Genomic DNA, 269324 nt, shown 5'->3' with positions numbered 1-269324 from the left:
GTATTTTCAGACATTTGGGCAAAGAGAAACCAGGGGAGGCATTGCAGCAGGTAATAAAATGTGCAGGATTAAATACAATGTCTTTTGCTTTCAAAAATATCCATGGAAAAGAAGCGCTCCGTGGAGTGAGCCTGGAGCCCCTGAAGGCAGGCAGGGAGGCCAGGCTCAGGTTGCACACGTGGGCTCTCTGCTGCTGGGGTCTCATGAAGACGGGCTGCTTCTTGTTGAGGAGTTACATGTACGAGCTGAGGACTGGGAGCTAAAACTGCCCTTCTGCATTCTTGAAAACCAGAGTGCTTCTACACGGATATGAACCAGGTGAGGAAGAGCCATATGGACAACTGGGAACCCCTCTCAGAGTGAACAGACAAAAACGGTGGATTCTTCTGGAAGGTTTATAGATTCTTGATAAATAAGAGATGAGGACGGATAACCTTTCACTGCAGGGAGAGAGTGCCTGTGGGAAAGAAGAGATACATTTCTTAATTAAGCACCACCCCTGCTTTTTTGGCTAGAAAACAAATTAGGCAGCCAGAGATGTCAGGTGACAAAACTAAAGCATTAGAAGCCATTGTTTCACTTTTTTTTTTTTTTTTTTTTTTTGACAGGCAGAGTGGACAGAGACAGAGAGTGACAGAGAGAAAGGTCTTCTTTTTTGCCGTTGGTTCACCCTCCAAAGGCCACCAAGTGCTTGGGCCATCCTCCACTGCACTCCCTGGCCACAGCAGAGAGCTGGCCTGGAAGAGGGGCAACCGGGACAGAATCCGGCGCCCCGACCGGGACTAGAACCTGGTGTGCCAGTGCCGCTAGGCGGAGGATTAGCCTAGTGAGCCGCGGCGCCGGCTGTTTCACTTTTGAAATCTGAAAAACCCTGGCGGGTGCTGAGATTTCTGCTACACAGGCAGGCAGACACTCTGACGGCATCACCAGGTTTTATTCCTTCCTAAAGAAGGAATTGTAACTATCGGGTTGAAGTCCTGCTGGTACAAAACTGGGGGCTTTTTTCTTTTACATCTATCGAGGCAGATACCAGATGATTTTTTTTTCCTCTGAACTCCTTCTCTCTGATGTTTTGATACCAAAGATATCCCTACGAATTTGTCTGCATTGTTTGACATAATATCTTGATTACAGTAAGCAATTTTTAAAGTCAACACAAGCAAATTTTAAAATGTTGCAACATGTTATCTTTAGGAGAATCATCATATCAAAACTTAAGGTGCACCATATTATTATGATCATCAGATTCAAATTTTACACAACACTAAGCAACATGAATTCAATTTTGTGAGTAGAAAAGCAAATTTCTCAAAAGAGACAAATCTCCAGTTGTGTGATGAGACTAGCAGATGCGGCTCCTGCTGTGCTCTGTCAAGTAGGGGTTGACAGCAGGCAGTTAACAAGCTGGGACTGGGCCGGCCGGAGGAGACCTGGGTGCCTTGCTCAGGGCTCACGGCGCGGTTTGGAACGAATGTCAGGAATAAAGCGGCGGCTTTGCTGAAGAAGCCACGACCTTCCACACTGTTAGTGCTGAGGCAGTTGCTCCCTTTCATCTGCTTGTTCCTTGAAAAACCAGCTGTGCAACGCATAGCTGACATACCATACAGCCCCTCCACTTACATGCGCAAATCAAAGCGGGCATGGTAGCACAGTGGACTAAGCCCCTGCCTGCACTGTCAGCATCCCACATGGGCTCTAGTTCAAGTCCTGGCTGCTCCACTTTCAATCCACTTCCCTGCAAATGTGCCTGGAAAAGCAGCAGTAGATGGTCCACGTGCTTGGGCCCCTGCACCTGTGTGAGACACCCAGATGCAGCTCCTGGCTTTTGGCTTCAGTCTGGCCCAGCTCTGGCCATTGTGGCCAGTTCAGGAATGAACCAGAAGATGGAAGATCTCTGTCTCTCTGTCTCTGTAGCTCTGCCTTTCAAAAATAAATAAATCTGTCTTTCAATTGAAAGGAAATGGCTTTAGCAGAGTCACAGAACTGTGAGTCCATCACCATAATTTTACAACATTTTCATTATCCCCCCAAAATGACACCTTGAACCCCCTAATGATCATCTGCTCAAATCCCTACCGAATCCCACCCCTGGTCCTAGGGAACCATTCATCTTCTATGGAATCATATAACACGGACTTTCTGAATGACTGTTTTCACCCGATGTATTTCCAATATTTATCCAATCATAACAAGTATCAGAACTTCTTTTTACTGCTGGGGAAAATCCATTTATATATATATATATGTATATAAAAGCACAGTTGATTGATGCATCCATCAGCTGGTGGACAGCTGAATTGTTTCCACACTTTGGCTGCCCTGAGTGGGGCTGTTAGGAGCATTCATGTACTCAGCTTTGTGTGGATATGTGATTTCATTTCTCCAGTGTGTACACTACCTAGGAGCACCTTTCTGGATGATAGGGGAACTCCATGTTTAACTTTGGAGCAACTTGGATGCTTTCGCAAATGGTTATGCTAGTCCACTAGTACATTACCAGCAGTGCAGGTATCTAACTTCTGCACATCCTTGCTGACACTTGCTATTATCCATTCATAGCCTTTCCACATAAACTGTTTTACTTCTTCACGGTCAGATAAACATCCACTCTTTCATTTCTGTTTTTACTATTGTTAGCCTGCACTCTTTACGTTCTTCACTATTTGTCTAATCTCTTTCTCATTAAAATTTCTGCTCTAATCATTATTTTTGCCCTCACTTTTTAAAAAAAGATTTATTTTATCTTATTTGAAAGAATTACAGAGAGAGGTCGAGACAGAGAGAGAAGTCTTCCATCCACTCCCCAACTGCCAACTCCGCAACGGCCAGAGCTGCGCCGATCCAAAGCCAGGAGCCAGGAGCTTCTCCCCGGTCTCCCACACAGGTGCAGGGGCCCAAGGAGTTGGGCCATCTTCTACTGCTTTCCCAGGCCATAGCAGAGAGCTGGATCAGAAGTGGAGCAGCCGGGACTCGAACCGGCGCCCATATGGGATGCCAGCGCTTCAGGCCAGGCTTTAACCTGTTGTGCCACAGCGCCAGCCCCACCCTCATTCACTTTTGATTTAGTTCTTCTTTACTCCTGTCTTAAGCGGGGGTGCCAAGTGGCTGCCTGAAGCCCAAGCACACAGAACTTTCCCTCTAGGCATTGTTTTAGCTATATCCCCTAAGTTTCATTAAACTGCATCTTCGTTTTCATTCAGTTCAAAGTATTTGCTAATTTTAATTTTGATTTCCTCTTTGATCCTCTTATTTTTTTAAATTGTCTAAATTGTTCAATTTGACAGCATTAGCCGTATGTGATTATTTAAATTAAAATAAAAATGTTTTAGCTCTCGGTCATGGTAGCTGCATCTCAAGTGCTTATTGGCCACATTTGGAAAATGTCTGCTGTATTAGAGAGAGAGTGGACAACATTATTTCCCTCACTTTACAACATCCTGTTGGACAGCACTGCACAGCATGCTCACAAGGGAAAGGCTAGAAGGACAAGAAGTTAACTCGTATTATCCCTTGCTGCTCACTTAAAATGCCACTTAGGGGCCGGTGTTTGGCCTAGCACTTTAGCCACTGGCACAGCTGAGTACCTGAGTTCAACTCCCAGTTCCTGCTTCCTATTAACGCAGATCCTGGAGAGCAGCAGCGATGGAGTTGATGTTACCACACCACTGTGGGAGACCTGAATAGAACTCCTGCTGCTGGGTTTAGCTGTCTGGAGACTGCAGGCTTCCGTGGAATGAAACCATCCACAGTGCTCGCTCACTTGCTCGCTCTCTCTCTCCCTCCCTCTTCATTTTTCTATCTCTCTGTCTCTATCATCTCTCAAATTAGCAAGTAAAAATGGTTTAATAAAATAGATCTACTTTTAGTTTATCAATGTCAAGCCAGTTCAACGCTCTATTTGCTTAATTTATTTGAAGTATTGCTCAACACTACCTTGACAGGGCTCTTTTTTAGGCCAAAGTTCGATCCCCTTGTTAGATCATTCCCTGCATCTTCCACTGTACTTTTGCCTCCACTACCACTCCTTGTAATTTCTTACCCTACCCTGTCCTGCAGTATTTGGTGCCATCCAAGTACTAACATCCACAAAAAGGGGAAAACCAAAAGAGTTCATATATTTGTAAAGTCTGGTGTGTCATAGGCTCTCACTGGAGTTTTTCATATGCTGCCACACTCAAACCCGAAATAACTCCAGGAAGTAAATATTATGTTTCCTTTCTGGTGATAAAAATCAGTCTTTAAGATGCAAGGGTTGGCAGGGCTGGTGCTGTGGTGTAGTGGGTAAAGCTGCCACCTGCAGTGCTGGCATCCCATACAGGCACTGGTTCGAGACCTGGTTGCTCCACTTCTGATCCAGCTCTCTGCTATAGCCTAGGAAAGCAGTAAAAGATGGCCCAAGTCCTTGGGCTCCTGCACCCATGTGGGAGACCTGGAAGAAGTTCCTGGCTCCTGGCTTTGGATCAGCCTAGCTCCAGCCGTTGCACCCAACTGGGAAGTGAACAAGCAGATGGAAGACTTTTCTGTCTCTCCCTCTACCTCTTTGTAACTCTGCCTTTCAAATACATAAATAAAATTAAAAAAAAAAAAAGATGTAAGAGTTGGGGCTGGTGCTGTGGTGTAGTAGGTAAGGCCACCACTTGCAGTGCTGGCATCCCATATGGGCGCTGGTTTGAGTCCCAGCTGCTCCACTTTTTTTTAAGATTTATTTGACAGGTAGAGTTACAGACAGTGAGAGAGAGAGAGACAGAGAGAAAGGTCTTCCTTCCATTGGTTCACTCCCCAAATGGCCGCAGCGGCCGGAACTACACTGATCCAAAGACAGGAGCCAGGAGCCAGGAGCTTCTTCCTGGTCTCCCACATGGGTGCAGGGGTCCAAGCCCTTGGGCTATCTTCCACTGCTTTCTCAGGCTATTAGCAGGGACCTAGATCAAAAGTGGAGCAGCCGGGACACAAAACAGAGTCCATATGGGATATGCCAACATCACAGGCGGAGGTCCAATCTGCTATGCCACAACACTGGCCACTCATTATCGCTTTAACTTGTAATTCCCTAACACAGGATGTAGAGGATCTTTTTATTTACTTGTTTGCCATCTGGATATCTTTAGTGCTGTGTCAATTTAGAGCTTTCCATCATTTTCTGTTGGCTTATTTGTTCACTTACATCGAATCTTGACTTAGATTATTAAGAAATAGATTGTTTCATTCAATGAGTTGTTTTCTTTCATCCGGGTTAGCAAATGTTAGGGCTCGGAGTTGTTCCTAGTATTTCTTTATTATCCTTCCAGTATCCAGGGGATCAGTGGTGATGGCCTTTCTTTTATTTCTGATACTATGTTGCATTTTCTCTTTTTATTTTTAGCCCAGCTAAAGGTTTGTCACTGTATTGATCCTCTTAAAGGACCAGCTTTTTGTTTCATGGATTTTTCTCCATTGCTTTTCTATGTTAAATGTTATTGATTTCTGTTCTGATGCTTATTATTTTTCTTCTGCTTTCTTGGATTTAAGTTGTTCTCTTTCTCTACTTTTGTTAGGTAGGAGCTTCACTGCTGATTTTAGGACGTTCTTTTCTGATGTATGGATTCAATGCTATACATTTCCGTCTAAGCAATGCTTTTGCTGCATCCCACACTTTTTTGTTAAGTTTAACCTTTATTTTCATTTTTAGTTCAAAATACTTTTTAGTATCCCTTGGGACTTCTTTGACCCTTAGAAGTACAAGCATTTGGGGATTTTCCACGTGACTTTCTGTAATTGATATCTAGTTCAATTCCATCATGATAATAGCATACATTTCACGATTTCTATTCTTTTAATATTGTATGGTATGTTTCATGGCCCAGAATTCAGTCTACCTTAGCACATGTTCCATGCAAGCTTAAGAATCCATATTCTACTGTTGGTAATATAGTCTATGAATATCAATTAGATGCAGTTGATTGATGGCACTGTTCACTTCACTTACGTAGTTAATGATTTTCTGTTTTCTGGATCTGCCAACTACTTATTAAGGGATGTGGAGATTGGGTCCATTTATTTCTTCTCGCAGTTCTGTCAGTTTTCGGTTCATGTATTTTCACGATGTGTTATCCAACACACGCAGGGGAAGGGTTGTTATGTCTTGTTTGATATATGACTCCTGGGTCATTACATCATGTCCTCTTTTATCCCTGAAAATATTTCTTGCTTTCAAGTCTGCTTTACATGCCATTGATATAGCAGCTTCAAAGTTTTTTTTTTTATTAGTTAACATTACTAATAACTGATGGTGTCTCTCTTTCCATTCCTGTACTTTTACTGTGTTCTTATGTTTAAAGACTTTGGGGGGCTGGCTCTGTGGCACAGTAGGTTAATCCTCTGCCTGAGGTGCCGCCTTCCCATATTGGCCCCAGTTCGAGTTCCGGCTGCTCCTCTTCCAATCCAGCTCTGTGCTATGGCCTGGGGAAACAGTAAAAGATGGCCCAAGTCCTTGGGCCCCCGCACCCACGTGGGAGACCCAGAAGCCATTCTTGGCTCCTGGCTTCGGATTGGTGCAGCTCCAGCTGTTGCAGCCAGTTGGGGAGTTAACCAGCGGGTGGAAGACCTCTCTTTCTCTCTCTCTCTCTCTGCCTCTCCTTCTCTTTCTGTTTAATTCTGACTTTCAAATAGATAATAAATCTTAAAAAAAAAAAAAGACTTTGGGTAGACAATACATAATGGGGTCTTTTTTTATCCACTGTGATAGTCTCTGTCTTTTAAGTGATATAATCAGGCTATTGATGCTTAACATGATTATAATATTGCATTGATGTCTGCCTTAATTATTATGGTTTTCCATTTCTTGCATTTATTCTATTTCTTGATCTTCTATTCTTGTAATGTCTTCTATGATTTTAGTTGAACACATGATTGCATTTTTTCTCCTCTCATATTTTACACCCTTAAGGGTGCCTTAAGGGTGGCAATTTACAGTTACAGCTAATCCAAGTCCATTTCCAAACAATCACTACACCACTGGATGAATAATACACACTCCTCTCTCCCATCCCTGCTTCACTCAGTTTGCCTACCCATGAGCTACAGTCACTCAATACATTGTTGCTATCATTCTTTTGAATCAGATGTCATTTGATGAACTCGGAAAAATCTAGGACCTTATTTTTCCTTCATTTAGTTCTCTCTAATGCTCTTCCTTTCCTTGTGGAAATCAGAGTTACAAGGCTGTTATCAGTTGCTTCCTTTCTGAAGCACTTCTCTTAACATTTCTTTCTGGGCAAATCTACTAGATAAGAATTCCTTCAACTGTTGTTGGGAATCTATTTACCTTTCACTTGTGAAAGATAATTTTGGTGGGTTCAGCAAATGAATCAGAATTATTTTAAATTCTGAGTCTGTTAATACCAAAATCTCTGCCATCTCCGAGACTGGTTCTGATGCTTGCTGTGTTCTCCCAGACTGGATTTCTCACCTTCCATTATGTCTTGCAACGTTGTTGCTGACAGCTGGACATGAAGTTCCAAGGAAAAGAATGAAAGTGAACACATCCTTTCTGTGAGATGTTACATTTATTTGACCGGGAATTTGTATTTACTGCTTTCAGTAGCTGTAGGTGTCCAGGACTGGTGTTTCTTTTGTCTGGTGTCCTGTGTGTATGTCTTGTCTTTGAGTGTCTCTAGAGACTTCTTAAATGAGCCTGAGGTCTGCAATTCTTTCTGTTGCAGTTCCTGTCCTTATACAGAACCCTTATTAATGGGAAGGCCAGGTGCGGGGTGAGGGGAATTGTTCCATCAGTCTCAAATCCGGCTTCCAGGCTCCTCAGCCACATTTAGTTGGCCCCTGCCCTTAGCGAGGGGCAGATCGGTGGGGGCTGGAGCCAGATAGCTCCCTTCCCCAGGTCAGTTTAGCTCTGGTAGAGACCCCAGGGGCTTAGGTGCTAGAAAGGGCAGGCTGCTGCTAGTTGCTAGGGGAGTAGAACAGCCCGGCTTATTTCAAAATGGTTGTTTTTGCCCCTTGCTGGCCTTCACCCTGAGAACCTGGGGACTCACGGACACTAAACTCACGAACACGGGTAGGGGGTGCAGCTGAGCCCCCTGGAGGCTTCTTCACTGGGAGCCTCCAGGATTTCATCAATTACAGCATCGTTTCCTCTCAGCAGCGGTCTGGAGCAGTTTTCTGCTTCTGATAAGCCCTGATTCTCCTCTCTCCAATTCTGGGGTCATTTTCCCAATGACTTCAACTCCCTACCCCTCAAGAAGAATTGTTGGGGGCGGCGCCATGGTGCAGTGGGTTAATACTCCGCCTGCGGTGCCGGCATCCCATATGGGCGCTGGTTCTGGTCCCGGCTGCTCCTCTTCCAGTCCAGCTCTCTGCTATGGCCTGGGAAGGTGGTGGAAGGTGACCCAGGTCCTTGGGCCCCTGTGCCCACATGGGAGACCAAGAGGAAGCCCCTGGCTCCTGGCTTTGGATCAGCGCAGCTCCGGCCATTGTGGCCAACTGGGGAGTGAACCAGTAAATGGAAGATCTCTCTCTCTCTCTGCCTCTCCTCCTCTGTTTGTGTAACTCTGACTTTCAAATAAATAAATAAATCTTTAAAAAAAATAAGCTTGCTATATTTTTGTAAGCAAAAAATGACAGGTTGGACCAAATCATATGAGAACCTCATTCAGAGCAATCTAAACTCCATGACTGTAATAATTTAATCTCTTGGTTGGGAAACATGTCATTTTTGTGAAGATCCACTGGGGGAGAGAGAATGTGCCACTCAAGAGTAGCGTAGGCAGAAAGGACAGGACGTCCCCCAGAAACTTCTCTGTACCCTGATTTTTCCACCTCTGTGGACACTCCACTAACAGTAAGCAGCGGTCAGAATGTTTGCAAGAACTTTAAAACTTTTTTGGAGTTTCATCACTTAATTGAAGTTCTCCTGCTGTTTATGGAAATTTCCCTCTTGGGCCGGTAGGGGGAGCTCACAGCTTTTAAAACAATTTTTTCCCTGTCCCGTGCTCTCAGCATTTGACTGTTTGTTGGCTACTCATTCTTTAAAAACTGAATCTTCATAGATATTTAAAACGCAGAAAACTTACCCTCATGTGTGCACCTAAATAAAGAGAGCACACTGATTTTAACACAGTATTTATCTTGACTTCCCGCAGTGGCGGCTGGAGTAGGTCAGAAGCAGAGTAGTGGTCACGGCCCCAGAGGTGGCAAGAAGGATGACAAGGACCAGAGAGGGGAAAAGCAGAAACTACAGGACCAGACGCTGCCAGCAAACTGCCATGGGTGCCACCTCGCACTCAGTGCTGGCTAAAAAGGTAGAAGTTAGAATTAAAGACTGTCTTCTCATGGAGCAAGAATTCAGTAGACATCAGGAACAAATGAAACCGTGTGAAGAAAAGCAGGAGGAGGAAAGACCAAAGGCGGAAGACTGCAGAGAGAGCCAGTGGCAGGAGGATCCTTGGAGGGGAGTGTGGATGCCAACCACGTCAGTGTCACCATCCGAGGGGTCAGACGCGGGGTCAGCACCCTTTCCTCTGTGGACGAGGACCTGCGGAACCCAGGCTGCTCGGTGCTGCTCACCACAAGGTGCACACTGCGATGGGGCGCTGACAGGTCACAAGGACCACCTGGTTGTACTGATCAACGTGGAAAAGGCCCCTCTGAGATCTATGCTGTTACTGGGGGCTTGGACAAACAAATCCAGGAAACGAAGCAATCTGTGGAGCTTCCACTCACCCAGCCAGAAGATTACGAAGAAATGGGGATAAAGCCGGCGCCGCGGCTCACTAGGCTAACCCTCCGCCTTGCGGCGCCGGCACACCGGGTTCTAGTCCCGGTCGGGGCGCCGGATTCTGTCCCGGTTGCTCCTCTTCCAGGCCAGCTCTCTGCTGTGGCCAGGGAGTGCAGTGGAGGATGGCCCAAGTCCTTGGGCCCTGCAGCCCATGGGAGACCAGGAGAAGCACCTGGCTCCTGCCTTCGGATCAGCGCCATGCGCCGGCCGTGGCGGCCATTGGAGGGTGAACCAACGGCAAAGGAAGACCTTTCTCTCTGTCTGTCTCTCTCACTGTCCACTCTGCCTGTCAAAAAAAAAAAAAAAAAAAAAAAAAAAAGAAAGAAAAATAAAAAGAAATGGGGATAAAGCCCCCCAAGGGGGTCATTCTGTAGGGTCCACCCGACACAGGTCAAACCTTGTTGTCCTAAGCAGTGGCAATCCAGACCTTGGCTTCTTTCTTGAATGTGGTTGGCTCTGAACTTATTCAGAAGTCCCTAGGTGATGGGCCCAAGCTGGTGCAGGAATTCTTTCATGTTGCCAGAGAACACGCACCATCCGTGGTGTTTACTGATGAAATTGATGTTATTGGGACAAAAAGATATGACTCAATTTCTGGCAGTGAGAGAGAAATTCCGCCAACAATGCTGCAACTGTTGAACCCGCTGGATGGATTTCATTCATGAAGAGACATCAAAGTTGTCATGGCCACAAATCAAACCGAAACGTTGGATCCAGCACTTATCAGACCAGGCTGCGCTGACGGGAAGACTGGCTTCCCCCCGAGAGGTGACAAGTCTTACAAGCGCACCTTTCAGATTCCCACAAGCAAGATGACGCAGGCTGAGGATGCAGCCCGGCAGGGTGTGACTGTGGCTCACGGTGAGCTCTCCAGTGCTGACGGGAAGGCAGGCTGCACAGAAGATGGCCATCCGTCTGATGGCCTTGAGAGAACACAGAACGAAAGCAACCAACGAAGGCTTCAAAAAATCAAGACAGAATGTCCTCTGTGTAAAACAAGAAGGCACCCCGATGGGGCGCTATCTCTAGTGGACCTCGGCTGCCTTTAGTTTTCCTTACCCGCACGGGAGGTGCGGAGAAACCCACGCTCCAGCTGATTCTTGTTAGCAAATATCCTGTGTATCTTTCTGAGTCCGAGGCGTCCTTTGGTCACTGCTCATTCTGCTTCTCAGTCAAGTGTGCTCTTTTCCGTACAAAAAAAAAAAAAAAAAAAAAACACTTATTTTAATAATATGTAAGTATTAGCATCAGTATTTTTAAACTTTTTTTAAAAAAATTTATTTGTATGGCAAAAGGGGGGAAGAGGGGAAGGTGAAGAGATAGAGAGAGAGAGAGAGAACGAGAGAATGAGAGAATGATGGGGGGGGAGAGAGGGGGGGGGGAGAGAGAGAGAGAGAGAGAGAGAGAGAGAGAGAGAGAGAGAATCTTTGCTCTACTAGTTTACTCTCCAAAAGCCTGCCAAAAGCCAGGGCCGGGTCAAGCTGATCCAGGAGCTCCGAACCCACTCTCGGTCTCCCACATGGGTGGCAGGGATCCAAATACTTGAACCATCACCTGCTTCCTTCCAGGGTGTGCATTAGAAGAAAGCTGGACCGGAATCGTCTAGGGCGGTGAATCCGACAGGGGATGAAGGATCCCAAGCAGTGTCAACCATGGTGCCTAAGCCTGTGCCTCACCATATTTAGAGAATAATTTGCTTGTTTTTACTTTAACCATGCAAAAAATAAGACTCTACTTGATACTCAAGAATTAAGATGAAAAATTTTTTTTTCTGAAAAGGTACAGCAAATACATACTCTCTAAAGCAATAAAATCTGTAAGCAACATCTTAGAGGTATTGGTAAGATTAAAATCCTTACTATGTATATGTAAAAGGTTTTCCTAGCACATACATTGAATTTTTTTATTTAAATTTTAGGTACACAAATTTTGACATATAGTGATTGTTTTTATAACTCCACTCTATTTTCTAATTTCTTTTACTCTCCTTCAATTTAGGCTTTCCAATCATAGGAGGATTTTTTGTTATTAATTTCTAATTTTATTGTATTGAGGTACAAGAATGCAGTCTGTATCTAGTCACTTCTTTGATACACTTTGAAACTTGCATTGTGTTTTTTCAAGGGTTCAAACTGTGTGTTCAGATAGGGGTGTGTGTGTGGGAAACAGGCACTAACTCCGACTTGTTTTTATCATCTTGACGCTGCAGCTGAGGTCTCACAACTTGGCAAGGTGCATCTTTGCTGGCTGTGGTCAGAGAACGTGAGGCTGGTTGTACAACCATGGATCATCACACACTTCAGCAATGAACCCAGGCTGGGGGACTGATTATGGGATGAAGTGGTCAAAAAGGAAGTATGGGTGGTAATCCTAGCCTCATTTTAGTCAAAGCAAGGGACACATTTCTAAAGAACCAATCAGAGACTCAGCCAGGTACTCCCTAGAATCTGGGGTCGTAGTCACTGCTACCTCACTTAAGAATCCTGTTCTGAGAGTGAGAGCCTGGCTAAAGTGATTTGCCTAGAACTGCACTGCGCTATCAGTGTCTGTTATAGCAAAAGTGCCCTCACAGTTCTCCTAAGATGCTGCGGGTGCCTGAGGAGGGGATAACACTGCCCAGGAGCAAGATGTAGGAGACAAGAGGCTGGATCTGAAGAGGAGCAGCTGGGACTGGAACCGGCACCCATACGGGATGCTGGTGCCGCAGGATTAACCTACTGCCCCATGGCGCTGGCCCCCAGAAGTCTCATTTAAAGAGTCAGAACTTGGTTGTGAGCAGCAAAGATTCCACTTCATCTTCCTTGCCCTGTTTAATCTAAGCATAGTTAGCTCACTTCCCGTTTCAGATTGCTTTCCTATCCCAACTTCTTGGAGATGTAACTCTTCCATTTACTGTTTGCTGATTTCTACCCATGGAATATGATCTCCTTGTGTTTTTCCGTTTCTGTGGTGAGCTCACTGTTAGAAGTCACTTTTATTTCTGATACTCCTGTGTGACGTGGGTGGTAGCAGAGACACTCCGGAACTGATTTACTATCTGGTATCCTTAGGGACACCTGCACAATTTTCATGGCAAATTTGCATCTTGCTGGTTATTTTACCAGGTGAATGATGTACCATGATGCATGGTGGTGCTTTGAGATGTCTTCCTACTGGGGCCCTGGCCATTCCTGACCATCTTGGGGTTACTTTTTGCAGCTCCCTTTCCTGGAACGAGCAGTTCCTCCCTCCTTTGTGCATGATTTTGGCTCTCCTTGATGGACAACAGGCTTGATTTCTGTTTCTATGTGGATGGTAAATCTTCAGATTTGAGGCCTGAAGGACCTCACTGTGGGTCTGCGCTCTCGTCACCTGAGTTTTAGCCTCCACTTCAACTGTGTCAGCTTTTTTCTTTTCAAAGATTTCTTTATTTATTTGAAAGGTAGAGTTACTGGTTCACTCCCCCAATAGCAACAATGGCTGCAGCTGGGCAAATTCAAAGCCAGGAGCTAGGAGCTTCTTCTGGGTCTCTCGTGCAGGTACAATGGCCCAAGAACTTGGGCCATCTTCCATTGCTTTCCCAGGTGCATTGTCGGGAAGCAGGATCAGAAGTGGAGCAGGGGCTGGCACTGTGGCATAGTGGGTAAAGCTGCTCCTTACAGTGCCAGCATCCCATATGGGCTACAGTTCTAGTTCTGCCTGCTCCACTTCTGATCTAGCTCTCTGCTATGGCCTGGGAAAGCAGTAAAGGATGGCCTGGGTCCTTGGGCCCCCGCACCTGTGTGGGAGACCTGGAGGAAGCTCCTGGCTCTTGGCTTCAGATCGGCGAAGCTCTGGCTGTTGTGGCCATCTGAGTGGATGGAAGACCTCTCTCTCTCTCTCTGCCTCTGCCTCTCTTTAACTCCACCTTTCAAATAAATAAATAACTCTTAAAAAAAAAAAAAAAGGAAGTGGAGCAGCCAGGACTCGAACTGACAGCTAAATGGGATGCCAGCACCATAGGCAGTGGTTTTTCTTATTATGCCACAACACTGGCCCCTTGCTTTAGCTTTCAAATCCATGACAAAAGGAAGACTACCCTTACCTACCTTTCTTTTTCATTTTGCAACATTCTAACACATATTTCCATTTTTAAAAAATGTTTTCTTCCATTTCCCCAGAATCTCCAGGTGTTTGTGGCAGACGAGAGTCTGTAACAGCTGAGCAAACCCTGTTTTAGAAACCAAAGAAATCCTATTGTGATGATTCCTGTTCTGGGTCTTGCTCCCCCCAGCTCTCTCAGCCAGAAACAATCACTCCTTTTCTAGTAACAATGCTACGTTATTTCATATCTAGCTTATGGCACTGTATGGTCCCCTTTCATAACAGCTATTGGATTACCGAGGAGTTGAAGGGGACGCACGTGCATCCACAGCCATGTAGCTGGCACAGCAGTTCTTACAAACACACAGCATGAAGAAAACAGCCCTGCAGTAAGTGCTGCATATGTGTCACGAGTCCTCACTTCTTCCCGCTTACTTATCCATCAAATGAACCCTCCCACCTTCCCTGTTATCTTGTAGAATTAGAGGGAGATAAAACAAAACTATCATTTTGATGAGCTAAATAAACCTGAGATATTTTTATTCTATATCCCATAAATACTTGTTGAGTCAATAGAAAACATTTGAAAGGCTAACTTTTATTTTATGGAAATGCAGTGAAGAAATTTGAGCAAGGTGTAACTTACTTGTTTTAATTAAAAGGAATCCTCCACTTCAAGAGAAATAATCCAAAAATGATGAAAACTGCAAACCTAAATTTCGCATGCTATTCTAGGAGAACTCATAGCTTGAGAGCATTTCGTATATATACCAAAAAAGTCCTCCCTTGGTGTTTAAAATAACTCAAAACTAATTTGCAGATTGAAGAAAAATAACCTAGCGGCCCCATCTGTGGAGTTATCGGATCTCATTTCCTAAGCACGTTTTTGCTCCTCCCTTCAGCATTTTGGTCACGTGTCTGTGAAAGCCCTCAACAAAATCAGCCAGTTCCATGAAATTCTTGTTTTTGAGTATGCCTAACTTTTTTTTTAACTTTTATTTAATGAATATAAATTTCCAAAGTACAGTTTATGGATTACAATGGCTTCCCCCCCATAACGTCCCTCCCACCCGCAACCCTCCCCTTTCCCACTCCCTCTCCCCTTCCATTCACATCAAGATTCATTTTCGATTCTCTTTATATACAGAAGATCAGTTTAGCAGAGTATGCCTAACCTAGGGGCTAGGAACACAGGATCTAAAGGCAGACTGTCTGGATTTAAAGACTGGCTCCCCCTCCTGCCTTGGAGGAGTCATTTCAGCTCTGCTTTGTCCTATCTGAAATGAGGACAGTAACACTTGTTCCCACTGATGTTCCTAATTGTACTGAAAATCGAATACTTAGGACATTGACAGGTATACCAGCAGCCGCCCGGGGACACATGCACCACCGCAAACGCTGTGCTAAGTGTGGGGAACCCCGAGCTGAACAGAATTCATAAACATTGGCCAGGGAGCGTGGACTGAGGTTGGAGTAGAAGCAGAGAACTTGGCAAAAACCTTCACGTAAGCCATCAAATTACCTCTGATGAATTTAAGGGAAAGTGTTAGCTCTTATTCCCTGTAGTAATGAAAGGAGCAGGGGTGCCTATCACCAGGAACAGAAGAGGATCCGAAGAGCATTTCCACTGGTCTATGAGAAGCGTGGCAGACTGGCCTGCATGTGTCTTACTGAAGTGGGCAGTAGATTGACCGTGAGTTTACGAAGGATGGAAGGAAGCAGCACACATCTCGGCAAGGAAAAGACAATCTGAATCCTATGTCAGTTGGAGAGTTCACAAGGTAGATAAGACAGTAAGCAAGCATGTTTTCAGATCTCTTGCATGAAACAGGAATTTAATATTGCTGTAAAATCATATTTTGAGCATGGGATTAAAAATCTAAGCATCTATTCTATCACATTACATTCCTAAGTGAGGAGACTGCATTGCAGTGTAGTGGGTCAGGCCACCATCTGGGACGCTGGCAAGCCCATCCTGGAGCTCCGCTTTGAGAGCCAGCTGCTCCACTTCCCTCCAGCTCCTGCGAATGCTCCTGGGCAAACAGAAGACGATGGCCCGGGTGCTTAGGATCCTTCATGGGAGACCTGGATGCAGTTCCAGACTCCTGGTTTTGTACTGGCCCAGCCCCAGCAGTTACAGCTCTTTGGGGAATGAACCAGTAGATGCAAGATCTCTTTCTGTCTTTGCTGCTTTCTGTCACTTTGCCATTCAAATTAAAAAAAAAAATCTGTAAAACAAATTCTTAAGTGAATAAGTTACAATTTATCTTTAACATAGGTTAGGTTGCAATCTTGGTACTTCTATGTGTTCTTATTAAGTAGTTGAAATAAAGATAAAATACTTCTACACCAGAGGACAGAAAGAGGTGTAGTTTCATATTCAAATAGAAGTTTTCTAATATTGTGACAGTATAAAAAAATCAATGAAGAGACGAGAAGATAGAATGAAAAATGTTGCTATTCTGACTGTCATTTTTATGATCCACATTTAAGTGAAGAATTTTTTTTGGAAATGTAATATATATTGCTGATATTACTCTGACTAGCATTCAGAAAACTTATATATTCATGCTTATCCTAGCTATTTTCTATCCATTTTTTTCCTTTGGCTTTTGTTGCAAAGTAGCTGTTAGATCCTAGGGAAGCAGTCTATGAAGGTCCTGCTATGGATACTTCACATTTTTACCAACTACAAACTTGAAGACGTCGCCCGAGGACCTGTCTGATACACAGTTGGGGTTTTTCCTATATTGCTCTTGACCACATTAATTCATGGACTTACTCCTCTTGGTAACAATGGAAATTAAACACAGAAAATAAATTTATTTTCAAGTATCTCTGATGATATTGATACAGTACAGAAAAAAAAAGTTTCTGAAACATGCAGAGACTCAAAACCCAATCAGGAAATGACGATGGAGTTGAGTACATTTTGGAATTAAAGACATCAAAACTGGACCTGAGATTTCTGAAACTTAAATGGGGGCCAGCTACCGTACTTTCACCCTTCTAAAGCGCTATTATGTTTCATACAAACAATCCATCTGTTTTCCTGCCAGAAGTGCGGAATTCCGAACGCCAGCAGCCAATGCAGAGAGCCCGAGCTCAATGTGTTTCTGCAGGATTGTGTTGCTGGCCATGCTTCCCACACTGTTTATTTATTGTGAGAAACTTAACTCCCTCAAGCTTCTCAGTAATTCACCCTTTCTGTCCACGTCAGGATGAAGTGGTCTCTTGTTTCCCACAATGGACTGTTTGATGAGCACATCATCAAAGGCACTGGACGAGCACAAAGCAAGGAGGCACGTCACACTGTGCACATGGCCTTGAGCTCGACCGCCACACCACAGTCACCACTGCGTCTCAGGAGCAGCAACGTCAGTGCCACAGACCATACACAGCTTTGGCCAGACCGCTGCCCTGGAGGGGAGACGTCACTAAAAATACAAACACCGCACACGGCCATATCAACAGGACCGCTTTTACTTCAATTACTGATAGCAGCACGTGGTGAACATGGTTCTCAATCCTGCCTGCAAGCTGACTAGAAATCAAAGGAGAGAATGGGGGGAAATAGCCGGGAAGCGTTTATCAAAGACCCATTCTTCCCCGCAGTGAGAATGGTGCATTCTATTTTAAACACAATTCTTCTTGAATTTTTGCTCGCTTTTGTCTTCTTTGATCATGAGAGTGGCAGTGTTAGGGTTAGGCACAATGGGATTCCATGTTTCATGTTGGTGAAGGAAGTCCATTTTCCCCCCCAAAAAAGCTGGAAGCTGCCAGTAAGAACAGTAAAGAGAGCACCATCACACAACGCTCTCCTACACCTCCAGAAGACAACAGCTAGCGGGACAATTCCTCCACTTCACCCACAAAAGCCTATTTATCATTTCTCATGCTGCGATGCAATTCTGATGTAAATGTTTGTATCTCCATTATTCCACAAGTGCCTCATGGGTACATAAGGTGTCCTTCTCAGTCCTGTTTGGCACTTTTAAATGTTTGCAAATCTAATGTTGGGATGTGATTACGAAATCAGTGCAGAAGCAGATAAAATGAAAAGCAACTGTCCTTTCCCCTGAAGCAACCATTGGTTTTTGTGTGCACATAAAATGTATACAACACGACATGCCACACATGCACATGTACAGAACACAACATGCTACACACACATGTACAGAACACGACATGCTACACACATGTACAGAACATGACATGCCACACACACATGTACAGAACACGACATGCTACACACATGTACAGAACATGACATGCCACACACACATGTACAGAACACGACATGCTACACACACATGTACAGAACATGACATGCTACACACACATGTACAGAACACGACATGCCACACACGTACAGAACACGACATGCCACACACGTACAGAACACGACATGCCACAATACACATGTACAGAACATGCCACACACACGTACAGAACACGACATGCCACACATGCACATGTACAGAACATGGCATGCCACACATGTACAGAACACATGCCACACACGCACATGTACAGAACACGACATGCCACACACATGTACAGAACACGACGTGCCACACACACATGTACAGAACATGACATGCCACATACACATGTACAGAACACAACATGCTGGGGCTGGCACTGTGGCGCAGTGGGTTAATGCTGTGGCCTGAAGCACTGGCATCCCATATGGGCACCAGTTCGAGACCCGGCTGCTCCATTTCCAATCCAGCTCTCTGCTATGGCCTGGGAAAGCAGTAGAAGATGGCCCAAGTCCTTGGGCCCTTGCACCCACGTGGGAGACCTGGAAGAAGCTCCTGACTCCTGGCTCCTGGCTCCGGATCGGCTCAACTCCGGCCGTTGCTGCCAACTGGTGAGTGAACCATCAGATGGAAGACCTCTCTCTCTCTGTAACTCTGACTTTCAAATAAATAAATAAATCTTAAAAAAAAAAAAAAAAAGACCACGACATGCTACAAAACCTATGATGAACATTACTTCCTTCTGCAGGCAGTTTTTCAAAAGTTCTTTCGTACAAACCTGTGCTCAGCCTCTTCCTTCTCAGTAATTCCTTTTCATGCATACGACATGTTGCTTTACTTAAAAATAAGACCTGAATACGGAGCAGGCATTTAGCCTAGTGGTTAAGTGGCTGTTCCCATATTGAATGACCTGGTCTGATTCCTGACGCTGGCTCCTGACTCCAGATTCCTGTTAGTGTAGACTCCAGAGGCTGGAGTGATGGCTCCAGTAATTGGGTTCTTACCACCCTTATGGGAGATGTGGATTGAGCTCTCTGCTCTGGTCCTGGCCCAGGCCCAGCCTGGAGGGACATTTGGGGAGGGAACGACTGGATGGGAGCTTTCTCCACCTCTTTCTGTTTCTGTCTTGCTCTCGCTCAAATAAATTCAGACCTCAATAAACATGCCAGTTGTATATGAACATAATTGAATTTTCAAAGAAGAATTTCTAGCTAAAAGGACAATTATTTTTAAGTTTTAGATGATAAAATTTTTAAAGATTTATTTATTTGAAAGGCAGAGTTATAGATAGGCAGAGGCAAAGAGAGAGAGAGGTCTTCCACCCGCTGGATCACTCCCCAGATGGCCGCAACAACCGGAGCTGCACCAATTCAAAGCCAGGACCCAGGAGCTTCTTGTGGGTCTCCCATGTGGGTGCAGGGACCCAAGGAGTTGGGCCATCTTCCACCACCTTCCCAGGCCATAGCAGAGAGCTGGATCAGAAGTGGAGCAGCTGGGACTTGAACTGGTGCCCATATGGGATGTCGGCACTGCAGGCAGCTGCTTTACCTACTACGGCATAGTGCCGGCCCCTGGATGGTATTTCTGAGCCATGTCTTTTCCACTCTAACAAATGACACATGGCATCTTCTCTAAGTGTGTGTGCTTTAAAAAAATGAATGATTTGGGGCATTTAAAAACATATAAATGGTCAAATGCCACTTGTAGTTTTTCAGGTATGTTATAGAATAACTGTGGTTTTATAGCAGATCACAGGTACAGAACACAAGGTGTATTCCTTGCTGTCAGAGACTCATCCATTTGACCCATTGTGTCAAAGCCTCCTGCCATCACTGTGTCTCCTCCCTTTGCTTCTTACACGTCTCAGCATTTTGATTTGTGAATTCTGATGGTGTGTGTTAATAGTTTATTGAAACACTCATTGACGGAAGTTGTTGTTCTTCTTTTAGTACTATCTACCTGAATTTATAATTGTTTGATATTAATGTCAAAATTGCTGATTTCTATATATCCTTGCCCTTATATTATTATGCTTTCCCATTACTTCTAACATTTTAGAGTTACTTTATTATTGGTGTTCATTTCGTAAATCATAGTTTATTTTATTTTTAACTATATGATACTTATGTAATCAGAATACCATTTACATATTTATCTTTATACTGTTTATATTTGTATGTGACATATATGCTCGACTGTTCTGTGCCATTGTCTTACACCTTCTATTTTCATACTTTAGATTTTGTTTGCTGTTTAGAATGTTTTATTTGCTTCTGTGTCCATGTTTTTCTTCATTCTACCCTTTATAACATGATGTGATTTACTTAAATTCGGGTTTTTTTAAAGGTTTGTTTGTGGGGCTGGCAATGTGGTATAGTGGGTTAGGCAGCCATCTGCGGTGCCAGCATCCTGTATGGGCGCTGGCTTACATCCTGGCTGCTGCACTTCTGATCCAGCTCCCAGCTTCCACTGGGAAAGCAGTAGAAGATAGCCCAAGTGCTTGGATCCCTACACGCATGTGGGAGACCCGGAAGAAGATTCTGGCTCCTGGCTTCAGTCTGGCCCAGCCTTGGTCATTGCAGCCATCTGGGGAGTGAACCAGTGAATGAATGGAACACTTCTCCCTCTCTGTCTCTGCCTCTTCCTCTCTGTAACTCCACCTTTCAAAAAGTAAAATTTTTTTTTGAGATTTATTTGTGTATTTGAAAGACAGAGTGTCAAAAACAGAGAAAGAGAGACAGAGAGAGATCTTCCACCCACTTGTTCACTCCCCAAATGACCCCAATGGCTGGGGCTGGACTTGGCCGAAGCCAAGAGCCTGGAACTCCATCTGGGTCTCCCATGTGGGTGACAGGGACTCAGGTTGTCGGGACATCATCTACTCCCTTCTCAGCACATTAGCAGGGAGCTGAATCAGAAGCAGAACAGCTGGAACTGGAACCAGTGCTCCGAAGTGAGATAAGTGAGATGCTGACGTCACAGGCAGCAGCTTAACCTACTGTGCCACAATGCTGGCCCCTACTTAAATTCTTCTTTCTTGACTGATGAACTTTATGCAGTATCTGTTGAAATACAGATTTCCAACATAAAAGTGAAAAATTAATTACTATCTCATCCCCCAAGGAGGTAGGGCTATCTCTCATAATTACTGGTTATATTAATATTTTTAGTTATTCTCATTAGGGAAAAATGTATCTCTCCACTGTAACCCAAAATAAAATGTACAGCTAGCTAAGATTGCTCTTCCTTGGAGACATCTTTTATAGGAGCTCCTTATACTGGATCTTTTCCAAACATGGCATCCTGCTTCACCCACTGCAAGATGCCACTGTAGCTTGCCCAGCTCACGGAGCTGTAAGCCCAGAATACTTTCCCCAAGTTCCCTAGTGCTACCACTTCCTGAGACACAGCCTTCCCCTGTGCAGTACAGCTTTATACCTCCTCCCTTCCCTTCTCCTCAGCTTCTCTGGGGCTGTTGTCTCTTAAACAACAGCCCTTTCTTTGTAAATTAAAACTCGGCCACTGAGTTACTGCTGAACCAATCATGGTTGCTCCACGTACCTTGACCTGCTAGATACCTGTCCATTCTCAGTTATATCTCTAACAAACACTTCATAGCACCTTCCTTGAGCTATCACCTTGAGACCATCTTTTTACTATCCTTCAATTGTAAGAATTGTGTTAGTTTTTGTTAGTTGTACTGCTACTTCTATGTTGAGTAGTTTATAATATTTATAATCTATTAAATTTTTATCACAATGTTCATTTAGGCTTTGTTTTATCCTAAAGTGAATAATACACAATTTTTTTCTCCATTCATATTGAGTAGTTACATTTTATTAAATGCCCTTTTCTCAAACAGTTTAAGGTATCAGCGAGTATCTCCTTAGTATCTTTCTGAATCGCTGCGTATTCGAGCATGCCATGGGTTTTCATTGACCAGGTGACCTAGGTCATTATCTCCATACTTAGATGCCCACCCGCTTCTTCCCAACACAGCCTATATGAACGGAGCCACTCCACCTGCCCTTCAATTCTGTCGACAGCAAGCTCATCCAGCTCCCACAAACACTCACATTAGTTGTACTCTTCCAAACAAGAGGTTTCTAGTGGACTTCTTAGGAAGTTCGACCCATTTTTGGAGAATCCTGAGTCTTGAATTCATTGCCTGGGATGATCAGAAAAGTCTATCCGCTCTTAGCTTCCTGCCTGGACTGTGGTCAATGTTCGTTGCTCTTAGAGACTCTCCTCTGTCGACAGAGGAGGTTGGCATGGCTGTTGTCCAAGCTCACCAAAAGTAAGAGCACAAGGGAGCAGATACAGTTCACCATCCCATATTTAAATCCATCTATTACTTTATCTACTCTTGGTACCTAGCAGGATGCCTGGCAGAGAGGTCATTTTCCATCAGCATTTGTTAAAAGGACAAAAGAACTATCTGTTGAGATTCCGGGGGCATATCCATCCTCTAATATGTACTCAGCAAACAGAAATCCCACACTTGCTGTAATTACTGTAAATGTCAGTTACTTTGCACTCAGGTCTCAATGTTTCTAAAATTACGCATCTTTCTCCCAGGTTCAACATCAGAGACTCAAAACTTATGACAAATGAATTAACATGGATTTGATAAGGGAGAGAGAATTCCCCTGGTTAAAGAAGGAATAAATTTAAGACAATTTTTTGAGCACATCACCTTTTACATGTGACTCAACATAATGATATATTGGTAACAGCTGAAAAGATTCACATAGAAAATTACAACATAGGAAAGGAGGCAGTTAAATTGTGACGCAAAAAACTTTTTTTTTTTTTTTTGACAGGCAGAGTGGACAGTGAGAGAGAGAGACAGAGAGAAAGGTCTTCCTTTTGCTGTTGGTTCACCCTCCAATGGACGCCGCGGCAGGCGCACTGCGGCCGGTGCACCGCGCTGATCTGATGGCAGGAGCCAGGTGCTTTTCCTGGTCTCCCATGGGGTGCAGGACCCAAGCACTTGGGCCATCCTCCACTGCACTCCCGGGCCACAGCAGAGAGCTGGCCTGGAAGAGGGGCAACCGGGACAGAATCTGGCGCCCCGACCGGGACTAGAACCTGGTGTGCCGGCGCCGCAAGGTGGAGGATTAGCCTAGTGAGCCGTGGCGTCGGCTACAAAAAACATTTTAACAACAAAATGTTCCCGATTCACACATCTTCCACCTCTACACCTCCCACACACTTATTTCCCACTAACTGTTCCTTTCTTTACAACAGCCGGGCCTTTAACCACAGGCGTTCTGGACAAAAGGGTCATGAGTCTGAAGAGCACCTTAGCCTTATTGGCCTTTACCCAGTATTCTCCCCCACACTTGAGTGAAGGAAAGCAGTCCTCCAAGTCCCTTCCCAAGCATCCGTCCTTCTGCCTGGTCCAAGAGCCTGCACCTCCATCCTCACTGCAAGCAGCTACCCCATCGCTCTCAATTTGCTGCCGCAGACCAACTACTATACGCTTTTTAAAATTATTATTCTGCTCATTAACGCCCAGCCCCATTCATTTCTCACACTCCAGGGCACTGGCAAGAGGCTCTGTTGGAGATTTTGCAGCCGGGATCTGTGTCTCCACTGAGGGCAGCTCTCCTGGTTCTGACAAGGGGGTGGGGGGTGGGTTTCCACGGACTGCATTGCCTGCATGTTAGCATCTGTTAACAGATATTAAATCTGCCTTCCTCAATCCCTCTCAAGCTCTCAAACTTTAAATGAGAAAACCAGGTATTTGCTCACTGTATGGAAAGAAAACCTACAAACTTTGTCTTTTCAGTGTTAAAGCACACGTCAGTACACTGCTACTAAACATTCCGGGGAGTAGCCCGCCAACACGCCTCCAGTGATTTTGCTGTTTATAACTTCCTTCACTTAGACACTTCACTTTTCTGGTTTTTAAAGATTTTATTTATTTATCTGAGAGGAAGAGCCATGGACAGACAGAGGGAGAGACACAGAGAGAGGTCTTCCGCCTGCTGGTTCACTGCCCAGATGGCCGCAATAGCTGGAGCTGGGCTGGTCTGAGGCCAGGAGCCAGGAGCCTCTCCCAGGTCTCCCAAGCAGGTTTACGGGCCCAAGCACTTGGGCCATTTTCAGCTGCTTTCCCAGGTCATAAGCAGGGAGCTGGCTTGGAAGAGGAGCAGCTGGGACATGAACTGGTGCCCGTGCCCACTCCGCCACAGCGCTGGCCCGGTATTTCACTTTTAAACATTTCTCTGCAGCAGATAATTAAGTCTAAACAGATGCATGTTACAGTACTTTCTCAGCACTTCTGAAAAACCAGAAACAGCATAAACATCCAAAATAGTTAAATTTTCATAGTGAACAAATAGAACAGATTAGATACTCCATAGAAGAACCCTTAATAATATTTAATGAAAAGTAAGATGTTCAATGAAAAAAGATTTCAAAACACTATACACAGTATGACCCTCTCGGCAGCATGTTTAGGGGTAACAAAATGATGTTAATGGCCATCTCTGAAATGTGATTTTCTTTTCTTTTTTCTGGATTAGAACATGTACTGAATTGGTAAATAAAACTGAGTCATTAAAACAATAAATGAGATGAATGAGTGAGTTTATAAAAATGTCATAAGCGCAGATAAATTATTTTTGCTGAGATATTAATATACTAGTATATTGATAATATTAAATATATTAATAATTCATATTACATATATAAAAAAACCAAGTTATTGCCCCTGGGAAATGCTTACCAGGCTTGTCGCCACTGATTTGAGCAGACGCACTCTGGCCTCTGACTCCCGTCAAGCGTGCCCATTCATTCTGTCACAGGAATACACAATCGGTTTCACATAAGCTCTTGGGAGCTGTTGCCTCTCTCTCAGTTGCCTAGGGTTCCATTTTCACTTGACCTTGTAATTGCCTTTTTGAAAGCAGAATTAAATTCTTTGTTGAGACCCTCCATTCAGGACTATTGGGCTATTTCCCTGACAATGAGAAGCACTTAGTAGGTTTAGAAATGAATGTTAACTTTTATATTCCCAGGGGCCTACAATAAGATGGCTACTGCACATCTAAATGCCAACCGTTGCTTCTAAAACCTAAACGTTTACAAACTTTTTACCAGATTTCATTCTTTTAGAACACTGCAAATAATCACAAGGCCTGGCATCCTGGAACCTCTTCAGATTCAAGCATTTCTGGGTGACACATTCCAGCTCAGACCTACACACCTGTAGCTAAGCCCCAATTAAACCGGGCTCCTGGTGGGAGGGGCTAAGGCTCCACCCAGTGTTCTTGACCTCTCCTGGGTCCACACAGCTGGATCTGTGTGGGTGGGAGACACTCGGCAGAGGTGCCCAGGATAGCCCTGGAAACTGGGTTGTCAATCTGTGCGGAGTTTATCCTCTGATTAGATCTAAACCTGCAAAGGGGGCTCAGGTTTTTCATTCCATCCTTGGGGGCCAAGCTACTTCTCCCCAGGTCAGTCCTCAGGTGAAGTTCCACTTTTTCATACCTCTTGATTTCACAGTGAAGCTGTGATTAGGGAGCGTTCAAAGCCCAGCTACTGTGATAAGGGAGCGTTCAAAGCCCAGCTATGGAAACTGCCAAGTTTGGACTTTGTGCATTTACACCTGCTACTCCACAAAAACTCTGTAACACTAAAAACAAAATAGCAGAGCCAGGGGCATTCTATCTGCGTGGGCATGAGAATGCATTATTGCAATGTATGCTTGCAGCTACGGACTGGCCGCAGAAAAGCTTAGCCCCATCTTTCGGTGTGCTGGAAGACTGTAAAAAAATCTTTAGCTTTCAAAAGTGATAAATGACCAATCTCCATTTTAATTTAAACCATGGAAGTAGATTTTTAAAACTCAGGACGGATCAGATATGATGCTGAATCAGGGCAAAACATCCTTTGATAGCAGAAGCCAAGATGATAGCAAGTATTGAAAAGTAATGAGACCATTAGACAGGATATCTAAAAATAATTGCAAAGAAAGAAAAGGTTAACACAGGTAGCCAATCCCTGTTTCTCTTAGGTTAATCGTCCCAGTTTAACCAAGTATTTGGATGTCTGGATCAGAGACAAATGAAATCACTTACTGCTTAAAATAGAAAGTGATTTATTGCCTGGTAATGTCGTGACCTGAAAGGATTCAGCCATTTTTCCATACATGTTTAGATGAGAAAAACAAAGAGAAAACACAGGGAACCGGGTAGTTGGCTGCGTTTTAGACTCTTTCAAGCAAACATGCCACAGTCTAACTTAGACGGGGAACACATGCCTCCTTTCATTTAATTTCATACATATTTCCATAAATACTGTGCACCTTCTTGGACGGAATAGGTTGCATGTTAATATTACAGAGCTCTTAATGAATTCTGAGCTTGGCATAAGCGGAGGGAAGATGGGGAGCACTAACATTTTTCTCTCCTGGCTTTACCACGGTATCCAGGAAGAGTCATTGCTGCATAAAAGGTAGAGAAGTGAATTTAGAGTAGAAGCTCCCCCAAGACAGGCGTGACACTCTACAATCATCATAGAGATGACAACCATTATATGAAGTGATACAATGACATTTTTCAAAACGCCCATTTCTGCTAGTAAGAAAAAACCACCCAGGTGTTAACCATTAGAAATGTGTTGTAACACAAAGAGGGTTCTTTTAACTCTGGTATTGAAGTAAGGACCAAGGGTCTTTTATGTATTTAAGAAAGAAGAACGAACCTAGCATTTATCCCGCACCGCAGTTTCACGTCCATTAATGTTAGCAAGTCATCACTAATTTGACATAAAATTGGCATTTCAGAGTTCCAGTTTACGGCCTGCCACTCCATCTTAACATCAAGTAGAATCAGAGGAGGACTGAAAATTAACAACTCTCCTTAGCTGCTTCAGAGAACCAAGGATGTAAGGCACATTCTTGCCCCCCACAAAAGCCAGAGGGGGCAGCGAAAGCCAAAAACCACAAATCACTGGAGCCAAAGCCTGCACAGGGAGCAGGAAGGAGGTAGGAAAACCGGACCTGTAAGTGACAAACTGCTGAAAAAGGATGTGGACAAGCCTGAGGGTCTGAAGCCACTCCAGGAGGACCAGTCACACGGGGGTCCCAAGAGTTGTGAGAATTTCACCCCCTGGACACTAACCTGGTCCTAACGGTCTGTGTTTACTAGAGGACAATAATAACACCCTCGTGCTTCCAGCAGGGGCTGAAGCGAAGTAATGGCTTCCACAGTGCCACAACCGTTTGCTCTTCCAAACAAGATCTGCCTCTCTCAGACGCAACCAGAGCCCACCTGCAGAGATTTAACCAGAGCCTAACTTACCTGGGTGAGGGGAATACCCAAGTCCACTTCTTCTCTCTCCTATCTCATCGCAGAATGCACGGAGAAAGCAGTACCACTTGTGAAGTTCAAGTCCAGAGACAGAGGATCCCCCAAAGAAGGAGACTAATCATAGGACGTCAGAGCTTTTTCCTGCAGCCATTTTACCTGAAGGCCTGTCTACTGCAACTCTGTTTACCCAGTCCATCACGCCCACCTCGCAACAAAAACTTAGTGGGCATCTTGGAGGCAAGCTTGCGGTTTGAACAGACTGAGCAAGCATCGGATCCAGAGTCAGATAGGGCAGGAACTTAAAAAAAAAAAAAAAAAAAAAAAAAAACGAAAACTTTAAGATCCTGTGGACTTCAGTGGAGTAAGAAGACAACGTGCAAAACAGATGGACGATGAAAACAGAGAGAGAAGTACAAAGAAACGGGAAAGAAATGCTGGAGACATTTCTACTGTAGCCGACATGAAAGCTGGTTTTCTGGGCTCTCTAATACACCACACATGCTGGAGGAAGACTCTCGAAGCTGCAGTGTTATTAGTCAGCTTTGATTACGCTAACAAAGCACCTGAGACAGGCTACGTACAAAGAAAAAGGAGACTTATCTAACTCACAGTTTTGAGGCTTCAAAGTGGTGGCACTGACGCTGGCTCAGCTTGGGTGGGGCCTTATCAATGCATCACTTCATGGCCCGTGACAAAGGCAGCTGCAGGTGTGGGAGTGAGTGACCACATCTCAAATAGGAAGCCGGCCCAGGTTGGAACGAACGAGGTTCCCACAAGAGGGGCGTTAAATCCTTTCAGGGGCACGCCCCCAGCTGCTCTCCACTAAGCCCCGCCTCTTAAAGGTTATCATCATCTCCACGTTGCCCCCCAGGGACCCTCAGGGAATCAACCACACACAAGCCGCAGTGTTGAGGATGTGCAGAGAGAAACCCCCACTCTGGTGGAGGAGGTGGACAGGTGGACGATGAGCACAAACAGGAACAGGGTGGAAGGGACCAATCCGTATGTTCCTTTTGAATTTTGCTGTGAAACTAAAACCTTAAAAATTTAAACATAGACTATTTCTATGTTAAATGCAATATTGGCTTCTTTCACAGCAGTGTGATTCCAGAAAGATAGGAAGCTTTCCAGAAATCATTTCATGGATGGTCAGCTTTTCCATTCTTACTTCTCTGGGGTGGTCAGCTGCTGGAAATACCAGAGGTCACCTGCAGGGTGCAAGGCAGTGAATTAAACAGAACAATCTAGAAAGTTCATTTTAAGGTGGAACAAGTGAAATCAGCACTGGGGACTACAGGTCTTACCCTTTCCATGCTTGTACCTGTAACTCCATCCTGTGGGACTCTATTGAGTGACAAAGCACAGCAACGTATTTTCTGCCATTCTGTGAATTCTAGAAAGTCAACATTTGTATCTCTTCTTTCTTGACCCTTCATAATGATCATTTTGATAAATTTAGCTTTAATACAAAGCTATTTTGTGAAGAGTGGGTGTTGTGGTACAGCAGGGTAAGCCATGGCTTGACACACCTGCCTACCTAATTCTAGCCTTGGCTCTTCAGCTTCGTCTTACTAGTGCATCCTGGGAAGGCAGTGGGTGTGGCTCCAGTGCTTGTGCCCAGCCACCCTGTGGGAGACCTGGATGGAGGTCCTGGCTCCTGGCTTCAGTCTGGTTATTTGGGCATTTGGGGAGTGAACCAGGGATGAAAGATCTCTCTGTGTCTCTGTCTCTCTCTGTATCTCGACTCTGTCACTCTGCTTCTCAAGTAGATGAGAAATAAATCAGCAAACATTTAAAAGGTATTTTATGTTATTTCTCAGTAGATAACACATTTATTTGGAGTTTTAAAATATTACTTTACACGTGGTTTGAATTCAGGGGGAAGAACAGTTGTCGAAAGCTGTTTTTTTTTTTAATCAGGTGAAGAAAGACAGTTAAATGAGAATTACCTTGATCCAGATCACAGAAACTGTCAAAACTGGAAGTCTGTTAACAATCTTGCCAATTCCACACTGCCCTTTGTTTCAACCATTCTCAAAAAGACTTGTCAATGTAGAGTTTATTCCTCTCACTGCTCAACAGAAGTTGAAGTAGTCACAATAAAATCCAAACCCACAGATGTAAAAACAGGTGATGCAGATCGGGAGGTGTGGAGAGAGAAGGCAGAATAAGCCAGCGTGGAGACTTCAAAAAAGGCAAGGACTAACCATTAAACTGAGATGAGATGACCTTAGACACATGATGGAATCTTAACTGTGTTATTTGGTCTGCACTGGGTGCGATGAGGGGAAAGAGAGGGAGAAGCTTAAGGAAGGGGGAATGGCCCTTTATAGACTAGCAGAGAGAAGTCAGGTCAAGGGCTTTACTTTCCACGTAGGAAGCTACAAACCACCGATTCCAACCAACAAGTCATGGCTACATGCAGGCATCGTTTTCTCTCTCTCTCTTTTTAAAGATTTATTTATTTATTTGAAAGGCAGAGTTACAGAGAGACAGAGGCAGAGGCAGAGACAGAGAGAGAGGTCTTCCATCCGATGGTTCACTCCCCAGATGGCTGCAACGGCCAGAGCTGTGTTAATCCATAGCCAGGAGCCAGGGGCCTCCTCTGGGTTTCCCACATGGGTGCAGGGGCCCAAGGACATGGGCCATCTTCTAACTGCCTTCCCAGGCCATAGCAGAGAGCTGGATTGGAAGTGGAGCAGCTGAGACTCGAACTGGCGCCCATATGTGATGCTGGCACTGCAGACGGCGGCTTTATCCGCTATGCCACAGCACCAGCCCCTCAGGTCCCATCTCTACCTTGGCCAGCTTTTAGTGACAAATTCCGCTCTGACTGACCACACCCACAGAGGCTGGAGAGGGCCTGTGCACTCGCCGCCTGAGTCGGTGCTGGTTCCCTCACGTTCCTCTGGGGTTTCCCTTGGAGAACTTGCTTTGTCTCAGCCTCTGCACAGATTTCTAACAATGCGAGAGCTCTGACTATAAAAATGCTGAGTCTGGTATTAAAAAAATGAATAATTCAGAATGTAAACACCCCAGCAAATGTTTTCCTTGAAACTGTCACCTTGAGTACTGACACTGTTATTCTGAGAAATACTGTCTTTAACTTAAATAAGTCTGCCTTTAGAACCAGTGACAGGCACTGGGGAAATGTGTCTCGATTATGGAACCCGTAGAGTTCCATGGCAATGTTTTAATTGACTGTGCTTAGTCTTTATGCTTTTGCTGAATGGCATGGTGGCTTTTTAATATTCATGATATTTAATACTTTTTCCTTAAAAGTGTCTAAAACAGTTAATGAAGTGCATAAGTTCTTATATTTGTTCATTCAACCAAAAGCATTTAATGGGAGCCTGTTTTAATACCAAAAGGCATTTTATAGTAAAGAATACAGCCACACGGCTCCTCATCCCAGGTTTACAAGTACGTATTGGCATCCATCCGATGCTTTTCTCCAAGAGGGACAAGAGCGGTATTTTGAGGTTCTTCTTTTTCCTCCTGCCTCTCCTCCTTTTCTCCACTTTTTAGATAATGCATTGTTTTTGAAAATCAGCACTCACGTTGAGTCGGTCAAGATTCTTTTTTGACATCCCTGCTAAGTTGGAGAAATCCTGCCTTTCATTCTGCTGTTTGAAAATGATGTTTATCAAGTGACTTGACTGGAGTTTGTTTCCTGCCAGAAATGCAAGCCACCTGTAATGCAAATAAAACATTCAGGCCTATGTGTGTATGTACGCACAATAAATTCAGCTACAATCATGCATAAAGGGCACTTATTACCAGTATCAATGCCCATCTAATTAGTGATCTTTTGAAAAGTAGTATCATGTGAAGAAAAAAGCAGTCACCCCAGCTCTCACAACACAGGAATCCATTTTTAATGGTTTCTATTAATTTGACATCCACTGGGGGCAAGAATGTATTCTATTACAGAGTTAAGAGCACTGTGTGCAATTATAACAATGAAGTCATGAAGCAGCCTTGTGCTTAAGTGTATTTTTTTTTTCTGAATGGCAATTTATTAATGCTAAGAGCTTGTATTAAACAGAGCATGGGGAAGCAGAGCAACATCACCCTCCAATTCACTGTCTCCTAGAAAGGTCATTTCCAGGGGAAGGCCAAATAGTCAGAGGATCTACTAGGAAAGATGTCCTCTTTTCCTGGTGTGTTTCCTTAGAAACATGCACCTTAAGGAGACCCATCTCAGGATATTTTCCTCGGTGCTTACCTGCATGGGTAGATTTGTGGACCTCTATTTTTTTTAGATTTAAAATAAAGACGTAGGAGAAAATGTTCTCTGAGCTCCGTTGCAGCTTCCATATTGTAAGAATTAGTATCAGTGCCTCTCTGCTTGGACAAGGAGACATGAGGAGTGTGGTAACCAAGTGATGTGCTGGGGCAGCTCATTAGAGTTGTGAGTGACACTTATTATATTTTCCAGAATTTTGTAAGCTAGTTGTCAAACACAGGCATTATTAAATTAAAACACATCAACTTACAATCCAATTAATTATATCTTAAAAGGGAATATTCAAAATTCATTAATTTAATTATCTTATTTCCTGTTACTGTGAGCTATGCTCTTGAGGTTACTTAGATTTACTGTATCTGTAATGTTGGAATATTATATAATACTATATAATACTACATAATGCTATATAATACTATACAACGACGAGCCCCTACCTTCCGTGGGGTCATGCTGGAACCTTGAAATTGCCTGTGGTGGGAGAATTTGCACCCTGGGATCTGTCAGCTGTTACACATCAGTGCTTTTCAGTTTTTCAGAGACCTGGTTACTAAACATTTACCAACACACCTCCAGGGTCACCAGGCTGAGACCAAGGGCGGGAGGGAGGAAGTGGATCTCAGTAAGGGGATCAGAGCGCCCCGCAGGCAGACCACACAGAGTGCCTGGAGGACGGATTTCACAAGGAGCATTTTTACCTAAGTATGCAGGGCCCTATATTCTCTCTTAGCCTGATGCGAGTCTGGTCCTCTGAAGGAGAGAGAGAAGGAGGGGAAGTTCGGCAGGTGGAATTCTGGCCTGAAAAGGCAGTTCTAGGATGGCTTAGATTAGGCTCCTGTCCAGTCTTGGAGCCAAAGTCACCTGCAGTAAAGTCCTGCATCTCAGAGAAGGGGCCAACCTTGCTTCCCCCACTGCACTCAGTGATCGCTGAGTGTCCTGTCGCAAGTGTGGCGTTGGCACCCACGTTGTGCGTTAGGTAGCAACAGGGCCATGTACAGATGGGAGAAGTCCTGGGGAGAAGGCGGTAGGCTCTGGGGAGACACTGAAGACCAGTAACAGTACCACCTGGCTGTAATGCAGGGCAAAACGAGAAGTGTGGTGCGTAACATTCCTCATCAAAGTGCACTGCCTCACACACGTCGTAAATGCTCTTGATACCCCAAACCTCCAGAGCTGGGCCTACCAGTTCTGTAGATAAGTACCAAAGACCTGACACTCTCAAGTAAAAGAAGACCATACTTTGCTATACAGACAAGCTCTTGTTATTCTATCTTTCTTTAGATTTCCAGCTCCCAAAACTTGCAGGACTTATGAATTATTGCAGGTGTATAATGAGAAGGAAGGAGCAACATTATCAAGTCACCTCGGGACACTAAGGAAGAAAAAGCCAAATTTGGCATTGCCAAAGCAAGCAGAATTCATTATTCAACCAATCAATCAATTAATAGGTATTGAACCTCTGTCATGAGTCGGACACTACCGAATATTCTGGCCATAGCGCATTGAACCATAAAGAAAGATCTTGCCCTCAGGAAGCTTTGGAATCCACATTGGAAAGACAGTCAGTGAACACACAAACCAACTCAATAATACAACTGCAGTCACTAAGCTCAGGAAGACAATAAAGCAGAGTACTAGGCTGTGGGACGAGAGTCCTGAACCACACATGGGGTCAAGAAAGGCCTTTCTGGAAAAGTGATGATTGAGCAGCCAAGATCAGAGCTTTTCCCTGTCCTATTGAAGGCTGGAATTCAACTCTTACTATTGTAGCGCCCATTGCCTTTGACAAACTGCATACAAACTAACAGAACCAACCTCTACTCTAGAGGGACTACCATTCTCCACCGCCTGCTCAAGAGCAGGTAGATGTTATACATGGTTACACATGTCAAAGCAAAATATTCTCTACGAGCTTCAAGTTCCAAGGCATTTGTTTTTAAAAATCCTCCCAGTACTGAGGGAATGATAGAAAAAATATTTTGAATGATAACTAAAATCCTATATACATGTGAGATAGTAGAAACAGTTTTAAAATTTTTACTTTCTTTAAAAACAAGTTCTTTCTTTACATATTCTCAAACTATAATAGATGTGAACAATAAAAAAAATCTGGTACATTTTGATGTGTGCAATTCAAATATTTGAAAAATATATTTATACATAAAATATTGGGAGTCCAGAAAGAACTAAAATTTTCTTCCTTTTTTGTTACAGGTAAGGTCTATATATTTAATCCCAAGCAAAATATTTAATCATTTTGTCTTTCCTCTACATTCAGATGTTCATACAGATTAAATGATTATATTTGGTCTTATTTCAAGTCAGGTTTACCAGATATCCAGACAAAACAGAAAACAAAAAAGATGACCATTTTCCCATTACCTAAAACATCTACCCTACAACTTAACTACAAACATTGGGATGCTAAGACAAATTCTAGCTCTGTTCCCTCATAACCCTTTGGGTTGTCTCATGGTTGGCAGAACTCTGTCATGGAAGCCAGCATTGCCTCTTCAAACCTGCATGTAAAAGGAAAAGACTAATGTGTCGAAACACTTGTCTGTGATCATCACTGGACGTCCAGAGAAGACAGGGTTCCCGTCCGTTCTCCTAACAGTCCTAATGTCCAAGATGCTGCTGAATCAAAAGTGACCTACGCAGGTAGATGGAGCTGGAGAGATGGACAGGCTCAACTATTAGTTTAGCAGTATGAGGATGTTCTCTGTGTTGCACAGTATTCAACTGCAGTTACAAGAAATTAATGGACTGTAAGTTCTACTTCTAGGTATTTAAAGACCACTTGTTCCATAAAGCTCTTCATCATGTGCCAGCCATCAAAAAAAAAAAAAAAATACCATGACAGAACAGCCACTTTTTTGCACATCTGGATTTTTCTATTGCATGATAATTCTAAGTCTTCAACACATGAGGATGTATAACATGCTATAAAGCAAGAGCCATGCGAGGCATCCCCCAACATTGTGCTTGCAAATGGTTTGGCTGATTCCTTGATAGAACTCAATGAAGCGTGCTTCTGTATTTTGAGCATCTTATCCTGTGCCAGTCAAAATGCAGGACTCTTCCCTCCCAGTTCTCACTGTGTCTGCCTAGTCTATCTTAGTTGGAATGAGGGATTTAAAGCACAATAGAATGGGGGCTATTTAACAATCTGTTCTCAGAGGCAGGTGATACTGTGTCAGAGCAGCAGAAAGCCACAAAGCCCAATTTGCCATGCGGTCACCTGCCTTTACCTATTGGGGCTTTCTCCTCATTCCTGTTCCTGCTGCACACTTTCTCAATTCAGTCTAGTGAGCTTTCCTTTGTAAGGCATCTGTTAATTCCGAATGTATGATTTTATTTTTCAAGGTTTAAAGTTCAGAAATCACAACAGGATGGATCTCTTTCCATGTTTATCTCATTTTGGTTCATTAATTTAGCAGATCTTTCATATCTGCAACATGAAAAGTTGACATTCACATTAAGAAAAGGCAAAATTTATAGAAGTTTTCTTACATGATTTCTTTGACTAGTACTTTCTCTTGGTTCTTTTCTCTTTTTTCTGGATCAGCAATTGTTTCCATACGGAGTCTTGAGCTAGTCTGCCTTTGTTCTTTTTATCCACCCATGATTTCCATCTTTTAGTGCTGGGAAACTCCATTTGATCCTATAATTAAAACCATTTAAGAGTTTTAGTCATGTTTTATCTATTTTTTCCCCTATTTCCCATCTTAGCCCCACTTCCATGATAGAGGCTCACTGCAGTTTTTCAGTGCAGTCTCTTCTCTTTGTACATGGGCTGCAGTGTTCTCACCAAGTGACTTGTGATCTTTCTCTGCCTATGCACTTGGATGGTGCACTAGATTTCAACACTTCTGTGGAACTCTCGGTTTACTGGTGTACTGACAGTTAAGGCAGGCATTTTTCCTTCAGTGGGTAGTCAGTGATCAGCTTAGCCCCTTTGTTATCTAAGAGGCAGAAGATCTCCAAGTTCCCAATGCGGGAATGAACCCTCCTAAAATTCCATCACACGAGGGACAACTAGCCTCTTTCATTGCTGCATAATGCAAGGGCCTTCTCCTCTCCTTTCTCCTTAGATATCCACCCAAGTCATCCGGCTCTCACCACGCACCAGAGTCCACCTCTCAACTTCCAGTAATTCACACTGACAATTTTACCCATCATCTTATTTCAGAGATGCGATGTCTCACTGTACATGGAATCTCGTTAAGTTGTCAGCGTCACCCCTGACTTTTTCTGGATGGCTCTATTCTCCAGAATGGGAATGTGAGGCCAAGTCACCATCCTCCTGGAACACACTTAATTAACAGCACTCTTAACTCTTAGGAAGAGACCATGTTACTGGAAGAAGAACCATGTTATGATCGCTTTCCTGAATTACTTCTCTAGAACTGAAGTATTCTGAATGTTTAAGGCTACTGAATCATCATAAAACCCTACAAAATAGGTACTACTCTTTCTAACACAGTACAATGTAGAAAACAAGACCTCGAGAAGTTAAGTAAATCAGTAAAACCACAGAGTTAGTGAGGTGTTTATTTCCTGGACTAATGAACCACCGAAAACAGCCTGAGTGTTTCACTTCTCTGCTTCCCTCCACCGTGCTTAGCACTGAGACTTCCAGCAAACACCGTATTTGATCCCTAGAACACCCTGCTATACAGTGAACGCTTCAAAAATACTTTAATTATAAATGAAGGCTTTAGCAGGCACAGAGAAAACAGAAAGCAAATCCACATGAAGCAACCTCAAGCTATTTACAAAAGAATGGACTCAGTCCCTAACCTGTTCCTGGAAGCTGTTTATGAATAAAACCTTAAAAGCTTGCTTCTTTCCCTAAAGGACATGCAGTCTGAAAGGGACGCACAAACACAAGCAATCCAATATAACACAACACTAACGTTTTTTAAATCATATACGTAAAGGGTGCTGGGGCCACACGTGAAAAAAAAATTTGTTTCAACAGGATCATAAATTTCTTCTTCTCAATCAACAGTAGAATGAGAAATAGAAATAAATGCTATGAAGAATTTTTAATTAGAAAGTTTATTGCACCAATCTATAAACTCATTCGGTAATATAAATGACAGTGTAGGCTACTACTGATGAAAATTCATCATCTTTGGAAAATAGAGATATTTCAACATGGAAAGCATGGTTTGTTTGCCACAACCAAGTAAAACCAATGTCATTTGACTTTTTCCTTTTAAAAATATATATTGAGATTCAGTCATATCAAAATGAAGCCTGGATCAAATGCTGTACTAGAATAAGTAGACCCAATGTTAGGGCATCAGTATTAATAGGGCTCTATGGGGAAGGTGGCTGAACATCTTTAGTTAGCACACAGGCTCCCATCTACACTGTGTGATTCACATTTACATGTTATGTACACTTCTACAATGTAAAGCCCTTCAGACCAAAACCTCGGTTGACACTTAGTTTGAATAATGAAGACATGTTACTCAGAAATACTTGGAAAACTAACCCTAAAACTCAGTTTTTTATTATTTTATTAAGTGAACTTGTACTATGAATTATAAATTATAAATTCATAATACTGTGATGCTCTTTTTCACATTTTATAATATTTATAGTTTAAAAATCCAAATTAAGGGCAAGTATTGCAACTCTTTGGAGTCAAGATGCCCACATTTGTATAAAATTGTTTGCATTACAATACACTACCATTATGCTAATGAATTCAGTTGACATAAGCTATAACTGTCTTCCTATAAAATTCTGCAGTTGGTTTTCCTGAAATTGGTGAGTATAAATTCCATTAAGACAATGCTAGATACATTACATTTTCTGTTACTATTACTACAATATTGTGGGAGATGAGTTAACAACAAGCACTGTAAATAATTATGAAATTTTCCTTATAATTAAGTACAGATAATACAGTCTCCTTATTAAAGCGAACATATACATTTTCAATTGGGCCAGTTATAATATACTTGTATAAAAATGCAAATAATTTATAAGTTTTCTGATCTACCAACTTCTAGGGAAAGAATAACAGTTTGGCTAATATTCCTTTATAAGTGGCTTTTGCAAGGTAATTCCAAACTCACTGCTTTGACCACCAAAGGATATATGGGAGAAATTATTTCTAGGTTCCAAAGTTAATATGAGTTCAAAGGTCATGAGACTAGATTCATTTTGTATAAAGAATAATATCAATATCAAATTAAATTAAAGATAACTGGCAAAATTCCTAAGGTGTCCTCCTAAAATCTCAGGGGAATAATCTGTCAAGGTTCTTTTATTTTCTCTTTAATTCTCATTCAGACAAAAGTGTTTCTCTCCTTACACAGACATTTATAAAATACTGCCTCCTCAACCACATCTGGCCAAATATAACATGTAGTTTTATAACACTCAAAATACTACGTGCCCTTTGATGTCTCAGAAGTCCTGCCACAGGTACAAATGCTTCAGGACACCAGCAGCCTGAGCAGTTCCTTAGAAAGCCTGCACAGGAAGCGACCGTGGTGGCCCTCTGCGGTTCACATCCGTGGCCCAGGTTCTCTTTTAAGTTGCTGTGGGCTTTGAACACAAAGCTTATTTCCCCCCTTTTTTTGGTAGGGGAATGGGAAAAGAAACAGGTGATTTAAAACAAAGAAAGGACACCAGGAAGTAAAGGGGAAAACACAAACTTACATGGAGCTTTGAAAGGCTGATGCTTACTAAAGAAGAGGAGAACACCTGTGATCCTTACCAGCAAGGGCTCCCATGACCCATACGGTCCTCAATTCGATGCCCACTGCCTGCAGTCTAGGGTCAGTCTATGGTTAGCTATTGCAGTAGATCAGTTGTTTCTAAGCATGGTCTGGACAACCCCTTATTTCCTTGAGTCGACTTGGGGGTTCATTACAAGAAACAAGCGTCCTGGAGTGGTTGTTCTAAGTGGGTTTGCTGTATTACTCACCCAACCAGACTGCCATCCCAGGTGCCAGCATGAGACATGAAATACCTGGACATCCCGGAGCCACATTCAGCAGGGACAATGCCTTGAGCTCTCTACTTGGAGAACAGGGACAGAGGACGGATCTGTTAATGACTCACAGAGGCAGAATGCTACGTCTTTGAAAGACGGAAGATGACTGCCTTCTCTTATGAGGATGCTCTCTATTCCACCTTTCAGTCCCTCTGCTTCCTCAAGTAGATCAAAGAAAGAAAAAGGTTCTTGAATCACACCCACACCACCATGAGACACCACCTGGCAAGCACAGGATGAGCATCTGCCATGGTTTGCCTGAAACGATCCAGGATTAGAGCACTGCAGGGTAACTACTAAGAATGCCCTCATTTGCTGTCAAGTGTCCCAGTTTGGATAACTAATTACATGACCACTCCATAGAAGGGCCGTAGTGAGATCCACCTGTAGTTCCTACGCAGTCACAATGTTTCATTCTTGCTCCCTTACCTCCTGGTTTAACCAAGACTGAGGAAACCAAGGGTTCAGAAGGTACTTCATTCTGGACTATTAAAAAGTTTCTCAATTTTAATCACAAGCTATCCACCTACGGTTACTGAATCAGTTTAGTAATGACCAACTTTAATAGATTCAGATTATATATTTTCATTTCTTCCCTTCAAAAGAAAAAAGAACAAAGCATTTTTACCAAGCAGGGGATGAGTGACAATAATACAAGAAACTGTGAAGATATAATATAATAGTTTTTTTCATTAGCAATCCAAAAACTACAAAACATAGAATATACAACTTAAAAATGGAAATACACATTAATGAAAAGTGGGGAACATGTCATATTAGCAATGCAAAAGACCAGCTTAAGCATAGTTTCCCTACCTCCACAATCAATCAAAAGGAAAGTGCCCTTTTCTCAAATATGCACAAAAATATTTCAGTCACTTCTAGGGAAAAATTAATCAAAACTGTTTGCTAATTCTATATTACAGCTTGTATTACTAATGGTTTACAAAACTTAAGCATCTTCTTACATTTAAAATTTACACCCTTTCCCAAACATTACACACTCATTCAATCCAGTCTGTCAAAAATAAAATTATTGCATTTCTGTAGGTATGAAATAATTATTGATATGTTATGAATCTCAAGGGATGCACATGTAAGATAGAGTGATCCGAATAGTGTCACAGGTTTGAAGTAGGCCAAGGGCTAAACAACAGGGAGAAACCACCTTTGCCTGGCACATTTTGTATTGATTTCTGCAATTCTTCTACTATTTCTAAAAGAACTCTAATTATACATTCCTTCATCCTAAAAAAAAAAAAATCTAAACTTTTCATATTTAAATTTGCTATCCACTTCTAGAATTCATTCCAATCTACCCAGCCCTGCCACTGGACAGGATCTTTCCTCCTGAATCCATGTGAGCCCCAAGTCCTGAGTCCAGCTGAGAGAAGTGGAGCAACAGGGACTCAGCAATGTGACCGCTTCTTCTCCATCCTCAGCGAGTCCTTCTGTCAGGAAGCACATTTTATGGTAGGCTGCACAATCCCAGAGACAGCTCTACGATGCAAATGAGAAAGGAAATGCTTAAATCTTAATTTTTCAAGCAATCAAGTCATCGTCCACTGCAACCCGTGTCTCCGAAGGCCTTCTGCAGTCCATGCTTTTAGCTGACACCTTCAGATAAGCCACGCTTCCGGGTACAGTTCCGAAACTAACAGCAATGGGAATCACGTCACCGTCTCCTTCCAAGTCACCTGTACAAAAAGCACCTACAGTCAGCGTCAGCCTCAGCTTGGAGCTTCCTAGTTCATGTCCAACAACTGCTTATCAGGTCGTTGCAGGATCCCCATGAGAGGGCAAAGGTGAGGATGGAGGAGAACCCAACTGCAGCTCTGGAAAGCGTTCCAGCAGCTACCCAGTGGTTCTTTGGTGTCATTCAGTGCTGCTGCTGCTGCTGCTGCCACTGTCCTCTTGCTTAGGGGAGGATGAGCTGTCTCGCACAGGCAGGAGGTCATAGTGGCACGGGATGTGGCTGTTCTTTGGGAGGTCGTATGGATCCTGAGTGAGGTGCCCGTTGTTACTGAACATTCCTTGTACAACACTCACGGTCGGTTCTATAATAATCAAGCACACATTAATTTTTTTTTAATTTATTTGACAGGTAGAATTACAGGCAGTGAGAGAGAGAGACAGAGAGAAAAGTCTTCCCTCTGCTGGTTCACTCCCCAAATGGCCGCCACGGCCAGCGCTGTGCCCATCCAAAGCCAGGAGCAGGTGCTTCCTTGTGGTCTCCCATGCTGGTGGGTGCAGGGGCCCCAGCACCTGGGCCAACCTCCACTGCCCTCCCAGGCCACAGCAGAGAGCTGGACTGGAAGAGGAGCAACTGGGACTAGAACCTGGTGCCCATATGGGATGCTGGTGCCACAGGCGGAGGATTAGCCTAGTGAGCCATGGCGCCGGCCCCAGCACACATTAATTTTAAGAAATGGAAAATCCGAAGAATATGGAATTTCTTATAAATATCAAATTCAAGAGGATCTTTTAATAAAAAATATAAGGGAATAAGACTTTTAAAAGCATCATTGTTTTATAATCACACAGCGTTTGTGCCTCTTTGGTTGTTAGATCAACTGACGCACACAAATCACACTCGGAGTAAAGAGATGACCATGTAGTGGAGAGGGTGGCACTCAGAGAATATTTTTAAAACCCTAGAAATGAGTCACTGTCTGGCAAACACCATGGGGATCATCTAGCCCAAACCCTTATTCAACAGCTGAGAAGACTGAGGTTCTTAAACATTAACTCAGATCCTGGAAACATTCCAGAAGCTCAAAGCTTTAGGACTCCAAACTCATTCTCAGTTGAGTTCTCATCCTACTGTGGTGCGCATACAGCACAATTTTAAAGGGAACCGTAACTGACTTTCCAAAACTAAATTTAGTATACTATGGTTTCCAGTTTAAAAACTGAATATATTAAAAATAAATTGTTATGTATGTAATTGACACATCTAAGGCATAAGTTATTAGTGTTAGCCCCTTCATTAGTAAGTAGTAGAGAACTTTTAAAAGTTAAAGTCACAGGGCCAGCGCCGCGGCTCACTAGGCTAATTCTCCGCCTGGCGGCGCTGGCACACCAGGTTCTAGTCCCGGTCGGGGTGCCGGATTCTGTCCCGGCTGCCCCTCTTCCAGGTCAGCTCTCCGCTGTGGCCCGGGAGTGCAGTGGAGGATGGCCCAGGTGCTTGGGCCCTGCACCCCATGGGAGACCAGGAGAAGCACCTGGCTCCTGCCTTCGGATCAATACGGTGCACCGGCCATTGGAGGGTGAACCAACGGCAAAGGAAGACCTTTCTCTCTGTCTCTCTCTCTCTCACTGTCCACTCTGCCTGTCAAAAAAAAAAAAAAGTTAAAGTCACAAATACTGGGAGAAAGAAAGAGAGATTAAAATATATAACCAGCTTGAATGTCTAGCCAATGGTGGTGTGGCTGTGGTATATTTTATCTTTTTCCAAATGGAACTCACAAGGGGAAATAAAAATAACTAATTTTAAACTGAGCTGTTATTAATTTGAATCAGATTCACATCTGAGAATATTATTGACATATTAGACAAGTTTAAAAGCAAAATGTTCCAATCCTGCTAAAAGTATTACATAATATAATAAGTACAATCAGGAAATGGAACCACCTGTTCAATTGAGTTGTATCATTGGTTTTGGCCAACTCAACATATTAGCTAATATGACACACATGCTATTCCATGTGTGCTAAAATACTTACTATGGTTACCAAACAAAAGACGGATGGCCAGGTGGAAGATAAGGAAAACTTCCAATTTTTCATATTTTCCCTAAAAAATCCATTCGACACCAATCAACGTGACCAGTGTAAACACAGGTTGCATCTAAAACATGAGACGTTGAAAATTATGTTTAAAACACACACACACAAAGCCGCCACATGGGGTTCTTTCTATGGTGGGGAGAACTCACCAACTTCATAGACGTTCTTGGTGGCTGTCGTAGAGCTGTTGATCTCAGCATACGGGGAGTCTCTGCGCGCTGGGGACTTCATCTCCACATAGCCACACTCTGAGTTTTTAGGGATAAGCACGGGTGGGTCTTTAATAGTGGCATACGGGTTCTCAGAACTGCTCAGGGAGCAGGTACTTGAATTATATTCCGAGTTCTTTCCCAGGTCTGTGAAGAGAGATGGAAGAAAAAAGCCAATGCTGTTTCACAGCACTTTCTGGAGACTGCTTGCGTGGGCGAGGTTTCCGTAATTCCACACACTGAACCTGTTAGGATACACTTTCCACTTCTGGTGGAGAGAATGTGTCATAAAGTGAGCCATGCATTAAGCTAATGTTAGCTCATAAGGTGAGTACCCATGCAATACCATGGATCTGATTTCATTTTGACGATCACATTCAAAGGTAATTAATTCCATTCTATTTTACTAATAGAAAAGCTACTAACTGAAACCTTTCAACCAAGCTGCTGAGGGCTGGGAGGAGCACAACAAGATGGTTTTGCTATAACAGACAGAAAGGCGTCTGTGATGTGAAGGAAGATTCCCTGAGCCACCCCCGGGCAGGCACCGCACGCCTTCGACGCATCCGCACAGACTTTGGTGCACACCTAATTCAGCTCCTCTCTCTGTTTTCCCTTCCATTTCCATTCTGACATTTCTCTCAGCGTAAGCCATATTCCTGCTCTAGGAAACAGGAGCATTTCCTCAGCAAACAGAAACCTCTCCTCCCTAAGACTAAGACTCTATTTTTAAAAAAGATTTATTTATTTATGTGGAAGCAGAATTACAGAGTGTGAGAGAGAGATCTTCCATCTGCTGGTTCACTCCCCAAATAGCTGCAACAGCCAGGGCTGGGCCAGGCTCAAGCCAAGAGCCAGGAGCTTCACCCAGGTCTCCCATGTGGGTGCAGGGGCCCAAGGACTTGAGCCATCCTCCACTGCTTACCCAGTTGTATTAGTAGGGAGCTGGATGGGAAGTGAAGCATCCAGGACTCGAACCCATGCCCATTTGGGATGCCAGCATTGCAGGTGGTGGCTTAACCCATTATGCCACAAGGGCATTCCAACATTTACACTGTAACAAATCCACTAATGGTTACTCTCCATGTCAGCTGACCATGTCTGGGCGTTTGGTGCAGTAGTTTACCACCCTAACAACTCCACATTTTCTCTACCTTGCAACTCTTGCTTATTTAAAAAATTATTTCACTCTGAGATTAAAAAAAAGTTAAAAATCGTGATTATCACACAGGTATTTCTCCAATTTGCACCATACCTTTTAGGGATTTTCCCATGTAGCTTCTGTCAAGTCCAAATGCACCTATGACAGAGAAAGGAAAAAGACACCCATTGAAAATGTAAAGTAATGAAAATTCATCCAACATTCCAAGGTCGTGGAGGAGCATCCCCCCCCCCCCCCCCCCCCCCCGCCGTGGACAATGACCAAGGCTGCAACCTTCCCAGCAGAGCAGCTGTGCCGGGTGTCTGCAGTGCTTAGAAGGAAACACACACACGGGACCCTCTCCCTGCTCAGTTGACTTTGGGAAAATCTGATCACCACAGGTAGTGACAGACGCACCGACGTGAGTCACTGTACTTGATGCTAGGCAGCATAGCAGAAACAGGAACTCACGCCTTTGCAAAGACGTTCCAAGACTGCTGGTTTTCAAGTAGTATTCCAAAAATGACCATGCAGTTGCTATCTCCACTCTACTCCCGTCTTTCTAAGACTGGCAGCTTCTGACACTGCTGACCACCACATTATACGCTGAAAGAAGTTGTTACCCATCTTTAATCAGCTTTGAACAACTTGATTTTTCCAGGCATGGGGCAGTAGTTACGTGTGAGCCTGGATGGACAACAACTTCCTTGTTTCAAAATGTCTGGCCCCTGTGTGGGGGAGGTCGGAGGTGAACAGGGGGAGCATTCGTGCTCACATTGGGAAAAATGAAGCAGAAGCAGACGTGAGAATCCAGCTGTCTTCATCGCGCCGGATGTGAATGACATTTATAAAAATGTAAAACACTGTGCATTTTTCTACATAGATAATCCAGCTTTGCCAGCACCATTTACTGAAGAGCTTCTCCTTTCTCCAGTATATGGGCTGGACACTGCCAAAAATCAGCTGGCACGGGGCCGGTGTTGTGTTGCAGCAGATGAAGCCACTGCCTGTGGTGATGCTGTCCCAGAGAGGTGCTGATCTGAGTCTCGGCTGCTCCACTTCTGATCCAGCTCCCTGCTAATGAGCTTGGGAAAGCAGTGGAGGATGGCCCAAGAGCTTGGACCCCTGCACCCACTTCAGAGACACAGATGAAGGTCTTGGCTCCTAGCTTTGGTCTGGCCCAGCTCAAGCCATTGTGGCCATTTAGGGAGTAAACCAGTGGATGGAAGATTCCTTTCTTTCTCTCTCTCTCTCTCTCTAACTCTGTGTTTCATACAAATAAATAAGTATTTTTAAAAAACCACTTGGCTATATGTACACAAATTAATTTCCCGGCTCTCTATCCTGTTCTACTGATATATGTGTTGGTTTTTATGCCAGTACCTTTTTTTTTTTTTTTTTTTTTTTGACAGGCAGAGTTAGGCAGTGAGAGAGAGAGAGAGAGAGAGAGAGAGAGAGAGAGAAAGGTCTTCCTTTTTCCGTTGGTTCACCTCCCAAGCAGCTACTATGGCCGGCGCATTGCAGCTGGCGCGCTGTGCTGATCTGAAGCCAGGAGGCAGGTGCTTCTCCTGGTCTCCCATGTGGGTGCAGGGCCCAAGCACCTGGGCCATCCTCCACTGCACTCCCTGGCCACAACCGAGAGCTGGACAGGAAGAGGAGCAACAGGGACAGAATCTGGCGCCCCAACCGGGACTAGAACCCGGGGTGCCAGCACCGCAGGCAGAGGATTAGTCTAGCAAGCCGTGGCGCTGGCCCATGTTGTCTTAATTAATTACCATAGCTTTTAGCATGCTTTTGTAGTATGGTTTGAATTCAGGTATTGTGGTGCTTCCAGCTTGTTATTTTATTTTATTTGCTTAGGATGCTTTGGCTATTCCTGGTCTTTCATGACATCACATGAATTTTAGGATTGCCTTTCCTAATTCTGCAAAGAATGTCACTGGTATTTTGATAGGGACTGCATTGAATCTGTAGATTGCTAATTAAGAATGATAGACTACCACAGTTTTAATGGTCTGTGGCTACTTTAAAATTTACTGTATGTGAGTGAAACTGACATCTTTTTGTTTGATTATTGTTTATAGCTCTTGCCTATATTCCTGTTGAACTATGGTCTTTTCTACTTTTTTTTGTTGAACTCTTTATTTAGTGGGACAATGAGCCTTTGACTATAATGTAAGTTAAAATGTGTTATCTCAAACATTTTTTGAAAAGGAAAGAAAAATGTATAATAGTGATTCTCTTTTCCCTGACACTTTTTTTGATTTTGGAAAATGCAGTTATTTTTCTTAACATACTTCATGTTCTCATGAAACGAGATTACTATTATTTCAAATAAATCAATAAGTAGTTTAAGAATAGTCTCAGTTTTATTGCCAAGATGGTAACTATGAATAGTTACTGCCCCCATCAACAGAAACTCCATGGGGCCCTCACTAATTTTCAGGGTGTACAGGGCTCCTGGTTCCGAAAGGTTTGAGACTCCTTGGTCTGCTCCTTCACTGTGGGCATCTAGAGCCCCTCCTGATAAAGACAAAGTATCTGAGCCGCGGCTTCTCTATGTGAAAAGACACCAAAGGGGAGGACACGCTGCAGCAGGGCTGGGTACCACGTCTCACACTTTACAGACTCTGAGGCCTTGCACAAGTTGCTGACCCCCTGACCACTGGGTTCCTCAGTGGTATCCTGGGGATGCTGACACAACGCCACATGGAAGAAAAGCTTCCAGCAGCGGCCATCCTTGTCCCTTTGCATCCAGTGCTGGCCCAAAGCAACCCAGGGTCTGTTCAGGAAATAAAGCAGGAAGGACGGCGGCCGGCCCACGTGGGTGTTCGGTGTTGTTCCGCTGATGCGTGTTTTCAGCAGACCCCCACAGCCCAGGAGCCCGGGGCTGTGTCCAGGGCGGGGAAGGTAAAGGCCTTGCTGGGACGTGGGCAGGAGCACTCACCGAGCTCGTTGAGGTACCCGCCATGCTTCCAGTCGGCCGGCAGCGTCCCGGTGCAGTCCACCATCGCGCCCCTTTTGCCAGGATTCACGTTTTTGAGATTCACAAACAGCTGATTGTTTTTTGACTGCTGGCAACATACAAACAAAGGCTTTAAACAAAGGGAGCCGAGCGTGACCCAGCACAGAGGTGCAGGGCTGGGGGAAAGCAAGTCCAGGGCACACACCAGGGATGGTCCCTAGAAGAAGCCGAGAGCAGGGACTGAGGCGATTGCTCCTGACCTGGTGGCACTGGGAGGGCAGCAGGAGCTCATGACCCAGGGCCCATTTATTCCTTGTGACCTCACCTCATTACACTCAGCCCCGCTGTGCCAGTTAGACCTTGCTGGGATTTCTATACATGGAACTTTGACTTGGGAAAAAAAAATGCATTCCTGGTCTGAGCTTCCCACCCAAAGCTCCAGGATCTTATGTGAGTCACGGGTGACGCTCTCCAGGCATGGCTGCGCTGATGGGGTGGTCTGCCTGCCTCCCTCCCGGAGTGTGTGTGTGTGTGTGTGTGTGTGAGAGAGAGAGAGAGAGAGAGAGAGAGAGAGAGAGAGAGAGAGAGGAGAGAGGAGAGAACAGATGCGGTGGCGGGAACGCGAGGCTGGGCAGAATGTCAGGGGCTCCATAACCCTGCTTCACTGTGATTAAAAGCTGGCTGCACCAATTTAATGACAACTGGATTCACTTCATTAGCCCGTGCTGTTTCTGAGAGAGAGCTGGAACCGCACAGGGGAGCCTGCAAAGACCACGTGGGAGGGAGAAATGCTTGGGATTTCAGAGCAGAGCCAGGAGGCTGGGAGGTGAGCCTTGGAGGTGAGCCTGGGATCTCCCACCACTCGGAGCTTCGGGTCTCTCGTTTAATCCTCCCTTTCATTCAAAGCACGGAAGCCAAGAGTGGTTAGCAAGGCTGGGCACACGCCAGTCCTGCTTTTACTCTGGGGACCATCGGTGACACGTCAGAAGTCCCAGCTGCACATGGTTCAACTCCAATCACCGGGTATTATTACGGCTGTGACTCAAGGCCAGGAGCCCAGGAAAGGGTGCTAGAAGCCGGGTGGCGAGGAAAGACAGAGCTGGCAACTCTACCCAGGGTCCGTGCGGCTACAGGCCTCCGTGACGCAGGGTTAAAGCGGCGTCACGCAGCGCCAGGAACGTTTTTCCAGGGCGTGTGATGGAAACGGCGCAGGCTGCACAGACAGGGGCGCCTGACTCACTCACGGGCAGCAGTTACATGGCAGAGACTCCTGCTCCTTGGGGTTTTTGTCAGCCAACTTGAGAGCCTGAGACACACCCAGAGGGCACTGCCTGGAGGGACCGTCAGTAGCAGGAAAGTGTCTGGAACAGCGGCGGCGGCCCTCCATGAACGCGCGTGCCTGCCCCTCTGCCCTGCCCACCGTCCAGCACCCGAGCACGCCCCCTCACCTTGGCCATGGTCATGCGGTCCCTGTTGTTGACGTGCGGGGACGTGGCGCACTGCGTCAGCGTGTGGTAGCTGGGATTGGTGAAGTAGTGACTGTTCCCCGCGCCGCCCGTGCTGTGGGGCAGGGTTTCTGTGGGAGAAGCAGCCGGTTACCACACATACACCCTTTCAACTCCTGCCTTTCTGGGCTCAAGCCAGAGGATGGAAGCTCAGGCCCGACCCCAAGTGCTTGAGCCATCACCTGCTGCCTCTCAGGTGCGCGTTAGCAGGAATCTGGCTTGGAAGCAGAGCTGGGATGAAAGCCCAGGCCCTCTGATACCGGCTGGAGGCAGTCCCAGTGGCATGGTAACCTCTGAGCCAACTGCCTGCCCCCTCTTTCTGTAAACGCATGAGCTCCTCTCCCAGTCCTCTGCACTGAAAATGTACTGCTAGGTGCATCAGCTGCTGTGCTGATGGCCTTAGGGTGCTGGTATCCATGAGCAGCCAACCAGCCTGCCGGCTTCTGCAACTGCCCACAAGTCAGTGCAGACTTCCAGTTTTCCATCTGTCTAAAGATGACTTCTTCTGGGGGCTGACTGTCACTTAAGTTTTGTTTTTCTAAATTTCATGGGTACTTGGGACAGAAAGGAAGATTCAAAAAGCTTTCTTAAAGGACTGCCCTGGCTCTTGCTAACGCCACAAAACCCCGATGTTGTTATGTAGCTCGGTGGCCCTCGAGGCCAGAGGTCCCTGTGGAAAGCTCTGGAGCTCAAGAGGCAGAGCCCGGTCGCTGCCCCCATGTGCTCCTGAGCTTGGTGCACTTCAGCGCTCTTGTCCATCGCTCCGCCTCACCTGGGACAGAAGCTGGGACTAGACACGCCTCTTCCTGATGGCAACTTCCTAAATCTAAAGCAACCACACAACGAGCCCAACTTTGAAACCCTCCTAGAAAACCACAGGGTGATGATTTTACAATCACTGAGATCACAACAAAACACTGTGACCATTCACAACCTTTCAGAACACACAGTTCTCTCTGAGAGGACAGACAGACATGCAGACAGCACAGTCACACCCCCAGGGCCAAGGGACCGGGCGAGACATCCAGGCCAGGGAGCGCCAGGCCGCTCACCGGAGACGGTGTAATCCGCATTGATGACCCGCATGGCCGGGGTGTAGGTAACGGCGGGCATGCTCGGCTCCTTCCCCTTCTGCTTGTGTCTGTAAATCACGAACAACCCCAGGAGGAAGAGGACCACGAGCACCAGGATGACGATGCCCGCGATGGCTCCGATCTGGTAGGAATCAGCAGGCAGTGCGGTACTGGTTCGGCTTAGGCTGTTCAGATTTCCAACGATGATCACTCCGGCTGGAGAAAGGAGAAGCAGCTCACAGCGTCAGGACAGCCGCTGCACGTGGGCTTGCCCTCTGCCAGCAGAAATCCCCGGCCCGGCTAAGGCCTGGGTATTTCCAGTTTGTCAAATGTTAACTGGGAGGCTTCTGGGAACAGAGCAGGAAGGAAAGACAAGCATTCCTTGTTTTCAGAAGCCTGTGGCTGGTGTGTGCCTGGACAAAGGATTTACTGAATCCAAAGACTCAGCAGTAGGGGTTGGGAGCTCTCAGACATTTCATATTAAACATTTAGACTGGCAGTTAACCTGAGGTGACAACTTACCTAGCTTTGATTTGTTACTCAGCACTGAGTTTATGGGAGACAAATCCTACATGTCCCAACTGTCTAATCCTGTGTCTGTCCTTAGCTTTTCAAAGAGTAGATTCCTCCCAAGCAAGCTTAATGCCGTTACAAACACTGTCCAGGAACTAATTTTGATGGACCATCTCCCTCAGAAAATGGTGTTCTGCACAGTCATTTCTGCATAACAGATACGTGATGCTATCACCCTACAACCTCACTCACGAAGCTCCAAATTCCACATTTGACACAGCTCCCTCCTGGCCCCTTAAGGGAGGATGCTAAAGGTACGAATGAAGAGTCAAGAAATCTGGCATCTGAGCCGAAAGCACCCACAGACCCTGAGCTTCCCCGCAGGCTTCTCAGGATGTGTTTCTCATCTGTAAATGAGGCAGCTGCCTCCGTTGTAGCTGCTTTTAGCACAATTACATGCTCCAGGGATTTTAGGATTTTCAAAGCCAGACCTCCTCTCAAACAGTCTGCCTGGAAACACAGAACACTGGGGCCAGTGCAGTAAGAAGACAATGTGCCTGTAATAGGATGTGATCATGAAATATAACATCTCATTGCTGTGACAGCCACATGTAAACCGTGAGCATGAAAAGCTATTTTATGAAAGAAATTAAATGTTGCAATTGCGAATATTTATGTGCTCTGTAGTCTAAGGTGAGTCCACCTCCAACAGTGAATCAACTTGAAATTTATTTATTTATTTATTTGCAAGGCAGAAGACAGAGAGAGAAAGATAGCAAGGGAGAAAGAGACACCGAGAGTTCACATCCACTGGTTCTTTCCCAAATGTCCACAACGGCTGAGGCTGGGCTGGGCTGACGCCTACAGCCAGGAACTCAGTGCCGGACCTCCATGTGGGGTGGACAAATATTTACAGACTTTTGCAGCTTATTTGCTTCCTGTCATCCCAAGAGTGCAGCCTTGGTATGCCTCAGAACCACCACAGACACCTTCTCAAAGGCCTATCCACCCTATAATCAGAATTACGCAACTGGGACTATGTATATGACAGGTTTTCCCAAGAGATTATGATATGCACTCTAGTTAAAAACCATAGATGCCTTTGGAAATTTATGTTTATTACATAAAAGTTAAAAAAAACTATATATGCAAATTTTTTGAAATGCTCAACATATGCGTGCCTACCATATGACTCAAATATTCTGCTTTTAGGTATTTACCCAAGAGAAATGAAAATACAGACCACAAAATGACTTGTACACAATGGTCCATAGATTTCTCTGTAGTAGTCAAAAAATGGATACAATGCAAACATTCATCTATAGAAGGAGGGCTCAACAAATTATGGTGTATCCATTCATTGGAATATTACTCAGCAATGAAAAGAACTCAATGACTGACATACACAATGATACAGTACAATCTCAGAATAACTGTAGTAAGTAAATAAAGCCAGACCCAAAGAAAGAATACAATGTGAGTCCATTTAAATGGAATTCTACAAAATGCAAACTAGTTTTATAATAACAGAGAGCAGACTAGTGAATGCCTGGGGTCTAAGGGGAAGTGGCGTGGAAAGGTATGTAGAATGTACAGAATGATGGATGTTGTCTTTTTAATGGTGATATCATCATTGCTTACATGCTCCAGATTTTATCAAGTTACATACTTTAAATATGTATTTTTTATGTTAATTATGCTGCAGTAAAGCTAAAAAACATCATAGGCTTAGGAGCTTTGGAATAAGAGAGATCTGGCATCAAAACTAAGATACATCCTCTCTAACAGCTCTGTGGCCTTCGGGAAATTATTTTAGCTCTTTAACTTTGGCTTCTTTATCTGTAGGACAGGAACACTGAGGCACTCACCTAGCAAGTGATGCCATGCAGAGCTGTGACGGGGATTATACTAGACAACCCACATGACCAATGGGTGGTGCATGGTGGTACATGATGGTCACATAACAACAGGGGATAGTGAGCGTTTGCTAGCACGCTTACCTTGATCACATCGTGCCCCCTTCCATCCTGGGCTGCAGTAACAGGTCCCGGTGATGTGGTCGCAGGTGGAGTTGTTCAGACAGTCACATATCTGGCGACAGCCATAGCCATATGTTCCTGCAGGACACTCTGGAAAAGGAGGTCAGGCCCAATGTAGCCTCCCGGTCCTGGGGAGCTGAAGCAAGGCTCTCTCTTACTGGGTGGGGAGCCCTTTCAAGGAACAGCTGTTCAGACAGGCTTATGGTGCCCAGGGTGTCTCAGAGCTGGACTGCGCTCTCTGAGTCACAGAGGGACTCACAGTCCGGCCTGCATAAGTTGCTGAACATTACATTTCTCGACACCTCCAGCTGCTGCATACCCGCCTCCCTGATGCATACACAGGGTGTCTGCAGGACAATCACGCAGCGCTAGTTGCAGTGACTCCACCAGACAGCACTGCAGGCTGCAAGAGGTCTACACTACAAAGCACAAACTAGAGATGCTTCCTTGTGATCATAACACGTTGTACTGCAGGCTCAGGGAGCACCCCAAAGACATATTCTCTCTCGGATTAGCTGTGAGGAGGAGAAGATGGGGAGGGCAAGTTCTGCTAATTTTGTAGGTAAGAACTTCATGAACCTGGGAATGGTTCAAACTTCGGATTTGCAGGACGGTCTTATAAGAGTTGGGCATGGATTTCAGAGTGTGAAATCTTCCTGGCGGAATACCGCTGAGTGAGCAGCAGGGGGCAATGTGCTATTGTTATTAATCAGAGTTCTCTGGCAAACACAGGGTTTCTGTTTACAAATGTGCACCGGGAGAAGTTTTCAAAAATAGGGACGTTTTAATTTGATGCTCAGTGTAATCATGGGAGCACTTAAAAGGTTTTCGCTTAATAAGACCTCAACCAGTCCCCTGGCATTCAAGCAAAAGTCAGCGTTGAGCCGACTCTGGTTCTGTGCCTATGTTGAAGTATTTGGACTCATTCACATAATATTTATGCATGCAAGTGGGTGTGCAAGTAGCTGTGTGACTCACTGTCTGTTTCATGAATAAAGGAACGAGCAACACAAAACTATGACTGGGTTGTCTTAGTCTTGAGCTGATTACTGAAAGTTGCTCTTGTTGTAATCGCTAGGGGGAAGACATCCCAAGAAGCCCTAGACTGTAGCGCCTAAGACTGAGACCACTTGGCTGCCAGGGGGGACTGAGGTGGTGGTGTGGTAGAGGGGAAGGGGCGCTCACTGCCAATGTCCTGACGGCCGATGTCCCTGTCCAGGCCATGCTGCCCTGCAGCTGGGGAAACTTTGCTGCCTCCTTCCCTAGAATATACACCCTGTACCATTTCCTGCCTACAGGGGGTGGGGAGGGTGGGAGTTTCCCATAAGACAGTGAGCCCCGTGCAGTGCCAAGTCCTTCTTTATCCACCTCAAATATTCAGTGAAAGTTACGGAGGACACGAAGCACACACTCATGTGAAATACTCACTTGAAGATCTTATAACCCTGTGAGCAGATGCAGAGCTGCAGGGGTCGAAATGCACAGCCAAGGATGAGGAGGTCTGACGTGCAAATTTTCCTCAAATGGGATTTCCAAATAAAAATTAAGGCAGTAAGTTCCCTTGAAGGTTATTACATCCAGCAAGAAGTAGTTAGTGGAAGCAGGACAAAAGTACTCTCTAGGGAAGCCTATAGGGTGGCAATGTTTGCATGTTTGACCCTGCATCGGCAACAGGCAGGCCCTGGGACCCCAGCCCTGCTCCCCACCTAACATCTTGTCCTCCAAGGGGGATCCTGAGTCCCACCTTGGCCAGAGAGAAAGCTTAGCTGGCTGCTTTAAAGCTCTGAGCAGCCACGTTCCAAAAATAAGGAGGAGAGGAAGGGAGAGGCAGAAAGAAGAGAATGGAAAACTTGAATTCTGTCTCCATTCCTGCAGGCACACCTCTTCCACCCAGAGCCAGCGATGACCCCAGGGAGGCCAGTCTCTGGGAAGGGCAGTCACCAGCCATCAGCTCAGTCTGCTTAAAAATGGGAACTTCTGCCTTCATGTTTTCAGGCATCTAGCAACACGGCTTCTAGGGAAACACAAACTGCCTGGTTTCGGGCTGTGCCCTCGTACTCACTCTGTTCACAGTGTCTCCCCATGAATCCAGTGCGGCAAGTGCACTGCCCAGAGATGTGGTCACAGTCGGCTCCGTTTTGACACTGGCATATCAAGGCACAGTCCTTGCCATAAAAGCCCAGAGGGCATCCTGTGTGAGGAGGGAAGGTAGCAGGAGTCAAGAGGTGCTGGGGAGAAACACGGCTTGCACACCCAACAGATTTATGTTTAAACTTGAAAGAAGCTGAGTCCCTAGGGAATCAAGACAGTAGTGCATATCTCAGCTTGCCACGGGGTTTCTTTGATGTCCCAAGGCAGGATTCTTGCAAGGAGGGTGTAACTCATAAGTAGCAGAGAGAAGAATTCCAGACCTGTCAGCGGAACCATCACTAGTATCCCTGGAGGCACAACTACATCTATCAAAGCTTCCCTTTAGCCTGTAGATGTACTTAGCACTTCCCCTCATCCTTTCACTCAACTACTAGAATCCTGGACTCGGATCCCAGGACTCAAATGGGTACATCACATTAAAATCATCTCTAGGAGCCAGCATTTGACTTACTGGTTAAGTGCTCATAACCCACACCAGAGTTCCTGGGTTCAAGTCCCAGCTCTGGCTCTTCCTCCAGTGCAGAACCAGGGAAGCACTGGTGACAAGGTTTCTGTCACCTGTGTGGAAGACCTGGCTGGAGTTCCTGGCTCCCAGCTTCAGTCTATACCAGGTCAGGCCACTGGGGGCCTTTGGGAGAGTAACTAAAGATGGGAACCTTTTCCTGCCTCTCAAATAAACAAATAAAAATAAAATTATGAATATGGTTTTACTTCTAGTACAGAACACCTCCAACTCTGTGGCTAGCCTTGTATACATCTATTACTAACTTGGACAACATTATTACCTTCACTGAAGATATACAGTAGAAGGCTTAACTTGAAGCAAAACACCTGAGGGTGGGCATTTGAACACTGGTTAAGAGGTTGCTTGGGATGCCTGAATCCCATACTGGAGTGCTTGGTTCAGGGTCTCGACTCTGCTTCCAAGTCCAGCTTCCTCATAATGTGCACCCTGGTAGGCAGCAGTGATGGTTCAAGTGCTCGGATCATCCAGGTAGGAAACCCAGACTGAGTTCCAGGCTGACTCCACGTTCAGCCCTGGCAGTGATGGGCATCTGGGGAGTGAATCAGTCTCTCTCACTCTGCCTGTATCTCTTTGCTTTGACATGAAAATAAATCAAATAAAATACAATAAAATAAAAACAAATCCTTGTACTTTCCAGGTGTTTTCAAAACAGCAATAAGCTTTCACATGGCTGTATGATTTCCAGGTCTTGGACCTCGGGGGTCCCCAGGCTGAAGACAAACACGAGCTCTGCCACCTCTCCTGGGCCAGCAGCCGCCGTGCACACAGATTTCAGGGTTCTCCGGGGTAACAAAAGTTTCCAGGCAGGCTGATTCAGTGCCAAATATCACATGTGCCTTTCTCTTATTTTCCTCTTTTCTTAGGGTGAGGTTTAACGAAAGCCCACTTCTCACAAAGCACAGGGAATCACAGGCACCAGCTCACAGTGACGGCTCCCTGTCAGGTGTTTGTTCAGCACCTCCTCTGCACCACATGTTTCCATGCATTCTTTTCATCTTCACAACAGCCCAGAAACACAGGGATGGAAATTCCCATCCAACAGATAGGAACTAAGCCCTGAGAGTCCCAAATCCCACAGCCAGCCAATGGCAGGATGGCAGGACCATGGCGCAGATGCAGGAAGTGTGGCTCTAGACCCCACGTTACTCCTGCCACTACCACTTCAATAGGCGATCTGTTTGAAGAAGGCTCGAATTCAGATTTATAAGTAACATCTTCCCAGGGCTCTCCTTAAGGAGTTCACAGATCCTCACTGATACACAACCAGCCATGCTTAGAGCAACCTCCTCCTCGCTGGGGCTCCCTTTCAACTGCTGGTTCATTCAATGTCCACATTCCCTTTGTTCACCCTATTCTCTAACTATGTTTGCTAATTAGTATTACATAAGAATTGTCTACTTTCTGACCCATTTTCCTTCTCAGCTAATTGCTATGACTTTAAATTATTAATGACTATCACTCATAACCATAATATATGACTTGTCCCCTTTACTCAGCTGAAGGCACGAGGCCAGAGAATTATTTTTTCCCAATGGTTCTCAGCTATGGAGTAATGTGCACGTACGTCCAATGATGCAGAGTGCTAATGGAACAAAAATGCTTAGGATCTAACAGTATACGAAATAGAAAGTAACAGGAGCACTGGTTCTCAGAGCATGGACCTGGGCTGGCATGACCACCTGTGGACAGAAATGCAAGTTCTCAGGTCTCCGCCCAGATGTACCCAATCAGACGCACTTTGGGTGACAACCGTATTCTTTGCTTGTGGAGCCTTCTGGGTGATTCTGAAGCTTGCTGAAGTCTGAAAACCACGGAACGCCACCTTCTCCAAGAACATGCATTTAGTCAGGCAGTGCTTACTCTCTTGACGACCTTTCTCATCTCCATCACCTACTACCCTACACCCTGTGCTGTTAAATTAAATCACAGGGAATCCGAGCCACGTGTGTAGGATCTGCTTAAAGGAGAGAAGAGAAGGCGACTGCACCCAGCACACAGCACTGCTCCACCTCAGTGTCCTGATATGACCTAGGGACAGAACACTTGGAGTGCGGTAGCTCTTGACCTCTCAGAGGAACTTAGATCCCACGGGGTGGTTGGGTAGATGGAGCACTGCTATGCCAGGGAGCCTTGGTGAGCTCAGATGGGGCAGCCGCAGGGTGAGGCTGTTTCATTCACGGGCGAGGCTCCCCAGGGAGGCTTGGCAGGCTCTCACTTACTCTGAGTGCAGTAGAGCCCGGTCCAGCCAGGTGTGCACTTGCATTCCCCATCATAGGCGCTGCAGAAGGCCCCATTGTGGCAGTTGCACGTGTGGATACAGTTCGGGCCCCAGTGGGCAGGTGGACACGCTGAAACCAGAAGTGTGGAGAGAGTGTTAGAGTTCTGAGGACAGCCCCAAGTGGAGAGAACTCTGTCCGCTTCTACACATCTCCTGGCATGGGAGGGGTTAGCAGCATGTGTCATAGCTAGGAAAGCACACTGCTGCAGATTGAGCATTAAAATACGGACAGCAAGACTGACTGAAACTACAGCCATAAATACTGACACCCGCATTTACTTATCTGTACAACAGGGTGGCTGGAACAAGAGTCACCTCAAATACTAAACAAACGCATATTCAACACCTACCACATGTCTAACACTATTACCCGCACAGAAGAGATAGCAAAAGACAAGAAAAAATCTGATCTACCCTCTGGAAGCTTATATTTAATAGAGGAAGCAGCAAACCATCAACCAACCAACCAACTGCACAAAAATAAATGGTAGTAAATGCTATGGGAAAGAAACACAGGGTTAAGGAAGATTAAGGAGCAAATGAGAGCTACTCCTTTAAGAAAGGCTTCCTTCAGAAAGGACATTTGAGCAGAGATCAGAGGAGGAAAATGATTTGCCTCAACAGAGATTAAGGGACTCGAGGTCATGTAATTCCCGTCTTTGATTTCCAAATCCTGCACTTGTCACTCTGCTCCCGAGTTCTCACTACTGGCGTGTTGGAAATGTTAAGGTTCCCACTTGTACATAAGAATTGTTTACTCAGAAAAGCTCTTAACTTGGAGAGGCAAAACATAACAGAATAAAAGCTGCATTTTCCACTGCAGCCAATGGAAAAGCAATCAGAAAGTTGGATAAAGAATCTGGCAAATCATAAGTTCACCCCCCAAATGGCCGCTATGGCCGGCGTGCTGCGGCTGGCGCTCTGTGCCGATCCGAAGCCAGGAGCCAGGCGCTTCTCCTGGCCTCCCATGTGGGTGCAGGGCCCAAGCACTTGGGCCATCCTCCACTGCACTCCCGGGCCACAGCAGAGAGCTGGACTGGAAGAGGAGCAACTGGGACAGAATCCAGTGCCCCGACCGGGACTAGAACCCAGGGTGCCGATGCCACAGGCAGAGGATTAGCCTAGTGAGCCATGATGCCGACAGATTTATAAAAAATACTGTTGGTGCTTACGACTGCTTCAGGAACATGACAGCTTAAAAGAAGAAGCACCAGTAATTCCCAAAGGAATTCCCAGGAGGCCACATAGACCCATAAATGCAATAAATAAATCTGAAGTAATTTAAAAAGTAAAAAAAAAAAAAATTCTCCTAAACAATGGTGCCATTTTTATCTAAGGGCAAAGAGTAACATTAATAGCTGACACTTGAGGACTGGAGTGAACATTAAAATGAATTCCCTACTGACAGCACCCTCATTTCACAGAGGAAGAAACCATGGTCAAAAGAAGATTAGTAGCGTTTGTCCAAGGTCACACAGACTAACAGTAGGATGTGTTATGTGTTATTAGGTAAATACAGCTTTTCTCCTTTAGGTCCACAGCCAAGGCTCAGGGTGACAACAACAGAAATATCCAGTCTACATGATACTCGGTGGGGCATTCTCTCTCGGGCTGAAACAACCTATTTCTTAGATGATGTTTAACAATGTGTGTAAATCTTTTTACATCTATATTTTCTTTTTTATTTGACAGATAGAGTTAGACAGTGAGAGAGAGAGAGAGACAGAGAGAAAGGTCTTCCTTCCATTGGTTCACTCCCCAAATGGCCACTACGGGCGGCGCTGCGCTGATCCGAAGCCAGGAGCCAGGTGCTTCTCCTGGTCTCCCACGTGGGTGCAGGGCCCAAGCACTTGGGCCATCCTCCACTGCCTTCCCGGGCCACAGCAGAGAGCTGGACTGGAAGAGCAGCATCCTGGACTTGAACCCGGAGCCCATATGGGATGCCGGTGCTGCAGGCGGAGGATTAACCAAGTGAGCCATGGCGCACTGGCCCCCTATATCTATATTTTCTAAAGTAACCCACTTGCACTAGGTCTTACTCCCTATATTGGTTATGACTAGAAAATGGGACTAAATATCATTCAATGTTTATACCCTCAATGGTTACTGTAGAGACAGGAACTGAAAACATTATTTTACCATGGATACCTGCCTCTCTAAAAGTACCACTTAGGTTTTCTAACTCTCTCTTTCCACTGGATGGATTTGTCTCTTTTAGACAGGCTGACAATTGCCAGGAGGAGATATTAAGATGGCTCCACAGAGTCCGTATGGGAATCAGTGAAATCAATGGTCCCCATGAGAAGCAAAGCTTTTGCCAAAAAAATCAGCTTCCTCTGGGGTGATTATGAGGGCAGGCAACACTAGAGTCTCCATTCACAGTAGTGTTCCCATTTTCATTCCGTGCAGCACATTCTTCTCCAAATGAGGAAGTGACCAACTTCCAAAAGAAAGAGTAATTCAACAAGGAGCAAAATACATCAATCATTTTATGACAATAATCTGAGGTCTTTTTCCCTCTCCAGACCCAGCCTTTGAGTATCTGGCCCTTGATCTGTGCCAGTGTGGATCAGAGTTCTTGTAACACTTGTATATTCAGATTAGCTATGGTTACCTCTGAAGTGATGTCCCCAAAATGCAGTGAAACACATACCAAAGAATTCTATCTAATAACACTTCCTTCATCAAAGAGCTCCACTTCCAAGATCTATTCGCTTTGTTTCTTTACCCCTCAGAAATGGGGTACAGCTTGAATCACTCCAGAAATAAACCACATTCAGGAAAAATAGTCATCAGACACAAATATATTCATATTGCTCACTCCATAACATTTGCAGGTTGACTGCAACTTTGAAGTCTGAATTAAATGGCCAGAAAACCACCATGTAAAATCAGTATATCATTACTTTTCGATTTCTTTTATATGTATGATGGTTAGATGCAATATAAATTGAGTATGTGCCATGCAATTCATCACGTATGGAACCACATTACCCTCATACGTAACATATGCTATTTACTGCTCAAAATTGAAATACTTTCAGATTAGTCAATGACTTACGGTCACTGAATGACATGGCTAATTGGCTTATTTAAAAGTCTCCGACATAGTCCCACGTGAGGTCACACAACCTCTTTCTGAAATACAGAGGCGTGGGAGGCACCTGAGGGAAAGCGAGGTGGAGCAGAGTATGGAAGGAGAAGTTGGGGGGAAGCCAGCTCAGGAGGCCAGAATGCTTTAAAGTCTGCATCTCTCTCTTTTTTTTTTTTTTTTTTTTTTTTTTTTTGACAGGCAGAGTGGACAGTGAGAGAGAGACAGAGAGAAAGGTCTTCCTTCTGCTGTTGGTTCACCCTCCAATGGCCGCCGCGGCTGGCGCACTACGGCCAGCGCACTGCGCTGATCCGAAGGCAGGAGCCAGGTGCTTCTCCTGGTCTCCCATGCGGGTGCAGGGCCCAAGTACTTGGGCCATCCTCCACTGCACTCCCTGGCCACAGCAGAGAGCTGGCCTGGAAGAGGGGCAACCCGGACAGAACCGGCGCCCTGACCGGGACTAGAACCTGGTGTGCCAGCGCCGCTAGGTGGAGGATTAGCCTATTGAGCTGCGGCCCTGGCCTAAGGTCTGCATCTCATAAGCTCTACACAATTAACTCTCGAGACCAATGCCAGAACAAAAAGATGCACTTCCCAACGTATCTACTTTGATTTCAATGGATAGTGAGTCATCAAAATGTGAATATGTAAAATGTTACATATCTATGTTCTTCCCAAGACACTATGTGGGTTTAAATATAGGACCATGGCATACAGCTAGAATAGAAAGAATTCCAAAACTAGAAGGCATCTTAGAATTAGTCTTATATGCTATCCGGGTTATATAAACACCAAACTACAACCTTAAAGGATTTGAAAACAAGCACGTAAGAATGGTTGATCAGTTGTCCTCAAGCAAGACTTACGTTGAGAGCAGTCACTGCCGATCCATCCCGGGTAACACTGACATGATCTGTCAATGGGATTACAGGTTCCATTGTTGGTGCATGTACAAATTCCTGCACAGTTTTTTCCAAATCTGCCACTGGGACACACTGTAGGTGTGAGTAAGTTATAGGTCAGTAACTGTCAATCACAGTGCATTTCACAGGACCCCGGATGTTTGGGACAGGAAATGACTTTAAGGGTGCCCTCTGCCTGCATAGCAGAGGCCTCTGCTGGACAGCACCGCTCATCTTGAATGGCTTAATTTTTACAAACACCTGAAGCCAACGACCCTTAGGAAGACATCACAAAGCAGGAGACATTATTACTTTTCCAGAAATCTGTCTTCAGGGCTTCCTGCTAGGATGGTCAAAATCCTTCCTGTTAGAGATTTTTCATGGGAAGATGTATCCAAATAAAACTGAAAGGGAGCACAGCTCAGAGAAGAAAGACAGGTGCTGGCCTGGGAAGCCAGCTTTTCCAGGACTCAGACTTGCATTTGCAGAAACTACTGACACAGCACAGCACAGGGAGTGGAGCGCTGAGAATTTGCCCTTGGGGAGGCCAGAAGGGAAGCCTACAGGTGGACTCCATGGGCTCAGGCATCCCATCCTTACGAATTTTTTGAAATTCTGCCCACCTTACCTTCGTTACAGAGGGCGCCAGTGAAGCCTGGCAGGCAGTCACACAGGCCTGTGATGTGGTGGCAGGGGCCGCTGCTGTGGACACACTGTGGGCACGTTTGGCTGCAGCGGTGCCCGTAGAAACCAGGGGAACAGACTGGAACAGAACGGAAGTGGACAGTTACCGTTGTGGGATGCATTGCTCCGGATTCTACATCAGGGTCTAGGTCAAGCTCGGGAGGAGAATTAAAAACCCTAAAAAAAAGATCCTGAGGATTTCCCAGGTATAAAATCAGAAGGACAAAAGGAACAAGGGTATCCTGCATTCCCTGAGGGCAAACCAATGTCTTCCTCCTTTTCATTTTCCCATTTAATAGGCTCCAATTAGCTCAAGGCTTGGCACAGGGCAGGGGGAGGAGCTCAAGATTTTCTGTTGATTGAATACAAGAATGAAGAAAATGAAAGGCCAAATACTAACAAGCCCCAAGCAAGTGCTCTCAGGCCATTCGCTGAACCTCTATTCTGTAAGAGCTTTTCCTGGCAATAAATAGATCTAGTGTTCAAATTAGGGGACTTTTCTCCTCTGTGCAGTCCAGGTGAACGATTGCAACTGAAAAGCGAATAAGCAAAACACTTCTTTGCTTAGATTCCCTGGCGGACACTGTCTGGATTTAAATAAAGGACAATGCATGGACTTCTTGATGGGAATAAAGGACAATTGCAAAAAAAAAAAAAAAATCAGGATAGTACACCTTAGAATCGATCACAACTTTCTTCTTGATTGCATTTACTCAAAAACTTAGCAAAGTTTTACGGGTCATTTTCCAACTCAAAGTCTACTGCCCAATGTCAACAGTACCCATTTTTAACTTCTCAGTTCTATTTCCCCAAGTATGATTTGCCTCAAGGTTTGGCTGATGTTGACTCTGGTAATTAAGGTAAGGCCAATGCCAAGTTGCTGAATAAAATAGTTACAGGTCAACGCATTTCTGGAACACCATTTGTAAGCTTCAGGACAGATCAAGAATATCCCCAGGCGGGTGCCAATGAGGCAATGAAATCCTTACTGAGAAGAAATGGTTACAGCCCATCTGCGAGGTTTGTCCTGGAGGATGGAAAGCACCAAGTTCTCAGGGAGGCGCAGATGAGGACAATTCCACAAAACACAGGTGACCCATTACAGCACCCTCGCTGTGAACATCTGTCCACGGCCCCTGGGGAAGGGGAGACGGGAGCGATCACCCCTGGAGTCACTTACTTCTCTGACAAGTGGTACCCCGGAATCCAGGCGCACACTCACAGATGCCGTCGTCAGGAGAGCACGACGCCCCGTTCTTGCAGTAGCAGGGCAGGGAGCAGTTGGGGCCCCAGCGGCCCTCCGCACACACACTGTCACAGTGGACACCTGTAACAACACACATGGGGCGGGGCTGAGGGCCAGGCAGGGAGGTGGCTCGTACAGTGGTTAGTTCGCTGAGACTCATGGGAAGCCGGGAACAGAGGTGATGGAAGATTTAAAAGCCAGGTATCAACACACAGTATCACCATCATATTAAAGATACAAGCAGAATGATTTTCTAAGGGGTCATAAGGAAGGAATAAACACCTTTGGGATACTGAGTTTTCTTCTTTACAATGAGGTGCAACAGGGAAGCTCCAAGGCTCTGTGTTGAAGACAAAATTTTTTTAAAGATTTATTTATTTATTTGAAATGCAGAGTTGCAAAGAGGCAGAAGCAGAGAGAGAGTGAGAAAAGTCTTCCATCCTCTGGTTTACTTCTCAAATGACCACAATGGCCAGAGCTGAGCCAATCTGAAACCAGGAGCCTGGAACTTCTTCCGGGTCTCCCACATGGGTATAGGGGCCAAAGACTTGGGCCATCTTCCACTGCTTTCCCAGGCCATAGCAGAGAGCAGGACTGGAAGAGGGGCAACTGGGACAGAATCTGGCACCCTGACCAGGACTAGAACCCGGGGTGCCGGGGTCGCAGGCGGAGGATTAGCCAAGTGAGCCGCGGTGCCGGCCACCCCTGTATCCTTTCAAAAGACCAATTCAGTCTCATGCCCTGTGTTGTTCCCTATCCCACCCACATTTTTGTTGTTATTTGTTGTTTTCATTTTTTTTTTCAGGTTTGAAAGCACTGAAAACTAAAAACCTGTATGGAGAAACTCACCTCTGTCAATCACCCCCACCCCACCTCCGGGCCCTTGGCCCACCCTGAGACACATAAGGCCCAGCCCACTGAGGACTGGGCCCTCTGCCACACGTTAGGTCTGCGAGCATGCTGGCAGTTGGCCACCTCTGCGAATAAATCCGTTTTGGCTGTGAGTTCATATCCTGTCTCTTCTCTGTTCTGCATCCTTTTCCTTACAACTACTACTTTACACGCGGGAGCTGGGAAGGGCATAGTACTGTGGTGCGGGTTTTGGCTTCTGAAGCAATCAGGAGGGAAGTCACGTGGCCTCCCCCTGCACAGAGAAGTAGCCCCAGACCACAAGGTGAGTGTTGATAATCCCCATGCCACCCTCTCTGCTGAATGATAAATCCCCACTTGGCCTCTTCCTATCTTCCTCCTTCTGGAACTTTCTCTCGTAGCAAAGGCTGTTGGGTAGGCATGAAAGGTTGCAGACCAACAATGACATTTCATCCTGGAACACTGGCTGGGTCATGAAGACCAGGTGTGTTCACAGAGCCAGTTGGAGTTTCGGCATTCCTATAGAATAAATAAGGACCAAGCCTACAATGCTATTTCCTTATATATCCACAAATACATTATCATTGCCCCCCAAATCTCTTTTGAAAAACCAAGATGCAGATGGAAACTGTAGCCTCCACAAACGGGATACCTCAGCCAAGGCTTCCCTGGTAAATTTCCCTAAACTTTTACTAGGAAAAGGCATCTTATTGAATGGTAAACCACTTAAAAAGGACACTGTGAACCCAAATCCTGCTGTTTGGTGACATTAAACATAGGACCAGCAGGGATCATCCGCACCAGGCTTCTCTCTCCACTCAGGTTCTGGCAGGTCCCACGCCCCGTCTGTGAGCCAGGGTCCTATCCATCAGCAGCTAGGGCGGGGACACTGCCTCCCAGGGCTTCAGACACTCCTGGGTGTCATGGTCTGGAGCCATCCAGGCCAGTCCCCGTGCGGATTTTTGAAGAGGCGAGAGCTGAATCATTATCTGGTTAATCCGCTGCCACTATTTCTGTAGGATGAGGGCTGGAAGCAGGGAAGGTAAGATTCAGCCATTTACGGTGCTTGTGTGTACTAGCTACTTGTCCAGTCACCGGCGCTATGTTGAATGAATCCCGTTAATTCGGTGACGATGGAAGGGATTGCGCTCCAGCTCACAGGTAGATGCTGTTGCTTTACGCTGCAGGTCGTCGCGATGTGCATAGACCTTGGCACTTTCTCAGTCTGAGCGTATGACAGTATCTACCGTAGGCCAGACTGGCCAGCCTGAATAAAGTCGATCCTTTACTTCACCCCAGATTCCTCTTCTCTGACGAGGTTCAGCCATCTGGCTAGCAAATACGGAGGTAATTTCCAGGTAAGTAACCAGGCCCGGGACAGGGCAAGCAGGAGCTCTACCTCCTTTCGCTTGCATAGAATCATGAAGAAAGCTGCAGACGGCCTCTTCAGCCTTCTCTCTCCACTCATGCATGCATACTTCTGCAGAACCGAGTTTACTTTTAAATAACTTATTTGAGGAGGGCTTTGAATCTAAATGATAATAATTCTATTACCACTCCCCCTTTAAAAATTCCAGCCGGGTTCTGACTCTCTCATCGGTACGAGTGAGTCATCATTTTGCAGGTATTAACGTCTAACCTATCTGAAGACAAATACCAAGCATGTCCCACACTGCTCCCTTGCTTCCCACGGCTCCTCCTCCTCTTCCGTCTCTCTGGGCTCTGTTGCTATCTGACCTTTACCTTACAGTCAAGAAAGGACCCGATAAATGTATTATTGTTGAATGTACCCTCTCTGAAGAATATGAATATTTTATGGGAGCACACATTTTAAGAGGCTAAGAAATGACTATAGAACTGTAGAATTACCAGCAGTGAGGTCCACAGAGCACGGAGTAAGTGCTTCTCTGGGCATGCGGCTGCTAACAGGACCTCAGAAAACACAAGCCTGGAGTGAACTCTTCTCGAGGACTAAGAGTGGGGAGTCTGCTTTCACCATTTGGGGACTCTGCGTGCGTTATTCCTTAATTGTTTCTGCTGAGCTCATCTTATTCTTTGCCACCTTTGTGACAGTCTTGCAGTCCTACCTTCTGGCTTCTTGGATTGTCAACAACAGAAAAGAATCTCACTTCGCAAACATTCAAGGAGTCTGGCTAGCTACTGGCTCGCTGGTGAGAAGTTCTCTAAGGAAGGTTAATTCCAGAAGGATCAAGACCTCAGAAGAGGCAAACCCCACTTTTTCCTGGGGTCATCATAAAGAGAAGACAGTTTGTGGAAGGGGAAGAAGGTTCCAGGCTACAGGAGCAGTGAGTGCAAGGCTCAGAGGCCTACAGCAGACCGTGTCCATCCTACAGGAACTGCAGGTGTTGGGTGGGCTGAAACCCAGGGCCTTGGAGGAGCAGGTGAGGTATGTGGGCAGCCAGGCCAAGGCCACGTCGAGAAGAACCACACACACTGTGCTGTGGTGTGTGACCTCCTCCTGATGTGCACAGGGACCCGACACTCAGATTTAAGAAGGAAGGCGCAGAATGAAGTGTGGGCTGCCTGGGAGGGCAGAAGATGGTCAGAAGGAGGTGAGGTTGGAAGGGAGAAGACATGTCCTCTTTCCGCGGATGTCTGGGAGACCCACGGAGAAAACTCACGAGATGACAAGGCATCCAATGTCTTCAATGGCCGCAAGAACAAAAGAGAAGATGAACCCTGGAGAGACAGTGGAGATACAGGGTCCCCACCTCCCCCATACACACACACACACCCAGACACACACACACACAGAGACATACACACACACACCCAGACACACACACAGACATACACACACACCCAGACACACACACACAGACATAGACACACACACACCCCCAGACACACACACACAGACACAGACACACACACATACACCCAGACACACACACAGACACAGACCACACACACAGACATAGACACACACACATAGAGACACACACAGACACAGACACACACACATACACCCAGACACACACCCAGACACACACACAGACACAGACACACACACACAGACATAGACACACACACATAGAGACACACACAGACACAGACACACACACACATTCCATCGTTCACCCACGTAGTGAATGAGTTCTGGCAGCTCTGGAGGGGAGAGCCGGTGCCTGCGGATGCTCATCACAGTACAGGAAGATGCTGAGCACTTGCTGTGCTGACACTAAGCACAGTTGCTCTCTCCAACAGGCTATGCAGTCCACCTCGCAGCTGCACACAGCAACCATCATGTCCTTCGCGTCCCTGCAGAGCCTTCCTGACCCAGCAAGCGCAGTACATCCATGTCCCTAGGATGGCGACCCTTCCCAGCTGCAGGCCTGGCAAAGTCGGCCTCGCTTCTTTTTGAGGGAGCTCAAGTCTGCGTCTTTTAGTGTCAGCCCGAGTCACAGAGGCATACAAGAATGGCAAGGCGTTTGGGGGAAATTCCTTTGGAATGCTGATGAAAGAACGGACAAAAATGTTAGCATGCATGACTCCAGGGACTGGCTCCCTAAAATATTTGGGAGAAGAGACAAAGGCAGAGGCACAGCTTTAAACGGGCAGTGCCTGGGGTTCTGCGGAGGCAATTTTTCTGATAAATGTCCTGATGCTGATAAGGAGACTCTGCACAGGGCCATTTCCGCCAAAGACAGGGGGACAAAGAGCTCTTTGATGGCCTGCCACGTTGCTAGGCGATGGCTGAATGATGCCGATAAACTTCAGCTAAGCAGCTCGAAAGAAAGGTCCATGCATTTCACGCCTGCCGCTTTACGCCAGTGGCCTCAACGCGGAATCAGCATTCCCCGGACGTATGCAATCGCACAAATGAGCCAAATACATCATCTGGGGCATCACTCTCTCCCCTCTCCGAGATGACATCCCGAGCCCCCACCCTGCCTGCTCGTTTACATTCTTTATGCCAGTGCCTCAGTGTTGGGGGTGGCAGTGAGTGAAGGAAATGACTCTGATTTGATGTCTTGGTCCTGGACAGTGAGTTATTCAACTTCTGTTAGAGCCCCAAGAGAGATTCATTAGTAATAGCTTAAGTTGGTGACCATAAAGAGGAACAACTATAGCACTTAACTCAGCACACTTTTTCTGCTTTTAACCAACACAGCTGGGGCACAGTGTAGCAGGGAGCCCAGAAGTCAGTCTCAGATAATTTTGGGAAAAATGAGTGCCTCCCAGCACCCTCACTTCTGGCCCTAGCCCATTGCTTTCAGGTGACTTCTTCCCTAAGACCATTTAGACAGCCACACACACAGGTCTCTATTGACACTGAAAAGTTAGGGATGCATGCACAATAATTAAACTTCTTTGACTAAAGTGGTGACCTCCAACTTGGACTTGCATGTTTCCATCACTGGCCAAAGGTAGAGATGTCTCCCCTTATGATACTACTGCAGGTGTCTGCAAGAGAGAGAGCACTCGAGACAACCCAGTCCCTGAGGCAGCAGTTCACTTACTCAGCTGATTGCATCTGGTTTTGGACTTGGAATGGAGGAGGGCTGACCTTGAGGGGACGTGCCTCAGCCACAGCAGGCCTGGTTCCACTCCCTGGGCCAAGTGGGGAAGCTGGATGCTTTTCATCCACTTGCCTGCAGGGCTGCGCCTTCCAGCTTGCTACTCCTAGCCCAGAGGAGCAGCCCTACCCTCCTCCACTCTCCTTCCCCCTCCTCTGTGGTAAATCATGCTTTGCCAGTCTTTCTCTCTTTCCCAAGACTCCCAGAGGCTTACTTGGTGTCTTAATCCCTTTTCTATCTGTTTAGCATTCAGCTTTCTCATTCAGGTTCAAAAGCATCCTTAACCTTATCCATGCTTCTGCCATTGGTTAGGAGAAAGAATTGCTTTTCAGGATCCCAGTTTCTCAAATAATTAAAACAGTAAGGCCTCACAGAGGCCACTGTACAGACTGGTAACTACCACTGCTTGAGTTACAGGAAAACTCATTAAATGACAGGTTGTGCACTACACAAGAGCCCTGGCCAAGGAACCAAGGCAGGGCACAAACCCAGCTCACTTTCCATTTGCCAATGCGTGCATCCTGCAGGATTTCTATCCTTTCCAAATACGCACAAAAATGACTCTACAGACTGGCAGGGCCTCCAGGCTGCTCCTGGTCCTCATCCACTCTCCAGCTTCTCCTGCACTGGGTGTGTGACCAGGAATGTGCGAGTTTGAAGAGTTCCCAGGTGACAGTGATCCTAGCCAGTGCTGGGAACCAGGCCGGAGATCACACACGTTCCCAGACAGCTGGAATGAAATCTTGATGAGCTGCAATGCCCAGAAAATAGGTGTGCAGGCTGGCCGAAGTCAAGCAGAAAGGAAGCAGTCAGCAAATAGCGGCCTGCTTCTATGTTTTTAGAAAACACTTTATAAAGTCTATCAACTCGACTGCTCTGGAAAGAGCCTGCCTCCCTCCCCCCCCCCCCCCCACTCACTCACACACACACACACACACACAGGCACCCCTTACTGGCATCTGAAATTTCAGAATAGTCATACTGAAAAGCAGGGCTCATCCATCTTCAATGGTATTTCATTTTCTCGTATTTTTCTACTGCAATATGCCTTCTTTTTTTGTAAACCAATCTATTAGCTAAAAAGACAGTCTATTAGCTTGAAAGCTCACTAAATTAAGGTTTTAAATAACCACATATACTATATATATGAATATATAACCACATACTGGGACCAGCGCTGTGGTGTAGCGGGTAAAGCCACCGCCTACAGTGTTGGCATCCCATTTGGGCACCAGCACAAGTCCTGGCTGCTCCACTTCCGATCCAGCTCTCTGCTATGGCCTGGGAAAGCAGTAGAAGATGGCCCAAGTCCTTGGGACCCTGCACCCACCCTGCCCAAGTTCTTGGAGACCCAGAAGAAGCTCCTGTCTCCTGGCTTCAGATCTGCCCAGCTCTGGCTGTTGTGACCATTTGGGGAGTGAACCGGCGGATGCAAGATCTCTCTCTCTCTCTCTCTGCCTCTGCCTCTCTGTAACTCTGCCTTCCAAAAAAATAACTAAATCTTCTAAAAAAACATCACATACACTTGCCTCTGGAAAATCTTATTTGCTTTTGGAAACAGATGTAACTTTCATTTTGGTTAATTTTCCTAGTAGTACATTTTTGAAGACTTATGACTATGCAAAACGAGATTATCTATGATAGTACGAATTTTTAAAATCCCAGATACTTTAAGAGAAAAAGACAGCTGGCACTGTGGCTCACTAGGCTAATCCTCCACCTGTGGCACCGGCACCCCAGGTTCTAGTCCTGGTTGGGGCACCAGTTCTGTCCCGGTTGCTCCTCTTCCAGTCCAACTCTCTGCTGTGGCCCAGGAAGGCAGTGGAGGATGGCCCAAGTGCTTGGGCCTTGCACCTGCATGGGAGACCAGGAGGAAGCACCTGGCTCCTGGCTTTGAATCGGCATAGCACCGGCCGTAGCGGCCATTTTGGGGGTGAACTAACGGAAGGAAGACCTTTCTCTCTGTCTCTCTCTCTCTCTCACTGTCTAACTCTGCCTGTCAAAAAAAAAAATAAAATAAAATAAAATAAAAAGGAGAAAACAACAGTCAAACATCAGATCACAGGGCAAAGTTCGGAGGAGGCATGGACCCACCTGGTGAGGACAGGGGGAATTCCTGAGTGGATCAGGTTAGTGCTTGTTGGCCCCAGTTGATGTCTCCTTGTTCAGAGGGTTCAGGATCACTGTGCTGTCATTCATCTCTGCCTCGCCCCACAGCGCCCCCAGTGGCCCCGCACTTTACACTATATCCTTGATGTGCTCTGGGGGAAGCGCCCTGTGTTAGACGCCATGCTGTCCTTTCCACGAATTACTTACCACTGCAGCTAGAACAGTTCTGGCCCGAGAGGACATCGCATCACTTGCTTCCCTGGATTTCTGTCAATTCTTTGGCCCTAAACCTAGCAACTAAATGAAAAAAACACAGCCTTCTTTAGACTGAGAAAGGACCTTACAAGGCACTTGTTCAGCCAAGTTTACTGATGAAAAACTGTGGGTCTACCTGATATTGACCGTGAAACCAAGAATTTGCCCTTTCCTTTCAGAAACCAACTCTTGATCCAGGAGTAGGGTGTTCTATGGAACTTCTGAAGCGTTCTTTTCCTCAAAGTGTGTTTGCTTCTACCATGGTGTTCTGTGGGTGTAGGGAGAGACCTCACAGCTGGCAAAGACACTGACAGATGCTTACAGACCAACAGCCCAGACAGAGGACTCAGAGAAATGGGACGCTGAGGTCAGTGGGCCAGCCCAGGAGCAACAATGACTTAGAGACCATGCAGCAAAGAGATGGGGTCCAACAAGCCATAGAACAGTGTCAGGAGGCAAAATCTGTTCCCTGTGGGAGAAGCAGACCAATTACAGGTGTACAGAAGATTACAAGATTACATTGTGTGACAAAGCCACTGCATTCCTACGGGAGCCTGGCAAGTCTAAGGCTGACAGGATCATTTGTCCTACAACCCATGACCCAGACAGTGGAATTCAACTGACATATTTCCCAGCTGGCTTCAGGCCAAATCTTGCCTCTTGCCTATCTCACGTCTGCTAGCGTGTTCTTTTCATTGGCTCGTTCTAAGTCACCGAAGCAGTTGGATATTGGAGTAGGAACTGGTGTGTGCAGGGACACAGCATTCTCTCTAGATTCAGAAGACAAAAAGTAGCATTGGTGGAGTGTGGCCCAGAACAGATGATGTGTTTCTCAGTTAACAAAGCTCTGGATGTGCCAGAAGGTGAAAAATGCTACTTAGCCTCACTCTGATCATTGAGAAAGCAGTTTTGGTCTCTACTTGAGTACTTTAAAAACTCTGGGAGAGTCACAAAATATTGATAAATCCTGGTGGGAGGGAGTCTTACCATTAAATAATAGAGAAACCAATAGAAACAAAGGAAAGCAGGTTTTCATGTTGTGAAGTCAGAGTTATGCCAGCCTTGGGAAGCGAAGAAGGAGCTACAGCGGTAGGGAGGCATTCTGTCTGTGGGTAGCTCCTAAAGACGAACAGGAAGTCCACTGTACTAGCCTGGACTTCTGTCCCAAGGTAGCTCTCAGACACTAGAAACCAAGCGCACGATGCTAACCTCCATTTCCTCCTTCCAGAAACCAAAGAAGCTCTCACAAGGGACTCTCTTCTAAGGGACTGATGAAATCACCAAACAGGTTGCTGGTGACATCCCATGTTTATGGATCTGAAGGCTAAAAGTCATTAAGACATCAACACTCCCCAGAATGACCTGGGATTGAATCCCCATTAAATTTCCACCTTGCTTCTTTGCCAAAAATGACAAATTGATGCTATGATTTATATAGAAATTCAAGGAACCCAGAATACTGAAAACAATCCTGAGTAAAAGGACAAAATTGGAGGTCTCACATTTCTCAGTTTTGAAACTTCCTATAGAGCTACAGTTATCAAAACATTGTGGTACTGACATAGGACAGACTGGTAGATCAATGGAAGAGAGAGTAGAGGAAGAAAGCTTCTCACCCATATGCACAACTGATGTTTGAGAAGAGTGTCAAGACAATTCAACGGGAGAAAAGACAGCCTTTTCAACAAATGGTGCTGGGACAACTAAATACCTACATATGAAAGAATGAAGTTACCCTTACCCTGCCCCAACTCAGGCCATATATAAAAATTAACTCAAAATGGATTAAAGACCCAAATATTAAAAGCTATAAGCATAACTTTTTTTAGAATAGAGTACAGGGATAAATCTCTGTGACCTTGAATTAGGTAACTGATTTTGTAGATTTGACAACAAAAGCACAAGCAATGAAATTTAAAAGCAGACAAACTAAACTTCATCAAAATAAAAGTTTGAGCTGCAAAGCACATCATCAAGAAAAGTAAAAATTAACTCAAAGAACGGGAGAAAAATATTCATAAATCAACTATCTGATCAGGGATGCATATCTATAATTTGTAAACAACCATTACAACCCAACAATAAAAAGAAAAATTACCCAATTCAAAATAAGCTTAAGATAGGAATAAATACTTTTACATAGAAGATATACAGATAGCCAATGAAGGCATACACAGAATACCATGGGCCAACATCATGAACCATCAGGAAAAATCAGTGAAAAACCACAGTAAGACATCAGCTTGTCCCCAGCAGGATGGCTATAATCAAGAAAACAGTGTGTTGATGAGGACAGGGAGACTGGAACCCTAAGTCCTGGCTGGCAGGAATGTAAAGGGCTCCTGGAAGAACAGCAACGCTTTTTTTTTTTTTTTTTTTTTTTTTGACAGGCAGAGTGGACAGTGAGAGAGAGAGACAGAGAGAGAAAGGTCTTCCTTTTTGCCGCTGGTTCACCCTCCAATGGCCGCCGCTGCAGCCGGCGCACCGCGCTGATCCTGGCAGGAGCCAGGATCCAGGTGCTTTTCCTGGTCTCCCATGGGGTGCAGGGCCCAAGCACCTGGGCCATCCTCCACTGCACTCCCTGGCCACAGCAGAGGGCTGGCCTGGAAGAGGGGCAACCGGGACAGAATCCGGCGCCCCGACCGGGACTAGAACCCGGTGTGCCGGCGCCGCAAGGTGGAGGATTAGCCTATTGAGCCACAGCGCCGGCCAACAGCAACGCTTTTTTGCCCATGATGTACAGACTCTGAAGATGGCATTAAATGTCCAAGGAAATCTATCATCAGCAGAAACGGTGCTCTTCTTTCAGCACCAACATGAGCTTGGTAACTTATGGTTGAAACCAGAAAGCCACGTAAATAAGGAGAAATGCTAACCTTGTGGTTCGAAAATTCATACCCAATCTTATTAATCTGGCATTATCCAAACATTACCGCAAGAAAAAGGAAGTGTAAAAACTTTCTGGGGCCAGGGCTGTGGTGCAGCAGGTTAAGCTGCCTGCTATAGCACCAGCATCCCATATAGGTGCCGGGTTGAGTGCCAGCTGCTCTATTTCTGATCCAGCTCCCTGCTAATGTGCCTGAGAGGGCAGTGGAGGATGGCCCAAGTGCTGGGGCCCCTGCACCTATGTAGGAGACCAGGATGAAAACCCTGGCTACTGGCTTCAGGCTGGCCCAGAGCTAGTCATTGCAGCATTTTGGGAGTAAACCAACAGATGGAAGATCTCTCTCCTCTCTGTCTCTCTTTGTCACTGTAACTCTTTCAAATAAATTAAAAAAAAAAAAAAAACTTTAAAAAAATCTTTTATTCCTAGCAATAAGGATTTTACTATTTGCCTATAACCACATTCATATCAGTATTTTTGCCTCACTAAGGTGACTTTAGTTATTTGCTTAAAATACACTCCAGGGGGTCTTGCTGAACCCTTCTGAGCCATTTGCACATTTCCTATCTTGCTGCTCCCATAATATCAACACTGGGTTACAGAACAAATAGTCCTAACTAACATTTTGGGGTATAAAAAATGGAGACTTTACCATATTTTCATTTTTCTTTCCTGAAAACTTGACTGGTGTACATTTCTCTGAAGCCGTGAGAGCAGTCCTAGGCATGGAGTTGACAAGTTTCCCCTACTGGGTCACAGCCCTTGGTTCTCACCTGACCATCCAGGGAGGCAGCGGCAGTGGCCCGTGGTGGGGTGGCAGCCGTCTGCGTGGCTGCAGTCACAGCGCTCAGCACAGTTGAGTCCATAGGTGCCATCCTGCGTAAACACAGCATCAGAGACAGCCGTGAGGACCAGGGAACCGCAGGGACAGGAGACAACAGGGTCATACCAGCCATGGAAGGCAGCCCCTGCTTGCAGAAGTAACTCTAAGAACACACCACAATCGCCTCTCCTAGGTCTCCTTGGTCCCCACTATGAGGGTCCAGCAGGGCAGTGTTTAAAAGATCATGCAAGCCCTACTTCATGCCTGCCATAGTGATTCAGCCATACAAATGGCAAAACCAACTAGGAGAACATGCTGGTGAGCATAGGAGGGGGAAATAGTAAAAAGCTGGCACTGGGACCAGCACTGTGGCGTAGCAGATAAAATGTAACTTGGGGCATCCATATCCCCTGTTGAAGTGCCTGGGTTCTGGCCCTGGATCCGCTCCCACTGCAGCTTCCTTGGAGGCAGCAGGTGACGGTTCAAGAGCTTGGGCCCCTGACACCCACATGGGCAACCTGCATGGAGTTTTGGGCTTCTGTCTTCAGCCTGGTCCATTCTTGGCTGTGGCAGGCATTTGCGGAATGAACTAGTGGAAGGAACATGTCTCTGTCTCTGTCTCTCTGGCTTTAAAGAAATAAAAATATAATAAAATTTAAAAATTACTTTAAAAAGTGGTGCAAAAATGGGAACTAAAAAGTAAGTTTACTTTGCTGCAAAAGATTTTGACATCTGTGCGTGTTTTTTATATGAATTTTCCATGAACATTTTGAAGATCACTCATATATAAGGATTCCAAGTTTTTTTTCTGCACCAGAATAAATTTTTCTTTTAATCTCACTTTCCACTAACTAGAAGTTTTTTAAAAATAATTTATTTCTTTGAGAAATAAACAAAGAGAAGGCTCCATCCACTGGTAACTTCTCCAAATGCCTGTCATGGCAAGGACTGGGTCAGGCTGAAAATACGAGCAGGTAATACAATCTGGTTGCCCCACATGCAGGCCAGGAAGCCAATCACTTTAGCCATCGGCACTGTCTCCCAGGTCTGCATTAGCAGGAAGCTGGAGTCAAGAGCTGGAGCTGGGGATTGAACCCAGGTACTGTGATTTGAGTGTCTTAATTGCTAGGCCAAATGCCTGAACCTCCACCAACTTTTTGACATACCCTCATAAATGAAAATACAGATAACTATACCAATGAATTTTTAAAAACCTTATTATAAGCCACAACTCATAAAAACAGCCTCTAGTTCCTAAAGATGTTTATAAAATACTGCAGGGTTTCCTGGCATGGATTTTATTCTTTAGGGGAAAGGAAGGACCTTGGTACACATAAAGAAGTTCTAGAATTTCTTAATTATAGTTCTAATTAGATTAAACTCATTACCATAAGTCGTCAGTGGGATACACGGTACCATAAAGGAAAACAGAAGCCGTCTGTGACTTCTCACTAGCTGGCACTCTCCCTTCCAGGTAGAAGCCTCAAGCATGTGATGTGTTTGGAGTCAAGGTCCCAGGGATATGCTGGCATGCCCTCCTCACTCCAGCTCTCCCAGGTCTTTATGTCTTCAGGGCACCTCTGTCTCGTGGCACAACAGCAGCAGGACTCTTTGAGTACACACTCAGTCCATATGTAGAACAACAACAGAAAACTCTGCACTTACATGCTCTGCCCTTTCACCCCAGATCCTATTAAGTAAGGAAACGTAGCACCACCGGCCTCCTCGCCGTACACACACACTGAGAAAAATGTGGCGCACACAACGACCACGAGGGAGGAACGTGGGAGCCAGCGTAGACACACAGTGGTGCCGGATGGCGTAACCACGGGTCCAGAACTTGCACAAACAAAACAAAAACCTTTGAAACCATTGCTCAGGCACTGCTAGTGTTTCATGGGTATGCATCGCATCGGGTTTAGCTTTGCAGGTGATGAACTGACACGTCTATTGTCTAAAAACAGACACAACAGTGCCGGGGCTTGGCTTTGTCTACAGTAAGGAGGGAATGGAAATAATGGTCAAGCCCCTGTCCCAGATACTGCTGATCTGTTCACTGGTCAGCTGAGAGCAGCAAAGCTACTTAGCTCTGTCTTGGGGGTTGGAGGGAATGGAACAGCCCAGGGCGAGACCTTTCTTTGGGAAGTGGGTTGCACTTAATGGGGGAGGGGGTGGCAGAGTGCGATGCACCCCTTCTATGGAAGTCCCCTCAAGGGGTCCCCGTTCAGGGGGTGACCTTGTTCTGTCACCAGCAGATAATGTCCTGGAGGCAGAGAACACTCATCACCGAGAGATGCTCAATGACTCAGGAGAAAGAGTGATGGGAGTGAGAGAACAGCAGGCCAAGCACTTTGGGAAGAAGGAGAAATCAGCAGGTTCTGACACAGTGCGCTTTGTACACGCACGCCCTCTCAGCCTGCAGGAGACACAGTGTGAGATGCGTGATGACCCCAACCTCCACCACACGTCACTGTCAGTGGAGGGAGCCCTGAACGAGGGAACGCTTTAGAGATTCTTGTGATTCCACAGACATTTGCATGAACAGATGCTGTTTCCAAACCTTCTTCCACCACCTGGATGAGCATTTCGGGGGCACCAGCTGGCACCTGCTTTCAACCCCCTGCCGCTTTCCACCCTAAAGCTTGGGGGAGCCATTGCATTGGAAACAAAATATTTAGAGTTGACAGGCACACACTGGGTGTCTGGCCAGTGCTGTTGGCTGGCTGCCACCAAGACATGGGTGTTTAAGAAACAGAGAAAATAAAGGATGGGGGCAGGGGAAACAGGGCTCAGAGGAAGGAAAAGGAAGAAATTCCCACAGAGCCTACTTAGACCAAATCCCAGGTCTATCACTTTTCCAAAGCAACACCCAGTTTGAATCCAAACACCTTGATTCTTTTAACAGCTACCACAGGGTGGGTCACGTTCAATCACTTTAAACCAGGCAAAATGCAAAAAGATGCCGTACCACTGCCAGGAACACCCCCAGCCATTCCTGGTGGTGGCGCTAGCCTGGGCGTACCTGGCAGGGCAGCTCGCATTTCTCCCCGCGCCATCCAGGTGCGCAGGTGCAGGTCCCATCCAGCGTGTTGCAGGCTCCCCCGTTGAGGCACTGACAGGTTAAGTTACAGCCGAAGCCCCACGTGCCACTGGGACAGCGGATAGAACAGTCCACCCCGTGCCAGCCTGCAAGACAGGAAGACGGAGTGCATGAGGGAGACCAAGGCAGGAGGGAGTTTGGCTGAGGCTTTCCAAGCCACATTTCCTTCTAGAAACTTCTTGGAGATGCACACTAGTGTTCCCCAGCCCCAGCCCTTGCAGCAGAGAGCCTTGGCTCTGCCTTAGAAGGCAGAAATAGACACACAGCACCTAGAGGATGCACACAGCTGTGTGCACTGTGTGATCTGCTGAGGGGGCCAGAGCCGAGGGGCACTATGGGGAGACTGGGGCAGGGCTGTGGACAAAGGGGCATCTTTAGTGCATGGTGCTGCATGCTCGGGGAAGCCAAGCTTTGTTCAGACTAGGAAATTGCAATGTTTATATGGCAGGGCTGTTCTTGAAAGAGCAACCCCAGGAACCATGAATGAGAACCCAGTATCCCAACTGCACCTACAGACACACACGTCTGGGCCTCCCACAAAATCTGTGCTGGGCTGCATTTCCTGCCACAGCTCCAGGCCCAGTTTAGGGGCACAGACACGCGTCTGCTTGTTTGCTCTTCCCAAAGTATAGGTTCATAGACTTCTGGAGCTGACAGCAGCCTCAGAGACCATGCAACCAACGCAAGCCTCTTCCAGGGACTTCCTAAAGCATCGGGGCCACAACGAAGCAGGGCTTGCTGGGGTCAGCACTGGAGTTTGGTGCAGCCGAGGCTAGAATCCTAGTCTAGGTTTCTTTCCTCTACCTGTGGGAAATAACAGGGCCAGGATCAAATCAAAGCCTCATTTTCCCACTCTTACCTGCCTTGCAGGTGCAAGATCCATCCACAGAAGAACAGACGGCATCGTTCTGACAGCCACAGCGAGAGGAGCAATTTATCCCGTAGGTTCCCAGAGAGCATGGGGTAGAACAGTCGATGCCCTGTGTGGGCACAAATAGCAAAGCCCATGCGATTTTGCCAACTGAAATAAGGCCAGCCCAAATAAACAAAAATACATCTTGGTGATGCTAATTATACTTCCTCTCTAATTTTAACTCACTGTGTTTTTTTTAAAAGTTGCTTGCTATAATGTCACCACTACACAAATTTTAGAGATTTAAAGGCAATACCAGCTGGCCTATGTTTAGGAGACAGTATTAAATGGGACCTACAAAAGCCTGCTGCCTTCATTAGATTTGCCTTCACAGCAGAATCAATAAAAAATAAATAAACTTCATCCTTAGGCAGACAAGTAGATATATAAAAATAAATTGTAGCTGTGAAATTACTGCCAATAAATAAACAAGCACAAATGTGAACTCTGTGTTAACTCCCATGCTTCCCAGACTCCCTTGTGTAAAAGGCAATCACAGCAGTGGGGAAGCAAAGCTCAAGTCGACTGACTGATAGTGGGCACTGGACATCAAGACTGGAGGTTATCTGTTCTCCAAACAGAAGGGAGTCGTAAAATAAAGCAAATAGAAGGGCCAACCACAGGACTGTGACACTGGACAGAAAACCCTCAGCTCTGTGGCTTTATGATCTACCAGTTCCACATTATGTGTTCTGAAAATATCACCAATATTCTGTGTTATTCTCCTCTTTAAAACAGAGGGATTTGACAACAAAGCGTTTTCCTTTTTCCTTTTTCTTTCTTTTCTTTTTTTTTCATATATTTATTTATTTGAATGGCAGAGTTACAGGGAGGAGAGAGAGAGAGAGAAAGAGAGAGAGAGAGAGAGAGAGAGAGAGAGAGAGAGAAACATCTTCCATCCACTATTTCACTCCCCAGATGACAACAACAGCCATGGCTGATGAGGGCCAAAGCCCTGAGCTTGGAATTCCAACTGGGTCTCCTACATGGGTGGCAGGAGCCCAAGTACTGGGCCATCCTCTGCTTCCTTCACAGGCACATTAGCAGGGAGCTGGATCCGAAGTGGAGCTGCTGGGGCTCAAGGATCAGTGTTCACATGGAACGCAGAGGTCGCAAGCAATGGCTTAACCCCTTGCACCACAATCCCACCCCCATGCACTTTCCTTACAGGGATAAGGAACAGCGGGCCTGTGGGCCGTACAAGGCAACCACAAACAGGACTCAAAATTCACTAACTCTGCAGCAGGTTAATTTTTAAGTGGATAATTTTGTATGGTCTGCGAATGATGTTACATACCCAAACGGCCCTTGGCAGAAAAAAGGTTCTCCAGCCCGGCAACAAAGATTCCCAACCTACAGCTCAGAAATCCTAGAAACTATAGGCAAATTCTGCTTTCTGGGTGTATAGGCACATGGCACACTTGTAGTGTCAACATTATCAAAAGGATCTAAAAACTTATAAACAACTAGCTACAGAATGTAAGTACATAATAAACACTAACTTGGTAAACAAGTGTACTTAAAAAAGTGTATGGATGGGCAGGTGTTTCGTGTAGTGGTTAAGAGGCTTGTTGGGATGCCTGCTTCCCATGTTACAGTGCTGGATTTGAGTCCTGACACTGCTCCCAATTCTAGCTTCTCACTAACACAGATCCTGGCAGTTCGTGATTGCTCAAATGATTGGATATCTGCTCCCACGTGGTAGACTTGGATTAAGTTCCTGGCTCTTGGTTCCAGCCACTTGGAGAGCAAACTGGAGAATGGGAGCTCCAGCTTTTTTTCTATCTTTCTACTCTCTTCCTCCACACACACACATTCCTAGAATACGGAACTACAAAATATATTTATTGGGCCGGTATCGTGGCACAGTGGGTTAAGCTGCTGCTTGAGTCATGGGCATCCAATACGAGCACTGGTTCAAGTCCCATCTGCTTCACTTAGATCTGGCTCCCTGCTAACGCACCTGACCAAGCAGTGGATGATGGCCCAAATACTTGGGCCCCTGCCATCCACATGGGACATCCAGATGGAATTCCAGATTCCTGGCTTTGGCATGGCCCAATCTTAGCTGTGGTGGCCATTTGGGGAGTGAACCAGTTGACAGAAGAACTCTCTCTACCTCCCTCTCTGTAACTCTGCCTTTCAAACAAATAAATAAATTTTTGAAATATACATTCGTTTTGTAGTGAAAAATTTTGAAATCCTGTGTATGATGGGTCTTCAAAAAGTTCACAGAAATGCATATTACAAAAAGGATGCATATGTTTCAAGTTGTTTTGTAGCAAAGCAAATTTATATTTTATCTCATTTCCCCATGAACTTTTTGAAGTACTCGCATATGGTGTGTCTTCATGGAATCAAAATAAAAATTGACAACAATAGGTAGTCTACTTTGAACAGTAACTGTTGCCTACAAAGTAGTAATGTAAAATAATGGCTTTAGGAATAATTATAACATATTCTGCCTGACATTTATATTAAAAATTAGTGCCATGGAGTAGTTCACTAGCATTCCTAGTTTCTATTCTAAAGCTGTTACTTATACTTCTATCAGCACTTTTCTCTTTGTTCTCTTTCTTGCTATCGATGAATGATTTCGGCACATTCCCTGGTCTTCACAGGTCATAGAAGTCACGGCATTGACATGCTCCACACCGCACCCGTCTTCTCCTTGCTCCAGAGCCCAAGTCACTCACTTTGAATCCTGGGGCACAGGTGCACTTCCCGGTCACACTGTCACAGTCGGCCCCATTCTGGCAGCTGCAGATCTGCTGGCACGCGTCCCCGTAGAATCCAGGAGAGCATGTCTCATTGCAGTAGAGGCCCGACCAGCCCGGCTTACAGGCACACTCTCCAGACATGGGGTGACAGCTGAGGACCGGGGATGAAAGCAAAAGTCACTCTGGGGTAAACATGACACCCAAGGCCAGTGCAAATGTTGCTTTAGCCATGATCACTAAATGTGTGGCTAATCCCATGCACAATAATTTAAACTTCCTTCCCAGGCTTGGTATGATTTAATTAATTGGCTGGACCCTCACTGGCACTGTAGAAACATTGTATGAAAACATGCTTCATGCTCTAGCAGGACACTGTTGCAACCACATCCTTTTTGTCTGACATTCTTTTGAATTTTCCTACACTGAAAGCACTAATGCAATACAATGTCGATGCTATGAGAAGAGCCAATGAACTCCGTTCGGTCAACAATATCAAATCAGTAAACCAGTGGGATGTCCAAAGAACGCCAAGTGCAATGACCTTGCTGGGCTGTTCTCTCGGCTCCCTGTACCTGGCAGCAGGGCAGCTGTCTCTACCTGGAACAGCAGCCGTGCTGACAGGCAGCACAGGCCAGGCAGCCAGCTGCTGCCGCACAGCAAATGGACAGACACATCAGCTGCACTAAAGACGCGTGTGGAAGGGAGCAGACACAATGGGGCACTCTGTAGCACACTGGCTCAGAGCACATGTGCTTCTCGGCACAGGAAAACCTGAGCAGTAGGCTGGCTCTGCTGACAATTGGAAGGCTGTTTAAAGATGATCTTCCTCCACTGACGGAGCTAAAACCCTCCCCATCACCAGGCCGACACCAGAAGCCGCCGTCACATGCGGACATTTGTTAAACGACCTCTCAGAGGACGGCTCGGATGCTCTACTCTTGGGAAGTCTGATGCACCAAGAGGGATGAAGACAGACTGCCATCTCCATCTCCCTGCACCCGATGGCCTCCTCTGTCAGCCACACCCCATAGTCTCAAGTGCATCCTCGCTTCCTCCCCCGACCCTTCTTCAGAAAAACTCTGTGGATTGGACCATTTGGCCACCATTTTCAAAGATTTATTTCACTATCCTTTTAGACCCCTGTTGCAACTAGGCGCCTACAAGCACCCCTCAGAAAACAGTCTGGAAACGTGGCACAAAGAAACCTCCAAGCATAAGCTGAGATGGGTGCTTGGTACAGAAGGTGTGATTTCAGGCACAGATTCTGGATCTCACAGCTACTTAGATTTACTCGGCCCACTGATCAGCTCAGTCCTGGGACAACCTCTTGTCCTTGAACAACTGCCGGGCACCTCCATGGCATCTCAAGCACAACGCGTCTCAAGTAGACCCCCTGTTCTCCCTGCCCTTCTTCCTAATGCAGCCTATACCCACAATCACCCATATTTCTGGAAATGGCACCACTGGTCACTCCATTTCCCTGGGAGCTATTCTTGATAACTCCTTCTCCCTCATTTCCCATGTCCACTCCACCACTAAGGCCCTACTGTTCTAACATTAAACTCTATTCTGGATCCACCCACCTCTTTGTCTTCACTGTCACCACCTGCCTCCCAGCTAATGCCACCCACTTTCTAAATCCTGAACAGCCTTACAGCTCTTTTCCTCATATCCACTTTGCCTCACACCACTCTCTTCCCTAGAGCCCTCACAATGCTCCCCACTGTACCTGGTATACAATCCACATTGCTTAAGATAGCTAGAGTGACTGTACAGTTAGTTGTCTAAACCAACATGTTCTTAAGAATTAAGAGGGGGAGCCAGCACGGTGGTGTAGTGGGAAAAGCTGCCACCTGCAGTGCCAGCATCTCATATGGGCGGTGGTTCAAGTCCCAGATGCTCCATTTCTGATCCAGCTCTCTGCTATGGCCCGGGAAAGCAGTTGAAGATGGGCCAAATCCTAGGGCCCCTGCACCTGCATAGGAGACCTGGAAGAAGCTCCTGGCTCCTGGCTCCTGGCTTTGGATCAGCTCAGCTCAGCTGCTGCGGCCAATTGGGGAGTGAACTAGTGGATGGAAGACCTCTCTCTCTGCCTCTCCTTCTCTCTCTGTGTAAATCTGACTTTCAAATAAATAAATAAATCTTTAAAAAAAAAAAAAAAGAATGAAGAGGGAAGGATAGGTATTTGGTGCAATGGTCGAGGTGCCACTTGGGACACCTGTATCCCACTTTGGACTGCCTGGTTTGAGTCTTGGCTGCTCTGCTTCTGATCCAGCTTCCTGCTAACATGCACGCTGGGAGGCAGACGATGATGACTCAAGTGCTTGAGTCCCTGCCACCCTTGTGGGAGACCTGGATTGAGTCCTAGGCTCCTGGCTTTGGCACGGCCCAGGCTGGTTGTTGTGGGTATGTGGCAAATGAACCAGTACATGGAAGAGCTCTTTCCATCTTTCAAATAAAAATGAAAATAAATTTTAAAATAATTTTAAAGTGATGAGAGAGATGTCAATCACTATAGGGCAACAAAAAAATCCTGTGAGACCAGATATGTGGTCACCCCAAATGCAGCCCATGGCCCCATCACATGGCAACGGCCTACTTCTCAGCCTCTTGTTTCCTCATAATTCTCTTTATTATGAAGTTATAGCATATTTTTATTTCTTTCTTTCAACTATTTCTTTCTTTATTTGAAAAGCAGAGTTTCAGAGAGACATGGAGAGAGAGGGAGACAAGGAGAGAGAGGAGAGAGAGAGAGATCTTCCACCTGCTGGTTTTCTCCCAATAATGGCTGGGGCTGGACCCAGATAAAACCAGCAGCCTGGCACTCCATACAGGTGTCCTATGCAGGTGGGTTGGGGCCCAAGCACCCAGGCCGTCTTCTGTTGCCTTCCAGGTGCATTAGCAGGGAGCTGGATTGGCAGTGAAGCAATCAGGACCCAAATCAGAGCCCAGAATGCATGCCTGCGTCACACGTGGGACACAGCCCACTGTACTAGAGTGCTGGCCTCATCACAGGTCCCTTAAGTTTATGAAAGCATCAGGCTTTTCACGGAAGAGCCTCCATGTGACTATTTGATTTCCTAGACTGCATCCCCTGTACCCTTCTCCCACCTCACTCTACCTGGTCCTCCCAGTCTCAGCTTACACATCTGTTTCTCATTTCTCCATCACTCAGAGTTGAATTAGGTCTCTCGTTTATTCTCCTTCCCCCCTACCTCGTGTCACAATCCATGAACCTATGTTTGTTTGTCCTTTAATGTGTTCCTTTCTCTCTACACTGCAAGTTCTGGGAGGGAAAGAATTAAGTCTGTTTTTATTCTTCTTAATTTACCTGTCCCTGGCACATGGCAGGCTCACAGTAGAGAATGACCGAGTGAACACAGGACAATGTCACAGTTGACGCACAGTGGATCTCACCCCAGACTGCCTTAAAGGAAATCAGCGACAACTGCAGAGAATGCTCACCCATGTGACATTTGTGAGGTTGCTATGAGTGACTGCCAGGCCAGCACTTACTGTTTGCTGAGCACTGGGCAGACCACACCCCATGCATCACTGACTCCAACCCTCTCAAACCATGCTAAATGTAGGAATGATCCCATTTAACAAAAGAGAGAGAGAGAAAGGAAACCAAGGCCTAGATAGGAAGAGTCATTTATTCAAAATGTGACACAGGTAGTGGCAGAATCAAAGTCTACCCAAGTTCGTCTGCTTTTGCACCAAAGAGAACAGAGGGCTGCCAGCAGCCTGCTAGGAGGCTAAATAAGAAAATGCATGCCTAAAATTTAGGATTTTACAAAGGGGTCGGCAGGACCACTAAAAACTTGTGATATGCGAAAAAGTAGGGACATGTTTAAACTTACTTCACTAAGGTCCTACATCTGAGAGAAGGAAAAGAAATATTTCAAGTGAAACTTACATTTTTGGTGGAAAATGTTCCTTTGTGCAGTTAGAAAAAGATACTCACAGTGTACATATAAATGTTAGCCAGAATAGACAACTCTTGTGGGGACAGGGACTGGACTAACCAAGAGGCAGACAGAAACATTGATCCTCTGGGCCCCCCAGCGAGTGTTAGTGCAGCACACTGGTTCTCACATTGATTGACACCAAAATTAGTGTTCAGCAATTTGTAATTAGATGGAGGAAGCCAGAGCACTTTGGAAGCATTTGATGGGTTCTCAGGCAGGCGGCTTAATTGGTAATGAGATTTACGTCTGGATGTGGGAGCAGCAGATTAGAGACTGAACGCACTCACTACATGTTTGCTGTCTCAACAACACATTGCTTTGTGTCTACGAAAGCAGGATCACACATGTATGAGAAATATTTGTCATTTTACGCACATTTGTAACCATCAATTTTTCCATTTAATGGTTAAGTTGTAAAAAGAGACTAATACTATACAATATTGGCTAAAACACAGGAGTCTTTGAACTTCTTCATATCCTTAGATGTGATTAATGCTTAAATGTAACAGCAATTAGATCGCATTTGCAAATGGGCACATCCTGATTGCCCATGGCTAGTAAATGTTCTAATTAACAAGAGCTGATATACATATCCCACATGGAATCTTATTAAATCTCAAATTTTATTTCCTTGTTCAAAATCATTCTCACCATAAAAGTTAATTTTGAGTTGAAAAGTCCAGGTCATAGTGAATGTCTTTAGGCTCAATAATACTGCTAAAACTTAAAATTATTTATGAATATATTTAAATTCATTTCAGCCCTGTCTTGGATTGCGAAATAAAACTGTCTACAAACTCTTGGCAACTCCTCCCACTAACAGGTAGAGTACACTGAATCTGGACTTGGTTGTGTGACTTGCTCTGTCTAAAGGATTATCAGCCAACATGGCACAACCAAAGGCTTGGACAGTGTGCCCATGTTGCAGCTTCCCTCTCTCTCCATGCCTTTGGAAGGCAGTCACTGTGAAAGCACCCCAGGTAACCCTGCTGGGTGCTGGAGACATGCAGCTCAGTCACCCCCAACACCCAGCCAAGCGGCAGACATGTGAGTAATGACCAATCAACCAGTCGATGAGCTAACAGCTGAACACAGAGAAACCAGAAAAAACGCCAACCTGAACCCTGGCCCAGCAGCCAAACAGAAAAGTATCAGTTACTAAGTAACTGCTTTTATATGTCACTCAGTTTGAGGCCTTTTTAAATGCAGCATAAATTATACAATACAAATCCCTAAATAAACATGCAGCTGTAGTATATGTCAGTCTATGCACTTTCATAGAATCCAAAAATAAAAACAAAACTAAATATAAACAAGGCAGTGGTGGCTGCTTGGTGCAGAGGTTAAGATGCCACTTGGGACACCCATATCCTGCACTGGAGTGCCTGTTCCCAGTTGCAGCTTCCTGTTAATGCAGACCCTGGGAGGCAGCAGGTCATGGCTGTAGTAGCTGGGTCCCTGTCACTCATGTGAGAGTTGCGGACTGAGTTCCTGGCTCTCAACTTTCATTGGGCCCACCCTCAAGGTGTTGCATGCATTTGGGGAGGGAGCCAGCACATGAGAGCTCTCTCTTTCTCTTGTTCTCCCCCCAACTCTTTCGTCTCTCTCTCTGTCCCCCGTCTCGCCTCCATCTCCATCTTCATAATAACTAAATATTTTAACAGACAATGTAAACTATTATATTAATTTACATTGCATTACTTATATCATTAATTATAGTGAAAGGATTTTGTATAAATAGGTATGCATCATTAATTTACAATAGCAAAACTCCAATAGCTAGATTAAATGATAAAGTGCATAGGATGGACTTTCCATTAATACGAAGATTGTACAGCTTTTGTTTTGAATAAAACTGTGTTTCCAGGAATTTTACATAGAAAGTCGAGATATAAAAATACATGGATGACTCCCACAATGACTGCAAGAGATGGTCACAGAATCATCAGTCAACTGGTCCTAACATAAATGTATAAAAACTTACCTTTAAAAACAACTTTCATGATTCAGGGAGTACTCATAAGGCTATTTTCTTTCTCATCTTCTGATTATTTGATATATATTATTAAATGGATTTTAACATTATTTTCATCTATGTGATTACCAAATAATCTCATGTACTTCTTTGTTAAAGCATACACGCTTGAGTATCTGTGACCTACATCGAAATTATCACAGTATTGGTATTAATCAAATAATTCTTCATGGTGCCAGTGTTGTGGCAGGTAAAGTTGCCACCTGTAATGCCAGCATCTTGTATGGGCATCTGTTCGTGTCCTGGCTGTTCCACTTCCCACCCAGCTTCCTGCTAATGGCCTGGCCTGGGAAAAGCAGCAAAAGATGGCCCAAGTGCTTAGGGCCCTGTTAACTACATAAGAGACCTTGAAGAAGCTCTTGGCTCCTGGCTTTGGCCTGGCCCAGCCCTGGCTATTGTGGATATCTGAGGAGTAAACCAGAGGATGGACAATATCTCTCTCTCTCTCTTTCTCTCTCTCTCTCCTTGCCTCTCTGTAACTATTTGACATAAATAAATAAATCTTTTTAAAAAATTCTTATTTTTGGAAAAAATTTATTTATTTATCTGAAAGGCAGAGTTAAAGAGAGAGAGAGAGAGAGAGAGGTCTTCTACCCACTGGTTCACTCCCCAAATGGCTGTAATGGCTGGACCTGGGCTGATCCAAAACCAGGATCCAGGAGCTTCTTCTGGGTCTCCTCTGCAGGTGCAGGGGCCCTAGGACTTGGCCCATCTTCAACTGCTTTCCCAGGCCACAGCAGAGAGCTGGATCCGAAGTGGAGCAGCCAGGATCAAACTGACGCCCAATGTGATGCCAGCACCTCAGGTGGCAGCTTTACCTGCTATGCCACAGCGCTGGTTCTCCCCAAAAATTCTTCACTTGTATCTTTGCACTCCTAACATGGTGCCTGATTCCAGAAAAGCACAGCAATGCTTTTGGCATACCCAATTCTTCTAATAGCAGAGTTGTTCTTGTGGGCAAGCTTTTGTTTCCTCTTGGTGTCAGCTGTGTCCACACGCCACGAAGCCCCATGCTGGTAGCACGTGTTGAGCTCTTGTGACATGAGGCTTACCTTTTGTTGCACCAAGCCTCAAACTATAGGAAAAGAGGCCAAGTTCACGACTTGTCCTTCATCCTGCCAGCTCCTTCAGTATCGGGGATTTGGAAAACCAACAAAATGCTACCTGCAGAGAACATTCACTTTTCCTCCCCAGGTGTTTAGCAAAACTTGTCATGCAAAGAACAGCAATATTTTCCAGTAAGCCTCTTTTTGCCAAAGTTCACTAACGTGGCTTGCAAAGTTACTTAAAACACATCAACAATACACTCCTTAGCTATGTCACACCTCTACAATATATTCCAACACACACTCAAAGCTCAAAATCCTTTCTTCTGCTCTAACCATGATTTAAAGAAGTGACCATGCTTCTGTTGACTTTTAGCTTTTGTGCATTTGGGATTCGATGCAGCCACCGGTTGGTTATCTTTCAGAACTATAAATGAAGAAGCATCTGTGCTAAACGCAAGCAAAAGCTACGCGAGTAACATCTAAACTGCTAGCCAAAGCACCACATTTTTGTCCAACTCAGCTTTTCCAGACATCTGCAAACGAGGCTGGGAATTTTAAGTTATGTGTATTTTGGTCCTTGGGGGAGGGAGAAGGACAAAGGGTGGGGAGAGGTATTTTCAGAGGCAGACAAGGTGCGGTAGGGTGGGTGGGATTGTGGTTTCCTGTTCTCAGATTCTCTGAGAGACTTTTGAACTAAAAGACCCCTGTGAGTTCTATGTCCAAGTCATCAATCCTGAGAAGATATTTCACATGTGACGGCCACATGTGCAGCACTTTCACAAACTTCCACCGTCCACTTCCTCTCCATGGCCTTTCCTCTTGCACAGATGTGCTGTCAAGTAAAAGATGTTGCAGCGAGAGTCGTTTTGAGATATTTTTACTGACAAATCTCGGCTTAACCCCTTGTCCCTTGTTGCATCTTTGCTGCTGCCATGCCACAGAATGACTCTCTTAGGGAAGACCTCTACAAATTTACTATTTACCAGTGGCTGTTAACGGAGACTAGAACTCAGTATCCACCACTGACATCCAACCATCTCAGCACTTCTGTCACAGGCCAACATGCTCCAAGTGAAAACGTCTTCCTCCTACCTGCTGGTTCCCGCCCAGGAGACCCCAGTGGCAGGGAGCAGCTTCGGTGGGAAACTAGTCAAGCCCCCCTTGCAAAGCCTGGACACTGAAGTGAGAGCTCTGATAAGACACCCACCTGTGAGTGTTGTGCAGGTGGCAGGGGCACCTCCTGTCGCACTTCATGCCGTACAGGCCGTCTGGACACAGGCGCGCCTCGCAGAGCTCGCCGGAGAAGCCTGCCTCGCAGAGGCACGCGCCGCTCACGTGATAGCACTTCCCGCCGTTGAGGCACCGGCAGGTCTCGGCACACCGAAGTCCATAGGTCCCAACCGGACACTCATCCTGGCACCTGTCGAGCAAGAGGAGGGAGCCACTGCCATGAGACAATGAACCGGCTGGTTCAGAATGGCTTCGTCACGGACACGAGGCTACCTCCAAAAGTTAGTGGAAAATGGAATAGAAACTTAAGTTTATTCGGGTGCAAAAAACGTTTGAAATTGTGCATTTGTTTTTTTTTCATAATGTGTGTTTTCCATGATTTTCTGAAGACTCCTTGTGTGCATGGATTGCATTGATATTACTTGGTGGTTAGCCCATTAATAGTTTGGAAAGCATTAAGATGAATTACTCTGGCTGCACATTGTACTTAGCAGCAGTATGTCCCATTGAAGAAAAAAATAACAACAAGAAAAACAAAATAAAATGATGAATTTGGGTCTCAACCCATGTTTTACACCCAGTGCTTGCCAACATTATAGCGTTCGGCACCTTCGTAGGTACCAGGAAGCATAGAAAGAAACTACCCAAATATTAAAGCCAAACCATAATCAAGATATTTAAAAACTGTTCCCTCCATTCTCAAGAGAAAATGCTGTGGGAAATTTGAAATTTAATTTTTAATTCTCTGGGTTTTCATGATGATACTAATATTTTTTCAAGATTTATTTATTCAAAAGAGTTAGAGAGAGAGAGAGGGAAGGAAAGAGAGAGATCTGCTGGTTCACTCCCCAGATGGCTGCAAAGGCCTGGCTGGGCCAAGCCAAATCCAGGAACCAGGCGCTTCTTTCTGGGTCTCCCTTGTGGGTAGCAGGGGCCGAAGGACTTGGGCCATTTTGGCTGCTTTTCCCAGGCCATTAGCAGGGAGCTGGATTAGAAGTGGAACAGCTGGGGCACGAAGCGACATTAACGTCATATACGGACATTAATCTTTCAATTTCAGCTTTTCGTTTCTGCTCTTTTCAAAGCTGAATGGTAATCCCTGCTCCTCATGCACTAATCAGATGTCCGGGGACTAGCGTTGGGGATGCATTTGCCTGTAGTTTTAGGAAAGCACGGAGTTTTCTAACACAAAAGTTTTGGCCAGTGGGATTGTTGTCCTGTTTCAAGCAAGGGTTGCCAAATGTGGAAAAAAAAAATATCAGATCTCACAAATCCACTGTCTTGTCTAAAAAAAAATGGCATTCGAGCCCTTTCCCAGAAGGACTTGCTCTAGGAAGGGGAAAATGGTCTCTCACTGCTCCATGGGAAGGGTGTGTAGGTCCTGGGCTGGCCACGTTTGTTTCAGTGAGGTGGCTGTCAGCGCTCTCTGTAGCAAGGGAGCTTGCTGTGCCAAGGGAAGGGAGATGGGGTTGAAGATCAGCCCAGCACTCATCCCACGTGGGGAACACTTTGTCTTAGTGGCCACTTCTCACGTGGCTCTCAAGTCTTCAAGACCCAGAATCAAAATTTTAGGTCAGCATTGTATATCCCAGGTCTGTAGACGGCGAGCAGCAATGCATGATGACAAATTCAAGCATAGCTAAAAGCAATGGCAAGAAAGCATACTACAAAGAAACCGCCTTCCCTCAAGGCTTGGCATGCTCTCAACAACAGACGAGACGACTAACAATGCCAGGGTGGCTGGAAGCCTATTTGCACAGAGAGGACAGATCTGAGGAATCCTTTGATACCTCTCCAGTCTGCGTCCAGTGTGCATTTAATGTGACGGAGACGACGCAAGGGGCTTCACGTGAGTCTGCTTCACAGACTCTAGACGTGGCCAGGTAAGTTTTCAATAGATAAAGTCTTAGGCTATGAGGCAAATTAAAAAGTTCTGGAGTAACAGAACTAATAGTTAGCACATAAGCGAATGTGTGCTTTAAACTTATATGACTTTACCTATTTTTTTAATATTTATAAGAGGAATTCTTTATTTTTAACTCATAACAAGTCATTTGTAAGTCATTTAATTTATTCCTTAAACATAGCAACTTAGAGAAATGCTGAGGTACGGGAATTTGGCCTCAGCACAGCTCCTGCTAAAGCAACTGAGACATCCCTACCATCCATGCGTCTGGTGTTTCTCGGAAGTCAGTACAAAAAGAAAAAAACGATCAACAGAGCACAAACACGTTGTGTGCTCTCTCCTATGTGGATTTGAGAACAAACTCAAATACATGTTAAGCTTTGGACAGTCTTCACAATTTGAACCGAGAGGACGCTACAGCTCCCAAAGTGCTTCAAAGTGGTACAGAGAAGGCCTGAGAAAGGGCTGCAAATGACAGGAACCAGTGGGTCTAGTTTATCACAGTCTTGGCAGAGATTTGCTTTTCTCTGGGAAAGCCAAGCCCACAATAGCTGGTCCTGGCCCATATTTACCTTCCTAACCTATCATTAAACAGTCTATGAGTTTGAATTATAAATACAAAATGGAAAGTCATTCGGGTTTTACTTACTAAAGCAGCCATTAGGTAAGCTTGTTCATCGTCCTGCTGTCCTTTTTTGCCAATGTTGCCCTTCTAAGAGAACCCTAGTAAGAGTTACGCCTGCTTCCACCTACCAAGCCAAAATGCTAGGGCAGCCTCTAGAAGTCGATATTTTCCCCTCAAACACGAATGTAACCATGAAGTAACCTCTGCCTTTCTTATCTTCAAGAAGCACCATTTTCCAATTGATTGTATGCCCTGGGTGTTGCCTTTGTGGCCCCCCGTGGAACCTGAAAACCTACCTCAAAAATCAGTGGAAAAGGAAAAACATTTTGTTAGTAGAGATGCCTGAGGAACAAGAAAGACATAGCAACAAATACTGACACACAAGACATATGGAAATATGGGGGTTCTAATTTTTAAATTTTGACTAATGCCCCAACATTTGGAAGAATGGGTCAAATAACAAAACACAACATCAGTTCCCAAACCAATGAGGGTCACAGCCTTCTTTTAACACAGTTGTGGTTACTGTGTGTATCGCAGCAGGAACCTTAGGGAGAGGAAGTGAGTTGGTGCAGAAGGAAGTGAGTTAGAAGATAGCGAAGCACGTTGATCTGGAAGGACTGACAGCTTCCTCCTTCACCCTGCTGAGCGTGACCTTCCCTAGAGCGACCAGAACAGCCTGGCCACATCACAATTCAGTGTAAAGGCATCGCATCGCTCATTAAACCCGGGGCGCACGGACCAGCTGCGCGCCTTTGCAGCAACACCTGGAAACGCAGCTCCAGGGGAGAGCACTGGGAAGCAGTCAGCCTTCCCACGCCCAGACAAGGGGGCGATGCAGCAGCCCCCAGTCCCCGCCCGCCATTCCTGACTGTTCCTTGCCACCCACCGTTATCGCCCCTTTCAGGGTCACGTGGAACACTCGCTGAGCGCCAGTTACGTGCCTGGACCCCGGCCAGGCCTCTAGAGGCCTGCACCGCAGTACCAGTGGTATGGGGGAGGTTCCTTTTTAACCCTTCAGAGGAAATGGGTGGCTCGGGAACCATCTTCCATCCACTGGGACTTGACTGCACCACGAGACGGTTTCTCCCCACAATATCCTCTCCGCCTTCCCACAGACTCTGGCGCCTTTGATGTGGGTACCCTGGGCACTGCTTGGCCAGCCTACAGGGTGCCCGATGTGTTGTTTCTTTTTCTGTCTGCTGGGCGGGTCCTGCCCACATCCTGGGGATGCTTTGTATGCGGTACCTGCTCCTCCTCCCAGCACAACCCTCTGGCCTAACCTCAGCAGTCAGGTTCCGCTGAGTCCTCAAAACCAGGGCGATGGCTAAGTGGAGACCCCAGCCCCGAGGGCCCCTTGTGCCCACAACTCCTGCCACAAATTAGCCCCCAGCTGCTCAGTTCTTCCCTTTCGTGGTGACAAATACGCTTGTCACCGGTGTGTGCATGTGTGACCTCTGGAACCGGTGCGGGGATAACTACTGAGAACAGGAGTGCCATGAGGGGTGCATCTGGAAAACCAGAGCTCCCGGAGCAGCAGTTCCAGACACCAGACACCTCTACTCATTCTTCTTTCTCTGGCTCTCTGCCTTCCTTGCCTCTACTCCGACATTTTCCTGACAATTAGCTGTTACTCCCTTTCCTAATATTCCAAATAAGATGAATGTGACTTATCTGCTTTGTAAGTTTGTTGGTTTATGTTGCCTCTAATTTGAAACTTAAATCCCCAGAGGGCAAAAAAAATTATAATGCAGTTTTTAGTGTCCCAAAACATTACAAAACACAGTCTAGGATTCTGCCTGATCACACGCCTTTCCTAGCCTGACTTGTTTTTTCACATTCCGGTATTACTTGGATCCTGAATCACCTAACAGCCTTCTCCATCCAAAATAGAACCTAAAACTAGGATGGCAGTCACCAAAATGTCTTGATTACATGGGCCAATTAATATTACAAACATTGATTACATGGGCCAATTAATATTACAAACACTGCATGCTATGGGTGTCAAGAACGCATAACATCAAAAAATTATAGGAAATATAATCATATTAGCAGAAGACAAAGAGGTTTTCAATGTAATTATTTGATAAATTAACTGATTATATTTGAAAGACAGAGGGAGGGAAAGCACTTCCATTCACTACTGTACTGCACAAACGTCTGCAACAACCAGGGCTGGGCCAGACAAAATCTAGGGGACTGGAACTCAGTCTAGGTCTCCCAAGTGGGTGGCAGAAACCCAAGTTCTTAGGCCAACACATGCGCCTCCCGGTGTGCACATCAGCAGGAAGCTAAAATCGCAAGTACAGCTGGAACTGGAACCCAGGAACGCTGACAGGAGGTGTGAGCACCCCCAGCAGCATCTTATCCACTGCTCAGAGGCCCACCGTCCGCCCCTTTCAGGAGGTCAAACAGATACCACTAACAAAGGGTACTGATAAAAACAGGGATTTCAAAAAACTACTGAGGCATGAAGAAGACAATCCACTAAAAACTAACAATAAGCATGAACCTACTGGAGTCGTTTCCAGCAAAATTAGGACAGGAAGTCCCACTTTCACCTCTCTCAGACCAAGTGATGAACAGTAAAAGTACAAACTGCAGGGTCACAGCTGTGCATTCCTACGTCGTGTGGGATCAGAGAGCCCTCTAAGTCCCAGCAGATCTGACTGGATCACCACCACACAAGAAATTGCTAATATCACGCAACACTTCAGAAAAATCATGGAAATGCATATGATGAAGAAACTATACGTAGATTTCAAAACTCTTTTTCACACAAATAAACTTGCCATTATATTTTCTATGAACTTTTTGAATTTCCTTTACAGAATACTGAAGAGTTATGGGAAGGGAACTTTATACTTCTCGAAAGTACTTGGCTATATATCCCATTTTAACATAAACCTATCAAAAATTACTTCAAATGTAAGCGGCAGTCCTCAATATTCAGTTTTTGAGAATGATACACCCAGCAAAGGTTCTGAGTAGCTGCTGTTTTACTGTCTCTTTTCTTTGTAATGTTTACTCTGTTATCTTCAGTTCACTACTGCTGATTCAGTTTCTGCACACTGAATTAGGAAAGAACCTATCAAACACACTGGTGCTTATGGATGTTTCTAGAATATCTGGAACAGTCCCACAGACACATGGCATTAAAAATGCTCACTGGGTCCACCAAAGTTTCAATTCATGCTAAGACAACCAATCACAGACAAGAGTGTCCCTTACCGTTCTCCTGTGTATCCTGGACTGCAGTGACATTGGCCTGTGGCGACATCACACGCCCCTCCATTATGGCACTGACATTCTTGGGAACAGTTCTTTCCAAAGCGACCCTCGGGGCAAGGCTGACCACACACTGTGCCCTGCATTCAAAGAGACTTGGAAAATTAGATGGGCCTCCAGCCAGGGCAGGGCTGAAGGAAGCAGAAGCAGAGAGATGAAGCTGAAAGGCAGGGAGAGACATGGGAAAAGGGCTGCAAGAATATTAGATGTAGAGAATTTCAGAACACACAAATGGCTCATCATCTTTAAACCACTAGAAATTTTAAACTGACTTATTTACTCGGTGAACTTAAATCTCAAGATGCATTCAGAAATGGAAGAGTAATAATCTTAAGAAAAATCCATATTAAAACTCAATGCTTAAGGTAAAGTTGCATCAAATTATTATGGCAACCTAAGGAATTTATAAATCCTCCAAAGTGTTCTTCCTTGTATCTTACATGCACAATAAGTCAACAATACTTAGCAAGCACTGTTACATAAATGGTAACATCTGGCACAAATGGAATATTCAAACACTTTACCATCTGCTCTTCAGAAAATATGCATTATGGTTGGCTTTGTTTCTTCAAGTGTAGCATAACATAAGATTGAAATTTTGTGTACCTGAATTAATGACAACATTGCCTCAGAAACATGTATACAGGAATGAATCTCGATGTGTATTTCAGAAGAAAAACACTTATTTTCAGCAGGTTCAACAGCACCACAGAGCCAAGGTCAACAGGAGACCTTATTCTCCCCAGGGAGAAAATGCAAGGGTAACTTGGACATCTCTCCTTGCCCTAGAGGCTGCCCATCTTGTCAAGCAGAGTCATTACATTTCTTTTTTTTTTATTTTTTGACAGGCAGAGTGGACAGTGAGAGAGAGAGACAGAGAGAAAGGTCTTCCTTTTCCCGTTGGTTCACCCTCCAATGGCCGCTGATCCAAAGCCAGGAGCCAGGTGCTTCTTCTGGTCTCCCATGCGGGTGCAGGGCCCAAGCACTTGGGCCATCCACCTCTGCACTCCCAGGCCACAGCAGAGAGCTGGACTGGAAGAGGAGCAACTGAGACAGAATCTGGCGCTCTGACCGGAACTAGAACCCGGTGTGCCGGCGACGCAGGCGGAGGATTAGCCTAGTGAGCCGAGGCGCCAGCCTCATTACATTTCTTTCAATTCTATGACAATAAGAATAAGATACTATACCAATAGATCAATGAAACACTCCACTATTTTCTGTTTCCATTGGCTGCATGACCTGGGCTCATAGCTTCTGATTTATTGGATTTATAATTATTACAGTATTTATTGGAACTGTACTAGAGTGAACAACATATCCCACATAACAGAGATTTTTTTTTTTCCCAATTTTTTTTAACTGTGGGAAGCTGCTGCTTTGTCCTCCCTCTCACTAAAAAAGGCAGACTGTGGGTACTCTGAAATTGAAGGCTAGCAAACACCAGATGGTTTCGTAAATGTTGATTCTGGATAGCATAAGAAAATACATTTCCTCTAACTACTGGCTACCCACAAAGGCAGTTGGTGTGCTAATGAGCTTTCCTCTGGTGGTTTCTAGCTATCTACACACAGTTCTTCCACAGATACTTGGAACCAAAAAGGCCTTTGAGAGATGACTCAAGTCAGTGTTTAACTGAAAATCATCTATCCCAGGCCAAGTGCTATGCACAAAGAATCAAGGATAAGGTCACAGCTTATAAGAAATCAGATGGGTCATCCTGGATGGGCAGAAGTTCTGGTGCAAATTCTCATTCTCTCGGGGCCTTACCCTACCTGTAACATACTCCCATAAGCTTCAGAGTTGTTGCTGAAATACTTTTCATGAATGATGATTAATGCGAGCAAGCAGCTTTAAGGAGGACATTATGTCTATTGGTTAAAACGCATGTGAGTATGTATTTATCATTGAAAACCTAGGGTGAGAACACAAATTAAATGCTGGAAAGGAGAAGACGAAGTTGGAATCTCAGCTATACAGAGAGGAAAAAATGACCTGAAGCATTCAGGAAGAAACCTCTCTCAAGGTTAGGGGCCCAGAGCAGAGAGGAAGTGGTGCAGGGTAGGCTCCCCAGGGCCCATGGAGAGAGTCCTTCTATCCGCCCACTGTAACCCTTAGTGCAAACCTGTGGCTACCACTGTCCCACATCATGACTGCCCTGGCAGAGAAGGAAAAAGCCTCAGTCTTGAGATGAGGCAACTCCATGGACAACACCTACGCTAAAGTCCTAGGAATAGAATGGCTGCCGCCCTCAGTGACACAGCACAGGGCTCTCTGCACGCCACCTCTTCTGCAAAATCCTGCCCTTGCCAAGGACTAAGAAAGAACCAGCATTGGCAAAAGGTTGAACACAGGAAGTGAAGAGTCAAGGAGTCAAAGATAGCCCAGCGTTTCTACCCTGGGCAATGAAGAGAGAAGATCAAGATTTAGGGGACAGACACTTGGTTCAGTGGCTAAGACCTGCTTGGGATGCCTACATCCCATATCAGAGAATCTGGGTTCGAGTCCTACCTCTGCTTCGGATTCCAGCTAATGTGCACCCTGGGAGGGGTCAAGTACTTGCTGCCACCCACAGAGGAGACCTGGATTAAGTTCCTGGCTTCTGCCTTCAGCCTGGCCCAGACCCAGATTTTTGGCAAACATTTGGGGAGTGAATCAGTGAATGAAAGCTATCTATCAATCAATCTATCTATCTATCTATCTATCTATCTATCTATCTATCTATTTTCTTCTTTGTCTCTGCTTTCCTAGTAGAAAATGAAAAATAAACAGCATTTTTAAAAAAACAAGATTTGGGGAAATCACAGGGTTTTTGGGAAGGATTTACAGAGAGAAAAGAGAAGAACCAGACTGGAATCTGAACACACTGTAAGGAAGTGGCACAAGCATGAGCACATCACCAAGTTCATGGGAAAGGGAATGATACTGTGCATCGTCTATGAACTTGTTGAAGGCCCTTTCTAGACAAACGGGTGAGGCAGAGAGGTCTTTGGGAGGAGAGGAAAGGACAAGGCTTGTTAGGGAAAGAAGGGAAGTGAGTGATCACCAGAGTCCACAGCTTTGAAGAAGACAATCATGGTCCCTGCATTTGGCAATGACCAAGTCACTGGTGACCCCTGAGAGAACAAACAGTGCAGGAGCTCTGGGGTCTGACGCTCAGGTGATCATGAAGCGAACCGCTATTAATGAAGGAGCCAGACTTGGGTCACTCACTGTGTAGCCTTCAAGAAGACAGAGTCACATACCAACTCAAAGAGAGAAGCGGGGCCGGCGCTGTGGCATAAAGGTAAAGCCGCCGTCTGTAATGCCGGCATCCCATATGGGTGCCAGTTCGAGTCACAGCTGCTCTACTTCCCATCCAGCTCTCTGCTGTGGCCTGGGAAAGCAGTAGAAGATGGCCCAAGTCCTTGGGCCCCTGCACCCGCGTAGGAGACCTGGAAGAAGCTCCTGGCTCCTGGCTTCGGATAGGTGCAGCTCTGGCCAATATATGGAGAATGAACCAGCAGATGGAAGACCTCTCTCTGTTTCTGCCTCTCTGTAACTCTGCCTTTCAAATAAATAAATAAAACTTTTAAAAAAAGAGAAGCTAATTGGCATTGTGTACTCCACATAGAGGAGCATCTGAAATCCCTACGTGAAGTGAGGGTGCCGTGATCAGCATCTCGGAAGTGAGGTAAATGGTAGCTTCTGCTTAGACCACGACACCAAAGGCTCTGAAAAGTTCTGCCACACCCGAGGCCCTTGGTTCACCTCTGTAACTGGGCAACTGCTTCACCAACGCGTACTCTGTCCGAACAATGCTCTCAAAGAACAGAAGCCATCTGTGGAACATGATTTTGAAAATGATCATTAAATAATTCCCGGGCTTTTCAGCTCTGGCCATCGCGTGGGAGACTAGATGTGGGCCTCCGTTTTATCTCGTGAGGAATGCAGGATGCTGGACACTGTCTTGTCCACAAAGACCCCCGGTGCCCTTTCAAAGCCAGCAGTAAATCTGCCTTCTTTGGACTAAAGAATTTCCACCTTTGGAAACATTTCTTGTTTTACAATTTACTTGAGAAGCAGAGAGACAAGGAAAGTCAGATACCCATCTGCTGGTTCATTTTTCCAAATGCCCACAACAGCCAGGATTAGGCTGGGCAAAAGCTGGGAACCAGGTACTCAATCCAAGTCTCCCATGAGGGTGGCATTACTACTTGGGCCATTACCACCACACTTCAGGGTCTACATCGACAGGAAGCTAGAAATAGCCACGAAGCCATGATTAAAACCAAGGCACTCTGATACAAGATGTGGACACCCCGACTGGATCTTAACCATGAGGTCGACACTCAACTCTGGAATCTGCAACCATTATTGTGGCTTCCTTTCATGCTGAACTCCTCCACGTGGGTATTCACTTGAGCATCGTGGAGCAGGTGACCGTGAGATGGGGTGGGCGTAGGCAGCAGCGGGAGGACAACCTACCATCCAGCCAGGCGGGCACGTGCACTCCCCGGTGACGTGGTGACACACCCCTCCGTTCTGGCAGGGGCATCTCTGCTCACACTGTGGACCGTGCTTGCCGGGGGGACAGAGGTCTTCACAGCTGGGAGTGAACAAGTGACAAAGGACACCATTATTGACCCAATCACATGACCCTCAGGTTCACAGACACAACAGCCCAGAGCTCTAAAAGACAAGTTTTCCCTGTTCAATAATTGCTCATTTAATTAACATCAAGAGCATTAATCACAGGGGCTGAAAGGTCACGCAGTCCTTCCCTTTGTTTCGAGGACTTTCTAATGAGACTACTGCCCCGTAAGGAGAATCTGTCCTGCCAGCACTAAGGTAGCACAAATGGCACCCGCTCACCGGTGACAGGCTTGCCCTGTACCTCTTACAAAGTGCCTGTGCTACATGCATGCTGACTTCGTCTGTGCGTTTGGTTTCTAACCTCAGAGAGGGGTTAGAGGCGGGCACATCACCTGCCTCATGCGCATGCTCTCCATGACCAGGTTTCTGTGGTCTGCCGTCCAGACTGACCAGCCTCAGCCCTGCACCCCTCTGTGGCGGGCACCTTCTTCTCGAAGCGCCTGCTTCTTCCCCTGGGAGAAACTGCTCCCAGTTTCCCATATCCCAGCCAGTTGTGGCCTTGGTGAGAACCCATAAAAGCAATATTCTCAGTGAAACAGCTGGAGATCGCCACCTGTTCCAAACCCGGGGACTCCTCCCTCAGCCCTGCTTGGAGGGCTCAGCACCTGCCGGCAGGAGGCATTCACCTAATCAATCAGCTGCAGTTCTTTCTTTTCTTTTTTTTTATTTTTATTTTATTTTATTTTATTTTTGACAGGCAGAGTGGACAGTGAGAGAGACAGAGACAGAGAGAAAGGTCTTCCTTTTGCTGTTGGTTCACCCTCCAATGGCCGCCGCGGCCAGCGTGCTACGGCTGGCGCACCACACTGATCCGATGGCAGGAGCCAGGTGCTTCTCCTGGTCTCCCATGGGGTGCAGGGCCCAAGCACTTGGGCCATCCTCCACTGCACTCCCGGGCCACAGCAGAGAGCTGGCCTGGAAGAGGAGCAACTGGGACAGAATCCGGCACCCCGACCGGGCCTAGAACCTGGTGTGCCAGCGCCGCAAGGCGGAGGATTAGCCTAGTGAGCCACAGTGTCGGGCCCAGCTGCAGTTTTTTCAAGTTTTGCTCCTGTGATTCGCAACTATCAATTTCTCAGTAAGGGAACAAGATTTTTCTATTGTCTATATTTTTCTGCGTGCAAATTCTTTCTTTCTTTTTTTTTTTTTTTTTTTTTTGACAGGCAGAGTGGACAGTGAGAGAGAGAGACAGAGAGAAAGGTCTTCCTTATTCCGTTGGTTCACCCTCCAATGGCCACTGCGGCTGTGGCTGGTGCACTGTGCTGATCTGAAGCCTGTAGCCAGGTGCTTCTCCTGGTCTCCCATGGGGTGCAGGGCCCAAGCACTTGGGCCATCCTCCACTGCCCTCCCAGGCCACAGCAGAGAGCTGGCCTGGAAGAGGAGCAACCAGGACAGAATCCGGTGCCCTCATCAGGATTAGAACCTGGTATGCAGGCAGAGGATTAGCCTAGTGAGCCGTGGCACCGGCCTCTGTGTGCAAATCCTGCCTGTTGTTGTGGTTGCTCATGGGAGCCAAGCAAAGAACCTTCCTCCCTCAGACAGCAGTGGAGGATAAGTGTGTGCACACTTCCCGCACAGTCATGAGCCATACACCCTTACAGGCACAGAGCAATGTTACTATTCATGGGCATCAAAGCATCAAACAACCCAGTTCCTCTTTATTAGTGGCTGTTAGTGGGTTTTTTTGTTGTTGTTGTTGGACCTGTAGAGGACCCCTGGCATGACATTACCTAAAAGTTACAACTATTAACATTTCATCTTCTTTGTTGCTGATCTTTATTCCTGTTAAGTATGCTTTATTAAAAATCCCCCAAGTGATCTCAAGGATAGCAAACACTTGGAAGCTACTTCCTACATGTGGGCACAGTTCAGAGTGCTCTATGAGGGGATATCCTAGCTCTTTCCTCTTTTCTAAGGCACTGGGACCACCTAGTTTCATGCAGCTAATTAACTGCACCAAGCATAGCCAGCGTGGACACTGAACACGCAGCAGAGTAAACTGGATGTCATCGAGGGAGAATCGAACCAGCATCTGAAGTCGGCCGGGCAGAACCAAACACGGCCTCTCTGCACATCCCTGCCCCTCCCTTCTTCTCACCCAGGTTGGAATGCCATGGGTCAAACAGCAGAGCCCTTAGTGGCTCTCAGGGCTCATCTCCCTTCTGTGCCCAGAGCCTAGCTCCTCAGTAACTCTCCAGGGAGCCACGGAAACAGAGGCACAAGGAGTGCAGTGGTGGCAGGCTCTACCACACTGCCCAGCAGCAGGTCACTTACAAGGCTCCGGTGTATCCTGGCGGGCAGCGACACTCCCCTGTGACATGGTCGCAGGTGGCTCCGTTCTGGCACTGGCATCTCTGGTGACAGTCATTACCGTAGGTGCCCTGCTCACAGCGGTCCTCGCAGCGCCAGCCTCGGAAGCCTGCTGCACAGTGGCAGGCGCCCGTGATGGGGTTGCACAGAGCCCCGTTTTTGCACTGGCACCGGCTGCTGCAGTGGGGGCCCCAGTGATCTCCGTCGCAGGCTGAGGTGGGGAAGAAAAACAAGGGAGTGCATGGGAGGGCAGCTGTGGGACACGCGGGCTCTGTGGAAAGAAGGGATGATGACCCCTCCTGGTCATTCCTCAGAGGGGACAGGGCCCAGAGACAGCCCATGGCAATGCCTCACAACCTTCAGTGTTGAGGTGTCAGCAGTTTCCAGCTCATATCTCGCTCAGCCTGTTCCTTGCCCACCTCCCCCTGACCCACCCTGCCCTCCTCGCCCCCACCAGCTCTGACAACAGGCACCTGCAAGTGATGCTGGGAGATGTGGAGTCCGTGCAGGCTGGGGCAGTGACCCGCCCAGGCAGGGACATTTCTGCATGTGAAAAGGCCTGGACTGCATCGTTGGGCCAGGGATTGGTGGTGATGCATTGAATGCAAGGAGCGGCGCGGTAGGGGTTTGCCTCCACTGGGGTGTGAGGAAAGGGCAGGAAGGAGCTGGCCCTGAGAAAGCAGGGAGAGGGCACTGGAAGAACAGCGCAGGGCTGAGTGACAGTGCTGGGGGGCAGGGCAGGGCAGAGCCCCGGGGTGGAATGACTCTGCTGCCTGGCTGGGCCGGGCGACTCCAGGTGAGAAACTTGCTGCTCAGCTTCCGAGAACAGACAGGGGAAAAGTGTACGAGGGGCCTTCCTCGAGTCCCCAAAGACGTGCCACCGTATTCCAGTCTCCGTGAACTTTTAGAGATACCCTTGTACTGGTCTAGTTCCAACCCGGGGAGGAGGGGAACCTGCAACCGAAATGGACAGCAAATGCAAAGGTGACAGGCACACAGAAGCAGGTAAGTTGGAGGCAGACGTCAGCATCTTCAAGGGCAGTTCCAGAGAAACTGGAGAAAAGGAGGGTGCAGGGAGCAAACCCCTCAGGCGCAACTCCTCTGAAAAATTACACAGGATGGCGATCCACAAAACCTACTATTAATACGTGCTGCTGAGCCGGCTGTGCATCTACGTATGTGTTTATTTATTGGATGCGACAAAAACCACCAAGGAACATGCACACTGCCTAGAGCTCTTAGAATAAATTGGTTTTATGATTTTAAAAAAACAGTTCCATTTCACAAAAAATTTGTGACTTCAACAAATCCGGGATAAGCTAGCATAAAAAAATAACTCTGGGAGCAGATGCCTCATTACAAGTGCAGGATCCATCTTCCAACATTAGAATCTACCTTTGATTCCATGATATCAAAAGGTTGGGATGAATAATTTCGTTTTTAATCAGTATGGCTTTGGTCTCATTAGTACTTTAATAAACACTTTAACACAATTAAAAACAACGAGAGAGAATTATTGAACCTAAAGCAGATCAAGAAAGCAATTACCTAAGAACTCACAATCTTCTTTCCCAAAATAAGATTAGGTGGTAATTCCAAAATGACTTTCTAGCCTAATTGTTATTCATAGGAGGTTTTTCTTTTATTGCCTATGGATATGGACAAAGAATATTTTTCAATTGTTATTCTTTTAATCTAGGATCTTAAAAGAAAAATAATATCTATTTCAGAAAGTTACATGGTAGCCTTTAAGTTTACTAAGAGAGCCCAAGTAGAGAAAAATTCACCCTGCTTTTATGATCCTCCAGAATAGACACGATCCTTTGAAACCTGCTCCCCGACTCATCACACCCTAAAAGGAAGGAAAATTCCCATTCCTCTTAAGACAAACCTGTTACCCTGCCACTTGACCCTTTTTTTCTCTTGCCTTCCATACAATATTGTCAATTCACTACAAGGAGTCTTCAGAAAGTTCAGGAAAAATGATTGTGAAAAAACTCATGTGCATTTCAAAATTGTTTTGCCCAAAATAGCCTTCTCTCTCTTTTTTTTCAAAAGATTTATTATTTATTTGAAAAGCAGAGTTGGGGGGGGGGGGAGGAAGGTAGGGAGGGAGAGAGAGAGGGAGAGAGAGAGAGAGAGAGAGGGAGAGAGAGAGATCTTCCAGCTGTTGGTTAACTCCCCAAACAGCCACAACAGCCAGAGCTGGGCGGATCTGAAGCCAGGAGCCAGGAGCTTCTTCAAGGTCTCCCATGTGGGTACAGCGACCTAAGCACGGAGGCCATCCTCTGCTGCTTTCCCAGGTGCATTGGCAGGGAGCTGGATCCAAAGCAGAGCATGTGGGACTTGAACTGACATCCATAAGGGATGCCAGCAGGGCAGGCGGCAGCTTTACTGGCTATACCATAGCACCAGCCCCAACCTTCTTTTAATTCTGTTCTCTATGAATCTTTTGAAACCCCCTCCTATCAATGATCTCACTCCCAAAAGGTGAATGCAGTCCTGATCCTGCCCTCTTCCAGACAGTGTGCTGCAGATCCAAAACTTTTACTGATTTCCCAAAAGTTCATTCCTTTTTGCTCATCTCTGCAAATCCCTCTCCAAAGTTTCCATTTCCTTTTCAATTTTGGGGGAGCCTCAGATACCTGAATGAACTACCTGCCTGCTCGCTCTGTTTAAAGGAGGATTAGTTGATTGGCACAAAGGGCAATTCTAGCTTCTAAAATTTCCTTAATAAGGACATTAATATCATGTCAAAAGCATTTTTAAAATAATGGTGATGGAAAGGGCATATGGCAGAGCAGCAGTTAAGCTGTCTCTTGGAATGCCCCCACTCCATATCGCACGCAGGGCCTTGGTTGGAGTCTCAACTCTGCTTCCAATTCCAGCTTCCTGCTAAACCATGCCCTGGGGGGCAGCTGATGGTGGTTCTGACACTCACATGGGAGACCCAGATTGAGCTTCTGGCTCCCTTCTTTGGCCTGGCCCAGCCCTGGCTGTTGAGAGCAACTGGGGATTGGACCAAAAATAGATGGAAGTTCTGTCTCTCAAATAATGAAAATAAATGCTAAATAAGTAAAAGTTTCAAAAAACCATGCTGGGTTAATAGTGAGTAGTTTCATCACTGTGGCACTGTGGTGAGAATGGGCCTCAACAATGCGTGTTTCACAGTTTTATAACAACAGGAAGGGGGTCAGAAAAAAGAGAGCCACTGAAGGGACAGGACTGACCCCTCCTCCACACTGTGCCGTTTTACATCCCATTCAACAGAGTCTGAGCAGTCAGGCACAGCTCAACCCTATATTGCTGGAACTGGCAACAAATAAATAAATAAATAAGTAAAGACATCTCCTTATAATACAAATGAATTCAGAACAAAAATTGAGAACTATCAGTATGGAGAAAAGGGTTTTCCGCTTTCACAGATATGCTATCGAGTGGACACGGTGGGATCCCTGATCTTATCGAAGCACTATGGCCTGTTGGAAGTGACAGCTTCCTTGCTTTGGGCTGCATTTTCCAAAAAGGCCAACGGTACCAGCACCTCCCAACGTGAATCTAGTACAGTAACATGAGTTCAAGTGTATAGACAAATGGCAAGGAAGCGGAACTAGGAGTACGCACACGTCTGTGCTGAATTCAGGCAACGCTGTGACTTCTGCTCCTTTCTTCCCCTGTCATTGCTTACGACTTCAATACATCCATGTTCAAATGTACCCCGGTGAGTGACGCAGCCTGTAGCACAAAAGCCAGCTTTCTTGCCTGGGTACAACAAGTGCAAGGGTACACCGACGTGTCCAGACAAGAAGCAGAAGTTACTCCTTACGTTCAGTGCAGGGCTCAACCAACAACTCTCAGCTCGAGTACCATGTCTTAAACAATCTGGAGAGAGCCTGCGCTCAGACCATCTGACTAACTACCTCGCATCAAAGGACAAGTGTTTCCCTCCGCAAGAAAGTGGTGAACATGGGAATAGCTTGAGGAATCAGTTACACTCACGGCACCCACAGTGTGGGTACTGGGGTTGGGACAGGAAAGATGAGGGAACAGAGTTTTGTTTCAGATTAAACTGAAAGGAATCTCAGTGTTGGTAAGCAAGTGATGACTCATCTTTCACTTCTGGGTTCAGCTCTTACCCGGCTAACAGCTGGCAATGGGCTCTCAAGCACAATGCACCCAGATCCAGGCAGATCTGGCCAGAGACGGCTTAATGAGGGTCTCAGACAGGCAGACAGCTTGCTCTAATAAGATCTCATGGTAAGTTGGAAATAAAGAATTTTAAACTCCTGTGTAATATCAGAAGTATGTAATCTATCCTCCAACCCTTGATGAAAACTAGGAAAGCATGAGATCCCCCAAAACATTGGGTATACACTGGGACACTTACAGCAGTAACTTCCAGTGCCCTCACATTGCAACCACAGATCACATACATGCACTGGGCGCTGTGATTCATTCAACTGATGTCTCTCAAGTACCTGCATGTATGGCATACAGTGCCAAGCCTGCAGTGCAAAAGAGGAATGATAGAGGCCACACTTCTAAAGGCTTTCAGTTCAACAGCAAAGATTTCAAGTTAGCAGGCAATGAAACGCTGTGTAGGAGCCAGTGTTGTAGTGCAGCCAGTTTAAGCTGCTGCCTGTAATGCCGGCATCCAATGAGCACCCATTCGAGTCCCAGCTGCTTTACTTCTGATTCAGCTTCCTGCTAATGCACCTGAGATAGCAGCAGATCATGCTCCAAACACTTGGGCCCCTGCCACCCATATGGGGCCTCAGCTGGAGTTCCAGGTTCTTGGCTTCAGCCTGGCCCAGCCCCAAATGTTGCAGCCATTTGGAGAGTGAACCAGTGGACAGAAGATCTCTCTCTCTCTATCTCCCCTCTCCCTCCACCGTCTCTTTCCCCCTCTCTCTGTAACTCTACCTTTTAAATAAATAAATACATATTTAATAAAATAAAATACTATGTAATAAGTAGCAAGGTCAGTATATGGACTAGCTACAATGGAACATGGGATGACACACAGCCAGTGGTGGTGTCAGGGAAGACTTCCCACCTACACTGCACCTGCCACCTATTGGCAGTGTGCCACATTCATGTACAGTATGTAGGGTTTTTAAACAGGAAGTTAAGGTGGGAGGGGTGGGGTCTGCAGGAAGTCTTACTTTCAGAGGGAATGCTCACCCCAGGAGGCAGTCAGTGGTGGCCCAAGTAGTTGGGTCTCAGTCATTCAGGTGGGAGATCTGAATGGAGTTCCTGGCTCCTGGTTCCAACCAAGCCCAACTTCAGCTGCTCTGGGCATTTACAAGTGAACCTGTAGATGGAAAACCACCACCCCCCCATGTGTGTGTGTGTCTCCCTTCCTGTTTCTTGCCAACCCTTTCCATACAATGAAAATAAATGACAAAAAATTTAGAGAGAAGGACTCGTGCAACAGGCCAGAGGTCCAAGAAGGTTACCTTGGGCTTCTATGCATTGCATTATGGCCATGATTATCTTTCTTAGCTATGAACACAAGAAGAAACAAGCAGAAATACATACAGAATCTGGTGGAGACAGAGATGCCAGACCTATCCCCTTCCTCTCCCAGGTCTCCTACTTTTTCACATGCAACCCAGAAACACCGGAGACTCAATCTGAGATGCTCTCTAATAACAGCATTATCTTTTATCCATGACTCGGGGTGCACTTAGACCACAAGGTTTATATATATTTGCCTTGTTTCATATCTCCCAAGTAAAACTGAATTATGTAAAAGTTAAGACACACGGACACTATTTTTGATATTCTCGGTTGTGCGTGTACAATGGCAATCACCAGGCTGGCAGTGGCAGTCAGGCACATTCTGATCTCAGTGAGGCTAAGCTGTGGAACACTCTGCACCCGAGACCAGAGCAGGGAAACAGCAGTGGCGGCGGTAACCTTTGCCTTCTGCGGAAGCCGAAAACAGTCTTACAGGAGAGCAGACAGACACCTCCGTTTTAGAGGTCACTTCGAAGACTCGTGTGAGTGTGTGTGTGTGTGTGTGTACATAAAGACAATAAAAATGCATAAGAGCTAAATGCCGAACTCCTTAATAATACTTCAGTGCCCTCACAGACCCTATTCTAACCTCCAGAGATGGATGAAGTCTTCCAGTGACCTTACAAAGTAGGCATGGTTGCCACCCCTCTTTTATAAGAAGTTGAGTTCCAGGCGATTCGCTCAGACTTCTGGAAGTACAAAGGGATTCAGCACTGACCCTCTGTCCCCAGACACTGTGTTTCCTCATGCCGAAGCTATAAAAACGTTTAGCCCAGCACCATTCACAACAAAGAAAAATGGAAACCAACCTAATTTTCCAGTAATAAGGAACTGGTGAAAAAAAAATTGGGCTACCATATGCAATTATGGAAGAGTGTGTAATGAACTGGAAGGACGTTTGCAATATCATAATTGTAAAGAGCACATTGGAATCAGTATGCACCACATGACCCAATTTCAGCAATTTATTAGAATGTACCAGATGCAACTGTCACTATTTTAGGTAAAAAATGGTCGATTACCAGCAACCGCATACGGTTGTACATAATATCTGGGAGGCTGGAGGAGAAGGAAGAGAATGGGGGAAAGACGGAGTGACCGCGGGACAATGGAAAGCCTCCCAGCAGAATGGCACCACCAAGGGTCTCTGGGACTTGAGATTACGCGTGATTTTTCTTTCACTCATTTGGATTAACTGGATTTCCTAGATTTTCTACAACAATTATGCCAGAGAAAAACAAGCAGTAAGTTCTTTTTTAAAGACACACCCCGCTAGCGGAGCATCTCCATCACGACGGGTCTGTGACCCGCGCTTTGCGAGCTCGGTCCAGTGCCCGCCACAACAGTGACCTGGTGGGTATCCTTAGGACTTTTGCCTCAGAGGGTTTTTAACAGTAGCACATTCAGAGGAAACAGCCACCTTGAGTACACCAGGACTTAAACCCAAGATTCGATACACACAACAGAACAAGCCCTTTTCGCTATCTACGCCCTGCCACCATTGCTGGAAGCCAGGTGGCCATATGGCCCAGCTGCCAGTGTCAAGCCCCATCCCCACCCTAATGGGATTTGCTGCTCCTACTTCCTTGCCCCCCTCCCCGGCAAAGTTTTTTGTTTTGTTTTGTTTTGACAGGCAGAGTGGATAGTGAGAGAGAGACAGAGAGAGAGACAGAGAGAAAGGTCTTCCTTTGCCGTTGGTTCACCCTCCAATGGCCGCTGCGGCCGGCGCACCGCGCTGATCCGATGGCAGGAGCCAAGTGCTTCTCCTGGTCTCCCATGGGGTGCAGGGCCCAAGCACTTGGGCCATCCTCCACTGCACTCCGTGGCCACAGCAAGAGAGCTGGCCTGGAAGAGGGGCAACCGGGACAGAATCCGGCACCCCGACCGGGACTAGAACCTGGAGTGCTGGTGCCGCAGGCGGAGGATTAGCCTAGTGAGCCGCGGCGCCGACCCCTTGCAAAGTTTTAAAAGGACCTTCTCTTGAACACATGTGTGTGTCTCTCTCTCTTCCTCTCCATCTCCTGACCTCTGTCTCTGTCTCTCTCTCTCTTACACTCTCCTTCTCCCTCTTTTTCCTTCTTTGTCCCTTCCCACTGGTCTATCAGGTTTCCCCCAATAAACTCCTTCCCTAAAAAAAAAAAAAAAGAGCAAGCTCATTCTGCAACTGAAGTATTGAAATGATCTACTTTGGGTAAATATAATATCCCACAGTTAAGTCTGCGTCTAATAGGAGCCATTTAGGCTAAGCAGCAAATGACTGCAGTTCATTGTGCAAGCTTTTGGGGTTAGCTAACGAGCCAGTATTTTGGAGGACTGAGGAAATGATCTCACTAGTGAGAACATAGGACATTTCTCAAAGGAAAAATAAAATGAAGGAGACAGTCCACTCTGAAGTGCGTCTGTAAGTTGATAATGATTTAATCATCATTATCATGTAAACCAAAGAGAGGGCAATCCTGTGAACACAGCACTGATGTCATCAGGTTTGGGAGGACCAGACCTGACGACGAGGGCCACAGAGCCCCTGGCACATGGCTGACACTCATGCTCTGCCTGATGGGAGCAGGCGTCTAGCCCAGTGGTTAGGACGCCAGTGTAGACGCCATGTTCCATCCTGGGGCACCTGGCTTTGATACCTAGCGCTTGCTCTTGACTCAGCTTCCTGCTAATATAATCTCCGAAAGGCTGCAGTGATGGCTCAGGTGACTGGGTTTTTGTCACCCACTCGAGGTTGGGGATTGCATTCCTATCTCTCAGTTTACACCCAGGTCAGCCCCAGTTGTTGAAGGCATTTGGGGCATGAGCCAGTAGGTGCAAAACCTATCTTCACTCTCTCCCTCCTTCTCCCCTCTATTTCTTAAATTAAAAAAAATTATAAAAATGATATATTTGATAAACAGATGAAAGTGATTATGAATGTGGTATGTGGAGAGGGGTGTGGCTGGGTAGGATGGCGAGAGTTATGACATGAACCAGGCATTACTAGGCACATTAAGAAGCTCCCAATTCCAGCTTCCTGCTAACGCACTCTCTGGGAGGGAGAAGTGAAAGTCTGACTGCTTGAGTCCCTGCCACCAGACTGCAAGACCCAGATTGAGTGCATTCTTGGCTCCTGGCTTTGGCCTAGCCCAGCCCTGGTTGTTTGGGGCATTTGGGAAGTGAACTAATGGGCAGAAAACTCTCTGTTTGTCTGTCTCTCTGCTTTTCAAAAAAATAAATAAGTAAAAAGTAGGGGGAAAGGGTGGCGAAGCTGAAATGCCACACTGAGTGTTGTTCTGGGGGAGGAGAGAAAGCATGTTGTGCACTGTCTCACACAAGGACTCCTTCAGTAGGAAAACAAAAAGGATGGATGGATGGATGAGATCATGTCCTTAGGTGAGGCTCACCTTTAAGCTCACCTTGTTACAATATTCCTCAGTCACTAGCTGGCTCAAGGAGAGGCTACAACCATTTATCATCAGACAGATGCATAGCTACAAAACCCTGGGCCGGTCCTCCACCATCATAACATTTCATTTTCTTTTTGTAAAATGAGGGTGGTAGAACACGGTAGCGACACAAAAAGTACCTCTTATTACGTGTGAAATTTTATTCCATGGTTGCACACTGGAACATCCCACCCCGGGAGAAATAATGCCTCACAAACACCCGCCAGCTGTACATGGAGCTGGAATCCCAGCAAGCCCGACACTGGTCTGTGTTGTTTGTCTTGCATGAATCACCCATGCCGAAAGGGAAAATGTGGTTCTCACAATGTGAATTTCAAAAATAAAACAGCTTAGTAACTCTGTAAAGCAAACGGCAATTCCTCAATCTTTTGTTCATTTTTTCTTTTAACGGGATGTGGGCAACTCAAGTGGCATCTGAATTTCTATGCCAAATGCCCACTGTCAGTTCAGTCTTTCTTTTTAATAAAAAGATTTTGTTTTTCATTTGAAAGGCAGAGTTTCAGAGAGGCAAGAGGCAGAGAGAGAGAGAGAGAAAGAAAGAAAGAAAGAAAGAAAGAAAGAAAGAAAGAAAGAAAGAAAGAAAGAAAGAAAAAGAGAGAGAGAGAGAAACAATCTTCCATCCACTGATTCACTCCCCAAATAGCCACAATGGCCAGGGCTGAGCTGGGCTGAAGCCAGGAGCCGGGAGCTTCTGTCGGGTCTCCCTTATGGGTGCAGGGGCCCAAGGAGTCGGGACATGTTCTACTGCTTTCCCAGGCCATAGCAGGGAGCTGGATCAGAAGTGGAGCAGCCGGGACTCGAACTAGCATCAATAAGGGATTCCAGCACTGCAGATGGGGGCTTTACCTACTATGCCACAGCGCCGGCACATTTTGTCCACTTTTACAAAATCAGCTGGAAAAACCAGAGTTACCTTGTATTGTATTCTTAGTTGTCAGTTAAACTCTGGATTTAGAGAAAGCTGTAGGCATGTACATAGTGCCCAGAAACGTAAAAGGGGAAAAAAAAAAAAAGAAACATAGGAATTGCTTAATAATCCCCATTTCAGTATAAAGGAATATACTGTCATAAACAAAATGGCTGAATTAGTAGGCACCAAAAGATCCCACTGACCTGACTTTGCATTCATTTAGCGGCCTCATGATTCACCACCTAAGACCACAGAAGCAACCTTGAAACTCATGTTGAACCATAAGATGCTTCTCTTAAGCAATCAAACAGCAACAGAAAGGTCTGGTTGTGTGCGCGTGTATTAGATCTAAATGAATCCTAGATTACTGGAGCAGATCAGGGTTTCTAAACCTTGGTTTAATACCTCTGGGTTCTAAGCCTAGTGGTAGATCAAATGGAGATCAAACACCTTGGGGATACACTACTACCATGTATACTTAGAGCAGAATAACATACTGAATCTTAAAATTCAAGGCTATCCTGGGGACAGAGACATCAGCTTGTAATACACAACTAATCCCACCATCCCTGTGTTTGAACTAGCTAAGACTGCAAAGTACCATTCACATATAAAATGTCAAGTATCTATTAGGATTAACATACTCACTTGAACATGCATTTTTACATGATGTTTGGCTGTGATGGCCTCCCGTGACTTTCAACATGGGTAAATTCACAACGAGGAAGGGAAATTAATAGGGAAGGAAGTCCCACCCGGCACGTCTTGAGGCAAAGCCAAAAATAAGTTCCCCGAAGAAAATATCTCTATAAAGTGAGTGTCTTTTAGAAGAGACCGAAATAATTTCCCGCTATCTCAAAGGCGAGAAAAATGGGGTTCCTGAAATGTACACCCTTTCTTCTTAAGCTGGGTCCCTCGGGGTCTTTTATCTCCCCGTGATCTTATTCCTTGTCTGTGGGGCTACCAAGGCGATGGTGTGTCACTCCCTTTGTTCGTGCAGAAGAAAAGCTCCTCATTCAAAACATCAAGCGCTTTAAAAATAAAACAACTCGGTAAAGCCTCTCCACCCATGAAGAAGAACAATAAAAATGTATTTCCCAGATGCCCTGAAAGCACAAAAATCCCATGTCCTTCAGATGTCAGCAAACCACCGGGGAGCTGACAGAGGGCCAACAACCACCGCGGAGCACTTCCCAGGCTGCTCCAAGTACTCAGTGGCTGAGACACAGCCTTTATTCTCCTTTCAAAATGTTTGTTAAGTGAATGTTCAAAGTATGAACTGTCATTGCATAGCTTCTGTGGAGGCTTGTCTTGATTTACAAACCAGGAAAAATAAAAAGGGTGTGAAATGTGTATTGTACGTTAACACATCGACGAAATGTGTATTGTACATTAACACATCGATGCATGCAAGTCAGTGTCTCTCTGTGAGAACATCTTGATGACCCAATTCATGGCACAGGAAAACTCTCAAGGCTGGGATTAAGTAAGGATTGGGAGGATTACATTTACTTACTGACACCAAAAGAATAATACCAACCTCAGGAGCCTTTACCCAATGTCTTGCTTTATCAATTCTTGTCATATTTTCATTCTTTAGCACATTTATCTTTTGATTAAAAATTTGTCAAGCATATCTTCTGTGTTTATCAACTTCTACTTGTTCTACATGCTCCAGATAAGACCTGGCATACAGCCAGGCTTTCTCTGTTGGCCCATACTGAGATTTATCGTAAAAGAATACAGTGAGTGTTTGAGGACAGAGACACAAGACCTGGGTCCTTCCCAGAGCGGGCAGGACACTGAAGGCTCCATGTCCAGGACCACCACCATACACATACTCATTCTCTTAATCATGGACACGAGAGGCTAAAGGGCAGAAGCTTTGAACCATGTGCCAAAAATCCCACAGTAAGAAAACTACCTCCCCCATCAGTGATGCTTACTGGCTGGTCCCAAAGATTTAATATAGTTTTCCTGAGAAAACACATTTTCAACTATGGGAGACTACAAATAATACTATAACAAAGGCTCATCTACCCCAGACCAAGAATTAGCTTTCTGGAACACTGTCACTTGTGCTGCATCAGTGAATGGAGGAAATGAAATAAATAAAACATGGCAGATAACGCTAAAGCTTCTATTGCCTCTTTTGTGCCTGTCCCCAGCTCCTTCCTTATCCCTTGTGCAGAGGTCAGTGTTGTAATGGTTCTATTTTTTCATTATTTAATTATTTAATCAATGTATTAATAGACCAACCCACTGGTTCACTCCTCAATGTCTCAATGGCCACAGCCACAGCCAGAGTCCAGAGCTGGGAACTCAAGCCAAGCCCCCCACAGGGAAGGAACCCCATTACTTGAGCCATCACTGCTGCCTTAGAGCCTGCATCAGCAAGAAGCTGGGACCAGGAATTGGAAGCAAGTGTCAAACGCAGGCACTCCTACATGGGATACGGGCATCTTCACTGCAGTGCCCAAGTCACTCCACCATGTTCAGTATGCACCTGTCTAGTCTATGGATACATGCGTGTGTTGAGTAATAATACGGAATTGTTTCATGTATTTATGTGTTTTATAAAAATGTACATAGCCGCATGCATCTTGGGCTTTTCACTTTTTATGATATTGAGATCTAATATTGATATATCTGCTAACATGGTGGAATACTAGTTTGCAGTAATATTTACAGCTTATTACTATAAACTGCTCTATAGTACTACATTACATTAACAGCTTCTGATAAATTCAGCGTTTCCTATACATGTGACCATTTTCAGTTTCCAAATATTCACCGTTCCAAAGATGAAAAGAACACTTTTTTAAAAACCTAGTAATTTAGCCGGTGCCGCGGCTCACTAGGCTAATCCTCCGCCTTGCGGCGCCGGCACACCAAGTTCTAGTCCCAGTCGGGGTGCCGGATTCTGTCCCGGTTGCCCCTCTTCCAGGCCAGCTCTCTGCTGTGGCCAGGGAGTGCAGTGGAGGATGGCCCAAGTGCTTGGGCCCTGCACCCCATGGGAGACCAGGAGAGGTGCCTGTCTCTTGCCATCGGATCAGCGCGGTGCGCCGGCCGCGGCGGCCATTGGAGGGTGAACCAATGGCAGAAGGAAGACCTTTCTCTCTGTCTCTCTCACTGTCCAGTCTGCCTGTCAAAAAATTAAAAATAAATAAATAAATAAAAAGTAAAAATAAATAAAAACCTAGTAATTTTCATTTTTACCATTTTTTGTTTGTTTTTATTTGTATAATTCCTTTATTTATTATGAAAGGAACAAATCTCAAGCATTTCTTACAAGTGGTTTTAACAGCATAATGTAACTTCCCCCCTACCCTCCCTGCTCCCACCTTTAAAGAACACTTCTTTACTACACGTATCCAAGAGTTTCTCCAAAGACCATAAATGTATTTTATAGAAGTTGAAATAAAATTTCCAGATCGTAGGATCCATACATATTAAAATTTCGTTCTGAAGACAGCCAAACTGACATCTAAAGCTACTACGCAACTTAACCACATCACAGTGGTATTCACAAACCCGTCATGCTGTTGCTAGCACTTGATAAAGTCACACTTGACCTCTGCCAGTGTGCAGGTGAGAAAGGACAGCTTGGTCCTTTCTGTTCCTCTCTCTGGTTGCTACACAGACAAGCACATCTTTGCATGTTGATTGGCCACTCGGTTTCCTGGACTCTGAATTACCAGATTGTATCCTCGGTCTACTTTTTTAGTTCAAGGATTGTTTTTTTTTTTTCCATATTGATTTGTGGGAGTTATTTACATGTATATGTACATACTAATTATTTGTTTTATATGTTGCAAAAATCTATTTCTAATCTCTTTTTTCTCTTATCTTTGCTCATGGTAACTTCTATCTTACAGAAATTTTAAAATTTGATATGATCTAAATTATCTAATAACTAATATACAGCATGGATAAATTTGCTTATGTAACCCTGACTTTATAACACAGGTTCTTCTTTTTTTAAATGGCTGCTTTTCATTAATGTATGAACAAAAATTCCTTGTTATATATTAGCATCCATTCAAATCAAATCCATTAAAATTTAAGCTTCCTTTCAAAGCTACCTGTGTTAAATTTATGCAACAGTAGTGAGTGATAAAATCACTTCATTCCTCAACTATTTACCCTACAGGAATAGCCTTTATTAATAGGATAAGTATTATCCTATTATTATTTTCTGCCCCTTATTATTTTTATACATCTCAAGCAGGTTTGATCTTCTCCAGGCACAAATCAGCTAGGTTCTCTGTGAATTGAAACATACTTTGATCAAAGAGTGCAACAGCATGATTCGCTTTTTAAAAATTTTTTTTGCCTTAAGAAAATTTCTACATATTTTTAAAAATTCTTTCACATAATCACAAATGATCAGATGTCAGATAAGGCCATGGAAGATGCTGGACTATGAAATAAAGCAATATGTTGAATTTCAATAAATTGACAAGATACTAGGGCACTCCAAAAAAAAAAAAAAAAACAGAGATTGAAAGATGTTTATGTTGGGCCAGCGCCGCGGCTCACTAGGCTAATCCTCCGCCTTGCGGCTCCGGCACACCGGGTTCTAGTCCCGGTCGGGGCGCCGGTTCTGTCCCGGTTGCCCCTCTTCCAGGCCAGCTCTCTGCTGTGGCCAGGGAGTGCAGTGGAGGATGGCCCAAGTGCTTGGGCCCTGCACCCCATGGGAGACCAGGAAAAGCACCTGGCTCCTGGCTCCTGCCATTGGATCAGCGCGGTGCGCCGGCCGCAGCGCGCCGGCCGCGGCGGCCATTGGAGGGTGAACCAACGGCAAAAGGAAGACCTTTCTCTCTGTCTCTCTCTCTCACTGTCCACTCTGCCTGTCAAAAAAAAAAAAAAAAAAAAAGATGTTTATGTTGGTGCAAAATAAATTTTTTATCCACTCACACAAGGAACCTTCAAAGTATTCATGAAAAATTTGTAATACAAAAAGATTATTTATGATATTTCCAAATTTTTTGCACCAAAATAAACTTCCCCTTTTCCACGAACCTTCTGAAGGATCCTCATACACGTGGTTCTGTTGAAACTGAGCAGTTTGGGTAAGAGGAGGAGCAACCAGTGAGTCCACAGGACCATCTGATACATATTATTTCACTCTAAGCAGAGCCACCAGGAAACACATTTCTGTTGTCAGAAAATGGTTCTTCTATGTTTATATGAAAAATTATAAAGATTTATGAGCTAATATGGTTGCTCCCAGTATGAACATTTTTTAAAAACTCAACTAAGCTATTCCCTGCTATTTGTTTGATAAAAGAAGAGTCTAAAAAGGTTAATGAAATTCTCCTCAGTGCTATGTGACTTGAAATAATTTGTAGTCTGAATCTCTTTGCCTAATTTTGTCCTGATCGTACTCCGTTTGGGTACAAATTACCAGCTAAGTCCTTTCTCATCATACAGTATTTTCACCTTGAGAAGTAATATGGGAAGTTCAGATGGCAAAATCACGTACATTCTCCATGCAAATAGAGGCTGACTTTCAAACAATTTTCTTAGTCATGGGGCCATTAAATCACAGCTCCCAAGAGTGACAGCCTTGGTATTGACACCACCATCTTCTTTCTCTCGAGGGTAAAGAGCTGCTGGGCCCACCTTTTCCTCCAACTCATGGAAACCACCTCTCCTGCAGTCTCATTTCAGTTACCAGTTGATGGACAAGGAGTCTCCTGCTAAGTCACCAAGGACACACGTGTCTGCACTGCGCTCAGCCAAGGTGAATCCGTGAATCTCAAGGCCAGGGGGCCTGGAGCTCCCTAAAGGAGCTGAGCGGCAGACTTCCAGCCATGGCCTTTCTCTGACGAGCTCGGTTCTCTTCTGCCTTGACCTCTCCAGTTCTCTGCCTGTCTCTCCACGGCCTTCAGCCCCTCTGTGAAATGGAAAGCGCCTTGAAAGGAGAGGCAGAGCGCCCGAGAAAAAGTTAAAAATGAATGTGACAGACAGTAACTGAGGACAGCCTCTCTATAGACGGGGAGGGCAGGGAACTTAGGCGAGATTTAAGTGACGCAGTGAAGTGAGCCACGTCAGGACCCAGCAGGAAGACTACTCCAGGCGCAGGAAAGACTAAGTGCAAAGTCAGAAATGAAGCCAGTGTGTTTCCAGAACAGGCAAGCAGAGAATGAGCAGTGAGACGAGGAGCAGGGTGGTCAGGCCGCGCAGACGTGGTGGGTCACGTTGAGGGCTGTGCAGTTTCTCCTAACTACAGTGTGACATGCTGGGCACTTTCGAGACGGGGAGCAGTACAGCTTTCCAGCATTGCCTTGACCTCAGCAAAGAGAACTGATGCTAGGTGGGGAAACCAGCAGGGAGTCTACTGAAATCACCAGTGGACAGCGAATGGAGTCTTGGGTAGGTGGCACCAGGTACCACGGTGAGGAGAGGTGAGATTTGGTTCTGTCTTGACGTTGAACAAGATTTTCTGATAACTGGATATTGCACAAAGTAATAAAAGAAAAGAGAAAGCAATTCATGCTATGTAATGGAGTTCCATAGCCTGACAGTACAGCCTCATCTTTCTAGCACCTGCATAGGAACTGAATGGCATGGGCCACGTAGCTGCCCAAGCCATTCCCACTAAGCCAGAAGCAGCGTGAGCCAGAGAGGAGTTCCTGTGGCAAGGATATCCATAATCGGTGGCTGGAAACATTGCAATTAAACAAACAAACACACACATCAGCTTCACTGGGGCTTTTGTCTGAGGCATCTCCTGGCAGACAACTGTGAACAGAGAGCTCCAGATAAAGCAGGACTTTGTGACCCACAGGACAAGATGAAATATCCCCAATGAGCTGCCCATCACTGCCCAATCAATGACCGCACCATGGGAGAAGTGTGGCAGAAGCCGTATGTCTCATGCCAAGAACTGCCAGAACCGTGCACTTTCTGCTGTCACTCAACAGTAATTGTGCCATTGAATCCTTGCAGACATACGAAGTGGGACACCGTTAAAGCAGACACTTGCTTTAAGGGGAGGCAAAGGCGGCCCAGAAACAACCCAGAAAGGAGAGCAGCTAGGACGATGGCAACCCCGTTCCAGGACGGGGCTAGAGGGGCGGTGATGTGATTTCTCTGCCCCTCCAGAAAGTGGCCAGAAAGGCTTCAGACTCTTTTAGAAGGGCAACATTAGCAGGTTCTGTCTGTGATTTTTATCAAACGATTTGGATGCTCCATCAGTGATCCAGCCTTCGGGCAGTTCTGATGAGCTATTTGGGGCTCAAGCCTTGCCACTCATCACCACTAAACCAAATGATCTACTCCTGCTTGTGCTGCCTGTCAAGCTGATTCTGAGTTGCCTCTGACATTGGCCGGGCAGTTTAATGACTTGCTGCGAGGCCTCAGCTCTGGGGGCCTACTCCCTTCAGACTCCATCGATCCCTCAATTGTGCCCCATCAATGGATCCTGATGGCAGACCTTGCTGGCGACAATGTCAGCTTTGTGTGCCTTGCAATTTCTGCCTTGTAATATCTCCCAAATGCGCCCGCCCATGTGAGTATCCCACAGGCAAAGTCTTATTGCTCACTCTACACTGCACAGCATGTCTGGTTATATAAAAGGTCATCAGTGTTCCTTACATGGAACCTCAGAATGGCTGAACTAGGCTTGCCTCTAGGGCATATTTTCACTGCTTCTCAGTACACTTAACCAGAAATGCTATTATTGACTGAATAAACCCCAACATGGGTTTTCTGGACCAAAATTAATTTCCACTTTAGCCCCTCCTTGATACTAATGTCAAAAGCAGAGAGCCTTCAGGACAAGCATTTGAAAACCACTTGCCAGCTATAGGCTGATTTACGGCTCTCCCATCTGTGTCTTACAGCCATGAGAGAAATGGGAAATCATAAACAGGCTTATATAGGTTAAGAAAACAAACGTGCTGTTACTGCTCATGCAAAAGGTTTACCGTGTTGGCAACACAAAAAAATGTCAGACACTGCACACAGAAATTCATTCAAGGAACTCACACCCAGGATTGTAGACTTGCAAGGGGTCACAAATACAATCTGGCCAACATTCTCATGTGACAAATGAAGAAAAACTAGATGGTGTCATTATAAATTCATCGTCTGTAATATGAATGTATCCTCCACATCTCTCAGGGGATTTCTCTAACATTTGTCTAGAGTTGTCTGTCCCGGCCGCCTGCCCTCACCCCCTCACCACTGCTGATTCTGGCTGCCTTTGCTAAACCTTTCTCAGAAGGCATAGGATCGTCATGATTAAAGCCACCAGCTCCGAATGAGATGTGGGTCCAGCTCCCCCATTTATGAGACACACAAACCCAGGCGAGTCACTTAATTTTTCTGTGCCTCCATTTTCTTATTTGTAAACCAGGAACGAGGACTGTGACCATCTCATCGTGTGCTGTGAGCCTCACGTGAGGTCATTGCTGTAAAGGCCATTCCCAGGAGACCAGCACCCACCCCGCCTCAGCTGTTCCCTTATCCCCTGCATCCGACACAGTGCTTTGCCCACAGAGACTATTCAAGGAAAGCTCCCAATATGAACAATGGCATGGCCTGCGCAGAATCACAAAGTTGAGTGAATAATATTAAATGGAACAAACATTGACTGTGCTCCAACCATGTGCCAGGCACAAAGGGGCTGCAAGATCAGTAACAACGGCCCCTGCCCTCCAGGAATCATTTATCACCCAAGGACTGGGGAAGAGGAATTGAGGCCTGATGCCTGGACAGACAGACTAGTGCGGCGGAAGAAGAGCTGGGAGCAGGAGAGACAAGTGGGAAGAAGGAGATGGTGAGAAAGATGAACACTGTCCTCTCATACAGGCCAAGGGACACATTAGGGTGCCAAGGAAAATAAAATATGTGTGTGCTTTTAAAAAAATCATTTTAATCAAATTTAAAAAGAAACATTATGTATGAGGCTAGTCAAATAAATCATGATTTCATTCCAGGGGGACAAAGTGTGCACTGCTCTCTGACACACCTGGTCTTCATGCAGAGAGTGCACTGAGGGCTGGGAACACTGATCGCCTCGTGGGTAGGGACACTTCCCTCCATGGGCCAGGGACCAGATCTCAACTGTGTGCCTGAAAGCATCTGTCAGTCCCTAGATCTCCCACGTACTTTCCTTTTAGTTTTTTTTTTTTTTTTTTAAAGATGCATCCATTTGATTGTAAGTCAGCATTACAGAGAGAGGGGGAGAGACTGGAGAGAAAGAGAGAGATTCTCCATCCACTGGTTCACTCCCCAAAGGACCACAATGGCCAGAGCTGGGCCAGGTGAAAACCAGGAGCCAGGAACTTCTTCCCGGTCACTCACGTGGGTGCGGGAGCCCAAGCAATGTGACCACCTTTCACTTTCCCAGATGCACTAGCAGGGAGCTGAATCGAAAGTGGAGCAGCTGGAACTCCATGGGTGCCCACATGGGACGCCAGCACAGCTGATAGTGGATTAACCTGCTGCGCCCTAGCGCTGGCCTCATCCCATGTATTTTTAGAAGGAAAACAAAATTGATGGTGGTATGTAACAGTGATCAGTTTAATGCCCCTTGGCCACTGTAGGCTCCAATGTCAATCAAAGCAGTGACTCTTCTTGCTGAATTGATCGGGATTATCAGAGGCAGACTGGGTTCCTGCTACACAGGATGGAAGGGAGAACGCCACCTGGACCCCAGGGATTCTGCAGAGCATTGGCAACTCCACATAAAGGTCAATGGCAAACATCAACGACCAGAAAAAGCAGGACAAGCGGGCTCTCAGACCCTTCCAGGATGAAGGTTTGAGCGGCTCCACCAGCTACAAACACCCGAGCAGCTAAGGTTCAGGCTGAGCTTGGAGGACATAAGGTATGGGGAGGGGCCGTGATGGCACAAGGAGCCAGTCTGATTACCAGAGCAATGATGCTATGAATCCTACATCTATCACCAAATTCACATGTAACAAGAACCAGACAGAAAGGGAGCTAGAAATAGAGTCCTCAGAGAGCAGGCCCTCTGGGGGCCCCAGCATCGTGCAGTGGGATAAACTGCCACCTGCGATGCTGGCTCCAGTCCTGGGCGCCTCACTTCCAATCCATTTCCCTGCTATCGCACCCGGGGAAACCAGTGGAAGATGGCCTAAATACTTGGATTTCCCACCACCCACATGGGAGACCTGGATGGAGTTTCGGGCTCCTGTCTTTAGTCTGGCGCAGTCCTGGCTGTTGAGAACATCTGGGGAGTGAACCAACAGATGAAAGATTCTGTGTGTGCATGCACGTGTGTGTTTCCTTCTCGCTCTGTAACTCTGCCTTTCAAATAAATACAAAATAAATCTTTAAAAATGGAAAAGCAATTAGGCCCTTTTAACGACTGTGTAGTGGGTTACTAGAACACACATTTTATTTCTGGAATTATCTGGCCAAAAGTAAACAAAATGAGACATTTCCTGATATTAGGGTAACTGCCACCGACAAAACCCAGGTGGCGTTTTCTCATATGGTTAAAAAAATGTGTCAGAAATGTTTTTCTTGGAACCTCAATATAGGTTTCAGATATCTGCTGATTTTTTTTATCTTTTTATCCATTATAAAGCCAAAGTATGAGTTAAGGAAAAGAAACCAAAGATTGCCTAAATATCACCTTCTGGAATTAAAAGAACATATACTCTCAGAATTCTACAGAATCTATTTAAAAGTCCAGAAACTCCCAAATAAAGCAGGCGTTTACGTTCCAGAAGGCCCAAGTCAGCTGGAGGGAGGACGAACCTACGCAGGCTTGCATCTGGCCTGCACAGGCACTCATCAGTGTGAACCGTGAGTTTGAGGTAGGCTGCGGCACTCAGGAGACAAAGCACGCAAAAGATGGCACAGCCTTCCCGCCCTGGAATTAGTAACAAACCTCATTTTCAAACCAGGAATACACCCACTCTCCCCTTTCCCAAGCAGTTTATAATAATGTTATTTTTCTTCGAAATGTCTAGGCACAACTCATTTTGAAGCTGGAAAGTTCACGAAAGTAACATCGTATTTGAGGTCAGTCGGCCAGAAACGTGGACGTGCGCCAAGCCCCACGTCCTTAGCATTCTGCCTCAATGGCCTGTGAACAAAATGCCTGCTCTCCAGCAGAAGCAAAACAAAACCCTGCAAGGCAGCTATCCCCGGGAACTGAGACACACACACACACACACACACACACTCACACTCACACACACACGCACACACACTCCCTGGTACAATAAAGACTCTTTCAGACCAAATGCTCTGTGCATGTACAGCACCAGGGCTTCTGCTGGAGTTGTTGCTCTGGGGAAGGCCAATAGCGGATCAGTCCAAAACAGGTGGTGCCAACAAGATAAAGCGCTATCGCCCCCAAGGAAGCAAGTGAAATTCTCAGCACGAGCGTAAGGAGACAATGTGAGATCCTCTTGGACTGGCCTCAGAAAATTCCCAGTAGCAATAAAAATACACTTATGCTGTCATGGGAACCCGCTAATGTTTTAAAACTGTGATTTCCTTTTCACAAATGTAGTGCTTCATGTATTACAATTTAGTGCCGTTTCAATTCCTCTCAGAGTTTTCGAAGCAAGAGAGAAGAAGAGAGGTTCAGGAAGTGGCACAATTATGCACGCAGCGATGAGTTTTAACCATGAAATTCAGCAAAGCAACTGCACTACAGACACTCCATCACTCAGTCCTCATGACAAAGGCTACAGGGTACTAGGTGCACTCTGCTTGAAGTCCGAAATGTCACCATTGCAGAATTATGATTCTAACACAAGGGACACAACTTTTACTCCATACTATGACTTCATTTAACAAGTACCACACTGTGCATGATTCTGAAACTGTTACAAATATTTTCCCCCCAAAGTTTTCTGCCTCTGAGTTCAGACCGGAATAATGCCAAGTATCAAAAATACTCATTTTACTTTTGAGTTAAAAAAAAAAAAAACACAAGTGGTAAACTGTTATCCTCAAGAAAGTCTGGTGGGTAAATCAACAAGTACAAGTAGTCAGAATTCAATGCCTGTACGACCACAAACACCTTCCTGTAGTAAGAGGACTAAAACCTGGACCCTCACATTTGTGTTCACCAATGTATGGGTACTGGGTTATTAAAATATCCTTTTTTCCAGGTGCTCTTCTTTATACTCAATTAACAACGGCTCTGTATAAAAGACGTGCAGAGGTTTAAAAGGAACTCCATGAATGCATTGACTGGAATCTGCATCATGCTCTGCAAGGGGATGGAGGGGGAAACTGTGGCTCAGGGTGATCTGCAGACACAGGGGCCCATCCAGCACAAACATCCCTGGACGGACAACAGCAGGTGGAGACTTACCACTGGAGCAGTTGGTCCCACCCCAGCCAGGCTCACACTGACAGGTGTTTGGAGCAATGCAGCGACCGTGGACACATTTATCAGCACAGTGAGCTGTCAGAGAGAAAATCAATCAAATAAAGAAAGTTGGCACAAGACAAAAAAAAAAAAGCCAACAACACAGCTGTTGCACATCCCAGTGTCAAGTATCGCTTAAAAACAACATGCACGCCTGATAATTCCCTTCAATCCGTCCCTTGGCCCTCTCCCAGTCTCCTGTGGAACCAAACAATTCTCCTTCTCATTTTGATATCTCCAAGTAAATTCCTTCATTTCTACTATTTAATTCTACTTCATGCTAAATTAGGAAAGACGTTTCAAGGATAATTGCCAAGTCCACTTTTTAACAAAATTATCAATGAATTCCAAATATATCCTCTTTGTTTCAGGAGGAACATTTGTGGAAAAAGCAACCATAAAGCAAGGAATCAGGACTCCAGAGAGAGAGAAGTGATTCCCTTTAACGTAACACGTTCCCCGGAAGCAGAGCCACATTTCTCTGTGACCATGTCATTCACAATTATGACACAGCAGAATCCCATCCCCTTTCTATCTTGGGGAGACTATTCGAAAATTGTCACCCAGGTCTTTGGGAAATATTGTCTCAATCCCTTTTTGTTAGTGTCTATCTTAGGGTTGACTCAATTCTTGGAGGTAAGGGAGCATCTCTACAAACACGCATGAATGCACAGTCTTATGATTTGCAAAGTCAAGGTTCAGCTGGCTGACAGAAACGGACATCAACAATAGACTGTACTGGACATCAACATTGCATTCATCCGTATTGTCATGTACGTTGGCTAAATATTCTTTTTTTTTTTAAAGATTTATTTATTTATTTGAAAGAATTACACACAGAGAGAAGGAGAGGCAGAGAAAGAGAGAGGTCTTCCATCCGCTGGTTCACTCTCCAATTGGCCACAATGGCTGGAGCTGAGCCAATCCAATGTCAGGGGCCAGGAGCTTCTTCCAGGTCTCCCTTGGGGTGCAGCAGCCCAAGCACTTGGGCCATCTTCTACTGCTTTCCCAGGCCATAGCAAAGAGCTGCATCGGAAGAGGAGCAGCCGGGACTCAAATCGGCGCCCACATGGAATGCCAACACTGTAGGCAGCGGCTTTACCCACTGCCCCACAGTGGCAGGCCCTAAACATTCTTTAAGGCACCTACATATTTGAGTAATTAGGAGAGCAACTGGAAGAACTTTGGATTCACTTATTTCAAAATCTTATCTAACAGTATCCTATGTCCCTGTGCCTTAAACGGTTTACTAACCTGCCTCGTATCACAAAAGTAACCTGGTTTTACCACCCAAGACAAATGAAATAACAATGAGTAAAACAAACCTCACCTCCTCTTCTACCAACTAGTAACATTTTTATGCATCTAGAACCTTTCAGGAGTTTTTTTCCTATATATTTTTCTCCTTTAAAAAATCCAGAATCATAATTATTTACAAATTGCTTTTTGACAGTGATAAAAATATTTCCATGTCATTAAAATATTCTTTTCTGCAGTGCAGCCACCAGCATGTATATAATGTACACTTGTATACATACAATGAACAAGTGTAGTACATACACAGTACTGGACCAACAGTAATGATCACTTCTCAGATCTCAGTCTTAGATACGGAGAGACACAAGGGAAAGGCATTTCAGGTGATGGGAGAGCAAAAGCAAGCAGGGGGCAGAAAAGACATGGGAAATTCCATTTGTGGGTAGCGTCTGGGGCACAGAAAAGCAGAGAGAACCTGAGATTTAATTAAAGTGTTAGGTCTTCACTCCGAGAATTAGCTAGGAATACACTAATAAAAGTATAAATTTGATCCAAGAAGCTATCAGGTAAGAGATACATGATAGAATAAAGTGACCACAAATTTCAGGTAGTAGAGCCTCATCTCCTGTCGCCAGAATAATTCTGTGATCGGCTGGAGGCTGCCGGGCTTGGTAAGCTTGGGACCCTGGGCCAGGGCAGAGCTTTCCGACATCAGAGTTCCAAGGCAATGCTTAGCAACCTCATAATATTTGATTCAGACAATTACACATTTAGTTGTGATTAGCAGCAGAACCTGCCTGCTGCACACTAACACACTGTCCCTGCAATATGTTGACTTTCGCTGCTGAGTGAGGAAGCACGGGGTGACCTCAGGGCTCAGTGCCTTCTTCCATCTCTATGTGATTTTCCTTTGTAAGGCCATAACTCTGTACTGTCCTTTCTTGACAATTCAGACATGCGCATTTCTAAAGTCAGCAAAATACCATAATCCAATGTGGTGCAAGTAAATACCACAGAAGACCTGAATCTGACAGTGCGGGGCGTGCTCTGGAGGTGGCATCACACTGGGCGACATGATAGCACCCACACGAGACTCACATCTTACGGACAGCGCTGCGCCCACTGTGATATAACACAGGAGACACAACAGAATGCCCCTGTGCTGGCTACACACTGCCCCTGGTCAGCCTGCAGACACAAATTCCTCAACTCCCCCTCCTTCAAGACATTAAAATTATTAAAATTCCATGTGTGTATCTCTAGAAGTTCTAAAAATCAGGCACTGTTCGTCTTTAATGTGCAACAAGACTTAGTTTATCCTCTGCCTTTAAAACAAAACACAGAAGTTAGATGTGGTGGTTCCTGGAGAAGAACTATCACTCATATCCTCAAATGTCAAGGTTTGTGTTTTTGCCAATTTATTTTATACTAAAGAACTATTTCACATGTTGACATCTAAGGTAAACTTGTATTAGTAAAACACTACTTTATTTCTGTTTATATCCTGGGTATCTATTTATGATTTCATTTCACAAAAGAATGAGTCTTACGTCTGAGAATTAAAAACCTCTGGGTTCCACTGGAGCAGCTTGAGGCTTCCTATCTGCCGGGCGGGGCTGGCAAGGAGAGGAGCCTGCTGGGGGAGCTTGCAGTAGGACTCACTTTGCTCCTCGCCCTGTCTGTTCCCTCCTTTTATTTCTTCACCCCTTATCTTCCTTTGCACTGTTCGCCAACCATCCTCTCAGGCCCCATAAACTACTTTTTTGGTATGTACAGCAACTTTAGAGGCTACAGACTAACATTTGGTGTTAACTGTGTTTGTGTTGGCTCTGAACCCCAGGGTGACCCCAAATGATTTCCTCTGTGCCATAGGCAAAAAAAAAAAAAAAAAAAAAAAAAGCATTTAGCAAGGCAAGAATGAGTAAGCAGGCATCTTTCCTATAACACCAAGATCACATTTATTAAAATGGGTAAACAAATTCATAAGCTAAGCATACATTCCAGAGAGTTCAGAGTCAGAAATGCATGTGCTGGGGTCCCAATTCAATGTGTTTCCTTGTTCTTGTTTTGTTAATTTCCAAGAAGGATAAATAAATTTCTTTGTGCAGAATCAGTGATGACCTGTTTCAGAATGCCTTAAGATTGCTGAATGATCAACACTCTCATGTTTGATTCCTGATAGCACAAACTTTTTTTTATGAAATTAATCCCAAAAAGTCCAATCAACAACAATAAATGGAAAAAAAGATGATAATTTAAAAATCTAGATTATTTTTATAAAAACCGTGGGCAACCATTTGGCCAAAGTTCAGGAAAAAAAAAATGCATATGAGTCATTAGCAGCAAACAAATTTGCCTGTAAGTTAATTAGGAATTGGTAGGGAGAATCTGCTTTCCTAATGATTTTTTTCCTTAATTAAACTAAAGCCAATGAAGTCACCTCCGAGCATTGAATGCTGAAGTAAAATAATGATCTCAGTTATGGGAAGTATGGTCGGGTCGGATTCTAAAATGAAAGAATACAAAATTCTACTCCCACGTGCAGAGTCTTCATGCAATATTACATTTTATTAAACAGATGCCATCTCAGCCCAATCTGCTTTCTCACCATCTCTGAACTCTCCACATCCAACAACCATCCTCACCAAGTACCCACAAGAGGGGCAGAAGGAAAGGACATGACAGAGGACAGAGTAGGTGATGGAATTCTCTATGTTCTCTGCTATCTCAAGTCACCAAGTTGGAGGAACACCAGTGGGGGTAGATGTGGTGACATAACCTGTGGATCAGCTCAGCTAAACCCCTGTCCCAGCCCCATCTTTCCTCATTCAGCTTCAGGTGCCACCTACGCCAGGTACTGAACCCCAAAAGACTCCACATGAGAAACCAAAGATTAAAAATAGGAATTAGTCATGTAGAAGATTCCAAAGGGAATTAGAAAAGAAGAAAATGAGCAGAGATCTGCCTTAGCAAATGTTCAACAGCTTAGACTCAAGTACAAAAGCCCCATCACAAGTGTAGTGCTCCCATCAAAGGCATGAGATATTCATTTTTTCCCCTTATCGGCACCCATTCTTATTTTTAAAGGGTCAGTTAAAGCTAGGATAGCCCTGGCAAAGATGTTACATCTACCATGATGTCCTTTTTTAATCTCCTTTGAGGAAAATCATTAAATGCCATATTCTGAGCTTTAGGAGCCTCATTTTAGAGGTCAGAGAGAAGCTGAACATCAACCCGTGCGCAGGACACTGCTGCAGACATCCAGCTGCAAGGCGCACACAAGGTATCTTCTCCTTCAAGAACCGGGAGGCAAGACGCATTGATGAGAAGACCAGGCCACGTCTTCAAAGTGAAACTCTGGACAGTCTGTCTGCCTGCGGGACAGGTGAGGACTGACATGATGACCCTCAAATCGTCTCTAATTAGGCTCCTATTTCAGCCTTAGTTCCTAAATCTATTTAAATCCCATTACCAATGCCTGGGTCTCATTCCTTTCACTTGTAAATACTTGGCTTGATTACTGAACCTTAATATGTTTAATAGCTATACTCAACTGCTTTCTTTTCTCCATATACATTTCCCTTTGGATTTATACCTTGGGATGGAATAAGGTGAATGGAGGACTAGGCAGACAACAGACTCCATTACAAACCACTCATATGTCTAAAGACAGCACATACTATTGTCCTAGAGAATACAAAGAAATTTATTAAAATCAATCTGGAAAATGTTTCTTCGATCATAGTGCATTTTTAAAATAGAATAAAAACACAACCCTTACAGTAATCTATCTTCTCTCAGAAGTTTCTTTTATTCTGACGTTATGATTAAAAAGCGTAAGTCACAAACCTTGTTTTCTCATTCTATTATGTGAGTTGCTACAAAGGAGCATGGACTATTGAGAGTTGAAGGTCCCTTTATTTAACATCATTCCTGCATTTTTTTCAGACAAGGATACAGACTAGGAAAATGGAATAAAACATCCCAACATTCATAGCTGGTATTAAGGTCCAAGTAGGATTAAACCCTGGCTCCTGACTCCTCCTGGACCAAAGTTTATAATGGGTTTTAAAGAGAATCTGGTGGAAAGGATGATAGAGAGTGTGCTGGGCCAGATGCTGGGGCAGGTGCACAGTTAGTTAGGAGTCAGAAAATTCAAAGGGAGAGAAGGGAGAAAGCAAAAAGTTAAGTTTCAAGATAAATTTTATCTTATCCTCCCCACACTTTTGTTTGAGACCATGTATATGCCAAGTCTTTACAAAAAATAATTGCTATTACAAGGTTCAGTGTAGACAGAAATCATTTTGTTTTCATATTTCCAAACCCTACACTGCAGCCTATCCTATTGTATTTATTTAAAAAAAAAGGAAGGGAATTTTCTTTTCTTCTGTCTAATATCTACTGATGTATCAGGCATGCTGCTAGTCACGACTAAGAATACAAAGATGACAGAGTAGGAACGCAATGCAGAGGAAGTCTTATGTAACCACCAACCTGATAAACACACAGTGGAAAGCAGGACTAATAACAGAGACGTGAACAAAATACTGTGAGAACACACTGGAAAATCACATTTATATGAGACGCTCAAATAAGTAACTCCAAATAATCAGAAAGCATATTAGTGGGTTGTCTAGGGCTGCGAGGGATTGTGGGGAATTGTGGGAGCATGGCTAATGGTGCTGGCTGGGTTCTTCTGAGATGCTGAAAATGTTACAAAATTGATTGGGTCATTGCTCTACACCTCTGTGAATATACTAAAAACCATTGAGTTATACACTTTAAATGATTGAATTGTATAGCATATGACTACCTTAATAAAAATACTATGGGAGCTGAGGGAAGGGAGCAATTCTAACTGGGCAGATGGCATGAAAGACAGAACATCTGAGCTGAAGAAGTGGACACCTTTAAAATAAAGTTGGAGGAAAGAGCGGCTAGCAACAGCCCTCTCTCGTCCTGGCACCCCTCCCAAAGTTGCACAGCCGCCTGATTGGGGCCAGAGGCTCCTACCCCAGCCATCACATGTGTGACGTGCACAGATGGCTGATCAGTCACCAAGAGCAAGGGGCCACTGGGAGCCAAGACGTTTGCATTTAGAAAGAGTAATGAAAAACAAGTTCATACCTAAAATTCCTTTCTCTCCATTTCCAATAGTGCTTTCTTATGTACAAAGAATGTCTTTGCAGACATTGCTAATTCTACTTTTCATTCCACCCCTATTAACAGAGACCCAGTTTTATCAGAGACAGAAACGCGACCAGTAACAAACTATTCTCCTAGGCCCTCTTTGTAGATTGAGGTGGAAAACATTGCATAGGGGCAGACTCATTAAAGTGGAATTCTCTTCCTCCTTCCTGTTGCTTGGTGTGCAGACAAGTAGTTAAATCTGCAAAAAGTATCCGGGAAGGGTTATGAGGGAAGGGCCAAGAAAATCATGGAAACTAAATGCAAAAAAAAAAAAAAAATTCCCCATGAATTAGGTAATACTATTAACTGTCCATGAGTATAATAAACTCCTACTACATATGTGTCTCCTTCCATTGATCAGATCTCCATTTCTGGCAGCAAAACAAAATTCTAACTAACATGCTACTCTTTTAGGAGATTCCTCACTAATGAAATAATCACCTATACTTTATAATAACCACCATATTATATATAATAATCAATATAATAAGAATCACCCATAGTAGAGTTGGAGATTTAGAAACTCAAAACTTTTACCTTATTTTTGAAACAAAGGTGTCATGTCTTAGGTCCAAGAAAGATGGCCAAAAGATGTGACTAATTAAAATCTTGCCACTTATTACATATCCTCAACACTCCCTGAAGCACCATTTCAACTCAAATTACAATGTGAGAAGAATCAAGTATGTATATTATAACCCTAAGGTGCCGGCACTGCGGCTCAGTAGGCTAATCCTCCACCTAGCGGCGCCGGCACACCGGGTTCTAGTCCCGGTCGGGGCACCAGATTCTTTCCCGGTTGCCCCTCTTCCAGGCCAGCTCTCTGCTGTGGCCCGGGAAGGCAGTGGAGGATGGCCCAAGTGCTTGGGCCCTGCACCCCATGGGAAACCAGGAGAAGCACCTGGCTCCTGCCTTCGGATCAGCGCGGTGCGCAGGCCGCAGCGGCCATTGGAGGGTGAACCAAAGGCAAAAGGAAGACCTTTCTCTCTGTCTCTCTCTCACTATCCACTCTGCCTGTCAAAAACAAACAAACAAAACAAAAACAAAAACAAACCCTAAGACAATCACAAAAACAAGAACACTAAGATACAGCTAATAAATCCACAAAAAATTCAATCATATCATCAAAACCTAAAATAAGGCAGAAAAGAGGAAAATGGGAACAAAGAACAGATGGGATGAGCAGAAATTAAATCTAACTATATCAATAATCACATTAAATATAATTAAAGTAAAAGGCAGAGATCATCAAATGGATAAAAAGGCAAAACTCAATTATACGCTGCTTATAAGAAATATGCTTTAAATACAAAAATACAAATATGTTAAGCATAAAAAGATCTTAAAAGATATCTCATGCTGGGCCGGTGCTGTGGCTCAATAGGCTAACCCTCCACCTGCGGCGCTGGCATCCTGGGTTCTAGTCCCGGTCGGGGCACCAGATTCTGTCCTGGTTGCTCCTCTTCCAGTCCAGCTTTCTGCTGTGGCCCAGGAGGGCAGTGGAGGATGGCCCACGTCCTTGGGCCCTGCACCTGCATGGGAGACCAGGAGATGCACCTGGCTCCTGGCTTCAGATCAGCACGGCATTCATGCAATGTCTTACTGCATTATACACTTAAATATGAGCAATGAAAATTGGATCCCCACATGCAAAATTATGAAACAAAATCCCTTATACAAAAAAAAAAAAAAAAAAAAAAAAAACACACACAAGACCTTATACCAAAAAAACTCAAATGGACCAAGGATCTGTATCTATGACCTGATACCATCAAATTCTAGAGGAGAACACTGGGAAAACTCTATAAGATATTGCCATAGGCAAAGACTTCTTAGGAAAGACCCCAGAACTACAGGCAACCAAGCCAAAATAGACAAATAGAATTACATCAAGCTGAGATGCTTCTGTACTGCAAAAGAAACACTCAGCAAAGTGAAGAGGCAACCAACAGAATGGGAGAAAATATTTGCAAACTACAACTGATAAAGGATTAATATCCAGAATCTATAAAGAGCTCAAAAAACTCATCAACAAAACAAACAATCCAGTTAAGAAATGGGCAAAGGACTTGAACAGGCATTTTTCAAAAGAGGAAACCAAATGGTCAACAGAAACATGAAAAAATGCTCAGGATCACTAGCCATCAGGGAAATGCAAATCAAAAACACAACAAGATTTCACTTCACTCCAGTTAGAATGGCTCTTATACAGAAATCAACCAACAATAAATACTGGTGAGGATGTGAGGAAAAGGTATCCTAATCCACTGTTGGTGGAAATGTTAACTAGTATAACCATTGTGGAAGAAAGTAGGGAGATTCCTCAGAAAACTGAAAATAGATATGCAATACGACCCAGATTTCCCACTCATGGGAATTTACCCAAAGGAAATGAAATCAACATATGAAAGAATTCTATGTACCCTTATGTTTATTGCAGCTCAATTTACAATAGCCAAGACATAGAATCAACCCAGATGACCATCAACTGATGACTGGATAAAGAAATTATTGGGCCAGTACTTTGGGGTAGCATGTAAAGCTGCCACCTGCAGTGTTGGCATCCTATATGGGCACCAGTTTGAATCCTAGCTGCTCTACTTCCAATCCAGCTCTCTGCTATGGCCTAGGAAAGCAGTAGAAGATAGCCCAAGTCCTTGGGCTCCTGCACTCTCATGGGAGACCAAGAGGAAGCTCCTGACTCCTGGCTTCAGGTCAGTGCAGCTCCAGCCACAACACCCATCAGGGTAGGAAACCAGTGAATGGAAGACACCTCTCTCTCTCTCTCTCCTCACCCATGCCTCTCTGTAGCTCTGCCTTTCAAATAAATAAATACATCTTTAAAAAAAAAAGAAATTATGGTATATATATATATATTTAGTATGGAATACTACTCATCCATAAAAAGAATGAAATCCTGTCTTTTGCAACAAAACAGATGCAACTGGAAACCATTATACTTAGTGAAATAAGCCAGTCCCCAAAAGACAAGTACCATAAGTTTTACCTGATCTGTGGTAACTAATAGGTACCAAAAATGTAATGTATAAGAGTGCAAATGACATTTTGAGATTCAATGATTGTTTGCAGTCCTTGTCTCTACTGTTGAGGAACAGTGTTTCTTTTCTTCTTACTGTTTGCTGAACTCTTTACTTAGTGTAGGGTTATTCTTGTGAGTATAAAATAAAATGAATGTAGATCATTGGTAAAAATTGAGAGGAAATATGAGGAAGGAGGAGGAAGAGTGGGAGCCTGGGAGGTAAGGAGGGTAAGGTGGGAAGTATCACCATGTCCCTAAATCCTGTATATTTGAAATACATGAAATTGGTTTACTTAAATGGAAAAAAAAAGAAAAAAGATACATGAACAGTTTATTTTATGCCAACTTTATCTTAGTAAAACTGTTTTAAAGGAGTGTGGGAGTTGACACTGCAGCATAGCAGGTAAAATGCCAGCATTGCATATGAATGCCAGTTTCAGTCCCCGCTGCTCCATTTCTGGTCCAGCTCTCTGCTACTATATCTGGGAAATCAGGGGAAGATGGCCCAAGTGCTTGGGCCCTTGAACTTGTGTGGGAGACCCAGAAAAAGCTCCTGACTCCTGGCTTCTGCCTGGCCCATCCCTGGCCATTACAGGCATTTGGGGAATGAACCAGTGGATGGAAGATATTCTCTCTCTCTCTGCTTCTCCTTCTCTGTAACTCTATTTTTCAAATAAATAAATAAATCTTAAAAAGAAAAGAAAAACAAAAACAGGGGGCCAGTGCTGTGGTATAACAGGTAAATCCGCCACCTGCAGTGCCAGCATCTCATATGGGTGCTGGTTTGTGTCCTGGCTACTCTACTTCCCATCCAGCTCTCTGCTATGGCCTGGGAAAGCAGTAGAAGATGGCCCAAGTGCTTGGGTCCCTGCACCCACATGGGCCTGGCTTTTGGCTTTGGATCAGAGCAGGTCTGGCATTGCAGCCAATTGGGGAGTGAACCAGTAGATGGAAGACCTCTCTCTCTCTGCCTCTCCTCTCTCTGTTTAACTCTGACCTTCAAATAAATAAGTAAATCTTAAAAAAAATAAAAGAAAGAAAGAAACAGAAAAAAAAGAGTGTGTGGAAACTTCCAGAGAGGAACAAGTAGCTCCCTCTATACGAAAGAAGGCAGCGGGGGAAAGAAGTCTGCGCTAATACTAAGATATAAACACTTTGCAATTTCTCCAAAAGTCTGTGGTCTTTGTTGAGTAGGTTCTCCAAATGCTTATGAGTATTGACTTTAGCCTTTTCCAATGAATATTTATTTCAGGAAATGCTAACACTAAAAAACCACAACACAATGTTTTACTGAGCTTTTCCTCTACAGAGTAAATGACTTATGCAAGAAAAAATGCAATTTGTGTTGAAATAGACTATTGTAATGGATCACACTCAAGGGACTGAAATACCATCTGTGGAGCACATAATCCTATTCATTTATTTGAAAATGGAAAGAGTTTTTAGCTTAATTCCACACTTACACAGGCATTATCTATTTTGGCCACAACTCTTACACTGAATCTCTTTAGGTTGAATCAGATTTAAGTAATCTAAGTAGCAGGATCCTAATCGACCACGCTTTCAAAATGTTAATAAGCACTGGATCAAACTCTAGTTTTCCTAAGTACAAATTCCTAACAACTCAGCCTGTAACAGGTCTGGTTATACAACTGCAAATTGATTCAATTTCAATTTAAGAAGGATTTTTAAAATGTCAGCATATAGTTCAGACAAAAAAAAAAAAAAAAAAAGAAGGAAGGTGTCTTCATTTGGGACACATGACTCTCTGTTCCTCCTGTCATGTGTTCACGTCTGTGTGTACAGAGTGAGCATGGTGATTTGACGGGAAGGGTCATGCCAGTCTCTTCTGTTTTTAGAACGGCATGCCTCTTGCTTGGACCACTCTGCGGGGCTGTGGAATTCTTTCGCAAATATCCTTTCCCACAGCGTGTTTTCCACCCCATGGCATTTCCCGTGGACTGCCCTGCTTCATCCTGCTGACACGTGCTTCCAGATATCATCCACTATGTCTTAGTCACTTGGTAATAACAAGGGCTGGTCCCGGGGGCAGTGAGGACAGTGGTGGAGGTCCCAGTGGGTGTCCCTGCCCGCCTCGCTCTTTGGGAGTGGTCTCTGGCCTCTGGACATTCCCTTTGGACTCTGGTGCCCCTCTGCTCTTTCCACTTTCCTCCCCGGCCCACTCCAGCTTCAGAATGAACGCAGTCCTCAGGTACAAAGGTCAGTGACTCAGAGTAACAGCGAGGATTGCTTCCCTGGTCTGGAGCCTTTGCGTTTTAGTGTCAAAGCCTTAAGCCTGATGTATAAATTTAGTAGCAGTGTATCTTCAAGACGGGGAAGGGACAGGGGTTGCAGAGAAAGCTAGCAGCAGGGCTTTTGATATTAGAATGCTCACAAAAACCAACAAACGTGAACTCAATGCCATCGTGAGCCAGATGGCTGAATCAGGGAAGCCTGGCAACGCAGGTAGGATCTGGGAAAGCGTGGGCACATGTCTGAGCGGCAGCTGCCCTGCGGTCTCCCGTCTACTGCCCCGTAACCATGTACAGCCAGTGCTGCCAACTGCTTGATCTACCAAAGATAAAAGTCCCAAGATTTACGTCAAAAGTTGTCAAAATATAAACCACTGTTTGAGCCAAACAAAACACAATGATACATCCAATCATCCCACCTGCTAGCCTGCCACCTGACATGGACCACTGGCCTGCTTTATAAAAACCCCAGGGAGAATCCTGCAAGAACAGGACATGGCACTTTTCAGTTCCCTGACAGGTCACACTTGAAACTGTTCTTTTCTTCTTATTTTAGTGTCTGACCCTGTATCAACCACCAAATCGACCATCCATTGAGCCATTTTACATCTCATGACAAGAGTTTCTTTATGTGCATACTTATTTACAACTTGACTTTGGATGACCAACTGTTGGCTGAAAAATACTTTTATTGATAGCAGTTCAGAACTCAAAGGCAAGGCCCAGCAAATGCTGTCCCTTTCAGTGAGGCCAATAAAATGGGTATCTCCCCCACATCATAGCAAAGGTCAGCAAGTGTCTGTTACACTCTTGCATGATGCAACTAAAGCTTTCCCTTTCTTGAATTACTAGAACAGGTATTATAATTGTTCTTAGAATAGCTCAAAGATTCAGAGTCTCCAATGAACTGTGAATACTTATAATTATTCAGTCAAAATTTGTTGAAAAGAAAACTGAGAGGCTGGCACAGTGGCACAGCAGGTTAAGCCACCACTTGCAATGCTGGCATCCCATATAGGTGCTGGGTCAAGTCCCACTGCTCCACTTCCAATCCAGCTCCCTGCTAATGGCCTGGGAAAGCAGTAGAAGATGGCCCAAGTGCTTGGGCCTCTGTACCCCTGTGGAAGACCAAGAAGCTCTTGGTTACTGGCTCCTGGCTTCAGCTTAGCCTAGCCTTGGCCATTGCAGCTATGTGGGGAGTGAACTAGTAGACAGAAGATCTCTCTCTCTTTCCTTCTCTCTCTCTCTGCTTCTTCTCTCTGTAACTCTGACTTTCAAATAAATAAAACAAATCTTTCGTTAAAAAAAATAAAACTGAGTCCCTTGAAACATCATTTTCCAAATAAGTAGATCCTAAAGACTGTTCACTCCGTCGTCTCTGGGGGTTGGGGGACGGGGGCAGGTAAGGAATCCCATGGTGGGAGAAGTTTGAGACACGCCTTCACTGCAGGCATTTCAAGGGCTTTACTGGCCTAAAGTAAATCTCCAAGAAAGGAGATTCAGGGCATGGCACCTCTCAAAATAACCGGATAATATGACAATGAACCCTGCAGGATGAATATTACATAACGCACATGAGGGGCACACACCAGAGAGAATACCAAGGATCCAAGTTTCTGGAAACCCATATCCTCCCTGGATCGACAAAGAGGTTTTGCCTATGATGGCACACTTTCTTAGATGTTCCTCAGTTCAACACTACATACAACGTGTTAACTTAGTCACTGCTTTTAAGCTTAAAGATCCGTGAACTTGGCTGCCCTGTCTACACTCGCCATCATCACCTTTGCCACTCAGCTGGTCAGGGAGACCCACCCTGAAATAATGCTGCTTTCTCTGGCCCACTAAAGAGATTTGCTTTTCTCTGCAGCGTTTCTCTTGGAGCTCTAACAGATTCCCTGCAACCCTTTCTTAGACCTGTTTATCAAGGAAAACAGAATAGTCAGGAACCTAGATTAGTATCACAACTGAAGGAAAGGAGAGTCGATGCAACACAGATTCTGTCTGGACATCAGTCTCCTTCTCCCTGTAGCATCTCAGTGGGTGGCCCAGATGGACATTCTCGGCTTTACCACTGGATAATCTGTAAAAATGTTGGCAATTACTAACCCAGACTGAAAAATTTCAACCACCACCACTGCCTACTCATGTCAGTGTTTTGTGGTTGGTCACTTAGAACAAAATGTGTTTTTTCCATAACTTGTGATTATACATTTAATACATTTGAATCACAGTACAATAAAAATGGTTTCTCAGTTCCGGGATTTTATATTAGCTATTATCCACCCCTGTAAGAGTACTGCATAAACCAGTAGTTCTAGGGAAAAAAAATCTACCCATCTTGCAGAGACTGCAATTTCAGGAACTCATTTTCTAGAGATAAGGCAAGGATTTTCCCCTTGTTTCTCCTTGGCCCTTTTTCTATGGGACTAAGAAACTAGGCTTTCTTAAGCAAAAATCAGGCAACAGAAGTGATTTTCATCTGCTTAGACAGGCTATCTTGAACTCATTGTGGACATTTTAAAATTAAATTCACAGCTTATATTTATAAAATTCTAAGCAGCCCACAAACATTGGCAATCAGTAAAACAACAAAGATTTCTTGCATTATTTATTAGATTTCCTCTTTGTTACTAGCATAGACCCATGTCCACAACTGGAAAACAGAAGTTTAGGTTCCAGTAGATGTGTGGGAAAATCAGTTTCAGCTGGTACAGTGTGTGGACAAAGAGTCTTTCCCTGTGTTTACTGGTGGGTTCCTCTGAACCAAGTTGGATTCCATAGCAACAGAGCACAGGGTCCCTATGGAAACATGAGAAAAATCCCCAGCCAGTGGCAGGAAGGGCATCATGGGTAGGTATCCTCAGGAATATTCTTTCTGACCCTGGTCCATTCAGGGTCCCTTTGCCTAGCCTAACAGGATTGTCTCACTCTTATCTCATCTCAAAAAAGCCTGCTTAAGATGGTCTGCAGACTCAGGCTTTTTGGAAATATTTGACAACATCACAGCTATGTTAAATAGGCCTGTGAGAACCCAGGTTGCCTTAAACATCAGAGAGAGGTGTTCTTCCTCTCCTTCCTCTGCTCCGCTACACCTGCCAGCCATCCCTTACAAGCCTGCACCCAGGGCTGAGTCATCAAATTAAGGTGTCTTGCAATGCACACCAGCTCCTCTCACCCTGAAAAAGCTCACCCAGAACTTTTCAGCTGAAAAAGATGAAATGACACAAAGCCTTGACAGACAGTTCAATGTGTCCTGGCATCATCACCAGGGTGAGGTTCGGGGCACAAAACACTTTCAGCAATAGCTTTTCTCTATAGCCTTGATCAGTTGGCCAGTTCCAAGCCTACTGATTGCTCTTCTAATAGGATGCTCCTGTGGCTAACACTGAGATGAAATGGGACCATTGGATACCCTTTCCCACCCCCTGTACAAAGCTGCTGACAAGATAATCCTGAGTTAGCTTGGCAAATACAAACAGCTCACAAACAGAAAGCTGATTTTTTTTTTCTCCCCCAGGGAAAAAAGCAGAAGAGAACATTTGACAACTCAGTTAAATGATGGCCCTGGGTACAATAGGAGCCTATGATCTAGGAGCCACTGTTGATCTCCCCATGACTCCAGAACAGCATAGCATGTCCAACAGTCTACTACAGGGGATGGCAAGTGAGGAACCCCGATGCTCAAGGCAGAAATCAGTAGTGGGTGACTACTTTCTCTGAGCCCAACCTCAAAATCCTTCTGGATTCAATGAGTCAGTAAGCAACTTCCAAGAGATAGCACCTTCTCTCTCCAAAGGGAAAGTTTTTGTTAATTGCACTCTGCTGTAATACACCAATGCACAAAGAAGAAATGGGAGGAAAACATATGGGTTGTATGGCAAATAGCCTGATGTGCCCCCCCCCCCCCCGCCCCAAATATCCCCAAAATGTGTGGTCTCTTTTCTGGAAGAAGAGTCCTGGGGAAGGGAACTGCAGGGGGTTTTTAAGCTTTTGTTCCAAAACATGAACCTAAAATCCGTTGCTTTCTGAAGCACAACATTCAAACAGGAGTCAAGTTCATCTACAGAACTGTTTCTCATCTAAACATCAGCCACAGTTCCAGCTCCGTATTTGTCTACGACCAGTGCAGTTTTATGTTCAGTTGGCCAAGTTGAAAATCAGCTGTGAATATTTATTCCCTGCTCTGGTAATCAATTGTCACACTCATCTCTGCTAAGAACAGACAATCATATAGAGTTCAGCGTGTGGGAGTCACGGCTTCTCATTTACAGTTCCAAAGTTCTCTTAACGGGTGCCAAAGCCACGCAGGGCACATCCATGGGAACTGATCTTTCACCATCAGAGCTTGCCTGCAAGGCAACAGCGTGGGTGACCGGGGCCCCAACCCTCCTCCTTCCCTCCATCCTCCTTGCAAGCCACAATACGCAGAGGCCCCCAGTACAGCTTTAACTTGGAGTTCATGTTTGACCACCACTGTTTAACAAAAAACAGACTCCAGGAAACAGTCATCAGAACAGCCCCTTTGCAAGAGCATCAGCAGAGGACAAGGCAAAGAGAGCGTGAGCGGGACCAGAGAAGGGACCCAGCTGTTCCCTTTGTCTATTTGCTATTCTGCTTTCTCTGCCATCAGCCGCAGTGAAGCCAAGGACATCCGACTGAGAATGTATGGCCAGCCTCGTCTCTGGGTCTACCAGTCCTCCCGACAGAGGGGAGGCTGCCAATTCCCCACTCTGCTGCTCCTCTCTGCAGCTCACTGCTGCTTTTCCTGTGAGTGTGTCCAAACCCCATGTAACCAAATCTGTAGGCAACCTCCAATTGGCTAAGAGGTCAGCTTCCAAGTCTGTGTTTGGAAATCAGTCGTGAGCACCTCCAAACACATTTTCCTGGAGTTATGATGGTGCAATAATATTTGAGGTCCCCGGGGACAGCTTCAAAGGCTCATTTGTTCCAAAAGTTTCCTGAATGAGCTTCAGGGCTGTGGGGATCACGAGTCTCAACTCCTCTCCACGGGCTGGCGCGTTCCCATCTCAGCGGCGGCTGCCAAGAGCTCCCCTCGCTGTATGGAACCAAAGATTCTTCCCCTCCACAATGCTCATGGTCAGGGCCAGTGGGAGGCCATGAAAGACTGCCCTGGCTCCAAACCATCCCTGTAGCTACACACAGTTGAGGTCTTGGGAAAGGAGGTCCACTGGAACTTTGGGTGAGGAAAGAGAATGGGCCCCCCTGAGGTGGGAGGGTAGGGGCTTGGAAGGGCCTGGACCTCCTGCAGTTTGATTCCTGGGACATTTGTTAGTCCAGCCTGCTTCCCAAATCGGCCTGCCTCTCTCTCCTTCTCCACTGCTGCCAGCTGTTTCTAGTAAGTTTCTGTGGCTCTCTGGAGAGCAAAGCGGTCTCACTCTCCTACCCTGCTCTTGTCCCTTAAGCCAAAATACGAAAGGCTAACAGACACGAATTTCTCAAGAGAACAGCATGGCTAGTAACAAAGGAAATGAAAAATAAAGCAAGGTTCCTTTTTTATTTTTCACCCAATAGGTTGAAAGTAAGAGTAACGACTGGTGCTGGTGAGGATGTGGGATATGGTTACCTTTCTACATTGGTCATGGTCATGTAAGGGATTACAACCTCTGGACTAGAATCTGGTGATCCGTGTTGAAACACATTAAAACGTAGGTAGGATTGTTCTTGACTCCCAGTATCCCCTTACCATGCAAGTAAATATGGGTATAGACGCCCATGCAGCTTCAGAAGCTCATGTGACTGAGTTCTGACCAATAGGCTAGGAAAGGAAACAGAACAGTGTCTTTTAAGAGCCTGCTTAGAAGCTGGCTGGCACTGGCATTTGCCTCTTCCTCTCACCTCCTCCATCTGCTGCTTGGGATCTAGACTTACAATTGGAGGAATGATACATATAAACATGAAGACCAGACCCTAGACAAAGGAAGAAACTGCTGGGTTTCCTGCTGAAGAACCCACATCTGGACCCCTTACAGACAATTCTAATCCCAGTGGGGCTGGTTCTGAGGTGTAGCATGTTAATTCTTCCATGCAAAGCCAGAATCACAGGTCTGAGTCCTGGCTGCTCCATTTCCAATCCAGCTCCCTGTTAATGCCCCTGGGAAAGTAGCAGGTGATGGCCCCAAATATTTGGGCCCTTGTGAACATGTGGGAGACCACGAAGGAGTTCCTGGCTCCTGGTTTCAGCCTGGCTCAGCCCCGATTGTTGTAACCACTTGGAGAGTGAACCAGCAGATAGAAGATCTCCTCTTTCTTTCTCACTCTTTCTCTCCCTTGCTCTCTTGCCGCCCCCCACATCACTCTGCCTTTCGAATAAATATAATAAATCTTTAAAAAAAATCTCAAATGACACAATATGCATATCATTTGTCCTGGAAATTCTGCTTAAAGTAATTTACTTCACAAATCATTCACAGGTGCAGAGACAGAAAAACAATGATGCTCACTGCAGCCACCCACCCATTTAAGTGTCTAACAGACAGATATGCCAATATTGTCAAATTCAGCCATAAAAGCAATGATGTGAAGGTAGTTACTCAGAAGGAACAGTATAGTTCAGAAGGAACTACACATAAACGAATATACATAAATGAGCAAAACATTATACCAAAAACCTATACATTCATTTTGGATTTAAAGAAATGGAAAAGTATCTGGAAAGATATATACCAAAATGGGTGGATCATGGGTGATATTTTTGTCCCTTTTTGCTTATCTGTTTTCCAATTATTTACACAGACCAAAAAATCCAAATGACTTTAAAAAAAAAAATCTTGGTAATTTTCAAAAGAAACAGTAAATTCATGTCTCATTTGAAGGGCCCTCGGTGTTGTACTTATAATAAAGCAACACACATGAGGAGGAGGGAGAGGAGGAGGAGGGGAGACATGCCCTTCCTTCCGCAGTCATACTTCACTGCCACCCTTCAGAATCTACCGAGCTCTGAGGAACATCAATGGTGGAGTAGGTGTTCTTCACCCTATGACATGCCTGGTGCTCAAAAAGGAAGGAGACAGGGGAGGGAAAGACATGGCAGAGGGAACAAGACAATGGAAGGAGAGAAGGAACAGGAAAGGAGGGAGGAAGGGGCAGTGAGGCAGGCTAGACAGGAGGGAACAGGCATGACCAGCCAACCTTGGAGCACACATCTTCTAGGCCAATCTGTATTGTGCATATTTTCATCTTAAGGGCAACGTCAAGATTCTAAGTGAGAGAACTACTGTACATGGTACGAATGGGGCGGCAGGTGGGGACAGCATCTAGAGACTGCTGACAGTGGGGAGGAAACCAGTACCCTGGAGAAAGAACAACACAGCTCTGGTAAACTCAGACCATGAGTGGGACAGTCCCAAAGCCAAGGTGGAAGAGGAAGAACAAGCTGGCTTAGCGACGATGGTTTAATTCCAAACGCAGCCCAGCCATGGAGGGCTGGCGCGCTGTGGCATAGCAGGTCAAGCTGTTGCCTATGACACCAGCTTCCTATATCAGAGCACTGGTTTGGGTCCTGGCTGCCCCTCTTCTGATCCAGCTCCTGTTAATGTGACTGGGAAGCAGAGGATGGCCCATTTGCTTGGGCTCTTGCCACGCACATGGGAGGCTCCAGGCTCCTTGGCTTCAGCTTGGCCCAGGCTCAGCCATTGTAACCATTTGGGGATAAACCAACAGAAGGATGATCTCTCTTTCTCTCTCCTCTCTAACTGCCTTTGAAATGAATAAATAAAATCTTAAAAAACAATATAATCATGCAATCTGCAAAAGCAAGCAGATATCATTTTTAAATTTATAGGAGATGTATGGTCATGTAGAGTAAGAGTTACACAGATAAAATGCATGATTGTGTCAACTACCAACATAGTTAGGCAAAAAAATGACACTGAAATATCTTGACAGATTAAAAAGATTCAATTAGGGCAGCCAGCTGGGTAGAAGGTTCTCCTCTATCTTGAAAGTAATGCTAAGAAATAAATTGTCTGCATTGAGAGCAGACAACAGGTTCAGTGTGCTCCATCAAGGACATAATCAAGGATCATGTTGTCTAGTATTTAAAATCTTCAGCAAGCACCATAAGGGAATACTATGCAGTTATAAAAATGGAAATCCTGTCTCACGCTATAACAAAGATGAACCCCTAAGGCATTATGCTAAGTAAAATAAGAGAGCCGCCCAAGTATGTCAAGTAGTCACAACCATAGAAAGTAGACAGGGGGCTGCTAACACCTGGGAGGGAGAGGCAGGGAGTGTGGCGATCAGTGGTGCAGAGTTCAGCTGTGCACATGGAGAAGCTCCAGAGAACAAGTACAGAACAACGTGGGCAGACTCCACACTGCTGAAATGAATGCTTCGGAATCGTCAGATGGTAAACATTGTCATGTGGCTTTTACCACAATAAAAGTAAACAAGTATCAAGGGAAGAGCATCAGGAAACTGAAAAGAGAACATCAAAATTATATTTTAAAAGTAAGGCAAAAAATATGGTTGGGAGGGAGTGATCTTTCAGCCTTCAGAATCATGTTAGAGACCCAAAATTGACAGCTGTCATATTTTTAGTCTGAAGATATTTGTAATATTTAAGAGAATGCTCTGTAGACTGAAAGGTATCAAGTCCCACATGGGAGCTCCTGGGCTCAATACCTGACCCCGGCTCCTAACTGGTGTTGGGAATCAGTGATGATGGTTCCAAGGGATGCATTCCCATGACCTACATGGGAGCCTAACCCTGTACCAGCCCAGTCCAGATCGCTGCAGACATTCGGGTATGACCCACAATGAGAACTGTGTCTCTTTTTCTCTGCTTCTCAAATCAATGATTTAATTCATAATTTTATAATAACTTTGAAGGTGTTTAAGTGTGTAAAATATTAGTGAAACGCCTCTCAATGTTTTCTTAAAATGTGTTAAACTGATGAATGAGTTGTCTGTAAGGTGAATTCTGCTTAAGAAGCACATAGGTTTTTGGATTCATAAGTAGAGCACATCAAGCATTACTCAAACCAAAGTAAAGCTCTGAACAAGCTTTTGTGTTGCACACATGTGTGTGCAGATGTGCACACATACACACGCATACACAAAGGTACACAAACCTCATATTTAACAAACACTCAAGAGCAGTTATCATTAGCTGGTTCATCTGGCCTGTAGTACCAAAAAAGCATTGCCATTAACCAAGGATATCAAAGATCTCTATGATGATAATCACAAAACTTTAAAGAAATAGAAGAGGATGCGAAAAAATGGAAATATCTTCCATGTTCATGGATTGGAAAAATCAATATCATCAAAATGTCCATTCTCCCAAAAGCAATTTACAGATTCAATGCAATGCCAATCTAAATACCAAAGACATTCTTCTCAGATCTGGAAAAAACAATGCTGAAAGTCATATGGATTTACAGGAGACCTCGAATAGCTAAAACAATCTTGTACAACAAAAAACAGAGCTGGGAGCATCACAATACCAGATTTCAAGACATACTACAGGGCAGTTATAATCAAAACAGCATGGTACTGGTACAGAAACAGATGGATAGAAACACCAGAAATCAATCCAAACGTTTACAACCAACTTAAATTTGATCAAGGAGCTAAAACCAATTCTTGGAACAAGGACAGTCTATTCAACAAATGGTGCTGGGGAACCTGGATTTCCACAAGCAGAGGCATGAAGCAAGACCCCTACCTTACACCTTACACAAAAATCCACTCAACATGGATTAAAGATCTAAATCTATGACCCGACACCATCAGATTAGAGAACACTGGAGAAACCCTGCAAGATATAGGTACTGGCAAAGATTTCTTAGAAAAGACCCCAGAGACACAGGCAGTCAAAGCCAGAATTAACAATTGGGATTACATCAAATTGAAAAGTTTCTGTACAGCAAAAGAAACAGTCAGGAAAGTGAAGAGGGAACTGACAGAATGGGAAAAAATATTTGCAAATTACGCAACTGATAAAGGATTAATAACCAGAATCTACAAAGAGATCAAGAAACTCCACAACAACAAACAAAACAAACAACCCACTTAAGAGATGGGCCAAGAACCTAAATAAACATTTTTCAAAGAGGAAATCCAAACAGCCAACAGACACATCAAAAAATGCTCAGGATCCCTAGCCATCACGGAAATGCAAATCAAAACCACAATGAGGTTTCACCTTACCCCGGTTAGAATGGCTCACATACAGAAATCAACTAACAACAGATGCTGGCAAGGATGTGGGGAAAAAGGCACACTCATCCACTGTTGGTGGGAATGCAAACTGGTAAAGCCACTATGGAAGACAGTCTGGAGAGTCCTCAGAAACCTGAATATAGCCCTACCACTGTGCACTTACTCCCCATGTAGGATCTCTGCCCTTAATGTGTTGTACTATGTGAATTAACGGTAAAACTAGTATTCAAACAGTACTTTATACTTTATGTGTCTGTGTAGGTGCAGTCTGTTGAAATCTTTACTTAGTATATACTAAGTTGATCTTCTGCATATGAAGATAATTAAAAATGAATCTTAATAAAGAATGGGATGCGAGAGGGAGTAGGAGATGGTTTGTGGGGGGAAGGGTGGTTATGGGGGGAAAAACATTACAATATAAAAGTTGTACTTTTGAAATTTATATTTATTAAATACAAGTTTTCTAAAAAAAGCATTGCCACTGTAGTTTGAGATTAAAAATTAAAAACATAATTTTGATATAAAAACAACTCCACATTTAAACTTTATTACATTTCAAATTTGGAATAGCTACATGTATTATAAATCTAGATTCTGAAAGTAGATCTTATCACTTCAGAGACACTCCCTTCTGTTCAGAGAAATGCAAAACAGAACACACTTTATGGGACTAGAAAGAAGGACACACAAAATGTAGAAATAAATAAGTGAATTGTAATGTACAATTTAAGTCTGGGCAAGTCAGTCTGATACTCACAATAAAGAACTGTCATGGAGTTACTTCTAATTTCATTAAAGTCGTAATTTATACCATGTTACAGCTACAGAATTCTTGGATGCCTTTTAACTAAAATCCGGACATCACAAATACTATTAAAGTCAGAACAGGCACAACAGTTAAGATGCTTGCCTCCCATATCAGAGTGCCTGGGTTCAAGTCTCAGCGCCACTCCTGCCCAGTCTGGCTTCCTGCCAATGCACACTGTGGGAGGCTGCAGGTGATGGCTCAGATAGCTGGGTCCCTGCTACCCATGTTGGAGCCCAAATAGAGTTTCAGGCCCCTGACTTTGGCCTGGCCCAGTCCCAGCTGTTGGATGCATTTGGCGGATGAACCAGAAGATGTAAGATCTGTGTGTGTGTGTGTGTGTGTGTGTGTGTGTGTCTACATCTCAAATAAATAAATGCAAAGAACTGTTCCTCTCAGTTAGTAAGATTCTGCATGCAAAGCTTTCACATTTTTTCAAAGCACTTTCGTATATCCTGTCAGAGGCAAATAGCAACCCTACCTAAGTAACCAGTATTAAAACCCATCTTACAGGTAAGAAAATAAGTTTCCCAAAGTAAATAAGCAGCCCAAGGATATTGTATATCAGAATAGCTTTGAGAGTTTTATGTAGGTTTAATTCACCTCTTTTCTGCATTCTGTATTGAGAATTTAGACCAGTGTTTTTCTTGACAGCCAGAACGGAGGAATGATAACAGGGTCTCATCCCCCATTCAGAACTCATGGGTACACAAGCACCATCCCCCGCCATCCACCACCAATTGATCAGACTGGAAAGGGTACTTAATGTCTCAAAGCCTCCCTGTCCTCATCCATAAAATAAGCATAATTCTATCTGCCTCACAGAGACGTTTTAGGAAGTTCGTAAGATAATACATGAACTCAGCACTTAGTAAGCATTCAGCAAAGCTAACTAATACTTTGTTGTTGATTTACATGAATTAAAAAGATCCTTAGAAGGGTAAGCATGGTGGCGCAGTGGGTTAAACAGCCACCTACCACACCAACATCCCATATGAGCACCAATTCTTGTCCCAACTACTCTACTTCTGATTCAGATCCCTGCTAATGGGCCTGAGAAAGCAGCAGCAGACGCCCCAAGCAGGAAACCCAGATCAAGCTCTTGGCTCCTGACTTTGGCCTGGCCCAGCCTCAGTGACTGTGAGCATTTGGAGAATGAATTAGCAAATGGAAGATGTCTATCTATCTATCCATCTATCTATAACTCTGCCTTTCATATACATAGAAAAACCTTAAAAAAGAAAAAAGATACTTGGATCCCAAAACTCCTTAAGAACAGGAAGTATGTCTGGCTCATCCATGTACAGTTGTCTCTCGAACCCAGAGGGGACTGGTACTAGAACCAATCCCCACCCCAGTCAAAATCCATGGATGCTCATGCATGTTATATACAACAGCAGAATATTAGCATAGAGCCCACACATACCATCTCATACACCTTAAATCACCTATAGGTTACTTATAAAACCTAACACATTGTACATGCTGAATAGATAGCTCTTGTATTATTTTTTTTAAAGAATAATGACAAGGCCAGCGCCGCGGCTCACTAGGCTAATCCTTTGCCTTGCGGCGCCAGCACACCGGGTTCTAGTCCCGGTCAGGCGCCGGATTCTGTCCCAGTTGCCCCTCTTCCAGGCCAGCTCTCTGCTGTGGCCAGGGAGTGCAGTGGAGGATGGCCCAAGTGCTTGGGCCCTGCACCCACATGGGAGACCAGGATAAGCACCTGGCTCCCGCCATCGGATCAGCGCGGTGCGCCGGCCACAGCGCACCAGCCATGGCGGCCATTGGAAGGTGAACCAACGGCAAAGGAAGACCTTTCTCTCTGTCTCTCTCTCTGCCTGTCAAAAAAAAAAAAAAAAAAAAAAAAAAGAATAATGACAAGAAAAAAAGTCTGTAAATGTGCAAAACAGACAAAACTTTATTCAGTATTTTTGATCCAAAGTTGACTGAACTTGTGGATTCAGAAAGCACCAGCACAGAGGGCTGACTGGAGTCCCTAGAGCCCATCCTGCTGGTGTTTACATTGTGTGTACCCAATCAATCAATGTTAACTCCAACCCAATTGAATCACCACTGTGTTGATCTGATTTCCCCTACCAACAAAAGGAGAAGATGACCTGATAAAAAAAGAACAATGAATTCCTTCACCTGCACAAGTAAAGTAGACCCTTGCTTTACTTGTAAGCACAAGCTAAGCTAAGCTCCAGGGTGCTGCCACCCTCCTGGGGGCATCTACAAGCTCTCCCCACCCAGCTCTGGTCAAGAAGTCACCATTGCACAGCCTTCTTCCACAAGGAGAGCCTGGCAGGTGCACCTTGAGGCTGCTCAGCTCTCCTTCCCCAACCACAGCCCACAGCGCCAACTCTCAAAGTCTGGGGAAGAGAATTCTTCAGCACAGGAGTCCTTTGGCAACTCCTGGTGAAGAGCCACTTCAAATACCTGAGAAGTACTGTCACCTCTGAGCTGGGGAAGCCAGCCAGGAAACCTCAGGAAGCTGTGACGGCAGGGCGGGGCAGCTGTCCCTCCCAGCTCAAGCCTCCAGAGTACGACCCATTGTAGAAGGGTAAAGGGGTGAGAAACTTATTCTCCAGAAGGAGCTACTCTAAAAGGAACAGTTATCAAACACAGGTATTTGCATGAAATCAGCCCTTTTTGCCTTCCAGGTAAACTGACTGCCAAAAATTAGGATGACTGATCCCTGTGTTTCCACTCCTTTTGGAAACTGGCAACAGTTCAAAGCAGGCTGTGCTGTGTTTGCCTGGCAATAAAATCTGGATGGAAAGGAGATCCTGAAAGCTGAAGGGAGAATCCTGCACTCTCTTCCTTCTCCATCCACAAGGGCGCCCGGAAGGCACAGCAGTGGAGGGCACAGCAGAGTTACTGGGAGGCATCCCCAAGAACTGAGGAAGCCCCCCCAGATTGCCCTAGGGGTTAACCAAATCAAGACATCAGAGCACAGAGATGCAAAATACCCTTAAAGAGACCAAACAGCTCTGAGGCCAGGGAGAGTAGACCTAAGCTGATTAAACATATTACCATATCTAAAGGAAAACTCTTTCTGCTTCCAGGGACCTGGGTCAGTCCAAAAATCTGGAAAAAGGAGAACTGCAGAGGCAAGTGCTAGAGGTGTGGGGGAACCCCTTAACCTGTCTGGTAGGAGTTAAGGGTTATTTCTACCAAGGTCACGTCAAGCGTGACAGTGCCAGTGGAAATGTCTGCCCTTCCAGCAGCGCAGTACCACTGCAGAAAACAGCAGAGATACTGGGCCAGGGAAGGCTGGTGCCGTGAAATACTGACCCCCTCTCTCTCACTGCCTTGCTTGGATCCATATTCCCCACACTGTGGAGCCATTCCAGGAGTGAGGTGCAGCCAGAAGAGGAAGGCCTGAGCACCCTTCCAAGCCCTAGTAGCCCAGTGCAATTGCATCCAGGCTGCTGGATGCAAGTCCTGCGTCCAGGGGTAACAGAAACATACCTTCTCAGGGTGTTGACAATTGTGTTAGTAAAGGGCATTCCCACCCTGTGTGTGCTCAGTGCTGCTTCCTTTTGAAAATTTCCCACCAGCCAAGGCCATTGAGATCAGTTCATGATTATTCTCTAAGATGTTTGATAATAAACATGTAATTTTTCTTATTCAGCATCATTAATCAAAGGCATGCAAATGAAGGAGGAATCTAGCAGAGGGAAAACTGGCACAGGATATAAGCAAAAGTCCTTCACAGTTCCTGCCAGTGGATACAGAAACTGGCAACACCGAAGTCTTAGAAACAGGTACAGCTCTGACCTAGCCATTCCGCTTCTAGAAATTTAGCCGTCCCTAATTAAGGATATGAACAATCATTTAACCACAACATCTTTTGGAGTACTCCATAATAGGTCAAACTTGGAAATCATACAAATATTCCAAAGTTGAGGCTGGTTAAATGTCTATATAATGCAATAATACAGTGACATTCACAATACATCAGAGAAGGATATTTCCTGACCAGGAAAGACACAATGAATTTTTATATTCTTTGTCTGGCTTAGTTGTAGATTCCAATCTTTTCCTATGAACATTTATTACCATACACGGCTCTGGGTCTGAATCAGAGATGAGGAGCTGTCCCTGCCGCATTAAGGACAGAAGCCATGGTTGGAAGGACGACGAGGCACACACTGAGACAGCCAAGGACTTCCAGGAGGCACACGGGACTTCTCAGCCACCCAAGTGAGTGGCTGCAAAGCCGTGCTAGCATGGGCTCTGCAGGTCCTCAGCTCAGTCAGTTCTGACGTCTCCCAGTGACAGCACAGCATGGCCTCTATTCTGCCCAACTTCAGTGCCCCAGCTCAGCCAGCAGAGGAGCCCTTCTAGTCGTGGGTACAGCTAATGTATTTTTTAATTTTCCATTTTTTTTTTTTTTTATTTTGAAAGAGAGATACGGAGAACCGGAAAAACAGAGAGGATCTTCCACCCACTGGTTCACCAGGCTGAGCCAGGCCTAGGACAGGAGCCTGGAACTAACTCCACCCATGTGGTGGCAGTGACTCAAGTACTTGAGCTATCACCTGCCATCACCTCCTGGGATGTGCCTTGGAAGGAAGCTGGAATCTGAAGTGGAGTCAGAGTATCCAGGTACTCTGATATGACACGCAGGTATCACAAGTGGTACATCAACCCATCCCATGAATTAAATGCCATCCCATGAATTAAGAGAAAAATTAGTGATCTCTAAGGGACCTACATACAACAGTTAAGAAACATCAATTGCAAACTGCATCCCACCCAACATTGTAGAATATTCTAAAGCGTGTTATGAAATACCAAACTTCAGGGCTGGCCATGTGGCACAGCAGGTAAGGCCACTACCTGCAGTGTCAGCATCCTATATGGGCACTGGTTCAAGTCCCAGCTGCTCCACTTCTGATCCAGCTCCCTGTAATGGCCTGGGAAAGCAGTAGAAGATGGCCCAAAATGCTTGGGCCCCTGCACCCACGTGGGAAACCTGGAAGAAGCTCCTGGCTCCTGGCTTCAGATCGGCGCAGCTTCAGCCATTGTGGCCAACTGGGGAGTGAACCAGCAGATGGAAGACCTCATTCTCTCTCTTTCTCTCTGCCTCTTCTTTTCTCTGTGTGTAACTCTGAATTTAAAGTAAATAAATCTTTAAAAAAAGAAAAGAAATACCGAACTTCTCCCACGACATCTCAAAATGAATCAGTGAGATGGAGAGGTGAGAGAATAGGGAGTTTGACAATGAAAGCACTCTACGTTGTGACCCAGGCCCATTATCAGATCTTCTTAACATGAAAACCCCCTCCTTTTTACACAGCTCATCAGTCTGTGCGTGCACCTGAGAAGAGGCTGCCCTCTAGGAAGCTGCTTGGGGTCAGCTGCAGGAAAGACATCTCCGTTCTCTTCTGTGCCCCAAGTCCAGTGACTCCTGACCAATTTCAGCGGGATATTTATTGGAGAATTGCAATTAGCATTGCTACATCTGGCCTTGAATCATGTTTCTTGAACAGTTGTTTTCTACTCATGCATTGGGGGACTTTCAGTAGAACAAAGGGACAGAGGTAATGCGTCCCTCTTCACAAGCCAAGAAAGAGCTCCAAATGAGAGGGAAGGTTCCAAGAAGCGCCGTCTCCCCAGGCTGCCACCTCATCTGTATTCACTCAAGCAAATTGGCACTGGAAGGAACAGGTGAACCTCAAAGGGGTGAAAGTGCTACTTACGGACACACATCTCCCTGCTTTCGTAAAATCCAGGACAACACTGGGATTTGCGCCTATACATGGTTTTCTCCCCGTGTCGATAGGCTGTCCGGTAACTAATTCTACACAAAGTGGAAAAATCACAGTGTTAGTTCTTTTGAACAACAATTTGATTAGAATTGATTTCTATTTTTAAAAGCTATTAAATATAACAAAACTATGAAAATCAAAGTGCTTCAAAATAATAAGAAATATGGTATGTATGTCTTGACAAATATTACACTAACTCTTACCAACTTGGTAAGAATATATGAGGATTCCCTATTTAAACCAAACTGTATTTTACTTTGAGAGATCAGACATTTCATGATTTCCCTACTCCATTTATCTTGAAGTAGCTTGAAAAGTACTGATTAATTTCATATATGTTACCCATCCAAACATCATTCACTTATATACCTCTTAAGGGAAAAATTCAAAGAATTCCTTTAAAAATCTATCTGCGTACATATTTTCATCTCTTTAAAAAATAGAAAGCAAATAGAAAAAAGGCTTTGCCATTGAACTAGACCATTATTCATTCACTGATTTACAGAACACACATGTGTGATAGAACTTCTTCTCCATTGTTCTCAATAAAGCTATTCTAACCATTGGGGAGATAGCAATGAGCAACATACATTTGCTCTCAAGGGAAATTGTGTTCTACTAGAGGGGAGATGGATCTGATAGAATTTCAGTGAAGACACAAAGTAAGCAAATAATTAGGTCATGTAATGATTAAAGCATATAATGCTTAAATAGTTCATGTAACGATTAAATGCCACGAAAACAAACAAAGCCTATGACAGGGATAAGCATGTGATATGGAGGGAAGGAGTGCTAGTGCAGAGGAAGCAGTGAAACACGGCTTGTATGAAGACATGACACTGAGTGTGACATCATTTAATGCAGCATAAGCAGGTGCTACATTCAACTCATAATTCATACTACTGTAAGTATTTACCAAAAAGAAATAGAGTTTTGTATCCACATCAATAATAATATGTAGCTTGTGTTACTTAAGGGGCAAATTTAAACGTACATTGAGTCAGATGTTCAGTTAGACACATTCTCTTCATGCATGAGGACATTTAAGACTGTCTCCCAGAGGTATGCGCGACACAAAAGCTGGATGGATTCCTGCTAACTAAGCGAATGGGACAGCAGACACTGTGTCTACACGAAGGGCATGGGGTACCACCCTGCTTTTCTGTACGCGTGACATGCAACAAGGCTGGGACCTCAGCAAGCCCACAGCAACTCCCCCCTGAAGGAACGGATGCTCATTCTCGAGTACTTAATCTCTGTCTCAGACTCCATGCCCATTTAGCCAACTCACAAGCACATCAGAGCTCCTAGTACCTGTGTCGCGTGCATTTAAACCAGTTGAGGATGTCAGTGCAGCTAGTGTAGTAGACCTGATCAAACGGATGTGGGTAGGACTCCTGCACCGTCACTGAGTAGCTGAAAAGAAAAGGAAAAAAACGAGCAGTCAGTATTTCTCTTTATTATACTAATGTTATACTCTGTCCTAAAACACAATTCTAGGCTAAACTATCTCCATTTGCAACTCTATATCGACTTTTTTTTTAAAAGATTTATTTATTTATTCGAAAGACAGAGTTAGAGAGAGGCAGAGAGAGAGAGAGAGACAGAGGCAGAGACAGAGAGAGAGGTCTTCCATCTGCAGGTTTACTCCCCAGATGGCCACAACAGCCAGAGCTGAGCCGGATCCAAAGCCAGAAGCCAGGAGCTTCTTCTGGGTCTCCCATGCGGGTTCAGGGGCCCAAGGACTTGGGCCATCTTCTACTGCTTTCCCAGGCCATAGCAGGGAGCTGGATCGGAAGTGGAGCACCAGGGACTCGAACCAGTGCCCATATAGGATGCTGGTGCCTCAGGGGGCATCTTTACCTACTATGCCACAGCATCAGCCCCTGCACCAACTTTTTTTGTTGTTTTTTAAGATTTTAAGGATTTTATTCAGTGAGAGAAATGCATAGGAAAACGAGGGCTTTAATCAAGGGAGAAAGAAGTCCAGAAGCTAAGTTGGGTCCATACCAGGCAGAGAACGGGCCAGGAGTGAGCCTCATGGAGCAGGCGTATGGTTATCACAGCCACAGGTAGCTTAGCAAGGCAGCAAAGTGAAGGCAGAGAGCAGGCTACGAGCCACATGGAGCAAGCATGCAGGCAGGGAAGCAGAGAGCTGGTGGCCAAGGCCATGAACCCCTCAGGGCAACAAAGGGAGGGCCCATTGTGTTCCAGGCATTTTATTTACTCCCAAAGGGGGCGTGGTTAGGTAGTCTGATTGGCAGGTCACGCCCACTTTTAAAAAAGGATCATGGGGCAGGCATTTGGCCTCGCTGTTAGGACCATGCTCCTACATCTGAATAGCTGTATCCAGACTCCAGCCACCTGCTAACACAGACTCTGGGAGGCAGTGGTGAGGCCCAGGTAGAATTCCTGCTGCTCATGCAGGAGACCAGGACTGAGTTCCCACCTCCCAGCTTCTTTGCTGCCTGAGTCCTAGCCGTTACAGGCATGTGTGGGGTGAACTAGTGGATGACAGCGTTAGAGCCCCATGTTTTCACAGGTTTTTTTTTTTTTTAGAGTGTCAAATGGATCAATGCTAACAACATATTTAAAATACAAGAAGTCATGCTGTAAAGTTCCAAGGAAATTCTCTTTCACTATTCCATACAGACCCTAATATTCCTGAATTTAAAACCACCACGCTCTATACTTTTCTGTATTTAATTCTCTCCCTCCTCATACCTGGGCTCCAGAGATAACAAAGACCTTTCACAAGAATTTTTCACTCTAACATCTGCATGTAAATAAGAAGCAGAATCAGCAAAGAGACAATTCAAGTATTCATAAGTGAGTGCATTTGGTGACTAGTTTGGAAAATTCAGAGAGAACATACTGTTCTGGTGGGGACTTGGAAGAATTTTCTCTCATGTGCCTGTACCACTCCTCAGGCACTGAAGACTACACACAACATCTAAATAAAAAGTGCACAAATATCTTTAAACCCAGCCCAGTTCCAAACATATGGCCAGGACTATTAACCTGAAATAATCACACCAACAGCTTGCTGCTACTACTTAAACAGTCTGTTTTCCAGTACATTTGTACTGACAGCTTCTTGTTAAAATAAAAACATGCAACCCTTCAGGCACAGGAATGTGGTGAGAAACACCCATGAAATACAAAGAGCATCCAGTGTTCAATTCCACACTTTTCAACTGTAGTCTATTACATGCTTTAGAGTTTAGCACCTGCCTACAAGAAAGTCTGGAGAATCTTGTTTTCAAAACCACTCATTGTGCTTAAGTCCTTTAAAGATTTCCACTAAACTCCTCGACTCACACTAACAAACAAAATGAGCCATGATCACTGACTCCGCTGCTGCAAATCAATAGTCCAAGTTCATTAACAAGGACTATTGACTAAAGAGGGTGCATCAAGAGTGAAGTTGAAACCTCAGCTCTAAGGATTCAGGTTAGACAGAACCTTGTGATTGGAAGAGCTCTGTGATGCTGGCCTCACAAACAATGAATGGGCTTTCTTTCTGCAGCTGGTCTGTGGTAGTCATTACGTACTTGGGCTTAAATAGGACATCCCTGAAATCATCATGCCATTCACATTTGTGTGCGTTTCAGCTGTTGGGATATTGCAATTTAATTTCTAGGTAAATTTCAGCATCCTCCATAAAGGTCAGACAGATGAAATGCACTCCTTTGAAAAGATAACTGGATCCAGGGAACACAGGGTTATACTCCTGATCTGAAGCTGAGAAACTGGGTGACCGTCTGCAGGTAACCTCGCGTCCCTGGGTTGTGATTATGACACCTTAAAAGAAGACAGTCAGGGGGCCGGTGCTGTGGCATAGAGGGTAAATCCGCCATCTGCAGTGCCGGCATCCCATATGGGTGCCAGTTCGAGTCCTGGCTGCTCCATTTCTGATCCAGCTCTCTACTATGGCCTGGGAAAGCAGTGGAAGATGGCCCAAGTCCTTAGGCCCCCGCATCTGCATGGAAGACCTGGAAGAAGCTCCTGGCTCCTGGCTGTAAATGGGCGCAGCTTCAGCTGCTGCAGCCAGTTGGGGAGTGAGTCAGCGGATGGAAGACTTTCTCTTTCTCTCTCTCTCTCTCTCTCTCTCTGCCTCTCCTTCTCCCTCTGTGTAACTCTGACTTTCAAATAAATAAATCTTTTGAAAAAAAAAAAAAAAAAGGCAGTCAGAGATGTTGTCAAAGATCCCTTCCCATTTGGGATCCTGAATTTCAACCCTAACAGGTGCTCCTTGTTGCTACTTGCAAAACCACATTCAAATGAGGACAGAATGTCTAATTGCTCCCATGCTGTGACATAACTCTGTTTTTGTAAAAGCCAGAGGCCCCCTTATGAAATTTTAGTATTCTTGGGAAAGTCATATCACACTAAGATGTTAATATTTTCTGCAGATTCCTGAGATCCAGACCGATGCAAAAATCTAGCACTTCCTTAGCAATAGTTCTTTCTTTCCTATCCAGCTGGAAATAACTGAATCTTGAGGCAGGCCATAATACATCTCTGTTCCATTTCTAGCAGAGAGCAAAGTGAGTAAATTATCTTTGTGTATTGACCTGCTATACCAACTCAGTCCCACCACACCGAGTAAAGGAACAACTGAGAAACCACTATTAGTGAATGCTAGTTGGATGAAAAAAATATTCTGCCAGGTTCTACAGTGCCAATTTAGCTGAACTGCAGTAGCTTCTTGGACTAGACGGCATAAAGAACTCCCAGAAAATTTCAGAGGCCAGATCATGAGGCTCAGGTCCGTGTGCCTTGCAGAGCAAATATGATCATCACTTCACTAACTCTATGTGGGTGAGGACTACCACATACATCATGATTCCATAAGCAAATATGACAAAGGTTTTCACCCATTTCTAGCAATCTGAGATTGTCTGAACAATGCTCAAATCCATAGCTAACCCTCCTTTTGCCTTTTGACTCTCACCAACGGCACTCCCAGGATTCCTCTCTGGGTTTAGGACATAAAAAGACTTTTCCCTACAGAAAGGTAACTAAAGTATGTGGGATTTCAGTTCAACAAACATTTATTGAGCAATTTCTTTTTCTTTTTTTTATTTGAAAGGCAGAGTTACTGAGAGAGGGAGACACACACGTACACAGAGGGGGGAGAAGGGGAGAAGGGAGGGAGGGAGGGGGAGGGAGAGGGAGAGGGAGATCTTCCATCTATGGATTCACTCCCCAAATGGCTGCAATGTCCAAGGTTGGGCCAAGCCACAGCCAGGAGCCAGGAACCAGGAGTTTCTTCTGGGTCTCCATGTGGGTACAGGGGCCCAAGAACTTGGGCCATCCTCCGCTGATTTCCCAGGCGCAAATAGTAGGCAGCTGGATTGGAGGTGGAGAGCCGGGGACCTGAACAAGAGCCCACACAGGATGCTAGCATGGTCGGTGGCAGCTTAACCCTCTGCACCACAATGCCAGCCCACTTGAGCAACATTTATGTGATTTTTCGCAGTACAGGATCTCTCAATACATAAAACACTAAATATCATGTGATACAGCTTTCTAGAAAAAATATATACAGGGAGCCGTTGCAGTGGTGCAGTAGGTTAATCCTCTGCCTGCGGCGCCGGCATCCCATATGGGCTCCAGTTCTAGTCCCAGCTGCTCTTCTTCCATTCCAGCTCTCTGCTGTGGCCTGAGAAGGCAGCAGAAGATAGCCCAAGTGCTTGGGCCCCTGCACCCACATGGAGACCCAGAAGAAACTTCTGATTCCTGGCGTTGGAGATCTGGAAGAAACACCTGGCTTCTGATTGGCTCAGCTCTGGCCATTCCAGCCATCTGGGGAGAAAAACCAATGGGAGGAAGACCTTTCTGTCTCATTGTCTGTAACTCTACCCCTCAAATAAATTAACAAAATCTTAAAAAAAAAAAAAAGAAAGAAAGAAAAAATATAAACTGTGTGGAGCAAATAGCAGGATAAAATTCACTACATTTTGGACATTTCTCCTCAATCTTCAGCCTTCCCATTATAATTATGATGATGTTCACATCCAATTCAGAACCAACTGAGTATAAATTACTTTTCATACTGACCAGAAACCAAGACTTCCACTCATGTTTATGGAAGAAAAGTGCTAAGCCTTTTCAACTCAAATTTCTTTTCTTTTCCTGTGTTTTTTATACATTTTTCTTTTCTCTGCAGTCTCAATCTCTCTCTCTCTTTCATGGCTGTAAAGCATTGTAAATCATACTCCAAAATTTGGAAAGCAACTTCTCAGAAGAGAGAGGGAGAGAATTTTCTAGCTCTTCCAGTGGCCACTGCCAGCTTTATGCTGTGCTTCTGCATAGTGTCCAGGAGTTTTAGTTTTTGGTGTGAGGATTGAAAAAATGTTTCTATTATTATAATCATGCCCTCTAAATATTCCTGAAACCTACTTTTTTAACTCGAGCATGTAAGTATTTTCCATGTTAGTAAAGTGTCTTCAAATCCTCAGTGACTCAGTGACTCTCCCTAACTCGCTCAGCATCCGTCCATCTGTCATTGGACAATTGAGAGGCTGTCACTCTTCCAGGGGCCTGTTTTCTGGGAGCCGTGGGGTGGCATCGAGAAGGAAAATGTCTCTGAGAATGAGTCCGCCTGCTCTGAGCGTTATCACTGCTGCTCTGGCCAGTGCCTGGGCTGCTGTTGGGATTTAATTAGCTCCTCTGCTGGCAGTCCAGACCTCCACGCGCATCAGCTGCTGCTCCTCAGGTCACAGGGAAGGAAGGCACCTGCTCCACGGTCTAGTCCATTCCCATTTCCATCACAAACGAGCAACACAGCTTCAGGGCTGGTGAGGCAGCCTGGAATCAGCACTAACAACAGGATCCCACCACCAAGCAGTAGAACATGGAGAGCTGCCAAAGCCCTCGGTGAGTGCATACAAGGAATCCAAGCCCAGCTCTGCACCATTTCAACACTGAGATGCAGAACTCCTTGTTTTCTGCTTGTTTGTTTAATCTTCTCAAACACACTGAAAACATGTCAGCACCATGATTTTCACTTATTAAATCTCATCCGGGGAGAAACCCCAACAAGATTTCATTAAAGGTCAAAGAACGGGGGCGGGTGGAGGGGAGTGAAGCTGTCATCACTTGGACAATTTCCAAAGTCATTAATTACATTTTATCTGCCTAAGTTATCTTGTTACATTAATCAGATATGGTAATAATCATCATTTCTTATCTCTGTGCACTTCAGGACTGCTAATTCGATTACTGCCTCTTCTGAGTTAGTGATTGGGGGTTGTGGCAGAGAGGGTTTCTCTTCAAACCCGCCACAAGATGGGAACGCTCAAGGTCAAAGGTAAGGGGATGTGGATAAAGGAGCAGGTGAGTCACAGAATCGCTCGTTCCCCAAAAGGATGCTGTGCCGAAGTCTTTTAACTGAAAACTCCCCTGTGTGTTTCACACAATTTAGTTTCTTTAATTTTATCTTACATATGACTTAGAGTTACAGTTGCTGCGGTCAAAGGTGGCGCATCTTGCTTTGAAGATGGACACTCAGCAATCCCTGAGGACAGAGAGGCACTAACAGGACACTTGCACATTGCAAAGCTGAGTGGGCAGACAAGTCCTCCAGGGATTTTGTTCAGGTGCAGATGCTGACTCAGTAGGACCAGGTAGGGCCCCTGAGTCCGCACTTTTCAGAAGCGCATAGCAGCTCCACAGACCCGAGGAAGCAAGGTTCCAGGCGGTTCCGTGGTCGGGGCTGTTGGGTTCAGGTGGTTTTATCACAAGAAGTGCCCAGAGGAGCCCTGTGGACCCTACCACCAAGAATGATGTCCTCAGAGACAGTCTTCCTTTCTACATTTCAATTCAAGCCCATTTCAGCTTTTGCAAGTACAGGAGAACCTGTCACCTGCACCTTCATTTGACCATTTTAATTTACTCTGCACCTTCTCCATTCTTGTCAAAACAATTGTATTTGCTTTACCTTTCCTCTAGGCATCAAGATCCGGCCTGATGAGAGAAAAATCTATCAATATAACGATTACAGCTGTCAATCAGTCTTACTAGTAGTACACAGAAAAAATATAATCAAGAAAAATAATGTCCATCACTTTCCTATTTATCCACACTTAATTTCTCTCTCCCTCAATGGTATTTTAGACCCTAGTCCAGTCACATGTGCAACTGTGGGATTCTACAAGGTTTCTTTTTTTTTTTTTTTTTTTTTTTTTTTTTTTTTTGACAGGCAGAGTGGACAGTGAGAGAGAGACAGAGAGAGAAAGGTCTTCCTTTGCCGCTGGTTCACCCTCCAATGGCCGCCGCTGCAGCCGGCGCACCGCGCTGATCCTGGCAGGAGCCAGGAGCCAGGTGCTTTTCCTGGTCTCCCATGGGGTGCAGGGCCCAAGCACCTGGGCCATCCTCCACTGCACTCCCTGGCCATAGCAGAGAGCTGGCCTGGAAGAGGGGCAACCGGGACAGAATCCGGCGCCCCAACCGGGACTAGAACCCGGTGTGCCGGCGCCGCAAGGTGGAGGATTAGCCTATTGAGCCACGGCGCCGGCTCTCTACAAGGTTTCTACAGTTAAGGTGCCCCTTGTCTGTTTGCCTTGCCCACTCTCCATGGTCCCCTCCTGCTCGCTACAGATGTCTGTATTTGGTCATTTCCTTCCCTACCAGCGAATGAGTTCACTCATTCAGCAATTAGCAGCTGAGCACACGCCACATGCACGGCAGGGCTCAGAGTGGAAATCAGCAGTGGTGAACGAGACAATGGAATTCTGCACTGTTAGCTCTGGCTAAGCGTTGAGCAAGGAATCAGGACCATATTATCAGTGGGTGCTGGACTACCTGAAGCCTTGAGGTTTTTCCCCTTAGAGAATTCATCTGTTCACATATCACACTGGATGTCCCCAAATCTACATTCGCAATACTTCTAGGCCCATATTTCAAAAACATTTTCTAGACATTCCATTGCAAAACCACACAAATGCTCTTCCCTCTCAGATCAACTCTCTTGTTTTTCCATTTGCACAAGGTCACTAGAGGTGCTCTGCTTCACATCCTGCGATCCATGTTTTCTCAAGACCTGTTGACTCGTATCCCATAGCATCTCCCAAATTTGACTTTCTTTCTACCCCAACACTATAATCCTCAAAGAAATTCAACCACCAATGGTCTCTCCTGTTTCTAAGTTTGATATGTACTCATCTATGTTTTCATTGATTATTATTTTTAATAGATACTTATTATGAGCTTTCATGGTGAAATGTTTTATATGAGATGCTGGAAAGATGATAAAGATAATTAATAATAGATCTTTCACTTGAAACTCTGCATAATGTACTTGGTACCACAAATATATAGGACTTCATTACATATACACAAAGTTTCATACTGATATGTAACTTTACTGACTGATCAGGTAACTGTGTTTATGCTATGCTGATTGTGACACTGCCAACAGAGACTGGGACAAGTCCCTGCTAGAAAACAATGCTTGGAGTGAAGAAGCTGCAAACCCCAAGAACAATCCACCACTGTGCTGAGAAGGCTCTAGGCTTCGGCATCCTAACAGTGGGTGACAAGGATGATTATCCTGGTGGTAAGGGTGACAGCAAAAAGAAACCAACAGTTTCACACAGTTGTACTTACAGATACTGATAATACATATTACTCTCCAATACTTAATGCCTTCTATTTGCTTAAAAACCTTGCATATACACTGGTATTTTCATTTTTTATTTTATTTTATTTTTTTATTTTTTGACAGGCAGAGTGGACAGTGAGAGAGAGAGACAGAGAGAAAGGTCTTCCTTTGCCATTGGTTCACCCTCCAATGGCCGCCACGGCCGGTGTGCTGCGGCCGGCGCACTGCGCTGATCCGATGGCAGGAGCCAGGTACTTATCCTGGTCTCCCATGGGGTGCAGGGCCCAAGCACCTGGGCCATCCTCCACTGCACTCCCTGGCCACAGCAGAGAGCTGGCCTGGAAGAGGGAGAACCGGGACAGAGTCCAGCGCCCCGACCGGGACTAGAACCCAGTGTGCCGGCGCCGCAAGGCAGAGGATTAGCCTAGTGAGCCGCGGCGCTGGCATTACACTGGTATTTTCAAGAAAGATAATTTCTTCGGGTTGCAAGTGGTAACAATCAGAGCAGGCTGCACTTGACTGCACTGCCATATCCCTAGATGGGTTTGTGCTATTTTCGTGTTCCAAAGGTGTCTACAGGACACCTGAGGATGATCAACTGCTTATAAATCTGTATTTTCTATTGCAAACTTCCCAGTTCTGGACACTATATCATCTGCCTTCAGATTAGCTATGCCACCTGACCCTCCTCCAACATGGTAATGACTACCCATGTGCACAAGCCTTGGCAGTCCCCCGGGCACTGGTTTTAAGCTACCTCCTATTCAGGGAACTCCTCCCAACCAAAGCTGTCCACTCATGTCACTCAGTTCTTCTAGAACATCCCAGGGGGTACCACCTCCATGCATCCTCCAAAAATCAGGTCTCCCTTTCCAAGTCACCTACAACAATTTTTTTAACCTATCCATTGCAACAGTTCAGTTCAACACATCATTTTATGCTGCCTTCAATGGCTCACTCATGGGTTCCCATGAATTATGTCCAAGTCCTCAAAATTATAGCAGACAGATTCAAATAAGGGATGTCTGAATTTCCTTAGGGAAGTCAATTTAATCGAGTTATAAATGTTCTCTCTGGATCTTACGTTTGCACCTGTCCTAGAATCAGATATATCAAGTTTTTCTTCCTATGCTATACACCCTATAAGATCTAGGTGAATAATACCACCCAATTTATTAGATAAAAGTAATGATTTTTATATAAAAGCATTTCACAATCTCTTCTCAGGTTCAGATTTTATACAAGAGACTGATAATGGCAGGAGAAAAGGAAATTCTCAGCAATTATGAGTATTTCTTGGGCTATTTTCAGAACTATTACCTTTCCCAGTGGCTACACACATTAGGGTCTTCAAGATTCAGAGGTGACGCGGTTCCGATCCAGTGGCATAACAATAAACAGACAAAGCCCAGGCATGAGTTCAAAGAAATAACCATTTTTTTTTCCTGAAGAGCAACCTACAAGGAAAAAAATTCAGATTAGAGCTGCATTAAAATGACCCAAACAGAATTCTTTTCAGTATAGCAACAATTCAATAGTACCCGTTGTCGCTAGAGCGGAAACATGCGTGACAGGGCCCATATTTAAATAGCCGGGTGACCAGATTTCATGGTCCAGGAAAGAGAAGTAGTTCTCATGTTGTCAGGGTGCCTACCATTTTGCAAATTAGTTAAAATGTGCAAATCATCATTAATTGCCACCATAACAAAAACCATTCTCATGCATGCCAACTGACATTAAAGGAATCTACCAGAACAACCGAGAGCAACACAGGCTTCCAGATTCTCTCCCCAGCAAGATTTCCTCTCTGGGGGAGGAGGAATCTGGCCTCATTTGTCCAAGAGAATACATGATGAGACAGAAGCTCCACTGGCTCTAGAGAGAGGCCCCTGAGACCCCAACTGAGCTTTATTCAATAAGCTATTCAATGTGCCCTGAACACGGACTCCATCCCAGGCACCCTGGAAGAGCTGGATCTGAAAAAAAAAAAAAAAAAAACAACTCAACCCCATCTCCGCCCAATCTGATGCTCATCATTTAGTAATCAAGACAGAAATTCATTAAATTTAGTGCCTTGGTTTCTCCATCTGCTGAAAAGAAACGAAGGCAACTATCTTATCGTGCATTCTAAAAACTAGATTAAAATTAAATATATAGAAAAAAGTGTCAAGAGGTAAGCGTTAGAGAAATTGAACTGAGAGAACACAAAGCAACACATCTAGAAGCTTCGAAAACAGGTAGACTGGTAAAGGTGACAGAAGACAATAATATCCCAGACAGAGGGACCTCCTCCTCGAGGTGAGGTCGAGCCAGGTGCACAAATAATGCCTGGTAGGACAAAGGAGAAAGAGAAGGAGAACTTAGCAGTGGGGATTTCATAAGCCATTGGTAGGTGTGGGAGCCTCAACCAAGAATAATAGGGTACAGAGTGACAATGAAAAGGCGACTGGCCGTAGGGGGCACTGTTCCAGAAAGATGAGGTAAGACCTGACTGCGAATGAGCTGAGGGAGCAGCACTGGCACCCTAGGGAGCTGAGTGGCTCTGGGAGACTTGGGGAGGTGGCATCAACAGAACTTGATAATGGAAGGTGGGAGCAAGGGTCAGGAGAGACTTTTGGCTTAGTCCTTTGTGGGGATGGTTGGCTCTTAACAGAGGTGGGAAGCAGAGATGTTCCCCACTTCTGAATGTCAAGTTTGAGGTTCCGACGACAGATTCAAGTTGCAGCCAGTTGCTTGTGTTTGTTGAACATCTGTTGTGTACCATGCACCACCAACTGGACCAGGCACAGTTAGGTAATGGTTGTAACAGCATGAGCCTGGCAATCACCCATATTTATTCGCTTCCTGTAACTCAGCACTTAGCAAAAGGGAAAAGTTCAGTCATCGTACCACGTCATCTATCATTAAAATGGCCTTGAAATCAGAATTAGCTCATCCATGTATTCATCAAAAAGAAAATATTAAGTAACGTGTCCATTGGTAAACCAGTGAAATTAGTAATGTTGGTCTAGATTATTAGACGCAAGCACTTATTTTTCGGGTGAGAGGGTTGGCATTTTGAAAAATTATACTAGCTTTCCATACTTTGAGGAGACAAGATCCTTAGTTGGGAACTGAAAGCGCTGAAAATAACCATGTAGTTTGAAAAAAAAAACCAAAAAATAGCATTATCTAAAAAAAAATTAAAAACATTAATTTAGGAAATTGTTTTTGCTTCAAATTCAAAGGGACAGATCAAGCACACATTAAATTCTTGAAAATCAAGATTGCTTAGAAGGGCAAGTGTTTTAAGGACATTTAGATGATCTGTCTCTGATGACACAAAGGCTAAAGCAAAAGAAAATGTTTGATTTGGAATAAGAACAAAATATAATAATTCTATAGTATAATTAAAGCATGCATAAGCAACGAGGAGAGCTTGTGAAATCTTTTCAAAGGGTATTTAAATAGGCACTAAATAATTCCCAAATAGAAAGCACAAACAGGGCCAAAGTGTAGCCTGCAGACCAACTCAGAGTATTGCTATTTTTCACAAGCTAACTATCATGAAGCTGCAAAACCTGAAGCTTATCTAGCTAAAGAAGCTATTGCACTAGCAGGAATGAGTAAAAAGGATGACAATAATACTAATAGTTAACTTTGCCTGGCTGGCCACTGTGTGCCTGACACAGCACTGAGCACTCTGTGTGAATTAGCTACTTAATCCTCACAGCAGCTTGGCCAAGAAAGGGTTTTTATTGCACCCATTTTACAGTCGAAGACCCGTTAAAAAAAGAAAACTTTAATAACATTTAGTTGTAACAAATAAGCATAGCAAATGCCTCCCCCATCTCACTGGTTTTCTGTATCAGGATACGTATTTCATTTCAATGAATTGTGAAATTTGTATATAAGTGAGCATTCTTCACTCAAAGACAAAAATGAAGGTTGGCACGTAGGAATCTGCCATCTACTCACACACAACTAACCCAGATTGCAAAGTTTATTTCCTGAGTTGCCACCTCAGATCCAAACCGTCCATTTACCAACAAGAAATGTTTAGTCTACGGAGTTAGAAATTGCTACAAGCAATGAATCACACCACCAAAGAAAATAAAGAGGATGTGTTCTTTAATGCAACAATTGTGACCCTAATCTTCTGGTTTCCTTTTGGCTTTGCAGTTGAAGCATGGCTCTGTGAATGGCTTAGCAGACAACAAGCAAAACTGGGTTTCTCCTTATTGCTTTTCAAAGTTTGTAGAAACATTTCAACTGCTTTGTAAAATGCAGGTGCCATGTGTGGAAGAGAAAATATCAGCACATTAAAATACATGTGTGTGTACAGTGTATATAGTATATATATATTTAGTTTCTTAGTTCCAAAGCATTTTCTTAATTGAAATTAAAAAACTAAGTTCTATAACAATTTGTATTACAGAAAAAAAAGTAAGAAGTTGCTAGATCAAGATGCAAAAATCACACACACGTAGCTGATGAAAATGGCTAGAGAAAATAAAGCAAATGTTATATATTGTGGTAAGAGAATACATCTTACAAATATGCCATTAAACCATGAAGGGGTAAAGAAATACCACATTTCACTGTATTCAGAAACACACATTATCCTCTTATTCCATCTGAATAAAAACACTGGTAAAGAACTTAAAGAAGTTTTTATAAGTATTACATATACTCTTCCCCTGTTTTATTCTTTTTCCTATTGGTCTTGGTGAGTAAATGATTTTTTGAAACATTTCCTGTAAACCTGTTCTCAAATAGGGAAAAGTTCAATTCATTGTTTTTCCTCGGTTCTCTCTACTGTGTTGTGTTATCCTGTTACACTACAACTTTCCATTTTGTATTGCTTATAAAAACAAAATATAATTTAAAAAAAACAGAATTATTTCAACTGAAAAAAGCGACAACACAGTGGTGATTGGTTTCATTAAAAGGAATATTTTGAATATATTCAAAGCTACCCTCACCTACCTAGTCTCCATCTTCAAATAACTTTATATGATTCCATTTAAAAATATTTAAAACATTTAAAAAAAGTCATTTGCATGAACCCCCTAGTGCCAAACCTGATTGCATCCCAGATCATTCACTTAATTATTATGGAAAAATCAAAACAGAAAATCAGTAGTACTGATTAGCATTGCTAAAGTGCTCCTATTAGATATCAGGAACACTGCCTGCAGAGTTAACTCTTGCTGTTCAAGTACCTTGCAGCCCCACTGGAAAGACAGGCTTTGCATATTCGGCCACAAAAGCCTCAATAAATAATTAGGTTGAATAAAATCCTTACAATGAATCAATGTGGGTTCTGATAACAGGCAGTAGTTTCTTTATCAGTATATTAAGGGCAAATAAGTAATGGGGTGTTGACTTACTAATTAATTTTTGCAACAACAGAGGGATAAATGATTCCAGATAATTCTCTGTGGCTCTTCTCCCTTCTCCCTTCATACAATTATTAAGCACACACAGAGAAATACCATGGGTGCCCCTCACCCTTTTTTTTTTTTTTTTTTTTTTTTTGGTTATACTTCCAAGCGCTAAGATCCCCTCACAGTCCTCCAAATTAAAGCAAGTTGCTTGATTATGAACAGCCACTTTGCCACAATTTTCCCCTTAGGGGAAACTGAGAGCCATCTGTTTGACTCCACCACTCTCTCATGGCAGCTTTAAAGGACGTACTTGCTTTTGCTCAAGCACTCAGCAAGGCTGATCAGAGAGGACAGAAGGTAGCAGGCTGTGCTGTACCCGAGCTTTGAGCCTGCGAGCGCAGCATCAGTGGCCCAGCTTCAGGGCGTCAGAGACACTGAAAGAGCAGCACTTGCTGGATGCTCTGAGAACAGCCTCAGAGGAGGACTCCCTTGGAAATACTACTTTGCTGATAAAAGGACTCCTATGGGTACTGTCACAGTTTCTATTTTCTATTTCACCCGCCAAGGCTAGTTATTCCAAGGGCAAGTCCATCACTCGAGTATGACTGTTCATTTCAAGTAGTACAAGTGCTCTGTATCTTTTGGTTTGGGAGTTGGGGACAGGTATCTTGTGTCCTTATGCTGATATCAGATCCCATAACAAAAATATTCTATCAAATCAGATCATCATAGTGGTGGTCACACAGCACTCATAAGGTGTTAAATCAGTGAGGCCACCAACATTAACAACAAAAATACTCTCAAATCCTATTTTATAAACTTATATTGGTTTTCTAAGTAGCCTATAACTTAAAAATGGTTTTATAAGTAAGCACCCCTAAAATCTCCAAACATTAGCATAACACGAGTGTTCAGTAACAGTTCTGGCTTTCTGTGGACACTTGTCATCAAATCAAAACGGAGCCAGGCAATGATGATGCCAGGCACTGAGCTACCCTGAGGGTGCTCATGGCCGACACAGAAACCAGACACAAGCTGTCCCTCCCCATGCAGCATCATGCATATTCTGCTTAAGATGAAAATGGGCTGTTATGGGGACACAGGGACACAGCTTCACCTCCTTGACCAGCCAAACCCATTGTTGTTATGTAGGTGACATTAAGGAATAACTTGGAGAAGACCCTGGTGATGCACTTGTCATCAACCTTGGGAAGTACTGTACAACATCTGTAAGACTCCATCATCCACGACACACAGAACAGAAAACCCACAGGCAACACACAGTGAAGATTTAAGTGTAAAAAACTGGAAGGAACTATTGCGACTTATAACCATCTCTGCTCTCAACAGCTCAGTCTACTGGGGAGCCAAGTTATAAACAAAAGAGCACCACTGGCCAAACAAGCCCATTTAGAAATCACTTGCCTGCATTTTAAGAGAGGAAATCAACGTGAACTATGAGCTCACTAAAGAGTTAAACTTAAAACTGAGGCTTCAAGAAGAAAAGGAAGCAGAAGTCCCGAATTGCACTTCGCACATGTAATCTCATCAGTTCCATGGGTCAGAGTCCACTATCCCAGATGGGGAACCCTGGGATTAAATGTGTCACTGGAGATCAGACAAGGAGGACAAAGCCAAGTTTTGAACAAGCCTGGCTGATGGCCATCACGCCTGTGAGCTGCCCTCGGCATCACACCTAGATGGGAGGAAGCCTTTGGATAAATGAACGCTGTATGAGGAGCCACAGGCAAAGAGAAACGTGCGAGCCAAGCCTTGGGGTTGGAGAGGACGCTTTGTAAGGAACCACGAGAAGCAACGCCAGGAAGGGGAGGAGCACTCAGTGACCAAGGACCCTGAGCTCCGGGAGACTGAGCTCACACTCATGGCATCCGTGATGGAATCCACTTGAAGCATCTGAGCAGGGTCATGATTTGCTGGAAGAGGCGTGGTGGGGATGAGCAGAGAAGGTGTACAAAACCCCACCAGGGACCAACTCCTTTGGAGGCAAAGACAGTGGCTGGGAGGGACCACCACGGCATGGGTGGAAGAGTGCCCCTAGGCTGAGAGCCTAAGGAAGAGGAAGTAGGTTAGAAATCACAGAAGTGAAGACCTGGCAGGACTGGGAAAAGCAGAGAAATCAGGACTGATGTCACGGAGAACTCTTTCGCACTGAAGCCACTCTGAATCCTGATGCTGTTTTATGAGGTTAGACTGCTTATTGTTCTCTGGGAAAATAAAACCCAAGTACATCTCTCTTTTAATTGGGAAAAGAAATTTCAAAAGCCACTTTTTGTTACAGAATCTGGTAAATGAGATCATATTTATTTTTCTAAACTTCTCGTGATCTGATATACCACACTGACAATCTCACTCATTCTCCACACTTGATCTTAGCCAAGAAGCAATCCCTCATTCACTCTCAACCTAAAAAGTCCAATTTTCAGGGCCAGCACTGTGGTGTAGTGGGCTAAGCCTCTGCCTATGGTGCTGGCATCCCATATGGGTGCCAGTTTGTATCTCAACTGTTCCTCTTCTGATCCAGCTCTCTGCTATGGCCTGGGAAAGCAGTGAAAGATGGCCCAGATGCTTGGGTCCCTGCACTCATATGGGAGACCCAGAGGAAGCTCCTGGATCCTGGTTTTGGATTGGCTTAGCTCTGGTCACTGCAGCCATTTGGGGAGTAAATCAGTAGATGGAGGATCTTTCTCGGGCCCATGCTGTGGTACAGCGGGTTAAAGCCCTGGCCTAAAGCACCAGCATCCCATATGGGTGCCAGTTCTTGTCCTGGCTGCTCCTCTTCCAATCCAGCTCTCTGATATTGCCTGGGAAAGCAGGCACCTGTACTCACATGGGAGACCTGGAAGAAGCTCCTGGCTCCTGGCTCTGGATCAGTGCAGCTCTGGCCATTGCAGCCAGCTGGGGAGAAAACCAGCGGATGGAAGACCTCTCTCTCTGTCTCTATCTCTGTCTGTAACTCTGCCTTTCAAATAAATAAAACATAAAATCTTTTATGTAGGTTCTTTTTTTTTTTTTTTTTGACAGGCAGAGTTACACAGTGAGAGAGAAAGAGAGACAAAGGTCTTCCTTTTTTCGTTGGTTCACCCCCAAAGTGGCCACCACGGCCAGCGCTGCACCGATCTGAAGCCAGGAGCCAGGTGCTTCTCCTGGTCTCCCATGTGGGTGCAGGGCCTAAGACTTAGGCCATCCTCTGCTGCCTTCCCGGGCCACAGCAGAGAGCTGGACTGGAAGAGGAGCAACCAGGACAGAATCCAGCGCCCCAACCGGGGACTAGAACCTGGTATGCCAGCGCCGCAGGCAGAGGATTAGCCAAGTGAGCCATGGCACCGGCCTAAAACAAAAAATCCTAAAAAAAAAAAAAAAAAAAAAAAAAAAAAAAAAAAAAGAAGAAGAAGAAGAAGAAGAGAAAATCTTTCTCTCTCTCCCTCTCTCAGTAATTCTACCTCTTAAATAAATAAATGTTTTAAGACAAAAATGTCCAATTTTCTTGTTCTGTTCACCTCCCCCCCAGAAAAGCTGTTAACCCTTTTAGAAATTTTACTCTTTCCTTACAACAAGTACACCTGCTGTTGTAGCCGCCCTCCACAACAGCCCCCTACAATTCCTGCCTTGGGTGAACCCTTTTACATTGAACAAGGAGACCAGTACAACCAGTAGGGTGTTGTGGAAATGACAGGTGTAACTTCCAAACCTAGGTCACACGAGGCATCACCATTCCCACTCACCGCATGCGGCCACATTCTGCAGAGAACCAGCTGCTGTGACATGAGGAGACTCCAGCAACCACGTGCAGAAATCAACACGGGGAAGAAGAGGCCTCCTGCCAGCAGTAATGGAATCAGCCATCTTGGAAGGGGATCCCACAGCTCCCCAAGCTGTCAGAAGACGGTGGCCCCTGCCCATATACAGCCTGGAACCTTAGGAGACCCCGAGCCAGAATCATCAGCTAACTTACTCCCAAATTCCTAGCCAGAGAAACTATGCTGTTTTTAAGACACTGATTTTCAAGGTACTGCTACACAGCCACAGACAACAATATGACTACATTTGGGAATGTCGATATCAAAATTACTGTTTAGCTTCTAAAAGGCTTCCCAATAAAGTGCAGTATTTTCTTGGCATCTTTAGTCACAGAGCACACGGAAGAACCCATGGGCAATGACTGCAAAATCTTCCCTCCACATGCCAACGCCTGGCAAGAGTCCCTCACCTTCTAGACCCAGTCCGAGCTCCGGCGTGCCTGAAGGCGTGTCCTCACCGCGCCTGCGTTTGCGGGCACCTGGTCCTCTTCTGCATCCAGCACTGCCCCACATCGTCCTGCCACTTGTGCTTGGCTTTTTAGCCTGTGACCCTCCTGGAAAACTGACCTGCCCCACTGCAACCTGGAAGCCCACCATGAGCTCTGTTCAGATCGCGTACAAAGCAGCAAATCAACAAATCCCACTCCTTTCTGGGGGTTGCTTTTTTGTCTACAAATAAATGTTCCTTTTATTTTCCTGCATTTTGACTAATTTTCTATGATAGCCTCTGAGAAATAGCATATAAAAAATCAATTTTTTAAAAAAAGATCTAGTTATTTACTTGAAGGCAGAGTTTCAGAGGAAGAGAGACCTTCCATATGCTGGTTCACTCCTCAAATGGCTGCAATGGCCAGAGCTGGACTGGTCCAAAACCAGAAGCCAAGATCTTCTTCTGGGTCTCCCATGTGGGTACCAGGGCTCAAGCACTTAAGCCATCCTCTGTTGTTTCCCCAGGCACATTAGCAGGAAGCTGGATCAGAAGTGGAGCAGCTAGGACTGAAACCTGTGCCCATATGTGATGCCAGCACCACAGGCGATAGCTTTACCCACTATACCACAGTGCCAGCCCCAGAAATACAATTTTTAATCATTTTTATTTTGAACTAATTTCAACATGAAAGTTACAAAACCAAAGAATGCCCATGCATCTAAATATATGCAAAAGAGAGAAATTTTTAACCATTTGAGAATAATGCAACCACAACTATCCCCCTTACATCTAAATACTTCAATACATTTCCTAAAAATAAGAACATTCTCCTATATAATTACAGTATAATTATCTACACAAGGAAATTGAACATAGAAGCAAATTAATTTATAGACCTAATTCAAATTTCATCAATTGCCCTAATAATATAATTACTTTAAAAGTTTTCAAGTGGAAACATGTCAAAGCTTGTGCCAATGAACAAACATTCATTATTTCAATCAGTTAAACACTGGTGAAGACTATACGTGCTCTCAAAGGATTTACAGTCTAATTTGAAGTTGGTATCAATCAGAACGCAATGACAAGGCAATGCAAAATGAGGTTAGGATCCGAAAAACGGGATGCAAAACAACTGTGGGGGTTCTGACAGTATTTCCAGCTGGTGAGTAGGGTTGACAGTGTTAGTGAAGGCCCTACCCTGCAGAAAGACTGTTAAAGGAACCATTTGTCGAGTCGAAGGAGCAGAAGTGACAAAGGCATCAATAGGAGGAAAGGCTGGAGGCAACTCAGAGGAAAGAAAAACAGGCAAGCCCATGTGAGGCAGAGTGGGAGATAAATGAGTGGAAGAAGTTCAGAACCAGATTAAAAATGACATCAAATATCATGGTTTAAGATTTACAACAGGGTGCATTTAGCCTGGCTGGTAAGATGCCCGTAGCCCACATCAGAGTGCCCGAGTTCGATTCCTGGCTCTGGCTCCCTACTCTAGTTTCCTGCCAGTGCAGACCTTGGAGGCAGCAGTGGAGGCTCCAGCAGCTGGATTCCTGCTACACCTGGGAGACCTGCACTGAGTTCCCTGCTCCTGGCTCTGGTACCAGTCAAATCCCAGCTGTCTCAGGCCTCTGGGGAGCGAACCAGCAGCCGGGAGCTTGCTCGCTCATTCTCTTTGTGTGTGAGTGTGTGTGTTTCTCTCTGTCTGTCTCCCTACTTAATTTTTAAAATAACCAACTCAAGGTAAACTATCCAAACAACTCATGAGACCTCAAGTGGTCCATGAGTGTGTGAATTTGAGGAAGATGAAACAGAAAATAGAACTTCATCAACCGAGGAAGAATGAGGGAATTATTGCTTTTCTTTTTCCTTTCAAATCAAAGTACTCACTGATGAAGCTGAGACCCTTCATGTCTGACCAATCCCTAACACCATATAAACAGGAAAAAAAAAGTCCAAACACAACAGAATAAGCGATGAGAGAGGGCAGTTTCCTGTAGAAAGAAAAAGTCAAATTATAATAAGGAGAAAGAGAAGCAGAGAGAATCCTCTGGTGTGGAGTGGGATACTGAATGTATTCAGAACCACAGGTGCTTCCTTGCTCATGGTGAGTGAAGGACAGGGACAATGAGGGGAAGCCTATGGCTGTGCCTGTGCCCTCCTTGGGCATATCCTTCGCAGTGTGCACGCGGCTACAGGAGAAAACGGCAACGGGCATATTCTGCCCTCCTCACTGGCATGACCGGGGCACCTTTGAGGCACCTGCTGTCCTAGCTCTGGATCAACGAGCTCTCCTTCAGTCACTGAGCCACCTCCTAGTAGGGCACCGCTGAGCACTTCCTTTCCGACACTACACTTGATCTTAGCCAAAAGGCCGAGAAGCGATGAGCACTTCCTCTCCTAAAAGTCAATTCTGGGAGAAGAAAACCCCGCAGAAAACAAAGGCTTTATAAACCAAAGAGTTTCTATGGAATCAAGATATTAGAAAACTTCCGTGTCAACTGAATCTATCCTGAGTCTATTATGGCAGACACACGCATGCAGCGCCCCCTCCCCAACACACACACACACACACACACACACAGCATTCCTCTAACAGGGCACACAACTTAGGTTTTTTAAACTTTTATATTTGAGAACCTAAGCAATTTTTTTTTATTCAAAAGGCAGGATTACACAGAGACAGACAGAGAGATACATCTTTCATCGCCTGATTCATTCCCTAAATGCCAAGGCTGGGCCTGCCGCTAAAGGTGGGAGCTAGGAACTCAGTCCTGGTTTCCCACGTGGGTAGCCGGGATCCAAGTACTTGAGCCTGCGTCTGCTGCTTCCCAGGGTGTGTGTTAGTAGGAAGCTGGAATCAGGGAAGAGCTGGGACTCCAACCAGGCACTCTGAAGGGGGTGTTAGGGTACAGGCATCCCAAGCAGTGTCTAAATCTGTGCTAAATGTCTACTCCCTTGGTTCAGGTTTTTAGCCTTTGGCTTCCACAAGTTCCCAGAGCACTATGTGTGTCCTGGGCTCCACAGATCTTTTCTGCTGAGAAACAGAACAGAAGGCTGCAAATGAAGGCCTTGCCAGGGTCCAGTCAAAACCCTTCCATTTCATGGATGCAATCATTGAAGGTTTTTTTTTGTTTGTTTTTTTTTTTTTTTTTTTTTTTTTTTTTTTTTTTTTTTGACAGGCAGATTGGACAGTGAGAGAGAGAGACAGAGAGAAAGGTCTTCCTTTTGTCGTTGGTTCACCCTCCAATGGCCGCCACGGTTGGCGCACTGCGGCCGGCGCACTGCGCTGATCCGAAGGCGGGAGCCAGGTGCTTCTCCTGCTCTCCCATGGGGTGTAGGGCCCAAGCACTTGGGCCATCCTCCACTGCACTCCCAGGCCACAGCAGAGAGTTGGCCTGGAAGAGGAGCAACCGGGACAGAATCCGGCGCCCCGACCGGGACTAGAACCCGGTGTGCTGGCGCCGCAAGGCAGAGGATTAGCCTAGTGAGCCACGCGCCAGCCTCATTGAAGCTTTAATTTAAGGTAACTGGACCATGGTCACAGGGCTAATCTATGATCCAACACTGTAGCCTAGAACTTAGGTCTCTCAGCTTCCAGTCAAATCATCTCTCCATCCACCAGTAAAACCGTCAAAGTCTTTCTGAAGTAGCTCTCCAACTGTGTCCTGTAGCATTAAACACTCCTTGCAAGGCAAGCTCATTGAAAGCCACATTCTCCAAGAGACTGAGCTACAGCCTGGTCTAACAGAGACCGTGGATGGCACAGGTGTTTCCCCGTTTTTATGGCACAGATGTTTCAAATAATCAGCCACACTGGTGATTCAGCACCCTCTTCCCAGGGAACACAGCTCTGAACCACGAACCCTGACCAGGATGTGGAGTGACCACAGATACCTCTCACAGCAGGCGTGGCCACAACAGAATCAGAGCACTGTAACCTCCTGGTTTTAAGCACACAGGGTCAAGAGCTTTGAAGATCTGAGGCGAACTGTGAGGAATCTGCTGAGGAAGTATAAGGAGGCAAAGGAATATAATCGGTCAGGGCTGCATTTGGTCTGGAGGTGCAGGAGAAAATGCTTGGGTGGCTCCTTCCCACCTCCACTTCCACTCCAATGGGATATATATACGCATAAGCAAATACAAGAAGCTTCAACCCAGAGCCCAGTTCCTTGAGTCTTAAAGTCCGGCGTTGTGATAGTCAAGAAAGCGCCAAATGCTGACTTAGCAACACCACTTCCTGCGGTCTCTGCACAGATCCTTAATTCAAGAACTGACCCTGTCTGACCCTAATAGTTGCAGAACAATCTCAGTGACAGGAAAATTGAGAGCTATTCTCGCCACTACTTCCTTCATTGACATTATCCATCTTCTTCTCTTCCGATGCCTGGGGTCTCCGGAGTTGTCCTTTTCTGCCCTTAGTGAAATCTAGGGTCAGGATGCCATGGGTATTGGGGGTTGGGGAAAGGGCAGTGACAGAGGTAAATTCTGGAAGACCACTCACTTCCAATCTGGTTTTATTCCCCATTCAGAAACATCAGCCAGGAAAGCAGTTTTCATAGCAACAAACCTGTAACAAGTGTTTATTCTCCCTTGGTCTGTCATAGAATTCCTTGCATGCACAAAGCTTTTAGCAGGAAGCTGGCCCAGTCTCCCCCGTTTTACTGATGATAAAGCCGGAGCCCAGAGAAACTTAGTGTACGTCCAAGGCCACAAAGCCACTTCCCAAACAGGCTCTCCTTATGGCCATGGTGGAGCCAAAAGTCAAGATCATCTCAGCTTCTCCTGCCCAGCAATGTGAATGGCTACACACAGAGATAATAGTGATCCAATTGCTTTTTTCCCAGTGGTTGATGCCACTCACTACAGAATACATTTATATTAACAGCAGGCCCTCGGGTGTTTATAAAAGTTAAACATTCAAAATTTCTGAAATGGCCAAAGTTTTAATAAGGCAACTCGTTCCCAGGAGGAGGAGTTGCAGTGAAAGATGTCTGCTCCATCTAAGCATCAAGAGGCAGGGGCAGGCCGGCTAATACTCCGCCTTGCGGCGCTGGCACACCGGGTTCTAGTCCCAGTCGGGGCGCCACATTCTGTCCCGGTTGCCCCTCTTCCAGGCCAGCTCTCTGCTGTGGCCAGGGAGTGCAGTGGAGGATGGCCCAAGTGCTTGGGCCCTGCACCCCATGGGAGACCAGGAGAAGCACCTGGCTCCTGCCATCGGATCAGCGCGGTGCGCCGGCCGCAGCGGCCATTGGAGAGTGAACCAACAGCAAAGGAAGACCTTTCTCTCTGTCTCTCTCTCTCTCTCACTATCCACTCTGCCTGTCAAAAAAAAAAAAAAAAAAAAAGAGAGAGAGAGAGAGCAGGGGCAGGCATCAGGCCCAGCAGTTAAGTTGTTGCTTACGATGCCCACTCCCATATCTGAGTGCTCTGGTTTGCCACCTGGCTCTGCTCCGGACTCCATGTTCCTGCTCATTCACACGGCTCAAACAGCTGGACCCCTGCCACCCATGTGGGGAACTCGGGTGAAATAGCTGGCTAGTAGCTCCAGCCTGGTCCAGTCCCGTCTGTTTCAGGCATTTGGGGAGTAAAACAGCGGATGGGAGATTTCTGCCTGTGTCTGTCTCTCTACCTTCACATTTTGCCTCAGATCTTCAAAATTAGTGGAAAGCAACCTGCCATCTCCCAATTTCCTCAGTGCAATGACGCCTCTGGTTTCCTACATTACCCTCAGCACCCAAGACAGTGCCTGGCAGACAGGAGGACAAATGAATGATCAATGAATGAGTCTAAAAAACAGGAACATAGAGAAGAGTCCAACATGTGGACTTGAACACAAGAAATGGAAAACTAGTTTAAAGAAGAAAGGTTTTGGGGATAAGATTTGGAATCAGTGATTTAGACCTAAAAAAAATCTATTGAGAAATATGTAGCTCAAGTCACAGAATTTTCAGGATTTGGTAATTTTTATGAATCACTGTGTACATTAAAAGTATATCTCATTTTTAATTTTATATAAACTGGAAGAAGACTTGAGTTTAATTCATACACATTTTTTACCATTTTAGTTTTTCTTCCCTTATTCTCAGCCAACTTTACTTGATCTGCATATTGGGAATGTTTTTCATTGGTCCGTTTTTCATGTGGAATTCACTTTTCCAAGGAAGTTTAGGAAAGAGAAAGATTTCAAAAAATAAATCCTTTGTAATACAGAGTTCTATTCTATTACTGTGCATATTTATAAGCTTTGCATTTTTACAAAATATTTATTCATTTATTTGAAAGAGAGAAGGAGAGGCAGAGAGAGGGATTTTCCATTCACTGGTTCACTCCCCACAAGACAGCAATGGCCAGGGCTGGGCCATCCTAAAGCAAGGATGCATAGAATAAGTCTTAATTCGAGTAACAGTCTAGTCTGAGTTGCTCCCCACAGAGTTTGAAGTGTTTTCCAGATCTCCCACATGTGTGCAGGGGCCCAAGCACTTTTTTTTTTTTTTTTTTTTTTGACAGGCAGAGTGGACAGTGAGAGAGAGAGAGAGAGAAAGGTCTTCCTTTTGCCATTGTTCACCCTCCAATGGCCGCTGCGGCCGGTGCACCGCGCTGATCCGAAGCCAGGAACCAGGTGCTTCTCCTGGTCTCCCATGGGGTGCAGGGCCCAAGCACTTGGGCCATCCTCCACTGCACTCCCGGGCCACAGCAGAGAGCTGGCCTGGAAGAGGAGCAACCAGGACAGAATCCGGCGCCCGACCAGGACTAGAACCTGGTGTGCCGGCGCCGCTAGGCGGAGGATTAGCCTGTTGAGCCACGGCGTCGGCCCCAAGCACTTTCACCATCTTCCACTGCTTTCCCAAGCACGTTAGCTTAGAGCATATAGGATTCAAACCGGCACCCATGTGGGATGCCAGCATTACAGGGAGTGACTTAACTCACTGCACCAAAATGCAGGCCACAAGCTTTGCATATTGTAGAGGACCCAATGATCCTCCCAAACTACTAATTAACTAAGGGAATGCATGACTAAACGAACACAAGAAAAATAAAGCTTAGAATATGCAAATCATTTGATCTACATCAAAATGTTTCTCCAATATCTAATAAGAAAGAAGAAATGAAAATTCAAGACAATCCCATTTAATTGCTAAAATATACAACTGCAGTGAAAAATCTTGGAGTTGAAATAAAATGATTGCAATACTAGACATTATAAATCCATTTTAAAAATGAAATATTTGAATGAGAGATATTCGATTTAATTAAAGAAAAAATTTACTCAGTCTCTAAAGAGAAGCTATAGGTACTTTCAAGGGCTTAGTCAATCGTTCAAGATTCTCTAAGTTTATATGGAAGCTTCAGACCTTCTCACGGGCATTTCTTTATTCTCAGTAAGCGGCCCTGCTCAGACATGGCTGATTCCTGAGGGAGGAGCATCAGCTCAGCTGTGAGCAAGGTGTAGTGAGGCCGGCGTGTCCTTGGTAGAGGCCAATGCCATATCCTGGATGTGCTGACAGGACTAGACACTAGTAGGAAACAGCAGAGACAAGAGAGAGGAGGTAGGGCAAAGAGCCATGGAGTCAAATTACATTCACAGGGATAGACTTTTGCTATGCTAAGAACTCTTGAAGTATTGCCTCTTCATCTCAGAAAAGGCACAACTCCTGGGCCCCACCTGTGCAGCTGGTCCAATGAGCCATTCCAGCAAGAATCAATTGAAAAGCCATCGTAGGGGGCTGGTGCCGTGGTGTAGGGGGTAAAGCCTCTGCCCGCCTGCAGTGCCGGCATCCCATATGGGCACCAGTTCGGGACCTGGCGGCTCCACTTCCAATCTAGCTCTCTGCTATGGCCCGGGAAAGCAGTAGAGGATGGCCCAAGTCCTTGAACCCTGCACCCACATGGGTGACCTGGAAGAAGCTCCTGGCTTCTGGCTTTGGATCAGCGCAGCACCAGTCATTGTGGCCATCTGGGGAGTGAACCAGTGGATGGAAGACTCTCTCTCTCTTTCTTTCTCCCTCTCTCCCTCTCTGTAACTCTGCCTTTCAAATAAATAAATAAACCTTAAAAAAAAAAAAAAGAAAGAAAAACAATCTTAGAATACTGCAAAAAGAGCCCTCAGTAATCGGCCGCATAGGACAGCCCACAACAACTGCAGGGCCGCCCTGCCTCAAAATCTCCATGAACGCCTTTCACTTTAAGTGCAACAGTATTTGAATGGACCTCAAATGGACTTAAGTGTGTGTACATTACTCCCAATAAGGCAAGCAGCTCCTCCCTGCACAGTAGGCATAAATGCACATCAAGTATAATGCTAACAATAAAGAAACTGTACCATTAATATCAGAACAATTAGTTTTCACGGACAAAGACACTCCTGATAACTCCTGGAGAACAATTTCAACAGAGCAAGTTAAATGTATTTCACAACAGTTCTGAGTTTTGAACCTGGCAAGGCTGCGGGCTTTGCGATCGCTTATGCTTTAAATACTTCCCTTGTTGTCATCATCAAATATAATTTACCTTCTGCCTTTTACATTTTTTCCAAATAAATTTTTTTTTATTTGCAAAACAGAGGCAGAGAGACAGAAAGAGATCTTCCATCCACAAGTTCAACCCCCAAATACTCACAGCAGCCAGGGCTAAGACAATTTGAAGCCAGGAGCCTAGAATTCAATCCATGTCTCCCATATTGGAAGCAATGCTCCTGTACTTGAGCCATCACCTCTGCTTCCGGGGGTACGCATCAGCAGGAAGCTGGATCAGAAGTGGAGCCGGGACTCAAACCCAGGCACACTGATATGAGATATGGGCTACCGAGCATTATCTCAACCACCTCAACCACTGCGCCAAACACCCACTCCCATTGTGTCTTACTTACAAATTCTCTCCTTCATCCTTTTGAAAAAATTCTCTAATAGCAATATCATCATTTATCTTGAACACTGGAAACTACAGGTAGCCAAAACTGTGACCTCATCACATGGAATACATTCATTTCCTTATTATAAAGCAGCAGTCCCCATAAATATAGTGCCTTCATTTGTTCAAGGTTTTAAACTTCCTAATGATTTAATTTTAAAGGGAAAAATAAAATCTAATGGATTTAAACCATACATGAAGAATATCTCAATTGAACACTCTATGAAGGATGAAAACAGTTTCCTGTCTGGAATAAATTTTCTTACCCTGCTAATTTGAAAGAATCTATGACTCACTTTTTTTTAAAAAACATGTTCATTTATTTAAGAGGTAGAATTACAGGCAGAGAGATGGAAAGACAGAGAGAAAGGTCTTCTATCCCCTGGTTCATTCCCCAGATGACCACAATGGCCAGAGCTGAGTCCATCCGAACCCAGGAGCTAGGCACTTCTTCCAGGTCTCCCATGCCCATGCAAGGACCCATGCATTTGGACCATCTTCCACTGCTTTCCCAGGTCGTAGCAGAGAGCTGGATCACAAGAGGAGCTGCCGAGACTACAGCGGGCACCCTTATGGGATGCTGGCTCCGCAGACAGAGGCTTAGCCACTATGCCATAGTGCCAGCCCCTATGACTCACTTCTGATTTCCTCAGGTCAGCATATAATCCTCCCTCACTGTCTGAAATTCAAACCATCACATAAGCTTCCTGTCAATTTATTCCTTTTGTTCCATGTCTAGTAAACAATGTGCTCACAATGTGTTCAGGACATCATTAAAGATATTTGTTGCTCTCTCACTAGAAACCACCTGGAGATCTGTAATGGAACCCACGGGCCACACCCCTCATTTGTTGCCTGACATCATCTTGGGCCACTGCTCATCTTTTTTTTTTTTGCTTGACAGGCAGAGCTAGACAGTGTGAGCGAGAGAGAGACAGAGAGAAAGGTCTTCCTTTTTCCATTGGTTCACCCCACCCCAAGTGACCGCCACGGCCAGCGCGTTGCAGCCGACGTACTGCACCAATCCAAAGCCAGGAGCCAGGTGCTTCCTCCTGGTCTCCCATGAGGGTGCAGGGCCCAAGCACTTGGGCCATCCTCCACTGCACTCCCAGGCCACAGCAGAGAGCTAGACTGGAAGAGGAGCAACCGGGACTAGAACCCGGGGTGCCTATTGAGCCGTGGCGCCGGCCACACTGCTCATCTTTTAACATAACCAATGCCCTCTCTTCAACAGGCTGTAAGATCTTGAGCAGAGCCCGTGGCTTTCTCTCCTCCACTCCTCCCTGGCTTCCAGCTCTTTCCCCATCTGCAAGAATAAAGGCTGCTACCTGATCCAGAGCAACACTGAGTTACAGTGTCAGAAACAGGAACATCCGACCCGGAAGTTACCGGGGAGGCTCAGACCCTGCGAGCTGCACACAGCTGGTATGCGTCCAGCAGGCCGAGGTGAGAGGCAAAACCACTGACCTCGGACCCATCAGATGCCCAGAGCCCAGGTAATGCTGAGAAACAACCCTGAGCAACCTGTCCCATCAGGAGGTGACGCTCTAGCTCAGGGCTGCTCTTGGTCACGGCTCCACCATTCGAACGCATCTCCCAAGAATGGAACCAGCGCTCAAACACAGCTGAATCACCTCGAGGAGAGCTCGCTGGCTTGGGGGTGGGCGGGAAGGAATCTATTCTGAATTTCACTTAAAGAAAAGCTTTGCTTGTTCAGCCACTGACCAATGCTGAGCGCAGTGTCTGAGCCTGAACCAGAGACTCCCCACTGAGTCTGGGAGGTCTCACTTGCAGAAACGGGTGTGGATAGGAATGGCTTCCAAAAACAGATCTTAACATGGCAGATTCTGAGTCTACACATCGCTCACTTCATAGCTAGCAAGAAACACGTTTGACAGGAATGGAGGAAATGTGGTCTAAATGGAAAAAGGTGATAAAAAGTGAATTACAAAGTTTCAGGTCAATAAGCAAGCAGAAAGTCCCAAGAATGTTAACACTGCCTTTATGTGTACAAGTTGTTGTCAAGAAGTTTTTGGAAAATGCCTATCGTGCATGGATTTCTATATTTCTTGTACCAAAATAGGTATTATGAAAATGTATATTACAAAAAACTACATACAGATCTTTAATTTTTTTGCCTCAAAGTAAACTTGTCTTTTAATTCCATTTTCCATGAGTTTCTGAACTGCCTTCAAATGCATTCACATATATGAGCCAATGTTAAACGCACACAAAGTTCTCTATTCAGGATACTCAAATGAGCAAGTTAAGTGCGTAATTTATTCACATAAGATTTGAAATTAAATTAAATGTGGGAGCCCAACATTATGGTGCAGCAGGTTTAGCCAAAGCCAGCTGCAAGGCCAGCATCTTGCATCAGGTTAAGTCCTGGCTGTTCCTCTTCCAATCCAGCTCTCAGGTAATGAGCTTGGGAAAGCAAGGAAAGGGTGGCCCAAGTGCTTGGGACCCTGTTACCCAAGTGGGAGACCAGGAAGGAGATCCTGGATCCTGCTCCAGCCTGGCCCTGCCCCGACTGTTGGGTCATTTGGGGAATAAACCAACAGATAGATCGATCTCTCTCTCTCTCTCTCCCTCTCTCACCCTCCCTCCTTGTCTCCCCCATTCCTTCTCCCTCTTTCTGTGTCATTCTGCCTTTTAAATAAATCTGTATATTAAAGTTCATGGAAAAAATGGAATTAAAAATATGATTTAAAAAATTAAATTTTGACTCTGTCCTGTACGTCTTCAGTTTCATGGATCAGGTTAAATGACAAATTCAGGAATCCAGCCCACTAGAAACTGTCTTTGAAATAACCTGAAAATTCAAAGATGTGCATTTGGAAGTAAGGTAATGAACCGATAATCTTAGAGAATAATGGGCAGTTACACTACATTAGAAGCAAACAAGAAATCATATCCGTGAAACACATGAGGCTTCCAAATCTACTCCCTCCAGCAGAGTAACATAGAGCTGTGTCAGGCCAGAGCACTAGGCTCTGCTTCCCAGGACCCTAACGGTGGCACAGAACCAGGTCTTAACCCAGAGAGAGCGCCAGAGAAAGTTCTGAGCTGTGTGCTGTCATTACTGAGCACTTACTACTTTTTCTACCTGTCCCAAGTCATTAAATTCTTAATTTCCTTTATTGATGAGCCAGCCTCATGTTCATCATTTAAAAAGGAGGAAGAAACAATCTTTTATTTTTAATTTTTTTTTTTTTGACAGGCAGAGTTAGACAGTGAGAGAGAGACAGAGAGAAAGGTCTTCCTTTTTCTGTTGGTTCACCCCCCAAGTGGACGCTACGGCCGGCGCGCTGTGCTGATCCGAAGCCAGGAGCCAGGTGCTTCCTCCTGGCCTCCCATGCGGGTGCAGGGCTCAAGGATTTGGGCCATCCTCCACTGCCTTCCCGGGCCACAGCAGAGAGCTGGACTGGAAGAGGGGCAACCCGGACTAGAACCTGGCGCCCATATGGGATGCCGGCGCCGCAGGTGGAGGATTAACCTAGTGAGCCACGGCGCCGGCCCCAGAAACAATCTTAATGAAGGCATTCGCCTTATAAACTGCCACAAACATGGACCTTTTCATTTGTAATTAAAATATTTTCTAAGATAATTTATCTTATTAAAATACAGTAATTTACCATGGTTTCAGGTTACCTGAAACCCTTTCTGAGAATGAAAGCTAAAGTTAATTTCTTGCTATCAGCAGTATAACTTGAATCAAAGAGAGCCAGGGAACCTCTTACGGTCTCACAAACACATAACAGCTAACAGTGTTTATTGATATGAAGAAACTTGGGGGAATGCAGCTGCACCCCTGGAACCTGCATAGGGTGGGACTGGGGCAAAAGGGGTCACAAGGGTCCCGCCTTCATATGACCCCAGCAAGCTACAAGAGGCACTTTGTTATTGTTGGACACAAAAATGAAAAAATAGAGACAGCACTCTTCAGGCCTAATTACCACATCTGTTATTAGGCACTTGACCATGATTGACTGGAGTGTATGTCGGACCCGGTGCCAAAAAGCTTCCCCATCAACACAGCTCGCTCACTGCCTCATCAGCACGGGGCCAGATCTCTGTGATTTCCTGGCCCAGCCAAAATGGAGGCAGGGCCCCAGCTCCCTGTGCCTTGCTGCCTTCTCCCAGTCCTTCCAGCACGGGTGCCATGGCCCTGGAGCCCGTGAGAAAGGAGCCAGTGTGGGAAGGAGAAGAAGGGTGACAGCAGGAGGGGCCGAGCCAGGGTCTTACACACTCGCACACACAACGTTAGCACTTAGGGTGACTGAGACAGACGAAAAGCATTTTCTAGCTCTTGGGGCAATTATGATTTGAAAATGTTCATGCAGCACCAAGAAGCCGGCTTCTCTGGACCCCTAAGCTCTTGGATGCCTTGGGCTCTGGGAATAAAGACATGTATTTTTGATGACCAACAGCCAAATGTGATTTCAGAAGTGGAATATCATATTCTGGAGAATGCACATAATAAAGACTTACTACTATTGTTCCTTACTGGTTGTATAGGCAAGTGAGGCATCTATTAATTAAGATGTCTTTCATTTCAAAAGAGCTGCCTTCATTCAACTTTTTTTTTTAAATGTATTTATTTATTTGAGAGGCAGACAGACATATACAGAGAGAACTCCCATCTGCTAGTTTACTTTCCAAATGCCCCAACAGCTGAAGTTGGGCCAGGTCAAATGTGGGAGCCAGTAATTCAGTCCGGGTCTTCCACATGGATGGCAGTAGCCGAATATACTGAAGCTATCAGGGCTTCCTCCCAAGGTCTGATCAGCAGGAATCTGGAATAAGTGGCCTGAGATGGAATTGAACCCAGGTACTCAGATGTGTGCTGTGAGCTTCTTAATCAGTGTCTTAACCCCTGGGCTAAAAGCCTACCATCACCATTCAACTTTTCAAAACTGTAAAATCCTGACTCATAGCTTTTTTGTATCCCTAAGTCAAGATCCTGTGTGAGCAGCAAAGCTGGCATAATTATTGGCACAAAACCACTCCTCAGAGCAGACATGTAAGCATAAAAGCCACAGAAAACAAAATCACATCTGAACACATGCCAGGTAAGAAATACGCAAAGACCTCACTGAGCCACGGATATCTACAGTGAGCAGCTCAAAAGTTGATGGTGTGACGTAGTAATGAGAAAACACTAAAACACACACTCCATTTAAAGACCTTCGGGAACCATCAAAGATAAAGAAAGTCCTTCAGGCAGTCTGGAGTTAATTTGTCCTTTGGAATGAGACTGTATCAATTTTTCCTGTGCTCCTGGATGCTTTTTTATACCCAGCAATACGTACAGTGTTTTGGATGTGCAGCTACCATCGCTGATGGTGGACGTGTGCACAGAAGGTAACCCAGAAATATCAGCAAAGGAAGAAAACTCTGGCATGCACTGCCACAAAGAAGGCAATAGGCCAAGTACAATACGTCAAATTTGGGCACAAAAGGACAAATACTGTATGAGCGCACTTAAGGCAAGTTCCTAGCATGGTCAAGTTCACAGGGACAGAAGGAAGAATGATGGTCACCAGGGGCTGGAGTGAGAGGAAAGAGAGGGTTGTGTAATGGGGCAGCGTCAATATGTGATGTGAGAAGGTTCTGGAAACAGAGGGTGGTGAACACTACACAGCGATGTGAATGCACTTAAAATGCCACAGAACTGTACACTTAAAAACGGTGATTTTATGGTAGGTGTGCTTTGCTGCAATAAGAAACATATGAGGGCACTTCAAAATGGAATTAAAAGGTGATTATTTGAGTGTAAAAAAGCTTCTGCATCCGTCAGCTTTTCATTTGCTGCAAACCTTCTGAAGCCCCCATGTATACCTAAAACAGGCCAGGTTCCCGGGAGTAATCGATGTCTCCTCAAAGCAAAGCTGGCCTGGTTCGGGTGCTGCCAGTGGCAAGCTCTTGCCTGCCCCAGTCCTGCTCACCCGCAGCAGTACCCCAGAGCTCAAGCACAAGCCAGGTTCACGGCTTGGGAATGGTCTTGTGAATCTCCACATCTAAAGGAACACCGGGGCTGGTGCTGTGGCGTAGTGGGTTAAACCTCCTCCTGTGGTGCTGGCATCCCATCTGGGTGCCGGTTCGAGTCCCTGCTGCTCCACATCTGACTCAGTTCTCTGCTATGGCCTGGGAAAGCACAGAAGATAGCCCAAGTCCTTGGGCCCTTGCACCCACATGGGAGACCTGGAAGAAGCTCCTGGCTTCTGGCCATTGCAGCCATTTGAGGAGTGAACCAGCAGATGGATGACTTTCTCTCTCTTTCTCTCTCTCTCTCTCTTTCTTCCTCTGTCTCTGCCTCTCTGTAACTCTGCCTTTCAAATAAAACAATTAAATCTTTAAAAAAATAAAAATAAAAAAGTAGAGAAGCAGGAGGACAGAAAGGAGCTACATCAGAGTTTTCTTAATTTTCAAGTGAATTATTTGTTTACCATTTTTTTTGGAATGTTTTATTTGTTTGGGACAGAGAGAGAGCAAGAGAGACAGAAAGAAAGAGAGACTGCCCAGCTGCATGCTCAAGTCAGATACACGAATTTCTCCATGGATCACACAGTCACAAGGAGACTCTTGGTCCAGTTGCAGGAACCTGGGAGTATAAGGAGGGAACACACGGTACTGGTGGCGCGACCCTGGGTCCGCCTGGTTACCCTCCCTCTTCTCCCCAGCCTCATTCCCAGAACCTCCCCTCCTGCTCTCCGAAAGAGCTGGGTCCCAGATGGCAATCCCTGCAGGAAGCAGCCACAGAAACCCAAACAGAGCAATTTAACTTGCCCTTAACTTGAAGCAAACGGAAATCAGGAGGGCGTCAAGGGTCTGGAAGCCGCTGTGCGGGCTCAGAGTTCCAGCTCTGCCTGCCTGCCACCACTGCCTGCTGCCACTCGCGCTTTGACTCACTGTTGAACTTGGAACGACTGAGGGGTCTGGAGCGTGGCTGCTCCTCACTTTCTCAGAAAAGTCTGAAGGAATGTGAGGTTTTGAAGGAACTCCTCTGCCTCGGTTTCAAGTGTCAGTCCCTTGATTTGAACATTCTGGGCCTTGTGCTTTCAGGTCTCCCGGTTTCCTCCTGTAGTTGCTGATGACCTCAGGACTGCACAAAACAATGCTTTGTGGGGCGAGAACGCGGTCTGCAGCCCTTCTGGCAGGTACTCCCGCAGGCCAGCTGTTATTTGCACTACCTACAGCGAGAACCGGCTTAACAGATCAAGTGCTCTTGCACTCTCCAACAAAGCTGGCCACAGCTGCACAACGGCCTCGGAGCAACTGCTCCGGGAGCACACAGCAAGACTTCTGTTTTCCTGCGGGTCTGCTCGGGTCACGACATGTGGCATGGATTAGAGCGTCCTGGGCTCTGCTTCACCATGGGGCAGGTCTGGGGCGTCCACACCACACTCCGGAACCACCGAGATGGCGGTGCCATCACCTGACACTTGCTTTTCAGGGCCCCTGAGGAAAGCTCATGACATCCGCAGAAATTCATGAAAACATTATGAAAAAACTACGCAAGAACTTCAAAGATTCTGTTACCAAAAGAAACCAAATTATCTCTTAATTCTATCTTCCACCAACTCTTACAAGTCCCTTTGTGGAAGCAGCTATCAGACTTTCCAGACTTTTTAAAGCCTATGATTCCTATTTTTAAAAAGTTGAGTGTGAGTTCAAAAAACAGAGACAGCACAATGCATTTTTACACATTTCTTCAAGGATCCGTTATGGTGGAATGGAAGAAAATGTGTCTTCAGGGTTTAGATTTGGTCTAAGTCAGCAAAATGTTGAGATTTGACTGAAATTACATGTTATCGGGCAAGGATTTGCTTTATATCCTTGTCAAACCAACGGTTCAGAAGGTCATACTACTGTCGTTTTAGTGATCTGTGATTATCTTAGAATTTGTTGTATATGGGTGAAATGGTCTTTTCATTTGGTCACTGTCCATAGCCCTTGCCTACACTCCCTCTAAACTAGGATCTTTTTACCTTTTTCTTGCTGAACTCTTTACTTAGAGGAGCACTAAGCCTAGAGTATAATGTAAATTAAAGATACGTAATCCCCGAAATGAATGAATGAAGACAGGGGGAAGGAAAAGAAGGCAGGGGGGAGGGGAAATATCATTCGATTCTTCTAACTGTATCACTGAAAAACGCTTTTTTAAATTAAAGAAAGAAACAAAAGAGAGCTCCATGGAACCCTTTTGGGCTTTGCCTAACCAGAAGCTGACACAAAGGAAGACCCCGGGGACACAGCAGTCACAAAAGTCCTCCTCAGATTCTCTGGGTCATAGGAGGGGCAGAAACAGCAAGCTCTTGGATCCACAGTTGCACCTCTTCCATGACAGACGGCCGACTCAGGCAAAGCCGGCTCACCCCAGGTGCTGCCAGCTGTGAGCCTTCGCCTGCATCGTTCCCATCGGCCCATTCTGAGGTACCCCTCAGCCCAGGCACTGGGTCTTCCTAGTCGAGCTCACAGGTGGGCAAGGGCCTTTTTGATCTCTGTGTTGTAAGTAAAGGAACTGAGCCCTAGACCAGGGGAATGCAGGGTTTTCCTAGGTGTCTAAGATCAAGCAGTGTGGCAGAATCAGAACTCAGGCCCAGGGCTGCAGGCGCCAGACCCACATCCCTTCCAGGTGTTCTGTGTTATCTAACAGTGCTCCTGGGGAAACCACACTCTTCTTCTCAATCTAGACTCATTTTTTGTTTCATTCAAGGCCGTGGCAAAACAAAACACAGCATGCATTGTAATGTATTAGTGACATTAGCCTCGAGATCTGTATCACTGTCAGTGCTTTTTATTAGCACCCAGATTAGAACACATAAAAAAGTTACTTGTAACTTGAGAGACCTTAAAAGTCAACAGCTAGGGCCGGCACTATGGCACGGCAGTTTAAGCCACTGTGCCACTAGCATCCCAGTTAAGTGCCAGTTAAAGTCCCTGCCAATGTGCCTGGGAATGCATCAGAAGATGGCCCAAGAACCTGGGCCTCTGCCACCCACGTGGAAGACCTGGATGGATTTCCTAGCTCCTGGCTTCAGTCTGACCCAGCCCTGACTATCGCAGCCATTTGAGGAGTGAATCAGTGGATGGAAGATCTCTTTCTTTCTCTCTTTGTAACTCTTTCAAATAAGTAAATAGAACTCTAAAAAATAAAGATAAAAAAAGAGGACAGACATGTGTCTGAGTAACACTGGAGTTTTAAACCTGAATGATCCTCCCCATTCACACACACACAACTCAGCATCAAGCATATCTCAAATTAAATTTGCACCCAGCCAATGAAACACAACTCCCAAAACTTTCCCCCACCCCCCCAAAAATATACTCATGTAGCTGGGCTTAACCTGCACTTCTTGTGTTTAACCTTCGATTCCCTATCAAGTCTTCAACAGTGAACCTGAAGCCTGGTGCTGACCACCCACAAGTATCTTTGCTTTCCCTAACTTCCCAGCAGCCACCCGCTGCTGGGCTCAAATGAATGAATGGACGATACCACCAACACACAGCTCTCTCTTCTTGGGCACAGCAGCTGAAGCCAGGCAGCGCTGCCCAGTTAACTCCTCCCACCTCCAGGACAGCCTCATGAAAGGAGCCACACAGTGGTTCCTGGGACACACTGACAGGGGTTTCCTCTACCTGGGGTTCTTCTTGCGATGAATCCAACTCCTAGACAGGGAATGGGAAGCGACTTGTGTTTAAAGAACTAGTTCTTAGAGCACAGGGTCAAAACTCGGCTAGCTTCCACAGCCCTTTCTTCACTCAATATCAGTTTGTCCTGAAAAATCTACCTGTCAGGAATTTGTCATCTTCTCAGCAGTGACATAGCTACCATCAAAAAAGCCCAAGTGGGGCCAGTCAGCCACCAACCCACAAAAATGCTGGGGTCTCTCTTGCATGCTTGTGAATGAATCTACACACCAGCCTGACCCTAATTCCATGGCCCTGTTTTCCAAAAAGCATAATCTGGGAGAGCAATGAAGAATGGTTTTCCAGTTTCTCCAACTGGACAGAATACTCCTTCCGCCTGCAAGAAATCCTCCTTGTGTGGAAACAGTTACTGTCTTAGGACTGGTGTCCTGGCACAGCAGGTTAAACACACTCCCAGTGCCAGCACCCTATATTGACATGCCGGTTCCAAGTGCTGGCTGCCCTGCTTCCGATTCGGCTCCCTGCTAATGCACCTGAGAAAAAGCAGAAGACGGTCCAAATGCTTGGGCCCCTGACACGTATGTGGGAGACCCAGATAGAGTTCTTTGTTCCTGCGGCCATTTGGAGAGTGAATCAGCAGACGGAATATCTCCCTGTGTCTCTCCATCTCTGTCACTCTGCCTTTCAAATACTGATAATCTGAAGGAGAGAGAGAAGCAAGGAAGAAAGAAAGAAAGAGAAAGCAAAGCATGGCAGACAGCTAGGGTCTCTGCCTACCTGTCACACCTGAACTCTGGAAACATCCAGAAAGATCAGAGTGCTTTCCTCTAAAGAGAGGGCTGTGTGTAAGCTCACGCTTGAAATTCTACAAGCTAATTTAGGTGATCACTTCCTGAAGGTCTTCAGACTTCATAACAATACAATGTCCTCCACCGCAGACCACTGCGCTGGTGGACCACTGGACCTGGTGGGTTTGCATATAGAATGGTCGTGCTCATAAGAATTAACCTCACAGCAATGCAAGCTGTAGCGAGGCCTTTGCACAGTCCCCAGTGGCTGCACCGACAGAACTACAAAGCGTCATTTACATATCGCCTTGAGGGAAGGCAAGGGTTTGCTTCTTCCCCAGCCCCTGCTTGGCAGAGCTTTTTTTGTTTTGTTTTGTTTTGAATGGAGGAAGAAAGCACCTTTGCTGCAGGTTGATCTTCACCAGGGTGAAAGCACATCACCCGGCTGGGCTATACTGAGGTGCTCCCTGCACCTGCACCTGGGCCAGGGTCAGGTGTGGCCATCACCCCTCTGGAAGGAGCTCTTCTGCTCAACGCTAGGAACACCTCACCTTTCCTGGCCACGTCAATCACTACCTCACCGGCCAGCCTTGGCTGCTCAGCTTCCCATCATCCTCTCACCCTGCCAATCTGGCTGCATTCTCTGCTATACCAGCTACGAAGCCAACTGCTCAAAAACTGGAAGTCCAAAGACCAAATTTCCCAGGCTCTTTCCTCTATCTCATTTTTCCAACAATGGTTCCCACTAGCTACTGATTATTTCTTTTTTTTTTTTAAAGATTTATTTATTTATTTGAAAGTCAGAGTTACACAGAGAGAAGAGAGGCAGAGAGAGAGAGAGAGAGAGAGAAAGAGGGGTCTTCCATCTGCTGGTTCACTCCCCAGATGGCCGCAATGGACAGAGCTGTGCTGATCTGAAGCCAGGATCCAGGAACTTCTTCCAGGTCTCCCATGTGGGTGCAGGGGCCCAAGGACTTGGGCCATCTTCTACTGCTTTCCCAGGCCATAGCAGAGAGCTGGATCAGAAGTGGAGCAGCCGGGACTAGAACCGGTGCCCATATGGGATGCCAGCGCTTCAGGCCAGGGTGTTAATCCGCTGTGCCACAGCACCGGCCCTACTACTGACTATTTCACATTTCGTGAGCAAGCACTAGAAGGAAGATGGGGTCTCGGGCTAGTTTTAATCAAGCAACGATGCAATGACTTGACTGTACTGGTACAAGGTAGGAGGTAAAGGCAAGACTGCTCAGACGAATGAGCATCAGGAGACAGGTCAGGTTCAGTTTTGCATGTTATTCATCTGTTCCCACAGTTCTAAATAATCGTGTAATTAGGTTCACGTCTTGTTGTTGTGAATGCCGTGGTGTGCCCAAGCTCCTATAACAAGATGCAACTGGTGTGGGGCTTTGACAACATCAGAAATTAGTTTCTCACAGTTCTGGAGGCTGAAAGTCCAGGATGAAGGCCCCAGCCGATTCGGTTTCTGGTAAGGATGTTTCCCCGGCTCTTCCATGGCCTCCTTCTCACTGAGTGCTCACACAGCAGAGAGGGTGCGTGTGCTGGTCTCCCTTCCTTTTCTTTTAAGGGCACCAGCCCTGTCAAATCAGGGCCCTACCCTTATGATCTCGTTTAACTTGATTACCTCCTCATAAGCCTTATCTCCAAACCTGTAAGGGCTCAGAGCTGTGACACAGGAATTTGGGGAAGACACAATTCTATCCACAGCACCACGTTGGACCCTTTGGTGATGAACAAGAATGTAAGATGGATCCTGTGCGCTTGGGAGACTCACATTCTAGAATCAATGCATGCCAGAGACCAAAGAGCCTCCCGAGTTCATGCAGTCTTGATGGATGGTTATTTCACAGACAGCTGAGGGGACCTGTGGTGCTGCTGATGAAGTACAACAGAGAAATGCAACTCCACCTGAGCTCATGCTCAAGTGGGCGGGACTAGAGGTGCTAAAGTCTGGGGCATCAGTAGGGTCCCTTCCTTCTCACCAACTGCCTGCCACCCAGCAGTACCCTCAGGACAGGATGTTTCAAGACATTCTTCAGAACAAAGAACAAGCACTAGCTATAAGTTCCTGCCAAAGCTTAAATCAAGACTGTGGTTGGTGGAAGAAAATAACTTTGCTGTAGGCTTAATTTTAAGGCAAAGTTTGGAAGCTTATTAATTTAGTAAGTTCATATCCCAGATAGTATGGCATATTAAAGACAGTCTAAACCTAAGAGATAATACATGGGAATTTTGGAATAAACTCACTGAATTAAAAGCAAAAGTGACCTAGATAACTCTTTATACTCTATAAAATATATATAACATAATGGATTATGTTCAATTTAGTAGAATTACTGCAATAGTCTCATAATTATCTTCTCCATTTTTATTTCCTTTTCTGCTACTATCAATGATAAACCATTGCTGTCTACTGCTGGTGAACTTAAGTAAAAAGAAATTAATCAATCAGATATAAAACAAAACTTACTGAACATTTCCTATATGCCTGGGACTGTTCTGAGCCCTTTTTGCTTGTTATTTCAGTTAACCCTCACTACAACTCTATGAGAGAACGAGTGTCATTATTCCTACCTAAGTGATACAGAAACTGAACAAACAGTAACTGGCTCACGTGTTCAAGGCCGTACATCTAGTAAGTGATGGAGTGAGTCAGGATTCAAATTGCAAAGCCGTTTCTAGAACCCATGGTAGAAACAACCCTATGACAGCACACAGGAGCCTTCACTTTCCATCTGCATTTGTCCCCTGGACACAGCAGTGAATGCTGGGGAGTTCATCAGAACCCAAATCCAAGAGGGCAAGCAACTTGTTTACCTTAGGTAACCTTAGCAGATGATAATATGGAACATAATGGTGATCGGTAAATATATATTGAATAAACAAAGGATTACACTAAATTTACAAACTCACTGAAATACTCTCTGAATTCTCATTTTCTGTTTCATTTTCTGCCACTATCATCAATGATAAACCTTTGCTATCCTTTCTGGTGGATTTAAGCAAGCACAGACAACTTACACGGACTTGCCTATGTGGCTCCAACCTACACTTCCAACCTATTTCTTGGATTTTATTTATTTACTTTTTTTTTTGAAAGGCAGAGAGACAGAGAGAACTCTTCCATCTGCTGGTTTACTGCCCAGATGCCTTAACAGCTGGGTCTAGGCCAGGCTGAAACCAAGAGCCAAAAACTCAATCGAGCTCTCCCATGCGGGCAGCAGGGACCTAAGTACTCGAGCCATCGTCTACTACCTCCCAGGTTGTCCATTAGCAGGAATCTGGAACTGGAAGCGGAGCTGGCACACAGGCTCAAACACTCCAGTGTGGAGTGTGGGTGTCCCAAGCAGCATCTTCACTGCTGCGCCAAACGCCCACCAGCCTATTTCTTGACCTTCCACTACACAAACCCCATACTGCAGCCATCTTTGTCAGCCCCTACCCTTGCCTTCCCCTCTCTCAGACAAGCACACTGCTACCAGCTGGGGTGCTCTGTCTCTTTGATTACCTGAAGCCCACTTATCTTCCAAAGTCCTATGTCTTCCAAGAAGCCTTCTTTGGTACCAAACCCAGTGATCTTTTTTTTTTAAGGTTTATTTATTTATTTGAAAGTCAGAGTTACACAGGGAGAAGAGAGGGAGAGAGAGAGAGAGAGAGAGAGAGAGGTCTTCCATCTGATGGTTTACTCCCTAATTGGCCACAATGGCCAGAGCTGTGCCAATCCGAAGCCAGGAGCAGGAGCTTCTTCTGGGTCTCCCACGTGGGTGCAGAGGCCCAAGGACTTAGGCCATCTTCTACTGCTTTCCCAGGCCATAGCAGAGAGCTGGATCAGAAGTGGAGCAGTCAGGACTAGAACCGGCACCCACATGGGATGCCGGTGCTTCAGGCCAGGGCATTAACCTGCTGCGCCACAGCGCTGGCCCCCACAGTGATATTCTGGGATGAGTTCACCTGGAACTCCTCCTCCCCTCCTTCTCCTCCTTTCCTGTCTTCGTAAACAGTCCTCAGCTGCTGAAGGCAGAGGCTGTGTCTTCTCTCTTCTCCCCAGTATACGATACAGGCTGGCGCACAGCGGACACAGAATAGACAGCAACCAACCATCCTGTCAGGCACATTCCACACAGATGTGACACATTTCATAATTCTAAAGGTGCAAAATGTTTTAATTGAAATGAAGCTCACGTAACTTAAAACTCATCATGTTCAGCATGCTGTGCAACCGTTGTCACTACGTATCCATCATCACTATCTAGTTCCAGGACTCTTCCATTACCCCAAAGGGAAACCATGAACCTCAGAGGGTTTCTCCTCACTTCTCCCTTCTTCCAACCCCTGCCAGCCAATAAACTAACTTCTATGGATTTGCCTCTCCTATAAATACACAATCAGTGTTCTTCATGTCCAGCTTCTTTTCCTTGACATTATATTTTCAAGGTTCATCCATGTTGCAACGTATGATATTTCATTCCTTTCTAAGCATGAGTAACATTCTACTGTGTGGATATGTCACATTTTGCTGAACCAGTCATCATCCGATGCACATCTGAGCTGTTTCCACCCCCCAAAAACAGTTTGGTTGTTGCTAATAATGCTTCTGTGAACATTTGAACACAAGATTTTGTTTGAACACCTATTTTTAATTCTGCTGATATCTTACTATAGAATAAATTACTGGCAGCCTTATCTGATCCTATTGTCAATGTAAATAACTTTTCTTAAAGTAAAATACTATCGTCACTTAAAAATTTTATACTCGGAATTGGCATTGTGGCATAGTGGGTGGAGCTGCTGCCTACAGCACCAGCATCCCATACGAGCGCCGGTTCATGGACCGTCTGCTCCACTTCCAATCCAGCTCTCTGCTGATAGCCTAAGAAAGCAACAGAGGATGGCCCAGGTGCTTGGGTCCCTGCCACCCACGTGGAAGACCCACAGGATGCTCCTGGCTCCTGGCCTTGGATCACACAGCTTTACCTCCTGCACCCACTTGGGGAGTGGACCAGTACATGAAACATTTCTCTCTCTCTCTGTCTCTCCCTCTCTCTGTAACTCTGCCTTTCCAATAAATAAATAAATATATTTTTAAAATTTTATACTCATAAGTTTAACTGTTTTTGTATTCCAAAATCTCTTTTTCATATTTTGTGTAAGAGAATACAATGCTTTCTAAATTCTGTACTTAATGAATAGGATCTTATTTAAGCACTTGAATGATTCTTTCATAAGAAGTACCCTATGGTTTGAATATTAGTTTGGATGTTAAATGTACCCCAGAGACCCATGTGTTAAAGACTTGGCCTCCAAAGATTTACATTAATTGTACTAAGAGGAAGAACACATAATCTAGTTATGGCATCTGAAGGTGGAGTCCCTGGAGGTGCTTCTGTAGACTGGCTCATAAGAAAGGGGCCTGGTGTCCAATCCTGGTGGCTTTCTAAGAGACCACACAGACATATTCCTGTGCACTCCCTCTTGCCATGGGAAGCCCTGCTCCACCTCAGCACTCTGCCAAGAACACAAGTGCCTGATCTTACACTGTGATCCTCCAAAATCAGGAACCAAAATAAATTTCCTTTCTTTATAAAGTTAAATTTTCTTTATTTATAAAGTTAGTTGCTTTAGGTATTTCACTGTAGTAACAGAAAGATGACTAATGCAATGTATAAACCCACTTGAGTCCCAAACATGTGAATTCTTTTCCCCTTTTGTAATGTTACATTGTGCTAAGTAACAGCCCACAGTATTTGTTAGTATTCATTGAGAATACACTATACACCTGCTGCCATAGCAAATGCCACACTCTTAAGCATGTACTATCTTCATTTCACAGGTGATGGAAGCAGGTGTAGGGAGCTTCAGTAGCCTGCCCAAGGTCACAAAGCTTTAAGAGGCAGACATGAAAGGCAAACCCAAGTTGTCCTATTTCATACAGTAAGTAACAAGGCCAAAGGTAGACCCAGATCATCAAAATCTTGTCTCTTAGTCTACAGCTTTCATTGCATGTGTTTGTGTTAATCAATATTTAATTTTTAGTCTAGTGCCCAAAATGGAGCACACAAAACATATATCCAGACCTCTCACAGATGTGACCTACCCATCTCAAGGCCAAGAGCCCCAAATTCTCTTTTCAAAAATAAACAGAAAGTAAAATTGTCCCGACATTTTTCACTGGAGGCTATCAGCTCCATGTTATAAAGGCCAGCTGGGTTGTTGTGCAAGTGCAATGACCCACACTGGTAGAAGCTACACAGCTCCATGATGAATGAGGACAGGGTGCTCTTGGTGGAACATGGACTACAGACTGCAGTGGGGTGGGACACGCCATGCTGCTCCCAGGGCCATTCTGCCTTCAGAATGGCAGTCATGCTGGAGCCTAGGAAGTCACGGCTGAAATAAGTGAGAAAGAAGACACAGGACCCCATACCTCACATTCCTCCACCCCAATGAGGAAAACGGGAGAGAAGAAGAAAAGCAGCCCAGTCTTAGACTCAAGGAGAGATGGCACCTAAAGATACAGAAAAGCCTCCATGATCCACAGAGTTTTTCCCTTCGTCTTCCCGCCCACTTACACTGGATGGGAGGACAGTGGAGGGCAGGCAATGAGAGCAGGGAATGATGGGAAGACGGTGGAGGGCAGGCAATGAGAGCCCTCGGACAACCTGGAGGGGTGCTTTTATTTCAGATTCTAAAGAGTTGGAGTTCTGCTAACATTCTTAACCTCTTAAGCACACCATTCACAGCCTAGAAAAAAAAATGTAACAACTGCTGGCTGATGCTGGCCCATGGCTTTCAGACTCAACAGCTCTTCTGACATGAAGGGTGAATCCATGCTACTTAAAAATTGAGGTCCTCCCAGCCACCAGAATCCAAATTACATGGCAGGTGGCAGCAGAATTCACCCCTTGTTTCTTGTCACTGCTAGAGTTTTAATTCTATGTTAAATACTGACATTTCTATTGGAGTGTAAAATATATACCAAGAAAACAGCACGGATAAAAACTGAACAGACCGATAAATTGTCTCTAACCATATTACATCCATACAACAAGCATCCAAATTCAACCTAAAAATGCCAGCATCCTAGAAGCCCTCCCTGGACCAAATTTTAATTCTGACATCAAGCTAAGTCCCAGAAAGTATCCTGGGTATATTTTTTAAAAGATTTACTTATGTATTTGAAAGTCAGAGTTACACAGAGAGAAGAGAGGCAGAGAGAGAGAGAGGTCTTCCATCCGATGGTTCATTCCCCAGTTGGCCGCAAACGCCAGAGCTAAGCCATCTGAAGCCAGAAGCCAGGAGCTTCTTCTGGGTCTCCCATATGAATGCTGGGGCCCAAGGACTTGGGCCATCTTCTACTGCTCTCCCAGGCCATAGCAGAGAGCTGGAATTGGAAGTGAAGCAGCTGGAACCAGAACTGCTGCCCATATGGGATGCCGTCACTGCAGGCGGTGGCTTTACCAGCTACACCATAGCACTGGCCCCTAACCTAGGAATTACGCAAGCATTTAGTGTTAGATGTGCTACTTGGGACACAAGTGACAACAAGAAAAGACAACATATAACTTGCCTGGAACTCATACCTCCAAGCATTGAGGGATGACTTTCTCTAAATTACCCACCCAGAGCCCATGTGTACCTTAATGACAATGAACCGGAAATTATGTAACTAATCAGGAGAGTGTTTAACACCACCTTCTTGCCACCTGTGAAGCCTCCTGCCCTTCTTCTCCACTTCAAAGCCATCTATACCCCTGGCCAAACCAAAGAACCCTGTAGCAAAGTGTAAACAAACTGCAGGTCGATGAGGGAGTGGAATCATAACAGAGAACAAAGCCCCTACCTCTCTGCATGCCGCTTGCTTCTCCTTCCTTAATGGATTTTCAAGGGTGATCTCTAATCAGAGGATAATGAGAGACTCAATTACAAGGAGTGTTAAGTGACCTCAAGCAAATCACAGGTCGGATACCCCCAGTCAGAACATCTCTCAGCTCAAGGGTAGGAAGGTTTCCCGCCGGTCAGAGGGTATCAGTCACCAGAACCCTGGACGGAAGTGGGCTCTCCAGACAAGGCTTCCCTCCATCCCCCAACTCTATATTTTGTGCCTAACTTAGAAAGAAACAAAGAAAAGCCTCCTACCAATGTCCACAGGAACTAGAGACCAAGTTTCCTTTGAAAGGAACCCAGAGGCAAAGCCTGAAAGAATGACATACTTCTTCAGAAAGGGAGTAACCAGGCTAACACAAGAATCCTCTGCAAAAAGTCTGTGACCTTTGCAAAGGCTGGGACCTTGAATCTGAATCTTCTGGCACAAAGAATGAACCCCGTTGTTGAGCTCAGGATTACATATTTACAGGAAGTCTGAAACTCCCTCCCTCCAGGGCTAGAATCCAGTCTGGAAGTTGGGAGTAAGTGGTGGTATCTGAAAGACATGTGGAGGGTCTCCCAGTTTCACCACTGTCAAAACACACTGATAACTTCATAATGGATTTAATCATATGTCAAATCCCCCAAATCCACACCTTCACAGATGATCTCTGGATGCAGAACTTGGAAGGAAATTAAAAAGACATCAAATGCCTGGTGACCACTCCCCAGAGCCACTCCACAGGTGACCCATCTCTTAGGGCACAGGCCTTGGTTTAGGCAGCTTTCTGATCGCTCACCTATGTGATGAGACTTGAGAAAGGGAGCTGAGAAGTATGCCATTGCCTACAACAAACAGAGAGAGACTTTTTTTTTAAACTCTATAATACAACTCTATCATCTGATAAGTCAGTGGACCACAGCAGAAAATGATCTGCCCTGGCCAAACACGCACTGGAGGTCCAACAGACCTGTGCTCCCATAACACCGTGTCTGCTGCTCCGAAAGCAGCAAATGAATGGAGCTTCCCTGAAATCCCTTTTTGCCTTCCCAATTCCTCAGTGCGACACATTGCTGCAAGTAGTCGAACTGTGCAAGGCCTTGACCTCCTTTCTTTGTCTCTCCGATTCAACTGCGTCTGTTTCCCTGGGGCCTCCTAGCTCAGCTGAAGGGCTGGCCAGAGTGGAATGAGCCATCAGCCAAGCCCTGAACAATGGACCCCTTTCTCCGGCTGTCACATGGACAGCGTTGTATTACGGCCATTGTCCCTCTAAGCACAGAGGAGAGGCACAGGTTCTCACAGACTGCCTATGCTCTGTGACCCCCACCCTCTGGCCAAATCACTGAAATTTAAAGCAAAACAAAAATAGGCACGGCTTTTGAATAGAACACTATATCCCTAACAAGGAACACAGGGCCTCCACGGAGCACTCCATCAATACAGTGTGATAAAAATCCACATATCCCACCGTACCTGGACTGGATCAAAATCCATGGGAGGTGGTACCTGCGGGTGAATCTCATGCTTCTCAAGTTTGAAGACATAGGCCAGATTTCTCAAGCATTTATCTTTTTTTATTTATTTCTTTTCATTTTATTTGAAAGGAGAGAGACAGGCACAGAGAGAGAGAGAGAGAGAGCTTCTAACCACTGCTTCACTCTCTAAATGCCCACAGCAGCCAGGGAAGGGCCAGGCAGAAGCCAGGAGCCATGAACTCAAACTGAGTCTCCCACAAGAGTGGTAGAGACCTAAGTACTGGAACCATCACCTGCTGCCTCCCAGTGTGAGCACATTAGCAGGAAGCTGGGTCTGGAGCTGAGGAGATGGGACTCCAACCAGGCACTCTCCCAGGGAATGCAGGCACCGCAGGTGGTGTCCTACCTGCTGCACCAAACAGCTGTCCTTGCCTCTACTTGGTTTTGCACATCTGCTTTGGGGGTGAACTTGAAGCAGGGAGGGTATGGAAAGGGCAAATCGTAGTGTCGACAGCAAAACATCTGGGAAGAACACAGGTGAGCAAGACAAGGGCACCAAGGAGTATGGGAAAGGAGACAGGCACACTTAAAAATCCTAACAGCTTCTCAGAAGATGATAGGAACTTGGGGCTGGGGTGAGAGGAGTGGATCATCAGTGAGCAGGGGAAAGGGAGGTGCAGGGAGAACAGAAAGGGGGCAGGAAAGCCACCTGGCAGAGGTCGAAGCCTTCAGAGGAGGATATGTGCTATGAAAGGTCCAGTGCTGGCATGGACAGTTTCACAAAGCACACATGCTTAGTATTTACTTCTAAGTTTTAGATAGGAACTTTTCCCATAGTCTCAAGCCCTAAAAGTCAACTAGTCAAGTTAATCTCTGAAGGGAAAGACTTGGAGTGATATTTATGATTGGAGAGTCACAGGGTGGTAGAGTGGCAGGATGACTGTCAACTCCTTAGGAAAAACTACAAATTCAGCTCTGATACCACCAGAAGATGTATGGGCCTGGTCTGCCATCCCTACCCCTAAGAATTCCCTTAATGGCTTCAAGAAATAAATATTCTCATTTCACATCTTCTCGTGGATTGGGGAAGTGGAGGAAGATTCCAGCCAACATTTGCTTGTATCTCAATGGGGTCCTCAAATCACATCTGGTTTATGTAACACAATCATAGGAGGGCTCTGGGAAGGGTTCCTTCATGCACATGTGCTAGGGGCCAAGAAGAATCTAGTTCCCTTGCCCTGTAAGTGGCTGTTGCATAATGATGCTCAAGTGTTAACTCACTACTCCAGTGGGATGCATTCATCACTACAATGAATACAAGGACAACGTCCTGCCAGTCTTGCCCCCACAAGACTGTTTGCTGAGCCCATTTCCCAACCTGAGCTACCCACTCCATCCAAATACCCCCTTGCACACTGCCAGGAACCTTCCGGTAGGGACACAGGACCCTCTCTCGGAGGCTCTCACAGCATTCCCAGACTTACCTGGTCAGGTGTAACTTATTTGTAATCTAGAATTTTTTTAAGGCAAAAATTTCTTGATTATTATACATACCCTATATCTAATAACTATCTGATGTGAAGCAAAGAATAAAACTGAAGCCAATGATTTTTTTAAAGTCACATTTTTCCACCAATTCCTCATCCAAAATAAATAAAGAACCTTTTCCAAGATATCAATGGGGATGGCTATTTGTTTGTTTTGATTATAGGATTACTCTCCTGACCCAATTCAAAGATTCCATCATCCTATTTCCTTCCATGAAGAATAAGTTCAATTTGTGTTTAAATTTTCAATGTGCTATGAAAAATCTTTAAAAAGAAAAATAAGATCCTTTACGAGAAGGTATTTAAAGGACTCATGGTGAGAAGCACCACCTGCAGCTATGGTTTAGAATTAGCCAATCTGTACAACTCATCTAGGGTAGACAAGATGTTGATGACAAGGCACTTAATCATCCCTTGAGATGGGGTCTCCTTGCTCCCAAAGATAAGATGTTTTTAACAGATGTTAATCTCCTGCACATGTACCTATCAAGATGGGGTTTCCATACTGAAACACTGCTTTCTTTGTCTTCCAACTGGGGAAGAACACAATTTATCGCCCTATGAGTAGGAAATTGAGGTGGTTAAAATGCTTTACATAGTTTCTTTATCTAGGAGTATAAATCACTGGAAATGAAACAGGATAGGAAATCACTAGAAACGAACAGCGATAATAACAGGATATATTATCACATTCACACCTTCCAGACTGGCTAATGGCAGAGTGTGCACTACCAAACAACATTCACGGGCGACTTGAAGTTTTACAAATAAAGTTCTATAAAATAAACTAACAATGGTGTTTATCTTAATTTTTCTCCATAGTATGAGGCATCCTTTTACACAGGGCTCTGAATTAATCTTCTACAATAACTATGCTTACAAAGAGAATGACCACATGAAAGAGAATCTTACATGGTGAAGAAAAGAGAAACAAGAGATAAATTCAAATTCTTGTGAAGTTCAGATATACAGAGAGAGAATAAATGAAGAGGTAAGAAAATCAGTTAACTAAGACTGGCAAGAGTCCAGGCAGAAAAAGCAGTAGGCTTACACTAAGGGGAAACCAGTCCACTTCAGAGACCGACTTGCAAAAGAAGATAAATCAACACAACTCAATGGATCTTATGAGAACTCTTAAAACCACGCTAATTTTTAAAACACAATACTGGATTCATACCCTTGAGAAACTGAGACTTCAGGCACCCCTTTACTTGCCTTGAAGACCAACAATTCAGATATTTGTACCATATTTCTTGAGACTGTCCTATGTCATGGGGACTCTCCTACACCAGCCAATGCACGGAACAGTTCCTGTGGGTGTGGGAGCTGCCTGTGAGTCAACAGTTCAAATTCTGCAGCATCACCCTTTTTGCGCTTCCCTGGGAAATTATGCATTTGCTTATTCAAACGTTACTATGTATTTCTATTTTACACAAAAGGAATGGAAAATGGAAAAAAGTTAAAAACCTAATAACAAGTATGAGAAGTATTTTTCTCATAAATTTAGTGAGCCAAAATTAGAAGTTATCAGACATAGCAAAAAATGCAAATATGTACAATGAATCAGACATCTATTGAAATCAAATGGGCAGACTATTGTTTAAATTAGGAAAATAAAACCAAAATTATAGAAATTTAAAGAAAGGGGTATATCTTAAATGTTATTTCTAAATGGTAAAGTATAATAAGAAAGTTGACAGTGTATTTGGCGCTCTGGGGCCAGCATCCCTAAAACATGGTCTTTTGCCAATCTTCAGACCTATTTTCAGACATGCATCCTTTTAGGAAAGTAGAAAAGATGGTACTTAACCGGTCACCCTGTTTCTGATCAAATACAAAAATAGATGCAAAAGTGTTTTCCAAACTGAAAAGTACAGGGAGAAGTGAATTATTTTTGTTGGCATTGCCACTTGCATTCCAGTGCTGTGATGCTGTCATTCACATCCAAAATCATCTCAAAGAATAAATGCAGCTCTTTTACTACAGGCCTGCCAATATGCTGTATGGGTGACATTAACTCAGAGGTGTCTGGTGCCTCATAAGTCCTCCTGGGGTCATCTATCTGGTCCTTTTTCCACGTCAGGTTAACTTTATAGACTATAACCAGCCAAACTGTAAATTATCAACTGGCTTCTCCACAACCCTCAACACACGCGTGGTGACTGTCCCAACCACTTTGTGTGCTAAGAAAATGTCTCCTGGGGCCAGCATTGTGGTGCGGTGGGTTAAGCTGCCACCTGCAACACCAGCATCCCTTAAGGGCACTGGTTTGAGTTCTGGCTCCTCCACTTCCGATACAGGCGCCTGAGAAAGCAGTGGAAGATGGCCCAAGTCCCTAGGCCCCTATACCCATGCGGGAGACCTGGACAAATCTCTTGACTCCTGGCTTCGGTCTGGCAAAGCCACAGCCAATGTGGCCATCTGGGAATAAACCAGCAGATGGAATCTCTCTCTCACACAGTCTCTATTTCTCTCTTTCTTTCATTCTCCCTTTCTCTGTAAATCTGCCTTTCAAATAAAATAAATAGAACTTTAAAGAAAATAAAAATGTTGCCTATCAATTATTCATTCTTCTACACTCTTAGAGCATTCATTAGGCAACTACTATTGATGTAGCCAGGTATACAGGATAAAATTGATCAGGTTTGTGAGCAGGAAGACCCCACCTTCACCACCCCCACTGTGTGATCTTATCACCCTACCTGACCACACCTGTGTGCCCACTGGCCAATCAGACTAATCAACCATTCCCCTTTGGAAGCGGATTAAAGGCCTGAAATGGTGGGCCCAGCCATATGCCCTTTTTCACCATTGTGGACCCTTGCTGCCCCCACACCTTCAGGGCACATGGCCTTGGGGCCGCCCGCCCCATGCTTCCTGGCCTGCATGCTCCTCCACGTGGCTGGCTCCTGGTGCTCAGTATGACTCCAGATTTCCCTTTCTTTGCTAGATAGGGCCCTCACTCTCCTAGGTATTTCTCTCACTAAATAAAAAGCTTAAAACTTATCATGCTGCCGGGTTTATTTGTGCCAGTATTCAGAATTCTCTGAATATGAGGCAAGAACCCACAAGGCTTATTAATATTGTGAATTTATTAAGAAGTAAACCGGTAACACTACGTGCCAGCCACTTGGATAAGAAGTTCGAATAAGGAACGAGGACAACACCAATCAGATGGGGGTAAACAATCAGCTTACAAACACTGCTGAAACACTGTGACAGACGTGCTATGAAAGGACCTCTTCTGAGATACTGCTAAGTTTACATAAATTAGGAAAAGTTTTAGGGGGAACTTTGAGTTGGACTGTATCTTTAAATACAAATGGTGGTAAGTACTTGTTCAGACAGAAAAGAAGGGCAAAGCACATTTCTGTCAGAGAAAACAGCAAACACAGTTAGGTCTCAGAGCAGCAAAAGGTGCCATGGAATCAGGGAAAAGTGACAAGATCAAGGTCAGTGGGGGCTGCAGACTAGGGAGCAGAGAAGTAGAGAAGCCAGTGCAGTGGCCAGCTGTGGTCTAGTAGGTTAAGCCTCTGCCTGTGGCGCTGGCGTCCCGTATGGATGCCAGTTGGTGTTCCAGCTCCTCCTCTTCTGATTCAGCTCTCTGCTATCAGCCTGAGAAAGCAGTGGAAGATGGCCCAAGTGTTTGGGCTGCTGCATGGGCATGGGAGACCCAGAAGTCCCGGCTCCTGGCATAGGATCAGCCCAGCTCCAGTCATTGTGGACATGTGGGGAGTTAACCAGAGGATGGAAGACCTCTCTCTCTTCCTCTGCCTCTCTGTAACTCTGCCTTTCAAATAAATAAATAAATCTCAAAACTAAATAAACAAATGACAGTGTGAAGGTGGTTCTTGTATCTCACAATACAGAAGTCTGTCTACATCACCAGCCAGTGTTTCTCCAAATGCAGCCTCAGGTCACGTCTACCAGCCTAACATGCAGATTTCTGGCCCTTAACGTCCCAGATTCACAGTCTCTCTTTTCAACAAACACCTTGGTAACACTGATGTCACCATTCACCACCTGGTGAGTCACTGAAGATTCTTTTTCATCAAAGAAACAACATGATCAGGTTTGTATTTTAGAAATGTGCAGGCCGGTGCCACGGCTCACTAGGCTAATCCTCCGCCTTGTGGCGCCGGCACACTGGGTTCTAGTCCCGGTCGGGGTGCCGGATTCTGGCCCGGTTGCCCCTCTTCCAGGCCAGCCCTCTGCTGTGGCCCAGGGGGTGCAGTGGAGGATGGCCCAAGTGCTTGGGCCCTGCACCCCATGGGAGACCAGGAGAAGCACCTGGCTCCTGCCTTCAGATCAGTGTGGTGCGCCAGCCGCAGCGCGCCGGCCATTGGAGGGTGAACCAACGGCAAAAGGAAGACCTTTCTCTCTGTCTCTCTCTCTCTCTCTCTCACTGTCCACTCTGCCTGTCAAAATAAATAAATAAATAAATAAAAAGAAAAAAAAGGCATGTGCAATTAGGAGCCAGCATTGTGGCAAAGTGGGTAAAGTCACTGCCTGCGGTGCCAGCATCCCATATGGGCATCAGTTCCAGTCCTGGCAACTCCACTTCCGATCCAGCTCCCTGCTAACCTGCCTGGGAAAGCAGCCGAGGATGGCCCAAGTGCTTGAGCTCCTGCACCCACATGGGAGACCCGGAGGAAGCTCCTGGCTCCTGGCTTTGGATCAGCTCTGGCCATTACAGCCATTTGGGGAGTGAAACAGCAAGCTCTCTCTCTCTTCCCCTCCCTCCCTCTCTCTCCCACTTTCTCTCTGTAACTAGCCTTTCAAATAAATAAATATTTTGAAAAATTTTTTTAAAAATAAGAAATGTGCTATTAGGCCAAGCAGACAATGATGAAAAAGGTGAATCCACTGCTGTGTGCAAGTTGGTTTTGCATTAGAAGAACCAACTTTTGAACCTGTATGAAAACAGAACTTCTCACACCTCACCCTAGACTTACTGTATCTGAATCAAGGCAGAGGAGGATGAAATTGACATTTTATTGAGGTCAAAAAGTTCAAATATTGGCAATTTCTCAAAATTCAATCTCAATTTTTTTTAAGAAGCTACCCCTCCATGTTTTTGATACCCACCAAAGACTAAGAACAAAAGGATAAACACGAGGATACTCCAAAATACTCATGGAAGAATGGGAACTAAAAGATCAGTTTATTTTGGTGCAAAAAATCTTGAAATCTGTGCATGGCATTTTTATAATATGAATTTTCCATGAACCTTTTTTTAATGAAAGAACTATGCATGAATTTCAAACATTTGTTAGCACACCAAAATAAATGTATCTTTTTAAAAAAAACAATTTAATTTTTATTTGAAAGAGCTACAGAGAGAGGGGGAGAGACAGAGAAAGTTCTTCCACCTGCTGGTTCACTCCCCAGATGGCACCAACTGCCAGGCCGAAGCCTGGAGACTCATCTGGGTCTCCTACATGGGTTGAGGGGCCCAAGCTCATCTGCTGCTCTTCTCAGGCCCTTAGCAAAGAGCTGGATCGAAGTGGAGCAGCCAGGACACAAACCATCACTGATAAAAGATGCCCGTGTTACAGGCAGCAGCTTAACCCACTACACCACAACAGTAGCCCCAAAACTTACCTTTTAATTCCAATTTTCCACAAATTTTGTGAAGTCCACTCATACAAGCAGAACTAACTGCTTTTCCCTTTATTTATGGCTGACATACTTTGAATAATAGGCAAAGGTGGAAATGACATAATTTATGTACCTAAAACAAATGTGCAAAGGTTCCGAAGCAGTCACCAAAGAAGTGAGGCAATTCGCTTAAGGATTTCAGAGCCAGTAGAACATGTGAAGTTATTCCGTTCTTTCCCCACAACCCACCCAAGTTCATATGTGAGGACACAGACGCACACATGCGGAAGCAACCTGCTAGTGTCATGCTGAATAATTTCTTCAACTCCTCAATGTGCTCTCACATGTATTTTCACAGGCATTGAACTCATTGTTCTAAAAAATATTGAGGATTTAATATACAGAATGCTAGTGTCACTTAAGCCCTGTTGTGCCTAAAATGAGGGGCGCAGGGCAAATCATAATCAGCCTTATCTCTTTTTCAAACAAAGCCAAGAATTTAAATAATATAAAACCTAGAAAAACACTTGAAATGTAATAGATACTTAATATTTGTTCAACGAATGACTGGCTTCCAAAAAGAGGTTAAAGGAAGTACACTAACGCATAGTGTCTCTAAGGAAGTGCACAGGTGTGGACTGAGTTCAGATTTCCCACCTCCTAATCTGTTACAAGCACCCTTTGGTACCCAACCACCAACCACTCCCTACAAATCCCAGCCCTGCCACCTTGCTGCTTTATCCACTGAAAGTTCCCAACAGACAGCAATACAGAAGCCATGTCTAAGCTGGACCTCAAAACACAGCCTATGAGGGAGTGGATCTCATAGACAACACGATTTCCACAGCCCATCCAAATAGTAACAATTACTGGCAGCTAATAAAACTATAACAGGGCAATACAATAAAAGCTAATGCTAGTTGCATAATGGTATTAATAATAACAATAGTTAACAAGCGTCTACTATCTATGCACCGGGCTCATTAACGCATCACATGTACTAACTCATCCAGTCCTTCTAACAACCCTTTGTTCAAGCACTCATTATCACGCTGATTTTATACATGTGGACAGAGTGGTAAACTAAGTCTCTAAGTCACACAGCTGCAAAGTGGCAGAGCTGAGAGCTGAATCCGGGCTGCCAGCCTCAGGTTTACCAACACAGCTGTTGGACCTCTCACTGGCAAAACAGCACCGTGAAGTCCCCTTGAGGGCACAGGTCAGCACGATGGCGTTGCTGGGTGGCATCACCTCACCCAGTCTTTGCCTCTGTAAGAAAGGAGGCATTTGTATGCTGCAGACTACACGCTAAGTGAAACCCAGGACGCCAACGAGGAAAGCAAGAAGCACGGGGAAGGAATCCCGCCTTGGTCCTCACTGCCTAAGCGCAGTAAGAATAACCAAGGTGCCCAGCAAAGTCGCAAACCTTGACCTCTCTGTAACCAATCTGGGTGTTCAAGGCAGGACACCCTTAAAGAAGCAGCAAACACAACATGGCATTTTGTTTACTCAGTGGTTGTCATTAAAGAGAAATAAGAAGGAAATGTTTCCCCAAAGCAGGCCTCAGAGTCCTGGATCAGAAGAATCTCAAAGCCAAAGACCAACGCGGGGCAATTCTTCTGTAAGTGACTGTAGCTTCCAGAATGGTCCCTCCCTGTCTAACGCGAGAAGCCAGGCGTCCTGGTGAGGAACTCCTGCCCTAAGTCACCAGCCTGCGGCCCAGACACCCAAAAAGCATTGAGAAGGCGGGAAGGCACGGCAAGCCTAAGGCGTCAACGCACCCAATCCGAATGGCAGGTGCCGGGAAAGGAAGGTCCGAGAGGAGACACACTGCCGATCTGGAAGGAAGGGCTGGTCTGAGACTGCTTCTCATTCTCCCACTCCCTCCACTTCTCCTGCATCCGCCTAAGCCAGCCGTCAAGGGAACACACACAGGCATAGCAACGCAAGGACAGAGATGGTGCAAAACGAAGTGCGTACAGGGAGTCTCTTCCCCCATGCAAAACACTCCACGAACGCCACGCGCAGTCCCCAGTAACAAAACCAAAACCAAAGCAACAATAAACCCTTGAGTCGCCTTTAGCGACCGCAGACCGAGCCCGCTTTACCCCACCGCACGCTGCACCGAGATGTCCAAGCTCAGGGACAAGACCCCCACCCCTAAGGAGCCTCCCCGCGTCCGGCCAAGGTCCAGCGCCCGGCCAAGCTGAGTCTGCCCAACTCTTACCCAGTTCCCGAGATCCTGAGATTCGCAGCGCTACCTCTTTACCCCGGTCTGGTCTGCACGCACTGCCGGCCGAGACGCCAACTCTGCTCGCCACAGTGCGCTGAGCCTAGGAGGAGAGGCGCGTCCCAGCAGAAAGCGCCCCAGGCGCCGTGGAGCTGGAGACGCGGGAGGAGGCAGGTCCCCAGTGCGTGTCCAGACGCCCCGGGAAAGTACTTGCTGCAAACTTGAACAAGGTTTCCGCTGTCTGGCCAGGGATGCTGGAGGAGGAGGGGAGTAACCCGAGCCGGGCCCGGGGTGCGAGCAGTTGCCGCTGCTGCAGCTGCTGCGGCCGGGCCAGCGGCCGCTGGGGGGTGTCGCTTGGCGCCGCGCGCGGTCCCCGGTGCACGATCCTCCTGGCCGGATCCGGCACTCGGATCGCGGGCTGCGCCAGGCTGAGCGCCTCCCGTCACCAAGTTGGAAAACCTTGAGGCGTCCGCGGGGGGTGACCGAAGGGGTGGCGGGGCGGTTGTCTGTCCGAGACCTGACTCTTGCGCAGTGTGAGCCCGTCGTCTAAGCCCGTCTACAGAGATCAGCGACCGAAGCCAGCTCCCAAGTGTCGGGCCGGAGTTGACGGCGCGTCCCCAGCCTTCCCGGGTGGAAGGAGAGCCAATGTGGGGCGGAGGAGGGGAGGGGGCCCCGCCGTGCCAGGGCTCGCTGATGTGGCTGCGGCGCCGAGGGGGAGGTGGGGCAGGCGGGCGGGCGCGGGGAGACTCCCGGGACGCGCCGCGAGCTCCCGGGGCGCTCGGCGCGTCGAGGCGCGCGCATTTCCTGGGGAATGGCTCCCTCTGCCGACCGGCCGCCGAGCCCCGGGACGCCCCAGGGCCTAGCGCTACCACCGGGAAAGGCATGTGTGGCTGGTGCTGGAGGCTGCTTCTCTGTCACCTTCCTCTTCCAGACTCAACGTTGTCCTGCGCCTGGACGACCCAAGGCTAGCAAGTCCCCTCTTACATTGAGTTCTGCCCCCCTCCTCAGAGCAACAAAGCAGGGTGGGCCCGGCCCGATGCTCCTACCAGGCTTCCCTTCCCTACATGAACATGACATCTTTTTTTTTTTTTTTTTTTTTTTTTTTTTTTTTTTTTTTTTGGACTGGCAGAGTTAAACAGTGAGAGAGAGACAGACAGAGAGAAAGGTCTTCCTTCCGTTGGTTCGCCCCCCAAATGGTCGCTACGGCCGGTGCACTGTGCCCATCTGAAGCCAGGAGCCAGGTACTTCTTCCTGGTCTCCCACACGGGTGCAGGAGCCCAAGCACTGCCTTCCTGGGCCACAGCAGAGAGCTGGACTGGAAGAGGAGCAACCGGACTAGAACCCGGTGCCCATATGGGATGCTGCAGGCAGAGGATTAACCAAGTGAGCCTCGGTGCCTGCCCCATGACACCTGCTTTTCAGAGAACCATCAGGGGTGTGTGCGTCCCTGTTCAGTAACAGCCCCCAGCAAATAGTCAAGACTCCAAACTCTGTCTGGAGGGAGTGAGTGACCCACCATGTTCCTTCTCCTTGTGCTACCTGGATGCACATGGAAGAGTGTGTGTGTATGTGTGTGTGTGTGTGTATTCACCAGGCATCTTGCTCTTCTCTGCTAACGGTACCTCCATTTTTTTTTGGAGGGCCACTCCTGCCACACACGTGCAACCTCTGGAGACAGCCTGGCCGCTGCAGCTTTTCCCTGTGCAGAAGTAAGCGCCCGACCCAAACCAGGCGGCTCAAGGACAAAGACATCTAGAACTAATGGGTCCAGATGGCTGTTTTCTATGGAAACTGGCCATTAGTTTGTGCCACTGTTCCCCCAGGGCCCCCTGCTTTCTGCTTTATGAAATGTGATTGCTCTGCTTTCCTCTGAATTTTTTAACCAACTTCATCAAAACAATTTACATTCTATATATCACACTCATTAAATACAGTTTGGTGAGTTTTGTGCAATGCATACACCCACGGAACCCTTGGGACAACCAAGAGCATGAACAATCCCATCAACCCAGGAAGTTACCTTCTGCTGTTGGAAGGGAAGCCTCCATCTCAGCCCATATCTGGCCTGCTGGGCTGTTCTCTGAGAGCAGAAATTAGACTGGTCTTTTGTAGCATTTCATGTGAGTGGAATCACACAGTGTTCTTTATGCCCTCACTCAGTATGTCTTCAGAATTCATTGACATTGTTGCCTGTGTCCACACTTGCTCCCTTTTATTACTGAGCAATATTCCACGTATACTGATTCCACGGAATGGCTATACCACCAGGCGTGTGTTTCCCACTCACCAAATATTGATGGAAATTGTGTTTCCAGGATAAGGCCACTGTGCATAATGGCGCTGGGAAAACCCTTACACCACTTCTTTTGTAAACATTATGTTATTATTTCTCTTATCTCATTGACATGAAATCACTGGTTCATTTAATAAGTGTGTGTTTAACTCTGTAATAGTTGAACTCTTTTCCCAGTATAAGAGAGTTATTCCACACGTGGCATCCTCTGTCTTATTTTAGCCATGCTACTGACTATATGGTAGTATCTCATTGTGCTTTTAATTTGTGTTTTCCAATGACTAATGAGGTTGACGACCATCAAAGATGTTCACCACCATTTAATGTGCAGCTGTGTCATTTGTTCTTTGATAAAGTGTCCAATTGTTTCACCCAATTTGTTTTTATTTATTTATTTGATAGGCAGAGACATAGAAAGAGCTCCCATATGCTGACTCACTCCCAAAATGCCTGAATGGCCTGAGCTAGACTGGGCTTAAACTGGGATCTGGGAAGTCAATCTACGTCTCTTGCATGAGTGGCAGGAATTCAATTACTTGGGACATTACCACTGCCTCCCAGGGATCTGTATTAGCATGAAGCCAGAGTCAGGAGCTGGAGCCAAGAATTGCACAAGGGCACTCCTAGAGGGGACACAGTTGGTTTACCTAGCATCTCTACCAGTAGGCTAAACACTCACTCTATTGCCTAATCTCTAATAGGGTCATTAATATTCTTGTTATTGGGTTGTAGGCTGCGGCCAGCGCACCGCGCTGATCCGATGGCAGGAGCCAGGTACTTATCCTGGTCTCCCATGGGGTGCAGGGCCCAAGCACTTGGGCCATCCTCCACTGCACTCCCTGGCCACAGCAGAGAGCTGGCCTGGAAGAGGGGCAACCGGGACAGAATCCGGTGCCCTGACTGGGACTAGAACCCGGTGTGCTGGCGCCGCAAAGCAGAGGATTAGCCTACTGAGCCGCGGCACCGGCCTTCTTATATGACTTGTTATGTTTTATCTAAGCAATCTTTGTTCACCCCAAGGTCATGAAGATTTTCTCCTTAAAAGAACAGTTCTTTTTAGCTTTTGACCCATTTGGAATTGATTTTTATCGGCAGTATGAGTTAAGGGCTGAGGTTCATTGTTCACAGGTATATCCAGTGTTTCAGCACCACTTGTTGATAAGATTATCTTTGCCCAATGAACAGCCTTGACATCTTTACTGAAAATAAACTGTATTCAGTGGATTTATTTCTGTACTAATGTTGCTTTCATTTTAGATAGAGTTCTATGCCTGTGCCAGTAGCATGCTGTTCATTACTGTAAATTTATAATAAGACTCCAACTATTCATAATATGTCTTCTTTCTTTCCCTTTTTTCTTTCAAAATTTGTTTAGCTTTCTACTTTTGTTTTAGGTTGGTTTAGTTTGGTTCTTATCTTCCATATGAATTGTAGAATTAGTGTGTCAATTTAAAAAAAAACTCACTTTCTGAATTGAGAGTGTCTGGAATCAGAATCCACTGATCAATTTAGAAAAAAATTAGTTGACATGAAATCACTGGTTCATTTAATAAGTGTGTGTTTAACTCTGTAATAGTTGAACTCTTTTCCCAGTATAAGAGAGTTATTCCACACGTGGCATCCTCTGTCTTATTTTAGCCATGCTACTGACTATATGGTAGTATCTCATTGTGCTTTTAATTTGTGTTTTCCTATGACTAATGAGGTTGACGACCATCAAAGATGTTCACCACCATTTAATGTGCAGCTGTTAACAGTTAACAGTGTTAAGTCCTCCAATTTTTGAACTTATTGTATCTCATCATTAATTTAAATATTCTTTAATTTCTTTCAGCAATATTTTGAAGTTTGCACAGCACTTTTGCACAGATTTTTAAAAATTTATCCCTCATTTTTAAAATTTTTGATGCAATTACAAATGAATTTTTTTTATTTTAGCTTCCAAATGTTTGTTGCTAGTATCAGAAACACAATGAAACTCTGTACAGTAGCTTCATATTTTGCATGTTGGCTAATTTTTCTTGTTAGTTCTACTAGTTTTGCTTTTCTTTTTGTTTTTTAAGATTCTTGTACATGCACTTTTTCTTGCTTTGTTGTACTGGGTAGAATGCCTACTATTGTACTGGATAGAACATTGTAAGAGTTCATATTCTGGCATCATTGCCTTTCTTAGGGCAAAAGCAATCAGTTTTTACCATTAAATGTTATTATTAATTGTAGAGTTTGGAAACACCTTTTGTTGATTGAGAAATTTCCCTTCTATTCACAGTTCAATGCAAGTTTTTGTTTGCATGCTTTTTTGTTTTACCATGAATGACAATTGAGTTTTGCCAAATATTTTTCTACATCACTTGAAATTATTTTATAGCTTTTCTCTTTTTTTTCCCCTGTTAGTTGATTGAATTAATTGTTAAGCTTGCCTTCTGCTCCTGGGTGAAAGCCTAGTTGGTCCCTGTGTATTACTCACTTTAGGTATTCTTGGATTTGAATTACTAAAATTTTGTTCAAGATATTTGTGTCTATATTCATGAGGAATATTCGTCTTTATTTTTATTTTCTTATGATTTCTTGTTTAGCTAGAAGTTCATGATTCTTTTTTAATCTATTAAAAGAACTAGCTTTTAGTTTCATTGATTTTTTTGCTACATATGTTTTATTTCATTGATTCAGCTCTTACATTTACTATCTCCTTCTGCCTATATGCACTGATTTTTCTCTTCATTTTTACATTAATTTGTTAAGATTAAATTTTAGATCAGTTGATGGTTACATCTTTGTTTTCCTTATATAAGCATTCCAAATTACAAACACCTTTCCAAGACTACTTTAACCCATTTATTATAAGGACTTCTTTATCTGAAAGACAGACAGAGAGAAAAGAGAAAGAAACAAAGAGAACACACGCTTCCATCCCCTGTTTACTCCCCAAGAGGTCACAATGGCTAGGGCCAAAGCCAGGAGTCAGGCACTCCATCCTGGTCTCTCGCATGGGTGGCAGGTGCCCAAGCACTTGAGTCATCTTCCTCTGCTTTCCCAGGTGCATTAACAGAAAACTGGATCAGAACCAGAGCAGCTGGGATACTATCTGTAACCCGTTGTACCACAGTATCACTCCCCTGGTTTTCTTTATCCACAGATTACATACATAGAACTGTTTTTAATTTTTATCTGGAATTTTCCAGATAAAATTTATTGGTTTTTTAATTTTATTGTGGTCAGAAAGCATATTCCATATTATTCAATACTTTCAAATGTATTGGCACTTGCTTTATGGTGAATAAATGGTCTTTCTTTGTGAATGTCCCATGTGCACCCAAAGAGAATGTACAGATGGTGATGTTATTGAGTAGACTGATCTAAAAATGCTCATGGGGTCTCATTAGCTGGCAGTGGTGCTCAAGTCTTCTTCTCCTTACTGATTTTTGTTACCTTTATTTTGAACACTACAACATTATTAACCTGAAATTAAATGGAATTTTTGTTGTTCGTAATGACACTATTTTTTTTTTTTTTTTTTTTTTTTGACAGGCAGAGTGGACAGTGAGAGAGAGAGACAGAGAGAGAAAGGTCTTCCTTTGCCGTTGGTTCACCCTCCAATGGCCGCCGCTGCAGCCGGCGCACCGCGCTGATCCTGGCAGGAGCCAGGAGCCAGGTGCTTTTCCTGGTCTCCCATGGGGTGCAGGGCCCAAGCACCTGGGCCATCCTCCACTGCACTCCCTGGCCATAGCAGAGAGCTGGCCTGGAAGAGGGGCAACCGGGACAAATTCCGGCGCCCCAACCGGGACTAGAACCCGGTGTGCCGGCGCCGCAAGGTGGAGGATTAGCCTATTGAGCCACGGCGCCGGCTCCGTAATGACACTATTTGTTAACATATAATTCATAATCCACAGAAATTCCAACTATTTTCATATCTACTATTAATCCTGACTTTTTTTTTATCTTTTATTTAATGAATATAAATTTCCAAAGTACGACTCATGGGTCACAATGGCTTCCCCCCCATACCGTCCCTCCCACCCACAACCCTCCCCTCTCCCACTCCCTCTCCCCTTCCATTCACATCAAGATTCATTTTCGATTATCTTAATATACAGAAGATCAGCTTAGTATACCTTAAGTAAGGATTTCAACAGTTTGTTCCCACACAGAAACACAAAGTGAAAAATAATAGATGATTTTTTTTTAAATGATGATGAAATCAGATCAGACCTATTGTCATGTTTAATCCCAGTGAGAGTCAAGTTGGGAATTGTACTATTAATCCTGACTTTTAAAAATACTATTTCTCTATTAGTTGGGACTTTCTAAGTAATTTTATAGGGTTGTATTTAAATTTAAATTTCATTTAGCTGTATTAAATTCCATTTTTCTATATGTGGTCCATCTTTAGAACTTGTTGAGATCTTGGTAAAGCTAATTTTTATCCTAGTGTATGAGCAAGCCAGCTCTAAATCAAAATCTGTGAAATTTTATTAGCAAGCCACAGTGCTCTTGAACAAATAATTATTAAGCATGTGAAAGCAGATAGGAGTCAGAGGCAAATTCTAAGAGACTTCCTTCTCTCTATATATTTATTCATATCCTGTAGTATGGTCATTCAACCACTTAAAAAGCCTACAACTCTATCATACCCAGCCTACTTTCTTCATCTGATCCACATGGATTTCAGGGGCTATTTTTTTTTTTTCAATTATTTTAGAAATCCAAGATGTGTTCTTATTCTTCCAATTTATCTGCCTGATAATATATCCAGTAAAGGAAATCAAGTCAGCCAAGTAGGCCTACATCTTAGTAAACAAAGTTGGCTTCCTGTATCTATGACCTCCTTTCTGTAGTGGTCTCAAATTTTGTTTTTAAATCTATGATTTAAAACCTTACTTAGTCACTGCAGTAGGTCAGAGTCCAAATAATTTACCTTCTTCCTACTATAAAAAATAAAAATTAGGAGGGAGCACTGAACAGTGTAAACTTAAAAATATGGCAGAAAGTTAACATTTTTTTTACTTCTTTCAGTCCCAACAATGAAAAGAGCCAAGTATCATTATTCATGTTTTATACAGAAGAAAATCATGCTCAGAGAGATCCATTAACTTGCCCATGAATGCACAGCTAGTGGGTGACAGAGGCAGGGTGGATCCCAGCTCTGACTTCAAGGCTTATGCTCTCTCTACCACTTCACATCCTCAGAACTACATCTGTCCATCCTGCTCTTCTGATTGTCCTCGATGGCTGTTAGGATTTCACAAATGTGGACAATGGATATCCGCTTTGTCGGGTTTGATTGTTCTCACGCAGTCTTTGCTCAGGTGTCTTGGTGCTCTCAGGAAGCCACATCTCCATCCTTCCCCACAAGCAAAGCAGAGTGGAGCGGGTCGTACCTTCTAGCACAGGTCGCAGGCAAGGGATGGGCAGAATTAGAACAGCAGAGTCATTGGCCCCATAAGCGTCCCCTCAGACTCCCTCATTTCAGCCTCCCTTCCCTTGTTCTAGATTTCCTTTCCATTCCATTCGCTTCTCAAGGACGTCTATTTTTTTTTTTTTTTTTGAAGACTACTCTCTTGTAAAGCAACTGGAAGAAATAGGAAGGAGCATAGAAATGAAGTGGGAAATCGCATTTGCAGCACTAGCCCCTGTGCGAGGAGTAATGGGCACTTTTCCATCTCCTTGCTCTAACACATCTCTGCAGATATGAGGAAATCCTGGTACTGTTACAGAAAGGGACAACAATGGGACTAAATCTGGTTGTTTATTGCCCCATGTGTGTGTGTGTGTGTGTGTGAGTGTGTGCTTAATGTGATTCACAGTATGTAGGTTTTTCATCACAACCAAATTCATATCTTCGTATAATGTAACTAGGACAAATTTAGTGAACCAACACTCGCTATGATTCGTGCCTTCCGATGTTTGCCACAACAGTGTTTCTTGAACCTTAATGTTGATCAACTAGAGATTTGATTAAATTTCAGATTGTGACTCAGAATCTGGGGTGAGCCCTTTATTTTCACAAACTCCAAAGTGGATGCTTTTGTTTCTGGGACTGTACTTTGAGTAGCAAAATTCTATTCTATTTCCTTTTATTTCATTGTTGATTTATTTGTAGGACTCCTACATGTACCTGAACTGGCAGTTTGAAAGCATTGCATGTAGATTTCCTGATACAGCACTGTGCTTGTAGCAACTCCTGAGCCCACAGAGTATCTATCTGGTATATTCTTGCAAAAGTCAACCTCCTATGAGACAGCATCATGATTAGAAGTGGTTCAAAAAGAAGCAGGCTACAACCTCCATAGATCAAGACCAGAAAACAAAAAAATAAAGAGATGTGTACCTTTCTGAGATCAATTTTTAAAACTGCAACATTGGACACAATAAATATATATACTGCAGCTTGGAATAAGTAAATTCAAGCCTTCTGCCTAAGGGTAACTCTCACGACTATGCAAACAGAAAGTTGCAGAAGATGCTTGAAGGTGACCATGGCAATGACATGCGTGTTGAAGGAAAGGCAACACTTTTTCATGGTGTCTTTCTGCCTGCCACATGAATGTCTACCGTGTTGGTCAGGGTCCTCATTTTCAAGAAATAGAAGCCAACTCCAACTAACTTAAAAACAAACCTGCGGGAGCTAGATGGGCAGCTGTGGGGCCAAAGTTGAACAAAAGCAAGAACCCCTCTACAGCACCGGGAAGGAGGAATCAAAGGCATGGTCTCAGAGCACAAACAGCCCCATCAGGCTGTCCCTGCTGAGATGTGTTAACTCGAACCATTTCTTCCCTTAGTCCTCACATCACACCCTCAAGATCAAAGTCACAGAAGAGAGCATCTCTTTGGCTGAACTCATGTTTTATATCTCCTCCTGGCTCTCCTGGACAAACAGGAAGGATTTAGCCATTCAAACTTCCACAGCAGGGCTGGTGCCTGATATAACGTCCTCCAAGAGCTTAGAAATGTAGGGAGATGAAAAGTCCCCAGAGTAAATCAGGGTGGTATTAGGAAGAGGATACAATGCTAAGCCATCAGTAAACAATCGGGGACAAAACACAATGAATCAGTCAAGTACCTATTATAACAGGATGGTGAATGGAATTTTCCAGTTGCTTGGGAACCATAGTTACAGTCTCAGAGTCAAGGATAGTGAGTGGCAATGGAACTACATTCTAAAGAGGGTATCCCAATGCAATTCTTGTAGGAATTAAAAGGCATCACAAAACAATCTCTGATACCACCAGCAAGCACTGTCACCACCCCACCCTCAATCCCTTTACCTCTTTAACAAAATTACAGTGGGTAATGCAAAAAGAAAGGAGGATTTTTAGCTCACAAGAGCATGGCATTGACATGTACTTGGCTCTGGTTAGGGCCTCTGGCTATAAAACAAGGCAGATGGCATGAGGTAGGATGCGAGTGACAGGGTGAGAGCACATGGAGAAACAGGAAGCCAGAGAGAGCCCAACTGGGTTTCTAACAACACATTCTCAAGAGAACTAATCTACTCCACAAGAATGGCATTAACCCTTTCTGAAGGTGGTACTTCCATGACCTAATTATTCTCCACCAGATCCATCTCCTAAAGGTTCCACCATCTCAACACTGCCTCACGGGAGTCCACCTTCCCACTCATGAATCACTGAGGGGTACCCAAACCATAGCATTCCATGCCACAGAAACAACTAAAGAATTCTAGAAAATTGTCAGAATTCCTGCCATTTCACAGCTGTGACCCAACTGGTGACTTTTCCCCTCTGCATATATGAGATAAGGGGGATATTTCTGTCCTCCTTAGGGTAAGCTAAGAGCAAGAGAGTCAATTACAAAGATGAGGACTGCTTGTAAGAGGTGGAAGCTGGGTGCCGGTGCCATTGCATAGTAGGCTAAGTCTCTGCCTGTGGTGCCAGCTCATGTCCTGGCTGTTCCTCTTCTGATCCACCTCTCTGTTTATGGCCTGGGAAAGCAGTGAAACATGGCCCAAGTGCATGGGCCCCTGCACACAGGTGGGAGACCTGAAGAAGCTCCTGGCTCCTGGCTTCAGATAGACCCAGCTCTGGCTGTTCCAGCCATTTAGGAAGTGAACCAGCAGACGGAAAACCTTTCTCTATATCTCTCCCTCTCTCTGTCTGCCTCTCAAATAAATAATTTTTTTAGAAAAAGAGGTGTAAGCTTGCTTTTCTATATCAAGTTAGACTTGTCTTGCATAGAGCAGGCAGGGCTCCCTTGACCCACATACGAACAGGAGGAGAAGAGTTGGAAAGAAGTAACAATGGGAAACTTCTCTCCCACTGTTTGGTAAGGCAAGAATGCCTGAGTTTCTTTAGGGCCAAGATGTATCTGGGCTTAAACAATCTTATTGCGACCCCATCTAAAAGTGTTTCCTACTGATGTGGAGCACTTTCCAGAAGCAGGAGCCAAGAAGACAGAATTCAGGTTCTCGTGCATCCTCCACGTCAGAAGCCTGAGCAACTTGGGTCCTGGAAGCTCCTGCCCATGTACTGCCCTTCAACACAGTCCAGACATCTGCCATAGGTAAGACGACCATCCAGCAAGGACTACAGCAGCAGCCGAGTAGATGCCAGCCCCTTCCCTCATTCCCTCATTCTTCATTTGATTCTCCAACACTCTGGAAGAAACGGAGAATACGGGACCAAAGGATGAAGGAGAAGGAAGTGGAGGAGGAGAGAAGCAGAGCTCTCAGAATTGCCCAGGCAGCACAGTTTGTGTGCAGGATGAGGGCGTAGCAAGGGCCAGTGATGGGAGATTTGAGCTGGATTCCACTGGACTTCACTTTTGTTTTTTTTTTTTTGACAGGCAGAGTGGACAGTGAGAGAGAGAGAGACAGAGAGGAAGGTCTTCCTTTTCCGTTGGTTCACCCCGCAATGGCCGTGGCAGCTGGCGCACCACGCTGATCTGAAGCCAGGAGCGAGGTGCTTCCTTCTGGTCTCCCATGGGGTGCAGGGCCCAAGCACTTGGGCCATTCTCCACTGCCCTCCCGGGCCACAGCAGACAGCTGGACTGGAAGAGGGGCAACCGGGACAGAATCCAGGGCTCCAACCGAGATTAGAATCTGGAGTGCCGGCGCCGCAGGCAGAGGATTAGCCTAGTGAGCCGCGGCGCCAGCCTGGACTTCACTTTTTAAGACCTAAAAATGTCTAAAATGCCACAGGAGCTTCCCAAGGGGTTGCAAAGAGGTAGAAAATAACTCCTCATCAAAGCATCCCTGAAAGCAAAGGGAGAAAATACAAGTGCTTCCTGTTAGTGTTCCACCGAGTTCAGACTCTCCAATAAACTGATTACAGAGCAAAAGAAGCTAACTTGGAACAATCTGGGCAAGAAAGTGGCTGCTGAGCAGCTGCTGGGTGCTCAGTGACACAGGTTGGGAAGGTGCAGGGACAGAGGAAGGTTCTATGTCCCGAGCTAAACTCACTCCTGGAAACTGAGCTGAAGACGTCCTTCTCACCACTGGATGCCAGAAGCTGGAGTTCTCGCCACCAGCAGCTCCAACCCTGGACACTGACTTGAAGATGACAAGTGCCCCTGGGAACAGGAGGTTGCTACCCCTCCTGAGCTACCCAAAGAATCATCCATTGTCCCAGATCCAAACTCAAAGTCCAGAGCAGATGTACCGCGTGGGATGAACCTCCCGTAAATTACTTGTCCAAGGTCCAGTTGCAAAGGAGTCTGAAGAAGTGAGTATTTGTCTGTTATTGTACCTTTTCTGCGAGGAAGGCTCTTCTCTCTTCAAGTCTCACCAGCAGGGTTGCTCTCAGCCTACAGAAGAGCTGGCTTTGAATAGTGTGAGCAGAAAAGGACATTCCTGGGAAGCCACTGTGCGTGCTCAGTGAAACATCAGGTTGGATTACTCTGTGTAAAATGCCTTTAGTTGGCAAAATCAGCAAGAGACTTTCCTTGGCCCACTATAAGGGCTCAGAGGATAGAGCATGCCTGGATTTCAGCCTTGTTTGTCCTCTCTCGGGGAGTCTGTGTGCAGTGCCCAAACTGTACAGCTGCATGCTGGTAGGCATTTCTCAAATACAAAAGGGGATGCAGCTCAGGTAAGATGTACACAGCAGAGGAAGATATCCAGCTCAGGGAGAAACTGCGAGACCACATAGTGCACACATGGCTTGATGAAGACATTGAGAAAAGCACTGTTATGAAGCCAAGACAAGTGAACAAAAGCCAGGCAAAAATCAGACTTCCCTGAGCACACACACAATGTGAAACTGAACTGCCTTCATGACAAGAGTCTCTTTTGAGTCATGTATGTATTTTCACCTCTAAAGAATGAAGGCCCTTGGGCCAGGCTGTGGCATACCAGGTAAAGCCTCTGCCTGCAGTGCCAGCATCCCATATGGGTGCTGGTTCAAGTCCCGGCTGCTCCACTTCAAATCCAGCTCTCTGCTATGGCTGAGAAAGGCAGTGGAAGATGGCCCAAGTCTTTGGACCCCTGCACCTGCATGGGAGACCTGGAAGAAACTCCAGGCTCCTGCCTTCGGATTGGCCCAGCTCCAGCCATTGTGGCCATTTGGGGAGTGAACTAGTGGATGGAAAACCTCTCTCTCTTTCTCTCTATCTCTTTTCTCTATCTCTGACTCTCTGTAACTCAACCTTTCAAATAAATAAATAAATCTTAAAAAAAAAAAAAGACTGAAAGCACCAAGTGAAATAAGCAGAGGGCAGGCACATGTGATCAGCATGCTGAGTTATTTGGAAGCTGTACACGTTTAATCAGTGCTGTGCTGTGTTAGGATTTATATCAACTCACTTCCTGGTTCACAAAAAGCTCTTTTAATGTTCAACACAGAAGATCTATGAAATATTCTACATGTTTTCATGCAAAGTTATCATTCGTATGTTCACAATTACTACAATCATTTATCCAAGTTTTTGTGAAACGAAGAAGTGTTTGTGGGCATTATTTCTTTTTTTAAAGATTTATTTATTTTGTTTGTTAGTTTAAAAGGCAGAGTTACAGGAAGAGGGAGAGCCAGAGAGAGATAGAGATCTTCCACCCACTGGTTCACTCCCCCAAATGGCTGTAACAGCCAGGAGTGGACCAGGCTGATTCCAGGAGCCTGGAATTCCGTCTTGGTCTGTCACGCAGGTGTGGTTGCCCGAGCACTTGGGCCGTCCTTTGCTGCTTTCCCAGGAGCATTAGCAGGGATCTGGAGTGGAAGTGGAGTTGCTGGGATTCAGACTAGCACCCACATGGGATGCCAGAATCGCATACGGCAGCTTAACCTGCTGTGCCACAACGCATGTCCCTGGTTTCAATTCTGACATCATGAGAAGACAAGTCTGCAAGCTACCTCAGTTTCTGTGGGTATTATTTTAATACCATAGAACAAACAACATATAAACCCTTTTCCCCATGTATGCATTATCCAATTAAAATCAAGACTAGTAAGTTAACACAATTTCATACTGACAATGATAGAAATAGAAAAACAAGCAGATTGATCAATCATTTGATACTGACTAGGGAGAAATAAAATAGATTTGGTTCAATTAAGTGAATGTTGACTGAAAGTCTATTTTTTGAAAAAGATTTATTTATTTATTTGAAAGTCAGAGTTAGAGAGATGGAGAAAGACAGAGATCTTCTATCCACTGGTTTACTCCCCAGGTCACAGTGGCCAGGGCTGATTCAGGTAGAAGCCTGGAGCCCAGAGATTCATCCAGGTCTCCCATGTGGCTGCAGGGGCCCACGTACTTGGGTCATCTTCCACTGCTTTCTTCAGGCCACTGGCAAGAGCCTGATCAGAAGCGGAGGAGCTGGGACACCAATTGGTGCCCATATGCAATGCCAGAATCACAGGTGGGAGCTTAACTGCTGTGCCACAACACCGACCTGAAAATCTATTTTGAGAGGGCTCAAGACAGAATGGGAGAAATATTTGATACAGAATATTGACAACTCTTTCAAGTTTTGCTCTAAACTGCAGCCTCGAAAAATGAGGACATTATTTGAAAAGTGTACAAGATCAAAGGAGCATTTTCTGAGGTGGGAGGAACTGTCAATCTCATATGTCACTGGGAATGACCCAGCACAGATCACTGTGGATGAGAAGCAGTTCACTTCCACACTGTGGTTCTTTGTAAGCTTTTAATTTACTTTTATTTGAGAAACAGAGACAAGCGAGAATGTGAATGCTAGTTCTCCAATCTGCTGTTTTACTCCTCAAATACCTGCAACACCCAGGGCTGAGTCAGGCCAAACGCAAGATTTGGAAACTTAATCTGCATCTTGCATGTGGGTAGAGGAGACCCAACTACATGAACCACCACTTTCTCCCAGAGTGTACATAAGCAGGAAGTTGGAATGAGGAGCATTAGCTGAGACTCCAACCTAGGCACTCCAGTGTGGGAAGTGGGCCACTAAGCAGTGTCTTATCCCTTGCAGCAAACACCTGGTCTTTAATGGATAGTTCTTGGCTATTTTAGTATTCTCTGTGGGTGACCTTTCCAATAATCTTCAAGTCTCAGTTCCAGAATCTCTTCTCTGACAGTGATCTTGTTATCTGTTTTATCTCAGCCTTTCTCTCCCATTGCTGCACCCTAGACCTTAGCATCAGTTGCAATCTCCCCGTACTCTCAATTTCAAGCATCTTAAGCTCCCATAACTATTTTTTTCAGCTCTCTTATTGACTCAGCCTGAACCAACAACTCTTCAAACACATCATTAGCCAAATCCATTGATTCTATTGCCTTGTCAGGCCCCTTAAGTCCTTCAAGTTCTTACCTCCCTCCTTAACCAACTATAATTTCACAGTCAGTCACTAAAATAATTTTGCTGATACCCACCACCAATGAACTTGGCCAGCAAGAAGGTTACTGCCAGATGTGAGTCAAAACAATCCTCTTTTCTTTATCGTTTAGCCAGTCCACGTGGCATTGTTATCAACCACAGAGAATGGACCAGGATGCTACTTTCCTCCCAGCCTCATTGCTGCTCCTGAATGACTGCAATAGGATCACAATGGTCTCCTTGTTTCTGTCTCAGCCCTCTGCCAATCACCCTCACCATGATATCCAGAGAGAGCTTATTTTATTTATTTATTTATTTGACAGGCAGAGTGGACAGTGAGAGAGACAGAGAGAAAGGTCTTCCTTTTGCCATTGGTTCACCCTCCAATGGCCACCGCGGCCGGTGTGCTGCAGCCAGTGCACCGCGCCTATCCAAAGGCAGGAGCCAGGTGCTTCTCCTGGTCTCCCATGGGGTGCACTGCACTCCCTGGCCACAGCAGAGAGCTGGCCTGGAAGAGGGGCAACCGGGACAGAATCCAGCGCCCCGACCAGGACTAGAACCCGGTGTGCTGGCTCCGCAAGGCGGAGGATTAGCCTACTGAGTGCAGCGCCGGCCCAGAGAGAGCTTATTAAAACAGAAATTAGACCATGTTTCTCCCTTCCTCTATGCTCTTTATCCTCCCAACATAAAATCAAAGACATCGTCTTGACAATGACCTCCATTAGGTCTGATTCTCCAGAAAACAGGCTCTGAAATGGAGATTGGTGGGCAGAAACTTTCTTGGATTTGCTTTCAAGAGCAAAGCCTGTAAGCAGGTGATGAAAGCACAATTGGACTGACACAAAAGTGAACTATGATGTCGTCACACTAGGCTAGTGGTGGGATCGTCCAGCCCACAGGCCACGTGAAGCCTGGAAAATCGTTTGGTCTGGTCCTACCAAGACAACCACAAGCAGAACATGAAATTCATTAAATCTATAGGAAGCTAATTTTTAAGTGGATGATTTTGTATGGCCAGTGAATGATGTTATAAATATCTAAATGGCCCTTGGCAGAAAAGAGTTGTCCCCACCCCTGCACTAGGCCATTCAGAGTTGCCTTAATTAAAGCAAAGGTACCAAATTTTAATATCCCTCATGGAGCAGCCACTGGGTTGGGCTGCTCCCAGAGAGGAAACATAACCTCGGGAAGGGAGTTCTCTCCTGCTGAGGGCAATTCCAGGGAGGAATCCAGCAAAAAGTAGCCAGCTGCCCTTGTAGCTGGGGACATGGATGTGTTGGTCCTGAAGGGCACCATGGTTCCGCTGCAGTGATCCAATGCCTCATTGATTTTGTCTCCTACAGCTCTCCTGTTGCCTTTGACCCAACCACTCTGATCTCCTTACTTTCCTTCAAACACCCCAGACACATGTCCCCCTTGGAACTTCTGCTCTTCTGTCTGCCTGGAATGTCTGGCTTGCTCCTGATGTCCTGCGGGTCTTACTCATGCTTGTTTGTATCCTGAGACAGCAAGCCTGCCTGTGCAGTCCTGCAGCCCAGCGCCTCTTCTCCAGCACACCAGACCCCCTTTACCATGATCTTTTTCTTTCCTTTGTATCCTTTTTCACTTCCTATCCTTTTTTTACCTCCTAATATCCTCTATAATTTATTTGTCCATTATGCTTATTATTTGATATCTGTCTTTCTCTCACTAGAACATAATCCTCTCAAGGATAAGGGTCTTTATTTTGTTTGTATCCTGAGACACATATTAAGCACTGAGAGGTGCCCTGGTGCATAGTAATTCTCCAATGCAATGAGTACATTTTTAACGAAGCTTTTATAGCTCAGCAGAGAGTTTTTGTTTTCCACTTGGAAATTATCTTCCCTAAGTAGGAAATTATTTTTAAGATCAGTGTCTCCTGAACATGAATTTATTTAATTCACTTAATTCATTTGCCCAAATCACTGAGTTTCCTAACAGCTCTCAGTAGATGCAGGCTTATCTCCCAGATTATAATCATTATCTCACTCCTGCTGTAAAAGCAGAAGAAAGGGAGGAGGAGCTGCCGATAAAGAATTAATTAAGGCTTTAACTTTTCTGAAAACCGAGGGAATTCATATCAGCCTGCTTTGTTATTTACCTAACATTATCCTCTGGAATATTAATATTATATCCTGAGATTTGCAGCCTTGTATGGCCAGGATGTGCTCACACAGGCAAAGAGCAAGTGCCCGGAAAAGTCTTCCTTTACACTTCTTGTATATTAATTCACTTTGCAGCCGTAATACTCTGGAAAGTGATTCACATTAAAATGATAGAAGATTACTTCACTATGCAGTGCTTGCAGTCTTTTCATTGTGCACTAAGAAAAGAATAGCTGGGTATATGTATATGACATACAGGGGGAAGCCCAGGAATTGGAGCCCTTGGCAAGATTTCTCTGGTTACTTGGTCCTGCTCAGACACTCCAGCACCCCTCAGGCTAGTGGACCCATTGGTCAGGAAGCTTTGCTAAATCAGAGACTTCTCAAACTTAATTCTTACCAACTGATGGGTGAAACCAGCCCTCCCTGACAAACACATCTTACAGTTTCAAATCACTTTTCTTTACCAAATAGTCTAACAAATAAATTTTCCTGTACCAAACATATTTTGCTCTCAAGCTTTCAAGTCAACAGTTCTTTGAATTTTTAAAATAAGCATTTGAATATTGCTGTGATTTGCATGCCCGTTGAATGTCCCCTAGAAGGCCTGGTCTCCAGGGTGGTGCTACTGGGGAGTGGGGCGTGTGGCAGGTCATTAGGGCATCAGAGAGCTGCCCTCGGCAAGTAGTTCCCACATGGCCTCTGGAGTTCTCCCAAGAACGTTGTTATACAATGTTGTGTTTGGGCACATCTGATCCTTCTCTGCTTCCCTGTGGCTCCTCTTCCACCCACAGTCCACCATCCCCACCTGCCATCCACCATATGCCATGGGGCTGCTTCATGTCATTTGGGCTTCCAGTCTTCAAAACTGAGTTAAAGAAGCCTCTCCCTCAATGAAGTAGCTCATCTCAGATATTTCATTCCAATGAGAAAAAGCTAACCAATAAAAATTTGCAGGGCTGTTCCTCACCCCCTCTACTGGATTGGTCTATTGACACCCAGCCTACCTTGTACACTCTTCTACCTCTCCCTTACTGTGCAGAGGGCGGGAGGCAGAGAAACAAGTTTCCCTGACGTCACCAGAGTTCTGGATGCTCTTTTAAGCTCCATATTAGAGATAACTCACAAGTTACTCAAAAGGCAGCAAAAAGGGGGCTGGAGTTGTAGCACAGCATGAAACACTGTTGCCTATGATGCTGGCATCCCAGCAGTGAGTCCCAGCTGCTCCACTTCCATTCCAGCTCCCTGCTAATGTGCCTGAGAAAGCAGCAAAATAAGGCCCAAGTGCTAGGCCCCTGTCATCCATGTAGGAGACCTGGGTTTTGGCTGGGTTCTGCCCCAGCCATTTCATTTGGAGAGTGAATGAGCAGACAGAAGAACGCCCCCTCATTCTCTTGCTCTCTCTCCCTGTCTCTGTAACACTGCCTTTCAAATAAAATAAATAAATCTTTAAAAAAAAATAACAAACAGACCTCACATTTGGTGCAAGACAATAAAAAAATATAACCTTTGCTTCATGGTGATAGCTATGTCACCATAAGCTTTTCCTACCTATTTAACAGGAAGCAATGGCTAGCACAGGGCTTTCTGTTCAGGTCTCAACAGATTTAACTCCTTAAATTCCCATTCAACTTCCTTTAGGGCCATCTGTTTCTACTTCAGCTTCTTCTTAGTACAGGATATATTAAGAATATTGGGCTGACACTGCCCTACCCAGGACACATGACCAGGAATGAAGAGGGACATGACTACCACAATGAAAACCAAAGGCTCTGTGCAAAAAATGGTGAATTTACAAGGACAAACAGAAAATATTCACTGCCATCTAACAATATAAAATAAAAGTAGTTTTTATCTTATACATTACACCAAAACAAATTTCTGACAAAAGATTTAAGTGGTTCAAAGAAATGACCCATGAAAACACTGGAAGATAGGACTTTTTAAAACATTTTTTTGAAAAACTATTTTCTAGGTGTGCCACCAAAGGAAAAACCCATTTAAAAAAAAACAATTTTTAAAAGAATCTTTTCATTTTAGAAATTTTCTGGCCGGTGCTGCAGCTCACTTGGCTAATCCTCCACCTGCGGCGCCAGCACCCTGGGTTCTAGTCCCGGTTGGGGCGCCAGTTCTGTCCCGGTTGCCCCTCTTCTAGTCCAGCTCTCTGCTGTGTCCCGGGAGGGCAGTGGAGTATGGCCCAGGTGCTAGGGCCCTGCACCCACTTGGGAGACCTGGAGGAAGCACCTGGCTTCTGGCTTCAGATTGGCGCAGCACCGGCTGTAGCGGCCATTTGGGGGGCGAACCAACAGAAGGAAGACCTTTCTCTCTGTTTCTCTCTCTCACTGTCTAACTCTGTCAAAAAAAAAATTTTTTTTAAATATTTCAAAATTAGAAACAACAGAACACACCACTATTTAGGAATTATTCACTTTGCCACAGTTGCTTCATTCCTATTTTTTTTCTGCTATTCCAAAGTAAACTAAAAATAACAGCTACTTCACTCTTCAATGTTTCAAAACAGATCCCAGAAATAGTTGAGCACACTCTTACAAAACCACAACAGTTTTACCTCATATAACAAAACTTCATGTTAAAAATTCCATAAAATCATCTAATAATCTGCCCATTTTCAAATTTCCTCTATGAAACAAACAAAAGGTCACTTTAACCGCTTCAGTTCAGACCAGGATCAAATATGACATTTGGCTGCCACTTCTCTTGAGACCTTTTAAAATCTAGAACATCCTGTACTCCTACTTTTTTTCCCCATGACATTCACTTTTCTAAGCTGAAATCAATTATCTCATACAATACAATGCATTGTAGACTGCTTCTTCATAGTGTTAACATGATTTTAGATTTCTACATTCCATTCTGAAAAAAGGATTAAAACTAATACCCAGAGCTGTTCAGTAGAACTTTCTACCATGATGGGAACATTTTATATTTGCACCATTCATCATGGTAGCCACTAATCACAAGGCTATTTAGTTCTTGAAGTGTAGCTGGAACAACCATGGAACTGAATTTTAATTTACTTTTAATTAATTTACTTTTTAAATAAGGCCAGAGCTTGATGAATCTTTTGTGTAATATGAAAGTAAATATGAAGTGCCTACATTCTTTTGGTACACAAGTAAGTGTTTGATAAATGTTTAGCTTGTCTGGCTTCCAAATAAATTTGAAAGAAAGCATGCTATAAAATATATTATCATATAGATGCGAGTGAAGCTGCAAAGTCCAACAGTTTGCTCCAGGAATCTTCATAATCAGCATCAATTACTGTGGTTATGACTTCAGGACCCACAAGGAAAACAGACGACGTCTTCAAAAAGTTCATGGAAATGAATATTATGGAAAACTAAGTACACGTTCGCACTAAAACAAACTTTTAATTCCGTTTCTCACAAATTTTTGGAAGTACAAAAGTCAAACACTTGATCTACAGTCTGCATCTTCAACATACATAAGACTGCAGAGTTAAAATTCACATTTCCTCAAACAGATGACCCTGATGTTCAATTTTTCTTCAGATTGCTTATGACCTCTGGATAGGATTACTTAGATGAAGCCAGGACAATGAGATTATAGCAGAAGTTTTAGCTCAACCCAGAAGGAGAATCTCTTTCTCTGGCATGAGGCCGGAGATCCTGAGAGCCTACCTGACGGATGACTGCCAAGCAGAGGAGCAGGGAAAGCAGAATGAGACACTTTGCTTTCTGGATCCAACCATGCCTGTGGCCAAACAGGTGACTAAAGCTGAATATGTCCATATTTTCCAGCTACATAAGCCAAAAAAATCCCCTTATTGTTCCTAATTCTAATCATATTTCTTAGAAGATTTTTGATTAACTGTAATTATACATATTTTTGGGCTACTGAGCAACTTTTCAATACATGCATACAACACTTACTGACAGAATCAAGGAAATCAACATTTCCTCTTCTTTGACATAACTTTGTGAATGGAGTCTTGGAATTTCTTTATTCTAATTACTCATAAAATATATAATACGTTGCTGTGAACTGTAGTCACCCTACAATGCCGTGTTAACTAGGAACCTATTCTTCTGATCCAACTCTGATTGGATCCCCTCTACCTCTTCCAACCTCTAGCAATCGCCACCTGCTCCGATTGAGTTTTTCAGCTTCCATATATGTGGGAGAGCATGTAGCATTTGCTTTCTGTGTCTGGCTTATTTTGCTTAACAAGATGAGATCCGGTTACATTCATTTTGCTATACATGACAGGATCATCCTGTGTTATGGGTGAATAATATTCCAATGTGTATATACACCATATTTTCTTTATCCATCCATTTGATGATGTATAACTTGCTTGATTCCCTATCGTGGCTACGGTGAACAGTACTGTTTTAAGCATGATGGAGGCCGATGCTGTGTTGCAGCGAGTTAAAGCCCTGGCCTGAAGCACCGGCATCCCATATGGGCACCAGTTCTAGTCCCAGCTGCTCCTCTTCCCATCCAGCTCTCTGCTATGGCCTGGGAAAGCAGTAGAAGATAGCGCAAATCCTCGGGCCCCTGAACACACGTGGGAGACCCAGAAGAAGTTCCTGGCTCCTGGCTTTGGATTGGTGCAGCTCCGTACGTTGTGGCCATCTTGGGAGTGAACCAGTGGATGGAAGACCTCTCTCTCTGTCTCTACCTCTCTCTTGTAACTCTGTCTTTCAAATAAATAAAATAAATCTTTAAATAAAAATCATGATGGAGTAGGTATTTTTCTGATAAGATGATTTCATGTATTTTTGATACATAACCAGTAGTGGAATTGCTGTGTCATAAGGCAATTCTAATTCTAGTTTCTAAAGCAATCTCTATCATGTTCTCCTTAGCTACTGTACTATTTACAATCCCACCAAAAGCGAAAAGGGGTTCCCCTTTGTCCACTTCCTCATTAGTGTTTGTTTCTTTTGGCAATAGCCACTCTAACAGGGATGAGGTGATATCTCGTGGTTTTTATCTGTAATGCCCTAATGACTAATTTTATTGAGCATTTCTTCATAATTTTTCATACATTTATTAGCCATTTTTATTTCTTCTTTTAAAAAAATATCAATTAAGTTCCTTTACTCAGTTCTTAACTGGATTGGTTGTTTTATTATTGTTGTTGTTACTGAGTTTTTAAGTTTCTTTTTTTTTTAAAGATTTGTTCTGCCGGTGCCTCAGCTCACTAGGTTAATCCTCCGCCTGCAGCGCCAGCACACCAGGTTCTAGTCCCGGTCGGGGTGCCGGATTCTGTCCCAGTTGCTCCTCTTCCAGTCCAGCTCTCTGCTGTGGCCCTAGAGTGCAGTGGAGGATGGCCCAGGTGCTTGGGCCCTGCACCTGCATGGGAGACCAGGAGAAAGCACCTGGATCCTGGCTTCGGATTGGTGCAGCGCGCCAGCTGTGGCGGCCATTTGGGGGGTGAACCAAAGGAAAAGGAAGACCTTTCTCTCTCTCTCTCTCACTGTCTAACTCTGCCTGTCAAAAAAAAATTGTTTTATTTATTTGAAAGAAAGAGTGACAGAGAGAGGTAGAGACAGAGAAAGAGGTCTTCCATCCACTGGTTCAGCAATGGCCGGAGTTGCACCGATCTGAAGCCAGGAGCCAGGAGCTTCTTCTGGGTCTCCCACATGGGTGCAGGGGCCCAAGCACTTGGCCATCTTCTACTGCTATCCCAGGCCATAGCAGAGAACTGGATGGGAAGAGGAGCAGCAGGGACTTGAACCAGCGCCCATACGGGTTGCCAGGTGCTTCAGGCCCTGGGCTTTAACCCGCTGTGCCACAGAACTGGCCCCTTAAGTTTCTTATATACTCTGGATATTAATTCTTTGTCAGATAAATATTTTCTCTCACTCAGTTAAATTCATTCTGTTGATTGTTTCCCTGGCTGTGCAGAAGCTTCTGAATTTGAAATAATCCCATTTGTCCAGCTTTGCTTTTATTGCCTTGGTTTTGGGGTCTTATCCAAAAAATCATACACCAATGTCCTAAGGTTTCCTTATCTTTTCTTCTAGAAAATTAATAATTTCAGGTTTCACATTTAGGTCTTTGATAAATCTTGAGGTTTTTTTTTTTAAATTTTATTTATTTATTTGTAAGGCAGAGTTGTAGAGAGGGAGAGACAGAGAGATTCTCCATCTGCTAGTTCATTCCCCAAATGGCTGCAATGGCCAGAGCGGGGCCAGGCAGGAGCCAGGAGCCAGGAGTCAGGAGCTAGTAGCCAAACTTCTTCCGGGTCTCCCATGTGGGAGCCTGGGGCCCAAGAACTTGGACCAACTTCTGCTGCTTTCCCAGCTGCAGTAGCAGGGAGCTGGATCAGAAGACAAGCAGCTGGTACTGGACCCAGCACCCATGTAGGATATTGCCATTACAGGCAGCAACTTAACCCCCTATGCCACAATGTTGGCTTCTTAAGTTGATTTTTTTAAGATTTATTTATTTATTTGAAAGTCAGAGTTACACAGAGAGAGCAGAGGCAGAGAGAGAGTGAGAGGTCTTCCATCCTCTGGTTGACTCCCCAGTAAGTCACCACCATGGGAGCTGCGCTGATCCGAAGCCAGGAGCCAGGAGCTTCTTCTAGGTCTCCCACACAAGTGCAGGGGCCCAAGGACTTGGGCCATCTTCTACTGCTTTCCCAGGCCACAGCAGAGAGCCAGATCAGAAGTGGAGCAGCTAGGACTTGAACCGGTGCTCATATGGGATGCCTGCGCTGCAGGCGGTGGCCTTACCCACCATGCCACAGTGCCAGGCCCCTTGAGTTGATTTTTGCATGTGGTGAGAGGTAGGGATCTAATTTCATTTTCCTACATGTGAATATCCACTTTTGCCAGTATAATTTATTGAAAATACGTTCCTTTCTCCAATGTATGTTCTTGGCAAATTTGTCAAAAAAATCAGTTAGCTGTCTTTTTGTGGCTTACTTTGTGGACTTCTGTTTCATTGATCTACATATTGGTTTGGGGGTGGGCACTTATTGGATCCATTGGAACACTGCTTGGGAAGCCCCTTTCCCACCTGGAGTGCCTGAGCTGGACTCATGCTCCCCTTCATCACCTTTCTTCATCTGAATTATGCTTCTGTCTCTTGGATCTGAGAGAATGCTAACAAAATGTACCAAGTAAAAGAGCATAGAATTTGGAATTCAGACAAGCTGAATTCTAAAAGATCTCTGACCCAGTTTTCTCATCTAGGGATAACAATACCTTCCTCCTAGACTTCACGAGGACTAAGCGAAACGTGCTCTGCATGTTAGAGACACTCCAAATATGCTAGTTCCCTTTTTGAATTTTTCTTGAGAGCTGTAGTGAGACCAACTTCCTGAGTGTTTACTCTGTTTTCCTTTTCTACTGCTCATCATTAAAATGTTCTCCATTTACATTCTTATATCATGTGAGGTCATCTTGGTTTCCATTAAAAATGGAGAGGGGGCTGGCGCTGCAGCTCACTAGGCTAATCCTCCGCCTGTGACGCTGGTACACCGGGTTCTAGTCCCGGTTGGGGCGCTGGATTTTGTCCTGGTTGCCCCTCTTCTAGGCCAGCTCTCAGCTGTGGCCCGGGAGTGCAGTGGAGGATGGCCCAAGTGCTTGGGCCCTGCACCCCATGGGAGACCAGGAAAAGCACCTGGCTCCTGGCTTTGGATCAGCGTGGTACGCCGGCTGCAGTGCGCTGGCCATGGCGGCTATTGGAGGGTGAACCGACAGCAAAGGAAGACCTTTCTCTCTTTCTCTCTCTCTCACTGTCCACTCTGCCTGTCAAAAAATTAAAAATTTTTAAAATTTAAAAAAATGAAGAGGGGCACTCCCTAAACTTGCTCCTGGGATGCTTCCTACCTTGTTTCCTAAGAGAACAATACTATTTGTCTTTGAGTCATCCAGACCCAAAACCATGGCTGTGAACTTGTGTGAAAACCTCGAGTGTACTCTCCCGCGAGTTCTGCCATCAGTGTGGTGAGGATCACAGGTGCAGACACCAGCCACACAGAGCAGTTTCTTTTGTGTGTAATCTCCTCTGTTGGCACTAAAGATTCACTCACCTTTGGTGATCACACTGTAGTTAAGTTAAGTAGCTTCTTAATCAAACAGAATATAATTAACTAATCACTTACAGGATTACCTTGGCTAAAAATTGACATGGTGAAACACGGTAAACACGTTTCTCCCTATCTAAATCCCCGCATTATTAAAGATGATCAGATTATACAATTCAAATGCATTTCCAAGAAAACATCCCTGGCATGGAGGATTAGAAATATGTTTAAGCTAATTTTAGAATTCAGGAAAGGCAATCCTACAGCTTACTTTCCATTAGCTTTTTCTTTCACCTAAGCTCTTAAGCTGAATAAATTAAAGTCTCCAAGATGTTTAAACAGTTCTGTCTATATTAATATGCTGTGCCTCATTATAAAATACAGTTGTAAAATCATTGCCAAATTACCCCTAATACCTGCTTACTCATAACTGGAAACCTCCAGCAAGGGCATGGACGCCCTGCTTACCTCTTAATTGGAGCTCCTTACTTATAATTATGTGACTCCTTTCTAAGGGTCTCTCTTTCTTTTCCACATCTCATCTCTCTCTCTGACACGCTGTATCATAATCATGAAAACATGTCCCAGTCTGTCGGGTAAAAGGCTGTAACAGTCTAATAGTATGTCTAAAATCGTCTCTTCCACCTTCGAGATTTTCTTTCATTGCTTTCAAAGCTTACCACAGTATTTTTCAAACTGTTCTCAGAAGTAGGAAAAGCAACTCAACACAACTTGAAAGGTAGGCAACACCTAGTATCATATATATTTCTCAAAGCAGCAGGAATTTTTTGTTGTTGATGTTTTGTCCTAATATAGCCCTTATTGTTACTCAATATAGCTCAAATTCTTATAGAATTTGCAATATCTCACACCCATCTCATTTCTATTTCCACCCCTGTACAACAGGAAAAACAAACTACTGATACATACAACAATATGATTAAAAGATAATGCTGAAAGCACCACCCTAAGTGACATATTCTGATTACAAAGTGCCATATCTTGTAAGATTCTCTTTATACAAAATGTCAAATGCATAGAACTAAAAAGTAGATTAGCGGTTACCCAGGGCCAGGGGTCATAAAGAAAACGGTTTGGAATGGGGCAGTAGGGAGGATGACATCTCAGGTTAAATAGTTTTCTTTCTTCTTCTTCTTCTTTTTTTTTTTTTTTTGAAAATATTCTAACATTGATGGTGCTGAATATTCTGAAGAGACTGAATTATACACTTTAAGTTGATGAATGGCATGGTATATAAATTATATATCAATAAATCTGTTTTCTTTTTAAGACTAAAGGGAAGAAAGAAGGCAGAGTCACATCATCTCCTGGCTTTGGCTGTGGAACCAACGTGCCCCCGTAGTAACTCCGCTGGCTTTGCAGGGGCAAAAGAGCACAGGTTTGAACAGGTGTGGTTCCCCCAGCAGTAGCTCGCTGCACACTGACTAACATCACCTCACCCCACTGCTTTTTATCTCTTTCATCCATTCCAGTGGTTTTGTAGCTTGACTGCCTGTGTTAAATCCCAGTCTGCTTGAAATGCCAAGAGTGCTTTCTTGCTAACTACACAGTGGTTCATAACCCAACCTCCAAGTACCCCAGGAGACAATGGTTCCACCTCAGCTCCAGGGATTACCCTGATTTTAGTCTAAGGATAATCCCACTTCTCTTGCTAAAAATTGTTTCAAAAATGGGCACATAACCCCCAGTTATGCTGATGAGGATGAAGGGGGTTGGCCAGAGACTTCTAGAGGCACCTTTCTGCAGTCTTGAGTCAGAGGCGCTAGGAACAGAAACCCTGATTTCTGCAGACAGCTGTCACACAGCCAAGAGAGGAACCTGCTTTAGAATGAAGGTGACAGTACAGAGACAGAGAGGCAGGGAAAACCTGGGTCTTTAACTGCATCATTGAGTGGCTAAATGAACACCACTAACACCCAACTCACATCTTGATTCCTAATGGAGCAATTAACTTATCTTAGGGCAACTCAAAACCAACTTCCTGTTATTCAAAGATGGAAGCATCTCACCTGATCCCTTGACCACCATGGTGTGGTGGCCTCCCCAAGCAAAGAGGGATTGAGACAACTCCCCAGTTTCCCCCAGCCCAAGAGTGGCCTAAGATCTCATCCAGAACCTATCTTAAATGCTGCAAAAATTGGCTAACCTGAAGGGACTTTGCAGTCATGATGAGGGGACATGGCAGCCATGCCCACCATAGACACTGCAGGGATGTGGACATCACAGTTGAGGCCACAACAGAAGGGTGAAGACAACCAGGAAGCAGATAGCTCCTATTTCATGGGAAAGGACACACAGGAGCGGTGATGTTCTGGGGCCACGTCCTCTCCATCTCAGTGCAATTCAGGACCCCTTCCCCCAGCATTGCAAGGATGATGAACTGACAATTTTCTACCATCAAATACAACGGAAGCTCAAAATACAGAATGCTACATCACAGAAACATAGAAGCAATTATGGATTGGAAAGTCATAACCATAGAAGTGTGCATTCCAATCATGCAGCACCCATTCTTTGGCCAGTGGGTGGCAGAGGTGGCCCAATTGTCTTGATCATGTGAGCCACTCCTGTCGACACACATTCTATGTTTATCCATCCTCACAACCAGTCTCATCACCACAATGGACTATCACAACCAGCCTCATGGCAGCCCTCTCTGCTGCCAAGTCTCATCTGGAACTGGTCACCCCAGAAGCTCAGACCATCTCAGGAGCACAATTGATATTGTTATGAGATTGTGGGTGTAGGTCGGAATGGAGGTCTTGGTACAGCACAGTGGCCCTCAGCACTCTGCACCACTGTCTTCTCCATCAAAAGAGGAGTATATAACAAGATGTGTTGGCCCATTCACTCCATGATGACGGGATACCCCAGATGATGTGTAAGGAGCGGCCACTGACTTCGTATAGCCCAGAAGTCTGAGAAGTCCAAGACCAGGGTGGCAGCATTTCACCAGGGTGTGCTTGATTAGCCACACAGGGTGAACAGGCAGAAAGCACTGGTCCACTCAGGATGGTGCAGTTCTCGTGACCCACACACCTCTGAAATGCCCCCACCTCCAGAAATCATCACAACAGCAGCCCAACTTCAGAGCGAGTTTTGGAGGAGGCAGACATTCAAATCATAGCATCAGGAAAAACAAAACTCAGGGGAAATGCCCACAGATTCTGCCCCACAATTATACACCTTTTTCCTTTCAAGTCGTATTGTTCAAATCTGAAGCACAGAATACATTTACACAACTGACAGATGATATTCAGCTCAGAGTTGGTCATGGTAGTCAGCTCTAATTAGGATCCTGAAAGTACTTAAACCACATTCTCCTGTTAATTTTGTCATTTTAAGTGGCAGAGTACTTGAAACAACTGCTATCATCACATAATTCCTTTTTTCCCAACTTTCTTCTTCCTCATTTGTATTCCAATGCCTTAAAACCAATCTCATTCTCTCAGTGTTGTCACAGATTACCCCAAAGAGAGGAAAACTGATGCCAACACAAAAGTCATTTGGAGGCTGGCACCGTGGCTCAATAGGCTAATCCTCCACCTTGCGGCGCCAGCACACCGGGTTCTAGTCCCGGTCGGGACGCCAGATTCTGTCCCGGTTGCCCCTCTTCCAGGCCAGCTCTCTGTTGTGGCCTGGGAGTGCAGTGGAGGATGGCCCAAGTGCTTGGGCCCTGCACCCCATGGGACACCAGGATAAGTACCTGGCTCCTGCCATTGGATCAGCGCAACGTGCCGGCCGCGGCGGCCATTGGAGGGTGAACCAACGGCAAAAGGAAGACCTTTTTGTCTGTCTCTCTCTCTCACTGTCCACTCTGCCTGTCAAAGATAAAAAAAAAAAAAAAAGTCATTTGGACCCAGTTCTGAGAAAAGTAAATTCTTCTATGTTTTATTCCAGGAGAAAGAAACTTCACTGTGCAAGCAATAATGCTGCACACAATTGGAAAAGCAAACCTAAGTATCAGATTAATAGGTCTCGATCTGATTCCTGTTATCACTCTTTTATTAAAAAATATTTAGAGGCCAACATTGGATGTAGCAGTTCAGACACCACTTGGGATGCCCACATCCCATACTGGAGTACCTGGGCTGCAATCCTAGATATGCTCCTAATCCCAGCTTCCTGATAATGCACCCCTGGGGAGGCAGGGGGTGATGGCTCAGGTAGGTGGGTCCCTCCGACAGACCCAGATTCCCTGGCTCCTGGCGTCATCCTAACCCACCCCTGGCTCTGTTGCCAGCATTTGCTGAGTGAAATAGCAAATGGGATCTTGCGCTCTCTGGCTCTCTTTCACATAAATAAATATTTAAAAATTATTTAAACCCAATGATTTCCAGAAAATAGATTCATCTTTGCATTTCATCAGTATTTTAAAGATTTTTAGAAGACCATTTGACAGTGTTACTAAAGAAGTAGAAACAGGACTTAACTATTTCAGTAAATGAGAGGACAAATGAGCCTGTCTCTTGTGCTAACCCATACAATTGTGAGCAGGTGAGCAGTATCTGGTCAGGCTGTGATACCTATTTCTTTTTTTTTTTTTTTTTTTTTTTTGACAGGCAGAGTGGACAGTGAGAGAGAGAGACAGAGAGAAAGGTCTTCCTTTGCCATTGGTTCACCCTCCAATGGCCGCTGCGGCCTGCGCACTGCGCTGATCCGAAGCCAGGAGCCAGGTGCTTCTCCTGGTCTCCCATGGGGTGCAGGGCCCAAGCACCTGGGCCATCCTCCACTGCACTCCCTGGCCACAGCAGAGAGCTGGCCTGGAAGAGGGGCAACCGGGACAGAATCCGGTGCCTCGACTGGGACTAGAACCTGGTGTGCCGGCACCACAAGGCGGAGGATTAGCCTAGTGAGCCGCGGCGCCGGCCTGTGATACCTATTTCCAAGAAATTTAACTTGCAATTGTACTTGTTTTGTACCTTGTCGCCAAAAAGAGTCGGGTTTTTGCCTAGGTGGTTGATAAGGACAAAGCTTTCTTACAATATTGAGGGTTAATTTTGAATATGACTATAGAACATTAATATGAGAACTTGGAATTAGACCAAGTGTTGCGGGTTTCTATTGCTACAGAAAAGATTATTCGTGACACTTGGTAAGAAAGTTTGGGAACTAATACAGAAACAAAAAAAGTACAAAGTGAAATGGACATCTTGTGATTTCATTGTTGTTTTTAGCCCTTGTTTATATTGCTGTGGAACTGTGGACTTTCCACTTTTTATTTGTTTTGTAATTAAGCCTGGGATTATAGAGTGGATTGAAATTAAGTTTTTGTGGGGCCAGAGCTGTGGCATAGCAGGTAAAGCTGCCACTTGCAGTGCCAGCACTCCACATAGGCGCCGGTTCATGTCCTGGCTGCTCCACTTCCAATCCAGCTCTCTGCTATGGCCTGGGAAAGCAGTAGAAGATGGCCCGAGTCCTTGGCCCCTGCACTCGCATACTAAGACCCAGAGGAAGCTCCTGGCTCCTGGCTTCAGCCTAGTTCTGACTGTTGCGGCCATCTGGGGAGTGAACCAGCGGATGGAAGACCTGTCTCTCCTCTCTCTCTCTCTCTCTACCTCTCTTTCTCTCTGTGTGTAACTCTGACTTTCAAATAAATAAATAAATCTTTTAAAAAAAAATAAAGGAAGGAGGAGGGAGGGAGGGAAGCATTGTTATTTTCTTAGAATTATGCCTATGAAATACACGAAACCTGTTATGTTCATATCAATAACATTTTTTTTAAGAAGAAAAATAGAAGGGCTAGACAGACTTTATTCCAGGGGAGGAGGCCATGGTGATAAGTACAGGGTTTCACTGCAACAGGGGCTTGCCTTGGGGGAGACACTGGACACAATTCTGATTCCAATAAGGATAAGTGGGGATTTGTCACTCAGGAGCAGGGTGGGTGTCCCTGGCTGAAATTTACAGAGGAAACATCAAGGATAAAACATTTCTGGCTAAACCGACTTGATGGCCTTGTTGCTGAAGCAGGCCAGGGTGGTAAGATACAAAGGGTGGTCAGAGACTGAGTGTGCTAGATTTTCCCTGAAGTGATTCAGCAGGATTCTTGCTCAAGCGGGAGTCTGGAAGGATAGTGAGTGGAGCCCTAGCCCAGCACATGTTACCAGCCACATCCTAATCAAGCATAGCACTCAGAGGACCCCGAATAAAGTTTTGGTCAACAGAGTCTTAACCACTATGTTAGTAGAAATGATTATTCAGTGGGGCGGGGCAGGGGGGAGTGGAACTGTGTATGTTAATACATTATAGACGAGGTTTGTCAGGACATGTGGGTTTCCTCACCAGTGTGAGGAGAGTTCATCCTTTTGGACACTACCTGATTCAGCTCAAAACATGTAAAAAAGATGAACATTTTCTTCACATTTAGAAACAGAACCTATAAAAAGAAATCGGCCTGGAAGATTCATTGTAGAAGACAGGCAGGGCAGGGAATCTCTGATTTGCATGTGCGGAGGGTCCAGGGTGGGCCGCAGGTATCGGAGGCAGCAGTACAGTAGCTTCCACTGGCGCCTGATAGGGCGATGGCAGAGACACTTCCTCCTTTGCCCAGATCTGTGGCTCGGTTCCCTGGAATCTACTAGATCAGGTGCTGCCTAATACAAGGGTGTAAATTATGGAGGAGAAAGACCAGACTCCAACAAAGGGAAGCTTCACCATCAAAAACAGAGAAGCGATGTTCTCAGGGTGAGCACAGAGGGAAGGTCATGAAACACGGAGCAGCAGCGAGTCTCAGGTGCAACCAACCCAGTGTGGACAACGGGATGGATCCAGCACGCAAATGTTCAAAAACCAGAATTAGATTTTCCTCAGATGCTTGACTGGGTTGAGGATCAATCAATCTCAATCTCTTTCTCATCAGTGGTATCAATCACAAAGCAACTTTAAAAAGCAGCTAACTATTAACTCCCAGAAAAAAGTTTGTGTATGGAACAGCCGTAGGCTACTCTGAGGCTCCCCGATGAATAACGTTTACACAGACATTCTAATTTTAACACTGGATACTGATATAATCAAAAGTAGGACCAAGGTGGGGAGAAGAGGATGAAATGCCTACACATGTGTGTGGTGTGTGGGGGAGTGAGGGCCACAGCTGAGGGAGGTCTGAAGAATGGGTCAGAAAACTAAACACACACACACACACACACACACACAAACCGACTGTTTTAATAAATTGACTACCACTTGTTAAAAAAAAAAAAAAGAAAAGAAAACTAAACACACTTTCCAGAGTAGGAAGCCAACAGATAATATCCAAAAGAATGGGGGGAAACTTAAGTAGAAAAAATTTGCTCATTTGAAAATATACAGGCGCCGGCACTGTGGCGTAGCGGGTAAAGCCACCGCCTGCAGTGCCAGCATCTAACATGCATGCGTGCTGGTTCGAGTCCTGTCTGTTCCACTTCCAATCCAGCTCTCTGCTATGGCCTGGGAAAGCCGTGGAAGTTGGCCTAAGTCCTTGGACCCCTGCAACCACATGGGAGACCTGGAAGACGTTCCTGGTTCCTGCTGGATCGGCACAGCTCCAGCTGTTGCAGCCATCTGGGAAGTGAACCAGCCGATGGAAGACTCCTGCCACATACCCTCCTCCTGACCGCCACATCTCTGTAACTCTTCCTTTCAAATAAAATAAATCTTTTTAAAAAAGAAAATAGACATAAAACTACCAGTAACAATTGCTTAAAGGGCTGGAAATGGTTGACTGTGGAAGTGGGAATCAAACTGCAAACAGTAAAGCTGAGAATTGCTATTATAAAGCAGCAGATTTTTTTTCTTTTTTTTTCCATTTTTTTTTTATTTAGTAAATATAAATTTCCAAAGTACAGTTAATGGATTACAATGGCTTCCCCCACCCATAATTTCCCTCCCACTCGCACCCCTCCCATCCCCTGCTCCCTCTCCCATTCTATTCACATCAAGATTCATTTTCAATTACCTTTATATACAGAAGATTGATTTAGTATATATTAAGTAAATATTTCATCAGTTTGCACCCACACAGAAACACAAAGTGTAAAATACTGTTTCAGTACTAGTTATAGCATTACTTCACATTGGACAACACATTAAAGACAGATCCCACATGAGAAGTAAGTACACAGTGACTCCTGTTGTTGACTTAACAATTTCACACTCTTGTTTATGACATCAGTAATCTCCCTAGGCGCTAGTCATGAGTTGCCAAGGCTATGGAAGCCTTTTGAGTTCGCCGACTTCGATCTTATTCCGACAGGGTCATAGTCAAAGTGGAAGTTCTCTCCTCCCTTCAGAGAAAGGTACCTCCTTCTTTGATGACCCGTTCTTTCCACTGGGATCTCACTCACAGAGATCTTTCATTTAGGTCTTTTTTTTTTTCCCCAGGGTGTCTTGGCTTTCCATGCCTAAAATACTCTTATGGACTCTTCAGCCATATCCGAATGCCTTAAGGGCTGATTCTGAGGCCAGAGTGCTATTTAGGATATCTGCTATTCTATGAGTCAAAGCAGCAGATTTTTTTTTTACTTTTATTTAATGAATATAAATTTCTGAAGTACAGAATATGGATTACAATGGCTTCCCCCCCCATAACTTCCCTCCCACCTGCAACCCTCCCCTTTCCCGCTCCCTCTCCCCTTCCATTCACATCAAGATTCATTTTCAATTCTCTTTATATACAGAAGATCCCTTTAGCATATATTAAGTAGATTTCAACAGTTTGCACCCACATAGAAACACAAAGTGAAAAATACTATTTGAGTACTAGTTATAGCATTAAATCACAATGTACAGCACATTAAGGAGAGAGATCCTACATGAGGAGTAAGTTACAGTGACTCCTGTTGTTGACTTAACAAATTGACACTCTTGTTTATGGCATCAGTAATCACCCCAGGCTCTTTTCATGAGTTGCCAAGGCTATGGAAGCCTTTTGAGTTCACCGACTCTGATCATATTTAGGCAAGGTCGTAGTCAGAGTGGAAGTTCTCTCCTCCCTTCAAAGAAAGGTACCTCCTTCTCTGATGACCTGTTCTTTCCACTGGGATCTCACTCGCGGAGATCTTTCATTTAGGTTTTTGTTTTGTTTTGTTTTGTTTTTTTGTTTTTTTTGTTTTTTTTTTTTTGTTTGTTTTTGTTTTTTGCCAGAGTGTCTTGGCTTTCCTTGCCTGAAATACTCTCAGGGGCTTTTCAGCCGGATTCACATGCCTTAAGGGCTGATCCTGAGGCCTGAGAAAGCAGCAGATTTTTAACACATTTAAAGTGCATATGTATAACTTGGACAAAAATAATGATTAACATTTTAAAGAAGAATTGTTTCTAAATCTCCCCTCAAAATTACATTAAAGTTTCATTAGAACTGCACTGAATTTATAGAAAAATAATTTAGGGAGAACTGACATCTTTGTAATTCTTTGTATTTCCCTCTCAAAACACGGTTTCAAAAGTGCCCAGATAATACATCAGAGAAAGGACAGTTTCTTCAATAATGGTGCTGGCAAAATTGGGCATACCACCTCTCATCACAAGCAAAAATCAAATCAAAATAATCCAAAGACATAAATTTAAGCCCAGAGATTATGAAATTGCTAGAAGAAAACATAGGGGAAGAACTTCAAGGCATTGCTGTATGTGATGACTTCTTGAATGAGACCCCCAAGTACGGCAACAAAAACAAAACTAGATACATGGGATTATACCAAACTCAGAAGCTTCTGCACAGCAAAGGAAACATCAGAGTGAAGAGACATCTGATAGGATGGGGGAAATATTTGCAAGCTATTTATCCAACAAAGGATTACTGCTCAGAACATATCAGCAGCTCAAAAAACTCAACAATAGGGGCTGGTGCTGTGGCAGAGTAGGCTAAGCCTCTGCCTGCACCAGCAATCCATATGGGCACCAGATTGAGTCCCGGATGCTCCACTTCCAATCCAGCTCTCTGCTGTGGCCTGGGAAAACAGCAGAAGAGGGCCCATGTGCTTGGGCCTCTGCATCCACATGGGAGACCCGAAGGAAGCTCCTGGCTCCTTGCTTAGGATCAGCCCAGCTCCAGCTGTTGAGGCCATTTGGGGAGTGAACCAGCAGATGGAAGACCTCTGTCTCTCTCTCCCTCTCTCTGTCTATAACTCTGCCTCTCAAATAAATAGACAAATCTTAAAACAACAACAACAACAACAAAAAAAAACTCAACAGCAACAACAACAAACAACAACCAGTCCTGTTAAATGAGTTGAGAGTTCTAAAAATAAACACAAATGGCCAGCAAATATATGAAAAAACACTTGGTATTGCAAGGCATTAGGAAAATGCAAATCAAAACCACAATGAGATATCACCTGACCCCTGTCAGAATGGTTAGTTTGCAAAAGACAGAGCAAAAAATGCTGGCAGGGATGTGGAGAAAGGAAAACTCTATTACACTATTGATGGGAACTCAAATTAATGCAGCCACTAATTTACATACTGGAGATTTCTCTTTTTTTAAGATTTATTTACTTGAAAGAGTTACAGAGGGTGGAGGAGAGGTATGGGGGTAGATCTCCCACGTGGGTGGAAGGAACCTAAGCACTTGGGTAATCTTCTACTGCTCTCCTAGGCACGTTGGCAGGGTGCTGGATCAGAAGTGGAGCAGGCAGGACTTGAACTGGTGCTCATATAGGATGCTGACATCATCGGTTGTGGCTTTACCTGCTACCCCACAATGCCAGCCTCGATATTTCTTAAAAAACTAGAAATAGAATTACATATGATCCAGCAGTCCCACTACTGGGTATATATCCACAGAACCCAAATACACTGTATGCAAGAGACACCTGGACCATCATGTTCACAGCTGTACAGTTCACAATAGCCCGAACATGGAATCAACCAAGGTGGCCATCATCAGATGAGTGCATAGAGAAAATGCAGCACCTGTATACAGTGGAATCTTATTCAGTTATTAAAAAAAAGGAATGAAATTCTATTATTTGCAACAAAATGGTTGGATCTAGAGGTCACCATGTTGAATGAAATCAGACAGACACAAATAGACAAATACTGCATGATCTCCCTTATACGTGGGATCTAAATCTTTTCAAGAAACAAAAAAAAAAAAAAAAAAAAAAAAAAAAAGAGGAATACCTGGGTGTATCAATTTTGCCACAAGTACAGTGTTTTATCTAACAAATTCATAGGAATTATATACCACTATGGTTTTAATGATATTGTGACTATTTAAATTCACTTTATATGAGCAAAGATGAACATCTTTTCATTTGATTTTCATAGCCCTTGCCTGGTTTACTGCTCAACTATGGTCTTTTCACTTTTTGTTTGTTGAACTCTTCAGTTAGTAGAGCACTGACTCTAAAGTAAGTTTAAAATGTTATCTTAAAAAATCAATAAAATAAGTTTTAAAAAGCTGTCTTCAAGTAGTTTTCTCATTTTCTTGTTTTAAGTACTCTGCATTTTCGATTGTTCATGCTTATGTGTATTATATTGTTTTTGCTATTATAATGATATCCTTCCCTATAATAACAATATTGCTAGCATAGGAAAGCTCTATATTTTCTTATAACTTGCCACCTTACTGAATGTCTATCTCCTAATGCTTTTTCAATAGGTTATCTTCAGTTTTCTAGATAGACAATTACATAAACATACAAATAATTATGACTAAGCACTATAACTTTCCTTTCCTATATAGTACTCATTCCTTATTATATTGCATTAGTTAGCACTTGTTGAAAACAGCTGTAATAATGGGAATACTTGGTTAAATTGCTCCCAACATGAATGGGAATACTCCTGGTTTTCCCCAATATGAAATTATTTGCTATAGATATTAGAAAGAAACTTGATAATCTATTTCTTCTATATGTAGAAATTTTCCCTATCTAAACATTCCTTCATACTTCATTGTACTAGTTTGCTTTTATACCAGAACTAAGAACAATAAATTTTTGAATGAATAGATCAGTGGATAGAAAACTCATTTCTCTTTAGAAAGTCAGGTGCTGTGTGTGTGTGTGCATTTTCTGTTTTGTTTTGAAGGTAGAGAGAGAGGGAGCCAGATCTCTTATCTGCTGGTTTACTTCCTGAAATGTCCCACAAAAGCTGGGCCTGCGCCATGTCGAGCCAGGAGCCAGGAAATCAATCCAGTTCCCCTGCATGGGTGGCAGACACCCATGTGCTTGAGGAATCACCTGCTGCCAACCAAGGGGTGCAGCACGCATTAATGGGAAACTGGAATGAGGAATGCAATGGAGACTCAAATTCAGACACTCCCCTAAGGGATGCTGGCATCGCAAGTGACGTCTTAATTGCTATGTCAAATGCCAACCCTGCTTTGTATCTTTTAATCTATGAAAAAAGCATGAATAGTTATCACAGTGCTAAACTATTTTTATATTTTTGGAATAAGTATTTCTTCATTATTTACTAGATTTTCTAGACTTTAAACATTTTCATCTGTGCTGTGTGTACAAACTGTAGCTTTGTTAAAAGCTATCTTTGTCAGGTTTGGCTTCAGAATTACATTGGGTATTCAGAAAAAACATACTATTTCACAACTTTGCCCTACCACAGTTTGAAAGCCGTGGGAATTACCTATAAAGTTAGGAGCATTTGTGAAGGAAACAACTCACCTTCTGGTGCTTCTTCAACTTCTTCAGTAGTCATTCACCTACTGTGTTCCACTGATTTTGTTACAGAACACATGGATGTGGCTTTCAGAGAAAAAGTTAAAGCTATTTCTATGTATAGACTAAAATGTGAGGGTCTACCTTCCCAACCCCATCACAACCCATCCCCAGAGTTAGTATTTTTCCTCTGCCTTTGCCTACTTACATGCAAACACAGCACTCGTGTAAAATAAGAAGTGGAAGAATTATTCTGAAACTTTATTTTTTCATTAATATTTTTTGGGAAGTTTCCCACACATGATTATATGTATATTATATAAGACATAAATACCTTTACTTCATTCTTGCTAATAATTACATGATATTCAACATGATGGCTTTATTATAGGTTTTAAACTGTTTTTCTCATAGTGAGAATCTGTTTCCCACTTTTCATTGTCATAAACTATCCTGCCATGGTCACCTTGGTCACATTGGCCATTAGGACCATGTGCTTGAGAAATATTCTTTAGAATAAATTTCAGAATTTCCTGGAAAAAAATTGGCCAACAAAAAGGAATTTTTATCTGAATATTTGTTGAAAAGTTATTCCCCTAAGATTTTTATTATATTATCCTCCTGCCAACAGGGCATCAGTGTACCCATTGGCCATATCCTTACCAACACTAGGTGTTCTCAAGCTTGTATCTTTTCGCTAATTTGATGAGTGAAAACTGATTAAAATGTATTAAATTAATGTACATTTCTAGGATTACCAATGCGTTTTAGCGTTTTTTGCAGCTTTTACTGAATATTTATACTTCTTTTTCTGAGTTCCTTGTTAATATCCCTCACTCATTTTCCCATTGAAGTGTTATCTTTTTTCCTATTGACTCATACTGATATTAATATGAGTCATATATTATAAAGCAATATATTCCCAGGCTGTAGGTTGCCACTGATGTTGTTTACTATGCTTCTGGCATGCAACAATTTCCTATATGGTTTTTAAATATGTGATTGTTTTCCTTTATGAAATTTAATGCTTTGTGTCTTGCTTAGATAGTTTTTCTTCATCCCAAGCTTATTTATTAGCTTTTTCTGCAGTTCTAATACTTTTATATTTAGTTCTCTGGGTATGATTTAAGGTCTGTGTCTAAATGGATAAACAAACTTCCCCCTAATTTGGGAAATCATTCATCAGCTTCCTACTGATTTGTTTACCATCTTTATCATTAACAACAGCTAGCACTTGCATAGTTCTGATCATGTTCCAGGCACTTTTCTAAGCACTGTATGCATATTAACTTATTTAATCATTACAAGCAACATAAAATGTAGGCAGTAACACAATTCCAGCTTTACACACAAGGAAACTAAGGCACATAGAATTTAAGTAATTTGCCCAAGAATATGCAGCTACTCCGTGGTCTGGTTGGAGATTCAATACTCTAAACTACTATGCACACTTAATTAATTTGCATACTTTTGTTTCTATCTTCTATGCAATCATGTTAAACAGTATGTATGCCTATTCTTCACAATATTTTCAAATGTGCTATAATTCCTGAAGAAGTTTCTCCTACTTTTTTCTTCTCAGATTTCATGCTACTACTTAGTATTTCCTCTGCTCTTGGGTCTATAAAATCAACTTATTAGATTTCCTAAATAATGATTAAAATTGCATTATATTCCTAAGTTAACTTATGAAATATTGATATCTCAAAAATGCCACTTTCTATTTAGTAAGGGACTATGTATCTGCATTGACCAGATCTTCTTTTATTTTTTTTCTTGCATTTTCCAATTTTCAACATGTTTTCTTGTATTTTGAGAGAATTTTATAATTTGTATTATTGTTATAAATGGATTCTCTCTGTTCCAGTCTTTACTATGTTGTTGATATATAAGAAAATAGATTTTTTTCTATGCTACTTTTCTATCTAACCATCAAACTGAAATCTTTATTGATTCTAATAATTCTTTTAGTAAATTCTTGGATTTTCAAGGCAACCTTGTGTGCAAATCATTATATCTGTCTTTTCTTTATATTATTTGTGCAATGTATTGTTTTCTGGCTTATTACATTGGTTATTGTTAGACTCTCCAATTTAAGGTTAAATGGAACACCACTGGGGAGAAATGTATCTTATTTTTAAATTTCATAGGAATGTGTTTAATGTTTCACAGAAAATATGGTATTTGCTCTTGGCTTTTGTGAATCTGTATTAACATAAGATGCTTCTACTGCTACCTTACCAAGACTTATTATTCACTTGCTTTTAATCAACAGTGGTGACTGGAGTTTAGGGATCAGTGTTTGGTACAGAACTGAAGATGTGGCTATATCGGAATGCCTGGGTTAAGTCCCTGCTCCTGTTCCAATTCCAGCTTCCTGCTTTTTTTTTTTTTTTTTTTTTTTTTTGACAGGCAGAGTGGACAGTGAGAGAGAGACAGAGAGAAAGGTCTTCCTTTTGCCGTTGGTTCACCCTCCAATGGCCGCCACGGCTGGCGCGCTGCGGCCGGCGCACCACGCTGATCCGATGGCAGGAGCCAGGTGCTTTTCCTGGTCTCCCATGGGGTGCAGGGCCCAAGCACCTGGGCCATCCTCCACTGTACTCCCGGGCCACAGCAGAGAGCTGGCCTGGAAGAGGGGCAACCGGGACAGAATCCGGCGCCCCGACCAGGACTAGAACCCGGTGTGCCGGCGCCGCAAGCCGCGGCGCTGGCTGCTTCCTGCTATTTTGCGCCTTGGGAAACAGCAAGTGATAGTTTAAGTACTATGTCTCCATCACCTATGTGGGAGACCTGGCTTGAGTTCTTGCCTCCTGGCTTGTATCTAGCCTAGTCTTGGCTGTTGCAGGCACTTGGGACAGCCCATTCTAATAAGCTCTTCCTGTTAGTTAGGCTACTTAATATAACACATCAAATATAATTACTACTACGGTTGGTTGACTTTGTTCTACAATCTTATCATTTGCTTCCTCTTTGACTCATCTAATGTTTGCTTCTTTATTGTTCCTTCTTTGCCTTCTTGGGTCAATAAAATTTTTTTAAAGATTTACTAGTTATTTGAAAGGCGGAGTGACAAAGAAAGAGGAAGATATAGAGAGAAAGAGAGAGAGAGAAATCTTCCATCCTGGTTCACTCTCCAAATGGCTCCAATGGCTGGGGCTGATTCAGGTTGAAGCCGGGAGCCCAGAATGCTCCTATGTGAGTGACAAGAGTCCAAGTCCTTGGGCCATCTTCTACTGTCTTTCCAGGCACATTAGCAAAGAGCTGCATCAGAAGTGGAACAGCTGACACTCCAACTAGCACTCAAATATGGAATAATGGCATTGTAAGAGGTAGCTTAGCCTGCTGCACCACAACGCCCAACAATAAAATATTTTTAGTATCCATTTTATGGCTTTTATTTTATCTCTCCCTTCATCCCTCTCCGTCTCCGTCTCTCTCCATGTGTATGGGTATGTGTTATAGATTACAACATATACCTTTAATTTCTCATGGTCTACTTCTTGATATTGTAACATTTCACATCAAATTTAAGAATCTTCCAAAAGTAGAATTTTATTTATTTCACCTGAATCTTAACACTATTACCAAGTGTTACTATTACACATGTTAGAAATGCCACAACACTTTTGCCTAAACCAATAAATTACCTTTAAAAGAAATTCAAGGCCGGCGCCATGGCTCACTAGGCTAATCCTCTGCCTTGTGGCACCGGCACACCAGGTTCTAGTCCCGGTCGGGGCGCCAGATTCTGTCCTGGTTGCCCCTCTTCCAGGCCAGCTCTCTGCTATGGCCTGGGAGTGCAGTGGAGGATGGCCGAAGTCCTTGGGCCCTGTACCCGCAAGGAGACCAGAAGCACCTGGCTCCTGGCTTCGGATCACCGCGATGCGCCGGCCGCAGCGTGCTGGCTGCAGTGGCCATTGGAGGGTGAACCAGTGGCAAAAGGAAGACCTTTCTCTCTATCTCTCTCTCTCACTGTCCACTCTGCCTGTAAAAAAAAAAAAAAAGAAAAGAAAAAAAAGAAATTTAAAGGAAATTAACTTATATTTATCATGCCCAATGATCATCATCCCCTCCTAAAGTTCCAGGATTTATATTTAGCCTGATAAATTTTTTTAGCATGTCTTTTAGTGCCGTGACTATTGTAGACAATTCTTTCAGCTTACCTTTGTCTGAATTAAAAATCTTCAGACTTGGGGCCGGTGCTGTGGTGTAGTGGATAAAGCCACCGGCAGTGCTGGCATCCCATATGGGCATCGGTTCAAATTCTGGCTGCTCCACTTCTGATCCAGCTCCCTGCTGTGGCCTGGGGAAGCAGTAGAAGATGGCCCAAGTCCTTGGGCACCTGTACCTGTGTGGGAGACCTAGAAGAAGCTCCTGGCTCCTGGCTTCAGAGAAGCCCAGCTCTGGCTGTTGTGGCCATCTGGGAGTGAACCAGTGGATGGAAGACACCTCTCTCTCTCTTTCTGTCTCTCTGTAACTCTGCCCTTCAAATAAATAAGTAATATTTCAAAAAAAAAATCTTCAGCCTTGAAGAATACTTTGAAAAACATTCTGGTTTGGATTTCTTAGTGTTTTAGAACTCCACATTGATTTTGCTCCAGGTTTTGAATATTTATTATTATTTCTTTTTTTAAAAATTTATTTATTTATCTCAAAGTCAGAGTTACACAGAGAGAGAAGGAAAGGCAGAGAGAGAGAGAGGTCTTCCATCCACTGGTTCACTCCCCAGCTGGCCACAGCAGCCGGAGCTGCCCTGATCTGAAGCCAGGAGCCACAAGCTTCTTTTGGGTCTTCCCAGGCAGCTGCAGGGGCCCAAAGACTAGGACCATCCTGCACCACTTTCCCAGGCCACAGCAGAGAGCTGGATCGGACGTGGAGCAGCCAGAATTCAAACCAGCTCCCATAAAGGATGCCAGCACCGCAGGCGGTGGCTTTACCCACTACATCACAGCGCTGGATCCTATTATTGTTTCATCAAATAGTTCTGACCCATTCCCTTTTTCCTTTCTTTCTGAGACTTCAGTTATACATGGGACAATTGATATCATCCCACAAGATACTTAGACTCTGTTTATTTTTACTCCTTTCTTCGAAAATTTTTTTTGAGGCAGAAAGAAAAAGAGAAAAAGAGACAGAGAGCCGCCATCCACTGGTCCATCCCCAATACACAAAACAGCCAGGAACCTGGAATTCAATCTAGGTCTCCCCTGTAGGTGACAGGAGCCCAATTACTTGAACCAACACTGCTGCTTCTCAAGGTCTACAGTAGCAGGAAGCTGGAGTCAGGAGCTGTCAATGAGTATTGAACCAAGGTGCTCTGCACCTTGACCCACGGTGCATCATGGGTGTCTTAATCCGTGTTTTAACTGCCAGACTAAAAGACTGTCCCATCTATTCATTTTTAAAATATATTTTCTACTCATTTTTCCTTTTGATATTTTCTATTGCGATGTTTTCAAGTTCTCTGTGAATTTATGTTGCAGTATAAAATCTCTTCTGAGCCACAGAAGGAAATTATCATTCCTAGTATATTTAATTGGCTATTTTTATACCCGTTCTTTCATCATTTCTATATTTTCCTTTATATCCTTGAGCATGTTTATAATCATTCTTTTTCAAAATTATGTCCTAACCCTGAAACCTGAGCCATCTTCAGACATCTCTTCATTGTCTGCTTTTTTATCTCGATGGCAGGTCACACTTTCCTGCTTCTTTGAATAAGCAGCAATTTTTTATTATGTGCAGATGTTGTAGGTGATACGTTACTGATTGTCTGGAATACGTTTTCTCCCTTTCAAAAGTGTAGGATTTTTTGTGTTGTTTTGTTTCTGGCCAGGAACTATATAATTGGCTCAATTTCTTGATTCTTCAGGCTTTGTTTGGGCTCGTCTATATTGATTTTGGCCTTTATCCTTATGTATAACCATACGCCTTATTTGCAAAGTGGCCTTTCTGGGGTCTCCAGTGAATGACTGATGTACTGGGTGAAGTCCTTCCACTGTGGCTGGACCAAAATGCCGGTCTCTCTCGGCATTGCAGTCCTCTAGCTCATCCATTCATAGTTTAGCTTCACTGCCACATCTTGAGATGTTGCAGAATCTCAAATGGCACATGCTAGGACCAGAACAGCTCTTAGCCAAAGAGCTAAGAAAATTCTCCTAAAAAGACTCCTGGCACTTCCCTTTCATACAGCTCCCTCCTCTCTGGAATCCTGTTTTGCAAACTACAGCTGCCTCTGCAGCCCTGTGTTTCAACTTCGGCCTGCTTAGCTCAGAAGCACTGGAGAACTTCACTCGGGTGCCACCTCTCTGTGCCACACTCAGGAAGTGCCCTCAGATATGAAAATCGGGCTGGATGTGCTGTTCACACCAGGTATTTCCTGTCTTGAAGACCCTAGTGCTGCATTGCCTACTGTCCAATGCCTAAAACCGGTCACTTTGTAAGTTTGCTTTATATACTGTGGGAGAGCATACACAATAGCAGATACTCTCTTAGGGCCTGGATGTAAAACTGGATTAGAGGAAGCTAACTGAAGTAGTTCTTCTTATTCCTTCCATCTTATTTTACAGGTTCTTTTCATTATATTTTCTTTCTGTGCCCTCTCTACACACACACGCATGCCTGCCTGCACACTTTGCTGTTCTTGGGAATACTAATGATACTTTCTGTTTTCCTTTTCTTCTTCTCTAATAGCTTTATTTAAAAGCTTTGTTAGAGGCCGGCATTGTAGAAAAGAGAATCAAACCGCTGCCTACAACACTGGTATCTCATAGAAGCATGAATTTCAGTTCTGGCTGTTCCATTAGCTTCTGGCTAATGTGCCTGGCAAAGCAGCAAGAGATGGCCCAAGTGCTTGGTCCCTGCCACCAATGTGGGAGACCCAGATGGAGTTCCTAGATCCTGGTTTGGGCCTGGCTCAGCCCCAGCCATGGCAGCCATTTGGGGAGTGAACCAGCAGATGGAAGATTGTGTGTGGTTGTGTATTCATGTGTGTCTGTCTCCCTCTCTCTGTAACTCTGCCTTTCAAAGACATAATTAAATATTTTATTTCTTTTAAATATTTATTTATTTATCTGAAAGTCAGAGTTACACAGAATGAGGAGAGGGGGAGAGAGAGAGAGAGAGAGAGAGAGAGAGAGAGAGGTCTTCCATCTGATGGTTCATTCCCGAATTGGCCCCAACAGCCAGAGATGCACCTATCCAAAGCCAGGAGCCTGGAGCTTCTTCTGGATTTTCCACATGGGTGCAAGGGCCCAAGGACTTGGGCCATCTTCTACTGCTTTCCCAGGTCATAGAAGAGAGCTAGATCAGAAGTGGAGCAGCCGGGTCTCGAACCAGCACCCATATGGGATGTCGGCGCTTCAGGCCAGGGTGTTAACCCGCAGTGCCACAGCACCGGCCCCATAATTCAATAATTTAAATAATTAAATCTTAACCTCCCAAAACCCTACTTCTTTAATATTTTTAACTAATTTTCCAATAATACAGGCCTTCCTTGCTTTGCACGAAAACTTTATCACAATTCATTTCCTTTTCTCCAATGTCTCTTCTCACTCCGTGTCTTTAGATAGGTTTAGGTCTTTTTAAATCTTTTTAAAATCTCTTGACATAAATGGCACATAGTTTTGCAACCACATTGCAAACGATTCTTTAGACCACAATGTACGTCTTTACTGCTCAGTGCAATTTTTTCTAAAACATGTCCTTACCCTACTGAAATTCCTCATTTTGATTAACTTTTGCTTGAAGGACCCCTGTAAATTCTATTTCTCCAAAAGAATGCATGAGTCCTGTTGTTTTCTAACTTGTGCCAAGGTGCATTAGGCTCTCACTTGACCTGGCACCTGGCACCACTGATCATCCTTAGAACACAACATATCTCCTTCAGAAGTTTGTCCTTTTTAGACCATGAGTGTTACCAAAAAACCAGAGACAAAAGCAAAACAAAACCCTAGTTTCATTCCCGCTGGCTTTGAGTGACCATTTTTTGTGAGTTGGCTGTTTTAGCATCCGTTCTTCATCCAGGAACGGGGAGCCACCTTCTCCATGTGAACCCGGGGTCCCTCAACACAGAGAAATCACCTCCTTTTGTTCTCTGATGAGCACACTTACTCCTCCACATGATTTTCTCCCTTTGGAGCCCTAGAGTAATGATACCACTTCTGTGTCAACTTTGTCTTTGCCTTTTCTCTAAAATTCTCAACTCTTGATATTTATGCTCTACATTCTTGAAGAACATCCCATAATTACTCTTCATTTTTAAAAGCTGGGCTTTTTTTTGTTCCTAGGTTTTTATTTTTTATGAAAATTCATATTAAAATTAATGTGGGATGCTTCTGAATTGGACAAAATTGAGTTCCTCCCACCTGTACATTACTCCCTTTACCCTATGGGAACTCTGATTCCTCACAGTCTGTTTAACCTTAATGCTCACATTTGATCCCCCTCATTCAAACAACTCAATTTTGTCTTAAGTTGCAGTTTTTCATCTTATCACAACAGGGGAAGAATTAGCTTTTCCAGCATGAACAGCCAAACGTGAACAATGGCTCATCAATGCTGCCCATGCACTTCCACCTTGAAAGCCACGACCTCCTAGAGTTATGAACGAAGTTCCTGATGATGATACACAAACGACTTTGTTATATTCCTTTTATGGTCCTTGAATTACTTCTTTCTGGAATAGAAAGAGGAAGGCATCCGATGTGCGGTTACAGTATTGGAGCTGGCGTGGTAGCACGGCAGGTCAAGCTGCTGCTTACAACACTGGCAGCCCACATCAGAGCATCAGTTCACACTCCAGTTGCTCCACTTCCTATGCAGCTTCCTGTCAAAGAGCCTGGGAAGGCAGCAAAAGGTGGTTCATGTACTTGGGCCCCCACCACCTACGTGGGAGGCCAGGATGGAGTTCCTGACTCCTGACTGTGGTAGCCTACTGGGAACTGAACCAGCAAATGCAAGATCTCTCTTTCTCTGTCTCTCCCTCTGCTCTGTTACTCTTTTAATTAAATTTTAAAAAAAAAATTTAAATGCCATCTTTTTTTCTCAAGATTATAGACAAGGGCTATAAACAACAATCAAATCTCAGAATGTCAATTTCACTCATATACACTACATTTTTTTATAATCCACATACTCTTTACCACAAATCATGGAAAGCATATGATATTTGTCTTTTTGGGACTGGCTTATTTCATTATCCATAATGGTCCCCAATCACATCCACTTAAAAATGCCATCTTTCACAGACTTTCCATTTATTTTTTTCTAGACCATGATAAAATACATTTTATATTGCTTTCTCAGTTAAGAAAAATAACATTCTTTTGAAGAAAATTTGGATATATTTCAAGTTTCTTCCTGATAGAGAAGTAGAGAATAATTTTGATGCCAACATTCTTGTGAAAAGAAACTTGGGAAGAAAGGAATGAATTTTCAAGAGACTATCCCTGCAAGATAAACATTGTGAAATAGTTTCCTTGAAGCCATCTTTTTACAGCCTTGGATTTACTGAGGACTTCCTTGTCCAACTGCCCAAACAAGTATGGGGGAACAGGCCCAGAGTTAACCTCTGCAGAAAACAACTGGGTGGTACAGAAAACACTGGGAACATCTGTATTTCATCCTGCCAATATGTTCCCTCTTAGTCTGGAAGCACAGGATGTCTTTTACTCTGTCAGCTGCAAAAATATTATCTCTCTGCCGGAATGAAGCAAGTGTGGAATATATATTATGCTACCACATTACATGCATACCTAAGCAGAAAACAAAGAAAATAGCCATTTAATATATAACTCAATTTTGCCTCCAGGGACAGATAAAAATTTTTATTATAATACCCAAATGGTACAGTACATAAATATACACTGGAAATGTGATAGGGCGAAGTCAGGCTCTTTCAGCTAGCCCCCGGTGGCTACAAATTCATCATCTGATCCCATCCTAATCCTTCCTTTGCACATATGAAATAGACTACATTTTTTATAAGGGCCAGGAATTGGAGCAGGAGAGACCAAGGCCCTTCGCCATTTTTCAGCACACCATTAATGTTTAAATGTCTGTGGGAATAACTATTGGCTGACACCTCACAATCCCATCGCTAACGTTCTACTGCAGACAGTTTAATAAATAACCGAGATATTAAAAAATAAAAACCAAGTTGGTAATTTAATAACTTCAGATGATTCTAGAAGTGTAGCTGTGTTTGCCCTTTTTGAAATCCATAAGTTTTCATTTGGAATTTAAATCCCCTTTAATGAGCATTCTGCTAGCAGCAGTTTCATATGGAATCTGAGTTTAGACAAGCATAAGTAATAGTGGCTGTTGCCTAAGTAACAACTGATAGTTAACTTCAACAAACAACATGACTAAGTGAGGGTGTAAGCCCCTTTGATCCCATTTGATGTGCTTCTTAAATTTTTAAATGTATTTACCAGAGAAGTTACATAGGAGCAGGGTTCCCAAGATGAGAGATCTTAATGGTGCTAGGTTACTTGCAACCTGTTCAAAATGGCTCTTCCAGCGCTAGCACTACCTTTGGAAGCCCACGCAGAGTGCTAACGTAAAGGCAGTCAATAGGAAGCATCTGGGGACCAAGTCTCTGCCTTTCTACCTAAGTTATCTGTCTGTTTCATGTCTTAGCAGATGGATACGTGTGTCAGCATGCAATGCTCTACTCCTTGGCATCTTCAAGTTCATCTACCCTGACTTAATGCTGAGCACATTTCTTGCACTTTTTTCTCTGTCCCGATTAGAAACTTGTGAGGGTTGTGTGATCCAGCTCTATAAACTTCACCAGAAACCCCCTCTGAATCACAAAGGGCTAACTCTGCTCTTTCTACCTCCACCTCTCTGGCTGTGAAGCCCAGGGTCACCCAGGGCTCTGGGAGCCTGCAGGGGGCACTGAAGCAGGAAATTCTGGCCTTTATGTCCCTCCAGGCTTCCCTGGGAGGTGCTGGCTCCTCCTGCACTGCGACACTGCCTCCTGGAAGCATTTCAAAATCATCCCACCCTGCATGCACTGAAAACTACAGTCCCCTCACAAGGTATGAAATGCTTCAGCAGCAGCAACTGTTCTCTAAAACTAGTCCTTGGCCACCTGTGAAACAGCAACAAGTGATGCCTCCCACTTGGTCCCCACCTCACTACCCCAGCTGCTTTGTAACTGAACCTCTCCTTAACCCCTCCCCCAAAGGCATATCACATTAAGAGATACACAGATACAGTCTAAATCCCAGTTTCAGCTCAGCTGAAGCACTATGCCCCATTTGAAAATATCCTAAGGTCATCTTGAATCACTGCTAATTTCCTTTCTCGCTTCACGAACAGTCCCTTATTACTCAAAAAGAGACCACATCCCTGAGCACGAAGCCAGCACTGTGGATAGCCAGCCAGAGACGAACGGAGGCCCCTGTCAAGCTCACCTGAGCCCCTGGAACCAGCATGCATCCTTGGCTTCTCTGGTTAGCTATGCCCCCATTGGCTTCAACCAGTGTGAATTTGGTTTTATGTCCCTGGCAACTGAAATATCACACTATACGTATAAAACAGCACGCTAATAATTACCAAATGTTATTGAGTTATGTAAATATCACTGCTCTGGGAATTTGAAACAAGGAATTCAAGAGATTTCCAGCTATAAACATGATCAGCAGCTGAGTGGTTTAATTGAGCATGTACATAGAGATGACTCCCCCCCAGCCACGTCTTTAGAAATGAAGAAAAATAGATCTGACAGAGAAGGAGAAAAACTTGCATTTTGAAACAATGTATTCAGCAGAAGACATCTGCCCAGTGTCTAGAACTGGGAAGATAAATGATTCCATTTTATGTTGTTATTAAATTGTATTACTCTTCATTAAAGTTAAATGCATTTAGAGGAATTAAGCTTATCAAAAATTTGGCAGTGCAATATAAGTGATGATTCTTTGTTTATTTGACAATATCCTCCTGTGAGCTGATTCACAATTTTAATTTTGGAAGATAATATTTCCTTGATGGGGGCTGACAGATGATGTGAACTGTGCATCATTTTGCATGAAGTCATATTGATTGTGAAGAGAAACAGAAGCCAAGTGCCTTACCCAATTTCTCAAGGAGCCTATGACAATAATGTTTCTATACTCTCACAGAAGACCACATCCATTTAGCAATTGAAATGAAGCTTCAGGAGGCAACATCCTATCCTTTCTAACATAAATATGATGGAACTCCACAAAGACAAGGACTCTAAATATTTTTGGTTAAAAATATATAAAAGTATGCATCAATATAACAGCACCTCTTATGGACACAATAGGGAGCAGAACATGCCTCAGAGAGCTTGCAGCCTGTGCGAGAGTAAAGCATTCATCCAACAGTGGAGAAATAGTATTCTAATTAGGATGTTACCAGAGATGTGCACCTGCTACCACAGTAACTCACACTGGGGACCTAACATAGGCAGGGAAGAAGGCCATGAAAAAAATTATTTGAACTGATAATGGAAGAATGAATAAGCAGGAACTAAAAAGGGAGAAGAACATTCTAGTCAAAGAGACAAGACTTTACATACACTTCAGAAAGTAGGTAGAAAAATGGAATTAAAAATAACATTATTTTGGCATAAAAAGTTTGAAATCCATGCATGAGTCTTTAAAAAGTTCATGGAAATGCCTATCATGAAAAATCCACACATATATTTCAAAAATTTGGCACCAAAATAATCTTTCAATTCTGTTTTTTAGCCACTTTTTGAAGATCCCTGGTAGATACAGGGAAGGATGTGTGAGAACCAGAGACCCACAGCTGCTGTGAGAGCAAGGAGGAGCCAGGCTGTGCTCAGGCAGCAAATTTTGGCAGGGCTTGGTATGTGTTTCACATTAAAAAAAATCACCAGGTGGACTTTGAGGCACAGCAGTTTAAGACAACACCTGGAACACCCACAACCTGTATCAGAGTGCTGGGATTCAAGTCCTGCATCTACTTCCAAGCCAGCTTCCTGCTAATGTGGCCTGGGAGGCAGTAGATGATGGCTCAAGTACTTGGGCCCCTGCCAGCCATGTGGGAGACCCAGACTGAATTTTTGGCTCTGTGCTTCAGCCTAGCCCAGCCCCGGCTACTGCAGGCATTTGGGGGAGCAAACTAGCATATGGAAGATTCATTCATTCTCTCTCTGTCTCTGTCTCTCTCTCTCTCTCTCTCTGTCTCAATATGCCTTTCAAATAAATAAACTTTCACAAAAACACTTTGACTTCAGCTGGCTAAAGAATAAGGGATCGCCACGGCTCAATAGGCAAATCCTCCGCCTTGCGGCACCAGCACACTGGGTTCTAGTCCCAGTCGGGGCGCCAGATTCTGTCCCGGTTGCCCCTCTTCCAGGCCAACTCTCTGCTATGGCCCGGGAATGCAGTGGAGGATGGCCCAAGTGCTTGGGCCCTGCACCCCATGGGAGACCAGGAGAAGCACCTGGCTCCTGCCTTCAGATCAGCGCAGTGTGCTGGCCGCAGTGCGCCGGCCGCGGTGGCCATTGGAGGGTGAACCAATGGCAAAGGAAAACCTTTCTCTCTCTCACTGTCCACTCAGCCTGTCAAAAAAAAAAAAAAAAAAAAAAAAAAAAAAGGAATAAGGGATAAGGCCAGAATCTAAGACAAGTGAAAATGGTAGTGGGGGTGGGTAGGCGTGAACAGAGTGCAGGGTACAGAAAGGGGAGAAATAGTCTTTCATGGCAGTTTATTCTCATCAAAAGTTTACTTAGAATCAGGACCATGTAACCTAACCACTCCTTTTTCAAACTTTTTATTGGGAAAAATCCCAAACATTTAAAAGTAGGAGAAAAATATAATGAATCCCTACATACTTAACACCAAGGTTCAGCAACAACCGATCACCGAGTGGGTATATAGATCTAGCTAATTTTTTGAAATACATATTTCATCCCCTATCTCCTAAGAGCCAAAGCATTCTCCTTTACAACTGTTATGTAATTATCATTCAGGATGTTTAACACTATCTATCATACATTTTGTAACTGTTTTTACTTCCTGATTCAAGAGTGAAAGATTATGTATTGAATTTAAAATTTATTTATTGTTTTTATTTTTTATTCAAAGGATAAAGAGAGACAGAGGAAACAGATTTTCCATTTGCAGGGCCAGGCTAATGCCAGAGGTCTACCATGAGGCTTGTAGGGACCAAAGTAGTTGAGCCATCAACTTCTGCCTTCAGGTTGTATGTTAACAGGAAGCTGGGTTGGAAGAACAGGAGCCAAGACCCAAACCAGGCACCTTTACATGGGATTCATATGTCCCAGGTGGTATCAACCACTGCAAGACACCTGCCCCAGGCACGGCACGTTGTTTTCCTGAATCAAGTCTCCAATCACCTGAAAGACTTCCTCAGCCTTTTTCTCTTTCACGACACTGGTGCCTTTGAAGAATCCAGGCCAGCTGCTTTACAGAATGTCCTTTAATGTGCCTTTGTCCTGGTCTGATTCCGGTGGGACATTTTTGGCAGTACTGTCACACAGATGATGTGGTGTCCTCTCAAGGTGCCACATCAGGAGCTTTACGGTGTCAGCTGCGCCGTTACTGGTTATGATTCTTTCACCTTTCAACCGCCTGAATTCATATCTTGTAGACACAACCCATTACTGAGGAAGCCAGACAAGGACTGCAAAATACAATTTCTATTTCCTCATGAGCCATTTTAATGCCAAGAGCCATTTGCACAGGTCATTTATACAGACAGAGCTTTATTGGTTTTATTCGGGAGAGGCGGCTATGGATCACAAAGAGACAGTACCGAGGGAAGAATATCCTGCCGCAACAAGGGGAAATTGGCACATGAGGGAATTAGAGCCCTGACAGGAAATAAAGTAGGGAGGTGAAGCACACAGCCCCAGCATCCCAGTGCTGGCCACACCGTGCTGGTGATGCCGCTAACCGCTTCTGCGACTTGGAGCAAGTTATTAACTCTCTGTACCCACCCAGAATATGGCTGTTCACACAACTCATCTGTGTTGCTGGCGTGAGCACTGAGCCGCTGCGTGTGTAATGGCTGCCATACAACAAGCTCTCCAGGGCGTGGTGAAGCTGATGACGACGATAATGTTTCCAGTGGACAGTCAGTAAATTCCACATGCTGACTGAGGCCAGACCCTCGATCTTCATAAAAAGCTATTACCTGGAGTTTCAGCTCCATTGCAAGAAACATATCAACGTGTTTGTGTAAAAATCGTCAACATCATCATCTAACGAGAACGACTTAGAGCAGAAAAATCTGATGTTAACAACTAGGTGACTAGTGTGAACCTTCCCCCCAAATAAACAGTGACCTTAACAATGAAATGTGTCCAATGCCATCTGCCAGTGACGTTTTTATTACTCCCCTCTTCATAACAGCGACAGAATAGGTGACTTCTGTCTCGGGCGTCAGCATCTCTGTAGGACTGACACTCCCACAGAAAGACGTAAATCACAAACAGAAAAAGACCTGCTCAGAGATCCAGCAAAGGATCTAGGCTGGTCTCAGAATATGCAACGCACTGCATATTTGCCCCTCCTCCCTACCACCCCCCTCTCCCACGCCTAGTCCCTCAGTGTGATGGCATTGGTGTGGGGGCGGGGATTTGGGAGGTGATTGGGTTCTGATTGGCCCTCTTATAAAAGGGACTCCAGTTCTCTTCCCTCACCCTTTTTCTGCCCCATAAGACACAAGTAGACCACAGTCTGCAGCCTGGAGGAGACTCCTCTGGAGAGGCCAGCCATACTGGTGCCCCGATGACACTCTCAGCCCCCAGCACTGTCACACATACATTTCTGTTGTTTTAAAAGCCACCCAGTCCATGGTACCTTATTACAGAAGCCAAAACTAAAACAGGAGGATTCTCTAAATTCTACAAGTACACCATGATTTTAAGATTCCAAAGACATTTTCCTGGTAGTGAAACTGAGCCCCAGTATCACTGCCCCTGTGTTGAGGGTTAGGCATAGTTAAGTATGAGCTGCAGAAGAGAAATGCAGGACTCCCTGTCTTGTCTCAGGGCCCAACCAGGCAGCAGATGACCATCGAATTGCGGAGTCAGCCCTCCTGTGTAAGACAGGTGAGTGCCCAGAGAGCGGGGAGCAGAGCGCATACAAGGAAGTACAAATGCAGCCCCAAGGAGGTTGGGGAGGCTTCCCGGGGGAGGCTGGTGTTAACTTCTACCTTCAGGGTGAGCCTTCAGCTTCAGCAGACGAGGAAGGATGTGGTGGTCATCGGGGAGCATCTGCAAGCCGGTGTCACATGGGCAATGACATAGCTCCATGTGACTGGAGCACCGGGGAGTGCAGGAAGAGTGAGTAGGATGTGAAACCAGGGAAGTTAATATACCGGATCTCAAGCCAGGGAGCTTGGTTGTATCCTCCAGGCCCCAGGTTGGAACTCTACACCCACAATCGCAATCTGGCCTGCTCCCTAAACCAAGCTGTACTGAACATGGCCGTGCTCATTTGTTTACGTATTATCTATGGCTGCCTTCACAGTACAACATCAGAGCTGGGAGCTGTGATGGAGGCTGATGGCCAACAGGACCTACAACACTTCCTATCCGACTCTTTATATGAAATGTGTGCCAACCCTGCTCCAGTTGACCTGAGTGACATATTTATACAGATGAGATGTCTTCAGAAAGTTCATGGAAATGCATATTACAACAGAGTCATAGATGGATTTAAAAATTTCTTGCAGCTTTTGATTCAATAGTTTCATTAACTCTCTGAAGTGCCCTTATATGCTTTATTAAAAATACTACCTCGGGGCCAGGGCTGTGCGGTAGTAGGCTTAGCCCCCTCCTGTGGCACCAGCATCCCATATGGGCACTGGTTTGTGTTCCAGCTGCTCCTCTTCCTATCCAGCTCTAAGCTATGGCCTGGGAAAGCAGTGGAAGATGGCTCAAGTGCTTGAGCCCCTGCACCCATGTGGGAGACTCAGAAGAAGCTCCTGGCTCCTGGCTTTGGATCAGCTCAGCTCCGGCCATTGTAGCCATTTAGGGAGTGAACCAGCAGATGGAAAACCTTTCTCTGTCTCCCCTTCTGTCTGTAACTCTACCTCTCAAATAAATAAATAAATCTTTTTTAAAAATTGCCTCAAGTTTAGACCCTTTACAAACAAAATATGTCAGCAAGTTGACATAAAATCACTAACACCACTATCTAAGGAGAAGTACTTAGTGCAGAAGAATTTGATCTTAACAAAAGATGACAAGGATTAACATTTCCCAAAATAACCAGTAATCTTAGCAACAAAATGTGTCCAATATCACAAGTTGTCAGAGACTGAAGGTGCCACTTAGAAATTTGTAGTATATTATTTAGCATACACACACACACACACTTAAAACCAGGTGTAAGCATTTTATGCTAATAGCTATTTTGCAACTGTAAAAATTTACATACTTAATTTAAACTAGCAAACCAGTAACATTTAAATTAGTGATATTAACTCAATGAAACAGGTGACATACTTGTTTTTAGTTTTTTTTTTAACAATTTATTTATTTATTTGAAAGTCAGAGTTACACAGAGAGAGAAGGAAAAGCAGAAAGAGAGAGAGAGAGAGGTCTTCCATCTGCTGGTTCACTCCCCAGATGGCTGCAATGGCCCGAGCTATGCCGATCTGGAGCCAGGAGCCAGGAGCTTCTTCTGGTCTCCCACATGGGTGCAGGGGCCCAAGGACTTGGGCCATCCTCCACTGCATTCCCAGGCTATAGCAGAGAGCTGTATTGGAAGTAGAGCAGCCGGGACTCCGGTTAACGATATGGGATGCCGACATAGCAGGCAGTGGCTTTACCCGCTACACCACACCACAGCGCCAGCCCCCATGTGACATATGGGTGTGGAAACAAATTTCCACCCCTCACACTGGATTGCCACAGAATAGGTTCTTTTGAATTCAGCAACTTAAACCACTTGGGTCTCATATGGTTTTACTTATTTGAACCAGGGAACAAACCGTTGTTAACATAACCAAAGACAAAAATTTCATTAAGCTTCCATAGCCCAAAATGCTTCATTTTGATTATGAAGTGCCTCTTTTTCTTCTTGTGTAAGCTCTTCATACAGCGATGCCCAATGGCACAATGAACACACCAATGCGTGGGCAGGCACTGAAATCAATAATCAGTACTCAGGGCTAAGACAGTTACTCAGGTGACCTGCAACTGTTCGTGGTTTTTTTTTTTGTTTTGTTTTGTTTTGTTTTGTTTTGTTTTTTTTTTTTTTGACAGGCAGAGTGGACAGTGAGAGAGAGAAAGGCTTTCCTTTGCCATTGGTTCACCCTCCAATGGCCACCGTGGCCGGCGCACTGCGGCCGGCGCACCACGCTGATCTGAAGCCAGGAGCCAGGTGCTTCTCCTGGTCTCCCATGGGGTGCAGGGCCCAAGCACTTGGGCCATCCTCCACTGCATTCCCGGGCCATAGCAGAGAGTTGGCCTGGAAGAGGGGCAACCGGGACAGAATCCGGCGCCCCGACCGGGACTAGAACCCGGTGTGCCAGCGACGCAAGGTGGAGGATTAGCCTATTGAGCTGCAGCGCCAGCGTTCATGTGTTTTTAAATGTCATCCCCATGAAGACACAGTAATCTAAAAACTAACAGAGAGCTGCAGGTGCTGGAGTATCCTCAGATATGGAAGAAATCTAGCAGTGAGCTGATCACATGGCAATGGCAAAGCCGCAAACAGCTAGTCCAGAATAGGAGAACTCTAGAGAGAGTGATGGCGTTGAGAGAAAGAGACACACTGGCCGTCAGAGCACTCTCTGGATGAACACTGACACCAAACGGGTGCAGAGAGGAAAGTATGTGAGGGAGGAATTGGGAACAATTCCTAGTTCTAGCCAGACACCTGTGCTCACTGAGGTCCATGAACAAAGAGGGAGTTTGGGAGGGAAAGACCGTCAGCTCACTTGTCCATACTGAATTTAAGGCACCCACTAGATTAAGTTCTTATTCTGAATAAAGCTGTATATACAGAACCACACAGCCAAGAGTGACACCTGGGATGGGCATTTGGCACAGTGGTGAACTCACAGCCTGGGAGTATCTGGGTTCAAGTTCCAAATGCAGGGGCTGGTGCTGTGGTGTAGCAGGTTAAGCATCCTCCTGCAGTGCCAGCATCCCTTATGGGTGCCAGTCAGGTCTCCGCTGCTCCACTTCTGATACAGCTCCCCGCTGTGGCCTGGGAAAGCAGCAGAAAATGGCCTATGTGCCTGGGCACATGCACCTGTGTGGGAGACCCAGAAGAAGCTCCTGGCTCCTGGCTTCAGATCAACTCAGCTCTGGCCGATGCGGCCATTTGGAGAGTGAACCAGCAGATGGAAGATCTCTCTCTCTGTTGCTCTCTCTTCCTCTCTGTCTCTGTCTCTGTCTCTGTCTCTCTCTCTCTGTAACTCTGAGTCTCAAGTAAATAAATAAATCTTGGGAAAAAAAGAAAGTTTCAGCTGCAGCTCCCAATTTCAGCTTCCTGCTGATACAGGAAGGCAGCGATGATGACCCAGGCAACTGATACTCTGCCATCTACAATGAGAGACCCAGACTGAGCTCCTGGATCCTGGCTTTGGCCTGGCACACTCCAGGGCTTTGGCAGGCATTTAGGGGATGAACCATCCCATGGAAGATCTCTGTCGTTTTCCTATCTCTGTCCCTCTACCTTTCACATAAATAAAGTTTTTAAAAATTAAAAGAAAGAGGGCTAACTCATATACAAAGATCTGTTAAACTACTGACAGAGGTAAGATAATGGCCCACATTAAGAAGTGGAAGTTGAGAGAAGAAAACACTAAAAAACAATAAATAAGTGGCCATTAAAAGCAGCCATGTAAATAAGTATATATGTAGGCTTCTGCAAATGTAATCAATTCAGGATGCACTATGCCAATGAAGAGAAACTATAATATGTATAATATAAATACAAAAATCATGTTTATGAGAATACTTCAAAATATCCCTGGAAAAGGGAATTAAAAGATAACCCCATTTTGGTGCAAAAAAAATTTTAAAATCCATGTATGGTTTACTCGTAACACCCATTTCCATGAACTTTTTGGTGACCTCTCATGTGATTGGATTTCAAAATATTTGCACCAAAATAAAGTTACCTTTTAATCCACGTTTCCAGGTGCATGTTGCTGTATCCATGCATGGACTTTGATGGGTGCACAGAGGAGCGTGGACATCCAGGATATTTCTTGGGTTTGCTAAAACCTGGTGTGCTCTCCCAGAAGGTCCATTAGCTGGGACAGAGGTCCAAATGGTACAGAACGTGGCAGTCACCCCTGGAATCTGCTCCACACCCATTCCTTCCTCTTCACTGCAGAACCTGAATCTTCCTCAGGGCGGCAGTGTGTCCGGCTGAAATTTCATTTCCCAGCCCCCTCTGCACGTTTGAATGGTCACATGACACAGTCTGACCAATGAAATGCAAGCAAAAAGGAGAGTAGCAGGAGATGCAGCCCGGGGAGAAGGCGGGTGTGCTGTATGAGGAAGGTAAGGAGGGCTCCATAAACATCAGAGCTTGGGTCCTTCTCCTGGGCAAGCCTGGGGGAGAAGACAAGTCCTCTGAGAGCCTGGCCATAAGGAAAACCTAAGAAGGCAGCGCCCTTGGCCACTGGGTTCCCACGGAGGAGTACCAAGCCTGGGTGCCCCAACGCGGGGAGAAGCAGAGCCTCTGCTGCCTGAGGGTGCGTGACGGTTCTGACAGGACGAGCACCAGGTGGACCACGAACTCAGGGAGACCGCCTTGTGTTTTCAGTCTCTGCGTCACGGAGGATGGGGCAGGGTCCCCGAACAGTAAGTTGAATTTCCCTCTGGCAAGGTGGGCTGAGAGCCCCTGGCTTACAAGCCAAGAATGAGCAGCACTGCCAGTGCCGGTGTCTGAGCCTTCAACAGCTCAGCCTCCCCAGCCCGGGCGCCGACACCACGCGTCCCTCTTCCTGCAGGCCACGCCTCCTGGCACTCACTGCACTTCCTGTCTGTCTGTGCCATTCCTGTCCTCTCCTTTTACAAAATGTGTACATCCCCTCAGCAACGAGGGCCAATCTTCCCTTTGCTCAAACACTGTCCCTTCGGGGAACCCTCCTTAGTTCCCCTCATACACCATATTTTGACCGAATTTTGCACTTCTCTTGGAACATGATGTTCTACCCTGTGTTACAGTCTCAAATCCCTTGCATTTCAAAATTGGCTGAGCATCTATCATACACAGTAGAGTCAGAAACCAAACACTTAGCATGGCAGCACGTATTCATTTATCCAGCAAACAGTATGTGAGGACCTACTATGGGCTCTGGGACACCAAAATGAGCAGGACACCGAGCCTGCCCAAGATGTTCCCAAGCTCCATGTATTAGGTC

General features: G+C 44.8%; 1 protein-coding gene and 1 pseudogene across 2 annotated transcripts; one reads left to right on the top strand and one right to left on the bottom strand.

Moving 5' to 3' along the window:
• The first annotated feature begins 9141 nt into the window (after positions 1 to 9141).
• Positions 9142 to 10795, top strand: LOC100356617 (26S proteasome regulatory subunit 4-like; annotated as a pseudogene).
• Positions 10796 to 39251: 28456 nt separating this feature from the next.
• On the bottom strand, positions 39252 to 210840 carry MEGF10 (multiple EGF like domains 10). 2 transcript variants are annotated; one of them, XM_051844159.2, is made up of 25 exons: positions 210146 to 210840; positions 163768 to 163904; positions 154152 to 154253; positions 152769 to 152869; positions 124263 to 124355; positions 102026 to 102272; positions 99584 to 99704; positions 95063 to 95199; positions 89275 to 89487; positions 80989 to 81163; positions 78239 to 78359; positions 77302 to 77465; positions 74230 to 74332; positions 62732 to 62878; positions 61496 to 61630; positions 60832 to 60960; positions 56816 to 56944; positions 53982 to 54110; positions 51881 to 52009; positions 49347 to 49583; positions 48238 to 48365; positions 46772 to 46898; positions 43939 to 43983; positions 42624 to 42830; positions 39252 to 40743 (listed from the first exon to the last, which is right to left on the bottom strand). In XM_051844159.2, the coding sequence occupies exons 2-25, from the start codon at positions 163881 to 163883 to the stop codon at positions 40562 to 40564; spliced, it is 3417 nt and encodes a 1138-aa protein (XP_051700119.2). In that variant the 5' UTR covers positions 163884 to 163904; positions 210146 to 210840; the 3' UTR covers positions 39252 to 40561. The 2 variants fall into 2 exon arrangements, with proteins under 2 accessions (XP_051700119.2, XP_002710131.3); XM_002710085.5 differs by having other exon boundaries at positions 46772 to 46895.
• Between the last annotated feature and the right edge of the window lie 58484 nt (positions 210841 to 269324).

Source organism: Oryctolagus cuniculus, chromosome 6 (assembly GCF_964237555.1).
Source record: "Oryctolagus cuniculus chromosome 6, mOryCun1.1, whole genome shotgun sequence".
In the NCBI taxonomy this organism is placed as follows: Eukaryota; Metazoa; Chordata; class Mammalia; order Lagomorpha; family Leporidae; genus Oryctolagus; species Oryctolagus cuniculus.
This window is presented reverse-complemented; position numbering and strand designations above follow the sequence as displayed.

Coding starts and splice junctions, on each gene's coding strand:
- MEGF10 (XM_051844159.2), bottom strand. CDS start 163,883: ATGGTTATTTCTTTGAACTCATGCCTGGGCTTTGTCTGTTTATTGTTA. Junction 102,273..124,262: donor TGGGACCAACTGCTCCAGTG/GTAAGTCTCCAC, acceptor TCCCCACCTCAG/CCTGCGACGGAGATCACTGG. Junction 54,111..56,815: donor CGGGCTCTACTGCACTCAGA/GTAAGTGAGAGC, acceptor CTCCTCACACAG/GATGCCCTCTGGGCTTTTAT.